General features: G+C 53.8%; 13 protein-coding genes and 7 long non-coding RNA genes across 38 annotated transcripts in view; 9 read left to right on the top strand and 11 right to left on the bottom strand.

Annotated features, from left to right (window-relative positions):
• TMEM222 (transmembrane protein 222) overlaps positions 1-2,965 on the bottom strand; it is an 8,056-nt gene extending 5,091 nt beyond the window's left edge. For both annotated transcript variants that reach the window (XM_084496851.1, XM_084496850.1), the window contains exons 1-3: positions 2,842-2,965; positions 776-860; positions 1-26 (exon numbers count right to left, since the gene is read on the bottom strand). The exon at positions 1-26 is cut by the window's left edge and continues 6 nt beyond it. In XM_084496851.1, the coding sequence (XP_084352977.1) occupies positions 1-26; positions 776-860; positions 2,842-2,957 (227 nt within the window). In that variant the 5' untranslated portion in view covers positions 2,958-2,965. The remainder of the gene's footprint in view (positions 27-775; positions 861-2,841) is intronic.
• Positions 2,966-7,863: 4,898 nt separating this feature from the next.
• WDTC1 (WD and tetratricopeptide repeats 1) lies at positions 7,864-34,126 on the bottom strand. 2 transcript variants are annotated; one of them, XM_084497304.1, is made up of 16 exons: positions 34,042-34,126; positions 27,408-27,540; positions 25,120-25,203; positions 24,214-24,260; positions 22,904-23,015; positions 22,241-22,428; positions 21,462-21,644; positions 21,077-21,171; positions 19,893-20,008; positions 18,766-18,841; positions 16,862-16,958; positions 15,496-15,669; positions 12,217-12,452; positions 11,680-11,848; positions 11,072-11,264; positions 7,864-10,932 (listed from the first exon to the last, which is right to left on the bottom strand). In XM_084497304.1, the coding sequence occupies exons 2-16, from the start codon at positions 27,498-27,500 to the stop codon at positions 10,735-10,737; spliced, it is 2,061 nt and encodes a 686-aa protein (XP_084353430.1). In that variant the 5' UTR covers positions 27,501-27,540; positions 34,042-34,126; the 3' UTR covers positions 7,864-10,734. The 2 variants fall into 2 exon arrangements, with proteins under 2 accessions (XP_084353430.1, XP_084353429.1); XM_084497303.1 differs by lacking the exon at positions 34,042-34,126 and adding an exon at positions 33,604-33,904.
• On the top strand, positions 32,557-37,877 carry LOC311423384. Of its 2 annotated transcripts, none has more exons than XR_014685693.1 (2): positions 32,557-32,959; positions 34,582-37,877. It is a non-coding gene; the product is annotated as an uncharacterized lncRNA (long non-coding RNA). The 2 variants fall into 2 exon arrangements; XR_014685694.1 differs by having other exon boundaries at positions 33,933-37,877.
• Positions 37,878-39,590: 1,713 nt separating this feature from the next.
• SLC9A1 (solute carrier family 9 member A1) lies at positions 39,591-69,102 on the top strand. Its single transcript, XM_084497302.1, has 12 exons — positions 39,591-40,112; positions 60,172-60,632; positions 61,905-62,155; positions 62,616-62,833; positions 63,168-63,370; positions 64,069-64,158; positions 64,547-64,617; positions 65,072-65,245; positions 65,394-65,508; positions 65,934-66,035; positions 66,336-66,408; positions 67,112-69,102. Exons 1-12 carry the CDS (start codon positions 39,779-39,781, stop codon positions 67,432-67,434), a joined length of 2,415 nt encoding a protein of 804 aa, XP_084353428.1. The 5' UTR covers positions 39,591-39,778; the 3' UTR covers positions 67,435-69,102.
• On the bottom strand, positions 41,288-45,175 carry LOC311423381. The gene is made up of 2 exons (XR_014685692.1): positions 44,366-45,175; positions 41,288-44,012 (listed from the first exon to the last, which is right to left on the bottom strand). It is a non-coding gene; the product is annotated as an uncharacterized lncRNA (long non-coding RNA).
• Positions 69,103-77,140: 8,038 nt separating the features above from the next.
• TENT5B (terminal nucleotidyltransferase 5B) lies at positions 77,141-82,498 on the top strand. Its single transcript, XM_084497301.1, has 2 exons — positions 77,141-77,506; positions 80,985-82,498. Exons 1-2 carry the CDS (start codon positions 77,294-77,296, stop codon positions 82,002-82,004), a joined length of 1,233 nt encoding a protein of 410 aa, XP_084353427.1. The 5' UTR covers positions 77,141-77,293; the 3' UTR covers positions 82,005-82,498.
• A 16,305-nt stretch (positions 82,499-98,803) lies between these two features.
• On the top strand, positions 98,804-101,150 carry LOC311423193. Of its 2 annotated transcripts, XR_014685600.1 has the most exons (3): positions 98,804-98,982; positions 99,228-99,348; positions 99,525-101,150. It is a non-coding gene; the product is annotated as an uncharacterized lncRNA (long non-coding RNA). The 2 variants fall into 2 exon arrangements; XR_014685601.1 differs by having other exon boundaries at positions 98,804-99,348.
• Positions 101,151-106,293: 5,143 nt separating this feature from the next.
• On the top strand, positions 106,294-114,178 carry KDF1 (keratinocyte differentiation factor 1). Its single transcript, XM_084497299.1, has 5 exons — positions 106,294-106,364; positions 107,527-107,691; positions 109,597-110,710; positions 111,627-111,701; positions 112,369-114,178. The coding sequence occupies exons 3-5, from the start codon at positions 109,615-109,617 to the stop codon at positions 112,449-112,451; spliced, it is 1,254 nt and encodes a 417-aa protein (XP_084353425.1). The 5' UTR covers positions 106,294-106,364; positions 107,527-107,691; positions 109,597-109,614; the 3' UTR covers positions 112,452-114,178.
• Positions 114,179-119,184: 5,006 nt separating this feature from the next.
• Positions 119,185-128,944, bottom strand: NUDC (nuclear distribution C, dynein complex regulator). Its single transcript, XM_084497300.1, has 9 exons — positions 128,774-128,944; positions 127,519-127,596; positions 124,909-125,112; positions 124,376-124,459; positions 123,917-124,030; positions 123,275-123,469; positions 122,567-122,650; positions 122,110-122,228; positions 119,185-120,297 (listed from the first exon to the last, which is right to left on the bottom strand). Exons 1-9 carry the CDS (start codon positions 128,867-128,869, stop codon positions 120,246-120,248), a joined length of 1,026 nt encoding a protein of 341 aa, XP_084353426.1. The 5' UTR covers positions 128,870-128,944; the 3' UTR covers positions 119,185-120,245.
• A 1,178-nt stretch (positions 128,945-130,122) lies between these two features.
• Positions 130,123-133,063, top strand: NR0B2 (nuclear receptor subfamily 0 group B member 2). Its single transcript, XM_084497298.1, has 2 exons — positions 130,123-131,216; positions 131,673-133,063. Exons 1-2 carry the CDS (start codon positions 130,673-130,675, stop codon positions 131,951-131,953), a joined length of 825 nt encoding a protein of 274 aa, XP_084353424.1. The 5' UTR covers positions 130,123-130,672; the 3' UTR covers positions 131,954-133,063.
• Positions 133,064-135,106: 2,043 nt separating this feature from the next.
• GPATCH3 (G-patch domain containing 3) lies at positions 135,107-139,698 on the top strand (the record flags this gene model as incomplete). The annotated part of the gene is made up of 7 exons (XM_084496867.1): positions 135,107-135,470; positions 135,810-136,225; positions 137,547-137,721; positions 138,101-138,160; positions 138,436-138,557; positions 138,679-138,806; positions 139,334-139,698. 7 exons carry the CDS (start codon positions 135,107-135,109, stop codon positions 139,551-139,553), a joined length of 1,485 nt encoding a protein of 494 aa, XP_084352993.1. The 3' UTR covers positions 139,554-139,698.
• A 773-nt stretch (positions 139,699-140,471) lies between these two features.
• On the top strand, positions 140,472-146,205 carry GPN2 (GPN-loop GTPase 2). Its single transcript, XM_084497297.1, has 6 exons — positions 140,472-140,545; positions 141,599-142,034; positions 143,569-143,725; positions 143,918-144,078; positions 144,860-144,990; positions 145,498-146,205. Exons 2-6 carry the CDS (start codon positions 141,618-141,620, stop codon positions 145,568-145,570), a joined length of 939 nt encoding a protein of 312 aa, XP_084353423.1. The 5' UTR covers positions 140,472-140,545; positions 141,599-141,617; the 3' UTR covers positions 145,571-146,205.
• A 4,583-nt stretch (positions 146,206-150,788) lies between these two features.
• On the bottom strand, positions 150,789-151,568 carry SFN (stratifin; the record flags this gene model as incomplete). Its single annotated transcript, XM_084496960.1, has 1 exon — positions 150,789-151,568. The coding sequence occupies one exon, from the start codon at positions 151,566-151,568 to the stop codon at positions 150,828-150,830; it is 741 nt and encodes a 246-aa protein (XP_084353086.1). The 3' UTR covers positions 150,789-150,827.
• A 2,564-nt stretch (positions 151,569-154,132) lies between these two features.
• ZDHHC18 (zDHHC palmitoyltransferase 18) lies at positions 154,133-169,191 on the bottom strand. Of its 3 annotated transcripts, none has more exons than XM_084496956.1 (10): positions 168,848-169,191; positions 166,310-166,470; positions 163,458-163,607; positions 161,951-162,088; positions 161,403-161,451; positions 160,874-160,976; positions 159,340-159,449; positions 158,177-158,276; positions 155,634-155,726; positions 154,133-154,835 (listed from the first exon to the last, which is right to left on the bottom strand). In XM_084496956.1, exons 1-9 carry the CDS (start codon positions 169,144-169,146, stop codon positions 155,685-155,687), a joined length of 1,152 nt encoding a protein of 383 aa, XP_084353082.1. In that variant the 5' UTR covers positions 169,147-169,191; the 3' UTR covers positions 154,133-154,835; positions 155,634-155,684. The 3 variants fall into 3 exon arrangements, with proteins under 3 accessions (XP_084353082.1, XP_084353083.1, XP_084353084.1); XM_084496957.1 differs by lacking the exon at positions 154,133-154,835 and adding an exon at positions 155,402-155,420; XM_084496958.1 differs by lacking the exons at positions 154,133-154,835; positions 155,634-155,726 and having other exon boundaries at positions 156,885-158,276.
• Positions 169,192-169,952: 761 nt separating this feature from the next.
• PIGV (phosphatidylinositol glycan anchor biosynthesis class V) lies at positions 169,953-177,053 on the bottom strand. 9 transcript variants are annotated; one of them, XM_084497294.1, is made up of 6 exons: positions 176,989-177,017; positions 176,135-176,241; positions 173,851-174,112; positions 173,396-173,554; positions 171,080-172,231; positions 169,953-170,341 (listed from the first exon to the last, which is right to left on the bottom strand). In XM_084497294.1, exons 4-6 carry the CDS (start codon positions 173,480-173,482, stop codon positions 170,033-170,035), a joined length of 1,548 nt encoding a protein of 515 aa, XP_084353420.1. In that variant the 5' UTR covers positions 173,483-173,554; positions 173,851-174,112; positions 176,135-176,241; positions 176,989-177,017; the 3' UTR covers positions 169,953-170,032. The 9 variants fall into 9 exon arrangements, with proteins under 9 accessions (XP_084353420.1, XP_084353419.1, XP_084353421.1 ...); XM_084497293.1 differs by lacking the exon at positions 176,989-177,017 and adding an exon at positions 176,332-176,856; XM_084497295.1 differs by lacking the exon at positions 173,851-174,112 and having other exon boundaries at positions 176,989-177,018.
• Positions 177,054-179,392: 2,339 nt separating this feature from the next.
• ARID1A (AT-rich interaction domain 1A) lies at positions 179,393-240,168 on the bottom strand. 2 transcript variants are annotated; one of them, XM_084497287.1, is made up of 20 exons: positions 238,929-240,168; positions 216,302-216,514; positions 215,130-215,591; positions 213,821-213,934; positions 198,341-198,581; positions 197,881-197,970; positions 196,981-197,148; positions 196,042-196,357; positions 194,644-194,789; positions 194,448-194,557; positions 192,012-192,218; positions 191,240-191,447; positions 187,283-187,415; positions 186,738-186,910; positions 186,409-186,559; positions 186,127-186,258; positions 185,922-186,018; positions 183,629-184,502; positions 183,192-183,322; positions 179,393-182,341 (listed from the first exon to the last, which is right to left on the bottom strand). In XM_084497287.1, exons 1-20 carry the CDS (start codon positions 240,123-240,125, stop codon positions 180,617-180,619), a joined length of 6,888 nt encoding a protein of 2,295 aa, XP_084353413.1. In that variant the 5' UTR covers positions 240,126-240,168; the 3' UTR covers positions 179,393-180,616. The 2 variants fall into 2 exon arrangements, with proteins under 2 accessions (XP_084353413.1, XP_084353412.1); XM_084497286.1 differs by having other exon boundaries at positions 192,012-192,221; positions 238,929-240,167.
• Positions 240,169-241,007: 839 nt separating this feature from the next.
• On the bottom strand, positions 241,008-245,357 carry LOC311423372. Its single transcript, XR_014685691.1, has 2 exons — positions 242,383-245,357; positions 241,008-242,009 (listed from the first exon to the last, which is right to left on the bottom strand). It is a non-coding gene; the product is annotated as an uncharacterized lncRNA (long non-coding RNA).
• Positions 245,358-246,580: 1,223 nt separating this feature from the next.
• LOC311423370 lies at positions 246,581-263,019 on the bottom strand. Of its 3 annotated transcripts, XR_014685688.1 has the most exons (9): positions 262,942-263,019; positions 258,818-261,364; positions 253,515-258,440; positions 252,462-252,592; positions 250,302-250,372; positions 250,088-250,185; positions 248,624-248,707; positions 248,292-248,405; positions 246,581-247,964 (listed from the first exon to the last, which is right to left on the bottom strand). It is a non-coding gene; the product is annotated as an uncharacterized lncRNA (long non-coding RNA). The 3 variants fall into 3 exon arrangements; XR_014685689.1 differs by lacking the exons at positions 248,624-248,707; positions 250,088-250,185 and having other exon boundaries at positions 256,449-258,440; XR_014685690.1 differs by lacking the exons at positions 248,624-248,707; positions 250,088-250,185 and having other exon boundaries at positions 258,050-258,440.
• A 1,130-nt stretch (positions 263,020-264,149) lies between these two features.
• Positions 264,150-270,103, bottom strand: LOC311423418. 2 transcript variants are annotated; one of them, XR_014685708.1, is made up of 3 exons: positions 269,983-270,103; positions 266,143-266,266; positions 264,150-265,185 (listed from the first exon to the last, which is right to left on the bottom strand). It is a non-coding gene; the product is annotated as an uncharacterized lncRNA (long non-coding RNA). The 2 variants fall into 2 exon arrangements; XR_014685709.1 differs by lacking the exon at positions 269,983-270,103 and adding an exon at positions 266,350-266,574.
• Positions 270,104-270,220: 117 nt separating this feature from the next.
• Positions 270,221-271,034, top strand: LOC311423409. The gene is made up of 2 exons (XR_014685704.1): positions 270,221-270,373; positions 270,595-271,034. It is a non-coding gene; the product is annotated as an uncharacterized lncRNA (long non-coding RNA).
• The last annotated feature ends 1,040 nt before the right edge of the window (positions 271,035-272,074 follow it).

The raw sequence follows: 272,074 nt of genomic DNA, 5'->3' as shown, positions 1-272,074 counted from the left end.
GGCTTCCCAAAGGCCATGTTGTCTTCCTACAAATAAAACAGAAAAAAGGGAGCTCGTGAGGACAGCCCCGCACTGCGTTCATGACACACCTCTTGCTGGAAACCTCTCAGCCCATGATCACGTAGCGAGGACACCGCCGCGTCGCCTCAACAGTCCCAAAACACCGACCCCATCCGTGTTTTAGGTCTCAGCTGTGTTTGTAAGCTCTTGTTCAGGGGGTGAGTGCGTTCATGCTCTGTACACGGTGGCATTACCTGGCTCCATGGTGTATGTACCGTGTTCCCTCCCTTTAAACTGTGAATGCCTCGTCAGCTCTAAGGTGTAAGCGTCCTAATCTTTAAGGAGCATTAATTATCCCAACTAAAATTCCCCTGCTTGCAGACTCCAGCAGGCTATAACGCAGTGTAGAAGATTGTCACACGCCTGATGCCACACACCACGACAGCAGCAGGCATGCTGAGAGGTTCGAAAGCAGCTCCTGAAACTTGGCCTACTGCAAAAGAATTCAGGTCCAAACCTCCCCATTAAGAGCACAGGATCCTTCACCTCCTGCTCCCCAAACCAAACTAGCCGCTGTTTACCAACCCCCCAGATGATCTGCACTGCACAGCAACCTCCATGGCACAGATCCACGGTCTCGAAAACACCTAAAGCCATTACTCTGCAGAACTCGGAGCTGCAAAAGGCAGGGGGTGGCTCAGAAGCCCCCAGCAGAGGTGAGACGCAGACCAAGCACAGGATTTGCCTCACGTACCTGGATCTGTTGCCTACTTACCGAGACAAAGTACGGCCCCGCGAAGTCCCGGATGACCCCGGTCGACGTGCAGATGCCCATGTGGCCGATGATAGGGAAGAGCCACCTGCCGAGGCAACAAGGGAGGTGTCAGGCTGAGATATTTGCCCCCCGATCGTGCCGAGAGCCTGCAAGAGCGGCCACGCAACAAACTGCACAGCACAGGACAGGCTGGGAGGTGAAAGCAGGAGAGGTACAAGCAAAGGGAAAGCGGGCTTGAGCTGGAAAGGGAAAACACCCAGAGCTGTGATCCCTGATGAGCTGATCTAGTCGGCTCATCCGCAGGGTGGTCAGGCTTCAAGTTTTCACTTTTCAAATTAAAAAACATCATTTTTCAAGGCACTTTTCAAGTTTTTGAGTGGCTGCAGTTACAGGACGAGCAGGACGCCAATGGCCTGCACCGCCTGTGCCCCCCGGACAGGGAAGGGCAAGCCCCAGGCTCCCAAACACCCTATTTGGGCTTCTGAGTTAAAAAAAAGGTTAGATCCTGATGAAACAGTGGTGAGATAAAGCCGGCCTTCCCACTTCAACGACTGAGAAGAAAAGGTCCCCATGCCCATCTCCCCATTCACACTGCAACTAGATTTTGGCACCTCAGGTGGAAAGCGGGGCTGCTGGCTCTTGGAAGAACAATCTCCCTCTAAATGATCTCTGTGTTTCAAAGACTCGTCCTCCTCCTCCTTTGATATCTGCAGCTCTGCAGCTCTTTATCTCCCCCTCGGATCCCCCGTGACCCCTACAAAGCATTTCAGGCCAAGCACCAGCGCTCACCCACACCCTCCTGCATCCTCAGCTTTGCTGCCCTCTCTCTGATTTCTCCCTCCCCTCATGGGACCGTGCCCAGAGACTAATATTTCAGGTGCCATTACAGCAAGGTTAAACAAGAACAGAATCACTGCTCAATTAGGGAGATCCTAAACCCACCAAAACGAGCAGATAAAGCCAAGCACACCGGCAAGCGCAGCCGAGGAGATAAACTGCGCCCAGCTCCTGCTGATAATGTAACCTCACCACGCAGGGAAAGGCTTCCTGCAAAGTTTCAGCGCTTCTATCACTTCACCTCTGTGTTTTCCTATCTGGTGCGATGCAAAGCAGCCAGGCGGCTTCGCTGCCTGCACAGAGCCGTGTTCTATCAGCCAGGAGGTGCAGCTGAATGCAGCCTTGTCACAGCTTTGCCACCTTCAAAGGTGTAAGCAGATCTTCCTTCTCCTTACTTCTCCCCCTGACGCTGACTGGCTTTCAAGCCTCCAAACCCCAGGATGACAGGAAACATCAGAGGAAGAAAATTGGGGCAATTATGCAATCTAGTGAGAGATTTCACCAAATAACGACGCTGAAATTTCCACTGCTAAAAAAATCAAGACGAAGATGCCACTGCTCGTCGGGGAACAAGCCCACAAACAAACAGGGACACCCGCTAACTCTGGCAGGACAGCTCTCCTCAGCAGTCCCGGGGGGAGATAAGGAGGTTGAAAGCTTTGGAATGGGGAGGATGGGAAGTGCAGCCGTGTGAAAAAGAGAAGATAACGATCAGGGCAGGTTCATACACGCGGGGCAGCACAGGGAAGTTTTCTCCCGGCTGAGCAGAGGCCCGGCGCCGTTCCCAGCCCCACAGACCGCGCCACGTCTTCGCCCTGACTTTCAGCCCCGGCTCAGCAAACATTCACACCCGGCTGCAATTGGAGGGGATGGGGACGGCGTGAAAATCACACCCCCCCCCCCTCCAGGAACCACATGTTTAGGGCTTCCCATTTTCCCACAACTGCAAGAAAAAAAGTAAAAAACAAACAAAACAAACAAAAACACCTCCAAAACTCTCCTTGAAGCCTGCCTACACCCCGCCAGCACCACGGCGAAACCCAGCAGGGGCTCCCCTGGGCCTGGCTGCGAGGCCCCCGCGGTTCTGGGCCCCCCGAGGCCCCTTCGCTCCCCAGCCGCGACCCCCCCCAAGGCCGAGCCGGTTCCCCCCCGGGCCCCAGGTCCTGAGGAGACCCAAGCGGCTCCCGGCAAAGCCTTCCCCGCCGAGCCCCCGAGGCTCCCGGCCTCACGTCAGGACGGGGATCGGGGTCCAGACGACGCAGTAAGGGAAGCGGCCGCGCTCGGCGTCCAGCCCGGCCCCCCCGGCGCCATGGAACTGCTTCATCTTGGCCTCCGCTTCCGCCATCGCCCGCCCCGCCCGGCCGCCGCGCCATGGCGTCACTTCCTGGAAACCGCGCGGCCGCTTCCGGGTGCGCCCGGTAACCAGGAAGTGGGGGAGGCCTGGGGGCCGCAGGGGTCGGGGACCCCCCCCCCCGAGGGACCCACCCCCCCCCCCAAAGCCAGGAGCGGGGCTCAACGCCCCCCGCAGTCACGGCTTCGCTTTACAGCGGGCTTCGTGCTCTGTAGCAGCCCCTCAGGCCTACACCGTTGGCACCCACAGCCAGGGTCAGGGGGCTCCCCCTGCGTGGGGGTGCCAATGGTGTAGGGACAATGGAACCCCCCACACTTCCCCAGGGGAAAAACAGCACCCCCCCGACGCCCCTGGACAGGAGGAATGCAAGGGAGGGCAGGGGGAGGAACAGCACTTACACCTGGAGAATCGGCTTAGAAAAATAACAATTGCTTTATCAGGAAGTTTAATTCAAACTCTACACGAGGAGGCTGAAGAAGAAATGGGTTTATTCCAGGTTTCCACCCCCACAACACGCTCGGCAAAATACAGAGTGACGAGTCACTGAACGAGTGGAAGGAAGAGGGACGACGTTGCCTGCCACCAGGATGCTGTGCCCAGCAGGCACAGGAGAGCTGCCAGGCGTCCAGACCCCCCTCTCCTCTTCACATCCTTCTGTGTTCCTCCTGGAAGCTGCTCGTGTCCTCCTTGCGTTGCGATCTCGAGCTGCATTTCTAAGGCCCACAGTTAGCAGAGGTTTCCTTCCAGCACAGTTTGTGGTGTTGGACGACATGATGCTGGGGGGTTGCTCACAAAGCTCTTGCAGCTTATCCCTTCCCAGCACGTGGCTCCTCCATTTTAGCTCTGTCACAGCACAGAGGCAAGGCAGAGCCGGGCACTGTGCTCACACAAGGAGCTGGCTTTCGTTATCCACAACCAAACCCTGTTACGATGAGAGCCACGTTCCCAACAGCATCACCAAGTTACAGCTTTTACATAATGGCCCCATTTTCCTCATAAACCCTCTCCTTCAAAGACTTCTCTCATCTCTACCTCCTGCATTCTACTTTCCATCACCTGACTTAGCTTAAAACTTAAGCTGAGGCCAGCCTTCCACATCTGTCAGCGTCCTCCCCAGGAGCAGTGCTCCGGGGACAGCGCGGTGCTTACACGCCCACTACATTATAGACTAAGGAAGCTTCCAGCTTGAAAGCCCAGGCTGTCAGGAGCCTCTGCCCACAGAACAGGCACATCAGAGGGGACCCAGTTTGGATTTGCCGGTGTGGCAGTGGAAAGCATTGGCTAACAGTCTAGTTCAGACAGTCTACCTGCCCTCCGTACACACTAAATTGTCATATGAGTACTGAAGCTTCAGTTCAACTAGTATTGTGCTGCAGTCTACGTTTCCTCGCCTCTACAAAGCTCTCGGCTCGTCTACCATCCCACCTTGCCTCCTAGTCTAGACCACGTTTTGGAACAGATCCCTCCGAGAGGGAGGGCAGCTGCAGAGGCGTCAGGGCTGAGGCAGAGCCACCCACCCAGGCACCCACCGGGAGCAGCTCGAGTCAAGCTGCAGTGCAGGCACCGGCTCAGCATGACCTGTCACTGCGTCAGAGCTGATCAAGAGCCTGAGACTGCGCTCCTTGTAATCCGACGGTGAAGGGATTCACAAAACAGTCCAGTTCCAAAAGAGAGAGAAAGCAAAGGAAAAAAAGAATAAAACAAAAACAAAAACAACAGACACTCGAGAGCAAAGCCATGCCCGGTGCTTTGGTTTCTAAAATGCTTCCTATTTTGGCACTTGGGGTAGAAGATAGACACAGAGGTTGTATGTGTTCCAGTGAATGCTTTTTGTTCTATGAAGAAAAATATTTGCATTGATTTGCTCCAAGCTACCATAAGTACCAGAGATTGTTGAAACACACGAACAGAGCCCAGTGTTCACATCAGCTAACGCGGTCCTGGCACGTTTGTCAGATTAGGCAATGGATTTGCTCTTCCTGCTCGTGTCTCAAAGGCTGCTAAGCAGCGTATCACCGGGGACCAGCTCCCTTGGCAAAGCCCCACGGCAGGGACGGCGCTGACAGCCTCTGCAGGACACACGGCCCCGCAGTGCCACCGCACGGCCTCCCTTCCCGCCCGGCCGGGGGGCATCTCAGCCAGCCTGCTTTATTGCCTCTTCAAACCAAACGCAGGAGGGCAAAAACCCAAGTGCTGGAGCACAGAACCCCATTTTCCTCAGGCTGGATTTAAAAAAAAAATAAATCGATACGGCGCTCCTGCACCGCGCAGCTCTCGGTGGGGCTGTCAGGCAGGCAGAAGGGCTCTCCAGCCCTTGCAGCGCACTGGCAGAAAACGGGTGAGCTGTAGCTGACAGCAGGGTCTTCCTGGTGACAACTGGAAGGCTGCTGTTGTTCTGCTATTGATCTAAGCAGAATACAAAACACCTGAAGTCAGCAGGGAAAAATAGCTGCAGTTGGAAAAGAAACCGGAGGTACGGGGGAGGGAGCAGGGGGGAGAGCAGGTAAGAAGTTTCCCATGCATAAAATTAACGGCCGGGCGTTTTATTGCAGCTATCTTGCCCGGCTACAATACTGGATTAAACGTAGGGAGCAGGAACGCTGCCATCATTGTTTTTGCAGCCTCTCATTTGACGAGAAACAAAAGGTTTCGCTCCCATTCCTGCCAGCGACTTGCCACCAGTGGCTCTGCTCTCCTGTCAGCTTTACCTCCCCTCGGCCAAAAACATCCTGGGGACGATGCCTGCGGGGCCCAGCGTGGCCTCGTAGCCTGGAGGCACGGAGCCTCTCGGTGAGGAGACCCTAGGAAGGAGCAGCCCGGACCCCACACCAGTTTGGGTTTAGCCCAAGCACCCAGCACCGCTGGCGGAGCTGAGGCTGGAAGGGATTTTGCTACCTCCCCTTTCTACCCCGGCTCATCTCTGAGGCTGAAAGAAGCAGGCACCCAGCCAGCTCCCGTTCGGTAAGCAGCTTCCTTGGGAACCTTTCCCTGTTGTGACAGCTCCAACATTACAGGGACTGCCAGGACCAAACCACTCGAGGAAGAGGTCCCCTCCCCCTTCTGACATTGACAACCGCGGCGGCAGCGGCAGCACCACCGCGTGCGGGAGCCGACCGAGAGCGTCAGCGGGGCACGGGCTGATGGAGGACACCGTGGCGTCCTTCCTCCGCCCCGGAGGTGATGCTGGGGCGGGTCGCTGTGCGTTTTTGTTGCTCCTCTCCCGTGGTCTGCGCCTGCTGCAGTCTGACAGCCTCTAATCGCTCAGCGTGAACCAGAAACGTCACTCTCATCTGTATTGATGATGGTGCTACTCACCAGCGCAAGAACATACGCAGGCTCAGCCACCCACCCCAAAAGCGTGCCCTTAAGCCATCTCGCCCCTCAGCTTTCACCTTCAGGTCTTTTCCGCCTCCCTGCCACTCGAAAGCTGCTTTTCCTTCTCTCTCCCTCTCCACCTGACGCAGCCACAGGGCAACTTTTATGTCGCTTAAAGGGAAAGCCAGCAGTTTCTCGGGGACACGGGGCACACGGTGGAAGAGCTCCAAGAGCCAAGCGCAGCGCAATCCCCCAGAAAGGCCCACACCTTCCCTCCTTGCTTGCCAGCGCCGGAGGGGCTTCCCAGCAGTGTCATCTCCTGCAGCAGCAAGGCCTGAACGAGCCACAAGGAGCACAGCACGCGGGAGGGCTTAATTCCTCGCTGCAGCAGCAGGCAGCTTCCTGACATCCTGCTCCCATTTTGCTGGGAGGTGGGAGCCATCTTGAGCCCTTTGCAGCCTCGCTCCTGGCACTGCCAACAGGCGCAGCAGAGGGAAGCGAGCTCATCCCTAGGGCTGCTGGTGCTCCTCTCCCCCCTTCCCAGGGCGGATTGCTCCTCTCCCCCCTCCTCTATCCAATTCTCTTGCTCAAGTTACAAATAAAGCTGATTTTCCAGGTCCTTCTAGGCCTTTCCACCCACGATTCAACCACTCAGCTCCCCCTTGCCATGCTCCCTCTTTGTCCGACCATTCAGCCCAAGAGCTGACCTAATTAGCTGATTGCCAATTCCAGCTGTGGATGCACACTGCTTTGTTGGAGCAGAGCTGCCTTTTCAAGCAATAATTTATATCCGACAGGATCTGAAACGACGAGGCCTTCAAAAGGCCTTCAGCAGAAAGGTGTCTAACAGGAATTTCTCAGAGTTCAAACGGATTCTGAAAATAATGGACTGGTTTTCTAACCCAAGGCCCAGCACTGCACAGCTTGGAGGGCAGGGAAGCGTTTGGGAGGTTTGGCAGCAGGACCCAAAGGAGAAAGTGAGTTTGTGACATCCTCTAGCAAGGGATCACCTCTGGGTCTGAACGTGCATGTCCAGTGCACCACGCTTGTGTGAGATTTCCAGGCAATAAACACTCAGGATGTGCTATTTTCCCTACTCTGCTTTTCACCACCCTGTTCACCTCTAACTCTTGGATTAATCAGGGACTCAAAGATTTTGTCAATTTTATCCCGACATAACACGATTCAGAGCAAGTAACTCCATCGTATGACCGTTAATCTGCCTGTAAGGTGTCAGCACCACCTCTCTTCCCCAGGCAGCCCTTCTCATCCTCACCCCGGCAGCGTGAGCTCGAAACCAAGCCAGAGGTGGGCTCTGCTCCCAAACGCAGCCAGATCCGAGTCCCCACACCTGGGTAACGAGCTAACGCCGGCACTAACCCTACAGCTCCAAGCCCACACGCCGTGTCCCAGGCTCCCCAGCCCCCTTCCCACTCGATTTTACAGAGGCAGCACCGGTGAACAGCCAACATCCAGCCCAACCAGGCCACCCTCCACCCACCCACCTCCACCTCCACCTCCACGGAGGAGGAAAGTGGAACAAAGCCACAATAATCCCCCAAACAAAACGACACCAAGAAGGAACTAGAACAAAGAATTGTTTAATTGCTTAACTCTTTCTCTTCCAGGGACCACAGAAACAAGTTTTCTGCTCCTTCTAACGAGGGCAGTAAGGCTTGTGTGTTACCTCTACAACTGCAGGGGCAAAGTTTACGAGATGATCATCTTTAGTACTCGAAAAGGCTAGAATTAATAATGGTCGGCGCAACACTACGAATCCTAGAGTCTCCTAACGGAGAGCCCGTTGCTAGAATACAAAAATAAAGGAGGCATCCCTGCATATCCCAGGCTAGAAAGAGTTAACCAGAAAGAGCAGGAGGAAGCTTTCCCGAAGAGGGGGTCGAAGTAAACGGCAGAGGTCAATAAAGCAACATCTTCTCCCTACTTCCCCAGCATGTTTTTTCCTTCACCAATAAATACAAATTCCTCATTAACAAGCGCCAAAGCAGGCAATCTGCCCGCAAGGAGGGGAAAAGGGGCTAGAGGCAGAAAGATTTTTCTCTCCCCTTCTCTCCCATTATTATTTATCTTTTTAATCAAAGCAGCCATTAAAAAAAAAAAAAAGCAATCCTCTGCAGAGGCAGGGAATCTTGTAGCTTTCACACTGCAACTGGCAGGTAAAAGAGCTGCACTGTCTCACCAAGGTAAAAACAACAAAAAATAGCTGCCACAGCAAAAGGTGAACGGGTGGGGACAGGTCTGTTCTTTTCCAAGCTTTCCATCTCAGTCTCAGTTTAAAAATCAAAGTCTGCAGACATTGTCTACTGAAAGCTGAAAAAAAAAGTTTGAGTGGGAGGAAGGGGGACGAGGATGCATCTAGTAGGAAAGCCTGAAGCAAAAAAGAAAAGGCCAGACCACGTCAGAAAGCCACCCGAGTGAGAATTTTCCTTTACCTCTGGGTTTTGAAGAGCACTGAGTGCCGGGGTGGCCTTGGGAGAGGTTGTGGACAACCAAACAGGTAAACTGAGCAAGCAGTTGCACCTCCTGCACTGGTACTGCGTGAAAACAAGCACCTTGCCCTCAGCAGCCAAGTGCCAGCAGCTATCCATCCCGGCAGAGCTCTGGCCAGTCGTTTCTGGTGGCAAGGGGCACGCTCCCACACGACCGGGGCTTGCTATGGCTCGGTTTCACCCACGGGTGACAGAGCAGACGGACCTCGTTGTCTGAAGGGCAGAGATCAGATCCCAGTCAGCTCCACTGTGACTGCAAGGAGGGAGCTGGGGGGGCCTCTCTCTGCAGGGAACAGCATCCTTTGAGAGACGCTGCCAGCCACGAGGCTCCGTGACCTCTCTCCCTCTCGCACAAGGCTCTCTCATCTCACAAAGACTGTTCTGGAAGGGAGAGGAAGCCGGTTACCTTGATCAGCCAGCACTGTGCAGTTTCTCTCATCAACGCCTGGCGGCCAGAAGCAGCCGGAGGAGGAAGGGAAGGCCTCTCATCCTTCCACAGCAGGAACAGGAAGACCAGGGATTGCACCACATGGAAGAACAGCCCGAATGCAGCACACACACATGCGCACGCTCCCAGACACGCATCTCACCCCTGGGACCAAGGTTAGCGTGTTCAGACCTTCAGCAGTAAGAGACACGAGACAGCGCAGAGCAGTTAAGATCTCCAGGGGCTCTTTGGTCTTAGTTGATAGTCCTAGAAAAAAACAACCTCTTCAGATTGGGTTGTAGCACAGCTGTGTAAGATCTAGTCGATATTTAGTGTTTGGCAACTGCAAGAGGGGGGAAAACAGGGCTGCATGTTACAGGAGAGGGGAAGGAATGGAAGTACAGTGCTGCATTGCTAGGCGTAGTCCTGGCTGTGCAGCCAGAGCCAGTGCGTGGAGAATGGGAGGAGGAAGGAGGGTTCCTGAGAGGGACCACTAATCCATCAGCTGTTACTCCACCAAGGTGGGAAGGGCCCGCCTCGGCCAAGACAGAGCAGCTGGCTGCATAAAAAAAGCTGCTGTCTGAAAGCTCAAAACGTGAGTTGCAACAAACACATGATGGCAACGATCTCAGCTCTAGCACAGGTGACACGGAGAGAAGGTGAGTACAGCTACACACGTTTTGGGCAATAGAGAGAGAAGCCCTGGGAGAGTGCTGTTACCAGCCCCTTTCCTCAGCAGCTTCAGCTACACAAGTCCTAGGCCTCCGATAAAACCTGCTCCCATTGCTGCCACCTTTCTCCCCAGGTTCACAGACCGTAGAAGAAAGCATCAGAGCTGGGCGAGCACATCCTGCCCTGCTGAGCTGCACATACTCAGTGCCTTCGCTGATTCATCAACTAAGACAGATGCCCAGGGAAAAAGACAGGCAATATCCAGTCCTTAATACAACACAGCCACATCTGATGGCAATATGTTAGAGATGGAAGCCAGAAGAAAGAAATTATGGGACAAAACAGGTATTTCATGGCCAACAACACAAAGCCAGGGGCCTCTAGACAGTCTGGCAGCGTTAAGAGCAGAGTCAGGCTTTCAAGACCAAGATCACTGCAGTAAATTCATTCCATAAGCCCTGCCCTAGGTTTGTATTTTATTCAGGAATTTAACATCCCCTCTACAAATGCATGAATGCAGGCAACATTGCTCTGTACCAGGTCATACAGCAGCTCTGGAAAAAGTCACCGGCTTACACCGCTTACAGACAACTCAAAGATCCCTGTCGGGACTAAATTCCACTAAAGGCAAACCCCAGACTGCACTGCCATGCTGCTCAGTAGCGTGACGGGAGAAGGAGGAGGTGGTGGTGATGGTTTAAAGAAACGGCCGCTCCTGCCCCTGCCAGCTTGTCCTACTCTGTGCATAGTGCGATACAGTGCAGTCATTCATCAGAGAAAGTTCAGGACCAAGGAAACTAGGTTCCCTTTCAGCCAAACAATTGGAGGAAGGAGAGGCAGTTCTGTTTTAGCTGGGCCGGCACTGGACTTGCCCCTCTGAGCTGTCTTCGTCGTCTGAGCCTCCAGCCCCACCACTGGTCAGTCCTGTAATCCGGTACCCCATGTTGAGCAACATCACCTCCAGCGGGTCCGCATTCATTCGTCTCTGGTTCGCTTGGGAAGCACCTTCCATGTCCACTACCACGCGGCCATTGAGGGTTTCGCTCTGCAAGACAAGAAGGGAGAGAACTCAGCAAGACAGGGCGAGGAACAAAGAGCTGCTGCAACCGTCAAGGGATCCCAGGAGGAAAAAGGTCTGTGTTACTCGTCAAGTCACCAAAACAGTCATTTATTGTGGCTCTTACCTCTGGCCTGGGATTCCACAGCCGTACAACTGGGTCAATGCCACTGGTGGCCAGGAAGCAGTAACTGGGATGAGGCTGGAGACAATTCACAATCGACTCGTCTCCCTGCAGCACTCTAACAAGGTTGGTGGTTTCTTTCTCCCAGATGAAGAAGGAGCCGTCATCCGACCCACTGACTATGTACTGTGCATTGCTAGGGTGAAAGGAGCAGAGACTGGAGATCACAGCTCAGAGCCAAAGCTCTAGCAGACACGAGAACCTCAGATGGCTTCTATCATCAGTAGGCTGCCCCTCTTTATGCTTACGGATCCAGATAAAGCTTTGTGTGTTAGTTCCCTCCATCCCCAGAATTTGTTTTCAATCCCAAATGGCTTTTTGGAAACGCCAGCCCCACTGGGTCCTCTGTGGATCTGCTACTGAACCTGTTGTTCACGCAGCCACACAAGGATGAGGGTTTCCATCATCCTTCTCAACCCTGCAAATCAGCACCAGCATCACTTCGTGAACGCTCACACGAGTCTACACGTGAGGCTTTATCCGATGGATGGGAACATTCTGTTGCTGCTCACACTCCTGTCCCGCACCCCTATTACGCTCTGCCAACATACCTGCCAAAGAAATTGGCCTCTTTGATGTCTGTAGTAGTGTTACAGTGGCCACAATATCGGAATTTGTAGTCGTAGCTGCGCTCCCTCAGCACCATCTCATCCTCTGAGATGGAATCCTTGCGGCCTGTGGCTCGCAGCCGGATGGGGCCACCTCCTTTCTTGTCTTCAGCTGGAAGAACAACACATTTCCCTCATCACAATTCGGGGAGGAACACATTCTACACAAACAAGGCACTCTAGAACAGCATCAGTTTCAGAGAACAATTTCATCAGGGAGCAGGGCTTAGGGCACAAGCTCCCTTCCATATCATCTCCTGGATGCATTGCACTACCTTATACCACGCTCCCACTCGACACCAAACCAGGACCAGACACAAGGAAAGAACGGGCTGAGGCCAGTTTTTGTGCACAGTAATAATCAATCTCCCTCAGAAGCTGGAGCTTTTTTCCTAGGAGCAGTTTAAGGAGGAGAACTCCTTGTTTGTTCATGAGATTTTCCCCTAACCTTGAAGAACCACGCCGAGCAGCAGCACTCACCATTATCACTCTTGGAGAAGAGGGCTGCGTTGATATCTCTGTCTAGCGCGTCGCAGGCACTGCTGTGTGCTTGTTCTGGGAACTTCCCTTTAAAGTCATCCAGACACTCCAGTGCTTCTGCCACGTACTTGAGTTCAAAGAGACAGCGGGCGAGACGGAAATGGGCCTTGAGGTGGCATGGATTCAAGGATATGGCCTTCAGGCAGTCTCTCAAAGCATCATAATGGTCCCCATCCCTGGAGAAAAGGGAGGGGTGGATTAGATAGTCCGGGTAGCAACAGCACACTTTCTCCACCGCCATTTCCCAGCCCTTGTCTCTCTCCAAAGCTTGTTGTTTCCAGCACTCTCTATGCAAGCAGACACACCACAAGCTCACGTATTAATAGCATTTGCTGTGTCCCAGGGGCACCATCTGACCAAGGCCAGCTTCTCGAATGCATCTCCACATGCACACAGGCAGCCCTGTTAACGTGACCACGCGGGGAAGCCCAGCAAGTCTTGACCTGCCATTTTAAATCCGACAGAGCAGAGCTCACTGATACAACACATTTAGGGAAGTCCTTTGAAGATGGAGGATGCACAAGCCCTCTGGCCAAGCAGAGGCAAGGCCTCTCCTGCAAGGCGAGCGGGGCCTCCTCGGAGCACGGCAGCTCACGCGTGCCCCTTTGTGGACGCGCGGGGTGGCAGCATGTTTCCTTGCCCACAGCCAAAGCCACTTGGAGTCCTCAGGAAGGAGCTGAAGAACCTCCACGCTTCACAGTCCTGCTGGATACGTACCTACAGCAGCAGCCTCTTCCCACCTTTACAGGAAAAACTTGATGATTTAGAAATAAGCAGTAAAGCAGATTGGTACTGCAACAGATATTTATATCCTACGTACAGGTACCAGAGACTACATTTGATTTCCCTAAACTCCACGGCAGTGGGGGTAAGTAAGTGTTTTTGTTTGTGCCCTGGAAGGAGAAGAGACATGACAAGCCTCTCACACCCATGTCTGATTCAGACTGATAGAGGCTGAGAAGTCAGCCTGGGCTAACCGGCAGGTGCTTGTAGCAGCATTGAGCCTAAACTGATCAAAGCCACCACAATCTTCCCTTAAAGAGGGCCAGGTCTCCCTGTGATGGCTAATAAAACTAATTAGGTTCACACCTGAAACCCACACACACCGCCTGGAACAGTCCCAGGGAGCAGGGGGTGAATTGTCCTGTACCTCCCACGGGGTGAGGATTCGGATCACGTGGAGCCTTTGTTAAGCAAGAGGTGCTCCTGTATCTGATCATCAACGGGAGCTCCAAATGGCTGGGTTAACACAGCGAGCAGTGCTTATTCAGTGCCACGAGCACGTTCTGCAAGCCACTCATCCCACTGCTCTCTGCCCTCTCTGGGTAGATGTTGGCCACAAACTGCAGCTCGCCTGTACAGAACGTAAAGTGCTTTGTCCATAACATCTGCAGCAGAGCAGGAGAAACATGGATCTTGAAGCCTGCATCTACCTTTGCAGCACTGTGTCCGTGTTAAACCAGCATCTCACCACCTTCACTCTAATGAGGAGGTAACACAAGTTACTTGGTATGATGACAAGACATTTTCAGAGCCGGACAGGCTACAAACTGCTCTGCCACCCTCCAAAACCCCAACTACCAGGGACAGACAGCCCAAGAGACCGGCGTGAAAACGTACACGTTGAGATGTAAAACAGGCCCTGACTTCTCCTGTTGTTACAGGCTTGACTCAGCTTGTGAAAAAGTGCTCTAACTAGGAATCAGCTGAAGTACTGTCAACGCAGACAGTTAAAAGCCATCAGGAGCGATGCAGTTGGCTCTTAGGAGCAAGTTTTAGAAGGACAGTCTTTGAAGTGCTGCAGAGTACGAGCAGCATCTTAAGGGAGGTGAGCAAGGGGAGGTTAGGAAGTTAGGGCTTCCTTTTTCTGGATCTCCCTGCTGCTTAGAAGGAGGCGAAAGCAAGACCTGCAGTGTTCTGCAGGGTGCCTGGTCACTGTTCCTGCCCCAAACGTGAAGGACACCTTAGAGGCACGCTGCGGTTCAGTGTGTTCAACTGCTTCACCCTCCTCCTCAGCAACATCCCAGCCTTCCTCTGTCATTTACCAACAGCTGTTCCTAGCAGAAAAACACATCTTCTCTGCACCTGAGAAGGTATGAGCTCAGCACCATTTACATTCTAATCACTGCACACCACAGAAAGCCATCGCATATATTTTCACATCTTCCTGCTACTGAAAGCTGCAGCGAGCACTAGCTGACACGCAGAAAGGTTCAGATCTGCCAACATCCTCCGGGAAAAATGATGCCTATAAGAAAAATGTCATTCACTGAGATCAGCACTCAGCTTCCGTCTTCCATTCCTTAATCCCAACCCATTGTTCTTCTCCCTCTGAACGCTGAGGTCTTTTTGAGGCAGCTCCCAAATCTCTGCTATTGCAAAACAGCCAGTAGGCCAGTTACCAACAGTCACAACAACTGCTGGCTGCTCTTTATCTTGGCAAGATGATGGGAGAATTCATTCTGGGGATTTCAGCAGGGAGAGAAGGAGGATATCCTCACAAAGCAAATGGAGATGAAGGGCCACAGCTATTTTAAATATGTTAATAGCAAGCCATGCTACTGAGTCTTACTCTGCTCAAGGGGACAGATACCAAAATAACCCAGCTGTGTCTTGCAGATGCAGCTCTGGCTGTTGGTCAGAGAGGACACTACCTACTGCAGAGGCTAAGAGTATATTTTGCAATAAAGAAGAAAGAACCTCCTCTAGACTCTGAGGCACCAGTTGCCACCTCACCAAATCCCTCAGAGAGCTGAGCTTCCAGTTGAGGGGAATGTGGGCTAGCTGGGCTAACACAGGACCAGGCCACATTTGACTATCTCCAATACCAGCCTCTTGGATCAGGCAGCAACCAGAGCAGCTCCAGGCAGGCCCACAACAATCTTACATCAGGACACGTGAAATTACACAGCACGGTAACCCATCACCTCATCTGCTGACAGCAAATGTAGAGACATCATCTAACGCAGATCAGAACTACCCAGAGACACACAAACACCTTTGGAGGTGCTCGTAATGTCGTTACTCACAAGTGGATTTCTGGTTTCCTTTTAAACAGGAAAGGAACAGAACGTGACTCAGCATTCCAGTGGGCAAACCCACAAAGCTGCTACCAGGTGTGCTTGCCTGCACAACGGCTGTGGCCACGAGTTCTCCAACACATGCTGCTGTGCACCCCTTGTTCTGTGCCAGGGGTGCCCCAGAGCTCTGCTTACTTACCACTTGCGCTTCATGTAGGCAGCAGCTCTGTTTCCATACAGCATGGCATTGTTGGGGGCTTTCTGCACTGCTTTGCTGTACAGCTGGATGGCTTGGGTCCACAGCTGGCAAGCAAAGGCCTCGTTGGCTTGCTGCTTGATTCTCTCCAGATACGGAGGCAACTCTACCTGGGGACTGCAGGGAAAGAAGGAAAGAAGCACAGCTAAATGTCTCACTTGCTAACACTCCCATTGTTAAGGTTAACTGTTAACCCAGTTAAATACCTGCAGTGTTTTGTTCTAACTTAACAGGTCCCAGCAAGTATTAGCTAATACCAGAAGTTTCAAAGGTCCTGCACCTGAGTAACCTGAATTTAGGAAGAGGGAGTTTCTTTTTGACCATCATTTGACTGTTTCCATCTTTTCTTTATATACAGATGCACTCAAAATTGAACAGTGTTTTTTTTAAAGTCTCGTTCCTCAGACTTCACCAATATATCCGTGCTTTGACTGCATAAAAAAAAAATCCAGACTTCCTTTAGCAACATCTAATGGGTTGCAAATTCAGAAGGAAACCAAGTGTCTAAGTTCACAGGGCTGCACACAAGGCCCATGCTCAGCAAACCAAAATGAGCATCTCCGGTGCTGTGGTGGAGGGGCCATCTAGAGGAAACGAGCTGAAAGCATTCAGCAGTGGCTGGAGGAACCTAGACTACCCTTATATGGTATTAAGCAACTGTGTCTTGACTTTTAACCACATCTCATCAGCTGGAGGAAAACCAGTCTGCAAGATGTGCTAGAAGTCTGCTTCTGCTTCACCCCAACTGCTCTTTGTTCGTAAGGAAAAAAGGCAGCAGGGACAGTAAAAGAAGGCTCTCCATCCACCCCTAGCTCATATGCAAGGGTAATGACAGCAGTGTCATCGTTGTAAAGCAATTTTGGCAGCTTCAGTTCAGCTTGCAGCAGGCAGGTGCCTAAAAAACGGCCAAGGGAAGAAAGGCTCTTTCAACCCGACAGCCACTCCCATCTGTCAGATCACAGCCCCGGCAAGGTCAGGAAGTAAAAACCATGCAGGACAACTAAGAACACTTCGCTTCCAGGACTGAAAAGTCATTTCTTAGTTTTGTCTGCAGTAATTCATTGTAAGAGGGGAAAAATCCTAATGGAACATGCTTCTCCTAAGATGCTGTTGCCTGATTTGACTCAGGCTCATAGCCCACACACCAGAAACAAATACAGCCCCTACGACAGAGACCACTCAACAATCAAATCAACATGCCAAGTGGGTTTGCACTTCACGCCTTTTTTAGCAGCACCTAACCCTGACAAGAGGAAGAGGGCCTGAACAAAGCCATCGGCCCCTCACTGAGGCAGATCTATCACCTTACCTCACATGTGCTCTTCCTTCTGACAAGCGGAAGCCATTGCTGTGGAGATGGATGCCGTTGGACACCCCATTGGTAGAGGTTTTTCCATTCTGCACTTCTGAAGGTTAGAAAAAAATATATAATCATGCAATGGCTCAATGTAGATTACACAAACTAATCCCTGAAATATCAGGGTTACATTTTACGGCATAACGAAGCCAATGCCTCAGCCCCATTCAGAGCACAGTGAAAAAGAATTCCACGATGCCACACGTTCCTGTCTTCCAGACACCCAAACTTGATTTGCCTTCAGAGAATCCTTTAGGTTAGAAAGACCTTCAAAATCATCAGGCCCAACTGTCCACCTGACCTGACATCGACCTGACATCACGTCCCATCACTAAACCACATCCCTTAGTGCCATGTCCCCAGGTCTCTTAAATAAATGCCTCCAGGGATAGGGAAGCCACCACTTCCCTGGCAGCCCGCTCCAATGCTTTACCAATCTCTCCATGAAGAAATTCTTCCTAATATCCAATCTAAACCTTTAACATAGCAACTTCTTTCTAAATGCCTTTGTATTTTTCAGTGAGGAAAAAAAAAACACAGGCCCAAGTTGTTTAACATTTTATAGAACAAGGAAGATGAGTGGAACCACTGGAGATATCTAGTAAGGGAATTCCAGATGCTTTTTTCCTTTCTTTCTTTTCTTTTCTTACCCTATTGCTCAAGGAGCAGTTACAAACTGAAGCAATCCTCTGAAGGTCGCGCAGCCAGATCACTTGCCATTCTTATAGAAAAATATTCAAATTCAAGTTTTATAAATGCAGTTTATGTTATAGCTGGGAATACTCCCGCAGCCATTTCAGAGGCTGGGAAACTGGGGACTCTTTCCAAGCAGTCTACTGAACAGCTCGGAGCTTTCAGTGCGCAGAGACATGCATGCACACGAAGTTCAGCCTTTGTACAGATGCTGCTTTTTTCACAGCCCTTGCCTGAACTTTCTGTACCCAGAAGGGCGGAGCGTTTGCTGAAACTGCACCACGGTGAACCTGTTCAAACCCTGCTCTGCCATTTAAAGCATGACCTCACCAGATACCACAGCACGGATCACCCACATGCAGCCAAGGCAGAAGAGAACGGCAGGCAGGGCATCTACTCGCTACCAGGATGTGAGTGTTAGATTAAGGCCCAAGGCAAGCTGAGTACACAGGTTGAACTCTGCCAGAGTGCTCCGAGCACAGGGCTGAGCAGGGAACACTCCCTGATAAGAGAGAGCCAGCCTCTGCCCGGGGACAGCGTGCTGGACGTTCACTGCACGCTGCCTGCAGTATCTGCGTACGAACAGGCCCTGTAAGAAACAGGGCCAGGAATAAAAAGGCTCTTGGATTGACTTACTTGTGGAGTAAATGACTTTTTGAATCAACTATCTCACCACCAGGAAGGAGATTAGTGCCAGGCCAGACTCTCAGACCGGGGACGAGATTGTTCTGTCTCCTTCTAATGGGCGTTTAAAGGGGTAACGGCTGCACAGTTTGTAAGTTTATAAACGTAAAAGCAGCACACCATTTCCATGTTTGTCCACATACAAAGTATTTCCTCCTCAGTTAAAGGCAGGGTGGTAGGACCTCAATCACTCTACAAAGTCTACTTTATCTTGAGGAGAATGCTTAAAGCTATACCTAAGTTGACACACGCACACACCCCTCGACAGCTCATTTCTTCCCTCGAGACACATTTTGTCGCTATGCGTAAGGGTTTTAGAGCTCAGGGTATGAACTGCACTGCAGAAATTGCCCAGCAACAGCCATGTCATAATTCCTTTCCCTCATTCCTGCCCAGATGGGGCTGCACCCTGGAAAGAGTTGCATTGTACATGATTTCCCTCTGCCTTGCGCTCACTTCCATGACAGCATCACACTTACCCCCTGACGTGTGGCATTTCTTTGGGAGGAGGAAAGTGTATGGCCGCTGCTTGTAAGTTAGATCAAACAAATAGACCTGAGAGATCAAGAAAGAGAGTAAGACAAAAAAAAAATGTCAGTGATACATAGAGGCTTAAGGGACAGAAATAAAACAAGGCTAGATGTTTCCATGCTTGTTTTACTATTTCCAGTTTTTAACCTTCTTGTTTATAGACATGTTCGCACTGAATAACAGCAGTACCAGTGTCTTGTTGCATGCCAGCACTGGATTCAGAAAAGAACAGCACTGAGAAACAGGAGTCTCGTTTTATTCAAGAGGTACAAACCAACCTGTTCAAAAAGCTCCGACTCCAAGAAGATATTTTAGCCATTTAATTAATACAGTGATCATAAACAAATTGAAAGCTTAGTGGTAGAAAAGCAGTACACTAAACCAAGGTGTCTCTAAGCTGAAGCAAAGATTTCAGGAGAAACTTCAAACACAGCCCTGTGAAACCCTAATTTAGACTTGTACCAGTATAGGAATTGACAGCCCTTATCCATTCGTGTAATTCAGTACCTCCTCTTAAAGAGAAGTCCAAGCATAAGAAAGATCTCTAGAGGACAACCAGAGTAACCTGCTCACAAGGGAAGTTCCTACTTAATCCACGCTGATTAATACTGTCAGGAGGATTTTCTCATTTCACTGATAAGCTTTACAAAAGAGCCACAAATATCACCCAGTGCTTAAAATTAAAGCAATCAATATCGCAGGTGAAGTCCTTTGCTTCTGTAAGTTCCTTATGTACTAGATTGTATTACAGAAGCAGTTTGATGTTTCGGGAATGAGTTAAGATTTTTTTTTTCCTGCATCAGGAAAGGTCAGTTCCAGAACTTTTCTTTCTCTTCCAAGAGAAGGAAAAGTGAATTACAAAACCAGATCAAAATCCCACATAAATTTAATCACTGATAGCATAACAAATAAATCCCTAGTACCAGGCGTTCAGTCCAAACGCATCAGAGAACGGTTTAAAAGCCAACGATGTTACCCCACAGAGGGGTCACTACATCCGTTTTGAAGACAACCTACAGTGGCCCGACAAACACAGCCAAAATGTTAAACTTTCTACCAAACTTTGTCTTCTTACCTGCTCCCCTCCCATGTTGACTAAGAGCTCAGTGCCATCAGGACTGAAGGTGACATATGTGGCCACCAGAACTCTCAGCCGGTTGTTGTAGTCTGGAAGCTTCACTGGAAGGTGTCCTGTGGGGGGAAGAGGTCCATAAATATTAGTGTAATAGGAACTGTTGTCTTTGTCCTACATCAGCTCCTCCCTTTTACAAGAGGTTGTTAGGACAGCGAGGGCATGAAGCACACGCACCAAAGCGATTTTCCGTTTCCTACTGCTGTCTGTTGAATCCTTCCACCAGCTACCAAAACACTTAGATGTATGGAGCTGCCTTTTCACAAGTTCTAGATGCTATTTTTGCAAGGCCATTTCCATATGCAGACAAGACCAGATTACGACTATCTTGCTAACAACTGCAGGCTGCAGAACCCAGCAAATCACAGTTTTATGGATTCACTCAGGATTTAGCCTCCGTGATTTGTGGCCAACTGCAAACAAATAGCTCCTTTCTCAACTCTCTAATCACGTTTCCTTAATAAAGCTCTTAGCACAATCAAACCACGGCTCCTAAATATTCAGCTCACACAAGGGTTCTTTTGCTTCAGACAGCAGATGTGTTGCATGACCAATTCAGGGGACCTAAGAAATCCTCCAATGGGACTCATCAGAAGCAAGACTGTCAAAACTGGTCTGTTGAACATGCTGGTTTAAGATACTTAAAACAAAAAAAAAACATTTTGGGAAAAAAACAGTAAATGAGCACTGGAGTAGAATGACGTCTAGATTGCCCAGACACTGCATTGCTGACTCTTCATGTGCAGGATGAAGACAAGCCATTTCCCTTCTGTGCCAAGAAGATTTTTAAACAGCATCCTTGCTGGGACCTGTTCCAGAAGAATGTCTAGAGCCCTCAGGTTACCCAGTCCTTGACTTTCCAATGAAGCTGACAGAAAGACATTTACGCTAGACAAGGAGTAAGGCCAGCTCACCAACACACACTGCTGCCAAGTCAGGGAAGGTGGGCAGGTGGCGTAAGCAAGAATTCACAGCACAGAAGAGAAATAATCTACAATTTCACGGAACATTCATGTATTACACAAACACTTTTCCACGCAGTGGTTTCTTGTGTGATGGGCTGAACTCAGTTTCTTCAGGCATTAATTTAAAGCCCCATTGGTCACCCCCAGGACACGTCCCAGTACCTGCCACGTAGTACTGTGCTGCACCATCTGGGAGAGGTTTCTGCCGGTCACAGAACGTGTGTACTCCAGCCGAAGGACTCTGCTTCATGCTTTTTCTAGCCAGAAAGAAAAGCAGTTATAATCACAGCATTCAACTGCTGGAAGCCTGCTCTATGCTAACACTTCTTGTTCATACACAAGGGCAAGCCCTCATGCCCGTGCAGCTGTGCAGTCACAGACCTGCCTCCCATCACCCCAGTGTACTTACTTAGATAAAAAGGCTCTGTGGGTGCTAGAAAAGACTGGGTAAAACTGCACAGTGAGGCAGGCGAGTCCCAGATCATCACAACTCCCCCTTCCCCACTCACATGTGCCAAGAAGGCCCAGAAGAGCCAGCTGCTGTTACCTGTGGTTGTGGATCATGCGTATGTCGTAGAGCCGCACAAAGGGCCCACTCGCCCCCACCGCCAAGTAGTTGTTATCCTGGGGGTTGACTGTGAGGCATTTGGCCTCCACCAGCTGCCCGCAGTACTCCGTCAGGTCTATCAGGACTTCTGAACGCTTGCTGTTCTCCCGCAGATCATACTGCCTGCAAAGGGAAGGGAGAGTCAGCACATCTACCCTGCTCTGCAGCAACCTGTGTTTAATTATCTGGCTTGAATGCGAAGAGCTGACACTACCACTAACAGGCGTTTGTGCCACAGGTTACTGGGAGCAAACCAGTTCAGTAAACACTAGGCCCCAACATCAGGATAATCACTAACACCAGCTCTGTAACACGCACAGATCTAGTCAAGCTCCAAATTAGACTCCAGGCCATGACCTAACAAACAGTACACAGTATGAACACACTCTCGCAGTTGCATCTACTCATTAAGTCCCAACAACTCTGAAGGGAAGCTTCGCTCAGTGTTGTTCCTGCCTTCCTACCCTCCATTTGATACAGCTTTTCCCTTCTTGTCCTCCCTTTCCAGTGAAGGAAAGCAGAGGAGCTGGGTGAGTACTTATCAGAAGAATCTGCATTTCAGGAAGAATCTGCATTTCAAGATGAATCCTTTCAGCTTCAGGAAAGGGAGAGATTAGCTTGAGCTCTTTAGTACAGAGAGCCTCTCTCTAGATTTATGCTCAGCACATATCACAATGGATCCTAATCCAATTCATTTTGGGGCAGAACGCGTTCTGTACCTGATTAGCCCATCTTCTGCAGCACTCCAGAAGGTATTAGGCCACATGGGAGCTGTGGCAATCCGCTTAACTCTGTTTGTGTGGTCTCCGAACATGTGGATGGTTTCCTTGACAGTCAAGTCGTGGACGTGCACCTTGGAATCGGCAGCTCCCGTGATGAGGATCCGATCCCCCGAATGCGGCAAGAACTGCGGAAGACAGATTTGACATTCAGACCTGAGAGGTGCTGAGGCTCTTCACAAACACGCCGCTGAGCTTCCTTGGCAGGTCACAGAGCAGCTTGTTTTGGGAATGCAGGACGCCCCATGCTACCCCCTATATTCCACATGCACACTCAGGAGTCAGTAATGACAGTAGCACACAAAATGCTCTCACAGCAACACACAAAATGCTCTCTCCATCTCATATCTTTAACTCCTGATTTGCTACAACCATTTCCTTCGATTCTACAGAGGTAAGGAGCTAAGCCCAGGAGCTGCATGAACTAAGAAGCACAGGTATTAGATGTAATGCAATTTTTCCTAATGTTACAAATACTCAATGATTGGGGTTGAGGGAATGGATTGCTTGCACGAAAACATTTCCCAGCAACATTTCAAGAGCTACTCTCTGGCTGCTTTGGCTGCTGATTTCGTTAGTCATTTAGTCCTTCCACTCAAATACCTTGACAGAAAAGATGTTTGCAGTATGTCCTGTGTGCATAGAAAGGAGTTTCTTGTGGTGCAGAGGATCCCAGACAATGGTATGCTGGTCATCAGAGCCAGAGGCCAACAAGCTAAAAGAAACAGAAGAGAAGTATGCATCATGGACTCTTCTGTTCCAAGCTGTGACCAATTTCTGAGAGTGGTTTGACCACAGATAGCCATTAACCTTATTCAGCTCTAAGAAGCCCCCTTCCTTCCTCCTTTCTCAGCTCTGTTTTCTTGATGCTTTCCATTCAGCCAGTCCAAGGAAGTAAAGCAGCCAAATATCAACTCCATAGAAAATAAAGCAAGTTTTTTTTTTTGTTGCTTTAGCATCTTGACCCAGCTCACCACAGACTCAGATGGCACAGCAAAAACAATGGGAATATTGGTCAATAACAAAATGCAGGGCCTCCACTTCCCTCATTAGCCTGGCTGCATTAACTGCTCCCACATCACAGGCGAGCTCAAGCCAAGCCATTCATTCCTGGACTTGAGATGTGCCCAGGCAGTCCCAAGGCAGGACTCATTAAGTGATTCACAGACTGCTTTTTAAGTGCAGGGTGTGGCAGCATTGCAAGGTGCTCGTACATCTATCTTCTGTTAAAGCAAAAGAATCTGACATCTGCAGCCATCAGCTGTTTTAAATTATTTCCTTGGAGCCAGATCTCTCTCAAGTATGTGAAATTTTCACTGGTAAATAATTCTGAAGACTATCAGACAGCAGGCTTTGGATTTTACAAGAGGCATGTCAAGAAATGGAGGCTTTTTCTTCCATCCAGTTATTTTTCTTGGAGATGCTCTTTATTCTACTTGGTTAACCGAAATGTTCTCATGATGAGTTTCTCTCTAAAATTGCAGAGGGGGGTGAATGCTGCTGTGCCTCCCTCCCTAACGTGCACGTCCCCAGCGTCAGCATTTAGCATCACAGCGAAGGGGGTAGGGAAATGTCACTTCCTACCAGCTGGGCAAATCCTGAAGATCCATTATAATCCATAATGCCACTTAAGAGAAGAGAGCAGCCTTCAGCCTCCACTTCTTAGCCTGACCATCTCCCTTCTGAGCTCACTAAAGGGGCATTTCTAATAATATCCAGACATACCCAACAAAATAAAGCTTTTTCAAAGCGCGAGCTCTCCAAGTTCCCAACTTTGAGCTTGAGCCCTCAGCCATTTTATTAGGAATTTATTTATGGGAAGTAGCTCCTTACGATAAGGTGACCTACATGCTACTCTTGGGAGAACCTGGGTTATCACTCTGTTGATCCCCCGAATCACGTTGCATACTTACTCTCCTTTTTCGTTCCATTCTAGGCAGTTGACACACCCAGAATGACCCTGAGCAAAAAAAAAGGGGAAGAGAGTATTACACAAACTTCAGGCTTATCAAACAGAGCTGTTCTAAGACAAGGACGCAGCGAGCTCCCCACACATAACAACTTGTTCTAAAACAAGCAGCTTTTTATTCCGCAAAAGAACACCCACATGGCAGATAAACACCTCCAGAAAAGACAGACATGCTATAAGCAGCTGGGGTAGAAAAGACAAAATGAAACAAATAATAAAAAAAAAAAACACGTAGTGTTGAATAAAATGGCAGTTCAGCCTCAGAGGCTACTGATGAAATCCTGCTGTACACGTGGAAAGGTGACTTTGCTTCAAAAGCCCTTGGCTAGGCTGACAAATTACATGTGCAGGTTCTCTGGGATTGCAGGGAAAATGCAGTTTGGATAACTCTTTCGGAAGCACCTTGCTGCTCGGTGTCTGTGTCATACATCCTCAACCAAATTAGCTAACAACTGCAACGGGGAAGACTAGGAGAGCAGTGAGCAGCAGCTGAGAGGTGGCAGGAAAGGGAGACAGAAGAATCCTTTCCTCCCCCAAACCAAGACAATCTTAATGTGTGTTTTTTTAGGTTGTGTCAGACTGCAGTACAACAGCCCATTCTTTAGACAACACGTTACACTTCGGCTTTACAGCTGAGTATCTGGAGGAGTTGACAGCTGCCTTCTTCAGACAGCACTGTTAGGGTCAGTTGATGCACGCCCAAAGGCTCCAGCAGACAGTTTAGGGGGCTTAATAACCAGCACCTCTCTCCCATATAAAAGAGAACTCCGTACGCTCCAGCCCGCTGTACTTTCCACATCCAGCTGTACAGCCAGTGGCTGTGTTTGCTGTTTGAGCACTGCCCACTCACCTGCAGTTCTGCTTCCAGGCCCAGGCGTCGAATGAACGGGTCGGTGACATGATAGTGTCGCTCAAAGCCCAGGGCGCCCCTCTCCTGCACGAAGCAAATAAATGTCACACTGACTACAGCAAACAAAACGCTCCTTGTTCCCTTTAAGAGAAGATTCATGAGCCATAAAAATCAAGCAGGGACCTTGCCAGATATTGGGGTGTCCATAGCATCAGGGACATGTCCTGTAGAAGGAAGACATCGCTCACGGCATCTCCAGCCGCTTACACAGTTTGCAGTCCTTGCCCTGGACTGTTTTGAAATGATTTCTGCCTAATTGATGGGCTCCAGCTGGGCAGCTAAGGCAAGGTTTGAGGAAGCCAACACCAAGACCAAGTTGACAGCTTTGTGCCAGAAACAGAAGATACAAAAGAGCTCGAGTACGCCCGCCTCAAACCCTTGGCAAGGATTTCAGAAACAACTGACTCCTCAGACTGCAGAATCTCTCCTGAAGCACCAAAGATGACTTTGAAACTTGAGTCAAGCACTTGTAATCTCAGCATTCCCAGGTCATCCTCACCGTTCCCTGCATCTACCATCACCGCTGGGAAATGTAATGGGGAACACAACTGGACAGCATCCCCTAGAGATGGCTTATTTCATCAGAAACGGAGCAGGAGCGCATGGCTGCAGCACCACAGCACAGCCTGTTCTACAGGGAAGGGAACAGCTGCCACAGAACTGCGTCAGTACAAATGAAGGTGAAGAAAAGCAGGACAGTTGTTTCCCCTGTGATCTCACAGAGTTCACAGATGCATCAGCAGATGGCTTCGATGAAAGAAGGCCAACTGCAGAGGCAGGCATGAAGGAAAGGGAAGGCAAGTCGTATTTTGAATGGAACATCAAATGTCCGAGGAGATCCCTTCCCAGCACCTGACCCAGCCCCAGCCCTGTCCCGTGATGTACCACGGTCAGGTGAAGACAGCTTGAGCCTCAGTCATCGCTATTTACAGAGGAGAACACTGATGTCAAAAGCTGTCACAGTGCTAGGAACGCATCAGGAGTCACAGAACAGCCCCAAAGAACAAGCACAGCGTGCAGCCACTGCAGACCAATAGTGAACTGTGAACTCCATGTGCTAGCAGATATTTGAGAACAAAATGGAGACAGGTATAAGGAGATTGGAGGGGGAAAAGAAAAACAAAACAAAAAAACCCCCAGGCTATTATAGAAACTTCCATTACAAACTTCAAACCTCTTGACTTATCTCCATGGATAGTGTTCCCAGAACACTCCCAGGTCCAGCACAAGGTGCTGCAGTTATAATTTCTTGCTCCTGCAGCCTCAGTAGCTTTGTGAGGTCAGTGCAGCAGGATATTGCTTCTCCTGCAAGGAACTGTCAGACTTAGCAACCTTCCCAAGGTCACGGATGAAAGCCTAACAGAACAGACAGCGTGAAAAAGTCCCAGGCTAGCGCTCCAACCACAGACCCATCCCTTCCTTGTTAAGGCAGCAAAATAAATCTTTGCACATGGATTAAATTACAAGCTTACACAAGGTTTGGTACCAAACTGCACGGTGAACTGTGGCATCCCAGCTCCTAGTTCCTTATTCGGGCCCCTAACAGGCCACTTCTGTGAATTCTGATTACCAACAAAGCTGCAAATGATTTAAGGCCTCCCAGTCCAAGCAGTAATTGTCTATTGTGTCTGCTGGAGCTAGTCCTTTCACGTTAAGAGATATTTCACTAAGGCAGCCATCAGATGACTGATCTGACCACAGAAGTTTCTCCCTACACAAAGGAAGCAAACACATCACTCTTTAAAGAAAAAAGAGACGGCAAAAAAAGACAGAGACACAGAGAGAGATCATTAGCCTCACTACAGTCAGAAAATACCTTTGATGGCAAGATCACACAAAAAGAACACAAAGAAGTCGGAAAAAAAAACTCGTGGGGGAAGCTAGCTAAGGGTCCTTTATGTTGCCCAAACACAAGCAGTCAGATTTCTCTCTTCAGCGGTGTACTGTAAAGGAACAGAGCTGCCAACGTGGAACCAGTCTGGTGCGTTCCTGCTAGGGAGAAGGATTGTGTTCTCATTATGCCATGCTTCGCCCCAGCTCCTCATTAAGGACAACGCTAGGTCCTGTGCGTTTGTTCTCTTCAGCTCCTTATGCAGCTGATCAACACGCAGGTGGCAGGATCTCTTCAGAAGCACAGGCAACACCACGAGTATTTCCCAGCCCCGCGTGAACGCTGCTTCTCCACCAGCTCCCCGCTCAACACGAGCGGATGTTTGGCTGACACGTACCTTGATCTGCCTGTGGATGATGTCTCTGGTAATGTTTGCTTTTGCCATCTTCTTGCAAGAAGCTATCGGAAGAGCCGCTGTGCATCCAAGCATGCCAACAGAGCCAAGATCCACACCAAGGGCATTTAATTACCTGCAGAACACAAGAGGGAGCAAACAGACAGGCAAACACGTTAGGACGTCCATACAAACGGGGAAGGATGACCCACCCCAAATAGCAGTGGCCAGGAACTGAAGGATTCTCTACAAAGGCTCTTTGCAGAAACTCAAGGATGGGCAGGAGCAACCCAGGACTGAAGGACACCCGACCTAGGAGGTCACCCCCAGTTTGCAGACAAGTTCAAGAAGAGAGGAACTCCAGGACAACATCAGCCTCAAAAAGCCATGCAAAGAGACCCTGCAAGTCCGGGGTCAGGACGCAGCCTGTTCCACAGTTTCCACCTTTGTATGTGCAGCCTACTTATGTCCAGTTTTGCTTTTCCCATTTCCCAAAACCAACAAGAATTATTACACCGCGAACCTATAAGGCAGTGATATTTTCGGCCACCTCTCCTCTTTTATTTACTATATTTGATTATTATTTATTTTTTTAATTAGAAAGTAAATTTACTGTATTTGGTCATAGCAACTATTATTATAATAAATAATCAATTATGTGTTCCTTAGAAGCCACAACAGCCAACACTGTCATCAGAACACCCCGTTACATTAACAATAAAAAGGGGTGCCCTTTTTTAGTTGTATTTTAGAAAAAATTAGAGATTTCCGCATACTTATGGAGCTCCACATTGAATTCACTCCCCTAAACAACTGAAACCCTGTAAGATCAGCTACACTGCTAGAAAATCTTCCAGCTGCAGGGTTATTGTCACAACCCTGCTCCAGTCAGGCTACCTAGCAGAACACCAGCTCGTCTCTGCGAAATGATGTCATTCACCTCATTTCCATACCACAAACCTTGTGCTGTCCCATTTTGGTATTTCTATAGTTCTCTGAAAAAAAAAAAACAACTCGTATTTTAAACACCATTTTGTCCTACATAAGCCGAGAGTTTTAAATTCCCTTTAACGAGCAGTCGCGAGCAGAACAAGCCGAAATATTCCAACGAGTCCTCCTGAACGAGGAAATGCTGATTCACCCAAACGAGGACGTTTCACAGAAACGCAGCACCCAACAGCTCCGCTGAGTTCAGCCTGACAAACACTGCCCCTGCTGGTCCAGCCACCAGTTTGGGTCAAACGAGGGCTTTTTGGTCAATGCCACAGCTGACCCTACAAGTCTCGAGGCTCCTGCACCTCGGCGTGCCCCACTCCAGCTCCACCTGGCTTTGGGCAAAGCATCAGTGTGTGGGCATTTCCCCGTGGTGCCGGTACCAGGAGTCCACCTCTCTTCCCAGCTTGCAGACTTGCCTCCAAGCGGAGGCTCTGAGCTCCTTCCTAGCTCAGCTGGCTCCCCCACGCGACCCTGTAGTGAACGCAGAAAGGACATTAAACCTACGGGTGGCAAGGAACGCCATGCAAACTGCAGATCAGTCGTGTAGCGGGCTCCTAGGCAGGATTTAGGGCAGCTGTAGGAGCTCTCAATACAGCACAGAAAGGCAGAGCTGTTTGAGGAGCTCTGAAGATCTCCCTGCTGCAGCAAGCAGCCCATATGGTTGTGCTCGAGCCCTGTTTTGTCCATGCTGAGGCCAAAACGGATGAAATTCCCTCAGCCTTGGGCGCAAGGCAGCAGGAGGGGAGGACCCAGCACCGTGTGGCCACTTGCAGCCAGCACGTGGGACCAACTCCTCCCTGGTGTGAGCACTGGCAGCCACCTCACCCACACCACGTGTAATTTCCCCAGCAGACACATCCCAGTAAGACCACAGCCTCCACACACCTCCAGCTCACTGCAGAGGAAGAAGCTCGACCCGTTCCCCATCCGCTGAGCTCGTGCTGCACCCCATCGCCTGCTCAGCTGAAGGACACTGGATCAGAGCTCCTTGAGAATCCGCTGGCCTGAAACTGTCCTCGATCACCAGATCTGGTGTGCGTGTGCTTCTCCAGTGTGCCATCACGTTGGCACTTCAGCCAAGTTTCTTCTGCTGCAGAAGTAGCACCAGGAAAGCCAGCACGCACGCCCAAGAAGGGACTTTCGTGTTTTAAGCTTCCTAAACGTTATTACCCTCCTGTTAAGTACGAGTCGCCTCACTCCCAGGCTTAATGGCAAGAGGCAGGGCTGTGAACGCATCTCCTCATCAATATTTCACGCCAGTTCCTGTCGTAGGATGACGAGGCTATCACATTTTGATACCTATCCTCTGCCTTTCCACGCGAGCTTAGAGCTGGCATCGTTCTGCCTGCTGATGGAGACCAGGTCTGCAAGGGGACAGCAGCAAAGGGCTCTCCCTCCTTCCTTCCCTCCCTCCTGAGCGCAGCCCCATCCTTCCACAAACCCACTGGGACACACGAGTGTTTCCTCCACCTGTAGCTACAGCAGGGCAGAGACCTTCATCCCCCCCAGCCAGGATCCGAATCTCTCATCTCCCTGCTCCAGACCAGCTTGGTTTTCTCTGGATCTCAGGAGGTCTCTCAGGGCTAAAACCAAACCAAAGCAGAGCAGGCAGTCGCCTCCCAGCTGACAAACGCCCAGTGCTCTTCTCAAGACCCCTGGAAGTGTTTCTGTCCCATCTCTTACCTCTAGTCGTGGCTAATTTCTGAACAGCTCCTTTTTATTCAACCCCAACCTGCCACGACAGCTCACCCAGTGCCCTGAAGCACACGCCTGGAGGAACGAATGTTGTTGGAAAGGCACAGACCTGCCACACTGCAATTTGCTTCTCAATAAGTTACTGCAAACCCACTGATAATGCCATAAATCTACTCTTTGACTGTACGAACGGGATGTTCGGAAGAAAATACAAGCATCAGAATCCCCCTGCTCCTTAACACAGACTCAAATTCCCTTCCTCTCCAACAAAGCCTCTTCTGCCACGAAGCTGTACGCGTCCTGGAGCTCATTTCATGCCCATCTTCTGCAGGAGCACAGGAACACACTGCAGGTTGGTATCTCTGTGAGTGTTTTTGGGATTGCAGCTGTGCTGTGGAGCTTCCCAGCAGTAACTCGGAGGTGTTCGTGGCTGATCATCCTCCAGCAGGTCCCAGCAAGAGACCAACATCTTAACTCTAGCTCTGAACAGTTAAAGGTCAACAAAATCACCCATGAGATCAGTCCTTTGCTTGACAAAGTTGGGTGAACAAGGGTTTAAAACGAAACATTTGATGCAAAACTGACTTTAAAGGTCCCACTGCCAGCATCCAAGGCTGCACACCAGCACGTTGCTGAGCGGCTGCCATACCTGAGATGCCAATGCAAACTTTCTAGTGTTTGACTATTAAAAAAAAAAAAAAAGACAGGCCTGGAAAAAAACAGTCAAATGGGTAAACATGAGTCTAAGGTGTCTCTCTTGCTGACACAGAGGTTTGAGTGAATGCTGTTACACGCTTAAAGGCCTCCCACAACACACACGTGCTTGGCCAAGGGGACTCGTGGAGCTTTTCTTGCTGTTTTTTTGCTGCTCGACAGGTATTCAGCAGTAAGAAACCACCGCTGCCAAGTCTTTGGCAAGCTTAAATGACTGTGGAATCACAGGCTAGGAATTAAGGAGTCCCAAACTCCCATTCCAGGCCAGACTTTTTCCATCAGGCCCAGCCGGTCACAGCCCCGGCCCCACACTCACCACAAATACCTCGTTCTTCACCACACCGTTGCGCACGTAGGTCAGCAGCCTGTGATTTAGTTAAAAACTGACCCCAGTATAAAGCACGAAAACCCCTAAGGCTTGTAAGTCTCCTGGAAAGTAACCACGAATAACTGGAGAAGAAAAAGCAGGGCCTCCGAACCCTTCCAGTCACCAAATCCCTTCAGAGCCCTGTCCAAACGTCCCCCCAGAGGGGCATCGCTCCCTATAGGGCATTTTTTGGCAAAACCTCACTGCCGTACAAGTTCTGCTCGCTTTCCAAACATCCTTTCCTAACCACTCGTGCAGTTCCCTGGCCGTTCACTACACCAGCACAACCAGCTCACGGAACAAGAGGATTGCGTCCCGCTTACGGAGCAATTTGGGATAAATCCGCGCTGTTGGTACCAGCGATGACCACAGAAGCAGCTCCACTTTGCCTACACCTAAGAGACCACCGAGAGCTTTTCTGCTCCTTTATTACACGACCACTGCAGCACGTTTCACCGCCAGCCTTCAGGAGCATCTCCACCAGCCCATCCCAGCACCAGCCCCTTCTCAAAGCGCACCCTGAAGCCCGGACCCTGTCCCACCTGCAGTTAGCGCTGGTTCACTTCTCCGACCCTCCTGCAGCGCAAAGCTCCAGAGACAAATAAACCCCAAACTTTCGCAACGCTTGGCCTCTAAATCCGCAGTCAAAAATTAACAAGCCACAGCTTTCTGCAGGCTGCGCTCTCGAGACCTGCTAGGGTGCATTGGCACTGACGGAAACTGAAGGGTTTCCAGGGAGAGAACTCTTCCAAAGAGAGCTTTGGGGAGGGGGCGCTTCCAAGATTTTTGGCTTTTCCCCAGCCGGCTCTCCTAATTTTCCTGAAACACTCGCTCGAAGTCTAGGAGCAAAGCGTTGACACCCGTAACGCGAACAACTCCATCCTTTTACTATCAAACAGTCCCAAAGCAGCCGGTGTTGGAGGGGTGTTCTTGTGCCTCAATATTTCCCCTCACAGAGCCACCCACACGCCCCCGCCCCACTCACACACACGGCGAGGCAGCGCCACGGCCGAGCACCCCGCAGAGCTGAGCTCCAAAGTCCAAAGCTCTGGCCTGCTGCCCTCCCAAAAAGCTCCAGCAACGCGGACAGCGGCCCCAAAGCAGCCAGGCCCTGCTCTCAGCTGAGCGACGCGACCCCAAACCCTTCGGATGCGCCCGCATTTCTCAGTCCCTGAACTCAAGGTCATCGGAAAACAAAAAGCACCGGCTCACAGCCCGCGAGTCCTAGCGGGGAGGTGATTCATCCCGAGGGAAGATCCCTCTTACCCTCCCCTCCAGCATCTATAAACGCCTTCAGTTGTCCAAACACCACCAGGACCCAGCTCAATCCCTCGGCGGGCTTCTTTAGGCTCACACCTCACTTTCCCTGCCCCCTTTACCTTGACTTTCCAAGAGGCCACGGCTCAAACTCAAAGATACATGGCCGGATTTCTAACGAACCCAGGGAAACGAGAGGAAGAGACCTCGTTAGCGAAAAGGCGGCTCTGCTACAGCTGGAGGAGCTGCCAGGAGCAGCAGCAGCAGCTCCCCAGGACAGACGGCCCCGCAGGCAGCTCCAGGGGAAGGAGCCGCTTGCACCAGGACAGGAAAGACCTGAACCCATTGCAGGTGGGCAGCAGAAGGGGGGGCTTTGAGAAGCCCACCCCGCAGCGCTCCGGGCTCCATCCTGCAGCTGACGTGGTGGGGAGAAGGGGAAGGTGCGAGAGCTGCCCGGTGCCTGAGCCACTTGGCCCCAGGAAGGAGTTTAATGGGATCAGGGAGCCAAGGCCGGGCCCCTGCACAGGTAAGGGGTTGCAGGGTGCCCAGTGGGGTCGGGGAGAGTCCCACGGGAAGGGCTGGGGGGGGAGAGAGGGGCTGGGGGGGGCAAAAGGGGAGGGGGTAGAAGGGCTGGGGGTGCTGGAAAATAGTGGGGTGTCCAGGAGGGATAGGGAATATGGACTGGGGGGGGCTGGGGGGTACCTGACAGGGAAGGGGGGGCACTGGGGGGGGAAACTGATAGGGGAGGAGGGCGTGGGGGGGGGAACTGATAAGGAAGGGGGGTATGGGGGGGAATTATTGACAAGGAAAGGGGTATGGGGGGGGCACTGAGAGGGAAAGGAGATATGGGGGGGTTAGCAAACAGGGAAGGAGGTAAAAGGGGGGGGTCACTGATAGGAAAGGGGGTGTAAGGGGGGGTCACTAACAGGAAAGGGAGTAGAAGGGGGGGGTCACTGAGAGGAAAGAGGGTACAAGGGGGGGCACTGAGGGGGAGGGGGTACAAGGGGGGGGATAACTGACGGGAAAGGGGGCACGGGGGGGTCACTGAGAGGGAAAGGGCTGCGGGGGGAATGCAAAGGGCACGTTAAGGGGGGGGAGCTGACAGGGAAAGGGACACGGGGGGGGGCGTGTCACTGAGGGGGTTGGGGGGGGGTCCCGTGGTCCCGTTACCTGTCAGGCCTCCCGGCGGCGGGCGCAGCGGGCAGCGGGAGTTGCGCGGCTCCATCCATGCGGGGGGGGCGACACCGGGAGGGGGCGACACTGAGGGGGGGGGGGGACACACGGAAACGGGGCCGAGCGCGGAGAAAGGGGGGGGGGGAGAGAGAGAAGCCAAAAGGGCCCCCCCTTAAAGCGTCAGGGGCCGCGGCCCGGCTACGAGGAGGTCCCTTGGGAGCGGGGAGGGCCCCTCAGGAGCGGCCCCGGCCGTGCCCCCCCGCCCCGTGCCCCGGTGCCCCCCCTCCGCCTGTCCGGGGCTCAGCAGCACCCCCCCGCCGCCACAGCCGCCGCCGCCCGCCCTACGCATGCGCTACGCCAACTGCGCCACCACCCCCCCGGCACCCGCCACGGCCTCAGCCCCGCGCAAACGGCGCAAATCGCTTTCGAGAATACCTTCCCCTGCCCGTCCTGCCGAGGGACGCCGCCCCGTGATTGACAGCTCGCCCCCGAGCCAACGGGAAAAAGGGGAGAGGGCGCTTCGGGAGGGACCGGCCAATCGGCGAGGCGGGGGGGCGGGACGTGTGCCGCGCGAGGGCTGCTGGGAGTTGTAGTCCGCGGAGGGGGCTAGGCCCCGGGCCTCCCCTCACGCAGTCCCCTCACGGGGCTCCCGGGGCCCGCGGCGGCCCCCGCGGCGTCTCCCGGCCTCCCCCCGCCGCCGCCCGCCTGCGGGCCGGGAGCCTCCGGGCTGTGCCTCGGTGGCCACGGCGGTAGCAAGGCCAAGGCCTGGGCTCCCCGTCAGCCTGAGAGTGTGTCCCAGTGGAAATCCTCACCCCCAGCCCGACCCCAGTGCCCCTTCCACAAGCAATTCCCACCCGGTGCGCCTCAGGCTCCCCCAGGCAGCACAAAGTTATTTTTCTTATGAGGAGAAATAACCTTGTACAAAGAGCCAGGGGGCGGCAGTGTTCACAAAAAACCTTCCCTTCGGCCTTCCAGCTGCCGTGGGACGCCCAGAGGTCCAACACTGCTGGACACAGGGGAAGCAGCGCTCCTGACACCAGGAGGCTGTGAAATAAAATATTTCAGGAGTTAAACATTCATCCCTCTGTGACTCACATCCCCAGCTAAACGTCCTGAAGCCTATTAATAAACTTTAATGAATAAACTCTCGTTGAGAACTTTGTTTTACAGCTCCGAGATAAACCCGGCTGCTCAACAGAAGGAAATCGCTACTCCCCTATTCTTTGTTAACACAGCAAAAAGCCTCTTAGCTCAGTTATCTGCGAGCTTGAGGAATTTCCCATATACCTCTCAATTTATAAAGGACAGATCAACCATTAGCTTTAACAATTTGTCTTCATCTCGTAACCCATTAATTTATTTAGCTGTGGTCAAAGTTTTTACAGGAGATAATTAATTGTTGCCTCTGCGTCTGTCCAGGCTCTTTTAATTAAACAAAAAATAATCGGTATCCATCACTACCATCTGTACAACAGGGTTTTATCTTCTTTTCTCAGATGCTGTCCTCATGGGGATCTGAAGCTCCACGCAAAAATCCGTCAGGCTTCAGATGCCCTTGACATGTAAGTTTTGCTTGCTGACAGCGAGGAAAGTGGGGCATGGAAGGCTTGATTTTTTTCAGAGCTGGTGATAGACATAACAGTGGCTGAAGTCAAGGAGAGCCTGGAAATTCAGAGCCTCACTCTGAATTGCAGATCCGCAGAGTTTAAGGAACTCGCTGTGGTCACAAAGGGAACTGGAGGCATGTTGGGGAATGTAAACATGGCTTTCTCATCCCAGCACCCGATGTTGTTCCATATAAACACCACCATGGTGAGCGTCCTCATGAAATAGGGTGGCTGGATTTTCAGTCTCAAGAAACAGACAGGGAGGAAGGAATAAAACTGCCTGAGAGTTGGACTTGGCCTGCTTATTACACGAGGGAAAATAATTTAAGTCAGACAGAAGGCATTACTTAATGCTGTTAATAAGTACACGTCTCCTGTCATCAATGTATGCTGCACATATGTATGCAAACACACACAAAAAATAGCGTAAAAAATGTAGAAAATTCATGATAAAGTTAAGTTTTCCACACTGTGACAGAGTGAGGCAGTCACAGTGAACATGAACACAGGTTTATAGGTGTAGACCTTGCTCTGTGAGAGAGAAGCAACACGGTTTGTCTTGCAGACATCAGATAAGGAGTGCTGGAGCTGGACCAGATATTTTTTTTTCAGGCAGAAATGGTTCAACTAAAGCAGCTGAAATAAAATTTAGTGGCATGCATTCTTTACTTTCCACTTAACTCTGTTGTTTATTGGAGCAGACCAGAGAAAAAGAAAATCATTTGACAGCCTGACCTGCATCCACTTTGCCCAGCCAATTGTGAGTTGGAAGCTGGGATGGGGGAACAGCAGCAAAGTATAAACCAAGAGGTAGTTGTGCCGAGTTCATCTTTTTCAAATAAATACACAGAGGATGAGAAAGAAACAGCTGCGTCCAATATAGAAATAGACTATACATGTATAAAAATACTCTTGTAGCCAGCGTGGACTGCAGCCAGTATGTACAGCAAGGTTTGCATTCCTGGCTTCTTTGAGCAAATCTACAGAAAACGGTTCCCTTCTCTCGTGTGTCTGCCTGGGTTTGCCTCCCTGAGCAATGTAAAAGATGTTTACCTTTTGATGATTAATGTCCTCTGGAAAATATTCAGACGCTCTGGTCAAAGCCTTGCTGCAGATTCAATATGAGGGCTGAATTCTGCATGACTTGGATGCAAACACAGCTCTGGGCATTTGCTGGGTACTGCATCAGTGTGTGCTGGGTTGTGAAATAGCGTGCTTCTGTGGCCTGGAGGAGCCTGGGTCAGTGCAGGTGCCCAGCTACACGGCTGCTTGAAGGAAAGAGGTGCAAAGTATTTCCAGGGACACACTTGTCTTTCCAAGGAAGACAATTATGAAGTTAAATGCGGAGGAGCTGTATCCACAGTGTGTGATTTTGCTCTCCAGGATACAATAGGATAAGCTCTGGTGTATTATAACTTATGCAATTTGCTTGATTGGACATTTTAAAGCTCCAGGTGCCCATTCATGCAGTAGTTTTGCTCTCCCTTTGCAGGCCAAGCAGCTCAAGCCTCGTTACGCTCCCTCCCAGCGCGAGGGTGGTGCAATTTCCAAGACTCTCAAGCGGGCGTCTTGGCTGGGCCATAAAAAGCTGCAGGTAAAGGGACTCCTCTCATGGCACACGAGCTAGAAATTGCTGGAAAAAAGCACCAAGGCAGCAGCCCACAGGCCCTGATGGGGATATTTGCCATTATCAGAGCACTGCAGAGACGATTCATTAACTCCAGTACGCGGATTTAATTGAATGTCTCCAAGTCTTTGTGTCCCGATCAGGAGGAAGCTCTCTCCCCTTTGTCAAGAATTTGCACCAACTTAAGTCATTTCCAGAGCACCAGCCTGTTCCATAGGTTGAAAGGCCTCTGTCCAGCCAGCGTTATTCAGCCAGGCGAGTGCAAGCACGCTCCCAAAGTAGCAAGAAGTTAATTTGATGCTGCATCCCCCACTGGCAAAGGTACAATGGTGAGATACGAGACGGTTCGTGCCAGCCCACCACGGCTGTTGATTGATCTAGGCGTGATGAGGTGGACGAATCTGACCCAGTTATTTCAAGGGAACACTGTACCGGTTTTAGCTTCTCAGAACTGTTTCTGAAAGAAAACCAGAGCCAGTGTTTGCTCCTGAAGCAGCGTCTAGTTGCCTGCGTGTTCCCAGCACCGATCCTGCTGCAGCTGAGACACAAATTAGCTGCCATAGTCTAGGATCAGGCTTCTCACCCAGTTATGACTAAGCTCTTTCAAAAGGAGAAACATTCAGGATTTCTTGCTTAATTGGTAAAACAGATTAATTTGACTATTGAGAACATAACCAAGCGGAAGAGAGGAATTGACACACCTAGCTGGTTCCTGCTCAGGCTCGTGATTCACGTTAATTGATGGGTCACGTTTGTCGTTGATCATTTCCACCAGCAACACGGCGTGCTCCCTCTTCCCGCCCAGGTCTGCCAGAGGACGAACGTCGGCGTTTCCTGCAGCTTTCCCCAGGCACCATCACTGGTAGCTGATGCCATTTTAAAAGAGGAACGTCACTGATTGAAACCAGCAAGTGAAACCTTCAAAGCTCTTGGGTTGTAGCTGCCACGTGCCTTGCCAAGAACCCACATCTTTCTCACACCAAGTGCCCCCAAGGATCAGGGGCTGCATCTTTAACAAAAAGCTCCATTTCCCCTGACTTTCAGTTGTTAAATCAGTTCAAAACTCGCGCCAGCTTTGATGGCTCCAGTGACGCTCAGGAACGGCGCGGCAGAGCCAAGAAATCAGGCGCGTGGTGCTGAGCAACCCCCCCACACTACGCCCGGGGTTTTATTAGATCCTTATCAGATTTCCTGCAGTCTAGGACGAAGGGCACGGAGCTACCAGCAGGCGCAGATGGGGTTACAGCAGCCCGTCAGCCTAGAATAACAGCCAGTACCCACCAGGCCCCTTCTAACCCCGCTGGAAGCTTTGCAAATCCCACAGCCCCGTTCCCCTCTCCCAACAGCAAACACGGAGGGGGCAGGAGGCTGCTCTGCTGTCCCCAGCCCTGCAGTGCCACCCCCCTGCACCCCTCCAGCAGCCCGGCCTGGGCCCAGGTCCCCTTTCCCTCCCTTCCTTTGGCACCTTGCATTATGGCCCCTTTGCCTCCTGGTGCCCACCTCGCCCCTGTGCACCCATCCACGCATTTTCACCCCCCTCCACGTGCTCAGCCTGCCTCCACGCACCTCCCTTTGGCGCTGCACCACCCCGCACCGCACCTACCTCCGAGGCTTGCACCCGTGCCCGCCTCATGCTTCTCCTCCGTGCACCCTTTTCAACCCAACCGCGCCCTGCGCCGCACTCCACCTCGCTTTTAGCACCCCCTCGTTTCCCTGCCCCACCCTTTGCGCTGCACCCCGCTTTGCCCCGCACCCCTTGCCCCCACGCACCCCCCTTGCAGCTGCCCCCTGCCCTGCAGTAGCTCCCTCCTGCTCCTCTGCTCCCCCTTTTGGGTTCTAACCCTGCTTTGCAGCTGCCCCCCGCCTTGCCGTGCACCCCTTGCCCCCGTGCACACCCCTTACAGTTCAACCCCATTTTGCAACACCCCCCACACCCCTTCCAGTGCCCTCTTTCCAACTGCACCCCACTTTGGAGCACACTCCTCAGCCCTCCAACCCCCTTTTCCAGTTGCAACCCCCTTTTCAGTGTTCCCCTTTCCAGTTGTACTGTTTTACAACACACCCCATTGCAATGCCCCCTTTCCAGTTGCACCCCGCTTTCCAGTGCCCCTTTCCAGTTGCAGTTTCAAAACTCGCACCCCTTTCCAGTGCCACCCCGATTTGCAGTGTCCCCGTCCCACTTGCAGCCTGTTTCACAGCACACCCCCACTTTGCAGGGCTCCCTTTCCAGTTGCACCCCGTTTCAAAACACCTCCCCCTTTCCAGTCGCACCCCATATCACAGCACACCCCGCTTTGCCGTGCCCCCTTCCCAACTGCACCATCCCAAAACACCCCCCCCTTTCCAGTTGCACCCCACTTTGCAGCCCCCCCTTCCCACTCACACCGTTTCCCAGCACCCCCACTTTGCAGCCCCCCTTCCCAGTTACACCCCATTTCCCAGCACCATCTCCACCCCCCTCCCCGCTTCCCCATCCCCCAGCACCCCCTTTCCGCGTGCACCCCCCTTTTGCAGCACCCCCTTTCCATCTGCGCCCCCCTTTCCATCTGCACCCCCATCTCCCACCACCCCCTTTCCACCCACCCCCGCTTAAACCCCGCACTCCCCCACCCCCTTCTCTTCTCCCACCCCCTTCCCCTTTATTTTTTTCCCCTTTTTCCCCCTTTTTTTTCCCGCCCCTCCCCGCCCTGCCCCCGGCCCGGCCCCTCCGCCGTGCCCAGGGCGCTGCATTCCGCAGGCGCTGCGGGGCCGCCTCCGCCCCTGCCTCCTCCCCGCGGCCGCCCCGGCCGCTCCGGGGGATGTTCCGCCGTTCCTCCGCCACCCAAGCCCCGGTCCCGGTCCCGGCTCTTCTCAGCCTGCCGCCGGGGCTGCTCCGAGCCCGCAGCACCCGTGGGTCCCGGTCCCCAGCGAGCCCCCGCCGCGCCCTGCGCCCTGCGCCATGGCCGCGCTCCTCCTGCCGTGGGTGCTGCTGGTGTTGCTGGGCTCGCTGCTACCCGGGCAGGGCTTGCAGGCCAACCCCATGTTGGCTTCCGAGCCTTCCCGGAGACACCCGGCACCGCTACCGGGTGGGGAAGCCGGGGGTATCACGGCCGCGCCGCCGCCGGCCACGGCGCAGGAGATGCACCCGCTGAACAAGCAGGCGGCCAACCACTCGGGCGAGGGGCACAACAAGCACCGCAAAGCCTTCCCCGTGCTGGGCATCGACTACGCTCACGTCCGCATCCCCTTCGAGATCTCCCTCTGGATCCTGCTGGCCTGCCTGATGAAGCTGGGTAGGTCGGCGGTGGTGCTGGGTGATGGGGAAGGGTCCCCACCGCGAGCGACCCCGGGGTGAGCGCCCCGCGGTAGCCCCGGGAGGGACCCCCCGGATTCCCGGGGAAGCTGCTGTCAGCATCCCGGGTGCGACCCCCTGGCTGGACGGGGCAGCATCCCCGGGCAAAACCCCCTGCACGCCCCGGGCAGCCCCCCGGGCACCCCAGGACGGGGGGCGCATCGCTCTCCCCGCGACCTTGTGTCTGCTGCAGGCCCGGCAGCCGGCGCAGTGGGCACCCCAGCCCCCTTGGTTGGGGCAGGCTTGCTTGTCCCGATGCCCAGAGCATCAGCGAAGATGCTCCCCGAGCACTGACCATCCCCTCTTTGGGCAAGGGGCGTTTTAGGTTTCCCTGACATCATTCGGGAGGCAGGCAGCACCGGGGAGGAAGCGTCGGCTGCGTTGCTTTGTTTCCTTCCCGAACCACAGCCGCCTTTTGTAACCTTGGAGAAATCACTTACAATTTCTCCCCGCTTCGGCCTCCCCTTCCTCCCGGGAATCGGGCTGGGCATCCCAAACCCCCGAGGATCCCTGCGGGAAGGGTGGCGAGCGGCCGGGGGCAGAGGCTGGGAGCAGACCCCGCGGGATGAGGGCTCCGGGAAGGCAGCGGCGTGCCGGGGCGGCCGGCGGGTTTTGGCTGAGTGTTTCCCAAACTTCTGCAGCTGGATCGATCGCGAGCCAACCACCCCACAGCGTGCCGTGGTGCCACCACCTCGCACCCACCAGCACCCAAGGGCCAGACCTGGGGAGGTCACGTTGGCCCCGCTCCAGCTGGGGATTTCGAGGGCAGGTGAAATGTTTGCCTGTCCCAGCCCTAGAGTGGGCGACGGGAGGGAGGGAGGGAGGATGCGTGTTGCCTTAATTTTGTTCCTTAATTACCATCAGAGCCGTAGCAGCGCTAGCAGCTCCTTCTGGAGCACTGCAACAGATTGAAATCTGGCTGGGGGTCCTGAGACATCACAGCCAGGGACATTTCCCTCGGGTGCCTGCTCTAAGCCGTGCTCCATCCTGCTCCACTGGGTCCCAGAGACCCCAGACGTGGCCGGGATCGTGGACACTCCCTGCCAAAGTTTTCCCCCAAAGCACCTCACCCCGTTCCCAGATTGCTGCGAGCGTGCACGGGCCGGTAAAACCCCATTTTCCGAACCCCTCCCGCATGTTTTATTCACGCGTAGGCAAATGAGTGAAAACGTTTCCATGCCAGAGGCTTCCCGGGCGAGCAGAGCGGCGTGGCAAGGCAGAAAGGGGATGTGTGGGTTTCGGCCCTTCCGGGCTTCCCCCGTGGAGCAAAGTGCTTCAAAAGCGTGGGTGGCTGAAGGCAGCCTCGCCGCAGGAAACGCGGCCCTGAAACCTCCTCTCCCATGGCTCACCTAGCATCTGTTAAGCGACCTCTGCTAGCTGCTCGGGGCTACTGCACCGCGGTCTCTGCCGCCTGTCTCGGGGAGTAAAGAGTGATGAAATCAGGAGGATCTGCGCGGAAGCCGGAGGAGAAAGGAGGGGCCAACACGGCTGGCCCCTCTCCAGCCAGGGCCGAGCTCAGGGCACGATTTGGGAACCTCGGCTCGCTGCCCGAAGCCCCCCGTGGACAGCGGAGAGCCCGTGGGGCACGGGGACATCCCCACGGGCAGCCAGAGGCTGTTCTGGGAGCCTGCCTTGAAAGTTAGGGTTTGTTTGCCTTGCGTGGAAAGTTATTTCTGGCCGTCAGCTGAGCTCGGTTCGTTCACAGTAAAAGTATTCCGCAGGGCTGTGCGGTGATGGGGAGTATTTTAGGAGCTGCCTCGCAGCTCTGGCAAGGGTCCCTCGAGGACGGCAGGTGCTCTGCAGGGATGCTGCCGATGCCAAAACCGTACCTTCAGCTACCGACCTAGCAGGGGCTTTGGCAGCAGAGCCGTAACGGGGCTTCGTCCTCCTCCGTGGCCTCTTCCCCAGGGTTTTGAGACTGCGTCAGAGCGAGGGGGACGGCGGGGCTGGCTCGGCGTGCTGTTCCCACGTTGCTGGTAGAGCTGAATATTCAGGCTCCCTCAGCTCCATCCCGTCCTGCATCAGAAGAAGTTACACAGAAGTCAGCACGTCGCCTCTGGGTGTCCCCAGCTGGGGTGCCAGGGGGTGACCGCATGGTGCAGGCAGTCCAGGGGCTCGGAAGCACTTCCAGAGCTCTCCCTTGTGCCAGGAGATGCAGCCAGAGCCTTGTCCTGCTGCTGGGTTTCTCCTGATTGCTCTGGGTAATTCACAGGCAGCCTTTGGGGCTTAAGGGGGGACATAAAGGCAGTGTGGGGATGCCCCTTTGAGGCATTTCACCCCTCATTTTACTCCTGCACCCTGCTTTTTGGGACAGGACACGTCGCTTGTGGCCGCCGCGTGCCTTGCAGGCGTGGGCTGCTTCTGTGTTGCCTCATCCCAGCACGGAAGGGCACGGCTGCTGCTGCCTGCTGCCTGCTTCCCTTCGCGCTCGAGCAGCGTTTTCAGCCTGTGGGGGAGAAAATGGGGGAGGGACAGCCACAATCGGGCTTTTCCAACGCCCCACCAGCTACGTGCAGGCCACATCTGGCGGTGACCGTGCCAGGAGCAGAGCAGTGTTAGCTTGCGGTGTCGCAAGGAGATTTTGTCTCAGCCTGTTGCGTGTCCCCAGCACGTCAGACCTCCAATCCCTCTGTCCCCAGCCTCCCCGCTGCCTTACTCACTTCCTCGAGGCTGTTTGCGAGGGCTTTGTAAGGGCACTGGGGGGTTTTCCTCAGCAGGGTGCTGGGGGAGCAGCTGGGGAAGGGCTGGGTGCCGTGCCCAGCACAGGACCAGCTGCACAAACCCGGTGTCCTGAGCCCAGCAGCAGGGGGAATGGGGGAAATTTTAGCTCCAGGAGAGGATCAGGAGCGTTTGGGTTCGGCTGTAAACATTTTTCTATTTCGGGGGAAAGGGAAGGAGTGAGTCAGGGCTGGGAACAGCCGCTTGTGGTGAGCAGTCCCCTCGCTGGCTCGTCCAGGCGTGGACTGGGGCCTGGTGGTCGGAGCTCTGCTGCAAACCAGCTCCTGCCCACCTGCGGGGTTAGCTGCGTCCCCAAAGCCCGTCTCAGGTCCTGCCTTTTGAAACAGAAAAGCACAGCAGTCCTATTTCCCTCCCGGGGTCAGGTTTGATGCAGGACGGCCGTGTTATTTGCAGGGTTAGCTGCACCAAGTGGCTGTCCTGCATCGGAGAGCTCCCAGATCCTCACTGTCCTTCATGGAACAGCCTCACCACTGCACCTAGCAGCTCAGGCAGGTACCGGGGTCATGATTTCCTACACGTCTGCTCAAGGGACTGCTGCAGAGGTTACCTACGAGGCAGTGCTCTGTGGCCGAGCCCTCCTGCCCTGCTTTTGCTCGCTGGTGCGTGCGAGACGTTAATTCAGCGCCCGGTGCAGCGGGCTCTGCTCGGAGCCCGTAGCAATCACTGAGTCATTCCTCTGCCTTCTTTCTTCCCCCTTCACAGCCTTTTTTTCTGTTTGTGTGCCTGGGCCGGGGCTGTTTGGGGTGTCTCCGTCTCTCACAGTCTGGCAGCAGCCAGCGCCGTCCCCATGCCTGCAGGAAAATCCCCCCCATGGCCCCTGTCCTTATCAGAGCCCCATAAAACCTCCTGGGGAGCGTGTCCCTGCAGAGCCAGCTGTCCTGGCAGAGAGGGAGCCCAAAGCCCTGGGATTTGGTGTCACGTCTCAGCTCCGTTTGCAGGGCACGAGGCAGGCACCGGGTCCAGCTCCTGCGTTCAGCGGCGGCGCTGCGGGGGCGGTTGGTTGCCTTTGGCCAGCTCCAGCCGGCCGTCCCTGTCACTGCTGGTGTCTGGAGAGGAACGAGATTAAGGAAGTCCCTTGGGGCCTGCGGGCTGGTGATAGGAGCTGAAAAAAGAAGAGCAAAACGTGACCAACGCACGTGGGGTTGTGGGCAGAGCGAGCCCGGCGGGGGCTGGGGGCAGCTGTGGGCACAGCGGGTCAGATCCTGCGCTCGGAGGAGAGGGGACGGTTTCCAAATTGGCGAGGGAATGGTTTTTAGAGGCTGACAGCTGCAGTCTGACAGCCAGACTTGGGTGCTAAAACGCTTGAGCGCTTTTCAAATGCCACCCTCTGGTTTTCAGCCTGCCGCATCCGTCTCCTGGGGCTGGGTGCTCCTGGAGGGGCCACCCCGGAGGTCTCACAAAAACCCGTGGGTTTGGGGCGAGGACTTGTTGGGGTGAACGAGCCGGGTAGCAAACCTGTTGTGCTGGAGGCAGGGAGCAGGGAACGGCAGGTTTGGGGTGCAGAAATTCATCCCTGAGACAGGACACGAGGGGACAGCACCGGGAGAGCAACGCCGTTTGCAGGGCTCGGGAAGGAGACGAGAAGAAACGTTCGGACGTGCTTCAGCCTTCATCATCACGTCGGAAATACGTCTGCATGACGTGTGGCGTGAGCACACCCGGAGTTATCTCTGCTCCCCGTTATCTGGGAGTTATCTCTGCTCACCGTCTGCCTGGCAGGGCTCTCGGGCTCCTTGGGGTGAGGACACGGGGAGCACGGCGGGGTCACTCCGCTGGGATGGGTTTGGCTCCGTGGGCTCTGTCATCTGGGTCTGGGCTCTCTGATGTGGGTTCCCTCGGGGACCCCAAGGCTTGTCCTACAGCCTGCCTGCTCGTTATGTGCAGGGGCTGCAATTACCAAGGCAGAAATACAGGCTGAGAGCACCCCAGACCTCGCCACGCGTCACCCTGTTTGTGTCGGCGAGCTGGGGGCTGTTCTGCAGGGGAGCCGAGGCCTGGTGAATAACCAAGGGAAGGAGCCTGAAGTACTGCTGCAGCTGGAGCCACCCAAGTGTAAATTGTTGTGCTAATGAATTTAAACAGCCTCTTCTAATGCTGACTTGTTGCGTTGGGCTTCCTGGTCGGGGAATGATCCAGCGCTCGCTGTGGTTTGCCTTCTCTCCCTTTCTGGTTTGCCTTCTCAGAAGGAAGGTCCACGGCGTTGTTTTCTTCCTGTTCTGCCCGTTGCTGATGTCTGAGCAAAAATAAAACCTCCAAACTGTTCCCTCCGTGGATCTGAGAAAACCATTACATTAATTAGGGCTGGAAGAGTGAAAGGTTCCTGCTGTGGGGTACAGGATGGTGATGGAGTGGGGAAGGATGAACGCGTCTGAGCGCAGTGCTGCTAATCACAGCCCGGACCTCCCCAGCGAGGCATAATGCCCATTAAAACAGAATTATGTGTGGTTTGCAGTCACGACTTTCCCCTGCACGGGAACCTCGTCACCTGCTGTGCTTTCTGTACCCGAAGGCCATTCGGGAACTGAAGCTTTTGTTTCGTCCCATTTATTAATTGTGCCAGGGGCCGGGGAAGGGCGAGCTTCCCGCAAAGCTTGCAGGTGGGATTTGGGGTGTGAGTGTTGTTTGGCAAAGTCCTGCGATGGCCAGAGCCCAGATCAGCACTGTCCCAGCTCTTAGGGACACGTAGAGTTATCCCTCCCCTGAGACCTCAAATAGACCCGGGATGGTTTGGGGTTAGAAGCAGAAGGAGCTGATATTTGGCCCGTTTGGTTTACAGGACCCCCCATCAGATGGTCCCAGTGATGTCCTCCACCCCAGAACATCTCAGACATGCAGCCACGGCTTATCCACAATACCCAAAGCTGCCGGAGATCCCTTAGAAATTATAGGGCTGGAGAAGTAGCCTGCTGCCTGCAATTAGTGTGGTAAAACAGGTTGTGAAGCATTCATGGAGAAATGCAAACTGGCTGGAGCTGGAGGGAAGGGAGAGGGTCCTTCTTTGGGTTACGGCACAGGGAAGGGAGCTCCTTGTCTGCAAGGGAGGGACAGAGAGCTCAGGGGAACTGGGGAGCTCAGGGGGCTGGGGTTTGGCTCTGGGCTGTCCCAGGGTCGTGCAGGAGGCAGCCCTGCGCCGAGAGCATCGCCCCAGCCGGCGCTCTGTGGATGCGGCTGTGGGCACTGAAAGAGGAAACTTCAAGCAAGCAACAATGAAGATGAATTACTGCAGCTGCCTTGTAAACATTTGATTACTTTTTTTTTTTTTTTTTTCCCTTTTGGGTCCCCAAGGCTTAATTTGTTCAAATAAAACCAAATCCATCAGGAATACTCTGCGAAAACACGGGCTAGCTGAGCCGAGACGGAGCTCCGGTTCTGGTGCTGGAGCCGAGCTGCACTTCTCTGGTGCACCTCTCTCTGGTGCAGCTTGATAACAGCCTCGGGGGTTTGAAATCTCTGCTGGCTGGCTTCAAAGTGAAGCTTTGAAGGGGAATTGTGGCCACAGTTTGGCTTTGGCCAAGTGTCAATGCTCGGTTTTCCTGCCCATGGATGCGCTGCTGCTTGAGGCGAGTCGTACGATCGCCGTCTATTCAATGTGATGCTTGATGGTATCTCGCTTCTCTCTCTAATTTTCCAGCACCTTCCAGTTGTGTATTAATTGCGGGAGGGATATCTTGTGGTGTTTTGTTCTTCTGCTCTGTCCTGGGGCAGAAGAACACCCGTGTGCTTCTGCTTGGGAGCGAAGAACTGAAATTAAAATCGTGGCAGGCAGGCAGGCACGCACACGTTGCTGCTGCGGGTTGCTCAGCAGTGGTGAGATCAAAGATTGATCGCTGCTCACAGCCACGTAGGGAGAATTGGGCAGCTTGTGCTTTGGTGAGACGTCACCACGTGGCTCGGGGTTGCCTCCTAGAGAGCTTGGCCCACTTGCTAGCTCCATCCCCGGCACGATGGATGTGATGGGGACAGGGCTGACCGAAGGCTCAGGAAGTTGATCCCGGAGTGGAAAGTTGAAGAGTACAAAGTGCTTCTCGTAATCAGAAGGGAACAAATGCGTTTCCTTGGGTTGCCCAGGAGTGACTCATAAACATCATAGCATGCAGCAGTCTTTGTCTCCAGAAAGTCGTAACACAATCAGCCTCGAGGGACGGCTCTTGAATTCCACTTAATAGTGGGTGGTGGTAGAAAATCATTCCCCTCTCTCTGTTAAGCCTGCAAGAGGCACATCTGCAGTAGCAGGCTCCCTTTTGCAGATTTCCAGCAGGGTTTTTTCAGGGCTTGGAATTGTTTAGGAGTCACGACATGCCAAATCTTAGTGACAAATCCGCAGAGCAGGCAGCTTCTCGCCCTGCTGCTGGAGGTTTTAGCAGCACAAACGCCACAGGCACAGGCTTAGGCGTGCACAGACCTTTAAGCAGGAGAGCTGGAGTATCCAGCCTCAGTTTCCCTCTGCAGTCCTGGTCCCTGGGCTCCTCGTGCCTGTGAAATGCTGCATGGAAAAGAGCATCTGCAACCAGGAGCACGCGTTTTAGGTTGGCTGGGTGTGAAATCGCACCGTGCACGCTCCTGCTCGGGAAGGATGCTGGAGGACCGGTGGTGTCGCAGCGCAGGAAGGCTGAAACGGTGCCTGAAGAGGTGGCTCCCGGCCCCTGGGACTCGTCAGCCCCTCGGGTCCCGGCGTGGAACTGCGTCACGGCAGCTCCCGTGGGATGCTCAGGAAGAGGATAAGTGGCTGGACGCTTGCTCCGGCTCCCGGCTCGCCGCCGTCGTGTGCTGCAGGTGGCGGGGCTTTGCCTGGCTTCGCCAAGTCCGGTAGTAATCGGGGAGATATTGCAATCGCATCCTCCCTCTGGTCGCAGTGGCTACCAGCAGGTTGTTTCCTGAAAAGCTTTTGTTTGTCTTTCCTGCCCCTGTTTCCGGGAGGAAATCTGCCCTTCCTGGGAAGGGCGATTGGCATTGCTCGGCCTGGGGAGTTTACCAGTGGTCACCTTGGGCTCATGGGGGTTTAACTCTTGCTGGGGCTCCAAGGGCCAGCAGGAACCAGTTACTGAATGCTGCACCATGTGGTTGAAGGCAAGAAGCTGGGAGAGTGACTGCAGTCTTATTTTGGGTGGCCAGCAGTCTCCAAACATCGCCTTGAGTGTCTCCGACTCCAGAGCAGTCCAATATCTTCACGGAGCAGTGTGAGCTTCAGCTTTGTGCTCTACAAAGGTAACCTGGACGATTTTATTGCAGAAAGCCCACGGCTTCAGCCAGCCCGGCTGCACCGACCCCTGCTAGCCCAGCTATTTGTGGCATCCGGCGCACGCTGCAGCAGCTGAAGAAGTCTGAGAAAAATACGGCTGCCGAGCGGTTGTGTTTAGCTCCTGGCCCTTTTCCGTGGAGCTGGAAGGGTTTTTGGTAGCCCTCCTTTTGTTGGGCCGTCTCAAAGAGCTCTGCCCCAGCTGCTGTCCCCTCTCTGATGCGGCTGGAGGATGCAGACCCAGACGAGGATGCTGTTGCCATATAGAAAAATCAGGCTTTTTGGGGTAAATGCGCCGTGCCCCCAGCGTGCCGCTGCGATGCCACCGGGCCGGGGATGAGGCTGCGGGCTCAGCCTGAGCCCTGCAGCAGCCGCAGCAGAGCTTTGGCCCCGCGTGCCCAGCTGCTGCTGGACCAGTGCCACGGGCAGGGGCAGGTTCACACGGTCACGCCTTAGCAAAAGGGAGCGTGGAGCTGCTCTGCAGGCTCTCGGCAGGTTTGGTAATCCCAGCCCCTGGCTTGGGAGCGGCCGGGGAATGTGCCCGCTGGAGCAACGCCGGCACCGAGCTGGTGGGACCGGGGCTACCGGGGTTACCTTGGACTCGGTGGAGGTTTTTCATATCCAGCTTGGCACCTAGCGCCAAGCAATTCCTTCCTTGAGCGGTTTTCCAAAGCTCCTCTGGAGGATGTTGGGTTTTGCAGCATCTCGTCGAGCAGGAGCCCTGCTGAGGCTGCGTTACACCTCCCTCGTTCCCATCAGGAGGCAAAGGGGCACTGCTGTGCTCACAGCTCTGCCCCACGAAGTCTGGGAGGGGGCTCCTCAAGACACCAAGCAGCCCAGGGCTCTTTGAGATGCCAGGCATCACTGCTTCCCTCAGCAGCATCTCCGTGTGGCTCCGTGTTTCCTCCCTGCTTGAAATTCTGGAGCCGTTGGGTGACGGTCCAGGGCACCACGGGTCCCTCCTGTAAGAGCAAGTAGCTCTTCCTTTGTATCTGCTCCTCGTGCAGAGTGCCCTTGGCTTTCCTTTTGGTTTGAAGGGGAGGCATTATCTAAACATAGGACTGGAAATTGGGAGCTGCTGAGTTCTGATGCCAGCTCTCACGCTGTTCGCTTGGGGACGCGGGCAAGTCCATTTAATGTCTTTTGTTTCTCATTTCCTTTTTACAGCTGAGAGGAAATTAATACCAGCTCTGTAAAAGACTCCCAATTGATCTGTTAATTTCTTGTGAGTGCTTCGGAGATAAAATGAGGGTACGTGCCTTTTGTTGCAGCAGTTCTCCCTGCTCTCAAACAAATTCAAGTGCTTCTGCTAAACGCTCCTGTCCGCGGATCACCACCACGGTGCTCTCCTGCGGCACACGGATGCTTTGTGCTGGAGTTGGTGCTGCCCAGCAGCTTCAGCAGCGCTCTGTTAACCCAGCCCAGGTGCCACCGACTGGGTGACGAGGACCTGTGGGACACGGGAAGGCTTTGGGCTGCCCCAGCCTCATTGGAGGTGGCTGTCCTGTCCTCTCTTGGAGGCCAGCTCCGTCCCACGTGGCAGCTCTCCTGCTGCTCTCCCCCAAGTGTTGTGCTTGTGCTGCGTGCCCCGTGTCAGGGCCAGCTCTCTGGGGCGGTGCTGAGAGGGCTGAGCCCTGCACAGGCTGGTTGAGGTTGGCACAAGTGGCAGTAAATTGGTGCAGAGGCTCAGGACAGGCCCCTTCCTGCCCAAGGGCACCAGCACTGCCGCTGCGGTTTGCTGCCAGCGGCACGGCGCAGCACAGCGGGGCAAAGCGTTTAATGTCAGTTCGTCGTGGTTAATTAGGGCTGGGGAGGGAAGATGAAAGAGTGCTCGGGTTCAGCTGGCTGTGAGCAGGCATTCCTGGTCAGGGCAGCGAGGTTTAATTTGGGAAGAGCTCAGCCTTCGCCGGGGGCACCCTCGCTCTTGGTTTTCCAGCAGGAAATCCTCTGAGCTGGACGGGGTGCGGAAGGCAGCGCCTGCAGAGCGTGAGCCGGCGTGGGGAGGATGTGGTGAGGCTGAGCATCGAGATGTTCCAGCTCTGTGCTGGGCTCGCTGCTCTGCGAGGGAAAGCCCCGGTGCGTGCTCGGTTGTGCCGCGGCACGGCGCCGGGTAAGCCGCTGGGATCCCCCGGCGTGGTGAGCTGGGAGCCTGCAGATCCTCTGTGCAAAGGTCTCAGCGGGTTTCACCGAGCTGTGCACCGCCGGGTGATTGGGAAGAAAGGGAGGGAAGAGCTGAGCTGGCAAATTGCAAATCCAGCAGCAGGCAGCCGTCCCCAGCTCTGTGCCGGAGGGGCTCTGGGTGCCTGCGTGCTCGGTCTGCGTTGGGCTCCAGGAAAGGGAGCTCTCGTCGTCGTCGTTGGTGCTCTCACCGTTTGCGTAAGCAGCTTGTTTGTGAGTGCACACGGCAGCTCTCTGCAGGGCGCTGCACCCATCCTGGCAGGCTGCTAGCCAGGGTTCCTGCAGATGATTCAGATCTGCCTCGTGTGCCTGGGCTCGTTGCATCCTCCTCCTCCTGCGCTGCAGTACTGCAGCGCTGCCGTCAAGGTCCCAAGGCACCAGCATCTCATTTGGCTGCAGCGCAGCGGCCTCACCCCCTGCGACCTTCCAGCAGGGCTCTGTGCAGGGAAAATGAGGTTTCCCTCACCGAGGGGGGAGTTTTGCTTCCGCGGGGGTGCACGCACGGAGGGGCGTCAGGGAAAGGCAGGGAGCGCGGCTCGTCTGCTTGCAGCCCCTGCCTGCAGCTGCTGCAGGATGAAGGGGCGCGTTTGGTTGCGTTCCCCAGACTGCTCGTCGTTTTGGGACCCTTCTGCATCCCCAAATCCAGCCCTGCACTAAAACACAACCTTGTGTTTTCCTGGTGGGGGGCAGTACCTTAAGCATCTGTGAGCGTTTCTCTGCTGGTGCTGCCTGTGGCTAGGAGGGGGCTGCACCACCAGGGTGGAAAGTTTGGCCCTCCTGTATCCCCCTGGGGCCAGACGACGCCTGCCACGGCTGGTACGGCCCTCGTTGGAGCCAGCAGCCCTGGGGGGGCCACACGAGAACTTCCAAGGAAAGAGCAAGGCGCTGACACCACGGGCTGGCTGAGAGGCACGTTCCTGCGTGAAGTTGCTGCAGGCGCTGGGTTACCAGAAGAGGCTTTTCCCTTTCCAGGACTCCTCGCCCTGCCCTGCCAAGCTGTTCCGGACCCATGTGGGGTTCGTGGGCTGCTCCTCGTGCTCTGAGCCCTTCCCACCAGTGGCAGGATGGAGAGGAGCAGTGCCACCGGTGCCCTGCAGCGACGGCTGGTGCCACGGCACACCAGACCCGCTCCAGGTATCACTAGTCCCTTTGGCTGTTGCTCGTCCTAGCAGCCAGAATGCATTAAATGGCTCCAAAGAACCTCCCTCTAAAAGGCTCTGGGCACGGAAAAGCACAGCCTCTCACCTCAGACAGGCTCTGAGCTGTCCTTCTCCTTGTCCCTGGATCCTGCAGCGTGTCAGGCCAGCCGTGCTGATGCTCTGGCTCCTGTCCTCGGCGCACAAAGGGCACGAGGAGCTCTCAGAGCATCCTGCTGAGGAGGAAGGCTCTGGCTTCCACATTTTCTCTGTTTACCCCATTGTGAGGCATGGGCTTTGCTCCCTGAAGGTCCCCAGAGGAGCTGGGGGAAAGGCAAGCACGTGTGTGCTTCCTCCAGCCACCCCGGGGGTGCAGGATGCCTCGACTTGTCTCCTCCATCCGAGGCTTTGCTGGGGGCTCACGAGCAGGAGCTGGCTGCGAAGCGCTGCAGGAGGCTGGGGCAGCTGCCAGGCTCTCCGGCTTCACCAGCCCTGCTGCGAAACCCTCACCAGCCCCTCCTGGTGAGGTGCAGAGGTGCCGTAAGCCCTTTGCCTGGGATGCAGGCTGTGGAGCTCTCAGGGTTTGACTCATTCGTGAGTCGTCCCAGCGCTATCAGCGCCGTTCTTATCTCTTGTAGAGCAGCCGGGGCCGGGCAGGTCACCTTCTCGTGCACGTTTGCCTTGCTGTATGCAGACGGGCTGAGCACACAAGCCTGGGCGAGCTGGAGGCTGTGCCAGGCACCTCTTGATCTCCTATCGCAGCAAACTCCCTTCCCTTCACCCCCAGCCTGTTTGCTGGAAGGGAAGGAAAACAAGGGGCAATTCAGCGGCTGGGCGGGGGGACCGGCTGTTTGAGCAAGGGCAGCGGGATGGGAATGTCAGACCTGAAAAAAAAGAAAAAATAAAGGCTCTATCTGCAGCAAATAGCAACGGGGCTTAATGGCTGTTGGCTGCCATGCGGTACCAAGGTGGTTTCTGGAGGCATATATGTGTAATCGAGCTCGTCGACAAGGTTTGGGAGCCAGCCAGGGCTCCGTGTGTGCGGGGGGACGGATCCTGCAGGGATCCAGGCCAGGGGCGGCTCCATCCTGAGCCTTGGGTGGGTGCTGGCCCTGCAGCCCCGCTGCGGGATCTGCATTAACTCAGTGAGTCACGAGAAGCAGTATAAATTAATTAAGTTCCCATTTCTTGGCTTTTCTTCCTAATTAGCCACAGGAAAATAATGAGGGTTGCACGGAACGTTTTGTTTGATCTGGAGCAAATCGTTCCGCTTGCGAGCTTTTTATGTACCTGTACCTTAAAGAATAGAGGGAAAACGTCAACTCCCGAGCAGAAAATGGCATTTCGGAGGGGAAGATCAAAAGATTTCCATTCTGTGCATCGAGGCCATGGGATGCTTTTCTAAAAGGTCTCCCCCAGCCAACACAGATCGTTGCCGGCAGCCCGCCGGAGCTGCAGAAGTGTCCTCAGGAGACCTGGACTTGCATGAAAATGCTGCCTGCTCCGTGGTGGAGCAGAGCAGGGCTTGTGACCAGCCCCACCGAGCTGCTCAGGTTGGGCAGTCCCCGAGCGAGCCCGTTCGGTGCCCCAGAGGGTTGGAGGCTCAGGTGGTGAGGCTGCAGCCTGGGAGCCACGATGGATGTAATTTAAGTGCCGTGCTTTTCCCACTTCCCCTTGCAGGGTGACAGGAGCTGTGGCTCTGCTCTATTTTTAGGTGTAAATCACCAGCTCTTTAATTCCTTTGCAGCGAGTTCAATTTTCATCCCCTTCCCTGGAGACTTCCCCGCTCCGTCTGCTAACGGCGGCGGGGCCGGGTGCGTGCGGCTCCGTCTCCTCCCTCCGTGCCCTGCTCCCTGCTCATATGCGCAGGCTGCTCGCTGGATCCTCTCCCTTTTACGAGGCAGACGGAGGCCAGACGCACGTAGAGCAGCCACGAGACGTCCCGGGAGGAGGCCGTGCTGCAGGCCAGGAGCAATCAGCAAAGCCTGGCTGAGCTTTGGACAACGGCGGCGGCGGCGCATGGCCGGGTGCTTCGCCGCTGCGCAGGGGAGAGAGGAGTCTGGCTCCTTTTGTGGAGCCACGGTCAGGGTCTGGGAGCACAGGACGGGTTATTTCCCCCGGGGACGGGTTGCAAAATTCGGTCTTGATGGGTTGCAGCTGGGAGCTGAGAGCAGAGGGGATGCCAGCAGCGAGGCACCGGGGAGCTGCACTGCTGCGCCATGGGGAGCCCTCTCCTCGCAGCCCCAGCGGGCAGGACAGCAAGGAGGAACACCAGAGAGCTGGAATCACGGCTGTTTCTACAACCACAGGCTGTGAATGCCCTAAAAGCTCCCACGCACCAAGGGAAGGGCTGGCAGAGCGCAGGGACCAGCTCCTTGTCCCCTGCCAGCCCTGTGCCGCGGGGCAGACGTCCCCAGGGACAGCATCCTGGTGCTGTGATGGCCCCGTGGGGCAGGGGGGACCCGTGGAGAGGGAGGGAATGTGGGGCACGAGAGGTCTGCTGTGGGAAACAGTTGGCGGGTAAGGCAGGAGCTAACGAGACAGCAGCGTGGCAGGAGAGCTGGCAGCAGGGCTCTGTTCCTCCATCCACGCGGGGTTTTAGCCCTGCCTGCGGCTTGCTCACGCATCCTCAACCCTTTGCCACCCCAAAATGCAGAGTCGGAAAGCCTTCCCCACTGCAGCACCCGATTTTGTGAGCCGAGGTGCAGCTCTGCTCTGCGAGGGGGTTGGGTTTGCTGGAGGGGGAATTGGGAGAAATCCCCCAGACACCGCTTGGCTCCGAGGTCCCGGTCCTGTCCTTGGCCTCCCCGTGCAGGCACCGCCCGGCTCCGTCCCTCCAGCCCTGGCAGTGCCTCGGTGGGCTGGGAAATGGCTTTGTAAGTGCCCAGCCCCTGTGGCTGGTGACACACGGGTGGCTTCACCTGGGGCTTACCCAGGAAAGCGTCCGTGTGTCGGGGCTCTCCACGGTTCCCGTGTCACGAGGGAAGGAGCCAGCACCTCCCTGCGTCTGTCACCGCCGGCTGGTGGCTTTGCTGATGGAGCAGGATCCACCTGGCTGCAGCCAGCCTGCTGCCCAGAAGGGTTAAAGTGGCTTTTGGAGGGGCCCTGGCGCTGCTGAGCCACGTGTGCCTCCTTCAGCCGGTGCTCTCTGCAGTGTCCTTCAGAAGGGCAGCCCTGCTGAGCATGCCTGCCCCCCCTCGCTGCCTCCTTCCCGGCTTGGTGCCTTCTCCCTGGGCTTTTCCAGCACTGCTGCATGTCCCACAGCACATCCCTGCCCCAGCCACGATGCCACCGGTCCCACCGTGGGGTCCCCGGGGCTGCAGCGAGTGCAGTGGCATGGCCATAGGACGTTGGTACACCTCTGGGACCTCCTCGTCCAGCCTAACCCCATGCTCACCTCCTTCCTCTCAGCACAAATCTCCCAGGGGGTGGAAGGGCCGTGTAATCCCTGCCAAAATAACCCTTTGGGTTCTCCCCAGGGGCTGCCGCACGCTTGCCAAACCCTGCAGCAGCTCTTGTAGACTCCTGAAGCCCTGGGAAGGGGGTGTTTTTGTAACTGGCCTCGTTTCTCGTGCCTCCTCTCAGCTAGCAGACAGCCTCCTGGAAGCAGCGTGGCTCTGCCATAAATCTCGCTGCGTGGGCACTCGGGAAGCCGGGGGTGCAGCCGCAGGAGCGTGACATCTAACTGTGAGCGTGCCAACGCCGTGCGCTGCCTCCCCTCGTGGCTGCCGGTGCTGCCTGTCGGAGGAGGGCTGTGCACGGGGTGAATTTTGGGGTTGCGGGTTGGGATGCAATGCCCTGCAGCAATCCAGCTCTGGGATCGTGGATGTGAGCATGTGGCAGTTCTGGGAGCTGTTGGGACCTGATAATGCTGGTCCCCAGGGCGGGCACGCCGTGTCCCTGTACCCTGCGGGCATCACCGGGCACTGGGACGTGGGCTGAGGTCGTGCTGGGACCAGTGGTGGAAAACTGGGCTTAGCACTGGGCGAGCTGAGGGGTGGGCTCGCCTTTTGAGTCCTGCCAGCCCCCGGTGCCTCGGGTCCTGGCAAAGAGCGTGAAAACGGAGCCTGGTGGGTTTTATTTCTGGCTTCTGACCATCAGCAATTTTTTAGGGGCCGGGGAGTTTTGTGGCTCAGACTCCAGCCATGTCCCCGGGGTGGGAGCTTGTGGCGTAGGGCATAAGTGCATAAAGGCTTCTCCTTTCTTTCTCCATCAGCATTCTTTTAAAGGATTTGATTAAAACACTATTAAAACATTCCTTCTGCACTGCTTTGGGAAAGGTCCTTAAAGCAGGGGAGCGCTGCCAGAGCCGTGACTAAGCCCGACCTTGGATCCCGTGCCACACGGAGCTGTACTGCAGCATGGCAAGAGGGGACAGCACGGGGTGGGTGGGATGGGGGACTTGCTGGCGGGCAGGTGACCCCATGGGCACGCCGTGCCCCTGGTCCTGGGGGCTTTCTGCTGCGGGGTGAGGCTGTGCTGAGCGCCGGGAGGTGCCGCTGGCCCCCTTTCACAGCGGGTTGCCAGCTCCCAGGGCGGCTCTCAAGTGGCCTGCGCTTGGAGAGCAGCAAATTGGCCACTTTTGGCCTGGAGAGAAGATTTCCAAAGGGCTGCGAGCAGCTCGGGGCACTCAGATCGCCTCTTTGAGCTGCGGTGCCAGAATGGCAAACGCTCGTGTGGGGTCTGGGTCTCTCGGACAGCTGCGCTCCACGGCTGCTGCCTCTGGGCTGCTTCCCAGCACCTTTCCCTCCGTATCCCTTCGGGCTGGGGCTTGGGCAGGAGGTGGGGGCAGATCAGATGTGGCAGGTTTCAAGTCGTTAGGCAGGGAAGGAGCAGACGCAGTGGGACAGGGCTTTTATAATGCCAGGCACGGCACCCGCCCAGCCGACAGCGCCGCTGCAACCCAGTTACAGCGAAGGAAGGGGGGAAAAAAAAAAAAAACGCATGTAGGTTGGAGTCTCTCCCAGGCTGTTGGGTTGGGAGTAAATATTTACGTGGTGCTGCATCCGTCAGCATCGAGGTCCTTGGGGAAAGCAGCCTGGGCCCCCCCTGGTAGCACATGGAGCAGCCGAGATGGGAGCCTTGCGCCTGATGGGGTGCGGAGCAGCCCTTGGCTAATCTCTAGTACAAAGCTCTGTGATTTCCAAACGTCCTTCCTCGACCTTTGCTAATGGTGAGGCTGGGAAACCAGTCCCACAGCTGGTTTCTGCCCTGACCCAGCCAAGAGCTCGCAGAGTCCCCGTGTTTGCCTTGTAGGGCAGGGGCTGGGCAGTCCCACGCCAGCCAGGGTAGGAGCAGGATGCGTGATGTGGACAAGGAACCGTTGGAACAGAAGCCATTAACGTGCAGATTTCCCTTTCCGTGTTTGCCTAGGCCGTCGAGGTTGGTGTTTACTCAACTGTTCTTGCCTTTAATAGTTTTGATGTTCTTTGATAGCGGAGGAACCGCCTCTGTGGGGTTTGTTTTCCAAGGCAGGAATCACGAGTGGCTGTGCACGCTGTGTGCTGGGGGTCACCGTTAGGGCAGGGGGAGAAAAGGGGTCCAGAAGGAGTTCCCTACTGATGGGGCTTGCAGAAACCCAGAGGTGCTTCTCCATCCGTCTGTCGGAGACCGGGCTGCCTCGTCCCATCTGCTCCTGCAGGACTTGGTGGCTCAGGGTGTCCTGGCAGCGGTGTGATGGGTGCTGCATACATCTGGTGGCCAAGCAGCCTCTCCATCCGTGCCCCTCGCTCTTTAGGGCAGCTCCTCTTGTGCCAGCAGCGTGAGGCAGCGCCCTCCCCGCTGGGGTTCCCGCTGGGACCCCGCACGGATGCAGCCTCCTGCCCTTTTGCTGCGGCAAAAAGCAGTTGGTGCTTAAAACAGGGAAAAAAATAATAAAAAAAAAGGAGCGCTGCAGGTGTTGCTGTGCCTGCCCTGCTGCTCAGCTCCTGCTGGGTTTGCACTGGAGGCAGAGGAGGGGTTTGCAGCACGCGCAGAGGGGAGCTGCAGTAAATGAGTCCCGGTTTGTGCAGAGCCATGTTTGTGCCAGGTAGCGAGGGAAGGGGGAGAGGAGGGTGGCAGCAGGTACCCGGCACGGCTCAGCCTTGGCAAATAACCCTTTACCAAAACCCTGGCAGCTGGGAGCAGGAGCAGGAGGTTTCCGTAAGGCTCAATCCACTTCCCTCTTCCCTGGATGTGTCCCGGCCACGTGCAGCATCCTGCTGCAGCCCCCCTTTTGTTCCAGGAGAGAAATTCAGAGGCAGAGCTGGGCTCTGGCTGCTCCCCCACCTCACCTGGGTCCCTCGCAGCCAGAGCTCAGCTGCATTTTTCCCCACAAACGTCCCTGTCCCTGCCACGGGGTGCCAGCCTGGCACCGGGAGCAGCATCCCTGCAGGATCCCAGCAACAGATTGGTGCCGAGGAGCTTTCAAGCGCTCTAAAAATACTCAGCGGGGAAAGTGGGGAGCGAAAATGGCTGAGATTCAGCGAAATCAGAGGCATAATTAACATGCAGCCCATGTGAATGTATTTTTAGGGGCCTACAAAAAGGCTCTAAAACATTGAATTCACATCAGCACGCGAATGTTCCAGTTTAATGGGATCCTGGGGCCTGTGGGGAAGAAGTGAGAGATGCTTAATTGTCAGTGTTTGTGTTTTATTCATGACTGAACGTACCCAGCAAGCAAAAGCCAATTTGCTGCAGGCTTCTCGCTGCTTGTGTAGCTTTAAACTTTATTCCGGCCAGGGATGGCATATGCTGAGACATGCGATTGCCCAGTGTGCTAGAAGAGCTGGTTGTTTCCAACGAGCTGTGCTAGGAAAAGGGATTATCACCTCCGCTCTGGCTTGGGCCACAGCTGCCCCCCTTGTGCGTGACCGTCCGGCACCGCGGGGCCCCTCGGCTTTGAGCTTTGGGGTGCTCAGAGCTTGTGTGGGCTCCAGGGGGGGCTGGGGACCGAATTAAAATCCCGTGGGGGTAAATCAGGAACTGCACCCAGTCCGGGAATCCCTGAGTGTGGATGGCCAGACACTGGCAGAGCGTTTGGAGGAAGCTCAGGCACGTCCCCTCGTGTCCAAACCTCACCAGGGCTGCAGCAGCCCCTCCTGGAAGGGATTTGAGGGGGGCCACGACTGCCCCACTCCCCCCATCCCCAGGGGGCTTTGCTGAGAGCGGGTTGAGCCCCGTGGTGGTGCAGGGACCGCAGCCCTCCTGCCCATATGGTTCTGCTGCCACAAAGCAGAGAGAGAAACCGGGCTCCTTGCCCCTTGCCACAAAACCCGAGACCTTCCCGAGCCGCCTGCGCTGTGCCGAGGCCGTCGTGGGGGCTCCGGGTGTCATGAACCCTCCATCCTCCGCGGTGCCAGGCTTGCAACTGGACAGCAATTGGAGATCTGCTCCTATCCTTGGAGCTGACTCACTGCAGGGCCTTCGGGGAGGCACGGGGGAAGCTTTTCCCTCCCCAGCCCTATTTGTGCGGCGCCGTCCCCGCTAGTGGAGGACGGATGAGCCGGCACCAGGGCGCAGTCATTGTCCTGCAGGCTTGGGGAAGGTGAGGGCTCACCGCCAGCTCAGTGGCTCCAGGTCGGTGATGTGCTGGTGGTGGCAAGGCGCCTGCCTCAGGAGGGAGGTTTTTATTGTTATTTTTTATTATTTTTTTTTTTATCTGCTGTGAAACGATGTGCAGATGGCACAGCCGCGCGGCCGGAAGGAACTGAGGAACATCAGGGATGCCAAGTCAGGGTTCCTTATTTTAAACCGATTCCCCTGCCAGGGAACAAATGTGCCTCGCTTCAAAATAATAATTATAAATCCTGGGAGGGTGTCCAGGAAAACCTCTGGTCCCAAATCCTTCTGTGGGTATCAGTGCAGCGGAGGAAGCGCTGCTGTGCCCAGCGTTGTGCTGCCTGCCGTGTCGGGTGCCCACGTTGCTGCAGGATTTTTGGTGGCTGCGTGGCATGCCTGTGGGTCGTGGCTGGCTCAGAGACCTGCATCTGGGGTCAAGCTTTGGTTCAAAAGGGAATAAAGAGCTCTGCCTTACCTCGCACCCCAAGGAATAGCTCTGCTCCCCAGAGATATGTCCCACCTGCCTCTGTGCCTGTGTCTGCGGGGACAACAGGCATCGCTGCAGCGTGCCACGTAAAACTTCCCTGCTTGCTCCCGAAGCTGCCAGGAGGAAGAACAAGGACCCGCTCAAATTGCTGTCCCCAAAACCCTCCAGCGCTGCTCCAATCCTGCCACGTGCTCAGGGCAAGGCACAGAGCACCTCGGGTAGGAGCCGGGCACCAGGGGACGGGGACGGCGCTGCCGCCTCCTGCCAGAGCCTGTAACGGCATCCGTGTGGGCAGCGTGCCGTCTGACGGGAGAGAAATGCCAGTGCCTACGTGTGCTCGGGATTAGTAACTCTGACGGGAAGAGCTGGGGCCAGCGACAGCTTGTGTGAGAACCGCCTGTGCCGCGGGCGGCTGGCGCAGGGGCTGGGGGGCCCCGGAGACCCCAGGCAGCGGCCACCAGGTGTTGGGCTGGGGCTCTGCTGGGTTCTGGGCTGTGAAAAAGCGATGTCCAGGGGGTGTGAGCCTGGTGGAGCTGCAGTTTCTGCTTTACAGCTTGGGAGCATGGGGAAAAAGGGGGTTAGAAGGGGAAACTGAGGCACACAACTGGCCCCTCGCTCCCACAGGGGTGCCCTCCCTCCGTTCCTGTCCCCAACGTGTGCCTTGCTCTGTCCTTCCCTCCAGGTTTCCATGTCATCCCCTCAGTGTCCAACATCGTTCCCGAGAGCTGCCTGCTCATCGTGGTGGGCCTCCTGGTCGGCGGGCTCATCAAAGGGGTGGGCGAGAAGCCCCCCATCCTCAGGTCCGAGATCTTCTTCCTCTTCCTCCTCCCGCCCATCATCCTGGACGCCGGCTATTTCCTCCCCCTGCGCCAGTTCACCGAGAACCTGGGCACCATCCTCATCTTCGCCGTGGTGGGGACGCTCTGGAACGCTTTTTTCCTGGGGGGGCTGATGTACGCCGTGTGCCAGATCGGCGGCAGCGGCCTCAACCACATCGGCCTCCTGGCCAACCTCCTCTTCGGCAGCATCATCTCGGCCGTGGACCCGGTGGCCGTGCTGGCTGTCTTTGAGGAGATCCACATCAACGAGCTGCTGCACATCCTGGTTTTCGGGGAGTCCTTGCTGAACGACGCCGTCACCGTCGTAAGTGGAGCCCGGGGGCTGGACGAGGGGACGGGGTTTTGCTTTGGTGTGACACCGGGATTGGCACTGATGAGCTCCGAGGTGCCTCCTGCCAGCCGGGCCGTGTAGCTCTCTGCTTGCTTCTAACCTTTTGCAGGTGCAGAGCTAAATATAGCAGCCTAAAACACCGCAGAGGTGGTTTAAGGTGAAACTTTGTGCTTGGCGGACTGGGGGAGCCAAGAGCACGTGCCCAGCCGGCTACTGCGTCTCGGTGATGAGCCCGGAGCCCCTCTGCTCGCTCTGCTCCCAGCTGCGGGGCGAGGGGACATGCAGGGAGGGGACCAAGGGATGCTGCTTTCCTGGGCCCCTTGTGCAGGGACCCTGCCTGTCCGCCCAGCGGAGGCGAGCAGGAGCACGGAGGAGCTGTGCTGGTTCCAAAGGACGTCTGTGTCCAGTTGCTGGTGTGCCTGTCAGCCTGGCGTCCTCCTCTCTGCAGTGCTGACCTCTAAATTTACGTCTAGCCCACTGCTTTTTCCTGGCTCTTCTCCCACATCCCATCTGTCTGCTTCAGGGCTGGCTGCTCGGCGTGCTGCACAGGGTGAGGAGGAACGCGCTGTCCCAGCACGGGGCTTTTCCCAGGCGTTGTTCTCCCCTTTTGGCCGGGGGCTCCCTGCAGGGTCTGTGTCCTCGCTCCCCATCCCTGGGGAATGCTTCTGCCTTCTGCTGTCACATCTGTCCCTGCCCGTGCCCGAGGAATCAGCTCGGGCAGGCTGGAGCTGGCACCTTGCCCTCTCACCGCTTCAAGTATCCGTGTGGGATGCTCAGAAACCAGCGTCCCCCTCCTGACACCTTGGCTTCTGCTTTAAAATCTCTCAAGAAAATGCATCTAGGGGTTGGGAGATGCAGCCCGGAGTGGGCTCCTCGTTGCCCTTTTGGCAGCAAACCAGCAAAAAGGTTTGGGCTGTTCTCCGTGCTGAGCAGGGCAGGTGCTGGCTTTTCTCCCCATGTGGCTGTTGGGGGTCCCCCAGCCTGGATCCGTCCTGTTGGGAAGCAGGAGTGCTCTCCTGCAGGCTCATCCTTGACCAAAGCCCCTCCTGAGTGAGTGCTGGGGAGCAGAGCTGTCCTGGACACGTGTCCAGCTGCTCCGTGTCCCTGCAAGCCATGGAGAACGGGGAGCTGCCCCCCATGGGGCTGTGTCCGTGTCAATGCTGTCCCTGAGCAGCACTCCTCCGAGGTGAGGGTGTCTGTTGGCATCAGGGCAGCCTGAAACCCCCTCTCCCTTCTCATCCCCAGGTCCTCTACCACCTTTTCGAGGAGTTTGCCAACTTTGAGCAGGTGACCATCATCGACATCATCCTCGGCTTCCTCAGCTTCTTCGTGGTGTCGCTGGGCGGCGTCTTTGTGGGCGTCATTTACGGGCTGGTCGCTGCCTTCACCTCCCGCTTCACCTCCCACATCCGAGTCATCGAGCCCCTCTTCGTCTTCCTCTACAGCTACATGGCCTATCTCTCTGCTGAGCTCTTCCACCTCTCTGGCATCATGGCGTGAGTTGGGCACGGGTGGGATGAGATGCCCCCCTGTCCCCAGGGCAGGACCCCATTTTCGGAGGATTTTCTCTGGTGTAACCACATCTCTGTGGCGGTCCCAGCACACCCTGTGCATGCCCAATGAGGGCCAGAGGTGTGTTTGAGCCAGGATATGCATGAAGGCAGATGAGGGAAGAGACTGTCCTGAGCTGTCCCATGGATCCCAAAGCACTGGCAGCCCGTTTCCCATTCTTCTGGGCACGTGGCAGCGGGCAGGGCCTGCTGAGCACTCAAAATGCCATGGTTTTGTGCTTCCTGGCTCCCATTCTCATTCCTGCCCTACTAGGGGGAAGGAGAAGCCTTGTGTTGTCTTCCCTGGAGGCCTTGGATAATTGCTGGTGTCTCACAAGCCCTGTCCTGCAGGGCCAGGGCTTGGGACTGTCCCCATGGCTGCTGAGTGCCCCGACCTTGCCCCTAGGCTCATCGCCTCCGGCGTGGTCATGCGGCCCTACGTGGAAGCCAACATCTCCCACAAGTCCCACACCACCATCAAGTATTTCCTCAAGATGTGGAGCAGCGTGAGCGAGACCCTCATCTTCATCTTCCTGGGTGTCTCCACCGTGGCCGGCCAGCACTACTGGAACTGGACCTTTGTCATCAGCACGCTGCTCTTCTGCCTCATCGCGAGGGTTTTAGGTGAGGTCCCGCTGTGAGGACAAGGTCCTTGGGGCCACTTCAGGGCTACGAGGTCCTGGTGTGCCTTGCTGGGGAGACTGGGGTTGACTGGTAGACCACTGCTCCACCGTGGGCATTGGACCTTGCTGGTGGTTGGCTTTGCAGGAAGATGGGGTGAGGCCAAGACTACCCTAGACATGGGGTTGGGATGAGCAGGAGAGCACCCGCCTGCACCCGCGGCCCTGAGGGTATGACACTGCTCTGGCCTGCAAGCTGGGCTCTGGGAGGGGGGCTTTTTCAGGACTGGGGACTCCTTCACCATCTGCTCACCTGAGGTCCTGCCCCGCTCCCCCAGGCGTCCTGGTCCTCACCTGGTTCATCAACAAGTTCCGAATTGTGAAGCTGACACCGAAGGACCAGTTCATCATCGCCTACGGGGGGCTGCGGGGAGCCATCGCCTTCTCCCTCTGCTACCTCCTCGACTACGAGCACTTCGACATGAGGGACATGTTCCTCACGGCCATCATCACGGTGATCTTCTTCACGGTCTTCGTGCAGGTTGGTGGCTCGCAGGTGGTCGTGCTGCGGTTACGGAGGGGCAGCGAGCGTTATGTGTGTCTGGAGAGCCAAGGAGCGTGGCCACAGCCTCTGCCACTGTCCTCTCGTTGCTTTGCAAAGCTCGTCAGGCTCACAAGTGACACCAGCAGCACAGAGCCCTGCGGTTCGGCCGTGCTGAACCCAGCCAGCTCCTGCAGGGCACCTCAACCTCCGCGGTGGGAGAGGCCTGACATCCCTAGGGAAGGGTTACAGAGATGGTGAAGGGCCTGGGGGGGAAGATGTACGAGGAGCAGCTGAGGGCACTGGGCCTGTTCAGCCTGGAGAAGCGGAGGCTGAGGGGAGGCCTCATGGTGGCCTGCAGCTCCCTCACAAGGGGCAGGCACTGATCTGTTCTGTTTAGTGACCAGTGACAGGACCCGAAGGAATGGTGTCAGGCTGTGGCAGGGGATGTTTAGGCTAGACGTCAGGAAGAGGTTATTCACAGAGGGCTGTCACGCACTGGAACAGGCTCCCCAGGGACACAGTCACGGCACTAAGTGTCAGAGTTCAAGACTTGTTTGGACTGTGCTCTCAGCCATACGGTCTGAATTTTCGGGTAGACCTGTGTGGAGCCAGGAGTTGGACTCGATGGCCCTTGTGGGTCCCTTCCAATTGGGGATATTCGATGATTCTGTGATTCTTCCTGCCCCGGTCCCTAGGGCATGACCATCCGGCCCTTGGTAGACCTGCTGGCTGTGAAGAAGAAGCAGGAGACGAAGCGCTCCATCAACGAGGAGATCCACACGCAGGTAACGTGCTGCACCCAGCCTTCCCACACGCCTCTCTCCACCACCTTAGCCCTATTCTTCTGTTTCCACCACCTCCACCTCTGTAACCACATTAGGTTTATGGAGCGGGAGCTGCCCCTATATTGGTGCCCGAGGTAAGGGGGGACGGAGTGAGGGGCTGTCCCCATCTGTGTCACCCAGTGCCTGCTCCAACCCAGATCTCCACCTGGTAGCACTGCAGCCAGGCCATTTGGGACTGTGCCACCCTACTGAGGCCCATCCTGGCCCCACAACCCCGATTTCACACCCTGTTGAGTGCCATCACCCCTGGGGCAGGGGGAGTCAGGGTGGTGGGGAGAGACAGGCAGCAGCCCTGCAGGCTGCCCACACCCTGGGCCTTCTCTTCTAGTTCTTGGATCACCTGCTGACGGGGATTGAGGATATCTGTGGCCACTACGGGCACCACCACTGGAAAGACAAGTGAGTGCGGAGCTTTGGTGGCTTGGGGGGACCTGGGGGTGAGGTGGGGAAAGATTTGAATCACCACCTAGCAGGATGCCCCAGCCCAAGGCCAGGGTTTTCCTCAGGCTGGAGTAGCAGCACAAGTTCCCTCCCTGATGATATATGGCCCTGGGTTGGGCGTGAGTGAGGCTGCGGGGCTGCACCCCTTTGTCACACCACAAAGTGCACACAGCAGTGTGGGAACAGCTGGTGGCCGGTCCCTGCAGGAGCTCAGGTCTGTCCACTGTCAGCAGGAGCAGTGGCGTGGTGTTTTTGGAGGCTGCCTGGTTCTGGAGGGGTTCCTGACCCGTGCTTGAGGGAAATGATCCATCTTCTGCTGGCCTCAGCAGGAGATCGGGGAGCAGGGAGCGGGTGCTAAGGCGGGGGGAGGACTGACATATTGACCTATTTCTTCCCCCGTGTCCTCGGGAAGGCTGAACCGCTTCAACAAGAAGTACGTGAAGAAGTGCCTGATTGCAGGGGAGCGCTCCAAGGAGCCCCAGCTCATCGCTTTCTATCACAAGATGGAGATGAAGCAGGCAATCGAGCTGGTGGAGAGCGGGGGTTTGGGCAAGATCCCCTCTGCTGTCTCCACGGTCTCTATCCAGTGAGTTCTCCAGCCCTGGCCACCATGAGCCTCCCAAGGGCCCTGGCTACGGGGTGAACACTCCCAGTTTGTGGCCGCGGGGCAAGCAGCCGTTCAGCCCTGCCATGAGCTCTCACACTGTGACTCTGAATCTTCTCTGTCCTTGCAGGAACATCAACCCCAAGAATCTGCCCGTGGAGCGCGTCATTCCAGTCCTGTCCAAGGACAAGGAGGAGGAGATCCGGAAAATCCTTCGCAATAACCTGCAGAAAACCAGGCAGAGGGTAAGGCATGACCCTGCACGGTGCCTCTGCACCCCGCGTGCCCTCTTTGCTTCCCTGGGGGTGGCCAGCACAACTTCAGCCAGAAACCCTCAGGGCCAGGTCTGCATTTCTCCCAGGGCATCCCTGAGCTCAGCCCTTTGTGATCTTAGTCTGGCTTTCTCTCCCCAAGAGGCTTTTTCTCTTGGGACAATGCTGAGGGGAAAGCTGGCTTGTTGGCTGAGCCTGGTGTTTAAACCCTTGCTGGGTCACGGTGGGTCAGGATGGGGCACCCCATGCTAACGTACAAGGGACGAGCCACCAAACTGCTTGGACGCTCTGTGCCCACTGGTGGCTGTTTCATCCCATCCCTAAGGGAAATGATAAGACCTCTCTTTGCCTTTCTGCGAGGTTTTTAACCCATCTCCTTTTCTCGGGCATTTTCCCAGTTGCGATCCTACAACCGGCACACGCTTGTGGCTGACCCCTACGAGGAAGCCTGGAACCAGATGCTCCTGCGCAGGCAGAAGGCCCGGCAGATGGAACGAAGTGTATGGAGGGGACGCTGGGGCGGGGATGGGGAGGACAGGAATGCGGACTGGTCTTCCCAGCCTAGGAAGGACAGCGGTGTGCTGTCTGTGGGTATCTGCCCTCTGATCGTCCCAGCATGAAGGCAGGCTCACAACAAGTCCTTGCAGCACGGGTGGGAGGACGCGTGCGTTTGTTCTCTGCTGTTGCTTCTTGCTTGTTCCTGTGGCCTGGGGTCCTGGAAGGTTTCCCCTTCCCTTTTCATCCCAGCCACTCACCCAGAGGCAGCCCCTCACGCTGCCTTCCCTGCACTCTCATTGCAGAAACCGACCTACCTGACGGTGCCGGCTCACAAGCTCGACTCGCCCACCATGTCCCGGGCTCGCATAGGCTCAGGTAGGGTGGTGCTGAGCTGCTGGGGAAGTGCTGCTGTCGCTGTCACGCTGAGCACCGCTGGCATTTGGGTGCTGAGGCACTCGGAGGCTGGGCTGTCCCGTGTCCCCTCTGCCAGCTCTCTGACCCGGATTGCCCAGAGCTCCCCTTACCTCGTCCCTGCAGCCGTATTTCCCAGCCCTGCCTCTCCCTGACCATTCTCAATCTCTGCTGGGGAGAGGAGCAGGATTTCCCAACATCCAGACCTTCCCCTGTCCTCCTGGCTTCTCCATCACACATTCACTTTGCCAGCTTTGTCTCTCTTCTGCCCTGTGTGTCCTTCCCTCCGCTTCTGGGGACAGCTTGGAGGAGAGGAGGCTGAGTGTAACCCGCTCGGCGCGACGCGGCACTGCGCTGCTTGGGTGCTTGCTGAGACCGTGTTTAATCACCAGAGGGCAGCTTCGCCCCGTGCAAACCCTGCAGTCCTGGGCAGCCGGGCTGCTGCCTTTCCAAATAGGATGTGGAGATGGGAAAAAGGGCTTAAACAGCGTCTCAGAAACAAGAGGGAGTGAGCCCAGGGGTCCAGACCCCAATCACCTGGAGTACATTATAGCTGGAGGTCCTGAGATCCCCTTTCCCTGCTGGAACCCCCCAGGTTGACCCAATTTGTTCATGACAGCAGCAAAACGTGAGCTGGGCTCTGCCTGACACCTCTCTGCCCCCCCAGATCCGCTGGCCTACGAACCCAAACCGGACTCGGAGAACCTGCCCATCATCACCATCGACCCGGCCTCCCCACAGTCCCCGGAGTCCGTGGACCTGTCGAACGAGGTGCCCAAGGGCTGCGGCGGCCTGCCGCCCTCGCCCGAGGAGGATGAGGAGGGGCTGGTGATGCGGGTGAAGGAGCCTTCCTCCCCGGGCACTGACGATGTCTTCACCCCGGGGACCAGCGACAGCCCCAGCAGCCAGCGGATGCTGCGGTGCCTGAGCGACCCGGGGCCTCGGCCGGAGCCGGAGGAGGGGGAGCCCTTCATCCCCAAGGGGCAGTAGCGCGTGAAGCCTCGCGCGTCTCCGTCTGGTTTCTCTCTCTCTCTTCGTTTGTTCTTCTCTCTTTGACCCCCCCGCCACCACCTTTTTGGTTCCTCTATCACTACACGCTGGGTTCTGGAAGGAGAGACCGTCCCGGCCGGCCGGGGACTGCCCGCAGGGCTCTGCCCAGCAAGCCACGGACCGGCCCCGAGGAGCAGGATGGAGCCCCTGGGACTGCCGGCGGTGAAGGGGACGGGGGCACCTGGCACCACCGTGCCCTGGGGGGGACACGGACAATCCCAGGGCCTGGGACTTGCCAGGCCTCGGCAGGGGTTCCCCAGAGGCTGCCCCCACCTGCGTTGACTCAGGACCAGCGAGCGGCTCCTCAGGGTGGCTCTGGCAAGCGCAGCGTGGGCTCTGGCTGGACAACTCGGGGGGCCCGCGGGGGCTGCCTCGCAGCACGGCTTTGCCTCTCCTTTGCTTCGCTTTTTATCCGCCTCCTCGCCTCGATTCTGGAGGGGGGCTGGGGCACACACCGCCTCCCTCGGCAGCCTCCCGGGGACCGCGGGCTCGTGTCGGCGTCCCCTTGCCTTGGCTGCTTCCCCTGCGGGGCTGGCTGCTGCCCGGGGGCACCTCCTCCAGCGCTGCATTTCACGCTGGGTCTTGTTAAATTAAATATCCTATAGCCATGCGAGGGGGACCCGGCTCCCCTCTCGCTCCGAGCGGCCCTGCAAGCATGGGCCTCGATGCCTCTTGTCTCCTGGAGCCGCTACCTGTCACCCAGCCCTTCGGGGACCCCGCTGCGAGCCGCCACCGAGTGCCGTGGAGGCCTCAGAGCCGTGGCGAGCACCTCCTGCTGCCCTCGCCTGCCCAGCAGCACGGCTCCGGCCCCGTGCACGACCCCTTAAAATCCCATGCGGGGGGCACAGACGGCACCGGGTGCTCCTTAACCAAAGACAGCCTCCGGGTTCGATGTCTGCGGGGAGGTGGCGTGCGGATGATTGTATTTTCTCCAGGGTTTGGATGTTTTTTCCTTCCCCCACAACCAAGAGGAGCTCGGGAAGAGCTGGGGACCGGCTCCTGCTGCTCACCCAGCACGGGGGCACGGCAGGGCCGGGAGCTGGCAGGAGGGGGCCAGCTGGGGGTACTGGGGGTCCTGAGCTCGGAACGAGCCCCGAGACTTTGCTGGGAGGGAGCCTTGGGTGTTCGGGTGGCTCGCAGCCCTCCCTGGGCTCAGGACCATCCCGCGTCGTGCTCAAGCATGTCATTGTGTCCCCCGTGTGCCGCCTGGTCCCCACCACGTGCCATGGGGTGCTCAGCACCCCGGGGGGGGGCGCCCAGAGCTGCCTCCCCTTCCCCGTGCCGTGCCTTGTCACGCGTCGTCCCTGTCCTGCTGCCTTCGTGCGCGCCCATTCCGGGACCCCCGGACCTTGCCTCGTGCCTGGCCCCGGGGTCTGGCATCCGCGCGGCTTCCTCCCGCTGGGGCGAGCGCCCGCCGTCGCTGTCTGTGTGTGCCTGCGTGCCCTGCTCTGTCTCCAGGAGGAAAAAAAAAAATAAAAGCAATGAAAATTCTCTTGTATAAAAAGGAAAAGAAAAAAGGAAAAAAAAATAAGCCACACACATGTAAAGAGAATCTCGTTTGTTGTTGTTGTTTTTTTTTTCATGAATAATAAATTAATGTTAATTTTTCGTGTTTTCTTTCCGGCTGTTTGGACTCCTGCCCCTGCCGCGGGGCACCAGCCGTGTCTCAGGGGGCAGCTGCAAGACCTCACCTCGCTCTTTGGTCTCTGTGGGTGTGCTGGGTCCATCCCTCAACCTCCCACCGGGGCTCTGGGGGCCCTGCGGGGCAGCGACAGGCTCGCACCAGCCCCGATGCGTCGCTGCTTGTCCCAGCACCCATGGGTGACGGCACCGGGCGCGTCCTGGAGCGGCAGGGCTGTCCCACACCCGCAGCTCATGCAGCACGAGCCAGCTCCGTCAGCACAAAGGATCCCGAAGGCAAACCCAGCCCTGAACTCCTCATCTGGGTGCTGGACATCGCCGAGCCCGGAGGAAGCCTCGAGGTGTTGGTGGTGCCCACCCTGGTGCATTGTCCCCACGCTGTCCCCAAGGAGGAAGGACAGACCCTGCGGCAGGGCACGGCCGAGCCTGTGATCCCCCATCTCAGATCTGTGCCCAAATTCCTGCCCTCAGCTCACCCTCCTGGCCCGGGGAGCTGTGCTGGGGCAGCAGCTCTGCTGTGGGTGCGTGAGGTGCCCGGTGCTGGGGTTGGGGACATGGGGACCCCTCCTGCCCCTCTGGCTAGAAGCCAGCTGGGTCTCTGGCTGCCCAAACTGCAGGATGAGGCCCTCCTGTAAACCCTGGGAGCCGTGGGGACGGCTGATTTGTGCTCCCAACCTCCCTCCTCTTTTGGTTTTTGTTTATAATTGGGATGGGGAAGCGCAGGGCTGGCGTCGCGCCGTGCCGGGGAGCGGGGAGCGTGTCACCCGCCTGGTCAGGCTGGTCGGGAGCCTGTGATTAACACAGGGCCTTGGGGACCGCTCTGGGCCCTGCTGCTGGGGAAGCTGGTGTGGCCATGGGGCTACCAGCACGGCCATAGGGCCACCAGCACAGCCACAGGGCCACCAGCATGGCCACAGGGCCACCAGCACGGCCAGTGTGTGGCGTCAGGCGTGGGGGGTCCCCAACACCCTGCCCGGGACCCACACCTTTCACCCAGCTGGGCACTGGGGGACGATTCCCCCATCCCCAGAGCAGGGCCATGCAGCAGCCCTGACCCCAAAGCTCCCATCCCTCGGGGCTCCCTCTCCCCTCCCCAAGAAGCCCCTGGCTTTTAGGTGGCCATAACTCGAGCGTGTTTCACCGCCGCGCATTAAAGCTCTGATTCAGCGCGGCCGTGACTCACGCTCCTACAATCCAGCAAGCACATAAGCGCTGGCGTTGCTCATCTGCTTAAAATACCTGAAGCCCAGGGTCCCCCGTGCGTCTCAGGGCTGGATTCGGCCCCGCTGCTGCTCCGTGGGGCTTCCTGATGGCTCCCTCGGGGCAGCACGGTGGCAGCGGGTGCCGGCCTTTTCGCCCCGCATGGGGTTTGGGGTGCCGCGGGTCCCCAGGGCTGCACTGGGGGTCTGGTGCTGGGTGTGCTGGGAGGTGCTGGCACAGCCCGGCAGCACGGTGACGGCCACCAAACCGGGCACAGGGGGTGACAGCAGAGCTCGGGGCAGCCCCGGGCTGCGGCCGGGTGTGAGCCTCTCGCCCGCCACACGTGCCGGGCTGCATCACGTGCAGCCGCCCTCCCCGTTCTGGTCATAGCTTTAATGCGAGAGCTCGCCAAACAAAGGCATTTCCAGGATATTCTTGTTTCTGTCGGGGGGGGTGAGTAACTTTTCTTAATGAGGGAGGAACTAATAATCCCTCCAGGGATGGGCTGTCACCGCTGAGCAACTGCTGAAGCGCACGCAGCGAGGCCACGGGGTGGATGGGTCCCGGCGAGTGTCCCCGAACCCGCAGTGCCCGTGGCCGTGCCGTGTCCCCGTGCCCTGCCCGAGCCCCCGGTTCCCCCTCTCCCCCCCTCCCCAGTCACCAGTGCCAAGGACAGGGAGAGCAGCAGGACCCTGATCGGGCCACCCTTGTCCATCGCAGCTGCAGGAATCTGCCCGAGCCAGGGCTGCTGGGCTCCCCGTGCCTCAGTTTCCCTCCCCGAGGTGTGGCACGAAGCCCAGGCAGAGCAAATTGTTCCTTCCTCCGAGCCTTCCTCATCCTCCCTGCGCCCACGGCAGAGCTGTGGCAGCTCCGTGATGAGGTTCTCCCAGGGGATGGGGCCGGGAGCCCCGCAGCTCACAGGGCGGCTCAAGTCCTGAGCATCCCATGGGATCAGGCATGGGCAGGGACTGGTTGCTGGTGACCCCATAGCGTGGGGGGGTTCTCCCCGTCCCTAATGTTCTCGTCCTGGTGCTCGGGCCCCATCTCAGCTCAATCAGCTTCTGTAGTGTCCAATTTGGGGACAGCCCGGTGCGTCGGTGACCACTTTGCAGGAGCCTCCTCAGCTTGGCAGGATCTGCTGATATTTACCCCAAAAGCTCCCGGAATTCCTGATACTCCAGGCACACCCCAACGAGCTCTGCACACCCCAGGCTGGGTCCTACACCGAACACCAGCACCAAAATCCCTCGGGAAGGGCCATGGCCATGAAGTCCCCACCATTGTCACCAGCCTGGGACTCAGCAGCTGCCCGAAGCAGAGCTCCCGGCCGGGTCCCTGCTTTCCTCCAGCGGTGCCACCACCTGGTGCCATCACCTCGGGCCTGAAAAATAATAATAATTAAAAAAATCAATCAGAAAGGCCAGAATCCTCCCTGGATGGTGATGGTGACAGTGATGGTGACGGTGACAGCCCCAGCGTGGCTCAGGCAGCTGGGATGGGGCTCGGTGGCTGCTCCTGGCACCTCTCCGGGGACACCCAGGGGCCGTGTCCCCCGCTGCGCCCTGGGCAGGGTTTTGCAGCAGCCTGGGGAGGTGACGGGTGCCATTCCCCAGCCCTGTGTCACCGCCGTGATGACACCGTGCGCTCCCGCAGCGCCTTTCATCTCAGCCCCTTGGTGGTGGCCCTCGGTGGCTCCTGACCTCGCTGGGTGGCATCGTGGCCACCAGCAGTTATCGGTATTTCCGAGAGGCAGCTGGGGCTGGGAGGGCTGGGGGGGGGCTGGGGGTGGTCCCACAGGGACCCTGGGCTCTGAGCAGAGCCACCACGGTCCCCTCCAAATCCAGGTGGTGACAAATTTGGACCTGCCACGGCTGGCACGGGGACATCGCCTCGTGGTGGTGTGGTGGTGCCGCGCATGGGGGTGCCCGGGGTCTGGGGGCAGCAGGATGGGGGGGGGGGGGTGCTGCACGCCCTGCCTCAGTTTCCCCACCTGCTCCAGGTGAGGCACAGCGGGAGTTGGGGGTCAGTGGAATGGGGGGGAGCAATGCAACCGGCTCCCAAACCGCCCCCAGGAGCCAAACCCCCTGCCCAGGTTTCTTCTTCCCTCTTTTGGCTTTTAGGGTGAATTAGGCAGAAATCAGCCAACTCCTTCACCTCTGCGAAGCAGAGCAGTGCCACTCCCCCTGCCACACCGGTGCCCTCACCTCGTCATCCTCCTCCTCAGCTTCTCCTCCTCATCCTCACCTCCTCCTCATCTTCACCTTCTCCTCCTCATCCTCACCTCATCCTCTTCATCCTCACCTCCTCCTCTACATCCTCACCTCATCTTCCTCATACTCAGCTTCTCCTCCTCATCCTCACCTCATCTTCCTCATCCTCACCTTCTCCTCTACATCCTCACCTCATCTTCCTCATCCTCAGCTTCTCCTCCTCATCCTCACCTCATCTTCCTCATCCTCAGTTTCTCCTCATCCTCGCCTTGTCTTCCTCATCCTCACCTTGTCCTCCTCCTCCTCACCTCATCTTCCTCATCCTCAGCTTCTCCTCCTCATCCTCACCTCATCCTCTTCATCCTCACCTTCTCCTCTACATCTTCACTTCATCTTCCTCGTCCTCAGCTTCTCCTTCTCATCCTCACCTCATCCTCCTCATCTTCACCTCATCCTCCTCATCCTCACCTCATCCTCCTCATCTTCACCTCGTCCTCCTCATCCCCACCTTCTCCTCCTCATCCTCCCTTTCTCCTCCTCATCCTCACCTCATCCTCCTCATCTTCATCTCATCCTCCTTATCCTCACCTCATCCTCCTCATCCTCAGCTTCTCCTCCTCATCCTCACCTCATTCTCCACATCCTCACCTTGTCCTTCTCCTCCTCATCTCATCTTCCTCATCCTCAGCTTCTCCTCCTCATCCTCACCTTCTCCTCCTCATCCTCCCCTTCTCCTCCTCACCCTCATCTCCTCTCCCCGGAGCACGAAGCCATTGCCCCGCAGGGCCAGGAGCCCCGGGGTGCCCGCGGGGTCCCCGCTGCCGGCGGTGGCACCTCGGGGCCCGGCCGTGCCAGGCACGGGGCTGCTCGGGAGGGAGCGGGGCCGGTGGCCACCCGCAAACAGGAGGTGGCCGGGAGCCGTGTTTGCTGAAGGAGGCTGCAGGGATGGGACCCACCTCCTAAGTCCACAGCGGGTGCGAGGCAGCGGGGACGTGTGCGGGGACGGCGGCTCGGGCACGGGGATGGTGGCACGTGTGGGGGGGGACGTCACAAAGGGCCTGGGGATGGCGGCACCTGCGTGGGGACGGTGGCACCTGGGGTTGTGCGCAGGGGCAGTGATGTGTGCAAGGGGATGGCTGGGGTCTGCGTGGGGACAGATGGTGGGGGCACGGGGACAGGGAGTGGGGACATGGGGACAGGCGGTGGGTGCACGGGGACAGCTGGTGTGCATATGGAGCCAGCTGCCATGGGCTTGGGGACAGGCAGTGGGTATATGGGGACAGTGGATGTATGGGGACAGTGGGTACATGGGGACAGTGGGTACATAGGGACAGTGGGTACATAGGGACAGGCTGTGGGTGCCTGGGGACAGGTAGTGGGTGCACAGGGACACACAGTGGGTGCACGGGGACAGGCAGTGGGTGCATGGGGACAGGTGGTGTGTATATGGGGACAGTGGGTGCATAGGGACAGGCTGTGGGTGCACAGGGACAGCTGGTGTGCATATGGGGCCAGCTGCCATGGGCTTGGGGACAGGCAGTGGGTGCATGGGGACAGTGGGTGCATAGGGACAGGCTGTGGGTGCCTGGGGACTGGTAGTGGGTATATGGGGACAGTGGGTGTATGGGGACAGTGGGTGCACGGGGACAGTCAGTGGGTGTATGAGGACAGCTGGTGTGCATATGGGGACAGCTGCCATGGGATGGGGACAGGCTGTGGGTGTATAGGGACAGTCAGTGGGTGTATGGGGACAGTGGCTGCCTGGGGACAGGCAGTGGGTGCACAGGGATGGCCACAGCGCGCGGTGTCGGTGCCGGGGTTGGCCGTGGAGGAGGAGCTCCCCCGCCCCATGGGGAGCGCTGCTGCTCCCCGGGGTGACGCTGGGTGACGGAGGTGGCTGTGGGAGAAGGGCTTGGTCCCCGCTGCGTGCTCAGGGAGGCGGCACACGCCCTGGGGAACGGTGGGCAGAGCCGGTCCCACGCGGCTCGGGGACTCCCCGAGGTCTCCCCTCTAGGTTCAGCTTTTTTCCCTCCCAGCCCTGCACCCTCCTCCCACACACCCGGCTCCCTGGGTGGGTAAATTGCCCAAAGGGCTGGAAAATGGCCCCAAAAAAGGGCTCCACCTCCCTGTGTCCCCCAGCCCCGTGTGACCCCATGTGGGTGCCGGCACAGCCCGGTGCCACCCGGCCACCCCGCACCAGTGCTCCTACAAAGTTTGGGGTGCGGGGGGCAGGACCCCTCCATCCTTCACCCCCAGACGGTGATTAGCCCTTAATTGCTGGCAAAACAAACGAGCAAAGCCCGGCCGGGCCTCGCTGAGCTGGAAGGAAATGGTGGCGGGGCCGTTCGCTCGCGGCGGCTCTTTGGGGTGCTGCTGGGGATGGATGTCACCCAGCCACCCAGCCAGTCCGGCCGGGGCGCGTCAGCGCTTTTTAATGGCACGGGGTTTTCTCCGGGGCCACCAGCGTGCCTGTCCCCTGTCCCCTGTCCCCTGTGCCCTGTCCCTTGTCCTGTGTCCCCTGTCCCTTTTCCCTTGTTCCCTGTCCCCTGTCTCCTGTCCCCTGTCCCCTGTGCCCTCTGCCCTGTCCCTTGTCCTGTGTCCCCTGTCCCCTGTCCCCTGCCCCTTGTCCCTTGTCCCCTGTGCCCTGTCTCCTGTCTCTTGTCCCCTGTCCCCTGTCCCCTGGCCATGCCTCATGCCCCCCAGCTGCTCCCCAGCTTCTTTTTGGCACCCATCGCCCCCCTCCTGCCATCACCCCACATCCAAACCACCTCCGATCGCCCCCACCGCCCTGATCCTGCCCTGGGATCGTGCTGTGACCCTGCCACCGTCCCCTCGCACCCCGCAGTGTGGCCCTGGTGCCCCCTTCATCCCCACGGCCGGTGCGTGGCGCAGCACCCGGCCCACCCGCGGGCTCCTTCGGGTTCCCCGCACCCCTTCCAGGGGACCCCAGCACCACGGGAGGGGGGTGCTGAGCTCGGGGCAGGAGCTGGGCTGCGTCCTGCACCAGTGACACCCTCCTCATGTGGTGTGGGTGTAACTGGGAGCAGCGTTAATCCCAGTGGGGAGATGCCCCGACTGCACCAACAGGGGAGCGAAACCCCAATACGGGGACGGCGCCAAGCTGGGGTACACAGAGCCCCGGACAGGGCAGGCACATGGGGTTTGGGGACCCCCTTGCTCCGTGGGGACCCCTGGGGACCCCTGGCTCCGTGTCACCGCCCCGAGGCACGCTGTGTGTCACAGGGCCAGGAGGGTTTGGAGGGACCTGGCTATGGGGACACGCAGTGCCGCCTCTCCCCTGCAGCACTGAGGATGCTCCTGCACCCCCATCCACCCCAAAACCCCAATTCCCCCATTTCTGAGTCTTTTTTTTTGCAGAAATTCCAGCTTTTCTGTCAGACCCCTGTGCAGGGAAACCCTTGGAAGAGAAGAAAACCCAAGAGGAAACCCCGGCTCTGGAGACACGACCTCAAAGGGCTCTGCAGGGGCTCCCCAAAATGAGGTGCCCCCGTTTGGGGACTGCGGGGTTGGGGTTTGTGGGTGTATGGCTGACCCCGTGGGCAGCTGTGGGAAAAGTGGAGGTGATGGTCCGGCACCGAGGTGATCGGGGAAAGGGATCCGGGCTTATATGGGCGAGGAAAGGGTTTTAAGGCCACTGGCAAACCCCCTGGTGTCCAGGGATGCTGCTGGGGAGGGAGCAAGGGGCATGGGGTGGCAAGTGGGAGGTTGTAGGGCACGGGGCTGTGGGGCACCAGGCCATGGGGTGTCAGTGGATCGTCAATGGGAAATCAATGGGGAATGAACGGGGCAGCAATGGGATGCCTATGGGGCAGCAATGGGAGGTCAATGGGGAATTAATAGGGAATCAATGAGACAGCAATGGGATGTCAATGGGAATCTAATGGGATGTCAATGGGGAATTAATGGGAGGTCAATGGGAAATTAATGGGGTAGCAATGGGGCGGCAATGGGATGTCAATGGGAATCTAATGGGATGTCAATGGGGAATTAATGGGGAATCATTGGGACAGCAATGGGAGGTCAATGGGGAATTAATGGGGCAGCAATGGGGCAGCAATGGGATGTCAATGGGACGTCAATGGGGAATCAATGGGATGTCAATGGGAGGTCAATGGGGCAGCAATGGGATATCTATAGGGAGTTAATGGGGCATCAATGGGAAGCCTATGGGGCATCAATGGGATGTCAATGGGGCATCAGTGGGATGTCAACTGGGAACCAGTGGGGCAGCAGTGGGGCCCTGTGCAGGAGCCCCCCACCCCTCCCCCAGTGCTGCGGCCCCTTTAAGCCACCGCCCTCCCGCGCTCAGGGGGCGGGACAACGCGGCAGAGCCCCGCCCCTCCCCTCTCCACCCCGCCTCTTTCCCCGCCCCTTTTCCTCGATTGGCTCCGCGGCGCTCCCCAACCCCTAACGGCGACCAATGGAAGAGCCAGAGGAGCGGCGGCGGCGGGCAGCGATTGGCGGAGAGACCGGACCAATGAGGGGGCGCGGCCGGGGGGCTATATAAACCGGCGGCCGGGCGCGGGCGAGCGCAGTGCCGAGCGCGGCCGGCGGCGGGCGGAGCTGAGCGGAGCGTGGCTGGGCCGGGCTCAGCATCCCCCCGGGGCCGCCGCCGCCTCCTCCGCCCGCAGCTCCCCGCGCCGCTTCGTTTGTCATTAATTTAAAAAAAAAAAAAAAAAAAAATTTTTCCTCCCGTTTTCCCCATTTCCGCGGGGTTTTCGGCGGTGATGCTGGCGGCGGCACCGGGGGGGCCCGCTGCGGGCTCCGGGGGGCAGGCGGAAAGCGGCGGCGGCAGCAGCAGCAGCGGCGGTGGGGGCCGGTTCAGCGTCCTGACATGGGAGCAGGTGCAGCGGCTGGACCAGATCCTGGGCGAGGCTGTGCCCATCCACGGCCGCGGCAACTTCCCCACGCTCTCGGTGCGGCCGCGCACGATCGTGCAGGTGAGGACCGGGGACCCCCCCCCCCACCACCCCCGGGACCTGGGGAGCACCGGGGTGTGATGGGGTCGGGGTGGTGGGGGGGGACTGAGCACCCCTCATATCGGTAGGGACCCCAATTTGAACCCCCCGGTACCAATAGGGACCCCCCTGGGATTGGGGGAGCACTGGGACACGGTGGGGTCAGGGTGGTGGTGGGGGCTGGGACCACCCGGTGACCCCCCCAGTAGCAACAGGGACCCCTCTGGAGTAGGCAGAGCCATCCTGCCCTCCCCCCCAGTGCCTTGGGACCACTGGGATGTGGTGGGATTGGAGTGGCTGCAGTGGGCAGAGCCCCCTTGGGACCCCCCAGTTCCAGCAGGGACCCTCCTGGGGTCCCCTGGGACCAGCAGGGACCCCCCCCGGGGTGGACAGCACCATTCTGCCCCCCCAGTGCCTTGGGACCACCAGGACACGGTGGGATCAGGGTGTTGGACAGACCCCCCAGGACCTGCAACCCCCCCCCAGTACCTGCAGGGCCTCCCCCAGTTGCTCCCTGCCTCCCAGTTCCTCCCTCAGCCTTTGAGTACTGGACACTGGGGGGCAGCTGGTGTGGGGTTGGCAGCCCCAAGTGTCCTCGGGGTCGTGGCACACGGTGTCCCCCCCCCCCCCGATTAACGTCGTCGAAGAGTTCCTGTTAGTTCAACCATAAAGCAATAACTGCGTGTAATATTCAACTGGCCGTGCAGCTCGGCTACGCTGCTGCATATTCATGGTTGGGAGGTAACTTCGTGCCTCGGTAATGACTCATCAAATGTAAAAAATCGGGCAATGCCGGCTTCTAATTAAAAAGGCTGCTCACGAAGCCACGAGCAAACCGGCTTCACAATAAACCGAAGGTGAGGATCAGGGGGCCTGGGCTGCTGGGGGGGAGTATTTCTGCCTGGGAACGGGCGAGTGACGCTCCAGCCAGGCTGACTCCAAATTCCTCGAGTTCCTGCTGCATCTGCTGGGGGCAGGAGCTCTGGATGCCCGTGTTCCTGAGGTTTTATGCAGAGCAGAAGATGGGAGCTAACCCTAAGGTGTTGCCTTGGGGTCAGGAAGGGCTGGAAAAGCCCCAGTGTCCTTAACCCCCCCGATGTGGGGCAGCATCAGATGTTCCCCCAGCGAGCTGAATTTTTTGGTGCTGAAGCTGCCCGAAAGGATGCTGTGGATGCCACCAGCACCTTGAGATGCAGCGAGGGGCTGGTGTGCTGCCCCCTGTGTTTAGGGCTGACTAACGATGTGAGCCACCCCAAAGGCACTCGTTTGGTGTGTGCCCGTGGCTCGGGCTTGCGGTGGGAAGCGGCAGGTCGCGGGCAGGCGCAGGGCTGGCGAGTGCCCGGCTGTCAGAGCAATTAGCTGACCCACACCCCAGGTGGGGTGCTGCTTCGGGAAGCAGGTCAGCAGCTGCATAACCCCCCAAATATCCAGCCCCCAGGGGGAGAGCACATACCTGCACCCCCTGCAGCCAGGGAGTGACTCCGGGTGCGCTCCGCATTGGGGCTGGGGGTGCTCATCCTGGGGTGCTGGGGCTGTCTGGGCTCCTCTGGGGCCAAACTGGGGTGGTTTGCCCCTTCTGGTGGGGTTTTCTCCTCTTTTTCCCACTATTCCTCAATGGTTCTTGTGTAGGCAGAGCTGTCTGCCCAGGGTCATGGGTCTGTAGGTCCCGAGCCTTGCCCAGGGAGATATTAAGCAACAATCTTTGATTGCGGCTGGGAAATTAATCTGGAATGAGATCTTAGCTAGGACCAACACCTGGATCTGTACCCGACACTTGTGACCTGTGTCCCATCTCGCATTAAACCAGGTAGAACAACCCCTAACCCCTACCAGGCAGCACTGTGGAGCTGTGCCTGTGCCAGCAGCTCGGTGACTGCCCAGCCAGCAGCGGTGTCCCACCAAGAGCTCATTAGGGTCAGCTCAGAGCTGTTTTCTATGTGTAGGAATAACCCAGCGCCTTATTTCAGGAGTAAATCTGGTTCTGGGCACCGCCTGCCTTGGAGAACAAATGCGTCCGTGGGGGGACTTGGGACTTCCGATGGTGAATAGCTCACTGGTTAACTGGTGCCTGGCATGTGACCGTGGCCATCGGGCTGGCCACGAGCCCTGGCGCATTTCCAGCCCGAGCAGCAGTTCCTAATGTCAGGGAGCAGTGGGGAAATGCCAGCAGAGTAGCTGCATCAGGAGATTTCGCAGCGCCCTGGACTTAGGGTTTAACAAGTTGATAAAAAAAAAAAAAAATGCTCCCAAAACCCTGCCGAAATGTCTCCTCCCTGCACGGGGAGCTTGCAGAGGGGGCTGCCTGCTGGAGCCCTTCACCCCCTGCTGCTTGCAGACTGAGTTTGGGGGCAGTCCTGCTGCAGACCTAATGCTCAGCATCCCCCAAAAGAACAGGGCTGAGCCAACTTGAGCTCCTCGATGAGGTTTTGCATTTCTGTGGGGCTCCGGGACAGCCTCATGGGGCCGAGTAGCCCGGTCAGACTGGCTTCTCAGGAGATAACGTCTCCATTTGGAGCCCGAGCTTGGGCTCTTTCAAGCTCCAGCCGTGCACTGGGTGAGCAGGATGAGGCTCGCAGGGCTCCTGGCGGCGGGTGGTGGCTGGGGAGGGACATGAAAGTGACGGGAGGTGGGACGAGCTGGCGGGGGACGTGAGCCTCGTCCCCTGGGATCCCTGGGCTCGGTGACACTCAAATTACAAGCTGGTGTCCAGAGCGGTTGATCTTATGGTCTTGGGGTTATTTCAGCCTCCTGCATGTTAAGTAATCGGGCGGGTGATTCAGCGCCGTGCCGAGCGAACAAAGCTCTGCAGGTCGGGTGGGTGTGCCAGCACTGAGCAGGCAGCATTAAAATCAGGGAAGTAACACCCCGAAGATGAAAGCTGCCTCCTGTGCTTGATAGCACGCCAAGTTCGGCACGAAGCTCTGACACACTGGAAATTGTTAGGATACACTTACCAGTTAGGACACGAACTTGGAGACACCTGGCTGGGGCTTTGGAGCAGCTCGGGCGTTTTGAGTTGCTTCTGATGAATGCTGACAGGTAAAGGGATGGCCGGGGTGGGTGGCTGGGTGCCCTGATTAAATCTGGTCCTAGAGGGAAGGCTGGCTGGCTGCTCCTCCCCTGGGTGAGCAGAGATCGGGGTTGGCTTAGGGAACATCTCACCCTCGGTGAGGGGAGGCAGAGAAGAGCAGACTCTGCCCTTCAACACTCCCAAGAGCTGCTCTTGTACACCAGGAGCCCCATAACTCAAAGGGGTGAGTGGGACCCACCAGCAGTTGGGGCTGGGTCACCCTTACGGCTCTGGCAGCCTTCCAAAGTGACCTATTTCTAATGGATTAGCTTTTTATTTTGCTGTCTTGCCTTGGGGTGACCCGTATGAGCAGAGGGAGCCAATCCTGCTGCTGTAGCGGGGCCGTTCCAGGAGTGTTTGCCTGCTTCTCACCACGTTTCTCTCTCTCAGGTTGTCCGTAGTCGTCTGGAGAAGAAAGGAATCGCAGTCCATAATGTGAGGCTGAATGGCTCGGCAGCTAGCCACGTCCTCCACCAAGACAGTGGCTTGGGGTACAAAGACCTGGACCTCATTTTTGGCGTGGATCTGAAGACCGAAGACGTCTTCCAGCAGGTGAAGGACGTGGTCATGGATTGCCTGCTGGATTTCCTCCCGGAAGGCGTCAACAAAGACAAGATCACCCCCGTGACTCTGAAGGAGGCCTACGTGCAGAAGCTGGTCAAGGTGTGCAACGAGACCGACCGCTGGAGCCTCATCTCCCTGTCCAACAACAGCGGGAAGAACGTGGAGCTCAAGTTCGTGGACTCTCTCCGACGGCAGTTCGAGTTCAGCGTGGACTCCTTCCAGATCATCCTGGATTCGCTGCTGCTGTTTGGGGAGTGTTCAGAGAACCCCATGGCTGAGAACTTCCACCCCACGGTGACCGGGGAGAGCATGTACGGGGACTTCGAGGAGGCCATGGAGCACCTCCGCAGCAGGGTCATCGCCACCAGGAACCCCGAGGAGATCCGAGGCGGGGGGCTTCTGAAGTACTGCAACCTCCTGGTCAGGGGGTTTAAGCCCAAGCTGGAAGTGGATATGAAGGCGCTACAGAGGTACATGTGCTCCAGGTTTTTCATAGACTTCTCCGACATCGGCGAGCAGCAGAGGAAGCTGGAGTGCTACCTCCAGAGCCACTTTGTCGGGATGGAGAGCAAAAGATATGACTATTTGATGACCCTCCACAGGGTGGTCAATGAGAGCACGGTCTGCCTCATGGGACACGAGAGGAGGCAGACCCTGAACCTCATTGCCATGCTGGCCGTGAGGGTCCTGGCTGAGCAGAACATCATCCCCACCGTCACAAACGTTACCTGCTACTACCAGCCAGCTCCCTACGTCAGCGAAATAAACTTCAACTACTACGTGACCCACGTGCAGCCCTTCCTGCCTTGCAGTCAGTCCTACCCAACGTGGCTTCCCTGTAACTGAGCCGGGACAAGCTCCAGGGGCTGTCCCCCGAGGTATTGCCTTGCCTTGGGGAGTGGGGAGGGACGGGGGGACCCTTCCCAGGACTGCACCGAGAGGAAACTTGTTGTTTTTTTTTCCTGGACTCTTGGCTCGAGCGTCTTGTTCCTGGGATGGTTGGGACGAGACCTGTCTGCTGTACACTGTGATGGGATGTGCAGTGCGATGGAAGCTAGATGACGTTTACGGGGACGTTTACGGGGAGACTCGACGGCTTCCCGAATTCTGTGGGCAACGGGGGGGGGTGGGTGTGTGTGTGGGGAGATTGTAGAATTACAGTAAGGTAGAGCTGCACTGCCCTGAAGCGGATCCGAATTCTTATTTTTTAGTGCAGGAGGTGTTATGGGAGTGCAGACTTGTGGTTTCTGAAGCCAGAAGCCAGAGTGGCTAATTCCTTTGAAGGACCAAAGAATCCTGTTTAAGTGCCTGTAACAATATAAACACAACTGTACTGTAAACCTTTATTTTTTTTTTTTTGCAGGGGCTGGCATCCCAAGAGCTTGAGTGGGATGTCCCGAGAGGAAAATATTTCTGTTGGGGAGGGAGGGTCGTGAGATCATTTCTAGTAGCCTCGCTGAAGCAAGGATGGGACTGCAGGTTATGTGTTGCTGAGGTTTTTTGGCATGGCTTGCTGCCTGTGAAGGACCAGCTGTAGCAAATAGCTCTCAAAGCTGAGTTGCATAAACAAGGGTGGGCTTGTAAATGCCTAAAACTTGGGGGGGGGAGGAGGGAGGGAAAGTGCATGGTGGAAAATGCTGGGCGAAGCTTCGTGGAGACAAGGCAGCAGGGACCTACCGATGAATTTATTGAGGCTCCCGAGTCTGCAGTGCCAAAATGTTAATTGTGTCCCTAAACGATGAGGCAGATCTGTCCAGGAACCTGCCCTAGGCTGCTGTACCAAACCGTGGATTTTTCTAGGAGAATTTGAAATGCTGTTTTCTTTTCGGCTTGCAGTGTGGTTTTAATGCCCCAAGCCAGAGGCCGGCTGGGTTATCTGGGAGGCTGAGGCTTGTCCTTGAAGCACAAACTGGTTAATGAGCCCGTTATCTCCAGCTGTTCTGGGGGCTGGAGCCTGTGTCCTTCCAGGAGAAGAGCAGACCTCTTCCAGGATCTCTTCTCCCAGGGCTGGGATCTTGCCTCCTGTCCCCAAAACAGCCTCTTCCCAGCTGAGTGATCCCACGTGTGAGCCATCGACAGCATTTGAAATTCGTTCTCCTAGCTAGAAGTGGAGACTGGGGCTCTGTGTGAGAGTCAGTTGGCCTTGGAGGGGGGGGGAAAAAAAAAGTATGTCTCTTCTGAACAAACCCTCTTGTGTCTGGAGGGTTTGGCTCTGTTGGTCAGACGTGGCTTTGAAGCTGTTGGGTGTCCAGAGCACAAAATCTCTCTGAGACGCCTGGATTGCGGGGCCCGCTCTCGTGGAGCATCATCTCAGACTTAACTATGCACGGACGGGGAGGTGGGAAGGCAACCAGGCGCTCCCTAAAAGCTGCTCTGGGGACGCCGGGGCTTCATGGTGCTCCCTCCGAGGCTAACCTACTGGAGTTACCTGAGTATCTCTACTAACTTGTTTCTTGGTTTTTGTGACACCTGTACTAGCCGGGCAGACCGAACCCTAATAAAGTCTAGAATGCCTTTAGCCAGATTGCGACGTTTTTTGGGGTAGGGGCGATGTGGGGCGGGGAGGGGATGCTGCGGGGGCTCTCGCACTTAACACCGACTAAAACACCAACTAACTGACCAGCTCTCAGTCCAGCTCTGCTTCCCGGCCGGTGAGCACCGAAGAGAAAGCACCAGTAATGGAGTGGGTGCCGCAGGTCCCTGTAGCGGGGGCTGAGACTTTTTGGTGCGAGGTAAAACTGCTTTAAGGGCTGCTTTGGACATCCCCAGTACGCCCCTTTATGCCTCTGTACCTCCTTCATGGTTCCAAGGGATGATTTTTCTTGCATTTTAATCTTCAGCTGGACATAGATGACATGTAGCATGCTCTTTGTTTTTTTTTTACAGGCTTCTTACTCTCTACCCCCAAACACAGATGCACTAAACTGAGATTCCCTCCTTCCTGGTTAAGATGTCAAAAAAAAAAAACCTACAGCCAACAGCTTGACAGGGCAACTTACGTTGAGATTGCACTTTTGGTTTATGATGGAGTGTGTGTGGTGGGACTCCTGTGAATGAGTTGAATCTGAATTTTCTCGATCTTGCAGTGATACTGTGCTGCCTCCTGTGAGGGGGCAACAGACGATTCCAGTAGCTTGAATGGCACTTGATTTTGTTTTAAATGTTTTTTTTCCTACACCTGTATCACTTGTCATGCAATGGGCTTGACATAGACTCACTAGATTCTTTAGAATCTGTTTCAAATAAATACAGTGTATTCAAATCTGTTGGGTTTTTTATTTTGCTTGTCCAGCAGGGCAGGGGGGTGCTCCCTTCGCTGCCCCTACCCCGTGAAGAACCAGGTCTGAACCCACCCGTGGCCGTGGAGGAATCAGTGCGGGCACCCTGGGCTCCTGCTTCCCCATCCAGGCAGCAAAGCCTGGGAGTGTGTAGCTGCTGGCAGGCTGCTCTGTGCCGGAGGTTTCTATTTATAATGCTGCTCCTCGGTGTCCTCTGCTCCTGGTGGCTCCTCAAATTGCTCGTGGCCCCATGGGCATCCCATTCCCTTGGTCATCTGAGGTCCCTCTGGCTGGGGTGGCACCGGGAGACGTGCCTAGGGGTCCTTTTTGGAAAGGTGAGCAGCTCCAAAAGCCTTATCTTCCTCAAAAGCTTGGGTCCTGGTGCTCGGGGCAGGCTCCCACCCTGGCTGGGAGCTGGGTGTGAGCTCCTCTGTGCCTGGCTGCCCTCCAGCCTCAGCTGCAGTTTCACTTCCCCATGCGGAGCTACAGGCACTTCTGGTTCCACCGCACCGAGCGAGCTGCCGGCATGCCAGTCCTTGTTTGGGACGAACTTGCTGGCTCTGCTTCTCCAAATTCTGGCAGTCCCGGGGCTGAGCTTCCCCCTGACATCGGGTTGGGGTTGTTCCTGCAGGGCTGGCGTGGGGACTGTCCCCATCACCTGGCTCAGGTAGGGCTCTGTTCCTGCAGAGCCGCTCCAGGAGCTCTGCCACCTTCCCTGACCCCGTGCGTGGCAAGATGGGATGGCATTGCCTTCCCCAGGTGTCCCAGGGGCAGGACTGACCCCAAAATACTCATTTTTTTGGCTCCTTCCCCTGCCAGCAGCTGGTGCTGCGCTGGGGAATAAGCTCAGGGTGTGTGACCCCGAGCAGAGCAGCAAAAGCCCTGACAGCGTCGGCTGTCATTGTTGGGGTGGATCAGGCTATACAAAGGGACAGTGGTGGAAAGTACTAGTTGTGGTCAGAAAGGAGCTCTCCGTGTTTACAGCTGAGATTTGGATCCCTCTTTTGTTAATTGTCAAATAAAACCATATATTTTTCTCACGGCCTGTATCTGTCTTTTTTTTTTCCTCCCCCTTTGGACAGGGGGTGAAGGACCAGCGCCCTGAGCACCCGGTGCAGGAGATGAGGGTTTCGGGTGCTGGGTGCTCTGCAGAGGGGCTGTGCAGGGGGCAGGATTGGTGCTGTGCCTGATACCAGAGATGATCTGAGTGCACGAGGAGCTCCTGCTGCTCTCCTGGTGCCCTTCCCTCAAAAGGAAGGGGAGTGCGGAGCCGTTTGGCTGCTGGAGCTCTCCGGGGAGCCGTGGGCGCTCCGTGTGCTGAGGCTGCCCGCAGGCTGGGTTTCCCTTGGGCTCGGGGCTCTGCCCTTATTTTTAGACCCTTGGTGCGGTGCCCGTGGTGGGGCTGGGCTCTGCTTGGCCGTGGCCAGCAGCTCGGGCGTGGAGGAGCCCGCTGGGCACATTGGAGCAGTTGGGCACTTGCCCTGCGGCGCAGCTGGATGGAGGGTGCCTTGGTGGGGTCGGTATGATGGGGTGGGCTGCGGTGTGGTGCTTTATTTGCAGGGCTTTACAGCTGCAGGGCAGCCTCCTGCAGCTTTTCTCCTGCAGCCAGGTCTGGCCAAGCTCCAGATCAGTGAAACGGGAGGAATTTGTCCCAAACCTTCCGCTTGCAATCCTGTTCCAACCCCTCAGCTGCCACCGCTCTGCTCGGCACCAAGGGTGGCACCATCCCGGTGCATGCCAGGGCCACCTTGGGGCCGTACTTCAGGCTGTAATCAGCCCCTTTTGGGGCACACACGAGCTTCTGTGCGCCCCTGCTCCTCCGCAGGAGCTGCTCGGGCAGCGCGGGTGTTAACCGTGCTATTTGAGAGCGTGCCGACCGCGAGAACAGCCTGTCTGTGCGGCTCCTCTTGCCATTTATAGCTGTGTTTGGGCGAGCCAGCGCACGGACCCTTGCGCTCCGGCGCCTGGTGCCAAGCACGAGACAAATGCTCCATTGATACGTGCGGGCCGGGAGGGCGGCGGGGCCGGCACGGAGCTGAGCTGCCGCGGGATGGCACCGGGGGCCGGGGAGCAGCCGAGCCCCCGGGGAGCGAGGGCAGCTCGGGGCGAGAAACGCGTGGAGCGTGGCTCCGCTGAGCCCTGGTGTCTTATCTGCTGGCCCTGGTGGCGGTCTGCCTGAGGTCCTGATTTAGGCTGAAGGGTTGTGAATGGGATTTCAGCTTCGCTCAGCACCGGTTTGGGGGCGGGGAGCGCTTTAAAGGCTTCTTCTTGTGCCTTCTGTCTGTGGTGTGCTCAGAGAGAAGCGCAGCTTGGTGCGTTGTTGGGCGAGGAGGAGCAGCAGGCCCAGTGCCTCGACTTGTTATGAACAACCTGGAGCTGGGAATTCAGCTGTCCCCTTCCCTTGGGAGCCACCAGCCAGCACGGAGCAGCTCACCCATGCCCCAGGGCCAGCAGCCCGGCTCCCTGAAGCACCACGGGCATCCCCACGGCTGCTCTCCATTCCTCCCCGCTGCTCCTCTTCCCTTCAAGGCTCAGGTTGTGGCACCCGATGGTGCTGGCGAGCACAGCACCCGCTCCCTGAGCACAGCACCCCTTCCCTCCACCCAGCACCTGGGCGCAGCCCTGCCCGGCCGCCGGTGCCAGCGTGTAGCAACTCGACCGATGTGATTGAAATCATCCGCTGGCATCCAGCGTTATTAAGGGGATGAGTGACAGCCCTCGCCGAGTCATGTTTTCTTGGGAAAGGAATGAAAGAGATTATCCGCAGCCTCCAGCTCTTGCACAACGGAGCCGGGAGATGCAGCGGGGCTGGGATTTTGGGGGGTCTGTGAGCCCCCTGCCCCAGCCACTGCTCGTTCCTAAGGCAGAAATAGCAGAGGGTAGGGGCGAGGAGGGGTGGGAGCGTGGTTTTGGGGACGGGCATTGGGCTGGAGCAGTGCCGGCGAGGTGCAGGGTGTTATCTCTCTCTGCTGTGCAAGAGAGAACATGCATTTTTACTCCTCAGGCTCTCATCATTTTTCCAGAGTCTCGTAGCCAAGAGTGGAGGAGCCGTTCCCACATCGTCCCGGCCAGGAGCGACGTTTCCCTTGGGTGATGGATGGGAACAGCTCCCCGACGAGGACGGCTTTGCCCTGCGTGCCCGGCTGTCCCGGGCTCAGCACCGGGGGCGGTCGATCCTTGCCCCGTGCTGCCACCACGACATATTTACCCTGCTTATCTCGCCGCTATCAAAACCCAGCTTCAGCAGGAGCAGTGTCACCCTGCCTTCAAAGGGAGAGCGCCAGGCAACGCGTTTCCCCGTGGCGTTGGTGTGGCCTACATTTTTGCCCGGTAATTTAACGAGGGGCTGGCTGCATCACGCCCCGGCCAGCCCTCCTCCCTCTCCCCGCAGCGGCCGGGCCGGGCCGGCCGATTACTGCAAGCATCCCTCCGCTGATGTGCAATTACAGGTTGCTTGGTCTCGAAATCCCGGCTAAATCCGCATGGCCGCGGCGTGACTCACGGGCCGGCTGCTCCCCTAATGGATCCTGGCTGCATTCCTTCCAGGCTGGACGTAAGGCGAACGTGCCACTTACTAACCACCCTCTTCCATCTTCGTCAGCGCGACGGGTCGAGCCTGTTTCTTCCCCTGCCCCTCCTCTGCTGGGGCAGGGATGGCTGGAGCCGGCCCTAAACGCTGCAATTTGCCAGCGTGAGCATCCAGGGTGTAATTCCCCTTAGCAGAGGGGTTTTCTCGCTGCTGAGCCAGGATTCAGGGAGCAGCCTCTGCCCCGGGAAAGGAGAATCGCCTGCCCGGGTGTCTTGTAGCAGGTGAGCTCCCAGGCAGTGCTGCCATCCTGAGAAAGCCCAAAACGAGCCCTAAATGGGGGAGGTTGTAGGGCAGGAGGGACGCAGACAACCTCTTCCCATACACAATGCTGGGAACACGGCGCCCGCGTCCTCTGCTGCTCCGGGGCTGCTCCGACCGCAGGCAGCTCGGGGACTTTGCGAGGCTGCCGAGAGAAGGCAGCCTTTGAAGCCCAGGCTCTAATTTGGGGCAGGATTCAGCTGTTCCAGCTCCCAGGCGTGCCGTGGCCTCCCATGACAGCGGGCGCAGTGTGAGTAAGCGCACCCTCCCCGCGCTCCCACGTCACGGCCAGCCCTGGGAGGGAACCTGCACCCTCCGACTCCCCTCAAGGGCCAGGGAATCGGGGGCGGGTGGCATCACCGAGGGTCAGCCCTAATAATGATGATTACCTGACCGTCACCGTGCTGATGACTTGTTTTATCCAGCCAGGCTGTGCCAAGTGTGGCAGGGAGCGACCCCGACCCACCCCGAGGGTGCCCCGTGCTGTGCTGAGCCTGGTTTACCCCATGGCAAAACCCAGCCCCGTCTCTTGGGCTGTTTCTTACATGGCAGCTTCTTACCCACAGCCCCCAGGTCAGCCCCAACCCCTCCAAACACCAGCACCCACCCGGGCTCCCCATGCCCACAGCATCTCCCCATCGCAGCATGGAGAAGCCGCGGGGCCCCTGGGTGCTGGTGTGGATGGAGGAGGCCGGGCTCATCCCCCCTGCACTCATCACTCACAAAAAACTTTGAGAGCCAGGATTGTGGTGTTACCCTCTCATGGAGGAGATCCAGCCTCTCGTTAGCCCCGTTGTTCCCTCCTCACTGCTTGGTGCAGGGCCAGGGGGATTCAAGGTGAGCCCACCACTGCCCGGTGCTGCAGCACCGAAGCTGTTTGGGGTTTTTCTCTCTTTTATCCACAGGCCAGCAGCTGCAGATCACCTCCAGGCTGCTGTGGGGTAAAGCATAAAGGTCTGCACCAGGGTTTCTCTTCCATGGAGCCATCCACAGGCACCGCAACGTCCTGAAAGCAGCGTGGCTGGGTTGAAGGAGGGGGAGGTAGCGATGGGGACAGCGACAGCTTCTGCCCCCTGCACCCCATGGAGCAGTGACCAGCCTGTGCTGGGGGCACTGCTGAGCCTATAGGACCCCACAGCTCGACCCCACACTGTGGGCTGTCCCTTGCCAAGCAGGGATGCTCCCCTGCCAGCTGCCTGGAGGGTTTGCCAGGACGGGGAGGATGCTGAGACACCCAAAGGGCTCACACTGCACGAGAGCACCGTGCCACTGCTCACCCACCCCATGGAGGAGTCAGCCCTTCGCAGGCTGCCTGGTGGGTGCAGGTTGGAGCCACTTTATGGCTGTGTTTCAGGGGATTAACAGGGTGAAGGGAGCTGTTGAGACCCACCCCGGTGTGTGGGGGTGTCCGTGCACCCAAGGACAGGGCGCAGGGCTGGAGCACGCTGCAGAAACAGGGGCTGGCACCTTCCCCGTGCTGCAGCCCATGACCTGAGCTGCTTTCTGAGAGCTGCCTCGGTGCCGTGCCCTGGGCAGGAACCAAAAGGATGCTCCGGGGCTGCGGCACGGGGAGGTGGCGGGGCAGAAAGGGACAGGAGGCACCACCAGGACAGGCCAGCGGGAGAGGCATTTTGTGTCTCACCCCGCGTGGAGCAGAGCCCGGCCCTGACTGGACTTGGCCGGCCCAGCCCTGCAGACTGGAGCGGGTCCAGCTCGATAAGCTGAGTGCAGCAAGGCTGGGCCAGTGCTCTTGGGGCCACGTCCAGGGATCGCTTGGCCACGGGACAGGACAGCGCCGAGCTCATCACCGCGGCTCTCCCCTCACTGCAGGACGCTCACCGGGGTCTCCACCCCATGTTCCCGCAGGTTGTCCCCTGTGGGTACGCCTCGCAGAGCCTCCAGGAAGGATCGAGGAGTCTGCTTAGGTTGGAGCAGCCGTGTGAGGGCTGGATTTCAAGCTGCAATATCGACCAAGAGGGTATTTAGCAGTGGGGGGCATTAAAGGCTGCCCCAAACCGCAGCTGTAGCCTGTGGGTGTCTGAATTGCTGACTCAGCTGGCCGTGTTCCTAGAGGAATGGGGTGCCCGGGGTGCCATACACGAGGTTTTGGGCATCATGAAGGGACACGGAGCCCAGCAGAGCCTGGGGCCACCTCTCCTGCCTCATCCCACCAGCACCCACAGCTCAGTCTGGCCAGAGGTGCCACGTGTAGCTCATCCTGCACCCAGGGGATGAACCATCCTGGCAGGCGTTGCCTCTCCAGCCACCCAGCGAGGCTGGAGGGGAGGTGGCTGCCACCAGCCCGTGGCTGTCCCAGGGCCCAGCGATCCGGCACGGGGACGGCCGGGGGAGCAGCACCCTCCCAAACCAGCCCGGGCAGCCCGGGGAGTCCCCACGCCATGTGTCACGCCTTTAATTGTCCCCTCGCAGGAGATGGGCTGGAAAAAAGGAGGTAATGAGGAGCTGGGCGCTTTGTGATATCCATCTGCCCCTCTCCAGACGTGGCTCCGGGAAGCTGTGCCGGACGGGTGAGGGAAGGACACGGCTGTCCCAGCCTCTCCCCTCCCACGTAGGGGGCTCAGCTCTCCAGCACCCACTGCACCCATGCTGGGCCACACCAGGACAAGCACACGGGCTGCATCCTTGTAGGGTTTTTCAGCAGCTCCAGCTCTGAGCAAGGATGCTCAGAGGCTGCGCTTAGCTCCCCAGTGCTGTCCACGGGCACCTTGCTGCTCTCTGGGGCTTCACAACCCCTCGAGGTGCTGCTAGCACAGAGCTCCGGGTTCTCACCTCTCGCAGCACCAGGAAAACCCCAAACCTGGAAAGCAGCAGTGATAAGGGGCTGGCAGGAGCGGCCGCAGGAGCGGCGGTGTTTGCTCACAGCGGCGCTGTTTGGATTTCTCCTCGGCGGCTCGGCCAGCCCCAGCTGGAGCAGAGCTTAACAGCAGGTAATAAATTCACCTGGCCGTGCCCTGTTCTTCGAGTATTTCAAGATTACAGCAACCTTTGTGTCCTGGCTGCTTTCTCTCGGCGAGAGCTCTGTGCACAATCCGGGAGATTAGGGCAATTTCGCCTTATTTATGTACATAACTCCGGGGTTATCAGAAGAGCCTAGGAGAGGGAGATAGCGCCATTAAAATAGCTTTGGTTTATAAGGCAATTATAAGGCTCAACTGACGGGCTTCTAAAATGCACGAGCCACGGCGAGCGTAAATACTGGGCTCGTTGCTGCCCTTGGCATGGGCTGCAAAGCCAAGGGCACGTTTTTATGGGTTTCATCGGCTTCACTGACCATATCGCTGCCTGCTCTGGTGGGCCGGGCTGGTAGGAGGACAGAAACGGGCTGCTTGGTCAGCCAGGGCCAGTGGCTAAGTGGTAGCTAAAAGAATTTGCCCTTTCAGATGCAGTTTTCCAGTGGAAAAACTGAAATGGGGGGGTGTTTCCAGGCTTCGAGGTGGTGGACGTGTCCGTGGTTCCCCCTCATTCCTCAGCACTGGAGGTCATGCGCCAAACGCTGCTCCCGAACGGAGGGAGAACTTCCCACAAGCTTTTAAAAAAGGGGAAAATTGGGGAAAAAGCAACACTGAGCCCATTTCAGAAGAGCTGGGAAGGGAGCCTGGGGGTCCGCAGGGCCCAGCAGCTCGACGAGGCCGGCGGGGACTTGCTCCAAAACCCTCAGCAGGAATTTTCCCCTCTGACGTGCCGGGCTGTAGATCAAACCCCGGCTGACCTGCGGGGCTGACAAAGGGACAATGGTCTCTGGGGTTTGTTTAATGTCCCCGGGGCTGGGAAGGGACGTTCCCGGCCTCCCGACCTCCCTTTGTTCCCTGCTGACCATTGTAGCGCGGAGCCCCAGGCACGGGCTGTGGAGCCCTGGGGTTTCTGTGCTGGGTCCTTGTCAGATGAAAGCCGCGGGGATGGGGTGCTCCTGAAGGGGTTTTGGTGTTTTTTTTGGGATTGGGGGGGGGGTCTGTGCTCCAGGTTTTCATCCCCAGCTGCAGCGAAGCAGACGAGGGGTGTCGGTGCCATGCCGGCAGCTCCCCAGGCTGGGGGGAGCAGAGGGGCTGCCCCTCATGGGGTTGTCCTGGAGCGTCCCCAAAATGAGAACGGGGCAGGGTCCCCTCTCTGCTGTCACCACCAGCTCGATGTGTCCCAAAATACAGGCACGGGTGCCACTGGGATGGGCTGTGAGGAGCCCCCCAACCTCTCCATTGGGGCTGGATCTGCCCATACAGGGGTGGCTCTCCAGAGGACGAGGATGCTGGCACCTCCTGGCCCTGGACCTGTCCCACCAGACCACAGGAGCAGGCTGTTTTCTGCTGTTCAACCCAATTTTTGCTTTGAATTCTCCAACCCTCTGTCCTCCTGCCAGCAATGAAAGAGGAATTGCTGCAGACTGGGTGCTGTCCCCCCAAATTTCTCCCTCCTTCCCCCACGAAGCCCCACTACATTTCACCCCAGTGGCTCCCCCAGAGCATGGCCCTCGCCCCTCCCTGCAGCTGCCCCAGGGACTTGTTTCACACCCCGGGTCGGGTTTATCGATGCCACCGCCTTTTTTTCCACGAGGGCAAAAGCAGGGGGACAGAGCGAGGGTGTGCAGGGCGGAGAGGAAGGCTGTTTGCTTTACCTATCGGAAGGGAAAGGGCAGAAAGCAGGCAGGAAAATAAACACGGCCCCAGATGGTTCGTGCTGCAAGAGCCCTGCTGGTGGTATCAGCAAAACTTTCCATGGAAATTGGTGGCACTGGGCGATAAGACCTCAACCCCAGCCCCTTGTCCTCCAGCTCTCCTTACCTGCATCCCACAGGTGATGGATGCGGGGAAAATCCCTCGGGTGGCCGGTCTGAAACCCGGTCTGGGGGCTACTGGTGCCCTTACTGGTGTCCCTGGGCAGTGCACAGGGGTCAGGATCAGATTTGGGCACAGGAGATGCGGGGCAGGGTCCCAGTTCTGCTGGGACCAGCCAGCAAAGCTCTGGGCAAGCTGCTCGGCTTTGCCTTGCCTCAATTTCTCCATTTTTCCCCCTATTTTCTTGCATCACCCCGGAGAGCACACCCTGCAGCTTGCAGGCTGCTCAGTTGCGCTTTGCCCCCCCAAGGGGACAACAAAGCTGCCCCTTACATGCATCCAGTGAGTGACTGGTGCCCCGTGCTGGAAACGGGCTCTTTGGGGATGCAAACCCAGCACCACCCCGTGTCGAGGCTTCCCCCGGCCACAACCACGAACCAAATCAGAATCAGGACATTTCTACCACGAGGAGCCACCGCAGTGAGCCAGAAGGCCAAGGCAAAGCCCCCAAAACCATAAAAGCCATTCCCACGGGGGCCAGGAGCGGGGTGGGATGGGACCCCTGCCCGCCTCCATCCCCCCCCATGCGCGTTGCTCCTGGCAGCCGCGGGCAGGAATGCTTCCCGCTGCCGAGCAGAAGTGGAGGCAGGAATTGCTGGAATAGCGACAGGCTGAGTAACAGCGCTAACTTTATTCTCCGAAACAAAGGGCAGTGTCCCAGACACCGAGGGCTGTTCCAGCTCCCGGCGGCCGGCAGCGCGGAGGCCAGGGCTGGGGAGCGCCGGGAGTCGCTGCTGCCAGTGGTGGTGGAGGGGCCCCTGCCCCAAATTCCTGCTCCGAAACCTCCCTGCAGCCACCGGCGAGCCCTCCTGCTGCAAGGGGAGCTGGAAGCGTGGCTGTGAGAGCAAAGGAAGGTTGGAAAATAGCCCAAAAGGGTTGGGATATCCCGCTGATGTCCCTCCACAAAGCGGATTCCCAGCCCTTCCCTCTGCTGAGGTCTCGCTGGATTTCGGAGGGGTCCCCGCGTGGTGCGGACACCTGAGGGCCCTGAGCAATTGGGGTGCTGTGGGATGGGCACTGGCATCCCCACTGCCCCGCTCTGTCCTTCCTTTGGGGATTCCCAGCCCTGTGGGGGCTTTGGTGGGGTAGAGGAGGAGGAGGAGGAGGAGGAGGAGAAGGAGGAAGATCCCCTCCCTGGGGCCATGTCCTATGGCCCTGCTGCTATCTCCCCATCCCAGTCCCACCCCAAGGAAGGTCCCGCAGCCCCAAGGAGCAGCCTGGAGCACGGGGCCAGCCCCGGGGCTGCTTTTTCCCTCAAATCAGCCCCCGGGGCTGCCTCTGAGCAGGATCCCTCCTCGGTGCCTGCTGCGAGCAGCCAGGGCCGGCCTTGGCTGTGGGGCTCGGGGCAAGGCAGCGCTTTCCAAAGCAAATATTTGAGCAGCTCAACAACACGTGGGAAAGAGCAGGGGCGTTCGCTTCCCCGGCTCGGGGCAAGGCAGCGGCTCCACGGAGCTGGACCCGGGCCGGGGAGGGGGTTTGGCCGTGCCCTGACCCGTGCCCGTGCTGAGCTGCGCAGGTTTCGGACCTTTTTCTGCTCCGTGGGTTTGCACAAAGAGGCTTTTAGTTTGCACCCCAGCAAAGGGGCATCGCTCTTGGCTGGTGTTGAAAAGCCCTGGGCAGCGGGGCCGGCAGCTCGCGGAGGAGCTGGGCTGCAGCGGGGCCGTCTCCTCCTCTGCCAAAGATGCTCAAAGCAGCTGCGGTCCCCGGGGGACCCCAAACCCACCCCAAAACCCGTCTGCTAATGAAGTGAGCAATGCTGCGTGGTGGCAGCACTGAGGGATTAGGAAGGGACGTCACACGTTGCCACCAATGCCGCCCAACACCAGCCACCCCCTGCCACACTGCCCACCCTAAACCTCCCCTTCCTCCACACCACAAAGCGAAATATTCCTTGGTTTGCCAACCAAGACCTTCCCGTGACTGCTTGCCTACAGCAGCCGAGCACCGGGCAGTCCCTCGTGCCTGGCACCACCCGGAGCTGCTGCTCCTGCCACCGCAGCCCTTGCTTTCCCCTGCCACACGGAGGTTCACCTCCTCCCTTGCTGCCAGCGTGACGGTGCTGAGCCAGCCCTGGCTGCTGAGCTGCTAGCTAAGGGCTTCTCCTTCCTGCAGTATTCCTCTGAGTGTAAATAATTTTGCAGCTTGTGCCTTCGCTGCAAGGAGTGCCTGGCCCCAGCTGATGGAGGGGGGACCCCATTGCACGCCCCAAACCCCCCGGGGTGGCACCGGTGCTGGGAACGGCGTGGTTCCCACCCGCCCAGGGTTTTTTCTTGGAAATGATGCTGGAGCTGGGAACTGAGCCCGTGCAGAAGGCAAGGGCTGGTTCCCCAGCACCTGCCCCGACCCGCCGGGCACCCAGCAGCACCCAGGGCTGGTGCCACCCGCTCGTGCCCGTGCCACCTCGGGCAGGACGGGGCTGGCAGCCTCGGCCGCCTGTCCCCGAGCACCGAGGCTCAGCGCCGAGCAGGTGTCAGGAATAGCTCGCCAGCTCTTCCTCCTCCTCCTCCTCTCCAGGAGACACCAGCAGTCATGGATACGGTGTCCCCAGGCGGTGCCGTGCCCCGAGCACAGAGTCCCCACGGCATCCTGCGGGGCCCAGGAGAGCTCGTGCGAGCCAGGGCTTCCCCAGGGCTTCTCCATAACGGGAGCTGCCCCGGCCCCTCTGCCCTCCTGCTCCGCTCCATAAGAGGAGCGGCGGCGGGGAGCGCCGAGCCTGCGCTTGGCTTCCCTCGGCGGATTCCTTTCCTGCCTGTCACCGACCGATATAGTCCCCGCGTCAGCCCAAGAGCGTCAGCCGGGGCTGTGGCTGGCTCTCGGTGCCCAGGGGTGCCGCAGGGTGCCGGGGTTCCTTCTCCTGGCGCCGTCGCCCTCCCGCATCACGGCAGCCACCCCTGGTGCAAAAAAAGGGAATGGAAAGGAAGGGTTTTGGGTTGTTTTTCCTCTCTTTTATCGTTCTGGGCTCCTGCCTCTTGCAGGTTCAGGGCATGGAAAAGCTGCTCGGCACCACTGCCCTGTGGTACCCCCGGGGAGCCAGGCAGTGGGACCCCCACCATGCGCACCAGGCTGGGACCCCTCGAGCCCTGGAGAACACCTGGTGTGTAGCTCTGCCGTATCACCCCGCCTGGTGGAGTTAACCTCCCTTCAAACACCACGTCTGGAAAAATCTGGGGCTTTTTCCCTCAAATCCCCACCTCCCGGAGCCACGGTGTAAGCCCAGGCACTGCGGCACCAACATTGGGGTGCGACCGCCATGCAGGCAACGGAAAGCCCCACGTGTGGGGACTGGGATGTGCCAGCACCTCACAGCCCAAACCCCAGAGCGCTGCCTCTCCTCCCTCCTTTTTGGAAGACAAACCCCAAAAACCTCAGACTCCAGTTTGGGAATTTGGGGATCACACCACCGCAGTTTTTGGGACTCCTTGCAGGCATACAGGGTTCAGAGCCCCAGGAGTCACAGCACCGGGGAAGGCAGCACCGGGGGGGGAGCCGTGACCGTGCCGATGAGAGCGATAAGCAGCGCTTTTGGCAATTAATCCTTCTAAAACCCTTAAGGAACCGCGATCAGGTTACAGGTCTCCCATCACATCGGATCGCTGAGGATTAGCGTGGACAGCCTAAGGAAATGTGCAGGGCGGGCTGCCGCGCTGAGCAGCTCTGCCCCACCGCTCCCTATAGGGGGTGGCCTCAATATATAGGTATAGGGGTGCGGGGGGGCCCGTTCCCACCTCTGCCAGCCCCGGTGTGCGGGGCAGGGGGCGGCGAGCAAGGTGCAGCCCCTCCATGCATTCTGCCCTTTGAGGCCGCGTGCCGTGCGCATGGTATAGTTATTTTGGGGTGCAGCCCTGTCTCCATCGCCCTTCCCGGGGCTTGCAGCGGATTTGGAAGCTGTGGGCATGGGAAAACGCTGGAGCTGTAGGAAAGGGACCCGTGGGGGTGCCAGGATGCTCGGCATCACCCTCCAAGTGCCAGCTCTGTCCCGCGGAGAAGGGGCCGGAGCCTGCCCAGCACCTGCGGGCTTGGGGCAGGAGCCGGCGGAGGCACAGGCGGAGGCGTGTGATCGGATTAGGGCTGAAAATAGAGACACCGCTCCGCCGAGAGAGGCTTGTGGGGCACTTAAGCCAAGCCCGGGTCGGAGGCAGAGATATTTGAACCCTGGAAAATCACCATTTGGACGCTCCCCGCTGTTGCCCAACGGCCTTCTCCTGCCCGGCCTTCCTGAAAGGAGAAAGGCCCCGAGAAACCACAGCCCCGAGCCTGCACGTAGCAGGGCTGATTACCCCATTTCCCTCAAACAATTCCTGTAACAAATTGCCCAAAGGCCTGCAGAAAACCCTCCTCAAGAGCCAAAAATGTGGAGGGTGTGCGGGGAGGGGGATGAGGCGAAGTGAGCCACTTTCTTCTGCACTTCTCCACCCAAAGCTCCGGGATGGGGACGGCCCCAGAGCCCTACCAAGGGGTGCAGGACCCCATAAAGGCGTCACATCGACCCCATATCGCAGGGTGTGGAGCATCCCCAACCCGCCCAGCTGTGTCTCCGTGCAGGGTGAGCATCGGGAGTGCGGCGGCGGGGAATTAGGTGCGTTAACTCGCCGGGCAAAACAAAGTGATCGCCGAGGTTTAACCAGATCAGTGACTTAAGGAGCTTAGCGGGGAAGGAGAACTGGACCAAGACGGGCTTAGCACAGTAAGGCGGGCGTTGGGGAGGCAGCCCCGAGCCCACTTGCAGCAGGAACAGGCTGCGGGGACCTGGAGACCCCCAGGGTTGGGGCTGGGGGGGGGATGGCACTGGTGGGGAAGGGGTGACGGGGTGGTGGGGACTGGGGGTTCTCCCAAACAGCTCTGGTTTCACCCAGGGGATGGGGCAGCCGCAGACCCCACGGTGACAGCCCCGTCTTTGGGCACAGCAGGGGGGGTCTGGGGAGAATTGGGCCAGCAGAACTGGAAATAAAATGATTTAATCAACATTTCTCAGTGTGTCCGAGCTGAGGGTTGAAGCACAAGGGTGCCCACCACGGGGCAGATGGCACAGGACAGGGTGGGAGGTGGAAACCTTCGTGGGCTCAAAAGGAGCCCAAAATGTGCCAAGGCGCACCCCCAGCCCCTGTTTTACCTCCCGGGGGGCTGGAGGAAGGATAGAGGCTGAAACCCCCACTGTGGTGCCTCCAGACCCCCCAAAAAATAGCCTGGGGCAGTGCTGCAGGATGGACTCAGGTGCTTGGAGGAGCAAATCAGGGCTGGGGCGGGGGGGGGCAATCCCACCCACTGGGGCTAATTGGGGCTAATTGGGACCTTTAAGGGAATAAATGCTGGAGGCTGGTGGAGAGAGTGGTCTGGGTGGCAAGGCCTGGGGACCCCAACGTTGCTAGAGACCCCAGGGAGGTTGGGGGCCCAGGGATCACCCGGGGGGGGCCGATTCCACCCCACGAAGCCTCTCGGGGCCGGGCTGCGCCAAGGCGGCTCCTGCAGTGCCCTCTGCTGTCGCCGGCCCGCAGCGGGCGATGGAGCCCCACGCGTGTCCCCCCCCCGCCCCGTCCCACGGCTGGGAATTAAGAGTGAAAAGCAAAAAATCTGGGCTTGGATTTTAGTGCTTTTTTTTTTTTTTTTTTTTTTTTTTTTTCCTAGAAAGTTGTTTAACGCAATAACCTCATAAAAAGGCGGCTGGGGTGTGGGGGGGTGCTCGTTGCGCAGTGTTTTTGCTGGCGGAGGTGCTGGGGGTTATTTAAAGCCCTGTGCTCTCCCGGCAGCAGGCAGGGAAAGGTCCAAATCCTGCGCTGCATCTCCCCTTCTGACCACGTGCTGGGGGGTTTTCTCCCCAAATCTGACCCCCAAACGGGCCCAGGACCCCCCAGCATGTTGTTGTCCCCCCACAGTGGGTAAACGTGGTGGTGGGGGCAGCACAGCTCGCTGGGGGTGCCAGGGGGTTACTTGCCCAAAACCACAGCCCTGGGACTCGCAATGATTTGGGGTGCAAGGGCTGGGCAGGGGTGCAGGTGGCCACATCCCCCAGCAGTCCCAGGAGGGTTATCCTGGCCTGAAGCAGCACCCTGTGATGGGACTCGGGTTAGTTTTTATTTAATTATTGTTTTTCCTAAAGCAGGTATTGCTTCTGGCTCCGGCACCGGCCTGGGGGAGCTGCTGTTGTTCTTTTACTCTGCAGACCGGGCTGTGGACACGGACACCACCAACCTCCCACCACCCCCCTGCATTTCAGCTGCAAGGTGATGCTCTGTGAACGGGGACATTCCTCTGACTTTGGGTCTCCAGGAGGCCACGACTGCCTCCCCCATCCTTTAAAATCCCTTCTGCCTCAAGCACAGCTTTCACCGTGTACCCAAAGCAAAAAGGTATTTTATTATTATTATTATTATTGAGCTAAACGAGCGCTTATTTGCAGAGTGAAGCTTCAAGGACGCCTGGGATTGCTTCTTGCTCTCCCACCAGCCCTCCCGTCCTCGCTAGCAGCAACAACCTCCCCTATCTGGTCGGCAACAGGAATGTGGGTGAAGCACAATGAATCTCACACTGCGGCTGCAGACGCTGCAGGAACACGGTGTGACGAGGCCGTAACTGTACCGAGACCGAAGGGTGGGGACGAATTGTTGCATCGAAGTTTTTTTTTTTTTTCTTTTTTTTCTTTTTTTTTTTTTTTTTTTTTTTTTTTTTTTTTTGAATGATTCTGGTCTTTCCGGGTTAACAGAGTGGATTTTTTTTTTTTTAAGGTCTTTCCCTGCAATTCCTTTAAGTAGGTTTGGCTCTAATCAGGTCAAAAGCTGATTTGCGAATAATCACCAGAGAGGGGGAAAAAAAAATAAAATAAAAAAATGAGAGATTTAAACCTAAGCTGTGCATTTCATACTATTAATTGAAAGCCTGGGGGAGATCACAGAGAGATGATGTGTCCTTTCTCCTGGCTGAGCCCCGTAAGCTGCTATTAGCAGCAGCCTCCCACCCTGCTGGGGGTGCCTCCTGCCTGGGATTATGGCTGGGCACGCAAGGGCAGAAGTCGGGGAGCAGCAAGGTGGGATGTCAGCAGCACGGGGAGCACAAAAATGAGCAGCATGTGCACCAAAACCAGACTGAAAACTAATAGGAATGAAGAGGAGAGACACCTTCCCAGCCAGTGCTGCCTCCTAGCTTTGTTAACGTGAAGGTGACACTCAAATATTGCTCTGCCACGCTTTTCCTGCCCATATTTACGGGTGTCATATTGTGGCCTTACAATATAATTTTTTTAGGGCAGACTCAATGTGTTTACATGTATTTATAAATATATTGTTGCCTTGCAGAGACCAGATGCCCACGGTGTCCCTTTCTCATTCAGGGAGCCCCTATCCCCTTTTCCAAGCCCCCACGCACCCAGCTGAAGATGTCACTAATCAGTGAAATCCACCCCGGTATTAATTACATGCCATTACCGGGGCTTATTTGCTAATCCCCGTTCTAATCACCCTCTCGGTGATGTTCCAGCCAGCACCGAAGGACACCCAACGTAAGGAATAAAATATCTGGAGTTTACTTCTGCCTGTGCCCCGCTGCGGAGCGGGGGCAGCGCGAGGCGGGCGGCAGCCCCAGCCGGCGCGGACGCGAGCGTTACACAACAGACCTGCTGTCTGACGGGAAGGTAGGAGCAGCACATTCATGAGTCAGTGAAATCCCCCCCCCCACCCCGACCCGAACTAAGCGTTTTTGTCTTTTAAATTAAAAAAAAAATAACACGAAGCTGAGTTGGGATCTTCCAGCAGGAGGGAGGATGCGTGGAGACTCCAGGCAAAGCCACGGCGAAAGCTTGGCGCAGCGAAGCGAGCCCCCAGCTCCCTGGCTCCTCCGTGGGGCTGAGGAAAGCTGCTAGCCCAGGGGCTACGAGCCCTGTGGCCGGCTGGAGAGGAGAGCGTGGCCAGCAGAACCGCTGCAGTGCTCCCGGTGTGATGGGGACGATGCTGTCGGGTCTGAGCCCTCTGTGGCGAGGCCGGCTCAGAGCTGGTGGGGCGCAGATGGGGACAGCAGTGGGGTGGCCCCACGCAAACCTTCTGCTCGGAGAGGGGGCTTGGTCCTGAGCCCACCTCCTTGTCCCTTGAGATCCCACAGCACGGCTCCCCCAAGGGCACGCTCTGTGGCAGGGTGACATTGGGGTGCCCGCAGGACGCTTGCTCGGAGCTGGAGGCACGGGGAAGGGAGGCTTCAAGCAGCATTTGGCCCGGTCAGAGCAGTCCCAAACATCCAGCGGTCGGTTGAACCCATCGGGAGGCAAATGGGGTCGGTGTCGCAGCAAGGAGCAGTCCTCTTCTGCTCTCTGCCCCCGCAGAGTTGAAGCCTGAAGCTGAAATCACCGTCTGGAGGTGGTGGATGTGGGGCAGCCCCCAACCCTCTTGATTGCTCCAAGGCTTGTGTGGGGCACGCTCAGGATGAAAGCAGGCACCGGGGCTGTGGTGCGAGGCTGGGTCCCCCCCCCGTTGTCCTGCTGGGTGCCCCCAGGGCTTTGGGGCATCCCTGGGGAAGGGGCCCTGCCCCACAGCGGCTGCTCTGAACCCGCTGCCTTTGAGGGCTGCTGGCAGCAGATCCCCCTTTGTTGCCCCCACAGCCAGTAAAATCCTCCATGGACCCCAGACCCTGAAGGGTCCCCCAACTCCATAGGGGCTCGCAGACCCTGCTGGGGCCCCCAACCTCACTGATCCCACACACACACCCCTACTCTGCACACCCAAGGACCCCAGACCCTGCAGGGTCCCTCAAGCACTCCAAACCCCGTAGGGTCCCCCAGGGACCCCCACCACCCATTTTCCTCAGGGTACCCCAAAGTCCCCAGACCTGCTGGGTCCCCTGGAGCACCCCAATCCCACGGGGTCCTCTAAGGACCCCCAAACACCCCGGAGAGTCTCCCCTCATCAGACTCAAGCCACTCCCACAGACCCTGTAGGGTCCCTCAAGCACCCCAAACCCCACAGGGTCCCCCTGGGACCCTTCTCCACACATTTTCCTCAGGACACTCCAAGGTCCCCAGACCCTGCTGGGTCCCCTGGAGCACCCCAATCCCACCAGATCCCCTAAAGGCCCCATAGAGTCTCCCTTCATCAGACTCAGGCCACCCTCGTAGAACCCAGACCCTGCTGGGTTCCCCCATCCCTCAGACTTCCCTCAAGATCCCTGCAGGTTCTCCCCACCCCACAGACCTCCCCCATCCCCTACAGGTCACCCCACCATCCCTTAAGGCTTCCCCAATTCCCTGCAGGTTCCCCCTAAACCTTCCAACACCCCAAATCCTCCATCATCCCCACCCTCCAGAACCCCAACTCCCCAAGATCCCCCCTGGCTTCCCTCAATATCCCTGCAGGTTCTCCCCCCCCATAAGGCTCCCCCCACCCTCCTAAACCCTATAGCACCCCGAACCCTCCACCATCCCCCCACCCACCCCCCAGAACCCCAACCCCCAAGACCCCCCCAGCCTCCTTCAAGATCCCTACAGCTTCCCCCCACCCCATAAGATTCCCCTCACCCCTTTTATCTTCCCCTTAAACCCTCCAGCACCCCAAATCCTCCACCATCCCCTCAACCACCCCCCAGAACCCCAACTCCCCAAGACCCCCCTAAACCCTCCAGCACCCCAAACCCCCCACCCACTCCCCAAAACCCCAACTCCCCAAGATTCCCCAAGATCCCCCCAGCCTCCCCCAAGCCCTCTTTGGGCACCCCCTTGGGCACCCCCTTCCCCACCCCACTCCCCTTTCCCCCCCACCCCTTTTAGAGCCCCCCACCCCTTATATCTCCCCCCGTTCCCTCCCCCCCCCCCACTCCTTCAAGCGGGGCTGCGGGGGGCTGCGGGCAGGCGGCAGGCGGCGGAGCGGCGGCTGCGGGGGGCTGCCCAGGGCACGCAGCTGCGGAGCGCCCGAGCGGCGGCGAGCAACGGGGCCGAACGGAGGCGAGAGCGGCGGCGGAGCCCCTTCTGCAACCTCTGCCCTTGGGCTGCCAAAGCCAGCTGGGCTTGTGCCACCCCGGCCCCTAAACGCCCCAGGGTTTCGGCCCTGGCGGCCAGGCGCAGCTCGGCGTGGCGCAGGGCGCAGTGCACCTGCAGCACCCGCCCCTCCAGCTCCGCCGCCGCTTTCCGCCGCCCCTCGGCCGCCACCAAACGCCTCCGAGCCGCCGCCAGCTCCCCCGAGCCTCCGCTCGGTGCCGGTGCCGGTGCCGGTGGTGGAGGTGGCGGTGCCGGGGAGGATGCTGCGGTGCGCGGGGAGCTGGGGCTGCGCTCCCGGTGCTGCTCGCCCGCCGGTGCTGCGGGTGCCGGGGGTGCCGCGGGTGCCGGGGTCGGTGGCGGTGGCGTTGTTGGTGTCGCCATGGGAAGGGGAAGGGGTGCGGAGCGCTGCGGGGCGGTGCGGAGCGGATATAGAGCCCGGGGGCGGCGCCCGCACGGAGCGGTTCGGCCCCGGTTGGGGGCGGCACCGGGATGGGGATGGGGAAGGGGTGATATGGGGTGGGGGTATGGGATGGGGATATGGGAGGGGGATTGGGAAGGGATGGGGTGGGGTAGGGTTGGGGGGAGGATGGGATTAGGATGGGGATGGGGACGGGATTGGGGTGATATGGGGATGGGGTAGGGATGGGGATTGAGATATGGGATGGGGTGGGGATGGGATTGGGATGGGGTAGGGATGGGGATGGGGTGGGAATGGAATGGGGAGGGCATAGGGGATGGGGATGGGGATGGGAATGAGGATGGGATGTGATGGCACGGCATGGAGGGGGCAGCAGGGGCGGCCCTGGTGTGGTACCAGCATGGTGGGGGCAGCACCGGGATGCTGGGAAAGGCTGGGCTGAGGTTAATGGGAAAAGCTGGGGGGGCTCCTGGGGGTTACTGGGAAGGGCTGGCTGGGATGCTGGGGGTTACTGGGAAGGGTTGGGGGCAGCCTGGGCTGGGCCAGGCTCCCAGGTTCAGGTCTGCAGCCCCCCGAGAAGCATAAAAAGCCCCCGGAGCTACCTGGGGATGGTGCTGGTTGGGAGCGAGCAGGGGGACAGCCCCCACATCAACAAAATCACACAGATGGGAAGGTCCAAGTAAAGGTCCAAGAGGTAAAAAACAGAAAATCCTTTGTTGGTTTTTGCTCTGCTTGGGTGAAACCCCCAAGGCTCCTGGCTCTGCCATGCAGCCACTTCCCCAGTTCCCCCAAGTGAAACCTCAGAGGGACCTCTGGAGACAGTGGGACCATCAGGCACCTGCTTATAAAATAATCACTTGGGTGTTTGGTCTTTTTTTTTTTTTCTTTTTTCTTTTTTTTTTCTTCACTATCTAGAGGCTCATATAAACAAATAATGGAAAAAAAAAAAAGTCCCTGTCTCTCTGTTTCCTGGGGTGAATTATTCCCCAGTCCCAGCTCCCCTCTGGATGCTGGGGCCCCACAATAGGCAGCGGCTCATTAACACTCGTGCAGTCCCGATCTCTCTGCAGGATTTCTCCCTGGTGTCCCAGTTACCAGGGCACTGGGGGACTGGTGGAGGGCAGGTGCTGCAGTGCTGCCATCTCACATCTCACCTGCGGATTAAGGGGAAGAACCTGGACTTGGGGTTTTGGGACTAAGCAGCAGGACCCTGCTCATCCCCGCGGTGCTGGGGAAGGGGGCAACTGATGGGGGGCTGGGGTCAGCTCCTCCATGTTCGAGGCACCAGACGGAGGAGCCGAGGCACTGCCAAGCAGCGCATCGAGCTGTACAGAAACAAAACCCCAGCCAGGGAAACAGCCCTGTCTGGAATTAAGCACAGTGTTCCTGTGCCAGGGGCTTAAATAAATAAACACGGTCTTCATGCCCTTTAGAGAAGGAATGAGCTTCTTGGCACTCTCGCTGTCCTTTGAATTGATTTTTCTCCATCCTTCCCTCAGAGCCTGCCTGGTGCATCTCGGCCGAGCTCTGCCTGCAGCGTTTCTGCTCTTCTCTTCCTCTCTGGGGAAGGATTTGACCCCAGGAACGGGAGTCGTCAGCACTTCAGCCACCGAGCAGCAGCAAAGGACAAGCTGGCACCCGGGCAGTGCCCCACGTCCCCATGCCACCCCCATACTGAGGCGGTTTTGAGCAGAAAGGACCCTTCTGCTGGGAAAAGCAGGACAGACAATGCTGTTTGCTGAGCATACGGGGTGAAATCACCCCTGTGGAGTGTGCAGGTCCATGGGGCAGGGGCTGAGGGCCTGATGTGGGTCCAGGCCCTTCACCAGCTTCGTAACCCTTCTCTGGACACGTTGAAGAGCCTCGATGTCCTTCTGGTAGTGAGGGGGAGGAGGAATGGCTTTAAGTTCAAAGAGGGCAGATTTAGGTTAGATGTTAGGAGGAAATTCTTCCCTCAGAGGGCGGTGAGGCCCTGGCACGGGCTGCCCAGAGGGGCTGTGGATGCCCCGGCCCTGGGGGTGTGCAGGACCAGGTTGGAGGGGGCAGCCTGGCCTAATGGGTGGCGTCCTTATGTAGGGCAGGGGTTGGAACTGGGTGGCCTTTGGGGTCTCTGGGCGGCCTTTGCGGTTCCTAGGCAGGCTTTGGGGTTTCTGGGTGGGCTTTGGGGTCCGTGGGAGGACTTTGGGGTCTCTGGGTGGGGTTTGGGGTTTCTGGGCGGCCTTTGGGGTTCCTGGGCAGGCTTTGGGGTTTCTGGGTGGGCTTTGGGGTCTGTGGGAGGACTTTGCGGTCTCTGAGCTTTGGGGTCTCTGAGTGGCCTTTGGGGTTCCTGGGCAGGCTTTGGGGATCCTGGGTGGATTTTGGGGTCCCTGGGTGGGCTTTGGGGTCTGTGGGCAGGCTTTGGGGTCTCTGGGTGGGCTTTGGGGTCCCTGGGTGGATTTTGGGATCCCTGGATGGACTTTCGGGTTCCTGGGCGGGCTTTAGGTTTCCTGGGCAGGCTTTGATGTTTCTTGGTGGGCTTTGGGGCCCCTGGGTGGATTTTGGGGTCCCTTCCAACCCAAACCACTCCGACTGTGACTCTGTGACCTTGGTGGCCATCGGGCTGCCCCCCTTGTCCTGGCGGACAAGAAGAGAACCCAAACACCCCGACTGCACCCAGGGATCGTACGGGAGAGGGATCCCGGGGGGGCGGATCCCTGGGACCCCACAGGGCAGACACTGTGTGTGTATGTGGGGGGGGGGGGGGGGGGGGCGGCTGAGGGGCAGCTTCGCGAGCGGCTCTTTTGTGACCCTCGCGGCGCCCCGTCGGGCCGGGTCACGTGGGCGCACCTGGCCCAGGTGAGGCGGGGCCGGCGCCGCTCCCAGGCTCGCAGGTAACCGGGGCCGGGCCGGGCCCCGCCGCTGCCCCCGGCCCCCCCCGGCCCCCCCCGGGCCCGGCACCCCCCGGGAGCCGCTCCCCAGCTCCGCCCTGCCCCGGGGTCCGTCCCGTGCCCTGCTCCCCCCGAGGCTGAGCTCCCTCTACACCCCCTCCCGGGCACGGCTCGGTCCCGTTCGGCCCCGCCGGGCCCGGGGCTGGCGGCTGGGAGCTGCCCGCGGCCCTCACGGGGCTTTGTGAGGGGCTGGGGGGCGGTGGGGGCGGCCCTGGGGGGCTCCGGTCTCACTCCCGGTGGGTCTCGGGGGGCTCCGGTTTATCCCCGGTCCTGCCCCGTTGGGCCCCGGTCCTGCCCCGGGAGTCTCTGGTCTCCCCCCGGTGGGCCCCGGGGGTCTCCGGTCCGTCCCTGTTCTCCCCCCGGTCCATCCCCGTTGGGCCCCAGTCCTGCCCCGGGGGGTTCCTGGTCCATCTCTGGTCTCCCCCCGGGGGGCTCCAGCCTCTCCCGGTGGGCTCCAGGCTCTCCCCAGGGGTCTCCGGTTACCGGGACCGGCCAGGCTGTGCCCAGCCCCACAGAGCCTGCCGGTCACCCCCCAGGGGCTCTTTAACCCCAGCCCCGTGGGGAACCGGCCAGGCCCCGTGGGTGTCCCGGTGGGCAGAGGAGCGGCCCCTCGGGTGCCTTCACCGGGAGCCCCGCTCCAGCCCCGTGTCCTGGAGCTGGGGGGGGAGCTAGGGGGGTGGAGGGGCCTGGTGCGAGGTGGTGCCTTGGGTTTGGTTGGGGCCTGAGGGGGGAGGCTGGATGTGGGGGCACGGGGAAGTGGCTGTGTTATTCCAAGCCAGGGTCTCCATCCAGGGGCTGAGCTGGCACTTCGTGAGGCAGCTTTCACTGCTGATGGGGCTGGCTGGGAGAGCTACGAGGTGTTGCTGCTTCCATAGATCTCAGAAAAGCCATATCTATGCCTAAATCCTGAATTCAGTATCCATAGATCTCAGAGAAGTTCTATCTATGCCTAAATCCTGAATTTAGCTCTTCTGGCCCATTTTGCAATGCCTGCTTTGACTTCCCTAGTGCCTAAAAACAGGGGCACTGTGGTTATTGGCAAACCAGCGTGGCTTTATTGAGCGTCCTCACAACCTAATTTAGCTTTTTTTTGAAACTTTCGAAGGAAATCCTGTCCTCTGAACAATGAAGATCTTAGACCCCGGCTAACTCTCAGACGCGCAAACCACTTGCGGCTCCCCCGGCGCTCCTCTGGTGCTGGAGCAATTTGGAAAGCTCTTCCCGACTGGGATAGGTGCCTGCGAGAGAGCAGAGAGCTCCCGGCGATCCCGTGAGTATCAGCCTGGCGGTGGGTTTTAGCCCAGGAGCGTGGCTGTGGCTGTGCTGAGCTGCTGGCTGCGTGTTTCGGTGCCTGTGCCAGAGGAACCTGCCGAATCGATGGGATGTGTTCTGGATGTGCTCACTGGGATGCTTTCAGACGGGTGGTCTGGTGGTGTTATTCTGCAGAGCTGAGATCGTTCCCTTCATCAAAGGTGCCTCGAAATTTCAGGATGTTATATTTCCTTCCATAAATGATGGCTGCTCTTCATACATTAGATCTGTTGATGAGACCTCCCTATTAAGAGAAAGATCCCAGAAAGTGTTTCTGTGATTAGATCAGCTCAGATATTTTTTGTTTGCTTTTAAATTTTGGACCTCATTGCACAAATGGTGAAGCCAAGGAAAAAATAAAACTTCTGAAGTGAGAGCAATGAAAACTCCACTGGTGCAGAGTCTCTTGGACTTGGAGCTTGGAGCTTCTGGGGCTTTTAGGTTTAGCATATCACCCAGGAATGTGCGAAGGGAGCTCCTGGGACATGCACTACTTACGAATTCTTATAAACTGATGGAGCCAGCAGGTTCCTGGAAAGCAGTGGTGTGATATAACCGCCTGGGGAGTGTTCTCAGTCTGCATCCCCAGCTTGGTGGGGGCAGCGTTGCAGCCGCAGTGTCACGCTGCCTGCACAGCCCGCTCTGAGGTAGGACAGATTTACTTATTCATGCTTGAGGTGCCCCATAGAAAGAACAGAGCGGAGCAGCAGGCGCAGTCCAAAACCACTTACACTACGTCTGGGCTCTCGCTGTTTATTAATTAGCCTAATTAGTATTGAAAAGGATCTCTTGGGGGTGAAAGCGGTGCTAGCCAAGAAGCTTAGGAACCGTGGACAATTTAGGGGCCCGTCACAGGCTGGGATAAAAGCACCAGCAATAAAAGTGGAGAGCGCCAGCCCTGACCTGACTTCCTTTGGCATTGCTGAGCTTTCTTCATCATGGGGAGATTTCGTGTGCCAGCCTCTGCCTGTGGGAGCTGTGCAGGGTGACAAAAGGAGCCTGTGAAACTATTTTGCGTCCACACCTGGGCTAGCTGTGGTAGAATGGTGGCAAGGAGAAAAACAGCTCGCTCTAGGATTCCTGCAGCAGGGCTCTGTAAAGGTTTTGCTCCCGTGAGGCGTGATTTCAGATGGACTCGCTGACAAGATCTGTGATCCAGATGCAGGCAGCAGTTTTCCTGGCGAAGCCTTTGCCGTAACACGGCCGTGAGTGGCAAAACTCAGCCTGTTAGTAATGCCATCATTGCCAAATCCTCCAAATTCGAATGGCATCAAATAACCTGGAGCCTGAATTGGCAGCTTGCACAATGATTGATTACCTGTCAGCTCCTCCTGGGCACGGTGTGTTTTGAAATGGGTAAGTGCTGTCAGAGCCCGGCGTAGTCCCAAAGAATGCAAGGCAAAGGGGAAGCTGGTTAAAAGGAGAGAAAAAGGAGAGAGTTTCCCTTCAGAGCCTGTCAGTCAGCTCCACCTACAGCTGTGCTGCTCGGTTATCTCCTGGAAGCAGCGCCTCTGGAGCCTGCCTTCTTCAGCTGCCTTAGGAAAACCTCTCCTGAAGGCTGCGGGGATTTTGATGCCTTCAAAGGGGCTCCTCTAAAAGATCTCCTTCCCGCACCTGCTGAAAGGAAGCAGGGAAGCTGTAGGAGTCGGGGAGCTCTGAAACACAGGGTGGCTGCCTTGTCTGTGTGACAGAGAAGAACTGAGTGAGCTCTGATGCAAAACATTTCTGTAAATAACTGAGATTTGAGCTCAGGCTTCCCAGAGTTTCAAGGTTAGGCCCTTCTCTGTTGACCAGGAGCTCGCTAAGGTGAGGCTGGGGGCAGCCAAACACGCTTTGTTTGACTCGAAGCCTTCTTGTTCTTCAGGTGCCTGAGCGGTGAGCCATGCTGGGCCGGAAAGCAGGACTCCCCCCCGACCTGAACAGCCACCGGCAGATGAACCAGCCCTACCAGGAGGCCGTGCCCCTGAGGACCAGAGCATCCAAGGAAGCCGATGTCAGCCTGGAGGTGTTCAGCGGCTCCACGCCTGAAATCAAGCAGGGCCGCACCAGAGCCCAGCAGATGCGGGACAGGAAAGGTCGCAAAGCTGACCTCAAGGACTCCAACGGGCGAGAGGCAGAAACGATTACCTTTATCTCTGGTTCAGCAGAGGCTCCCCCGAGCCAGAGCTTTTGCTGTTCCTCTCTGTCTCAGGCCTGGAACACGTACAAGGCCGTTTTGTGTTGTATAGTGACCTGTGGGGGCTGCTTTCAGGACTGCAGTGTCTGTATCCCCTACCCGGGGCCCGCTGAGACCTCCACTGATGATGGGAAGAACGGAGATTATAACGGGCGACTGCCCAACAGCCCTGCCAACGTCTCTCCCACCGAGAAGAACGGGAACCAGATCAAAAAGTCCCACATGGGCAGCAGCTTCAGTTACCCGGATGTCAAACTGAAGGGCATTCCTGTCTATCAGAACAGGAGCCCCAGCCACCAGCTGGAATCCGATTCGTACTTCAAGGAGCTGCTGCCAGAGAAGCCCTTCAGGAACAGCATAGAAAAGCCACCGCTCCCTAGCAGCCACCGGAGTTCGGAGGAGTATTATTCCTTCCACGAGTCCGACCTGGACATCAGTGAGCTGAACGGCTCCATGTCCAGCAGGGAGATCGACGTCCTGATCTTCAAGAAGCTGACGGAGCTCTTCAGCGTCCACCAGATCGACGAGCTGGCCAAGTGCACGTCAGACACGGTCTTCTTGGAGAAGACCAACAAGATCTCGGACCTCATCAATAGCATAACTCAGGACTACAACCTGGACGAGCAGGATGCTGAGTGCAGGCTGGTCCGAGGCATCATACGCATCAGCACCCGAAAAAGCAGGGTCCGGCCCCACATTTCTGTCCCAGCCAGCCAGAGCCACGAGGAGAAGTCCAGCAGAGGCAACGCGCCGGACAGCGGCAACGAAACCATGCTGGAGTCCACGGTCATCAGCCAAGACGGTACGTGCAGGTCCCTTGGTCTCACAGCTTCGTTACAGCAGGACAATTTAATCAAAGTCGTGGGGATGTGGTAATGGTGTAGGGTTGAGAATTGGTGCCTGTCTTCAGGCTGGGCTTCTCTTCCCAGGTGGGTGAACGGAGATCTTTGAGACCTCTGCTTCTTGCCAGTTGTTGCAATGCAGCTTTCTTGGTGTAGTACCTGTCGCTGCTAGGAAAGCTTGCACCGAGCAGTGCAGCGCTTATTCTGCTGCTTCTGCAATGATTCTGGCTTTCCTCCGAACCTCTCAGCTAGGCAGAAGGACTGTGAGTCAAACGTAACTGGTATGACCAGACAAGCTGGCTTATTGCAGAGGATGTCCAGCTACCGTGCTGGCTCTCTTCCCCGTGTTCCAGCAACGTTCCTGCTAATTCCCCTCTCAGACTGCTGTGACAGAGGGCTGCGTTGGAGCTGAGACTTCCTCTGCATAGGGGGGGACAAGGACAAAGTAGTAAAGAGCCCTGCAAGGAGGAGGGGAGGGCTGTGGCCACAGAGTAAGTGCCTCGTGGCTATTCCAAGGATATTCTCCTTGTCTGGGGCAGCCTGAATTGCCTGACCTCTAGAACAGGAGAGCCTGTTGTAGAAAGACCTTGACAAGCTGAGTCCGGGAAGCCAGGAGACACCCAGAAGTAATGGAGGGAACGGGTTGGCTGTTGTACTTCCTCGCTTAACAGTCAGTGCTGTTACTTCCTGGTGGTTGTGTGCTATAAAACTCAGATTACCGAGACAAAGGTGGAAGCAATCTGGGGAATAAGATGCTGCCTCTCCTGTTACCTGCGGGTGGTGCCCTCTGAAGGAGAGCCCCGGCGTTCCCTGACAGGTAACCTCGCTCCTGAGTCACCATTTCCTGTCTCAGGCCCTCTTGGTTTTTCCTTCCAGACTTGGCCGTGCAAATATCGGAGGAAACGCCAGCGGACGTGATGGCCAGGAACATGAGGCGGCACAGCAGTGCAGGTAACGTGCCCGGCTGCAGAGGCCTCGCTGAGGGAGGGGGTCTGGCAGGAGTCAGGGGGGCTCCCTGAGCTGCTCCTGTTACGAGCACCTTCAGTTTGCACCGCCTGCAAAGGCTGAGCTGGCACCTGCCTCTTGGGTTACAGTAACGTGTGTCATTTTGGGGAGTTTTGGGAGCAAAGGGGGCTCAGTAGGCTGGGTTCTGCCCAGGTTCTGGGCCCTCCTAAAGGGAACGACACCCCCGTGTGGGGTGCTCTCTCTGCACAGCGCCCCGAGAGCTGCCAGGACCCTGACAAAGTCTGGGGCTGTACCTGGGGTGTGCCCAACGGAGGTCACAGCTGGGTTATACGGGAACAAAGAACTGTGCAAAAGGGGAGCGGGGCAGGATGACTGGCTGTCCCCTCAGCCCTGATCCTCGTGGCGTGCAGGCTCCACTCCAAAGAGCCGCCCAGGGCTAAAAGACAAGTTTTCTCCTGCATAATAACAGATCTCTCCTCGGAGATGGCCACAATACAGGCAGGGTTGATCCCTGCCTGTGGGCTTTGTGTGGCTTTCTCCTCCCTCATGATACACAAAGCCTTTTGTGGCAGCTGCTTGCCTAACTGCCAGGCACTTGGCTGCTACAGTTGCCCTTGTCTAATGTCACCATCTCTTCTCTTTCCTCTCCAAGGCTCTCCAACAAGCAGAGATTCCTCTTTCCAAGACACAGAGACTGACTCATCTGGAGCACCTCTGCTTCAGGTGTATTGTTAAGGAAAAGGACCCGAGCAGCAGGCAGGCATTGCGAGGCTTTGCTGCCATCAGCTTTCTCCTCTTTCAATATGGGGCATGCTATGTCACTTTTTTCCCCCCCCCAGTCTACCCTTATCCTTTTGTTGAAGCCAAACTACTTCTGCTGTCTGAGTTTCACTGGATTTTTATTTTTTTCTGGACAATATAGAACATCAAGGAAGTGAACTGTGGAGCTGATGAACTTGAGAGGTGGAATGTGTGCCCAGGGAGGAGATGGACAAGGAAGTATTGGATAACTTGTGCCTCTGTGATTTTATTTCCTATCTTCACATTTAGCTTCAACAAGCCCAGTGGCCCAGGTCTTTCCCTGCTTTGAGAATTTGCTGTACAGTTCTTGCTTTCTGGCGTTGCTTAAGTTAACCTGGGGAGGGAATAATCAGATGGTGTCTCTGTGATTGTGATGGTGCTGAGGCGAAAGCCAAGCATCTGCTCTCTAGGGACCCAGATCTCTGTGCCAAGGGGCTGGGTTGGTGGTCCTGGGAGCGTTAAATCCTCTGTCCGTGGTGTTGCAGTGGCCAGATAACGCCTTCTTCCTCCTGACACCTTCCTGGTGACACCTCAGCGGTGTCATCTCCTGCTGCCTTGTAAGGAGAAGGTTCAGGCAACGTGGTTCGTTTAACCTTTGGCCTCTTGGCGTGTCTCCCAAGATAGTCAGTGCCAACTGGAGGGTGGCGAGATGCCTGGACTGCTACCCCGCTCGTCTCCCAGTTGCTGCCAATCTGATGTGAACAACCAGCACCAGGTATTCTAGTTGCACGTGGTGACCTGTGGCTTGCACGCCAGTCAGCTCTTCTCACTCAACTGCCAAGCCCTCTGCATTTCCCCATCGGGCTTGGTGTCATTTGGTGCTGACTGCTGGGGCGAGCCTTGAACTTGGGTTATGGCAGGTGAGTGAGAGAATCAGTTCATTTGAAGGTTTTTGTGATTAAGAATTGGGCTATTGGACTGTTCTGCCAGAAACTCCCTTAAAAGTGGCTCGCTTTGAAGGAAAGCCTCCCTTGGAGAGCATCTCCAAAGGGTCTGCGAGGAGCTGCTTGGTCCTGCCTTCCCCTGGGGGCACTCGGAGCCTTCTCCTTCCCTTTGCTCTTCTCTAAGAGCCAGTAACGAGCACAAGATGCGGAATTGCCAACCTGAGGGCACGAAGCCAGGCGACCTTGAGGGCTGCGGCACGAGGAAGCGCTATCTTTCTGCTGCTGCCACTTGGTTATCGTAAAGTAAACATGAGAAGCCATGGGACTTGGCTATATGTTCGGGTGGCCTTGGACGTGACTAGAAAATGCTTAGTTGAATTTACCGGCAATGGAATAAACACACCCGCTGTTTTTTTGGGGAGGGGAAACCAAAATAGGTCCCGTGCTTTGGTGTGGACCATGTTTTTGTGCCTTAATTGAACTGAAATGTGCCTTAATTGAACTGAAATGTGCCTTGAGTTCGTAGCCTGTGATTACTCTTCAAAAGGTTGGGTACGGGTGTTGGTGGGGGGAGAGGATTATGTTCCTTACGTAAGCAGTCAAGCTTATTTAACTGGCCAAAGCCCTTTGAAATGTACAGTTTAAGTCCCTGTTAGAGCCTGTTTTTGTAAACTGCTCGCGTTTCGGAGCATGCTTTCATAAATCATGGACGTTTCTGAGACCACACCTTGAGACACTGACTGGAGAGATTTTGACAATAAAGGGGAGAGACTGAGACTTTGGTTTGGCTTCCCCTCCCTGCTTTGTTTTTAAAGCTGGCCATTTGTGAAAAACCCTGTTCATGCAAGAAGAGACGCGAGGCCAGGACAGCCCGGGACTCCCAGATGAGCTGTGTTTAGTGACCTTCCTCGAATGCTGCGTGTAACGACGGACCCGCTGGGCTTCCTGCTTCCAAACGGAGCTGTACATACATAATTTGGACAAGTTTACTTAGACCTGTGCACTGAGGCGTTGGCACGGGTCACACTGACACGCAGCTCTGTGGCGGAGCTTTGGAGACGAGGGGGTGAGAACGGACGTGCAAAGAGCCACCGATGCCTACTACAGACGCAGTGGCCCATTTTTTTTGTTTAGTCTGTGTACCACGAGTGGATGTGTATGGATCTAACTTGCAAAACACACACAAACCAAAAAAAAAAAAAACAAAAAAACCCCTCAGGTGGAACACTGTCAATCCCCTGGTCCCTGAAGCTGGTGCACCTGTGGTGTCTAGCGGGATTCTTTTGCAGTCCTCACCCTTAAAATCTAATTCAGTCTTTTTTTTTTTTTTTTTTATAAAGCAGAAGGTGTGCTCTTTACCTGGGCTCTGTCTCTTACGTTCTGTTCACGTTGCACTGGTGCTGGGGGAGCAGGGGCCAGGAGGGTGGTTGGTGCAGGGGAGGTCTCTGCCCTCCCAGCAGCACGAACACGGAGGTGATTTTGTCCAGCTGGGAGCACTTGTGTGCACGGGGGGATTATTTCCTGGACTGAATGCAGAGCAGGTGTGTAAGACATGGGAAAGCCAGATGCAAATAAGGGATGCTCTGGGGAAGTGCCTGTTTGCATGTAGGGAAACCCAACGGGCAATGTTCAGAAAGCTGAGCCTGGGGGGAGAATTTCCAACTTGTTCCCCGGGGGCGTAGAAACCTCCTGCTAGAAGGTGCTGTGACTGCTGGCTCTGTCCCACTTCTGGTCAACGACTGCAGTTCAACCCGACCTCCCCCCGTCAGCAGGCAGCACTTTTTGCAGAGATGTTTCCTGGAAGGATTTAAAACCCATAAAAAGGTAAATGCTGCCTTTTTGCAGCTGGAAAGGGTCTGCCAGAGAGGATGCTTTGATCCTGCAGCCCTTGGACCAGCCTGTCGGGGCCCCAGGGGAGCAGAGCACAGGCTGCTCACAGCAGCGTGCTCACCAGCCTCTGGCACCGTGCTGGGACGTGGCTGTGTCACTGCTGTCTCTGCTGTCCCCACCGGCTCCTAAGCTGCCCTGCCAGTTCCTCCTGCAAGCCTGGGCCACGTTATTCTGTCCTCTGTCCTTTCTACCTGAATTCCTGCAGTGCTCTTCCTGGAGGAGGCCGGTCTTCCCTTCGAGGGAGTTTGCCCAGGTGGGGTGGTGCAGAGCAGCTCTTACCGGTGCACGGTGCTGCTTCTGCTTCCCTCGGGTCTCCTGAACGCCCACCAGAGCTGTTTGGATGCTTTGGGTTGCGTGTGCACAGCGTAGGAGCTCGTCCCCTGCCCCAAACTTGCTGGCTTGTTCAAAACGCCTGCTGCAAGGTCATTGCTGTTCCTAGAAACATCTGAAATCTTTGCCTTTAGAACTGTGATCTCGTAGCTGCTCCCTCTCTCGCTGTCAGTCTTGTGTTCTGTGCCTCTCCCGCTTTGGGGCGTTGGATTGCTGCATTGACCGGGCATTGATCCTGGCTTGCCTTGCTCACGGCTGCCCAGGGAATGAATGCAGTCTGGCTGCCTGCTGAAGGTCATTTGCCATTGACCGAGCTGTCTCAGCTGCTGCTGGAGTGGTTTTTGCTCCGAGCATCAGCGCCGAGTGTTTTGTTGGGTGATCTGACGTGGTGGCCAAAGAGATCTTAGAAATCCAAGTCCCTTTACCCAGCTAAATGCACAGAAATGTGTTGTTTTTTTTTTTTTTTTTTGCCTGGGTGCTTCCTTTAGGGAGCATGACTCAGCACCCTCCTTTTCCCAGAGACTTCGGTTTTCCTGGGCTCGGTTCTGCCAGGAGCCTCTCCCCGAGACCATGCAGCGCACGTGGCCTCGCCGTGCTAAGCAGCACTCCCTGCTGCGGCCAGGACCAGTGCCTCCAGTAGCACCCAGTGCCTCCAGTAGCACCCAGTGCCTCCAGTAGCACCCAGTGCCGCAGTCCCCAACACCCCACTGCCAACAGGTTCCTCGGCTCAGGGTTCAGGAAGCTCAGTGGCTCTGATCGGAGCAGACCCATGCTGCTCTGTGCTAGGGAAACCTCCCCGTCCGCACCTTGAGCTACCGAAGGATTTATTTCAGTGCAGCTCACAGGGTAGAAAGCAGATTAATTTTACCCAGAGTTTTACTGCCTTAGCAGTGACAGAGGAGTGGAGGCTTCTCTTCAAAGTAAGCAAAACTGATGTGAATCTCTCGTGCCTGTTTCCCTCCTTGGGGTTCTGCTATCTCAGTGCTCCTTCTGAAGCCGTCCTGCAGCCTGGGCCGTTTCCTGAGCAATCTGAGCTGCGATTGTCATTAGTAAAGGCCGAGCCAAGAGCTGGTGCTAGACAAAAGACCAGAAGAAGCTTTTAACACATGGGAAGCCCCACAGAGCCTGCGGGCCTTCAAGGTTTTGTTTTTAAAGGCTGGGAGAGGGAAGAGTCAGCTCTATGTTAGGAAAGGAGCCACTTCGCTGGGTCCCACGGCACTGCTGGAGCCTTTCTCTCGGCTCCAGCCCTTCTGCCTCTGCTCTGAGCCATGGGTGGAGGGGAGCAGCCGTGCCCCCTTCCCTGGCCTGGCTGCTCACTTGGGGACAGCCCCAAAGCCAGCAGCGAGGGAGCTGCAGCTGGGTGCAGCCCTGGGTGCAGCCCTGGGTGCGCTGGCAGCCGCTGCTCCAAGGGGTGGCAGCACTGAAACAGCTTCCCTGGGAGATGTGACCTGGGTGTGACAGGCCAAGGGACCTTCATCTCCTGCCACCCTCCAGAGCTGCCTCCTCCAGAGCTCAGGCAGGGAGATGTTTGCTGAGAATGGAGACAAGGAAATATTTGTTGGGTTTGGTCCCCGATGTCCCTGGTGGCAGGCACTTTCCCTGCATGGCTCATGAGCACGAGGCTGCAGTCGGGGCTCTCCGGTAGCTCAGCCCGAGGGATTTGCAATCTTTGAGCTGCTTTTGTAGCTGCCCGGCCCAGAGCTGTCCCACCCTGGTGCTGTTTGCTCCAGAAGAAACCGCCTCCCGGGGCCCAAAGGGTGCTTGGGATTCAGCTCAGCCCAGAGAAAGTCGGAGGCAGCCGGGTGGTTTGCAGAGGACAAGGCCAGCAGCAGAAACACCTTCTGTTCCGCTGGCTGGAGGGGTTGAAGTCCAGGCGTAGCGCTCGGCTCACCCACAGTTCACAAACACAGCTCAGGGCATTCACCCACCACCAGTTCAGAGCTGCAGCTCTGGCCCAGTTCTCCCAGAACTGTTTGCCTTTCCTCTTTACGTGCCTGAAAGGAAGGCAAACGGCGCCGCTTCTTCCCCCAAAAAAATCCCCTCGCAGCTTCCTCCCGGGTTCCTGTTATTTACTGACTTTTCTTGGTCTTAATTCTGTTTTTGCCTAGCCGCTTCCCAGCCTGCCTCCTGCCAGTGACCCCAAGCAGCATGCAGACTCGTGCCAGCCCGAACTGGAAAACTCCAGAGTTTCAGTCGTGGGTACACCAACGGCTGCCCTGGGCTCACACGGGCACAGACCAAAGGGCTGAGGACAGGAGCAGCTGCAGACATTTGGGGTTTTGGTAACGGTGTTGTTAAAACTCATGGGAGTTCTGCATTTAGTCCAGGCAGCCCCATGCTGACAGCCACCTGCCGAGCCCCTGCTGTCCCCTTTGGGGTTTCTGGTGCGGGTTCCAGGGCTGAGGTGGTGCCGGGGAAGTCCCCAAGGTTGGGCTCAGGGTGGTGCCGTGCACCGCGCCGCTTTATGACCGCTGCCTGGTGCCTGCCTGTGCTTGCTCTGCAGGAGGGGCTGCTGGCTGGACGGCTCCGCTGCGGCTGCAGGGCCCGGCCCTGGCTCCTGCTCACCGGGAAGCAGCGCAGCACCGAGCCCTGCTCTGAAGCACCACTGGGATCTGAGGGAAGCTCGCTGCACCCCCAGCACTACAGTTTGTTTCCACCACCCCCAGCCCAAGTGCCCCACACACCGTGGTTCAGAGCAGGTACGTTCACACCAGGGCTGAGAGCCCCTGAAGCCAGCACGTGGTCTGGTTTCTCTACAAATACACAAGACCCTCTCCCCTTTTTCAGTGAAGCACAGCAAGGCAGAGGTGTGCAAGGTAACCCCAAGACTGCCAGGCAGCAAGATCCTGAGTGCAGCTGCTCCATCCCAGCAGGTAGTGGGGAGGGCAGGCCAGACGTAGGTGCCCTGACCCAAGTCCTCGCCCACAAGGTCACTGCTTGGCTGGGTGGGGGCTGTTTTTTGACCCTGAGGGCCTGTAAAAGTGGAAGACTGAATGCAAACAACGTCCTCCTGTTCGAAAAATAAATCCAAATAAGCCAGGTGCAATGCCAGGCTGACCTTTGCCCAAGCACGTTTTTCAGCCGTTTGTGCCTACTCCCTCTGGTAGGAGGTGGAAACGTCCCGGGGCAGTAGAAGCAAGAACCACGGCAGCAGGATTTTGGGGTAGCCTGTAAAGGACTGACGGGAACCATGGCTTTTGTGCCACTTTCCTCATGCAGTCCTCATAAAGCAGACCTGGGGCAAGGGTGGCTTCCTCAGCAGTCACACGCTGCTAGGTAGAGCCTGGAGCCATGAGCCTTGGTCGTAGCCGGGGGTTTAAGCTGGGCAGGGAGATTTTCAGCGCTCCTGAGCAAGGCGCGCAGCTCCTGCTGCCTCTCCTTAGCTGGGGAGCAAATGTTAGGAGCGGGGAACCCGAGAGGAATTCATAAATAGCCACAGATCACAAGCCCCAACACCCTGGGGCACCCTCGTCCGCAGGCGCTGCCCCCTCCCAGCTTGCACCCAAGTCTGCCCGGGCTGCTGGGAGCCCTCCACAGGAGAAACCACACGTTCTGCCTGAAAATATGCCACTTTTTTTGTCTTTATGTTGCACCGCAGTTTTAACAAAGATACAAACATGCAGAGTAATGCCACTCGTCAGCAGGAGCTCAGAAGAGAACGCAGCAATGCCTGTCAGCGGTTGGCAGGGAGAGAGGCGCTTGGAAAAGGGCCGGGAGATGCACTGCCAGGAAGGGCAGCGCCCCAAGGACCCCCTCCCTGCCCGTACCCACAGATTTCCTGGCCTTCCTTTCCCACAGGGCAGCAGGTCATCCTCTCCAGCTGGGACAGGAGCTCTCCCTTGAGCCCCGTGGGGTCCAAACTGTTCCACCTCTGGCTCAAATAGAAGCAGCAGCAAGGGTGGAAGGCACCAAGCGCAGCTCAGCCACGAAACCCTCTGCTCAGATGTGATTTACCCTTGAGCCCATTACAGGTGAGGAGAAGGGAACCAGTTTTTACCCTTTCTCCATTCAGTTTCCAGACAGCAGCGTGATGCCTTCTGCTACCTGAAAATGTTGGGTTATGGCAATGAGGAGGAGCTGCAATGGGTGACTTTTATACTACTGCTTTCCTTTCCCAGGCCCAGGGAGGCAGAACAGGGATTATTTCAAGAAATAAACCAGCCCTCGTTTTCACAAAAGAGCAAGAATGCCAGAAGGGGGAGGGAGTAAAAACTCAGGAGAACCTGCTGCCGGAACTGATATGGCAAAGCGTGGATTACTAACGCTGAAGAGCCAGGAGATTAAGCTAAGCAATACATTAAGGGTATGTCCCAAAGCCTCTCAAGTCTGGCTCGTGTAGCCCTAATGCTCTTTTTGCTCTAGCCCCTCCTTCTCTGCTAACTGCTGTTTGGGAAGTGTCGCAGATGGCTCTGACTGGAACTGCTGCAGGCTGGTTCTGTGGCCTTGTGTTCTGCTTGACACGGGACAACTGAGGATGACTTCACGGAGCTGCCTCCACAGCAAGCTCAGGTGGGGATGCTGGAAGTGCTTACTTGCCCAAGGTAAGGGATCCCTACTTATCCGGCAACACAAATCCTGCCCCGTTCGATGGGCTGACTGAGGGAGGGGAGGAAAAGAGGAGGACTCAGTTGAATTTAGCCTTTGAAAAGTCCATTTCTGGATGCTGTTCCATGAACCTGCGAGGAAAACAAAGGTAAGAGCTTGGTCAGTCAGCAGGAGCCACAGAACAGCTCCCCTCAGGGACACGCAGCGCCTAAGAACTCAGCACCCCCTCGATTCCATTTCAAGTCACTTGTGCAACCTCCTCCTGTTCCACTTTTCAAGTTCAAGGCAGCCTTCTCCCAAGGTTTAAGGCATCCCTACTTCCTGTGCTATCAAGTTTGCTTCCTCCTCACACCTTCCACAGCAGGGACTGTGTTACTGAGCTTCCCGGGCCACAATCTCCAAACACTCTTCCCTTAGGTCAGTGATATTAGCAACCCTACTAGCCACCAAGGTCAGCAAGCCCAGACACATGGCAGTTATTAATTATCAGATACACACCCTGTAACTGTTACCTCTCGGACAGACACGTAACAGCTCTGACCCTGACTGTGGGGCAGAGGGGAGATTATAAGGGAAGATTATGATTTAAGCTTAAACGTGTTTGCATTACGCATTGCCGGAGACACCGGGAATGTCTCCGGTGCTGCGACGGTGAAAATTAACGAAGCACACGACCAGAGAAATCACTTCTCAGGCTAGGTACAACCTGATTACAGATGCCCTGCAACCCCGGCAGATTGGACTATTTGGACACAGGTTGCCACATCAGAAGGTTCTGAGAACAAAAGGCTGTGCCTGAGGGTGCTCAGCAGCGAGGTATTAGCACATGCAGAAGCTCCCACCTTCCCCCTCTGCCCTGCAGTTCACCAGGGGGTACAACACGTAACCGTGTGGGGGAAGCAGACACAAAGCACAAGGGCAGGCCCCCTTCTTCTTCCACGCTCTCATCTCGTGTTTTCCCCTGAAATGCTACCGCAGCATTTCCACCTCCACGGAAATCTGTGCTGCAGGAGTAGCGTCCTTGTTTAGCAGCCAGGAGGGCTTCGTTGGCAGAGATTAGCACCCACCTGGGTGTCACTCGGTCCACTTTGGCCTGAACAAAGTCTAAACTTCCTATCCGCTCTCTACCAGCCAATCTGCACCCAAGCCAAACCTGCAGGGAGCTGAACGAGTGACTTTTGCCAACGAGGTATCCTGTATGTGCACTTTCCAGGGAGGCGAGGGCTGCCTGCCATGCTATCAGCTCCACAGGTGCTGAGGACGTCTGGGTTGTGCTCTAGAAGTCTCTTCCTACCCTAAACTCCGTGCACTGATCAGAGCCAAGCTTCTGCCAGCACAGATAAGCCAAGGAAGGAAAGGAGTCAGGTGCAGAAGGCAGGCCAGCTACACTAATCCTCCTTGCAACCCTGAGATAAGATGGGGATTTGCACTTGCTGAGGAAGCTGCCTGATCCAGAACTTGCCTCCACGCCTTCCTACGCGGCCTTGGGAGCCCTTGTGAGTAATTTCCCTGCCGAGGTGCGTTTATGCCAAACAGGGCAATAAAGACATAAAAGGGTTACGGGCTTGGAGACAGCTGTCTGGTGGCAGGTGTGTAGAACGGGGAGATTATCTGTGCTACTGAGCAGGAGATTAGAAAACAATCAAGACCATGTTAAAGTTCAGCAGAGATGGCACCTCCATGCCCAAACATGCTTTCTGGACTTGAAATCAGCAGATTAAGACAAAGCCAGAGCTAGGCTGTTCCTAGAATTTCCCGTTAGGCTTTCTACACCCACTGACTTTTATAGACACGGGTGAGTAGCCAATGACTGTCTAACTGCTGACATGAACTCAGGTAGGACTGAGTGCCAACCCGTTCTTTCCTTGGTTGCACTGCTAGATATGTGTGAAAGGAAGGGGTATGGGAAAGCGAGGATCTGTGAATTAATCAGTTCTACGCACTTTTTCAAAATGTCTTGCTTCTTCTGTTCATCAGATGTGGGGAGGCCCATGGATTTTTGTCGCTGATCATACATCATTTTCTCCACCATGCTGCGAGTCTCGCTGTCCAGGTCTGACAACTGAAACCAAGGACTTCTATCAACACTGAAATAACCTTGCTCAACCCACCCCCCACACACACAGCCTGCTTGCAGAGAACACGACTACACTGGTGTTACATGGTGCTGTGTGCACAGGCTTCAGAAATACTTATACAGATACTAATCTATAAACTCAGCTCCATTCACTTGCAGTTCTGGGAGCATTTAAGTTCTGGGAGCATTTATATTCTATGATAGCATCACATGCATCAGTACTCCCAGTACTGCTAGCAGAACAAAGATGTAGAAGTTGAACGTGACCTCAGCGCAAGCACATTTACGAGAAGGCTCCATTCAGTAAAACAGAGAGTTCTTACTTTTGAGTTCTCTGGATTGATTTTCTTGGTGTTGATCTCTGGGTCCGTGGAGACTAGTTTGTTCCACCATTCCATCTTGTTGATCTGAAGGAACGAAGAGGCAAAAATTATTTATTTTTCCTGGACTTGTTCTTGGAATTTTATGTCTCAGTCACAGGAAAAAAAACGCTGGAATCAAACTTTGACAATTTTCTAAATGTCAGTAAAATCTGAACGTGAATAAAGGGCATTACTTTCATTTCTAACCACTTTACCTAGCCTGAATTTCCACAATTGGCAAATCTTGGCAGCATGTTACATGTCACGTTTGGCACAACAAAGGAGGATTACAAACACATCATCTGGAGAGGCCCAGAAGGGACAGGAGCAGCAGTAAGGTCTGTCCCTGGATTTTTCATGTCGCTAACAGATGTGAAAGAATAGCGCTATTCCACTAAAGCACAACTTTAAAATTAGTGATTTCCTTACACATTTTCCTGACCTGCTTAGCAATCAATTGGGCATACTTGATTAGCATGAAGTTGGGCTGAAAACGGAAGCAGGGCATTTCAGTTTGCCTCTAATAGCATCACTGATGTTGTACAAAGGACAAGCACGATTCTTCTGTTTCAGCTCACAAAGCCCAGGGCTTTCACCGGTTTCGTGCCTCTCATTTCACTAGGTAAGAGGCAGACAAGCCCCACTTCTCCCCAGTCTGTTCTGCTTTACCTTCTCCAGGTGCACGGTGACTGTTTTACCGTCTTCAATCAGCCAGGAGCTCTCCTCCACCTTCACTTCATTGAAAAGGTCTCCATCGATAACAGGCGAGTGGCCCTTCAGGCCGACTTTGAGGTGCCGTCTCTGGATGTCAACCACCACGTCCTTCCCCTTCAGCCGGAAGCTCACCTTGAAAGGGATGGCCAGCTGGACCAGACAGAGGGCAGATGTGAGGAGCAGAGCAATGCAGTTTCTCCTCACCCTCTTGTGCTGCTGTTTTAAGGCTTTGTGCCTTGCTTTCACCAGAGTAAGACCGAGTACTCAATGATTTCCCTAGGGTACTGAGCAAGCGGGCAGTGAAAGGATACGTGTGTAAATTTGACAACACGATGGCCAACGTATCTCAGTGGAAGGGAAGCAGATTTTAACATCTTAACCATGTTTGCCAAGGTTTGGCAGAGTTAAGTGCAGCTTCTGGGAATTGTATTTAGTTACCAGGCTCTGCCCCAGCTACTGAAATGCTGCCAATACCTACAATTAACAATCTTCCATGGGCAAATAAGATACAGGACATCAGATCCGTTACCCTTACTAGCATTTCCTCTTATTTCCTGGCTAAGATCCCTCAGACCCTGGATATAAGGCAATACTTACATCCAGCTCTGAAAGAGTCTGTGTCCATCTGTAGTTTGGAAGGTCAGCTCCATTGCCAGAGTTGGGTTTAAGTTTTCCTTTATCCTTCTCATCTTCCTCTTCTTCATCTGTTTCCTAAACAACCAATTTGAAGTGTAAAGAAAGGTTTTTCAAGTCTCCGTGTATCTTTCACTTGTGTCAACAATTCTAGGTTTGTGTAAGAATTTCAGCTGTGCATATTCCATATTCACATAACTTTAACCCCCAGTGAAAAGGCGTCTCTATTAAGACACAGCAACAAGGGGGAAAAAGAGGTGTTGAAGTCTTTGGAAATTGTGTTATGACAAAGGCAAGATCTTTTTCAGTGCATATTCCCAAAGAAAGCCAAACTGGACATCCCGTAACACTCACGAGAGTTCTGATGGTTAACCAGAAACATATTTCTCTCAGTCTAACATAAAGTCCCTAGGTGAGCTTTACCTGCTTGTTAGAATCTGAAGATTCACCTTCATCTTCCGCGGATTTCACTGGGACGCTGTTAACCTCTTTCTGTGCTTCTTTTTTCTGTTTAAAAAGAGAATGAACAGGCTCAGATAGCGTTGATGCTTTGTGTCACTTGCTGATCTGACACTAGGTGGCCTCAGCCTCTTCAGCTCAAACTGAAGAGCCAGACTCAGAGCTACAACCAAGACCGATGGGGAATTTTCAGTCCACAGTGTTACAGGAAAGCGGTACTGCTGAAGGGAAGTCCCCTCGCCATGATGACAGTAACAGAGGATGCTGCTGAGACACCTTGCCAAGGGCAGAAAGGCGATGTGACTTATGGGCAAATCCACACCAAAACGCAGTGATTGTCCTCGGTTAATTTACATTAGCAGCACACCACCTGCTCCTACCTGGGGATCCAGACACAGCCTTTTACATCACTCACCACTACCTGAACTACGTGCCAGCAAACAGAGGAGACAGCCCAGACCTGGATGGCACCCACACGTGCCAAGCACTGCTCTCACCTGGTCGATTTCCAGCTGCAGCCTTTCTGCTTCCTCGTCTGTAAGTTCCTTAATCCTCGGCTCGTTCGCTTCCTGCTTTGCTTCTTTAGCGAGTTTCGCAGCTCTCTCTGCCTTTTCTCGCCGTTCTGCCTCCTGACGAGCCTTCTTCTCCTTCCGCTCCTTCTGAGCTAGTTTGTTGTGATGGTTGAAGGTGTCTGTGATCAGCTGAAAGACAGGAACACATAACAAAAGGTTTAAGAAAAAAAAAAAAAAGACACTTTTTCAAACCCAAATGACTATCTACTAGGGCTCTGAGAACATGTTAGCCATACTGATGTGACTTCCCTTCATTTTTGCTCATCATTTGACTGAAAATCCAGAGAGGGGGAAAGCTGGAAGTATTTAAATGCAATTCTTCCTAGCTCTTTCTTATTTAGGGAGTGTATTTCAATGGAGATAAAAACAAATAACAATTAAATTCTCCATTTGTTTACTCATTGTGCTCTTCCAGCAGGACAAGCAGCTGCCTAACCCAGCCATTTGACCACTCTCCGTACACCTATGAGAGCTGGAAGAACGGTGACACTAAACCTAGTTTTTGCACCTGCTTCTGACCTTTCCCACAACCGAGCTTTCCCCAGGCACTAGATGGAGGTTCCTCTCTTATTAATATCTATATTACGAAACCTTTTCAATGAAGAAATTCTAAAGCTCCTGGAAAGGTTGCTACTACTGCAAGAGCAAAGGGCAGCAAGTAGAAATCAATAGGCATTGCAGTTTAACATCAGTGTTACGAGGAGAAAAAATTGGGAAGCTTATCATTTTACCGAGGGTCAAGTTCCTCCAAAAATCTTTGCTCCAAACCTAACTACAACTGCTCTTGTTGTTGTGACTGAAAAGCAAAATCCCAAGGTCTCTGATGCAAATGGCTGTACTGCTCAGGGGGAAAGCTGAGTACACAGGCAGAAAGCCAGAGCAACTGCCTCGTGGTCAATAATGCCAGGGAATACTGTGCAGAGCAGCACGTATGAGAGCTGCTGGCTGCTCCAGAAAACAGTGCAGACAATCTGAGGAAATAATCGGAGTGTTTTCAGACAGGGGTTCTAGGTATTTGTTCATGTATATCCCAGAAACCCCGCAAGGAATCAGCACCTCTCCAGAGCAGCTCAAAGCACCCAGGCCTCGTGCGCTTCTGTAACCAACCGCCAACTATTCCTGCTTTGTTTTTAAAGGGCAAAGTGAGATTTATTTACGCAACCCGAGCCCAGCGTTTCCTAGGACACAGAATTCAGGACGTGCATCTCCCAGCTCCTGTTCCTAACAGCACGACAAGCTAGGGAGCGAGGATATTTACACAGCCTGAGCCTGCAAGTGTGCGTGCTGCATTTCTCTCAACTGCCATCACATCCCCTCGCTCTACACAAGGGCTGCATAAAAGGCAGTGACTTTCCCACCCTCCCCTCTTCGTCTTTAATGCCAAAGGACCAGCAGGATTAGGGAAGCAGCTTCTGCAACTTGTGGTGTTGCTATGGTGTCACAGACCCCTTGTGCTGAGCACCTTTTCAGAAGAGCATAAAGCATTTTAACAGATACCGCAGTAGCCAGGAGCTCCAGAAGCACCAGCCAGTGCTTATCTCCAAGCTGCTGCTCAGTTTCAGTCCCAGGTAGCAGAGTCCCCAGGAATTTGGGAGATTTCTCATAGTCTAAGGAAAACAGCAGGAGACTTCACCTCATTCTTCCTTTGGAACCATCTCCTTTCCCTTACCTGCCTCACTTAGCCACTCCAGGGACTAGACAGCACACATACTGCCCTGTGTTAGCAATTAATGCCTTCCCTAACACGCTCACCATGGCAGCAGTGCCTGCTTTGCTCACAGGGACTTCCAGTAAACCAGAAAGCCCTTATAGAAGACGAGCACTCCAGATTTTGTCCTCAATTCCCTACTGTCTGGGATCTAGAAGCACCAGACCCTCCCCCATCAGCTCCCCTGTAAGCTCTGCGGTAACCACCCGCAGCCTCAAAGCCAGGCGGGCAGACGAGGGGCACCACAGCCTCCAGCCAAGCGTTGCAAAGCAGCTCACGTGCTAAATGAGATGGGAACAGCCACCACACGGGTGGGTACAACCAAGAAACCTCCAGAGAGCCTGCCTAACTCCTGCTGGAACACTCTGCCTGCCAACGAGGCAGCTCAGAGCCCTGGGCTCGCTCAGTCCAGGCAGGTACCACAGCCTGGAGACAGAGGTGCAGCCGCATGTGCAGAGACGTGGACTTTGTGCTTTCTCTGAGGTGAACAAACAAGGTAACCTGGGGTTATCGCTCCTGCAGTGTCTGTCACCGTTAAGTCAGTGTGTCTGGCAGATTTGCTTTCCAAACAAGCCTTTGGCCACAGCGTGGCAAAAAAAAAAAAACCTGCACCAACGCTATCGCTGGGACAAGCAATCCTGCCTCACCTCACATCGGGGCGGCTCGTTATTGCTTTGTTTTGTGGTGTGTTTCATCAGCATCACAGGCTGCCCGTCCCCAAGTGCATTAAAGGGCTTTGGGGCCTTCAGAAAGGGAAGCCTTAGCATAGCACAGACACGGCACATAAATAAGACAATAAAAAGCATGGATTTTGTTTTTTTTTTTACCTTCTCTGCTACGCCATCTTCTCCACCAGTGAAGAAATCTGTTTTACGCCTCAGGAAACTAAAGAACGTGTTCACAAGCTGGTAGAGAGGGAACAGGGAAAGGGAGGGGAAGAGAAGGGGTGAAGAGAGAAAAAAAGAGCAGTGAGACCAGATCACTCCAAGGCACCTTGTGTCTCTTGAGCAGCCTTTAATGTGCCCTTCCTATCTGTATCTGCATCAGGACCATGCTGAAACCCCGTGACTGTTTCCCAGAGACAACAGCCAAGGGCTTTTATGGACATCCAGCTCCTGGATCCGATGTTTCTGAGGCCTGTGTGCGCTTCACATTAAGAGAGGGCAACCAGCTTATTCTCAAGTCACCTTGAAGATGCATCTACTTTGCCATCCCAAACTGTTACTCAGATTTCTCTGATGCAGAAACTTTGGGTATACACATGTACTTTTATATAAATATATACACACACAAATGAACGTATCCAGATGCTCACATATTGTCTGTACTCTGTATTCTGCTTCTCTCCTTGCCTCTGCTCTCCAAGTGTGCAAGCCACCCCCCAGCTGTGTCCTGTTTATTTCCAAAAGTTTCAGCTTTTTACTTCTGACTGTCTCGCTGCCTTCCAGATGTTGCTGGTGAATTAGCAGTTATGAACTGACACCCCAAAATACCCCCATGGAAATGGGTCTGACTCTCAGTGGATTTATTTTTTTTCCCCCCAGGAGTTATGTCTTGTCAGTATTTCACCCTGAAGCTCCACAAGGGCAGGAGGAGCTGTGTTTGGCACCGTTTCCCCACGTTTGGGTGCAGGGCTTGTTCCCACACACCCCTCCTTGCAGGTCAGCTCCCCACCAGGAGCCACCGCCTGGAGGAGCAGGAGGCCCCCGCAGCGCCCCACGAGGAGGAGGAGGGGAGGAGCCGCGGCCTCGTTTAACGGCACCTGGCGGCGGCCACAACCCGCGGGGGGCTCGAGGGACCGCAAAACTGGGCCGAGGCGGCTCCGTCCTCCCGTGCCTCTCCCGCTCTGCAGCCCGGGGCCGAGCCCCACGCGTGGAGCCGCCAAGGCCGAGAACCCCCAGCACGGGGAGGCCGCACACGGGGGCCCCTCGCTCCGTGGCGGCGGCGGGGGAGGGAACCCAGGGGGCTGCGCGGGGCCCCCCCGGGCCCTCCTCCTCCTCCTCCTCTGAGGGCCGCCGCCTGCCCATCCCCGTTACCCCCGGAGGAGCTCGGCGAAGCCTCCGCCGGGCCCGGCGGCGCTACCTCGCGCACGCCGCCCTGGTGCTGCTGGGCCATGGCCAGGAGCATGCCGTCGAAGCGATCCTCCTGCTCCGCCGCCTCCTCCGCGCTCAGCCCCATCTTGACCCCGCCGCCGCCGCCGCCTCCTCAGCCCCCTCACGCCGTCGCCCGCCGGAAGCGGAAGGTGAGAGAGCGGAAGCTCGCCCCGCGCTCGCCTCTCCAATCCGCCAATCGCAGCGCGCGGCCCCGCCGCTCCCTTCGCGGATTGGTCGCCGAGCGCTGGGGTGGGCGGGAGGAGAGGAGCGGGGCGCGGTTGCCATGGCAACGGAGAGGCCTGGGCCTTTCCAGAAGGCTCCGCGGGGCCTGGGGAGGCCTCGGGGGGTCAGGCCCTGATCCCCCCACCCCCAGCCCCGGTGGGCCCCGAGCCGCCCCCGCCGCCCCCTTCCCGCACGGCTCCTGGGGCCGCGCACCCAGGCCCTAAGAGGGGCTGGGGCCTGCAGCCTGTGTGGGGATGGGTCCAGGAGGCCCCACAGGCCTCGGCGGGTGTCCCCCATGTGTGATCTCCCCCTGTCTGCACCCCCCAAATCTGGGGATGCTCGGGGAGGGTTGTCCCCATCAGGGCGAGCTGTGCTGCACACAGGCTCCTGCTGCCTGGGGGATTCCTCAGCAGCCCCCCTGAAATCAGTGTTTGGATGCTGCCCCTCCCCTAAACCAAATTGTGCTGGTACCACGTACAAATCCATCTTGGCACCTAATAATTGACATCTCATGAAAGGACAGGGGGCAGAGGGTGCAGGCTAGAACACAGGAGGTTCACAGGGTGCCAGAACGCTGGGACAGGCTGCCCAGGGGGGTTGTGGAGCCTCCTTCTCTGGAGACATTCCAAACCTGCCTGGACGCGTTCCAGCATGACCTGATCTAGGTGTTCCTGCTCCGGCAGGGGGATTGGACTAGCTGATCTTTCAAGGTCCCTTCCAGTCCCTCACGTTCTGTGATTCTTTGATAGCTGAGAATTGAAGGTGAAAATTCACCATCCTGGCCCTCCCCTGCCCAGTATTTCCCCTGTGACACGTGGGGTCCTGCCTTGCCCGCAGGCTCCTGCTGCCCAGGGGATTCCCCAGCAAGCCTCCTGAAATCAGTATTCAGACACTGCCCCTTCCCTAAGCTAACTCCTGATCAGCAGATACACATACCTGAGCAATTCAAGGTGAAAATCTATAAACCTGGCCCGCCCCTGCCCAGCATTTTGCTTGTGACACACGGGGCCTGCCTGGGGATGAGTTGTTCAGTTCACCCGCTTCCTTAACTGTAAGAGCAGTGAGGCTCCTGTCAACAAGGTTAGGCAAATATCTGCTGATAAAACGACTTCCAGGTTGCTCTTTCCAAGGCCAGAGCACACAGGCCGTTTGCCACAGGGCCCTCGCTCCAGACGGGTGCCGTGTGTGTGTGTGTGAACTCCTTGGCAGTGACACCTGCCATATAGTGTTGCCTGATTGCAGCGCGGGGCCTTGGTGCCATGGTACAGCCCGGGTTAATGACTTTGTTTATACTGTTTGGGTAATCGCGATAAGGCCGCCCAACCCGCGCTGCCCCGTCCCCCCCTGCGGCAGCTGCTGGCTCTTCATTGAGAAAACGGCCATTGACGCCACGCCGAGAACTTGCTGGCCTCAGCCAATCAGTCAGGGGACGGCTGCTTTTTTTTTTTTTTAATGAGGACCGCTTAATCACAGAGCGGTCAAGGCTGGGAAGGGGGTGTTTCACTTGCGAGCGAGCCTTATAAGAGCTGGTTTGAGCGGCCATGTGCTGGCAGAGCGGGGAGGACAGGGTGTTTCCAGGCTGAGGCAGGGAGGAAGTTTACGGGTCTCTCACATCTGCTGCAGCAGGAGCTGAGTTGCGCGGAGGATCCGGGCTCCCAGCTCAGCCATGACGAGCAGCAGCGTGGACATGGACTGCGAGAGGTGTCAATGCCAGCAGGAGGACAACCGCACCGCCATCCTTTACACCCTCCTCAGCCAAAACCTGAACCACAGCCGGGGCAGCTGCAGCCCGGCCCACCAGCGCTGCCTGTGCCACCAGCGCCGGACGGTGTGCCTCCGGACACCCCACGTCACCTGCCAGGCTGCCTCCGACGTGCTGGTGAAAACCGTCAGCTTCATGAAAAACCTCCCTTCCTTCCACCTGCTGCCGCGAGGGGACCAGCTCCTGCTGCTGGACAGCTGCTGGGTCCCCCTCTTCCTCCTGGGGCTGGCACAGGAGATGGTGACATTTGAGGTGATGGAGACCCCGGCCCCCAGCATGCTCAAGAAGATCCTCCTCGATGGCCAAAGCAAACGGCAGGAGCCCGAGCGGACGCAGCCCACGCTGGCCGCCGTGCAGCGGCTGCAGTGCTGCCTCAACACCTTCTGGAGCCTGGACCTGAGCCCCAAGGAATATGCCTACCTGAAGGGAGCCATTCTCTTTAATCCTGGTGAGTGCTCGACCCTCTGAGCCCTGCCTGCTGGTAGCAAGAGAAGGCCCCACACGTGTTAGCATCTAAAAACATATTTCTGGGCTTGGAGGACGGGCAGGAGCGTGCATGAGAGCAGAGAGGGCTGCTTGCCTTATCGTTAGCACCGATAATGCAGCTGGCAGCTGGGAAGCGGGAAGGAGGGCTGTTAAATATAGCATTAAAAACACAGACCTTGTCGCTCTGCAAACAACAAAGAGCCCCATACGTACTCTGTGGGGCTTGTTTGCCCTGTTAACTGTTTTTGCTCCTTCAAAACAGCAGCCCTGAAATAGCCACGTCTCAGCACTGCTGTGTACATCTCGTTAGCGTGGCTCTCAGAAACTCCCTCTGAGATGCAGGGGAAGGGAACGGGAGAAACCTGGAGCTGTTTTCCAGCCTCCCTCTTCATGGGCTTTTCCTCCTTTCTCTTGGCAGACGTCCCAGGGCTGAGAGCCTCCCTGTACATCGAGAGCCTCCAGCGGGAAGCCCAGCGAGCACTTCAGGAGGTCCTGCGGCCCCTGCACCCTGAGGACCAGGGCCGCTTTGCCCGCATTTTGCTGATTGCCTCCACCTTGAAATCCATCCCTCCTGCCCTTATCACAGACCTCTTCTTCCGGCCCATCATCGGCAACGCAGACATCGTGGAGCTCATCGCGGAAATGCTGTACGAAATCACCAGCAGGCAGCTGGCTCCCACGCCACGCATGGCGCTCTGAGCCTCTGCGCTCGGCTGCCAGCCTTGTGGACGCTCCCCAACACCTCACAGGGAGCAGAGAGACCCAGGGAGTGGGGATTTAGCAGGCTGGGTGCCTGGACTCTGCAGAGAACTGGCTGTGCATGTGCCTGTCACTAGGATGAGGCTGTAGGACTCAGCGAGGCTTCGCAGAGCACACAGGAAAACAACTTGGAGTCGGCAGATGTTTATGGCAGCACCTGCTCCACCTGTGCCAGTCTCAGCTTCAGGGAGCGTGCGTGTATGTGACTTTCCCTGGCCTGTAGCTGATGATAAGTAGCTGCCAGTAAACTCTGTGACACAGAGCAGATGGGGTTAGCCTGTCCAGGTTTTTGCTCAGTGAATCCTTGGTCCCACTGAAATCCATGTGTATTTTGCTGCTAACTCCAAGAGATGAGGTTTAGCCTCAGCTGAAAGCCTGTAACAGCTTGGTGATGCAGTACTTAGGTGTGCTGAGTACCCTGTCTTCAGTGGGATCACACACTGAGTGTTACCAAGTGGAATTTGGTCTGGGTGAAGCTTTGGTCTATCTCTATTGTGCATGAAATCTTAGAAATATTCATAAAGAATCTTCCTCATGTACTAAGAGGGAAGAGGCCAGAGTTTAAAATCTTACAGGGTGTGCAGGTAGCCAGATTCATACGTTCTACCTTCTATTAGATTGCATCTTTTCTTCACTATGCCATGAGCTGCAACATGATTGCAGAGCAATGGATTACCTAAAAGCAGCTAAACCTACATCATGTAGTGCTGCGTGAATACCAGGGGCTCCATCCTACCCATCCACCATGTGGTGATTTTAGCAATATTGAGTGTCTCAGGCTGTGGTTTTACCTCCATTCCTGTGACAGGAAGAAACTCACTGAGCTGTAACGCTGCAGAAACAGGCAGAACTGACTTAGTGGCAGAAGAAAACATTCCTGTCTTGAGTGAGAGCAGGTTGTACATGTAGCGCGTCTGGAAAGCTCGCTCCTCCTGTCTGCAGCTTTTGCAACAAGTCGGATGTCAGTATTTTATAAGTGAACATTCTCGTGGTTTGTATATAAGATACAGTAAATTATTTTTTTAATAAAATGTTTTACACTTTGGAAAACGGCGTTGACTTTCAAAGATGGTGTCAAATTTTGGGGGTTCTAAGTTTCCAGAAATACTGGCTGCGGGCCTGGCGTGGGAAGGACGCTAGAGCAAACAGTGACAGAGACTTTCCCTAGAGGCTCTCCATAAAAATCCTCCTGCCTCATCATCGCAGGGGAGCGTTGTGATGTGGACAGGGGAGCTGATTCACAGCCCCGTGGCTCGCAATCTCCTGAGCGCCCGGCAGAGAGAAACTTGCAGAGGCAGCAGAAGCGTGGCCTGTCCACACGCTGTGCCTTCCTTCACGCGCACAGCCTCGCCCAGAGGGCTCCCTGCCAGCCTGCTGCTGGGTGCTGACTCAGCTAGATGTGCAGGAGGTGCCACCAGGCACCGCGACCACCAGGTTTGCCGTGCTTGGTGAAGCCCCACGAGGCCTCCCCGTCCCCTCTTACCCACTGAAACCCCTCAAATTTTAGCCAGCAGCCCCGTGGGAGGACGGACTCCTTTGTCTGCCTGTCCCCCAGCTCTCCCCCCAGCTGCAGCAGGGTGACGGGCTGCTTCCAAGGTGATCTCAGCCCCTGACAGCCGTTTTCCACGGGGAAGGAGCGTGTGAGTCACCGGATGATTTCCGCAGGCCCACGCCAGCCACAGACACCGTGAGCCACACAGCGGTGACACATGCGTGAGTCACAGTGCACTGGGTGCCGAACAGCCCCATCGCTACGGTGACACCGAGGCAAACATTTCGGAACAGGGAAGAGCCCCCAGCCCCTCTGGTCCCAGCAGCTCCTGGGGATGGGATCCCCGCAGGTCCACCTGCATGGTGGAACCAGCCCCAGGTGGTACCTCATGTCCCTGCCCATGACACAGAGAATCCTAGAATCATTAGGGTTGGGAAAACCCTCCAAGCTCACCTGGCCCACCCATCCCCTACCGTCACCCACTGACCCTGTCTCCAAGCACCACGTCCCAGCGCCCTTAGCACCCAGTAAGATAACCAGAAGCTAATTAAGAAAACTTTACATGGTTGTCATTAGTTTTCTAAGGGATTCTCTTCTGTGAGTTCATATTAAGTATATTTTATTCAGATAATAAAGAGGATTTGTTTAATAACTAAGGAACCAGATGTTTGATGTTCTTAATTTCCACTGATGATGAGAGGACTGGAGCACCTGTCGTACGGGGACAGGCTGAGAGAACTGGGCCCGTTTAGCCTGGAAAAGAGAAGGCTGAGGGGAGAGCTCATCAATGTGTACAAATATCTGAGGGCAGGGTGTTGAGAGGATGGAGCTGGTCTCTTTAGGTGTGCCCAGTGACAGGACGAGAGGCAACGGGCACAAACTGAAGGCCAGGAGGTTCCGGCTGAATGTGAGGGGGGATTTCTGTACTGGGAGGCAGCAGAGCACAGGGACAGGCTGCCCAGAGAGGCTGCAGAGCCTCCAAAACCTGCCTGGATGCTGTCCCGGGCAATGTGCTCTGGGTGAGCCTGCTCGGCAGGGGGTTGGACTGGGTGATCTTCAGAGGTCCCTGAAAACCCTGGCCATTCTGGGTTTCTGGGATTTGGGGATTCTGGGATTTTGGGGATTCTGGGATTTGGGGATTCTGAGTTTCTGGGATTTTGGGATTCTGTGATTTTGGGATTCTGGGATTTGGGGATTCTGGGATTTTGGGGATTCTGGGATTTTGGGATTTGGGGATTCTGGGTTTCTGAGATTTGGGGTTTCTGGGATTTTGGGGATTCTGGGATTTTAGGATTCTGGGATTCTGGCATTTGGGGATTCTGGGATTTGGGGGATTCTGGGATTTCGGGGATTCTGGGGTTTTGGGATTCTGGGGATTCTGGGATTTCGGGGATTCTGGGATTCTGGGATTTGGGGATTCTGGGATTTGGGGATTCTGGGATTTTAGGATTCTGGGATTTGGGCATTCTGGGCTTCAATGACTCAGTGCCCCCCCCAGCACCCATCCCCATTTCCCCCCCCCCCCCCAGCCACCAGGCGGCGCCCTCCCTCCCTCCCCTCAGGTATCTGACGTCATCACCGCGCGCCCCAACGCGCACAAGATGGCGGCGCCCAGCGGCGGGGCCGGTAATGGCGGCGGGGCCGGGACCGGGGCCGGGGCTGCCCGGTACTGCCTGGTGAGCGGCATCCCGGCCGCGCTGCGCTCCGCACAGCTCCGCTCCTACTTCAGCCAGTTCCTAGAAACCGGAGGCTTCCTCTGTTTCCACTACCGCCACCGGCCCGAGCGGGGCTCGGCGGATGGCGGCGGGGGGGCTCCGAGCACCTGCTGCTGCCCGGTGGCCGTGAGGCCCGGCCGCGCCCGCCGCTTCGTCCGCATGTACTCGGGCAAGAGCTGGGTCGGGCCCGCCGGGGCCTCGCTGCCCGGCCGCTGCATCGTGCGCAGGGTCCGCCTGGGCCCCGGGACAGGTAGGACCGGGCACCGGGGGAACCGGGCACCGGGGGTTCCCCTCCCCTCCCGACCCGTTTGGGCCCGGTTCCAAGCTGCTTAAAAGCTTTTTTGGAGGTTTTTAACTCTTTAATTTCGTTATGGGGCAAGAAGAGTTCGGCTCCGGGTCCCAGCAGCCCGTGTCAGCTGCTTAAAACCCTTCATGGGGGTTTTTAGCCCCTTAATTTCGTTTTGGGGCAAGAAGAGTCGGTTTGGGGTCTGTTCCCCCTCCTTCTGATCAGGAGGGCCCTGATTTATCCCTCTCCGGTGCACGGTGTGTGTTTGGCACCCCCAAAAAAATAATTCCTTCTCTCTTCCAGCTGCCGAGTCATCTCCCAGCGGGGCGGACGCGAGGGCTGCAGGCGAAGCCGTGGCGGAAGCAGACTTGAGGCGGCTCCCGGAGTTCAACCCCCCTTCCTGCATGCCCTTCGGGAACGTGGGCACCCCCCTGAGCGTCTTCCTGGAGCTGATCCGTGCCTGCAGGCTGCCTCCCCCGGTCATCAAGAAGTTGCAGCTGGATTTCCCGAAGACAGGCTCATCCCGGAGGTATGGGAACGTGCCTTTTGAATACCAGGACACTGAGACAGTTATAGAAGAAGAAAGAGTTTACACCGCCGCGGGGGATGAGATCACGGAGGATGAGGGGCCTGTGGCAAGATCTGAAGCGACCGATCCAGCCAGCGCTGAGGAAGATGAGGGGCAGGAAAAGGAGGGAGAGGAGTCGCACTCAGATGACGTAAGTGGGTTTTTCTAGTGCCATCTGAGGGGGTCAAAGCTGAGGGGGCTGATATAACTCCCAGAGCTCACTTTTAATCTTTTAGGTGTATAAATCACTTGTCTGAAAGCGATGTTAAATGTAGTTCTTCATGTCTTGGCATGCTGAGCCTCTTGGTGCACGTAGCAGTGCAGACGTTAACACCTCTGAAACAGCTCGTCCAAGCTGAGCTGCTTTTGGGTTTCAGCACGAAGGGTTCAGTCCAGAGGAGTGAGTGCAGGCTGTAGCTGGTGCTGCAGGAGGGGACCTCTGCTTGCTGCGTGGCCGGTCGGTCTGGCTCTGCTGTTGCTTGTAAATGAGGTGGCTGGAGTCTGGGGAGCACGCTAGGGCTCTGGCAACGACACGCAGAGCATCACGAGTGGTTGACCTCGAATGCTCCTGCAGTACACATTAGTCATTCAGAAAAAAAAATGGCTTTCCTGACAAAGACTCCTAGAAAACTGGGCTGGACTGGCTCTCCAGAGACTATCTCGCTCCCCCCAGCAGCCTGTCTAGCCTGCTCGCCCAAACCCGTGTCATTAGAGGCAGCACAGTCCCGAGGCAAGCCATTCCCGTTCCTGGCTGTCCCGCCACTCTACGCCAGAATTAGCTCGTATGTCAAATCTCTGCTGCAATTTTATTCCATCAGGTTCTCCTAGCAACAGCGGGCACAGAGAACACTTTGTTCTGTTCCCTCCTTTACAGGCTTCTTATTCAATAGCTGCCTTCGGTCTTTTCTTCTCCATGCTAAGCATCTCTGCTCCCCTGGCCGTTTCTCACAGGCTCGTTTCCTGGATCTCTAGCTGCTCTTTTGGCCGTTCTTTAGCTGGTTAATGTCTCCCTGGAAGGGCTGTGCCCAAAACTGAGCAGGCAGCATAAAGCTGTCAGCCTGATCTGTGGCGGTGCCAGCCAGCTTCTCCTCTGGAACTGATAAAATCTCCTTCGGGATCGACTGGAGTGGAATTAATTTGTTGCTGGTGCTGACTTTAGGTACAACACACCTGCTCCTTAAATGGGCATCTCCGCGTTGCAGAGCGGGTACGCTGCTGAAAGCATGCCGTGAAGTGGGTGTGATGTGGTATTTTTCACCACTTCTGTCTGCTGACTCTGAGGATGGCATTAGTCAGGGGAATGAGGTCATCAGCGCCGGTCGTGTCAGTGCCTGAAAGCAGCAGGCTGAGACGAGCTCTGTCGACAAAGCTGTTTCGTAGGGGAGGCGTTGCAGCGGGCCGGGAGGGTTGGGGGAGCGGAAGGGAGGCTCTGTGCTGCTGCTGTCACCCACCTCTGGCCGGTTCCTTTGCAGGACAACGACACCTGCGAGGAGTGGGAGCGCCACGAGGCTCTGCACGAGGACGTGACGAAGCAGGAGCGCGTGGAGGAGCGGCTCTTTGAGGAGGAGATCGAGCTGAAGTGGGAGAAAGGAGGCTCCGGCCTCGTCTTCTACACGGATGCTCAGTACTGGCAGGAGAAGAACGGAGGTAACGGTGGTGTCTGTGTCACTGAGCTACAAACTGCCCACCACAGGCAGGGGACTGGGGGCCCAGCCTGCAGGAGCAGGTAAATCGGGTACAACCCTTCCAGTTCAGCTGCTAATATAGGCAGGCATCTTGCCATTGCTTTGTAAACCTCCCCTTGATCACAAAACATGCAGAGGTTCAGTCCAAGGACCAGAGAGAGACCCCTCTGGTCCTACTGGGTAAGCACTGTGGCTTGTGTGGTCTCTAATACCCCATTTCTTCCCATTTTGTTAGAGAAATCAGGGGGCTTGGCCACCAGCAAGCAGCTCTTCTTTGTCAGACTTCCACAGCCACCACCAAAACTGGTTCTTTCCTTTTTTTTTTTTTTTTTTTTTGGCAGACTTTGATGAGCAGACTGCAGATGACTGGGACGTGGACATGAGCGTCTACTACGACAAAGGTATCTGAGCTTGGAAAAACTCCTTAGGAAACGGGGGAGGTTGGGAAGTTCTGACCCTGCAGAATTTTGGACGTGGGGAACGCTTTGGCTCTGTCATCCTTTGAAAGCGTCCAGGCCGTCAGAGCACTTGAAACAACATTTTTTCTCATCTGGCTGTGAGAGTTGCCAAAAAGAACAGGTTCTGCCTCCTCGTTGTGTGCCGCTCTGGGGGAAATCACAGCAGCAAACAGCTTTCCTGAGCTGTGCTGCTCTGACTCCTGCTTCTCTCTCCTTAGATGGAGGCGATAAGGATGCTCGGGACTCGGTCCAGATGTGGTTGGAACAGAGGCTCCGGGATGGCTTGGAGGACGGCTCTGTTTCAGGGCAGCAAATCGGCACCTTTGAGAGATACACCAAGGTGAGCTTTGGGCTGTGGGGGCAGTGCTCAGAGGGTGTGGGTCTTGGAGGAGGAGGAGGAGGGTTCTGGGGGATGCAGATGGGCTTTGTCCACCAGCTCTGACGTTTTTCTTCTCTCCCAGGGCTTTGGCAGGAAGGTGCTGGAGCAGCAGGGCTGGATGGAAGGGCAGGGGCTGGGGAGCAGCAACTCTGGAATGGCTGAAGCTCTGGACAACGAGGGTCAGAACCCCAGATGCAAGAGGGGGCTGGGGTAAGTGCCCTGCCCTGCCCTGCCCTTCCAGCCCGTGTTTGGAGCCTCTGCCTGGGCTCTCTGAGCTGCTACTACAGCTACATGGCAGCAAAAGGGGTGGAGTGTGAACCAGGACAGTAAGGCTGTCCCAGGGATCCGCTGTCCCCATGCAGCAGGCAGTGGGGCCAGCCCCAGCACTCCAAAACTGAACACATCGTTTGTCCTAGCAGTCCAGCATTCGTAAAGGGGTTGCGCTAGGTCAGGAGTGGAACCATTTTCAGGCTCATGCATCACAAGAGCACAGGGCAGCTGTGCTCAAGAATTAAGGGTCACCTCTGCTAGTTTTTTTTGTGGGGAGAGCCCGAGTGAGCTGAGCAAGACCTGTGTGCCTTGAGGGCTGGCTCTTGTTTTAGGGACATCTCACAGACAGGAACAGGACAACTGCACCAGCTCAGTCCTCCCTTGTAGCACATGGAGGAGACAGTCTGGGGTTACAGGGGTGTCTCACTGCCTCAGTGTTGGACCTAACACCACCTGCTTCCTTCTAGATACCATGGGGAGAAACTACCAACATTCAGCAGGGTGAAGAAGCCCCGGCGGGACGCTTCGGTTCTCATCTCGACCATCTACGATGACCCTGACCCCATAGACAGCGGTGACCAGCTCCTCAGGCGCCAGCCGCCCACTGCCATGAAGTACAGACAGGACATGCCCTTTGTCCGGGCATCGCAGGGCACTCTGGAGAGTTTCAGTGCCCAGTCACCCTGAGTAAAGACTGTCAGAGCTTTTTTTTTTAACTAGTGTTGCTCCTGTCAACCGCAGGCTGGCTCCTGCTGGTCTTGAGTCTGGAGCAGAGTGTTCATATATTTATTTTTGGAAGAAAGAGTCTTTTTTAAAAAAAGCAAAACCAAAACTTGGTTGTTTTTTTTTGGTTGTTTGTGTTTGTGTTTTTTTTTCCCAGAACCAATCTAGTGAGAGGGGGAAATATTTGTTCACTGGCAGTGGGGTGGGTGTTGCATTTTATACTGGAGCTTTAAAGCTGATACTCCTGCCTGGATCAGCTGAGCCTGTGTGCTAGGTCTGCAGCCAGCTCATCCCAAAAACTAGAGCTCGTAGATCGCGGATCCTTGAGACCTAGGGGAGGACAAGTACAGACAGGGCCAGCTGTGGCAACGTAACTGTCCTGCAGAAAGCTTGCTGCTGGCCCGCAGCTTCGCCTTGCTTGGGCGTGACGATCCCACAGTCCTGGGAGAAACTCACCGGGATGAAAGACGTGCCCTGGCAGCCTTCGGGAGGCGTCTCCCTGTGGTTGTGTGTAGCGGCTGCTTCCTTCCATGGCTCTCCAAGGCCGATTCCAGGCTGCACAAAGTCCCCTGGCCTGGGAGCTTTCATCCCGGTGACCTGGTATTGTGGCGTTAAATGTGTGTTAGGTGTTCTCTGTGCCAGCGGGCTCTGTCTCAGCCCTCATGCTGACTTTGCACTCCTTGATTACCACCTCAGGGACCGCGCAGAGCGATTTCACATCGCTGGGGTTACCCCGGGGGGCTGGGTTCGTGCCTGGGGGACGAAGCGCCGGGGCCGGGATTCGAACCCGGGGACCCAGGGCTCGGAGCCGGGGGGGGGGCGCGGGTTCGAGTCCCGCCTGCACCGCGTCCCGCCGGCCGCCAGGGGGCGCTGTGGGGGCGGCCGCGCCCGGCCCGGAACGTGGGGAGCGGGGCCCGGGGCCGGCCCGGAGCCGGGGAGGGGGCACAGGGGAGGCGGTGAGCGGCTGGGGGGGGGGGGACACGATTTGGGGGGATTTGGGGGGATTTGGGGGGACGTGGGGGGCATGGAGGGGACGTGGGGGCAAAGAGGGGGCACGGGGGGACGTGGGGAGGCACGGGGGGAGACATGGGGGGACGTGGGTAAGGAGGGGGGGTTGGGGATATGGGGGAGACATGGGGGGACATGGGGGGGACAGGGGAAAGAGGGGTAATGGGGGGAAGGGGAGCGTGAGGGGTACATGGGGGATGTGGGGGAAAAGAGGGGATAGGAGGGGATGTGGGGAGGGAGGGGGGACATGGGGGGCATAGGGGTAATGGGGATATGGGGGGACATGGGCAAGGAGGGGGGACATGGGGGCAAAGAGGGGATATGGGGGGGAATTAGGCCATGGGGGGGAAGAGGGGATAGGGGAGGGGGTGGGGGACAGGCAGGGGGGAAATTGGGGTCGGAGGAGGGGGGGGATGTGGGGAAATGGGGGGGACATTGCAGGGAAATGGGACATGGGAACGGGGGGGAAGAGGGGACATGGGGAGGAGAAAGGGGTGTGGGGTGTGGGATATGGGGGAGGGGATGTGGGGACATGGGGAGACGAGGGGGGTAGGTGGGGAGGAGAGAGGGCATGGAGGGTCAGGACATGGGGACACAGGACTGGAAGAGGGGCCTGGGGACACGCTGCACCCACTGAGGGAATATAGGGGTGCTGTCACACCAGGAAGGGCCCAGCCGGGGTAAACTCACCCCAAAGGCAGGCAGGAGAAGGGACCTGCACCCTACAGCACAGCCCTGCAGCTCTGGCTGGGGTTTTGTGCCAATTTTCATCCATGACGTGAGAGGCTGGGTGGGCAGGGGGTGACAGGGGCAGCGTAGTGACCAGACCCTAATGCAGGGGGTGCCAGCAGTGAACGGGGGCAGCGCTCACACCGCGTCGCTTTCCCTTCCTCTCCTCCTGCTCCTTGGCCGTGAATTCCCTGCGGGTCCGAAGACCCAGCCTGGTGTTGTTACAAAATGCAAACGAGATGGTAAACGGGAGCTTTTCCTTCCTCGCCTAGGAGAAGGAAATGAGCCGAGATGTCTGAGGGCAGCAAGGGGAGCGCGCTGGCCTTCGGCCAGGTGGTGATCGGGCCGCCGGGCTCCGGGAAGACGACCTACTGCCACGGCATGCAGGAGTTCCTGGGCAGGATCGGGCGCAAGGTGGCCGTGGTGAACCTGGACCCCGCCAACGAGGGGATGCCCTACCCGTGCGCCGTGGACATCTCCGAGCTCATCACCTTACCCGACGTGATGGAGAGCTTGAAGCTGGGCCCCAACGGGGGGCTCATCTACTGCATGGAGTACCTGGAGGCCAACCTCGACTGGCTGCAGGAGAAGCTGGCCGCCCTCAGGGGTCACTACTACTTGTTTGACTGCCCGGGGCAGGTGGAGCTCTACACCCACCACAGCGCCCTGAAGAACGTCTTTGCCCAGATGGCCAAGTGGAATTTCAGGGTGGGTTCTGGGCTCTTCAGGGAGCTCCCGGCACTGCCCTTGTGCTCAGGAGCTGCGTACCCTGTAGTCGGGGCTTTTGGTTGTGGATGTGGGTACTAATGACTGTTTGCTTCACTAACCTGTTTGCCCTTTCATGTGAAAGTGCTTTATCAGGGGAGGAGGAATGTGTCCCCATTTTGTGCTCGGAGGGATTGGCAAGAGCAGCTTGTTCAGGGCGTTTAATGCAGGGTCATTACCATGAGCAGAAACAGATTCCTTCCTCCCAGTCTTACTCTTCTTGAAGGTCCTGTCCGCAGAGCTCATGTGCTTTATCTGTCGGTGCTGTGTTTTGGAGCAGGGAGGGAGATGTGCATGCAGGGTGAGCGGGGGATCCTTTGCATTGCACTGTGAGAAATTCAGGTGTCAGCTCAGGCCCTACCTGCCACTCCTGCAGCCAAACCAAATCGCTGTGCACAGTGTAATACGTGCTCTGTGCTTTCTTGCACAATGAAAGATGCAAATTAGGAAGTGCAGGTGAGAAGAGTCCCATAACCAAGCTAACTTGCCTACGTTGCATTTGTTTTGCATTTGGGCCAAACCATGAATGTGCAAACCATGTACGGTGTGAGCAAGAACGGCAAGTTCATTTGCTTGAGAATGTCACTGGGAATCTGTACATTACAATTCATTTTTATTCAAATAAATGTACATGAAATTGTAGTTACTAAAAAAAAAGATAGTTACGCTCCTGTTTTGATGCTCACTGGGGTGCTTACACCTGTCTGTGAGCTTCAAACCAGCATTTTTTGCTGCAGAAGCAGAGCTGTGACTCAGCCACACTCAACTACAGAGCCCTGACTTTGAGTAACATTGTGTAACAGGCAGTAACTTAGCAGAGATCTCCGACCACATTGTTACAGCTGCATGAAACACAGGGAATCAAACGACTCATTAATTTAATTATTAATTATTATTTCAAACCACATGACAATTGTTTCTCCCTGTTGAGTGAGGTGTGCTCCGGTTGCTGCTGCCGAGCGTATGCTGTGCATGAGCATTCCTGTGGGGAGCGCGGAGGTCTTGAGGTAGTCGTGTAGTTCAGAAGGAGAGTTAGCCCAGCTGCCACCCCAAAAACCTGCAGAGTACAGACAAGAAGGGAAACTTCATCAGCAAGGAAGGAAGCCCTGAGAAACAGGAGAGCAGTTGCAGGTTTAACAGCGTCTGTAAGTGCTGCTGGTGCAGCCTCGCATGCCAGAAGCCTTCCCACAGCCCTTTCTGTGCACCAACACCCTCAGTCCTGAATCCCTCAGGTGGTCCACAGGTGTGAAAGTGGAAATATGTGGATCTATGCACGTAGGAGCAATCCTATATTCATATAATAGGAAGTTTTGTGTACACAGGCTAGAAGGTAGGTGGTAACTTTCCCTACACAGGAGTCTGTGTGGTTGTAGTTAGAGCTGAATGGGTTGTCGTTCTCAGACTGTCCCAAAAGCAAGAGGATGGGCTCTTTACTAGGTCTGACCTTGTGCTGTCCCTCTGTGCCTTTGCTCCCCAGCTGGCAGCAGTGCATTTGGTGGATTCTCACTACTGCACAGACCCCGGCAAGTTCATCTCGGTGCTCTGCACGTCGCTCTCCACCATGCTGCATGTGGAACTGCCCCACGTGAACGTCCTCTCCAAGATGGACCTGATCGAGCAGTACGGCAAGCTGGGTAAGAGACTTTGCTGAGAGGGAGATGTGGAGCAGGGCAGCCTCAGGTCCAAATTAGCTGCTCGGCTACGTTTATTTTTTTTCGAGTCAGGGAAATGGTGCAAATCTCACTGTGTTCTTGGTGGCATGCTCTGGCCGGGGACTCGCCGATATTTACAAATTGCCTTCAGAGATTCTTGCTGTTTCCCTGCAGCTTTCAACCTGGATTATTACACAGAGGTCCTGGACCTTTCTTACTTGGTTGACCATTTAGCTTCGGACCCCTTCTTCAGAAATTACCGTCGCCTCAACACGAAGCTGGTGGAGGTGATCGAGGACTACAGCCTGGTGTCCTTCGTTCCGCTCAACGTCCAGGTGATGCAGCAGGAGGAGAGGGGTGGAGGGCACAGGGGGCACTGGATACGTAGCCAGCATGTTTGGTGGCAGCTCGGGTACAGTTGAGTGTTCAAAAAGTGGGGGGAAGGATGAGTTCTGCAAGGGCGATCCAAAAAAATCAGTGTTGCCTCTGCCCGCTTCTGCCCCAAGAACTGGCTGTGAAAAAAAATAGAGCCATGAGGGCTGAAAAGCTTTGCTATGAAGAGGCTCAGGGTTGTGGGAGGACAGTGACATGCACCCAGACTTGTAAATGTTCTGTGGCAGCCAAAGGAAAAGGAAAAGCTCATGAGCTTGGGGCTATGTGGGCCTTGTGACCTGGGGTGGGGAATTAAGACTCCCCCTCCGTGCAGGTCTTCTGAGCCTGCATTTCAATTCCAAGCAAACTATTACCTGAAACGTTGTTAAGTCAGGGAGCAGAAAATAATTTGAAGATGGGAGGAGTACCTTTGTGAGGAAGGGCTGAAAATGTTAATTCTGTAGTTGGTGGAAGTGTCAACAAAGGGAGATAGGCTGAGACGAGCAGTGATGAAAGGGAGTGAGAGGGTGGAGGGTGTGAGTCCATCACATATTCCGACCCCAAGGGGGAGCTGCTCCTTGTCCTCTCACCCCTCTGGGCTCAGGGAGGCACGGAAGCGTCATCGGGGCTTTGGGTGCTGTTTGGGTGGCCCTGAGCCTCGGGAAAATCTGCGGTAAAGCCCAACATGAGCTCCTGCCTCCGGGGAGGACCAGGTCCCCTGTGTGTCATCTCCCTCCCTTTCAGGATAAGGAGAGCATGCGGCAGGTGATGCAGGCCGTGGACAAAGCCAACGGCTACTCCTTTGGAGACCAGGAGCACAGGAGCCTGGAAGCCCTGATGTCGGCAGCAGTGGGAGCTGATTTCCACTTTACTTCGTATCCTTCACTGCTCCTCGGTTGTGCTGAGTTTTAATTTCTCCTGTATGGGTTGGGGAAGAGGGACTGCAGGTGGTACAGCACTCGCAGGTTGTTTGTAACATCTGATGCTGTTCAGATTTACAGGTAGCAAGTCATTAGAGCTCAGCCCAGATTTTCACGTGCAGCATCTGTCCACGCCAAAGCCACCACAGGTATTGCTAATTGATATTGTAAACGTGGGAGGAATCTTCTGACAACTTTCCTCTCCTTCAAACTCACTTGGACTGTTTCGTTGCATTTTGTCCAAACCATACAATTGATTCTCCTGCACTTGTCGAGTCTGGGATCAGCCCGAGCCAGAAATAACTCAGGTGATGCGTGCTGCTGCCAGTACTGCTGTCTTCCTGCCAGCCTTCAGGCTAATGTTGGGGTTGGTTCCTTGCTGAGAACGTTAGAGCTCCTTGCAGAAGGGAGTGTTTGAGCCCTGCCCTGCTGCCTTGTTTTCCTTAATTAGTGTGTTATCAGCACACTTGCAGTGCAGGAGAAGTATGTGCAATCTCGGGACAAGACCGTGGAAGAAGAAGTGATGGATATGTAACACACCCGCCCCTGCCGCAGCTGCTCTCTGCTTTGACAGCTCTCCTTCCCCTGCCAGGAGTCGAAGGGAGGCTCCGTGGCGTCTGACTCAGACCAAGTGAAAGCCTTTCCATGCAGAAGTCTGGCTTCCGGACTCCCTGGCTGTGGGGATTTGACCTCTTGTGCTTCAGCCCCACTGCGCAGAGCAGCGTTTTTGTGGAAGGGCTGTGGCTGAGAGCAAGGCAAGCGAGGGAGATTTAGCCAGGGGAAGGCATGGGTAGCAAGAGGAGAGAAGCCAGGTACAGGAGACTGACCTCTGCCAAGTCTCCTCTTCCCCATCATGACAATGATGGAGCCAGAGAAAGAAAAATCAGTTTGAGTTGTCTCTTTTATAGCGAGACTTGACACAAGTTCTTGGTTTACTTCTTAGGAGCGTTGTACACAGTCCTCAGAGGAATATCCAGGCTGAGAAGCCTCCAATCTGTCTCAGGGAGGACAGAAAGATGGTTGTTTTTCTTTTTTTTTTAAATAATGATGGACTCTTTCTTAATAAAACACTTCTTCGTCTCGCTTTCATCTTGTGAGTTTGCTGAACCTGAATAAATAAAACCGAGTGCTACAAAGCCCGGGGCTAAAAAGCCTCTGGTGGGAACGTCACAGCAGCTGTTGCGTTGTGTACTTTGCAGAAATGTGCCGTGTTCGCGACGTCGTGTTCCTCTATGATGTGCCTGAGAACAGACGAGGTCTTTGCTGGAGGGAGCTGTGGGATGTGAAAGCAGGTCACTTCCCGTGCGCGCCTCTCCAGGGGCTGAGTGCTGGCGTTCGGTGCGCACGCAGCACGCTGACAGAAACTGCAAACGCGGCTTTTGGGAGCTTTTGATTAAGAAAGACCCTGTGTGACTCAGCAGGAGGTTGGAGCATATCATTCCCATCTACGTCCTTGCCTGGCTGCTGGCTCATCTGCTCTCAGCCACCTTTTTCTGGGCTTTTTTTTCCCTGCAATACCTCCTGATCCCAAATCCTGGGGCTTACCCATTTCCTACATAATTACAATAATACATCCTGATGGTGACAGCAGCAGCCCCCAGACCTCAAAAGCTACCTGCTGCATGTCCTGGCTGTATATGACAGCTTGGGACCGGGGTGCTGGGGAGGTTGGGGTGGTGGAAAGCAGCTCCTGCAGTGGCACACAGGCTGGGGGCAGGATCCCAGATGCATCATTCTGCCCAAGACCTTACAGAAAGTAACTCAGCTCCTTGCTTTGGCCCTTCGCAGTGCAACTGCAGGCCAGTGGCTCGCTATCAAAATTGGCCTGGGGTCTTGCCTGGCAGACAGGGAATTAAATTCTTCCTTTCCACAGCTTTGTGTCCCTAATTTGGAAAAATCCAGACGAGACGAGCTCAGGGGAAGAAGGGGATGAAAACACATGATCCTGCACACACAGACGGGCTTGTATTTAGCCGGATCAGTACGTGATGAAAGACATTTCAAATAGATGTCAAGTTCCTGTCTCCTGCCTCTACGTGAGCACTTCCCCTGAGAGCCCAGGGGCTTCCCTGGGTATTCCTGGCTGAAACCTGGCAGCTGCCTCTCAGTGCTATCTCGGGCCGCAGGGCTGAGAGCCAATCTAACCATAACCAGAGCTGAAACTCCAGCCTTGCGTCGGTCCTGTGGGCTTCTCCTGGTCATCTTTGAGCCCTGCAGTTGCTATAAAGGGATGGAAGATGTGAGCATTTAAAGAAAAAAAAAAAAAGAAAGTGAACTTTCTGGCTGATTTTTCATGGCTTTGAGAGATTTGGTGGCTTAAAAGGGTACGGTCAGGTCAAGCCGGAGTTATGCAAGAGCCATCAAAGCCTTTGTGGCCGCTCTGCTTGGGCGCTTTAATACCCGTGCAGCATCTGCAACCCCAGCCCTGCTGTGCTGTGCCAGCAGCTGGAGAAAATGAAAAAAATCGGAGGCCAGGAGAAGCCCTGAGCCTGGGGAAGCTCCGCTGAGAAATGCTGAGGGTGGCTCTGCAGCCGGGTCCTGCGCCCGCACGTCCCCACGCCGGGAGGGGACGGCTCCGGGGGCTGAGGGAGGTGACACCCTGGCTCCCGTCGCTCCCCGTTGAGCAATCAGGCACAGGGCCAGCATTAGTCACCCTCACGGAGGCACGGCCCTGGGGGGGCCCAGCTCTGGGTTAAACTGGGCCTTCCTGCCCCAGCCCTCCTCCAGGTGCTGCTCCCTCCCCGGCTCTGGGGAAGGGGAAGGGGTGGGGGGATGCAGCTGCAGGTGCTGAGCGGGGTTTTGGTGTGTCCCCGCTGCTCCCAGCCCCATCCCTGGCCTTGCAGCACACGAGACACAAATTATTGGGTCCTGGGATGAATTGGCAAGTGTGGGCACGGGCCCCGCCACGGCTCAGCCTCGTGGGGCTGGGCAGTGCATGGACAGACTCACGGACACCTCCAGGCACCGCAGCCATCCCAAACGCCTGCCCATGACCAGAACAACCCCACCGCCACCAGCCTGGGGGTCCCTCAAACCACCCCTTAGGGCAGCACCCACCACAGGCACCCCAAAAGCTGCCTTCCCAAACCCCTGGGAGGGGGCTCAGCCACTGCCACCCACCCAAAACCAGGCTGGGGACAGGGGACAAGCCTGGCTGTGGGTCCTGCCACCCTCCAGATTTTGCAGGCAGCAAAATCTGGAGCAGCAGAGACCCGTTTCGGCAGCCTTAAAGCCATGGCTACTAGCCATGGCATTGGGGAGGCAGCCCCAGGGCATGGTGCTGGGGCAGGTCCCTGCTCCCAGAGCCTGTCCCCAGCCCTTCCCAGGGCGGCTCTGGGCTGGGGACACTCCCTGGCCCCAGGCACCCCAAGTCCCTTAGCTCTGCTGGTGCCACAGATGCTAAAATCCCAGTGTATGGCTCTGCTGTGCCCCATTCCTGTGCGGCGCCGGAGATGCCAGAGCATCCTCCAGCTGGGTGAGGGGGGGATAAGGACAGGGCCAGGCGGTGCACAGCTGCTGACAGCGGTGTTGTGAGGCCCGGGGGCTCCCTCCCAGCCCCAAAAAGCCACCGGACCGGCTGGGAGGCCGGAGAGCATCGCCTCCTCCACGGCCCCGCCACACTGCAATTTGGGGCGCTGCCAAAATCCGTGGCTGCCCGCTTACCTCCTCCTGGGAGGCCGCATCGTCCTCCAGCCTCCCCAGTCCCCAGAAGCAGCAGGGACCGATGGCTGTCCCTACATCCCACTGGGCTGGGCCCACTGTCCCCTCCTTGTGTCCCCAACCCTTGGGGTCAGGGGCCAGCGAGGGCCCATGGCTCGTTTTTCACGTCTGCCGGCCCTGCTTTGGCTAATTACAAGTCTGGGGCCGGTTCCCAGGCTGGGTGTGCTCAAGGCCAGGTGGAGGCCAAGCAGGGGGGGCCCTCACTGTCCCCCCACCACAAAAACCGGCTCCGCTCCCACCACCACCAAGGGACCTTCGCAAGCGGGACCCTCCGGACCCCATCCTCCATCCTCAGCCCTAGGTCTGTGCCTCAGCTTCTGGGGCGGGGGCTCGCAGGGCCCCCCCCCTGCAGCAGTGCCCCGCAGGGCTCTGATCCGGCTCTGCCCCAGGAGCTGCGGCCGGGCGAGCAGGTTCTGCATCGCGCAGCCTCCCACAGCCAACGCGTTCCCACGGCGGAGCCCATTCGAACCTCACCGCGGCACCAACCTCACCCTGCACCCCCTGGGTGGCTTTCCTGCCATGCCTCAGTTTCCCCCAAGCCCCCAAAACTCCGTTTTTTGGCCCGGTGAGGGGGTGTCCCTGCCGTCCCCACGCAGGGACCCCGCAGAGGCGGCGCGCCCTGAGTCACGGTGCGCTTCCTCCCGGCATCCCGGCGTTTCCCATCAAAGGCCGGGTCCTGCCCAGCGCGGCCCAGCCCTGCTGCTCTTGATCTGATGAGCTCATAGCCCAGGGTGCCGTGACTGTATTTTATTGTAATGAGCCTCTCATGTCGAAACTTGTGCTCCGCGAGCTGCGCCCTTCGCTGTGGCCGGGCGCCAGGGCCAGAAGTGCTGAGCTTTCCTCCTTGCGCCGGCGCAGCCAGGCCTCGCTGGGGACATCCCCACCCTGATGGGGAGGACACGGTGTCCCTCCCCGTGTCGCTGTTTCGGGAGAACCCCCCTCTTAGCCAAGGAGGAGAGCTTGGTGGGGGGGCATGGAGACCGTCCCCTGCCTGCACAAGGGTCCCCTGGTCATGGGTTTTGGGGCACCGTGTGTTGTATGATGGGGATAGGGACACCGTGGGGATGGGGACATCTTAGGGATGGGAACACCACATGGATGGGGACACCACATGGATGGGGACACCTTGGGGATGAGGATGCCACAGGGATGGGGATAACACAGGGATGGGGACACAACAGGGTGGGGACACCCCGCTGCAGGGCTGGGGACCTGGGACATCACCTCAGCTCCTTTACCAGGGCTACCCAAACCTTCTCCCCTTGGAAACCCCACCTGGAGAGCCCTTTCCCGGCACCCCCCAAGGCTCAGGGCTCACTGAGCACCCCGACACCTCACTGCAGGGCTGGGGAGGGGATGCAAGCAGCCAGATGGGTGCTCTGGGGGGGCTGCAGACCCCGGCCGCTCCCCAGCACGGCAGAGCAGGAGGCGATGCCGGTGCCCGGCGGCTGCAGAAGCTGCCTGGGCATGTGCGCGGGGGGAGAGACGAGGCAACCACAGAGGCAGGCGTGCACGAGACGGTTTATTGGAGACGCACAGAGGCTTTGGCGATTCACGACACCCCCCTGTCCCCCCCCCCCCTTTCTCCTTTCCCCATCCCGTCCCATCACCTCCTCCCGCCGCCTCGGGGGACCGGCAGTGTGGCTCCAGCACCCCCACCCCGGGATGGTGGGTGTGGAGCTGCCACAAACCAGGCTGCCCCCCCCCTTCCATCTAAAATGTTAAATTTTGGGGGGTGGAGGGGGGCTGGCAGTGCTCTAGGAAGGGAGATGGAGGCATCCTCCTTCTTCTCCCCACCCCAGGAAAAGAGCATGAGGGAGAGGGAAGGGGGGGGACCTGCCAAAACCACCCCGGCAAACACCACACATGGCCCCCGCTCCGACACCCAACCTGGGGGGGGGAGGAGGAGGATGGGGAGGGGGCCGAGACGCCTTCCCAAAAGAAAAAAAAAAAAAAAAAAAAAGAAAAAAAAAAAAAGGGAAGAGACACCGAAAGGTGGGGAGGAAGGAGGTGTCGGGTTGGGGGGGGGGGGAAAGAGGGGAGCCGCCGGTCCCTGGCCCCGCGGGGGCTGTTCAGTTCTTGGGCTCTTCGCCAGCCTCGCCGCCGTCTTCGCCCGCGCACTCGGCTGTCCATAACGTGAGGTTGTCCCTGAGCAGCTGCATGATGAGGGTGCTGTCCTTGTAGGAGTCTTCGCTGAGCGTGTGCAGGTCCCCCATGGCCTCGTCGAAGGTGGTCTTGGCCAGCGAGATGGCCTGCTCGGGGGCGTTGGCGATCTCGTAGTGGAAGACGGAGAAGTTGAGGGCCAGCCCCAGGCGGATGGGGTTCGTGGGCTGCATCTCCTTTTTACTGATGTCCATGGCCTCTTGGTACGCCTTCTGGGCTTTGTCTATCGTCTCCTGGCGGTCGTTGCCCGTGGCCACCTCGGCCAGGTATCGGAAGTAGTCGCCCTTCATCTTCAGGTAGAAGACCCTGCTCTCGGGGTCGCTGACTTTCTTGATGAGATACTTGTCCAGCAAGCCCAGGACGACGTTGCAGACGCTCTTCAGCTCCTCTTCCACCTTCTCCCGGTACTCGTTCACCAGCTGTGCCTTGTCGTCCCCCTCTTCGGTTTTGTGCTCGATGCTGGAGATGACCCTCCAGGCCGAGCGCTGGCAGCCCACCACGTTCTTGTAGGCGACGGAGAGGAGGTTGCGCTCCTCGTTGGACAGCTCGTCCCCGTGCTCCACCACCGCCTTCATGAAGTCCGCCATGTCCTCATAGCGCTCAGCCTGCTCGGCCAGCTTGGCCTTCTGCACTTGGTGGTTTCTTGCCATGGCTGGGGACGCGGACGGGCGCGCACGACAGACGCTGGGGGCGAGGAGCGGGCCGGGAGCCGTCGGAGCCTCTGCCGAGCCTCGCCGCCCGGATTCGCTTTTGGCTGGGCGTCGGAGCCCCGAGCGAGAGCGGGAGGAGCCAGCGAGGCCGAAGGAGCGGCCTCCTCCTCCTCTGCTTCCTCCCTACCGAGCCCGGCCTTAAAAGGAAAATTGCCGTGATTCATCGTGCCCCGAGGCGGCGAGGCGCTGGGGAAGGGGCGAGCGGGCGGCCCCCGCCCTGCCCTCGCCCCGGGCTCTGGGTCCCTGGGGTGCCAGGAGGACGAGGCTGATCCCAGGGACGTCCCGTGGTCCCCGGGGAATCCCAACCCCACCCCTGGATCAATGGGGGACCCATCCCTGGCTGCTGGAAGTGCTCGGAACGGGGAGTGGTGGGGTTGGTGTTTTGGGGGCGAAGCAGAAGCGCCCGGCGCGCTCTTCCCACCCCCCCAGAGAAACAGGGCACGGGGTGGGCCCGGCTGTAAAGATGGTCTCCTCCCCAAAAATCCTATCGCTGTCGTTTTTACGTGGTGATTAACTCACTGGTAATTGCGAGGGCTTGAAGGGCAGGTATTTATTCCCACAGGTGGGGAAACCAAGGCAGGAGGAGCAGCCCTTGCCTTGCCCAAGCACCGCTGCAGGGATCGGGATCAGGATCGGGGCTGGGGCGTTCCCGGCTCCTCCACACTGCCCAGATCGGGGGGAATCGCCCTGGCCCATGGAAACGCCAGGACCTGGCTCCAAAACAATCCAAAACGCCACCAAACAACCCCAAAAAAAAAAGCAGAAAATGCTGAGCCGACAGCTCCCAAACCCTGCAGAGCCCCTTTGAGGCTTCTTTGCCTCTCGCTGCCGACCCGGTGCCGCGTCTCCCCACTGCAGCCCAGCCGGAGCAGCTCACCAGTGACCGGTCTGAGCTCTTCACGCTGCGTTTGAAGAGTTCGGGATTGATTTGGGAACTCTTTTCCTTGTCTTTCCTTTTTTTTTTTTTTATTTTTTATTTTTTCAAAAGCTCACTGTAGGTGCTTGCTCTGCCCAGATTAGGATCTGCGCTCGGCGTTGTTGCGCTGCAGTTTCGCTCTCAGCCTGATTAAGCCTGTTCCCACACGCCGGCTGCTGCTGGCAGACGCCCGGCGCTGCTGCAGCCTGAGCGGGGCCCCGCGCTCGGCCGGGCCGGAGCATACGGGAAGGGCCAGCCAGGTGTATGGGGCCACAGCCCCACGGTTTATCAACACCATGCTGTGCTTTCCTCAGCCCTGATGGGGATGATGAGAATGGGAGGAAGGCCGGAGCTGCTTTTCTTGACCGTGTGCATCCCAGAATAGCTCCAACCCTAATACAGCCAGGCCCACCCTGCAATGGTGTGGGGGCTCGGGGTGTCTCAGGGCATGGGTGATGGGAGATGTGGGGTTTGGGGTGCCCATGCCATGTGCAGTGCCCGACTGGTGAGCAGAGCAGGCCTTGCTAAGCCATAGAAAGGATTTTTGGACCAAAAATCCTGTGGTTTCAAGGAATGCCTTCCTGGGCCTGCCTCATGTCTGAGTGGGGGGTAAATGTCCCACTGTCCCTCACTGCCCAGTGAGACCCCAGAGACCCCTAAAACCCCCTCAAACCACCTCAAAAGCCCCCATAGAAGGGGTGGGAGGCTCAACCCAGCTGGGAGGCCCAGCCCTCTGACCGCCACCTCATCCCATCACAAAAATGGGGCCCTTTGTGGGGGGCAATGGGGAAGAGACCCTGGGCAGGACCCCCCCAAGGCCATAGGAAGCAGCAGCATGAGCTCTGTGATGGGGGGGTCGTGGGCCCAGCTTTGGCTCAGCTGCCTCCTGTCGGCAGCCCCTGCCAGAAGTGCTGAGCCGCTGCCAAATTTAGGTTGCAATTAGCCACGAAGAGGCCGCAAAAAATATTCTGCTCTACCGGTTTTGTGCAGAGAAGCGGGGTGGGTGAAGGGAAGAGCCCCAGCTCGCTGCGCCCCACTCAGGCAAAGGCTGGGGCTGAGCCCAGCCATGGCATCACCCCACACAGCACCCATGGGTGCTCCGGATGGGGCAGAGCAGCACCCGAATGCATGCCAACAGGGAGAGAGGGACGAAGAATTAAAGCCCAGCCCCAGGGCACGCTGCCCAGGCCGGTACGTGCCGCCTGCCCCGTGAGCCGGCGATGCCGATGCCGCCGGCGGGATGGGGCTGGGCGCTGTGGTGGCTCGGCCGCGGCAGGAGGAGGCCGCTGGCGGCCGATCCCGGGGTGCTGGGAGGGTGCTCAGCGCCCCGCTGCTCCCCAGGCCGCTCCCAGCATTTCAAGGGCTGGGGGTGGGTGCGTACGGATGGATTTTGCTGGGGGTCGACGTGAGGAAGACAGCAGGGAGAAGGCTGCTTAATGCTGGGGGAGGCCGAGCCTCGCCTTGAGGCCATCGTGGGTACGAGAAGGGAGCTTGGGGAGCACCCGGCCCCATGGCAGGAACCCTCCTCGGCTCCCCCACACCGCACGAGGCACAGGGAGCAGCTCCACGGCACGAGCAGACACTGACATACAGGAAATAGGAGAAATTTTATTTCATTACAAAAGTCAAAGGCATAAATAGGTGGCAAATCCTACCGGGCTCTAAGCTGGGCCTCACAAAGCGTCTCCCGCCCCGTGGGGCTCCACGGGGGGACCCTTCCCCTAAATCAGAGCCCCGCTAACACGAACAGTAACACGGGGAACTTGTGGGGCAGGGCTTGGGAGGGCGAACGCTGACCACACACCAAATCCCTTCCTATGGGGGGTCGGAGAAGGGCTGGGGAAAAACCCAGGAGGATCGGATGGGTAACACCAGCGGCTCGGCCCCAACACCAAGCCTGCTCCCCCAGAAACCGGCATCTCCAAGCGGGGAGCCCCCAGCTTGGGGGGGGTAAGGCTGGTTACGGGGAGCCACTGGTGGCCCTGGCTCAGTTGCGTGGGGTTTTCCCCACCCTGGGAGGCAGCAGGAACTCCAGTTATTGCACTCGGGAGGGATGCTGTATGGCTTTGAGCTCGGAAGCCGTGGGAGGGCGGCCCAGGAAGGCTTTTCCTTGCGCACGGCAGCTTTCCCCCTTCTCTGGTGGTGGGAGGGAGGAAGGCGCAGCCCTGGAGAGCGGAGGCACAGGCGGTGCTGATGGCTGTCATCGTCTCGGGAACTGCCCGCGGGGTCTGGGCATCCCTTGGGGTGCTCCGAGAGAGGCAGAGAGAGGGCTGCCGGCTGCCTTCGGCAGGCTGGATGGCCCCAGCACAGGGGAAGGGAAAAGGAGGAAGAGAAAGAGAGGGTTAGTAGCAGAAATACAGCAGGGGGAAGCAGCAGCGCTTTGCCAGGGGTTGCCCAGAGGATGCTGAGGCCAGAAATCGAACCTGCTCCAGGGATGAGACAGCAGCAGAGAGAAAGCCCTGTGCCTGCTGCCACGACTCAAGCTGTGGGGACAGAGGGAGAGGACAGTGCTGCAGCAATGGCACGGGGCAGTCAAAGCCGTGCTAATTCACCACATGCTTTGAAGGGAACTTACCTCGGCTCCCAGCACACTGAAGGACAAACAGAGGCACAGGGAGATGGAGGGGAGGGATGGATTGAACCCCAAAGCGCACCAGAGCTGGGGTGAGGAATCTGATGCAGCTCCCAGCCCTCTGCTCACCACAACCACCAGATTTCCCCATCAGCTGGGGGTTTCCCAGCAGCTCCACCCAGCACAAACCACCACCACGCTCCGTCCTGCGAACCCCGAGCTCCACGGCACCTCTGCCCTGAGCCGAGCTGGCCCCGGGGCACATCATCCTCCGAGTACCACCACGCAGACCATCTGACTCCATCTGGCAGGGAGAAATAATCCTGCACCCCTCGGCAAGGCTGCAGGAACCCCTCCATGGAAGCCCCGCATCGGTGGGATGTGGTCGGGGTTTGGGGCACGCGGATGGCAACGCAGCTGGAGGCGATGGGCTCATGGAGGGAGCTGGCCATGCAGTGGGGATGAGATGGGTCACTCGGGTGGATGGCTGGGCAAGGAGAAGAAAGCGCTTTCTTACCAGCTAGCCCTCAGAAAGCAGGGCTAACGTCCCGGGAGGGGGCACATCCCGTCAGGCTGTGCAGGAAATGGCAAAGTCCTGGCAGGCGTCCTCCTGGGGAAGACACCAGAGGTTACGCACCGCAGGGTACACAGCGAGGGGGCTGGCTTGGACAGGTCGGAAAAGGACGGGTTGGAAAAGGATGGGTCAGAAAAGGAGGGGTTGGAAAAGGACAGAGCTCTCCCAGAGAGCTGGGACAGGAAAATCCCTCGGCACTGGCTTCTGCTAAGTGTCCCTTGCGGCCCCATCCCGCAGGAGATTTTCAGAGCTTCCAGGCAAGCCCTGTGACTAACGCAGCGTCCAACCTGAAGGCTGAGACACCTGCCCTTTGTCTTTCAGGAATAAAATAATAATCCAAGCAATTAACTCTTTAAAAATATAATTTTATTATGTCGAGTAACAAAGGAAACCAGTTTAAATAAGAACAGGAAGGAGTTTGGCGCCTGATAACACCCCCCCGCACCGCTCCGGGCACCAGACCCTCTCTGCACAGCACCACTCACCCTGTCCCATCCCTGCTGCTGGAAGGTGGCACCGAGGCTCCCTGCAGGCAGGGACGAGCCCCCTTGGGGCCATCAGGGCAGCAGGAGCAGGGAGGTAACGCTGACTTTTAGGCTGAAGCACCCAGCCCGGGAGGTGGCACCCAGCCACGGGGAGCCTCCCGTGGCGCTCGGCGAGGGCCACCTGCCGGGATGGGGCAGAAATTCAGCAGCTTCCAGGCTCTGGGCAGGGCCAGCTGGGCTCACAGTGAGCCAGGGGCTGGTGGTGGAAGCTCGGGGACACGGGGAGGCTGCGAGGTGGAGGTCAGCAGCCGTGCCAGAGCTGCCCTGCCCTGCGCTCCTGCTGCTGCTCTGGCTCCTCGCAGGGCAGAGGCAGAGCTGGTGGCCACAAGGCAAGCAGGGAGAGCCCCACAGCCAGCCAGGAAGGCAAGGCAAGGAGAAGAGGCTGCTCTGCCATCCACAGATACCCCTCGGGGCTGGCTCGGTCACTCACGGTGTGGACAGTGCAACCCTGGCTAATTCAGCGGGGACAGGCTGCCCCCCTAAATGTGCTGCTGCCCCTGCCCGAGGCTGAAATTTGAGTGTTTAACTCACAGAAAACCTAACCAGGCAGCTTGACACAAAACACTGCAAGCCTCTGCCCTGGTGCTAACATGCACAACGCTACCTAGGTCGAATATAAAACGTTCTACATAGAAAAAAAATCTACAAATTGTGCAAAATTATCCAGCAGCTTTTAGTAACGCGATTCAAGTATTGCTAACAAGGTCTGCGATTCTCCTCCACGCACGCTCCAGTGTTGGCAACCCACAGAGCTGGCAGCCCAGCCCGGCTCACCCGTGTGTCTGGGCTGGGAGCGATGCTCGTGGATGCGCCGAGGCACACGGGAATCGCTCCTGAGGTGCTGGGGACAACCCTGCTCTCATCTGCTGGCCAGAAAACCGAACCAAAACCACAACACGAGGTTATCAGAGACCAGCACCCGCCTGCTGCTTCCTCTGTGTAACCACCTGGGTGGGTTGGACCCTTGGGAACTCACCCACTTTTCTGTAGCCTCTAATTCCTCCAGCAGGCAGGCTACAGCCAGGCTTTCCTGGCAAGCTCAGGATCCCGAACCTCACAACTGTAGCCAGCATCTCACGGGGAGAGCCGCAGGATGGTGCATGCGTTTCCTCTCCCCTACTAACAGGAGGGCCCTCCTAACCTGTGTCCTTGCTGCAAAACATTGTCCTACTGGAAACACGAGGAGCTCCTCAGCACTCCCCTGGTGACCAGACAGAAAACAGGATCCACCAGGATCCCCGCCCAGCCTCCATGCCTGCTGTGAGCCTGTCCTGGGTCTGGATAAAACCATCACAGAGCCAGGCTCCCCGGCTGCACAGCCACAACCTACCAAGGCATGGCAGCTGCTGGAAAAGAAAAGCTGCTCTGGGAGCGGGCCGAGGTGAGAACCTGGCTGTTAAGACACAGAACAGCCCCTCCGCGTTGGCACGGAGGAGCGAGAGGCATTTGTGGAAATATCAGGGACACCACGGAGCTCCTGCCTCCACCAGCCCAGGGGATGAGGCTCGGCAGCACAGCTCCAACAGGAACCCTTCGCCAGTCCCACCTCCCGTCCTCAGCCCCCCTTTGCTCTCCGTGCAGGGAACTCGGCGATTTCCCAGAGCAAACACCCCGGGTTTAGAGGTCAGGGGGCTCCCCAGACCCGTTTGCTTCCCAGGTGCAGGGGGGTTCCCTGCTTTCTGCACGAGCCCGAGGGTCCTGCATCAGTCGGGAGTCCGGGCAGGCTACATCACAGTGAAACAATTAAACAAAACCAATAAATAAATAATAATAATTAAAAAAAAAAAAAGGCAACGTATGGCTCAACTGAGTCTTTGGCAGCTCTGCATCGCAGGGCTGTCCTGCCTGAGGCCGGGGAGATGGGAAGGAGCTGGCCGGAGCGAGGTGTGGGTGCAGCAGGCTCGGGGCTACATCACAGCACTGCTACGGCATGCCTCCTACCATGCTGGTGTCAGGCTTGGCTCCGAAGGAAGGGACTTCGCTCTTCGGGCTGGACGGGGTCCCGACATCTGGCTGGATAAATCCTCTTCTGTCTATCAAACTGGGAAACAAAAGGGAGAGGGTGCAAGGGGAGAGGAGTCAGGCTGGCGGAAACGGAGACCAGATGCACACCAGCTGAATCAAATTGTTTCTGGACAGTTTCTGCAGACCGCTGCCTCAGCTGGCCGGGGCAGCTAAACCAGCTCTGTCCACAAAATCGAAACCCTCCTGACACGCAGACATCCCCGTGGTGAAGACGGGAGCTCGGAAGCCACAGAGGGTCAGAGCTGGCTCTCCCCATGGGAAGCAGCGCGCCGGCGGCAGCGGTCCGGATGGGTAACGGGGCTGCCTGCCCATTAACCAAACCACAGACTTATCACACAAGCCACCGGACAGCCTTTGGGCAGTGAAAGCTTTGGGACACCACAAAACCAAGTGGGAACCGGCGGGAAGACTTTACAACAGGAAAACACCACGGATGTGGAAAGACTTGGAGCAAAACGCTATGCTCCCACAGCCTCCCAGCTCCCTGAATCCGCAGATTTACGGCTGCTGAATGGCAGCCCTGGCAATTTGGCACCTCTGAAGCCAACAAAGAGCAGTGGGCAGCTGCTGCAGCACCCCAGGGCTCTGCCCAAGAGCACCCTCTTGTGTCAGAGCAGCAAAAACAACCCCGTGCTGCTCACGGGACGAAAGGAGAAGCAGCCACAGGTGCCTGAGCTTCATGCTGAAAGTTAGCAGGGGTTCTGGGTATCTCACAGCTGAGAGAATTTGGAGGGGTGCTGCTGAGTATTTCAGGTAATCCGAGTGGTGGTAAAAAAAACAAAACAGGGTGTCCACACGGCCTGGGGCAGATCGCTGCTGGCTGCTTGCAGCAGAGTAGAGAAGGAAAAATGTGCTAAGAAACGCTGCCACTGCCAGCATTTACCATCTGCCGCCGAGCCCATCGGTGCTGTTCCTCTCCCCTCACTGAGTTAGCTGAATTTAGCTGCAAACTCCATGAAACAATTACAGGTAGCCCAAAGTCATCAACTTCAAACACAGGAGAAGCAACAGCTCTCCTGGGAGTCAGGGTAACCCAAAGCTGTGCTCTGAGCAGTGCAGCTCCCGGCGCAGGCTCTCACCTGGGATGGAAGGGGCCGCACAGCACCGCGCAGCAGTTTGTGAGGATGCTTTTATGGCTGTAAGGATTGGCAAACTCGGAGCCCCTCTTATTGGACCAGGACCCTTTGATCTGAAAGAAAAGGACACGTGCAGATTAAGGTAGGGAAGATGCGATAGAAGGTAACTACAGTGATGGACTCAGGTCAAATCCTTGCTCACGAGGCGGAAAGTTTGCCTTAATGCAGACATCCTCCCTCAATCTGCCTGGACGAGCAGGACAGCTGCAGGAAGGCAGCCAGAGGAGACAGCAGCGTGCTGCTCTGCCTCTGCCAGGGCTCAGCCCTGCAGCTCGAAGGCTCCAAAGCTGCGTCCTCCCGTGCTGTGTGCCAGCTTGGCAGTGTCACCGCCCGCATCGCCAGCCACCTCCTCCCCTCGTCCTCTCCTAGGCTGAGAGCTCATCAGAGGCTCATCAAGGCTAAATGAACAGCGAGGGGCTTTCCGGGGCATTCTGCAAAAGGAAGAAAGCATCTCCTGATCTCCTCCTCATCTCCTGCGTCCCCACCCCGAGCAGCTGTCACTGCGGCTCTTGATTTCGAAACCCCGGGCGCATCAAGCGTAGGCACACGAGTGGGCAGCTGCTATACCTGGCCTCGGGCCCCTGGCTGCAGCGACCCGTTTACCAGCACGTTTCCTCCTTTTGCTTTTACTTCCCCTCCCCAGCTGCGGCACAAGCCTGGCACCACGGCTGGAGGAGCAGCGGCCCCGTGCTGTGGACGCGGTGCCCTCGGTGCCGGGTACCTCCAGCAGCTTCCCAGCCCTGTGCTGCCCTGCCAGCAACTCTAAATTCCAGAGAGGGGGAGAGGGAAGGGGAAAATAAAAGAAAAAAAGACAAGGGGGGGATGCAAACACGCCGTCTGCAGTGCTGGAAGCTTCCTGCCGGGATTACAGGTGCTTGTAGCCAGGAGGGTGAATTCTGGTTCCTTGCGAGGCTCAGACAGATCCTGCTTTTCTGTGCAACCTGCCCTGCTCAGGGCACTCACCCAGCCCTTCGAGTCTGCACGCAGCCCCGTCTTTAAGGCAAAGCTCATCAGGAGACGTCTGCACATCATTTGCTTGCTAGACACGAGGAACTGACAGAGACAAAGGGACTTGCCCAGGGTCTCGCGGGACGCCTGCGGTTAGGCAGGACGCTGAATTAAGATCACCCAGGCTGACACCCAGACCTCTGGGGCCAGTTTTCCTTTTTTAACCCCGGAACTCCTAATTTTGAGCAAGGCTGCGTACGGGCTGGAAAAAACTCCCACGTGACCCTTCTAACGCTGCAGCTCATTACCTCCAGGCCGGACACGAGTGACACGTGCTGCCCTCCCACCACGATCCCCTGCTGCTGTGCCCTGGGCAGGGGCTTTTTGCTTTGCAGGGGATTTTCACGGGCACCAAGACACCGAGCCAAGGAGTCCCTGGGAACCTCACCTCTGCTGAGAAAATATCAGGGCTGGCAGCCCTGCCTGCACGCAGCTTTTGGGGTGAAAGGCCAAGCTTTTAGGTACTCACATCTTCGTTCGTCGTCAGGTTGGAGGCGACTAAGTAAGTGTGAAAACCTGAGAGGCCCAAAATGGACCAGACTGAGAAGAAACAAATGACCAGCTCCAGCACGGTGAAACAGGAGTCAAGGAAGAATCAGGCCACAAAACCATCCCACATGGAGACGTGAGGGGCTGTTTTGGGAGGCACTCACAGCGAAGCCCACACCGACTGGGCCCCCAAAACATCCCAGCTACCTTCCCATTCCCCCTTCTGCAGGCATCCACCAAGGGACAACTTTCTCCAGCCATTCCCCTTCCCACATAACCTGGCGAGCTGGGAAACCAGTTTGTTACTGGCCTTCATCCCTGGCAGCGAGGTGGAACCAGAGGTGTCCCCAGGCTGCGAGCAGAGAGGGGCCTGCCCACCCCAACCAGGGCCCTAAAAGAAGTTGTAGGGAGTGCACTGGGGCACCCCATGAGGTTACCCAATTAGTAACTGCCCTCCTCCGTTACACAATTAGTGTTTGCTCGGCAGCCTGATGGCATCGGAAGGATATCTCGCGGGTGTTGTCTTCAGGGTGGTGAGGAAGCCATCCCTCTGCGAGCCTGCAAAGGGAAAAGTGAGGAGGAACCAGGTCCCATCAGGCAGCCCCGCATCTCCTCTGCGCCCCCAGCCAACTCTTGGCTCCCCAGCACGCAGCCACCCCCCTGCGGGCCAGACGGATCTGCCCGGCTGCCTGCAGAGCATCTGCAGCCTGTAACTTTGCAGAAATAGCAGTGAGCAGACAGCCCCGGGAGATTGAGGGCTGGCAGGGAAGGCTCCTTCCCTGCGGGGTTCAGGGCAGGTGCGCACAGAGCCCAGCGCTGCCCCAGCACCGCACCAAACTCGTTTGCTCCAGAGGGGACAACCCCGCCGGCAGCAACGAGGAGCAGAGTGGGTCTGGGGCTCCCTGTGATGTGAAACCTGATTTATTTGAGCTACCTGCACTGAGAAGCAGGGCTTAAATCGAGAGAAGCCAGACCCTTCCCATGCTCATCCTGCAGGAACAGGGGGCCTCGAGGTGCTTGGCGCCCGGCGCGAGGCTGCTGCCGCCTCGATACTTACGCAGGGTGAGGTGGGTGACGACACAGGCGAAGATGAAGGCTGTCAGGAAGGAGAGGGAGAGGATGAAGGCGTAGAAGTAGCGGTAGTTGCGCTTCCCCACGCAGTTGCCCACCCAGGGGCAGTGGTGGTCGAACCTCTCTGAAACAGAGCAAGGGGGTGAGGGCTGCTGCAGGCTCGACTCCGAAACCCGGGGGCTGCAAACCGAGCTTCCACCCACTGCACCACGACCAGCAGCTCTGCAGCACTGCATTAGCAACAAGTTTCAACAGCACTGCAGCCTGCTGGTACGCCCTTTTTTAAAAAAAATTAATCATTAAAGGCCAAACTTCTCTCCCCAAGCCCTGCGTGAGCGCAAGCCTCGTGGCTGGGAAGCTCTCCCATTACTAAAAGTGAAATTGAGCAGGGACATGCGGCAGGTTTTCCAGTCCCAGCAGCACTGGGTGTGTGCACGCGGCCTCGCCGCTCCCTCTCTGCACGTCTGCTCCCCCCCGGCCTTCGTCGGAGCAGCAAATATCTTTCAAAGTTATGAAGATAGGGCTCGGAAACCACAGAAAGTGCCTGGGAACTCTGGGCAGGTGCAGTGTATCTGGGAACACTCCCGCCCTGTAATGAAAGGGCTGTGCCTCAGACTAACAGCACCGCTGCAACCCTCCTGGGGGGGACACCAACGCAAACCAAACTCAGCACAGATCCGGCGCACGCCCGCTCTTCCCCAGGGCTCCTCTCCAAGCCCCGTCCCAGCCGTGGCTGCTTTCCAGGCAGCGCCAGCAGGACCCGACCACCCACAGCCATCCCCAGACACCAAGCGCTGGGCAGCTCCCAGTTTTTAGCCTCTTTCAGCTTAAAACCACTCCCCCTTGTCCTATCATTATCTACACGAGCAGAGTCCCTTTCCATCCTTTTTATAAGACCCCTTTAAGCACTGAAAGGCCGCAACGAGGTCTCCACGGAGCCTTCTCTTCTCCAGGCTGAACGCTGCTCCTGCAGAGGGTGCTGGGGTCTTCCAGCTCCCCTACACCCACTTGGGGCAATCGGAGGCTTTTTCTGTCTTTTTTCAACCCCTCCTGCCCCACCACAAGCTAAGGAACGTGGGGCGAGGACAGGGCTGAGCTAAACCAGAACCTGCGGTGGTGCCTCCACCGCCCTGGTGACCCTGAGGCTGGAGACAGCCAGGAGCCTGCAGCAAACCTCGTGCTCGGTGGGGCCTTAATGATACCTCACAGCACAGTGCCCTCCGAAACAGGGACAGCAGAGAGTGAGCGCTGGGTGTGCTGCCCCCGAGGCACCAAAGTGGCACACTCAGTGCCTTGCTTTGTGCCATCCTTTACGGAGAGCTCAAGCAACCTGCTCAGGAACTAATCCCAGAACCATTAGGGTTGGAAAAGCCCTCCAGGATCATCAGGTCCACCCATCACCCTACCACCACCGTCACCCACTGACCCAGGTCCCCAGGCACCGCGTCCAACCTCTCCTCCGACCCCAGCACGTCCCCAGTGCCTGCACTCACCGACGCAGTTGTCGCAGACGCTGCAGTGCGAGGTGCGCGGCGGGCGGAACATCTTGCAGGTGTAGCAGTACTTGAGCTTCACCACGTACTTGTTGATCACCACCTCCATCGTGCGGGCGGGCGGGCGGTAGGTGGAGGTGCCCATGCTGTCTGCAAGGGCAAGGAGGGGCAGTCAGGGCAGGGCAGGCGAAACCCAACCGACCCAATGACCCCGCGTCGCCGCGAGCTGCCTGCGGGCAGAGTTAAGGCGTTATTAGCACGGGATTTTAATGCCAGAGCTGGGAGGCAGCTCAGCCACGCGATTTGTTGCGGAGCTGGCAGCCAAGAAATCCAGTCGGCTCGTCACGGCATTCTTTGTGTCCTTTCCCTGCCGACGGGGTGCCAAGAGGAAGCAATATCTGCCCAGCGCTCCGAGAACAGAGAGCAACTTGCGACCAGCGAGCACAAAGGCAGCAGTGTTTTCGCCTGCCCAGCTCCAGCTCATCTCTGGGTGCCCAACAGATCACGACACGAGGGGAGAGTGGGACCTGTCCACCCGGCTGAGCTCCGTCCCTGCTGTGAGCAGCAGCAAAGGTTCAGAAAGCAGCGTGGGGAGCTCGGCAGAAGCATCCTGCAGGAGCCAACCTCGGCTCCATCAAGGAGCAGGAGGGCAGCAGGCAGGTCTCAAGCGCTCCGGGCAGATTTCATTGCAATTTGACACGAGCACGGTGGTGGCACGCGAGGATTCCTCCTCCTCGAGGCAAGGATGGAGGATTTTTAGATGCTGCATTTCACCTGTGTGCACTGGCACGCGGTGATCCATTCGGAGCTGGTGGCTGGAAACCCCTCACCTGCTCAGCAGAAGCGTGAGCTGCAAAGCCTCCGTGCCACCTCTGCAGTCTGGGGGTCAGTGGTTTGTTTAAGTCGCTCCTCAAAGAGCACCTTTCCCACCCCGAGGAAGTCTTTGAAAATAGATGTACCAGCGAGCGAGTTAAGAGGAAAATAAATGGATTATGTTCGCAGGAACAGCTGGCACGCCTGGCAGCATCTGCAGCCAGATTCCTGCTGGAGGCACGCAGAAATAGAAGCACAGATAGCCGCTCCGAGGAGATTTTAAAACCAGTTTTTTAGGCAAGTGCAGAACGATTGCCTTGCAACTGCTTTCAGTAGGGCAGGCTGAAGTTGCCCCATGTCAGTGTTTTTGAGGCATTTGTCACTAAACCTAACACCAACACGGCCCATGGACCCTGGGTGCGTGCACCCTCCTGGCCAGAGCAAACCTGGCGTGAGAGCAGCTTTCAGACCGGACAAACAGGAGCACGCTGTTAGAAACCAGATAAATATCGATATAAATATATCAATATAAAGAAACCCCGAGGTGCAGCTGGCTCGGTGGCAGTCATAACCTTAAAAACCGTTCTCCCTACATTCATTATCCTGAGTACTCAGCGCCAGCATTTTGCAGAGGGATGTACAGAGCCAGATCCCTCCAAGTTCGGAGGGCATTCAAAGCAACAAATGTGCTGCTGCTCTGGCACTCTGGCTCTAGCCTTTTTTTGGGGAAAAAGAGGAGCAGATCGGCTCCCCAGCTTCATCATCAGCAAGCCCCCAAGTCTGTCCCGAGGAGCAGCCTCTGCCGGGAAGCACCAACAGGGGCTGGGCAGCTAATGCAGGGTGCTGAGCTTTTGCTTGGCCCACATCCCCCTGTCACCGGGCACCCCTCGGGGAGGATGGGACTTGCAAGGATTTTCCGAGAAGAGGAGCCCAAACGAAACCCCGCAAAATCAGGGCACAGGAAACGTCACTCTGTGTGTTTTTTTCATGCAAAATGCACCGATTTCTCTGTGTTGGTCAGAACGACGCAAAGCTACGGAGGAGGAAAGAAGCAGCCCTGGAACACGGCACCAGCGTTCACACAACCAGAGCAGGGCACGGCTGCAGGGAGAAGCGAGGACGTGGGGCCCAACCGCAGCGCGCAGCCTCTTCCTCCTCGCGAGGCTGAGGCTTCTCAGCTCAGCACCCTTAAGCTGAGATTTGCCGTGGTTTACCAGAAGCAGCTCTGACATCCACTAAACCCAGCAGGAGTCTCCGCGAGGGATGGTCCCACTTGGGGTTAGCACGTAGATTAAGGGCTCAGCTCCTTCTCACGTTGGCCTTCAAGGCTCTGCTGCAGGTACAGAGCTCGGGCTGCAACCCCACAGCCCCTTTCCTTCACCCCAAGCGCGGATTTCACCCATGGAGCCAAGGCTGCTCTCTGCTCTCCCGTCCCAGATGATGTGGGGATGAGCACAAGTGTTTTTTATCTTCCAAGCACGCCTCATGTTTCGGCAGCTTTATAAATGCTGCTTGGTTCAGCCTGAGTAGTTTTCCTTCTCATCAGGGTCTCTGCATGAAGCCACGTTAGAGAAGGACAGGGGGGGAAATCGGGGTGGCCAAGAACCAGCTCTTCCAAGAGGGGGAAAATAATTTTTTTTTTTAGTTTTGTAGCCAGGTCCTCGCAAACCCCAGCCTAGATCCAAACTGCTCGGATTATGAGAGCTCGGTCTGCGTCCAGGAGCGCGGCAGCCTGCCTCTGAATGGGGACTTTGTGCTCCCCCAGCTGCTGGCATGCACACCCCGACAGCAGCAGGGCACTGGTGCCACGAGCTCTGCCTCGTCCCAGCCCTCTGCAGGGCTCTGCCAAATCCACTCCTGTCCTGGGAGCAGCTACAGGCACCCAAACCTGCGCTGGGCTTCGACTCGGGAGGCGATGGGACTGAACAGAAAGGAAAACCACCTCTGCTCCTCTGCAGAGAGGAGACTCGCTGAGCCTGAAACGTGCACACACACAGGCGTGAGCCCAAGCAAAGGCAGGAGAGGGAGTTGAAGCTCACCGATCCGCTTTTCCAGGTCCGCAGCCTCACTGGGGGTGGCTCTGGGCAGGATACCTGGGTCCCTGAAGCTCGTCTGGAGCAGGCAGCTGATGACAAAGAAGAAGAGGACGGCCGCGATGATGGGGATGGCCAGGGTCAGGTGGCTGGCAAGGAAGGGACAGCTGCGAAAAGAGAGAAAAAAGCAGCGTTACCGACCATCCCTACGGAACTGGCCATCAGCTACCACACTTATTATCACAGGGGGGTGGACTGAAGCGCTGCTGCTTTGCAGGGAGCTCTGGAAAGGCAAGAGCCAGCCCAGAGAGCACCCTGAGGCTCTGGAGCTGCGCTGGGAGGACGGGGCCTTGGACACAAAGCATGGGCTCCTCTACATAACCACTCTGCCCTTCTGAAGTCCCAGAATCATACTACAAAACCCAAAGCCCGGTCACCTTCTGCACAGCAGCAGCAGCAACAACACGCGGAGAAACACCCGAAATTAATCAGGGATCAAAATCAGCATGGACACAGCCTCATTTCATCTGAAGCCGAGGGACCTTGGCTTCGATTCAGCACGGCTTTGCTGCCTCCAGATGATTCCTGTGCCCCCTGTGCCGTGCCAGATGTCTGACCCAGACACATCAGCGCCGCCGGCACCGATGCCAGCACCCGGGGACCAGCGTTATCAAAAGCCAGGCAGCTCCATCACCCCCAGCATGAAAACGAGGACCCGAGGGATGTGGCTCCTTACGTAACGCGGGGCTGGAGCCCCCCTCCTGCTCTATGAAGGGATTTGCTATTCCGAGCACTGGTAAGCACTGGGACTGACTGGGCACAGCCCAGCGAGCTGCCTGAGCCCCGATGCCCGCGGCAGCGCTAAGTCCCGGTGACACGGCGAGGCAGCGAAGGGATTAAGTAACTTTTGTCTCAGCTCAGCTGTCCAGGACAAAGCAGCCACCAAGCTGCAAAATCCCCTCGGCCTGAGAGCAGAGCTGCTGTCGAGCCCCTCGGTCCTCTCCCTGGAGGGACAGAAAGGGCTCTGAAAGGAGGGAGACGAGTGTCCTCAACTCCCATTTTTGGGTTGATCTCTGGAGCCCTCTTCCCCCCTTCAGGCAGCAAGAAATTATGTAAAAAATGTCAGCTATAGACACGGTGACTTTTTTTTTTAAATACATCTAGCAAAGCGTAAGCGATGCAACAGAAGCACAGAAACAAGGTGGAAAGCCCCGGGACATCTTTAACCAAGAACCAGTGACGAGGCAAGACGGGAGGGAGCAGATGTCCTCTGCTTGGCCCCACACAAAGCAGTTTCTGTGCTGGTGCTGCCCAAAGCTGTTGGAGAGGCATGGACAGCACCAAGAGAGGAGCATTCGTGCAGGGATCCATCACTGCCTGGAGCCTGGCTGGCTTCTCAGGACCTTTCATCCGACTGAACACCTTCATCTGCCCGGCTGCAGCTTTGCTCCGAGGCTCGGAGGGAGAACCCTGGGATCTCAACGCAGGCGTGATCCCCAGCTTGGTGCCCGGTGGGAAGAACAAGCCCCATGTGAGCAGCACAGGGCCAGGCCAGCAGCACCCCGAGCGCTGGGTGCTCCTTCCCCAGCTCCTCCTGGGGTGCTCCCGGCTCTCCCTGCCCATAGGGCGCAGGAACCCAGAGCCTCAGGGCTGTAGTCCCAAAGGACAGCGGAGGCGGCTTCCCAAAAGGAGAGGGGAGCAGCTCCCTCTCCCCTAGACACAGCGAGGGCGGACCCTTGGGGTGAGACCCCCGGCACACCGCTCCTGCTACCCCTCTGTACCGCGTCCACCCTACAAACTCCAGATGGATTTCTGCCCTCCGTAGGCTTGGAGAAGGGGGGATGGCTGATAACCAGGAGGGCACCCCCCTGCTCTAAGTGGATTCCCCTCTTTGGGGTGCAGCTCCTAAACCAGCCCACAAGGTGTGGGGCTGCCCCTGCCCACCCCTCCCGAGCACAGGGGGTCTTTGGGGACCGGGGGTGACCCCGAGCATCTGGGGACAGGAGATGGGGAACCAGATTTAGAGTGGGGCTGGGGGCTCAGCAGCAAGTGGGATGGCTCTGGGGGAGGCAGCGGGGGGTGCCCGGAGGGACAGGGACAAGGGGTGTGGGGGACAAGGGGGGGCAGGGAGATAGGGAAACGGGGGGACAGGGGGACAAGGGTGATGGGGAAATAGGGAAATGGGAGGATGGAGGGATAAGGAGGTATAGGGAAACGGGGACATGGACAGAGGGATAAAGGGAATGGGGGCTAGGGGAGTTAGGGGGACGATGGGGATAGGGAAAGGGGAATACGGGGCGATATGGGGGATGTGGAAATGGGGGGACAGCAGGACAAGAGGGACAGGGAACAGGGGTGATGGGTGACGGTGGGCAAGGACAGGGGGACAAGGGATGGGGGGCACAAAAGAGACGGGGGGCTGGGGGGACAGGGAAACGGGGGGAGGGACAGGAGGGAGGGGGTCGGGGCCACACCGCAGGGCACGGAGCCCCCCCCACCCCCATCCCCACAGCCCCTGGGGGCCGGGACGCGTCCGGGACTCACTCGAAGGCGAAGAAGAGGCCGCTGGTGGCCAGGATGAGGCCGAGCGTGAGGACGAAGACCCCGCTGTGCCGAGCCAGCATCAGGCGCCCGCCGCAGTAGAAGCGGTTGCGGCCGGGGAACACCTCCCATTTCCGCAGGGGCCGCCGGGCCGGGCCGGGCCCTTCGGAGGAGGCTGAGGAAGAGGCGGCGGCGGCGGCGGTGGTGGTGGAGGAGGAGGTGGAAGCCGGTGGAGGAGGCTCGGGGCCGGGGCCGGGCCCGGGGGCGGCGGGGGGGATGTGTCGGTAGCCGCGCTCCTGCATGGCGCCGCCCGCAGCGCCCGGCGCGCCACCGAGCTCGGCCCCGCGCGCGCGCCCCCCGCCGCCTGGCCACGCCCCGCGGACGTGTCGGCCACGCCCACTCTGCCCCGAAGCCACGCCTGTTTTAATGAAGCCACGCCCGCCATTCGTGGTTTAGCCACGCCCATTCGCCGCGCGGTGCTGCGCCCCCTGGTGGCCGAACCGCGACAAGGCAGGGGAAGGGGGGGAAGACCCGGAGCCCCCCCCCCGTGTCCCACAAATCACAGAACCCAAGAGTTGGAAGGGTGGAAGAGGCAGCCCCAGATCCCTCACATCCTAGAATCCCACAAGCATTAGGGCTCTAAAAGGCCTCCAACATCACCCCGTCCAACTGTGTCCCCCCCAACCACCACCCCCTGCCCCTGTCCCCCAGCACCACGTCCAACCTCTCCCTGAACACCCCCAGGGACGGGGACTCCACCACCTCCCTGGGCAACCCGTCCCAACGCCTGAGCGCTCTTGCTGAGGAGAAATGTCTCCTCATTTCCAGCCTGAACCTCCCCTGGCACAACTCGAGGCCGTTCCCTCTGCTCCTGGCACAGTTCCCTGTGAGCAGAGGCCGACCCCAGCTCCCCACCCCTTCCTTCCAGGCAGGTGCAGAGAGCAATGAGGTCTCCCTGAGCCTCCCCTTTTCCAGCCCAAACACCCCCAAATCCCTCAGTCAGCCCCCAGGATCACAGCCAGCACAGCCCCACATCAGGCACAGCTCGGTCACAGAGCAGGAACAGAACAGCAGCACCCTTGTCCCAGCCAACAGCATCACCACACTGTAGGGTTTTTTTGTTTTTTATAGAAAAATGAGTTCCTGTGCTGACCATCCCCTCCGCAGGCTCGGAGCCGCAGTCACTGCCTACGTCCAAGGCAAGAAGTTGCAGTGCAGAGCCAGCCCCAGCAGCCAATAGGCCAGGAAATAGCCCAGGACGCATTTGCTGCGGGGGGTAAGGAGGGGGAAGCTCCGCAGCAGCCTGAGCAGGGGGTTTGCTGCAGGTCCCATCCCGCAGGAGCCGGGCGACGCATCCAGCGCCGATCCCTTGGGGGGAGACACCACGGTTTGCCCGGCAGTGCCTTCAGTCCAGAGCCAGAGCTCGTGTTCTTGCAGCAGGTGGGCTGAGAACCAGTAGAGGATGGGACTGGAGGAGGCGAGGAACCTGGTCAACACCTGGAAGAGAAAGAGAATCCCATAAGCTGTGGGGCTGGCTCTGAGGAACCCCAACCACGAGCGATGGAAGGCGCAATCCATCTGCCTCCAACAGGCTGCTGATAAAGGGGAAGAAATACAGCCCCGGGCTGTATTTTATTGCACTGCAATTTATTGCACTCGCAACAAAACAACTCGGCTCCAGGCTGCGTTATTTATTAAGATGTTCTTGTGAGCAGCCAAGTGGTCGCCGGGTTTTGGACAAACACAGGGACTGTCACCAAAATTCTTGTCACAGCCGCGCTTGGGAACTGTGACAGCTGCTGCAGAGGAGATCCAAGTCTCACTCCTCAATTAATTTCCCTGTGAAAACCCCGCATTGAGTGCCGCCAAAAAGACCTTGAAGCACTTCTGAAGGACTGGCCCAGGCTCTGGATCCTCTCGCTGCCACCCACTGGACTCAGCCCAGCAGGACGGTGACCCAGCTCCCTGGTGAGGAGCACGTCAGATGCCACCCAGCAGCTGCCAGTCCCTCTGCTCAGTCCCAGTATCCTCACACCCAGCACCTGGAAACCCTTTGGGAACTCCCCAGCAGATGCCGGATGGCTTTGGAAGCCAACTGTGGAAGCGGCTCCAAAACAGGAGAGGAGAAGCCTTTGGTTTGCAGCTGCAACAGCACCAGGCTGGGACTGTCACCGAACACCCTCGGCCACCGCCCCACGCTCCAAGAAATCACTCGTGTCACTACGAAGGTCTTACCTGCACGTGCATGCAGAAGAATCCAAAGAGCAGCAGGGCCGTGGCGTGGACCACGTACACAAAGACAGCAGGGGAGCAAAATCCAGCCCTCGGTTTGCCCTCTTGTTCAGCCTTTCTTCTCTCTAGACCAAGAGTCAGGCAGTGCCGAGGGTTTGCAACGACGTAGGTCCCGGCAGCCCAGCAGCCCAGCAAGGTGACAGGCAAAGCAAGCAAGAAATTGGGTACCTGCCTGAGCTCAAAGTACCTCAGAAAGCCCACGTTCCAGTAAACATCTTGAATATAGGAATAGACCACAGGGAACCGCTGGGAGCACCACGTGGGTTTAACCCCGCTCGTGGCTGCCAGGCGATAGCCTTTGTCCAGAGCCAGCTGCCGCAGAGGCTTGGGGACATCCAGCTCCAGGCCGGGGCCACAAAACCTCACGTAGGCGTAATACTGGAATAAAACAAAGGGCAGGCAAATCCCAGCACACGTCACAACCGCTGAAGATGCCATGCTGAGGAGCTGCCTCCATAAAGGAGGGAGCTTCCTTCCCGGCCCCAAGCCCACCTGGAAGTGGAAAGCGAGGCGTTTAGTGCAGGAGTAGAGGAGGAAGCCGGCGTTGACCAGCCCGTTGGCGCGCACGCCAGAAGCGAGGGCGAAGAGCAGCGCGCTGAGCCAGCTCTGCCCCTTCTCCAGTCGCCACATGGCGCCGAACGCCAGGCAGGCAAACATGCTCTCCGAGTACGCAGCCGCCATGAAGACGCTGGCGGGGCTGATACAGAAGAGGAGGGCGGCGAGGAAGGCTGCCCTGCGGCACCGCAGCGCCCCGCAGCCCAGCTCGTACAGGGCAGCGGCCGCCAGCACGGAGAAAAGGGCGCTGAGAAGGGCGGCCGAGAGCAGCAGGCGGCTCCGCAAGCGCAGCAGCGGCTGCAGGGGCCACAGAGCCCCCTCGGCCACAGCACGCAGGCTGAGGGGGTAGAGAGGGAAAAAGGCGCAGTTGTGCTCGTACAGGTAGCCCCGCTCGGCGATGAAGAGGAAGTGCTCGGCGTCCCAGCGAGCCAGGCCTCCAAGCAGCTGCTCCACTAGCACGTCCCACGCGCCGGGCTCGGGCAGTCGAGGCGGGGAGAAGGCATCCGCGGCGTGGTCCGGGATCAGGAGGTTGAACACGGCCTGGAAGGAGGAGAAGAGAGGGCTGGAGGCAGGCAGACAGCCTCGTGGATCCCGCTGGAAGCACCGAGCTGGAGGAGGAATTTGGAGGTTCAAGGAGATGAGCAGCATAGAAGACAGGCTAACGGGCTTTCCAGCAGGGATGCCTGTAACTGTGAAAAAGTGCAGACTGTTTTGGGGCATTTACAGCTGAACTGAGTAAAACGGAAAGCTGAAAACATCCAAGAATCCCCATGGAATTGGATAAGGAAAGGCTGCTCAGCCCCGTCCTTGGGCATATCTGCTAGAGCACCGGCAAGCCTCCTTTGCTCCTGAATTTGGTGGTTTTGTCCCAGCTGATGTGCAAGGAAGAGGAGACAGAACTAAAGAAAAGATTTTCCCAGAGGAAACTGATGCAGAAGACAAATGAAAACATGTTTCTGAAAAGACCAACTCCCCCAGATGCAAGTTTTGCAGTTTACTATATGCAGACTGGGATGAGTCCTTGGCAAAGGATTCAGCGTTGGCAGAGAAAAGAGAAAAGGCCACACTAAACAAATCGGGACTAACAGACCTACAAAGGCAACGTTTTACAATGGAGCACACAGCTGGACCAAGCAGGCCTCTGAAATGTGCAGTACAGAGTCTGTCATCGCTGCCGACACAGCGGTGACCGGGCTTCCACCATCTGCTGGCCACTGGCCCGCTCCCGGGGCCGTTTCCCAGGCTGGTTTTGCTTCACAAGGGCTGTGGCTACAGCTGGGCTCTGCTGGCTGCCCCGGCACACACACAGCTTGGACGGAGCGGACCGAGAGCAACTGAGCTACCCCCCACTCAGAGCAGGATGTCTCTGAAGGGAGACTTGGGGGGAAGGTGCAGGAGGAGATCCTCGTTCCTGTCCTGCGGATAAACAGACCCACCAGCCTCTCGTGCTGCCAAACCCACCTCTTTTGCAACAGCAGCATGAAAATGTGGTAAGTTAGAAGGAAACATTTGCAATTTTACTTAACAGCAACCTGCCTGCCTGGATGCAGCTGGCCTCCTGCTTCTCCAGAGGAGAAGGTGATTTCCCAGCCCTGCAGAAGCAGCCAGCTCGTGGTGCAGCAGCTGGTACCAAAGAGAGAAGGCTTTGAGCAGCAAACAGCACCTGCAGACACTGCAGCACCCTGGGCTCAGGATCAGACTTGCCTGCAGCAGAAGTGTCAGGGCTCTGCAGCACACTGCAGTCCGCACGACCTCTTGGAGGTAGGGATCCTGTCTGTTCACCAGCTCCATCCCGAGCTTGAAAACTGCTTCAGTAGCTCCCTGATGCCAAGGAAGTTCTCCCTCTGGTTTTGGAAACCTGAACTGATAAGCAGAGAGCAGAGACACAAAAAGTTATTTCTGGCTTCAGCCGTGTTTGTAAATTATGCACCTTTGTTTACTATCAGGTATTTCAAAGGGCTGCAACTCTCTGTGAACAGGAAAGTCACGTATAAAGACACCACGGAACTGAGAGATGACAGAAGGCTTCTTTGATACTGTTCCTAAAAATAAAATTAAAAAAAATATATCCCTGACTTCTTAACCTTGGCTAGGATGCAGAGGAAGAGAGGCTGCAACGCGTTCTCTCAGCACATTTCTGACCAGGCCAGTGTAAATACCTGAAGCAGTCTCGTTGGCCTCCTCACCACCTGCCTCAGCAGAAACACCGGCAGCTCCAGCCACAGCTCAGCCAAGCATCTATGCACACATTCCAGTTCCAGTGTGTTCAATGGGATTTAAACCTTTTTTTGGACTGGAGACAGAACTAAAACGTGGACTCGGAGCGTAACATCCGCGCGAGCACTGTGCCAGCGGGCTCGTGGTCGCTCAGGCGCTGCCAGGCACGCTTGGCTCTCGCCTGCTCCTGCCCAGAGCTTGCTCCTGGGAATCAGAAATCCGAGTTATTGAGGGCTGCCTCCACTGCACAGCCCTACAAGCTCCTCCAGGGCACGCTGAGGAACAGGCAGGCTTCCCCCACTGCTTCCCTCCACGGCAGGCAGCATCTTCAGGACGTGGCACTTGCGTAACGCCACCCTCTCCACCTGCAATCTTCCACCGTTTTGGCAGGGGCCCTGCTCTCCAGAGCGAGGGCATCTGCCTGTCAAGCAAACTGCATATGCTGAGGTGGCTCTCTTCCATCTCTTCCCTGAAAACCTTACCTGCGAGATCTAAAACACTTTGCAGAGTCTCGCTGCTTTCTCTTCTGTACGTTCTGGATTGACATTCTGGGACCAGCTCTGAAAACTGCTGGCCCGGAGCCACAAAGGCAGGCAGTATCTGTTGTGCAGCTTTTTAAGATAACACATTTCTTCCGTTGGTTCCCCAGCCACCAACTGCTTTTCAGTTTGAGAAACAGAAGACCCGCAGCTCTCTCTGGGCTCCAACGACACCACATCCTGCACCATTCCCCACCTGCCATCTTTCTAATCCAGTGCCCTAGAGTACATAAAGATCCCCGGAACGATCACCTAATGATCTAACAACGCTCTGAGGTTTTCCTATTCCCATTTTAATGGCAGAAAAAAAAAAAACTGGCAGGTTAAAAGCTGCACGTGAGAGCAGAAAGCAAGGCACTGGCAAAGCAAAAATAAAACAAGACCCAAGTGCACTCGTTTATAGTTACAGTCCTGAACCACAGGGTTATGCTTCCTATTTTGCCACATACAAAAGTTTTGGTTTTGCTCATATTCTCCTCTTGCTCCAGAGCATTCACAGCTACAGACAAAGCAGCTAGTGGGAGGCACATTCTCCTGAATCACGAAGCTGCAATGTTATTTTAAGAGAGGGGATACTTCAGCCCAGCTGTAAATTCTATTAAAGCACATTCACAGCTGCAAATCCTATCAAAGCAGAGAGGCAAAAATTGTCCAAGCACTTTAAATATTTTTTTTTTTAAGCAGAGAAAAAACCTAGCATGAATGTGCCAAGAAGGCTCAAAGCAAACAGCTTTAAAAAGCCTGTTCCTGTCACGATGCAGCACACCTTGTAACAGAAAGCAACGACATCTACAGAAAGCTGCAGCCCACAAGCACCATTCTGGGAGAGAACACAGCGTTAGAGCTGGCGTGCCTCTGCCCCAAAAACTGCTGCTTAAAAGAGCACCTGCACGAACAGAAAAAAAAAAAAAAAAGAGACACCAAAAGGCAGAAGCGGGTTAAAAACATCTCAGCAGAAAAAGATGCAGCCTTCGTTAAGGACGCGTTTCCCTGCACGCTCCTTGTTTCCACCCAGCTCTTTGCTCTCGAGTACGAATCCCGTTTCGCTCGCTCTGGGAACTGTGCTAAAAAAAGGATGCGAACACGAATTAGACACTGGGTAAATTATCGCGTGCACGAAAAATCAGAGCTCAGCGAGGCCTGTACGAATGCAGTGGAGGCCGGTTACCACCCGGTGGCAGCAGGCACTTGCTACAAAGGCATTTCCTCCCTCTGCACACCTCGGCCATGGGTTCCCGGAGAGGTTACGGGGCTCCTCGGTGGAAACCTATTCCTCTGCATCCCAGAAACACCAAGCAGCAGTTTGGGCACCTCTCAGCACTTCTCTCACCTGCTGTCAGGTTCAAGAGATCCTCCAGCTGTATTTAAAAAGTTGTTTTAACCGATATTCAAAAGGGAAAGGCTGATTTCCAGAACCCCTGATTGTTTAGGGCTGTTTCTGCGGGCCTAAAGCTGCTACAGCCCCATAGGGCCACTACAGCCTCTCCGCTCTCTATTCAGCTGCTGGTGCCTGCAGCCCCAGCACGGCTCACGCTGGGTCCGTGCAAAACAGTGCCAAAAAATGGGCACATTCCTACCCGCCGGGCCTTTTGTAACAGCTCAGGTGTTTGCGCTGGCTCAGGACGTACCCGGACCTCCCGGCGGGAGCCGACAGCGCCAAGGCCGCGGCTGCCAGGCGTTTGTTTACCTTGGGGCTGAGCACGCCGCCACGAAGCCAGCGTGAGAACGTGGCCAGGTCGCTTCCCTGGTTCGGCGACTGCAGCTTGCTGCCCTACGTGCTGAAATGGTAAAACACTGCAAAAAATGAAGCCCTGAGATGAGATAAAGCCCCTCTCTGTGCACGCTCACAGGTCCGACGGCCCCGATCCTCACTTAGGATTTGACCTAGGAGGGAGCGCAGAGCTGCTCCTCCTGGCTCAGGACACGGCCTGCAGCTCGAGAAGGCTCCAACGGTGGTCGGAGCACCAAATAACCACTGATTTGGCACAAAAAACACCATGGGAGCCTCAGAAAAACACCTGTTTGGCACTAAAACCACCGCCGTGCCCGTGAGGGGGTCACCACACGGCCCGGCCAGCGCCCTGAGGCACCTGGGGGCACAGCCTGCAGGCCTCCCCCGCCTGTTTCACTGACGAGGCCTCTCAAGGCCTTTAGGAATTCAGCCTAAACAGAAAAATCATCCTAAAAACGGAGCAAAACTCGTAGTTTTTGGCCCAAATCACGACCCAACGCTTCGCTGAGGGCTCCCAGGACACGAAGGCGAGCTCGTGCCCGGCCCCACAGCCCCTTTTACCCGGCTGGGCGGGCGGGAGGCCCCTTGGGGCCGGGGCCGTCCCCTCAGAACCGAGCCCGGAGCCCCCCGGAGCCCCCCCCGGGCCCCCGGCCCCGCTCCCGGAGCCCCCCCTGAGGGGGGGGGGGAGGCGGGGGCGGCTCCGGCCCCTCAGGGGGCAGCGCGGGGGGCGTGGCCCCACGCGGAGGGGGCGTGGTCAACCCCGAACGAGGCCCCGCCCCCCCCCCGCCCGGCCCCTCCCCGCCCCCCACCTGAGCGCTCAGCGCGCGGCTCCCGCGCCGGCTCCATCCCGCCGCCACCCCCTCCCTCCCGCGACACGAACGCACGCGCGCACTTCCGGCCACGCCCCCCATCCGGCGCGGCGCGCGTCACGTGGCGCTGGGGGTGAAGAAGGGAAGGGAAGGGAAGGGAGGGGCGGCGCCATCTTTGATAAGGGCGGGGGAGGCGGCGGAGGCGAGCCCCGCGGGGGCAGCCTGGCGGCGGAGGCCTCGCTGCGGGCCTCAGGGCGGCCTCCAGGCCTTGGTGTGGAAAAAAAATAAAAAATTGAAAGTAAAAAAGTAAAATAAATAAATAAATAAATAAAACACACACGTGGCTCCCTCACTGTGTCCCCTCAGGGAGCAGAGGCCCAAGCCCCCAGCCCCAGCAGGGAGAGCCCTGAGGGTGCCCCCCCTCACCATGCCCACCTCACCTCCTCCTCCTCCTCCTCTTCATCCTCCGGGGCTGGGGCAGAGGGCACAGCCTGCGCAGGTCTTGCCAAAATGCATTAGGCAACAGTACGTAACAATAGGCTGGGAATCAGCACGCATTATTACACTAATTACTTACTATTAGGAAGGGGGGGGACAGGTTTCCCTCAAGACCTCATCCTCGTGGTGATGGAGGCTTCAAATTTGGCTTTCGCCGAAGCCAGCCGGCACTGGGGGACCGGTGGCTCCAGCTGCCATGTGTGGTGTGGGCCCGGCTTCGTCTGCTGAGGGCTGAGGTCGCTACCAGAGTCCCGGGGAAGAGCCCCCAGTGCTGTGATCTGAGGCTGGGACTTGGGAAGAACTCAAGTTTTCTCCCTTGATGGTAAAAAAAGGAAAACGGCGGAGTTGTCTGGGTCAAAGAAAGGTGTTTTAAGGAGCGCCTGCGGAAATGGGAAGCTTGGGGTACAAATCAGATCAGAGCGCGGGATTTGCATTCTGTGCAGCCAAGTCGGGGTTTAGGTCAGGTGTGGCTCTCCAAACAGTCCCTAATTACAAACTGGGAACACCGCTTGTTCTCATTTTACTAATCTCTCATCCGTGCTTTTTTTCTTTTAACCATTTTAGAAGTGCAGGAGGTACATGTGTCTGCACACACGCAAGCACTGGGGGAGCGGAGTTACTCCCCTCGGATCAACTGGTTGTATAAATACTGGCAAAATGGTTAGTTAGTTGGTATCACCACATGTGACTTCTTTCTCCCAAATGCATCATTCACTTATGATTAAATTCACCATAACACGAACACAGAAGCTGTACAAAAGCTGTTAACATTACCTTCTTCAGCCCTGCTGCTGAGGTCCTTTCTGTTTAAAAAAAAATGAAGAAAAAATGAAGAAATAAGGTTTTTACATTAATCAGATTAAACAAAGCTCCTGGAATACAGAATGAAATTATCAGAGAAGGCGGCTTTAAACCAACAACACTGTCACAGACCAGCAAAGTCCAGCAGAATTCTTATCTCACCACTTGTTTTTTCCATTCAGTACTTTTTAAAGCCAGAGAAGCCCAGCACCATTCCTTTCCTCTGAAGAAATGCATTTTAAGGACTCTCCTTTTTCCCCAGACAGGCAAGAGGAGGAAGAGTTCCTGCAACTCCTCCTGATAAACAAACATCTCAGAATAGTCTGCTTCATTCTGCCACAATTACTCCCAGAAATCTCAAGTTTAAGGAATACAGCTGAGGGCTCTCAGAACTGCGAGCTTCATAGAGGAGGAGTAGGGAGGTAAAACGAGGCGATCTTTTGAACAAAAATGATGTTTGCCTACAGAAAAACCTCTCCTTTAACTCTTTTGCTTAAATGAGCTCAGTGCAGTTCTAGATAGCCCGCTACTATTATCATTTGAGGATAAAGCTTCAGGCTAAATAAAATATCCGTTTACAAACCCGTGAAAACGTGCAGATTTGCACATGAAGAGCTTGAACTCTGGCTGTTTGCTGAAGGGCACCAGAACTCTGTCCACTGGAAAACCCCATCCTTTGAAGGAAGTCAGAGTTCCAAGAAAATGTGAAAAATGCGAGGGGAATGACAAGTTTTTGTCTCAGAGCACTGACGGGGAGCTGCCTCCCTTCTGAGCAACATCCTTTTTCACCCTGAGAACTCAGCATTCACCCTGCACTACCAGAGCCTCACCTCACGCTGCAAATTCCCTCTCCTGGAGCACAAGCCAAAGAGAGAACGGAAAGCCAGAGAACGGGAAGCCAGACCACACAGCATCTGGGTCTCTAGAGCAGGACGGGACTCTCATCCTCACACGCTGCCAAACAAGCTGCAGGCCTGGGTAGGACCTCTGAGGCCTCAGCGCCACGTGGTAAGGAAGAGCTGGCCTGCAACGCCGTGTCTACAAGACCTGACAGCGCTGAAGTCAACTCCCCTTTCTGCTAATAAAAAAAACCCTTACAAACATCTTACCAAGATTTAATGTACATTTATTCTTAACACGTGGAACATATAGTATAAAGATTTCATACTGAATAAATGATATTCATTAAGCCAAAAAAGGAAAAAAGGGAGGAATTTACATCAAGTTTTTAGCTACATCGTCTGAAATACAAATATGCAGAATTCATCACTGAAAAATCTCAATTGTGTTTCTTCATCAGGAACTTCAACTGAACCTAGAACTTTTTCACACCTCGATTAGAAAGAAAACAAAAACAGGAAAAATAAACTATAAGTTGATTGGCTGCTGAGACAGCAATGACTTTATACACAGAGACCTGTACAGCATCCTCCAGGGAGGGATGTCTGGCAAGAGATTAAATAATTGTGTCTCGCTTTTGCAGGTCATCAACTCGTTAACTCGTCATACTATAAAGGGGTAGGGAGAGGGGGACAAAACTGCAAGGAATCTTAGGGTATGTGCAATGTACAACGTCATATATATATACACACGTGGCAGCATTCAGGCTGCAGCTAAAGGTTAAAACCAGTTCTAAGAGGTGATCTCAGGGTTATTCATACAATCAAGGAGGAAGAGAGAAAGAGGTCAGGGTGTTGTAGGTTCACACATGATACTTTGGGGGAAAAGCCTTTTTTCTCCTCAACATTAACTAAAAACATTTTTAAAAACTACAGCTTGCTGCTGATCCAGCGTTTTTTTTTTCCATGTGAGACATTATTACAGTATGTTTACAGTTTAAGGTGTACAGTACATGAAGTTCTACACGCTACTGCACAGGCCTCCCTTGGACAAGGTCTGTTCACAACTGGTAACTTCTTGGTTCCTGCAAGATTGTGAATGTACAACAATAAACCACACAGAGTTCAGCAGTCACTTTTGTCCTTCAGAGTTTACCATTAAAAACAGTTATGAAAGTGGTGCCTGTCAATGTGATAACACGGCAAGTCGTTTTTCCCCAAACTCACTGTAAACGACAGTAACTTTGGTTAAAATAAAAAAAAGTCTTCTATGTAGACAGAACTTTGTCTCCTTTAATAAGGGATTCAGGACAAATTTGAAGGGCTGGGGAAGGGGAGAGGGACTGGGGACATCTTTCCCCAAGGGAGAAGCAGGACAGCGCAGGGCAGACAGTGGATTCTGAGGTGGTTTTGCATAAATAAAGGGCAACAGTCAGTTTCTAAGTTCTCCACTCACGCACACGCACACAGGGTCTCGGATCCCACAGCTGTCATGACTGGCCAATTAAAAACAGTACATCACAAATAACTTGTGAAACCAAAGAGTTCATCAAAGGCGACACGGAGATGTCCAACAGCCGCGACTCGTATAACGTGAACTCCGAGTGGTTCTCGTCCACCTTGGCCAGGGCGAGCAGCGCCCGAGCAGCTCGGCGCATCATGTCCACGCTCGTCGACTCAAAGGGTGGGTTCTGCATGTGCATCAAGCCGGCCTGGCTCTGCTGGAACTGCGTGGCGGCCAGGCTGTCCTCCAAGAAGCCCAGCAAGTTGCCAATGCTGCCCTTCTGCACAGCAATCGCTCTTGCTGCCAGGCTGTCCCCCTGTGCCAAGTTGGCCAGTAGTACCACAGCCATCTCTCGACACACCGGGTTCTTTCTGTCACTAAGGAAACGCACCATGGTGCTGTACAGCTTCTCCAAGCGACTGAAGGGGGGAGTTGCAAGAATCAAATCCACATTGTTGTCCTGGATGCTGAGTTTGCTGAGTGTTTCCAAAACCAGTCTCTGAGGGGAGAGGACAGCATTTGGCCCCAGCGTTGGAAAGGGATCCTGGGCCTCTGCTGACGGACAGACCGCCCAGTGGAGGAGTCCATCCAGGATAGGCAAACAGATGCTTTCTGGGTAAGGGGAGAGGTCCAGCTGGCCAGAAATGTTGGCCAACGTGACCAGTGTGTTTTCACGCAGCATCTCCAAGCAGTCCCACCACCACTCCACCTTGTTGCAGCTCACCCCTTGGTCCTGCTCCTCCTCTTTCTCGTAGGTCAGGGGTGCCTGCTTGCGCTCTGGATGCTTGTGGTGTAAGAGAATCAGTTTCCCTAGAATCAGCAGCAGCCCGGGGTGTTTAGACATTTCAAAGTCATTGCCCGGCACAAACGATAAACTCCTGATGATATTAGAGACACAGATGCAGCGCTTCGCCAGAGAGTCCTGCCAGTCTAGGAGGGTGCAGAGAGGTGTCTCGTCTTTACTGTGAGGTTCGTCCTCCAGAATTTTTATATTTCTGTGGCTCTGAGCTGGACTAATGCCGAATGGAAACTTGCTGCTTTCCTTTGCAGTTTCTGAAGCTTTGACCTCTTCCTCCTCCCCTGACAGGGAGCCCGGACGCGCCGAAAGCATGTCGTCCATGGTGGCAGTTATCCTCTTCTCCGAGGAGCTGTCAGATGGAAGGGTCTCTCCTTCCCTAGTGCTCGGATTGCTCTCAGCTGCTGAACGTTTCCTCAAGACAGAGTTGCAGGAAGCTCGTTTGTGAGTCAAAGGTAGCTCCATCTTGCTCTCAAAGTGGGTCTGAATGTGCTCGGTGGTATCTCCGCCACCGATCCGCCAGTGCAGCAGTCCACTGTCGAACTCCTGCACTCGCCCCAGCTTGTCTGAATAATCTACCACAAACGGGTCATTTTTCTGCACGACCTTGACTGGAAGCTTGTCAAATTTACTAACTAGTTTCTCCTCGCTGCTCTCTAGAGGTACTTTGTCCTTGCCTGAAAACGCAGCCTCCTCCTCTTCCTCATCCTCTTCTTCCTCCTCACAGTTCAGGCTCCGTGGTTCGTCATCCTCCTCCCCTTCTTCATGAGAGGAAGATGAAGATCTGCAGAACCTTTCGGGATCTAATAGTGTTCTTTGCCCTGGGTCTCCCACCTCGTATTCCTTCAGGATTCCAAAGATCTCAATCAGGCAGCGCCGGAAATACTCCACCAAGAGTTCCAGCAAGCCTGGCAGCTACAAGGGAGGAAAAAAACAAGAGGGGAAAGGAAGGAAGGGAACAGTGATCAGAAAACAACATTGGCCAATATGAGCAACTGGGAAAGCAGTTCATAAAGGGCAAAGAATTTAAGTGGCACTGTTAATTAATGGGATCTTTTCATGCTGGCAAGTAAACTGTTTGCAAAAGAGAGCCTTCCATCCTCTGAGAAAAGAACAATGGGAAAACAGACACTGACTGTCAGTATCCAACCCGCCCAACTCCACACACACATACCTGTGCAAACAAACGTGGCTCTTGGTTCTCTTTCCTCTCTGGTTAATACACAGGAAGGAGAAGGGCAGTGCGCTAAGCAAGACAGCCTTTAGGGGACTGTGGAATGGGTTCTACGACAGCCACATTTGGCAACGTGGCCACTAACAGACAGGCTGGGCCTCCAGACTGGCACCCAAGGCCTTGCTGTGCACTGACCCAGAGGGAAAGACAGAGCTGGAGGGGAAGTCATGAACACCAGAACATACAACCTCCAGCCCTTCATAGTGACCTTACTACAAAGCCCATTTTGGCCTCCCCACCGCTCTTCCCTTTCTGTTTTAGAGGAATATTCCCCTCTGTGTTAGAGGCAATGTGTCTCACCAGAGAGGAGACAGCATGCACTTGCACGCCAACAAAATGTAAATACACAGGGCAGTGAGTAACCAGCACACAGCTCCCTGGACCTGGAGCACTCTTCAGACCTCCACAGGTAGAGGGACACCTGGGAATACGGTCCTACAAGGGCACGAGCTGCTCTTTGCTATCTCATTGACAGAAAACTGTACCAAATTAGCACTTCAAAGACCTGCATCAGAGAGCATCTGCACCCACCTGGCTGAGGTTGAAGGTCATTATGCTGTTGTCATCATAGAGCAGGATGTTTATGGTATCTAAGGCCCACGTACTTTCAGCTAGCAGCCCGGACTTCAGAGACATCATCACTCTCCAGGCTTCAGGAGTTCCTGTAATATAAACACACGATACTTCCAGCTCCTGGAGTTTAAAAACAAAAAGGAGATACTTGATACTGCTTTCTGGTCCCACGAAGAGCAGAGCCCGCTTAAGATGTTGTACAGACTGTATGCAAAAGCAACCTCTCTGCAGACAACGCCGAGCACAAACATTATGTCTGGTAACACAACTAACTTGCAATGCACACCCTGTATAAAGCCAGCAGAGCCCTACTGTTTGGCAGTGCTACACCGGAGAGTAACGGCAGCACCCACCCTTTGATGGGCACAAGCAGAAAAGCAGGAGTTTCCTCTTACCAATATCTTTTGCTGTCAGCCGCCTCCTTTGCTTCAGTACAGGTTGCGTAGCTTCTACTGATCCCGGAGGGAAGGTGATGTCTCGTCGGATCATGGGAGGCTGTACAGCTGCTGGTGTTATATGCGAGGCCGGGACTGGTGGTCCTGCCTTCTGCATTTTCATCCCCGAGTGCAGGAATGGAGATTTACTGGGAGAAGTGCGATTCTCCAGAGGTCTGGGCAGAGGTGCTGGGCTGGATACCTGAGGAATGTGATTCTGCATGCTAGGAGGGGTCTGGTAGTTAGACTGAGGGGGCCTGGTCATCGGGGGCACGGGGGCAGAGGGACCGTAAGGAGGTTGCCGGTTCCCGTGGGAGGACCACGGTCCCTCGTGGTTTACCCTCTGTTCTGAATGCAGAATTTCATCTGTTCGAGTCACTCCGTGATAAGCAGGCCCCTGGGGCGCAGAGCCGGTGCTCTGCCGATTTGGATAGCTGTACCCTATTTCGTTGCGCCCTTGCCACATGGCGCCTTGCTGGGGGCCCTCTGGAGCAGACTGGATGGGGCCACCCATCATCTGAGGAGGCATGTTTTGCTGAGCATTGGAGCCCGGGGGAGCCGAGACCCTGTCTCTGCCAAATTGGAATGGGAACTGGTTCTGTGGCCCTCCGGCAGATCGGCGGTCAGCAGCAGGGTATGTACTCCCATACTGGTTATACAAGTCCTGCTGGGGAGACGGCTGCGCAGTTTGCTGCTGGCTCGGCTGCTGGGTCTGTGCTGGAGGCAGCTGCTGCTGCGTCTGCCCCTGCCCGGCGCTGTACGGGACGTTGTACATCTCCCCTTCGTGCCGCTTGGCGGGCGGGCCGTAGCTGCCATCCATCGGTCGCTTGTAGTTCTAGATGGAAAAAGAAAAGGCATCGACAAGGTGAGATTATCTAGGCAGAAACAGGCAACCCGAACTCGGTGGGTAGGAATGCTCAGAGCCAGAGGACCTGCTCCACAGCATCGCCTGTACGAGGGCAAGACTTGTCTCGTAGCTAGTTAGCCATATCCACTGCGAGTTGGATCAGTCTTTCAGTTTTACAAGCCAAGACCAATTCCTTGTGGCTGGCTGCGTAGTTTCCTTGTGGGTTCTACAGGGATGCCTCAAGGGCAGAAATCTGCCCACAGAAAGGACTTTCCTGTAGAAAAGACCGGTCTCCACCATACATTCACCACAAACCATACTGTGTACAGGTATTTGTATCCTTTCAAGTCCAGGAATTTTATCAGACCCTCCATTTCTTAGAAAACAGATTTCTGCTGAAGTATCAAACAAGATACGTTAAAAACTGTTGTACTTCCTGCTTCTTCCTTTCCTGTAGATTTCAAAACATGCCAACGAAAGGAGCAAGAACTATTCTCCCCCCCCTGCTTCTTTTAAGTGCAAAAAGAGAAAGCAGTCAATTGCTGAGACAAAATTAAAATCCACGATCTCTCTTGCCTCCAAGGATCTGTGCTCTGTTATACAGTCAACTCAGCAGCTCTACTGTCATGACTGGCTTCAGATGGAGCTCTAGGGCTTCAAAGATGACAAGTACCAGAGTAACTCGAACTCTTGGCTCACAGCCCCATGGCTCTGGTTGCAGAGCCAAACTGCAGAGCAGTTGGAATTATTCTTAGCACAGCTCTGCAAGTGCCCTCTCTATACTCTCCTAAACTAGAGGGCTCAAAATTATCATGAAAACATTATGGGTCTTGGCACTGACACCAACAGCAAGTCATATATAAGGATTAAGGAAAGAGATACACATTCATTCAAACTCTGCCCTGAAAAAAAGTTGATAGTTTTGAGGAAAACAAGTAAAAAGCAGTCGGGCACTGCAGGTGTGCAGGCAGGCCCAGAGCCTTTATCTGCAGGCTCAGTGAAGTAGAGACAAAAAAATCCTGGGTTGCCCAGAATGATGAAATATCTATTCCTAAAAAGTTCATTTCATCACTTTCACCAAGAAGCGTTGCAGAAACAGTATGGGACTCAGACACTTCTAGAGGAGCCCAGTAAAGCTTCCTGATCTCCCGTTCCCTGACCAGAGCATGCACATCTACGAACTAGCTGTATTCTCACAATACATGTATTCCATTTTCCTAACGCAATACTGGAAACACTAATTAAAACGTCCTTTAACCTATTTGGAAACTGGCAAGAAAGCCTCCTGTACAAGGTTCTTAATTCTGTCCAACACCTACATATTTATAAAGCAAACAGCATAGAGTTTTCATCACCCTCCTTTTATCCACTTTGCACATATAAAACTCCTCGTTTCTGGTAACCTACCTGCTGTTGCTGTTGATACATGGTAGTTTGCTGGCTAGGGAAGGGGCTGCCCGAGGATGTGCCTTGAGAGGAGAATTGATTGCCATAGGAATCATGTCTAGAGAAGGAAGAGATGCATTATTTTTCTCATCAGATACACGCTTCACTTTCAGTCTCAGAGCTCTTGAACTGGGAAGAGCTGTTTGTGGCAACACCCCACACACACCTTTGCTGCTGCTGTTGCTGCTGCGGGTAGCGGCTGGGAGAATACATCCCCGATTCCGGGGTGGAAGGCATGATGTTTGGCTGTGGAGTTCCAGCTGCTAAGTTGCCCTCAGGTCCCATGCCAGGCTCCGTCCTACATGGAAACAAACAGAAGAAAACCATACGTCTGCTTAGATTCACCTCAATTGAAAAAGGATGGTCAGAAAAGTCACAGTAGCGATTACAAAGTAATCGTTTCATGTGAGTCAAGCAAGTCAGGATTTCCCTGGGTTCAAGTACCCACCTCACTCTGTCGTAAGGACCTCCGTAGGGATAGTGTGGCCGCTGTCCCATGGCCATGTTACCCATCCCTGGACCTGCAGCACGATTGTAAGGGTCACCCATACCACTGTTGGGGCCCTGCCCTGAGGACATGAAGGGATCGCTTCCTGGAGCTGAAAGATTGAAAGAAGGATCGATAAACATGTTAATCTCTGCAATAGAGAGATACGTCCCTTCTTTTGTGGAAGAAGGGCAAGCAGAAGGTTCCCACAGCACATTCCAGCATTCAGCCAGATTCAGGCATTAGTGCTCGTGGAGAAAAGGGAGAGCAGCACACGTGGACTTCCTCACCTTTCCTCATACTGCTGTAAGGATCTTTATTTGGCTCATAAGACATGCGACCCATCATGTCGGAGGTATTCATGCTGGGCTGGTACCCTGGATTTGGAGTCATGGAGTTCCGCTTCTGGAACGTGGGATCACTGCCATCTGTAAAGGCATCCTGAAGGCCCACCGAGTTACTCCTGATTAAAAAACCAAACAACACACATCAGAACACACAGGACTATAGAGATCCACAATGCTTCAAGATTCTTCTCCCCACACATTCCCTCTCAGTTTTTGGGTCCCCTAGAAGATCCGTGGTCATGCTCCTCCAACAGAGGCATGAAGAACTGCCCTTCTACAATACTATCCTCAGCCCCAGTCTCAAAGGCAATGATTATTCACACACAGAGTCAACACTGTTGCTGTGAGCCATTAACAAAGAGCAAAGCCAAGGAGCCCCATCAAAGCAGGCACTTAAGGCTCCAGCCATCTGTGGTAGCGATGCTGAAGCAACCTCATGGTCACAGCTCGTGTCCAGCATGGTGGAAGAGGGTGCGGTGGTTTTGTACCTGATGCCTGGCAAAGGGGGCATCTGACTGTGTGGCGTAGATGCTGGAGTTGGTGGCTTCAAGTCTCCTCCTTCTGCCATGGAGCTGCTGGTGGACTGAGGTGTCTGAGGCCCTTGCATCGAGCCTGAACCCGCTGCAAGAACAGAAACGTGGTGTGAGCAGCTCTGCACCCTACAGATGCAACCCAGAACCTCCCAGAATATCAGCCTCTAGAACAGTGAATAGTCCTTGAAGAAGGAGATACGAAACATGGCCAAAAAACTTCAAGGAGTTCAATGCTTACAAGGACACGGTGGGCCAGACCTCCCAGAAGAACCCCGTATAGTAATGTAAAGCTGAGGACATGTTAGTATGTATCACTACTTCACTTTGTTCCTTTTTACACACCACCACATCACCGTGTCACTGTGCTGAGCTGCCCAAGCTCTCCAGCTTCAAAGGCTGAGGCTCTACAGTGTGGTAGGGAACGCATTGCTTCTTGCCAAGGGACAACCCTTGACCCCTCACCATCACATTCCCTTTCTACCCAAGGGAAGGCGGGTTTGAGCCCTCTCCTGTGATAATTCCAATAATTCCAATCTTTGCAAGTGATGGGAACTGAAGGACTGCTGCTGAAGTCACTGTAACTATAACAAGGCTCCTCTGTCTGCTCTGCCCTTGGACTGGGGTTAGCTCATGCAGGTGAATTCGAGCACCACTCCCAAGGATTCCTGGAACAGGGAATGCCGGAGATGCCGGATCTTTCACCGAATGCCGAAACCTGCCCAGCAAGTTCCCCGGCTCGGAGGGGTTGCTCTACGCTCCGGTAAGCTTTCATCAAAACTCCACTAAGCTTTCATCAAAACTCTCGGCCATGGCGTGTAATCCAGCAGTGCCGGAGCTCCAGGAGCTCTGCTCTGCCCCTGGATCCCTGTGACAGTGGCAGCTCTCAGGTTTATACGCTCCTGGCAGCTGGCAAGAGCTGAACTCTTAATTAATGTTTCCATTAGTTACCATCCCCAGCACCCGATATCCCTCAGCTTCAGCCCTGCTGGCTGATGACTCATTTCAGCTATTCATTAAAATCCTCCGAGGTCACGTCCAGGGCATGTTTGTTTACACCCCACCTTCCTGGCACCCTGTCCTCCTTCTCGGCGACTCCCTCCCAGCCCGGGGAGGTCTCGGCAGAAGGAAGGGCAGAGGCAGGCCCAGCGGGGAGTTTCATTCATGAGCTCTCCCCGCCGCCCTCCTTCCCTTGGCGGCAGCGGTTCAGTTCCGCTCGCTTCCCCCAGGAATTCGCTGCTCGTCTCCGCGCCGCCTTACAAATGCTGGCATCGGCAGGAAGAGGCCCCGAGACATTCCCCGCGTCGCTGCCATTTGGTGTTTGTCCCCACCCCCCGCTGTCCCTCCCACTCACAAATTTACACACGGTTGGAGCCGGGCCAGCTCCGTGCTCTGGGAATTAAACCCAACGGCAGGCTGATTACGCCTCCCCGGGGACACGCTGCAGTTTGCGAGCGGGAACCCAAGATGGTTCATGGCAAACCCATGCTGAGTACCCACAAGGCAATCCCCAGTCCACTTCAGAGGCCTTTCTGTAAACACTTTTGTTTTCTGAGGGTTGCGAACGCCGCCTGCATGGAAAGCGGCTGGGTCGCTAGGAGCGCAGCCCGGACCAGTGGCCAGCAGGGCCTGCAGATCCTCTACGGCCACCACAAGCGGGCTGTGCACAACCACGTGGCATCACCTCCACCATTCACCAACTTCTGAAAAGTTCATTTTTATGGAATAGGATCAAACGAAGCGTAAACCAACAGGTTATGAAGTCTGCAAGGAAAGCAAAGTCACCCACGTCAGCATGGGATGACGGAGACCCTCAACCAAATGATGGGATTCCAGAACGCACCACTTCTGGCACTTATTTTTCAAACAGGGAAGTTATCCCCCAGGAATGGGAACTCCTCTCCCCGTGCCCTTTGAGCACCATCCTCCAGACTTGCCTCAGGCACCCCTGGAACAGCTGTGCCCACTGGGACTCATTGTTTTGGGACAGCTCTTAAGCCTGGAGCTAAGGATGGGAGAGCCCTTTGAGCTGTGCCCTTCATCCTGGTTCCTGCTAATCCAGGGGGGCAAGAGAGAAGAAGAAAAGGAAAACGAAAGAGGAGCTAAGTGATAAGGCTGAAAGGGTCACAGCAACCATGCTGCAGTGCTGTTTCTGCATACTCCTAGCTACAGGAGTCTGGAGTAAGATAAGTGGTGAGAGCAGTTTAAAAAGGAAGTAGAGAACAGTCCTCACACAGGATGGACTCACAAACCGATGGACTAAGTCAACAGGGCTGCACAAACATGCAGAGTTTGGGGTAGGAACCCTGTGAATTCCTACTGCCAATGTGCTGAAGGTATCAGGTGTACCACAGCCCTAGAAGGCGAACTCAGGACTTGCACATACCACCACATTTGCTAATAAATAAATAAATAAAACTGATGCACCATCTAATCCGTTCTGACAGGCACCTAGTGCTGCAAGAAGTTTTTAGTGGCTTCTTAAACATCTCAGACCTCTCCAAATAAATTCCAAATGCTTTTAACTTCTTTGTTCCACTGCCTGGTATCTCAGGGGGAAAGAAAGAGGTTTTGGAAAGAAAGTGGGGAGGGATTCGGGTTCTAGTTTAAGTGGAACTCAGACACCACTTTAGACAGAAGTTTAGTCTAACGACACAAAGTCATTTTCTCTTGCAGAATACACCAAGATTGAATCTACACTGGGACAGGTTTCCTGACTGGTAAAAAGATACTATTATTATTATTATTTTAAGAAAAACTCTGTAACCGAGAGGATAGATAGATATAGCTGTTAACAGTATATTTGGACAGGCACACTTTAAATCAAGGGCTTAACAAGGCTGAGACAACTGCAGTACAATCAAAAAAGGGTTCATTATTCCACTCCTCCAGAGCTAGACTAAGATGATGCCAAGCTTCAGCACCAAAAAGGCTTTTTTTTTCTTCCGAACATTACAGGAACTTCAAAGCATCAAAGTTTTTATTTCACCTACATGAACAAGCTCCTGACCAGAAAAGGCATCTGAGAGTTTTACTTATAAGACAAGCTGGAAAACTGAAGCATAAGTGGTTGGCAAGTTCAGCAGCAATTCAAGCAACGATCTCAATGCAAATGAGACAAATGATCAGACTTTCCAAAGACTAAAGAGTACAGCATGCACTGCTAGCCCAGTCTTTAAAAAAAAAAAAAAAAAAAAAAACAAATCTGAATTGAACACTATGCTAAATATTCAGAAACTGGAGCACCCCACCAGATTTAAACAACAGCATAGGGATTAATGAATTATTAACTTTTTAGAAGTTCATTTTAAAGGGCTTAAATTCTAGAGCATTTAACTCATAACAGGCTTACAAAGCTCTCTGGGCACAAAGCCTCTGAAAGTCCTCAGTGTCTCCTGCTGAAGACAGAAAGAAGTAATTCATGAGGAAGATGAGTGCACACCCACACCAACCATTTACTCCCAGAAGGTAGAACTCACATAATCAAAACAAGCACAACTTTTTCTAGAAGTTCCCAAAGCTAAGCAGAAACAACAAGGGATGCTGTTAGAGTGAGCAGAGAACACCTGGAAGATCTGACTCTAGACTTCTCTCTCCTTCAGATTCTTTTAAGGCTGCGATGGACTGGTAAGCTTAGATGTATATGTATGTTTTTCTTCTTCATAAGCCTAGTTACAGAGGTGGGACACAAAACTAAACTACCCCAACAGGCTCGACTTATACCCAGTATCATTAGCTCCCACATCACAAAAGTATTTAATCTACACATCCAGAGAACATCCAATTAAAAGCAGACATGGGGGCTTTGTGGAAGCTTGAAACCAGCCTGACCCACAGCACGAGGAGTCAGGCATGCAGTTCTAGAGATCTGGTTCAAACATTGATTTCACACCTTAAAGCAGTGTCCAAACTCACCTGGAGAAGGAGGCTGTATCTTAGTCTGAGACTTCTTTGAATCGGCAGCTGCAAAGATATCTGGAGGGGGGTCTTCACCTCGCTCAATCTTGCACTCAAAGGCATAGAGACACTGGATGTACTGCTTCTTCAAAGAACTAGCTGCACTGCTGGACGTGCCCACATTGAGATTTGTGGCTAACTCGCGCCATTTCTTGTTTTTGTTGACCTGCACAACCAAACAAGAGGCTCTAAACTCAAAATCCCAGCTACAGCTCCTCCAAGAATTTTTCTGGGGAGAAATCATCACTTGCCATCTAAAACAAAGGATTCAGTAAGGGCTAAGCAGAGCAGATACAGTTGCATTCAAAACCAAAAACTAGTACCCTCTCTTCCTCACCTACAGAAAACTTTTCAAACAGGAAGGGATAACAAAAAGTAGCAAATCAAATTAGCCATGAGGTCAGTTAACAGCCAGATGCAAAGACAAAGACAGTGTCACCAATCTTTGCAATGGATAAAGCTGGGAAAAAGAGCTCTTAAATTGGATCTCACCACAGACTGTTCTTAACCAGACAATGGGAGAGCAGACATTTGGCTCGCTTAGAGGATCCTGGGTTTTATAAGCATTAATAAAAATAAATAAATAAAAGAAACAGCTAAATTGAAAGTCATGGTTTACATCTAGCTACGTAGTTAACTTAGAACTCTGCTGCCTATTGACTTGTGACTGTCAGGCAGTGGGCAGCTCTGAACACAAAGGTACTGTCATCACTGGTTGCTCTTCACTCACCTGAGTCAATCCTCCAATCTCCTTCACTGAGATGTAGAGCCGGTAAAGGTCCAAGGGTTTTCTGCCTACCGCTGGGAGGTTTGTCATGCCCATGGCCTTCTCTTCAGTGAAGGCCAGGTAACGATCTACCCAGATCTTCCTCTCAGGCTCGCCACCCAGCTCATAGAGTTTGGTGATCTTCTCATTGGTCGTAGTAGAGGAACTGGACTTCTAGGAGAAGGAAACATATCAGGACTGAGCAGCACAAAACCAGCTAGCTTATATCCAAGGTGGGTTCAAAAAGCAGCCAAGTAAGAGTGCAAGGTTCTGCTGTTATACTGAGAACAGCTTAATATTAGACCCACACTTGTCTCAGATCAATGTCAGTCTAAAAGATGAGTATTACTCAACAAAGGTATCAAGAAACCAGCTGCTACCCAGGGAATTCACAGAGTATGTATCTTGAAAAAGCTTCCCAAATGCTGTAGAAACCAACCAAACCTCAGAGACTTCACATCTCTTCTCTGAGATCTCAGAGATCCTTTGTGGGCACATTTGCTCTAGATATACCTATATGAGGAAACATCTAAGCCAACTGCAAATGAGACTCCCCATGGCTGTGCACTCTGCCATGGTGAATACTGCCCTCTGGTCAGCCTCTCCTCTTACCCAAGCAGTAGATGCCAGAATAAACTGACGCTGAAGACAGCAGAGGAGTAAAAACAAACACACCCCAAAGAAAAATAAAAGATTAGAGGCAACTATTTAACGAATGCATGTGAGGAGTCCCCCACAAAGACAGTTGCTCTTCCCTTCCCCATTTACTGGCAGAAGTGCAGAAATCTCCAGCTACCCAGATGCGATGCAAGTTCCTGTATCACTTTGCTACTGCTGGCACATCAGGATCCAGGAAGACCATCTGATATGGTATTAATGTATCCCATGAACATGGAATGTAAGTTTGCAGCTACCAAGCACAACTATTGCACACTAGTTCCTACATGGCTGTGTAGGATCCGTTGCATCATCTTAGTGTCTATTACTAGGACTTGCTACCAGAAGTCCCACTGATTTTCTCTGGGCCAGATCTGAGATACCTACTAGAGAGCTTAAAGCCAGTCTTGATCTAAAAAGGGCATTACAGATGCTGACGCACCATCCTGAGCGTTAAGTCAGCCAGCACGTTTATTAGGATGTCATAGGGCTAACACGTGACATTGGCTCTTTGGGGAAGGAGTTTATATCACTATTGGAAGTAAAATTAATATTCCTGAACTCAAGAGCACTACCTATGCCCTTCGTGTTCTGGAGGGATGCCCATTAGCATGAGACGATTCTTGAACAGGGCAGGCCACGCAGACAGAGCAACCCTTAGTTACAGCTTCCAGCATCTTCTAGCCCGAGAGCGTTCAAGCCCTTGTTTCCCATAAACAGAAAGGCAGATGCCAGAACACATGAGCAGAAGGGAGAGACCCTCTGAACCTTCATGCAGGCTCCTGTTACAGGTGTTAAATTTGCAGAGCATGTATTTTCCTTGAGGTAGCAACAGAGGAGAGTAAGGGGTGAGAAACGGCTTTTTTTTTTGGTGGTTCTTTTGAAACTGGTAGCAGTAATGCAAAGAAAAATACTCCTTGAAGAACTTGCTTGCCTCCTTCTGGCTTTAATAAAAGACTAGTAAGAGGTCTGTTTGTGAAACAACATGCTTCAGCGTGCCACCTCCCAGCTGAGAGGTGATAACTGACTCCAAGCCTACACCAGAAACAAACTCGGGTCTGTTTACACTTCTTTCACAGTTTCACTGGGACAGGTGATAATTCCTAGAACTACCCAGTTGTTTTGCAAGCGAGCTTGATTACTCGCAAAGGACTAGGAAACACTCCCGCAAGCCCTGGAAGGAATAGACACTCCCCTTCACTTCTGAACGGTTTATGAGTCACAGAAGTGGGATGCTCAACTGTTTGAACCTTTTAAATAAATCCTGAAGAACCTCTTGGAACCACTGGCACAGCTCAAGCACAGCCCTTTGGGCATGATGCCTCAAGTGCAATTCATGTTGAATCTCCTTACATCGAACACAAAAACTGCATGCTCCTCCCAGTTAATAAAACCAAGACTGGCCCAGGATCTAAATGGGAACATACAGACATCTGGAGAGGGATATGGAGAACAGCACTTCATGCCAGCTTGCTTAAACAGAACAGGAGATGCCAGCATATGCCACTCTCCAAAAGATAACACATCCCAGAAGGGGACATCCCACTCAATCGCCACAATCTTGAGTTGGGAATCATGGCCACATGTAGCAGCCAGATCACATACTACATGGACAACCATGCTCATGAGATGTTTGTTCAGGGTAGAAGGCAAATCAAATTAGGTTTCTCTCAGGAACCGCATTCACTAACAGATACACACACCGTGTCATTGTAAAACGCAAACAAAGGAGCGGCATTTTACCTTTGACTTGGATTCTGCTTTTGGCGTCCCATCTGCCTTATTGTTCATTTTAGTTGCAGGCGTTAATTTGACATCCGCAAGACCCATCATTTCAGGACTTGCTGCCATCCCTAGGAAATTCAGAGAATCTTTTACACTGATGCTCAATCCAGTATCATGAAGTCAATGAAGCGCTCAAGAGTCAGCACTGCCTTACCTGCAGAGTTGTTGGCCATATTCCCACCCATCGGATAGGGTGGGCCCTGGGGATTTATCATGCCAGCCATGCTGTTAATTCCCTGCCCATAAGGAGGTCCAGTGCCCATCATTCCCCCTTGGTTCATGTTGGGATAACCAGGAGGCCTAGAAAAGGCAAAGAAGAGAGATGTTTACTCCAAATAGTAACCATTAAAATCTTGCCTTCTAACAAAACAGGTTTACTAGAAGCCACTTTCTACAACAGAAGTGGAGATCACTTTTCCAGCAAAAGACCAAAGATCAGGTGCTTCTTCAAAAGCTTAACCACTCTTAAAGCCTTAACCTCACTCTCAAAAGAAAAGGGGACGCAGCCCATTTTGAAAGAGGGACTTCAGTTCTAAACATTTTCACTCAATCTTCATCCTCAAACTGAACTTTCAGATGTTAAGTCACCTTTACAGGGAAGAAAGAATCTGCAAATACTGCAGCCCTGCACATTTAAGTAAGAATACATTTGTACAGGTGGACAGTGTAGTGCCCCAGCCTTCTTTAATGACTCTTCTCTCCTTTTTGTTATCCACACAAGCTGCATTGTTGTACATGTATCAGAAAACCTCATACACAACCGTCGCTCGGACACATTATTCAAACGGACAGACTTTGATGCCTTTATTGGTGTTCAGAAACTGACCTCCTAGCAGTAGCAGGTAACATCAGACAGAAGATTGTGGGGAAAAAAAACACTAAGATAAAGAGCACAATGCCTAGTCAGACCACAAATGCATCTAAATCTAACAGCTTTGTTAGGGAAACCCAATTTATAAGCAAGTTCATGGCTCTCATGACGTTCTGGTAGGCCACATACAACTGCTCTGAAATGTGCAATTAAAAAAAAAAAGAACAACACAGAAAATAGTTGCTAAGTTCAGTGCTGAATTCCAGCTCCTTTCCCCACAGCAGCTCATCAAAGCCCTAAAAGGAAGAAGTTCATTACACTGGACAAGTAATGCCTTGGTTCAGACAAATGCAGCTGGATGGCTGTCTGCTAGATTTATGGGCTTTACCACACACACAGCATCTTTTAAGTCACTCATGCAACAAAGTAGACCAGAAAGCCAAAACAATTTAAGGGATCTCAAAGTTAAACAGATTTCAGATTTCACCAATGAATATGAAAAGTTCCCTAAGTAGATCATTAGTGACATATTAAAATACACTGCTTATTCAAGCTTTATGCTTCTTTTTTTTTTTTTTTTTTTTTTTTCTCCTTCAACAGTTAAGATAGATGAAAATGCCTTAAAACTTTAAGGAAATGTAGGTTCACTATACCTACAACGCTGGGTTATTTAATTTGAAATCCAGATATGACATAGAGAATGGATTTAACACTTTGACAAAGGGAAATTTCACTCCTTACCTGTTCTGGATGGAGTTGGCAGCAGCATGCATGGCAGCAGCAGCTGCTTCTTGTGCTTTGCGATTCATGCCACCTGGTGGGGGGCACATTCCTGTCCCCACCTGAGGAGGCATATTCGCCATGTTAGGTCCGTACGGTCTGTTCCCCATGGTGGCATGGCTCATCCTCCCTGGAGGAAGCCCAGTGTATGGTGGCACACCAGTCTGCCCATGCATCTGGCTCCCTGCTCCCATTGGGTTCATGCTTCCTCCCATTCCTGGACTGGGATAGTTGGCATTGGACATAGCATTGTAGTTTGGCTGCCTGGGATAACCTCCTAAGGAGATGAAAAGAGGGGAAGGCAACATCATTCAACTAGTTAAGTTTATGAATCACCATAAAAATCTTCTATCAGCAAATATTTAAAGATCACTAACAGAGATGAGGGGGAGTGTTAACACCTCAACAAAAAGTCAAAGTACTTGGATATAAGCCACGTAAAATGTGTTTTGACACAGCTAAGTAACAACATCTATTCAAAAGCTGTCTGAAACTCTCCCAAACCTCAACTAAGCACAGTGAGCTAAATGGCCCAGGACAGGATGTAAAAAACTCACTTAGCCCTTTCCAAAATATACAACACTCATTTTAATTCCCCTCCAAAGAGAACTGGCTCTTCTTTTCTACATCTGTACAGTACTACCTACGTCTTTTTAAACCAGGGGAAAGATGCTACATTTATAATTACAACTTGCACTGAAAGCAACATAGTTCATGAATCTCAACGTGATACACGAAGTACAGTTCCTTCCAGCCCATAAGCAGCGTACTGTTTTGCATTACCCACGCGTTAGGAGACAGATGAAAACAATTTATCAAAAGACAAGATGTTACAACAGACAGAGGCCTTTCATATTCACAGAGCTCAGTTCCCACCTTGAGAAGCCAGCCATGCCTCACCTTGAGGTCCGTACTGCCCACCCTGGGGTCCGTAGCTTCCCATGGAGTTCTGCTGGTATGGCCCCATGCCAGCGTGCATTTGTCCTCCAGAGGACTGCCGGGGAGATAAGGCTGAGCCAGGCTGGGGTGAGCTGTACTGGGGCATCTGAGGATTCCTCTGCATGTAACCTGGTCACCCAGTGAGCGGAGCAGACAATTATTAAAGTACCCAGAGATGCCACTGGACATGCATGTTCTTAGGAAGCAATCCACAGGACCCACTAACAAAATCCTTCCAGCAACAGACTAAACAGATTTTACAGTAGTTATTATTAAGGTGCCAATGTTATCCACTAAGATAACAAATTCAATTTCCCGTTTTAACCAGAAAAAAAAAAAAAACTTGGCATGACAGGAGTAGACAGTACGACTTGGCAAATGCTAGGGACTTTCTGTCATTGTCAGGGTTTTCTTTTTTTTTTTGTTTGCTTGCTTGTTTTCTCTGGGTGACATCTACATACTTTCAGCCATGAAAGCTGAAATTTTACATACATTTTCCTCCACGCTAACCTTATTCTCGTACTAGAAAAAGGCACGCAGTGTTGTTGCGACCATCCCTCATTTCGAAGCTTAAGGTCATACACCCTGGACAACTCGCTTTCATAGAAAAGAGTTGCAAAAGCCAGAGAAAACACCTTCCAAGCCAAACTACCAGCTTGGATGGAACACTAAGAAGCCACAGGACCAGTAACAGTTGAATTTAGTGCAAGGTGCCTAAATGCTTGCAGCTGATAAAGCTGGTGCAGCCTTTAAGTGCTATCTCACCACAGAAATCATGTCATCAGACCAGGTAATTTTTAGTTATGCATCTAGTTTTACAAACAATCTGTACAATTAAACCTTTTAACCCAAGTCACATACCTCGATCTTGCGCTATGCTCGACTGGTTCATGGAAGGATGCATGATACTGTCCGATTGGCCACTAGGCGGTCGGGGCGGCATCTGATTGCCTACACCACAAAAAGGAGAGTGGTTAATCACAAAAATTGCACACCACAAAATCCAGGATGCAAGAGCGTTAAAAGCCAGAACTACAAACAGCTTCAGAAGGGTACGTGAGCCGCAGCAAAGAAAAAGAAGAGCAAGATCAGCCACATCAACCCTGCAAAATTACACCGCTGGTTTGCCAGCCATCCCACCCATTTTGCTTTAAAAGTTACAGGTGTTTTAAAGAAGAAAAAAAAAAAAAAAAGACCACAAGATCTCAGTAGCCACATAATACTGACACTGGCCAGTTTCTCCCAGCTGACCATTTTAATTAATTCTCTAGCTGCATGAGACGACTGTACCCAGAGATCAACACGTGCCAAGGAGTGTTACCTGGTACTGCAGCAGGTGAAAGTGGACCAGAACGGGACTGAGCAACACTAGCTGGAGATCCAACAGGGGATGGTGAGGGTCCTCTAATGCCTGGCAGGTGAGGAGAGGTATGTGGAGAGAAAGGAGACTGAGCTGGGTTACTCTGCTCTCCTTGACTGCTGGAAATCCCTGATGTGCTTACTCCAGGACTCAGGGCTCCTTCTGTACCCATGGGTAGATCATCTATTGAACCAGACAGGTCCTGCAACACACAGAGAAACAGATCAGCCAAAAATAAAGAGGCATGGGGCTATTCTCTCATATACCATCAAGAAAGACTGCATTTCTCCCTTAGGCATACTACAAATTGAAATCAATGAACTCGGTTCATGTTATTGTCAGTAACGAAGGCTGCTGAAGGCCGAAGTAACTGACGAATGTCTCTTATCCTGCTGCCTGTCTCTGAACCTGACAGTTCCCCAGCTGTTTTGCTGAGTGTTCACTGATGGGCCAAACAGTGGCCTAATTCTCCTGCTTGCTTCTTTTAATTCAGTTTAGGGGCAAGAAACTGAAGAATGCATCAACAATACACATAGAGGAGGCAGTCCATGCGATCTTGACTTGGAAGAGAAATGTGGCTCAGCCTCTGAATGACAGAAAACTTCTGCTTCACCGTAATTAATTCATAAGCCTCATATGAGCTGGGAAACTACTCACTTGAGATGGATAAAAACAAACTAAACAGAGATTTAAAAGAAAATCATAAAACATTCTTCAGGGTTCCCACTTTCTTCAAAGATAGCAAAAACTAGCAATTACAATATTAGCTTTTAAAGTTCAACTTTTTTTTTTTTTTTTTTTTTGAAGGCAAGGCTAGAGAATGCCTTTCCTCCTGCATGTATTCACCCTGAAAAAGCACAAGAAGCCTAAGGAAATTGAAATCTCCAGTTGCTGCAACAGTGACTGCAAAGCAACAGCACCAAAATTCAGTTGGCAAGTCTGAGAAATGGTGATACGCCCAAGATAATTATGTGGAAATCCAAGGTTCACGACTGTCCTGGGTGCTTGATACTAGGGTAAGTTGCCTACTCAGGGTTGGCCTGGAATAAATGAATGAGTCCACAACAGGGTAAATGTTGAAGTGTTTGAACAGAACACTGGGAGTTTTAACTATTCCAGGGATTAGATCTCTGCCAGAGATTCAAGGGATCGCAGCAGGTGAAGAAATGGCAGACCAAAGCTTACCAGGCCCTTGCCCACCCTTTGCAAGTCTTTCAGAGCAACCAGCCTCAGATCAGAAGTGCTCCAGACTGAGCCCTGCAGGTGTTTTAGATCGAGCTCCTCTGAACAGAATTCAACTGACCAGCACAAACATAGTCAACTTATTTAAAACACCAAAAAGACTGAGCTGACTGAAAAATAACTTGGACGCCATTGTCTCATTTACACTGACCGTACAACACCTTGGTTAGCAGCAGTTCAGATGACATTTTCCCAGCTCTGTGCAACGTGGAAGGACCTCAGTCAGACACAGGACACCGCAAACTTATCAGCTGTCAGAAGGGAGAGCCCTATCGCTCTGTTACACCTGTCTGCCAGGTGAAGTGTGAAAAGGCTCTGAGAGCACATCCCTATCATCTAAGCTGGAGAGCAACACTTCACCTCTTAGGAAGGGGAAAACTGGAGTTAAGGAGGAATAAAAAAAGACCTGGGAAATATCCAACCACCTCATCATACTTGTTGAGCAGAGACTGGCACTCGGAAGGACAAAGGGGAGAGCTGGGCAGCAGCTGCACTACTTTGTTGTCTGCTGCAATAGGGCAATCTTGTCTATTTTAGCAGCAGAATTGGATCAAAATGCTGGCAAATGCTACATTTGAGCTGGAAATGCCGGTCACTTGATGGGAGGACTTAGTGCATAGTATGCCCTTCCACCCCTTCCATTACTGCTTCTGTTTGAGAGATAATTTCCTGCATGACAGTCTCAGCGGTACATTTGCTTACTTACGAAGCATTATCTTCCTGGGGAAAAAAAAAAAAAAAAAGCAAAAAAAAAGCAGCTTTGTTTTATTTCAGTAAAAGCTAAAAAAAAATGAGAAAAAGCCTAAAAATAGTGTCTGTGAGGTTTTGTAATTTTCACTACCTTCCTAAGGTAGAAAGAAGCATTGCTCATTTACGCAGTTACTTTTTTTTTTTTTCCCCCTGGAAAACTTCGACAAAGCCCACATCCCACTAAAGAAACCACCAGAAGTGGGGGGTAAAGAGGGAATTTCCAACATTTTGCATTAAAAGGCATTAACCAACACAAACAATCAAGACCTGAACACTCTTCTCTCCTATGCAGTTCCTATCTAAGACTGAGATTAATCAGATTTAACTTCAGCTACTGGCATATGATACACCTCTAGGTTCCTCTCTAGTCTAGGAGAGGATCAGAACACCTACAAGTCAATTCAGCCTGACCTAAAATTGTTTCTAGTAGCTACTGACATTTCCTTTAAGGTACTTTTAGGCTAAATCACCAAACACATCCAAATGCTGTTTTTAGCATCACTGCAATGAAGCTGGAGGCCAAAACCCTCTGCAGCTTTAAAACCCTCACCACAAGCTCACGCAGTTCAGCAGTTCTGCTGGTCAGCAGTTAAACCTTCAGACCGGAGGGGCAGAGCTACTACTGCTATTTCACTGAGAGATTTTTAGGCTCAGAAGAAAACCACATTACAAATGTACACCTGAGACAGCACATGGGCATGAAAGGATGGGCACAGGGCAAGCACGCAAGGTGGAGCCTGGAAGTTTCCTTCCATTATCAGGAGCCTAAGTGAGACGCTTCTCCAAGAGGCAGGAGTCTGCCTCCGAGATCTGGGCAGGTCACTGTTTGCTACGTGGTGTGAGTGATACCCATGCATGTCCCAGGCAGAATAAGAGGATACGATTTGGCAATACCAGGCCAAAAATGTCTGTGATACACAAAATGAAGCAGTGTTAAAAACTGTTTGAATATTAACTCCTAAGTAACTAGATAGCAATCTTTGAAGCTGATGTCTTCAACCTTGCCTGCGCATCAAAGCTTACCCTAAGTACTGCAAGTCATTTAAAAACATTCAGTTTTAATTAAGTGGGTTAATACGGGGTTGCTTCAGACATGCAAGCGAGGGCCTCTCTGCATTGCTGGCATACCATCACGGACCTCACATATATGAGAAGTAGGCCTTCTAGCTTTCAGGCTTTGGATCAGCCTCTCAGATAATCAGTTTAAATAAGTTAAAAATGAATTATGTGTAAACCTTTCTTGGATGTTAGGACACGTATGAATTGATACAGGACAGTACCACATAAAGCGAGTAACTCACAAAGTGAATTTCACCTCTACAGATTTGTAAGTTTTATGAATCCCGATAATAAAGTCATTTCCCAGCAAAGAAATGTTCCAGCAGCACAGCAGCATTTTCTAAGTGTGTTATCCAGCAGCACTAAGTTTCTCAGAAGTGTGATTCCTGCAAGTGGAAGGAGAGAAGCAGAGACTGGAATGCTTAAGTGCAAGCAGCTAATCAGTAAGGAGCTGTTTTCCACCTATCAAGTTGTTTTCTCAGGATGCCAACCATCAAGACGCGGTGTTTTTCTAACTAGATCTAAAGGACACCCTCCAACTTTGATATCCCATTTACTCAAGTGCACCATGAACTAGGGGGAAAGGAAATCTCTCAACCTCTCAGCAGACTGTTTTAACGACAGTTACAGCAGAGAAGCCTTAAAGAAAAAAAAAAAAAAGAAAAAGGAAAACCTCGTTGCAATAATGGAGACCTGCTGCTGTCAGTGGGTTCTGGACCAAGTCCAAAGAGAAGAAGGCCAGCGAGGTTTTATTTGCCTCCCGCAGAGCATCAGGAAGAGACCTGGGAAGACGCAGCAGCAGCACGAGAAGGGCTCTCCTCTTCCCTCCTCCTGCAAGCACAGCCAATCGAGCCGAGACAGGAGGTGAGGCTCAACAGCAGTAACTCTGCCAACTTGAAGGAAACGTCAGGGTCTGGAGAATTTCCTCACGTGTTTCCAATGTGTTTTTTATGCATTTTATTGCTCATCTGCCATGCAGATCAAAAACGCTGGAGGGATTCCAACTATTTCACACAGAATCTCACACTCCAGGCTGGCTGCAGCCCCAAAGCCTGAGTTTCTTCACTTGAAATACTGCCCAGTGTTATTTTGGGATGTGACCTGATAGCGGAAGCCCACAGGGACCCTGAAACGATAACTGTTCCAGCTGCGATTGGTTGCCCAATCCTCACCGATGCCAGCATGGGTTTGTCAGTACTGCTGACAAACAAGGACTCAGCAGCTAACACCTTCTTTTCACACCACAACAAAACCATGCCTGAAATCACACAATCTGGTACCCAAAGGAGGGGGCAGGGGAGTTCATCTATCTCCGGGAGAGGGTTGCAAGTCCTGGCATGACCAACACAAGGGAGCCGCTTCGTTTGTGCTGGAAACAGCGAGGTTTCTTTCATACAACAGGGGAACCACCATTTCGCTATCTGATACGAGCTCATTTGTTAAACAAACACGAAGATGAAACAACGAGAAATACTTCAGATCAAGGTAACAAAACCCCAGAGAACAGATTCAAGGCTCTGCTCCAGCCCACCCCACTGATCTGGAAGAGCAGGAAGACTGACCAGAAAGTAAATTGATCTCCTCGCCGGGGACTGCGAGCTTCCTATGCTGCTCCCCTGCCCATCCCCAAGGTAAGCACGTATGAAAAGTGTGGGGGAAGAGGGAAGGAGCGCAGTCAGGGCCCACAATCATTACGTCTATCAGATCACTAGATAGCACTCAAGGAAATTATGAGCTGGAGACGAGCATGTGGTAGAGGTTATAAATTCTGCAAGGCCAGTTGTTTCCATAAAGATGCTTACAAGCAAGACCACAGCACAATGGCTAAATTTATTTCCCCGATTCTTTCTGGAAGGGAAAAAGCCTCCTCATTGCTTCTGACTAATTGAAATACCTACTTTTGATTCCAATTTCACGTTCTCTGCAGCTTACTTTCCACTCATTCAAGAACTACCGACACCTAAAATTACAAGCTCGTCCTCTCCCTCCCCTTTATTTCCACCCCCAACATACCTCAAGTCCTCTCTACCACAAAAACGACACAGCCGACTGGCAGGCCAGAATCTCCCTGCTATTTCTATGAAAACAGACTTGTTCCTCCTTCTACAGTAAAGACAACTCTATTTTGCATCTTATACCCCACAGAGCAACACGTCTCGTAACACCAAGCGGCCTGGAGACCTCACTGTGCTCCATCTACCACATCCTTCAGGTGCACAACACCTCGTAAAGCTGACTAGAGATTTCCCCAGATCTGACAAAGGGTCCAGGCAGGGCCCTGCAGCCCATCACCACCTTTCTACTTTCAGCTTGCTTCCCCAGTAAAAACTAGAAGCTGGAGTTGGGAAACACAACTTAAGCTACAGCAAAAAAAACATTTAACACTTACGAGGATAGAGTACTCTCCATCTACATCATCTACAGTCTCCCAGGTTTTCTCTCACCAACGCACTAAACAATCAGAAGTGAGTTTTTCAGTCTCCCAGCTGATCCTGCTTACCAGAGATACACTGGAAAGGTCCCACACTCCTGCAGGCCTCACCTACCACCAGCTCAACTTCACCTGCCATGCTTTAAAATCCTGTCTAAACCCATCAGCACTTACCACCACAAAGATATAAGTGACATCATTCAGCTCGCTCTCTGCTCTTCTACAGTTGTTAACGTGCAGAGTATAACGGGTCAAGAGCTATGGGATTCTTCCAACACGTTTAGGCTGGACAACAGACAAAGGGGAGGAGGAGAAGGAAGGATGCACACACAACGCTTTTCCAGCACAACCTCTCTCCACACCTAGAACATCACCAGAACTTACAGCAAGGTCACAGCCAGGACCATTGTTATCAAGAGTTCCATTCTGTATGTGACAGGTCTTACTTGGGGAGGAGTAGGTGGCCGAAACCAACAGTGTGTATTTTTAAATGGTCAGTTTACCTTCTACTGATTCAGAGCTTATACCTGTGTGTGAACTACACTCATCCACATTTCCAAGCTACTAAAGACTAATCAAATATAATCAAAATCTAGCAACAAAATCAACACGCTTCTTGACCATACACAGCTTTCCTCCTCTGCCACGTACCTCTCAGTTTTTACTCCCTGAGGAGCTGAAGAGTTTGGTTTTAGTTCACAAGGGAAAGATGACTTTCTCCTGGGTTAAGAAACAAGGAATGCCCAGGAAGATGCCTGCTGAAGTAGCATGAGCTGCACAGCTCGCTTCCGTGCTTCGTGAGAGCTTTTTAAGTTTAAGGCCTTGCCTCTTCTATCTCTCTTCAAGTAGGGCAAGGCCAGCAATGAGAAGGAACAAAGAGTTTCAATTATACAACAAAATGACTGGGTTTGGCCCCTCAAATTTCTTCTTAGAAGTTCAAACCCTGATCTGAGCAGTAAGAGGATTCTCAGGTTCTGCATCATGCTCTTTTGGAAAAAAGCAAAGATCCCAGTTACAAAACTAAGCGTGCATAAAAACGTTCAGGTTCTATTACGTGCCACTTACTCATCCCAGGATGCCTTAAACAAAGGAAAAGTGCTTGACTTTTGCTACTTCAGGAAAAAAACACCAGCCCAGTAAAACAAGTATGAGGAAGGTAACACTATCAAGGCTCCAGCCTCTGCTAGATGGAGTCCATATTCCCTTCCTTTATGAGGAGTTTAAGCTCCTCTCAGGCATCAGTGCTGACAATTACAAACCTAAGATGGGGACTAGAACATGCAAGAGAGATTTGTGCAGTTTCAGCTCAAAAAAAGAAGCTGAAAAGCTCATTCTTCCAGGCTGGCTTTAGACAAACTGGTAGAAGCTGCTGGCTCTAGCTGCACTGCAGGAAAAAGAGCGTTTGGAAAGGAGGCTGTCAGGAGGAGGGGCTCAGCGTCACACAAGAAATTTTACTCTGATTGCAAAAATAAGCTGCTGTTCTAATCCACCTCAGTAAATCTAGGTGAGTCGGGTCATTTGGCAGAAAGCAGGTACAAAATAAAAAAGGGAGAAAGAGAGACGGAAGTGCTGCTGCTGGCTTTACTACATTCCTGCAACGGGAGACCTTGCAAAACAGCCAGCACTGCTACCGCAGCAGCCATTGATTTTTCAGAGGTCGATACTCCACTCCCACAGATCTGCTCGGCAGGAGCTTTAATCACATCTACTGCTCCTACTCTGTGCCACCCCTCCTTCTCTTCCCCTTCCAAATAAAATTAAAAAAAGAAAAGAAAATGAGGGGGGGGGGGTGTCCTCCCCCTTGAAACACTGACCAGATTAACAAATTTCATATTCTGCCTCTTTGGAGAGGAGAGATTCGGAGGCTGTGGTTGCAGCACGAAGTACAGGAGGAGCAATGTGATTCACCCTCAGAACAAGATGTCGCTGAAGGGAAAACCCACAGCGTGGAAAGGTGGTGGTCCCACCCCGGGAGCGCTGGGTGCTCAGCTCTTCTGCAGGACCCTGGGAATCACAGCAGCAAAGCCCCCCAGGAGATAGTTGCCATTTAACCCTTTGAAAACTGCTCAGCTTCTAAAAGTACTCCCAGGTTTACCTAACCACTGGTACAACAAAGCATTCAAAGCAGCAGCGGAAATGCTGAAGTTCTGCCTGACACTTTGGCTAGCACAAAAGTTAGCCTGGCCATCCAGCAGCAGCATGCTGCAAAAGAAAAAAAAAAAAAAAAAAAGGGTGAAACTTGAAGCTTCAACAGCGACACCAACCCTGAAATGGGTTGCAGGAAAGACGCATACATGACCCGGGCACAGTGAGCAGCGCTATCACAGCAGCATCAGAGGATGTTCTCAGCAACACTGATTTTTCTTTTTTTTTTTTTTTGAAGGGTGCTGGGCATGCAGGGGAGCGAGAGCTACAAGTTGACCACATCAATCAGAAAGGCTGGTCCAGCACCAGGCCCTGGGAAGGAAAGTGCAAGTGAGATGCTAGTATGGGTCTCAGGTGACAGACCACAACCTGTTTATTTAAAGAGCCTTTGTTTTCCTTCCAGAGGTTTTTTTTTTTGTGTTGTTCTGCTTCGGTCTGAAGACAAAGCCCAGATCATCCAAGAAGCTCAATGCCGTAAGAGGCAGGAAGCTGCCCTCTTATTGCCAGCCGAAAGGATATTCCAACTCCCCAGCAGTGCTTCCTCTGGAAGGCACTTTCCAATCTCTGATGTGTTCAATTTAGACTCCAAAGCATTTAGTCATCTCAGCATGTGATTATGCCACCATGCCAACCACAGGAGCTTGGGTGGGCAAAGAAACGCAGCAAAGGCAGAAGTCTGAAATAATTAAAAAATTTAAAAGGCCCCTGTTAAGACCAATACTTCAGATTTCAAAACAACTCCGCTTTTAGTATTATCATCAGCCTCTGTGAAACAATTAAGAGTGACAGAATCCATTTCTAAAAAAGCATAAAGAAGAAAGATTTTAGGAGGGAACAGGATTTGTTAAGGCAATGGATATTTGCAAGCCTGATGAATCTGGCAGTGCCCTCGCTGGAACGAGCTGGGAAGAGGCAGCCAAAAGCTGGCAGCTGCCTCGGAAAGGCCCCGTACCTGCGGGGAGACAGCAATGGGGCAACACGAGGGCTACGGCTGAGCCCCCCGACACCGCCAGCTGGGGCAGTTCTAGGGGAATAAGCTTTAATCAGAGCCTGTCTGAAATACTGCTCCCAGGTACTGCTGACCTGGACGGGACAGAGAAACCAAAGAGACGTTTTAAAGGACTGAAAGCAGTTCTGCTCTCGTCCTGGCTCAGAGCAGTGAGCGTGCAGGGAAGAGGTAAGCACAGCCATGGCAACCTGGCTCGTGCCACGCACTGACGCACACCCACCGCCACCCTCAGGGTCAGGGGTTGCCAGAGCAGTCAATTCCCAGAGATGTCACTTTGTTTCACTTCAGGAAATTATTTTTTTTTTTTTTTTTTAAATAAACGTTTCTGTTTCCCTCAGTGAGCCTTGATTCAAACTACGATAAAACGTATTTACGCAACTCCTCCTCCAATTACCACGCAGGCCTCGTTTGAAATCTCAGCGCGAACCTTGCACCCCCGGGGACACGGGCACAAGCCCGTCCCAGCCACCTTGCCACCGCCAGAGCCCTGGGCCCACGCCATGCCCTGCATTCGAGAGCCACGTGGAAAGCCTTCTCCACTGCGTTTGTGATTGTGCACATCTCCGAGACGAGTCAATCCAGAAGGCCAAAATGACATTACTAGGGAAATGATCCCAGCAAACCGAAAGCGCAGGTATGGCAGCATTTAAAATGAGTGCAGTGCTGTCAGGCGAAGTTAAACACCTTCACTTATCCCCATAACCACCCCACGCAGCACACGAAGGTCAGGTCAGCCCCGTCCTTCCCTCCCCTGCACCGTCTGGGATCTCCAGCAGGGTTAAGTTGCTTCCAACATCAGGCTGACTGAGGCTTCCGCACATTTTCAAGGGTCTCCGATAACACCAGCTCAGCAGCAAAAAAGGAAGTGAAAGGCTGATTTCCCTGCCCTACAACAGCCAGCTGCTCGAAAGCGTGCTCAGAAGCAGAGGGTCATCTCACGCGGCGTGCGCTTCAGCACTCACGGTGCAAGAACGCTCTGTGTTTCCAGGGGATGCGTGTGACTGAGAGCACAGACTATTGTTTGGGATCCAACATCAGAACTGGTCATCCTACAGCAATTTCCTGATGAAACGCTGACCCGCCTAGTCCCTCCAGCTGGGCCTAAACCCGGCCTGGGGAACGTGCAAGGCCCAGCTCCTGAGCGAGCTGCGGCCGCTGGCCGGGCCCTCCCCGCCGAGATGGCCGCTCCGCGCTTCCGTTAGGCCTGTAACCGAAATCGCTCCTGAGAAAACGAAAGGTTCCAGTTAGGGGAATCTGTGTAAGGCGTAGAGGCAGGAAGCAGAGCCGAGCCGCTAACGACTAGAATAGAAACAGGAAACGAGCCCGGCATCGAGCATAGCGCAATCTGCTGCCAGCGCAGGCTCCTGCGAAGCCGAGCTGCAGCAGCGGCCCCAGCGCAGTGTGATTGCTGAAGGGACGCTTCTGGGCTTCACTGGGGGGACACGGTGGGGGCAGAGGGTTTGGTGTGGCCCAGAGAGGGCCCGAGAGATGCAGCAAGGGGTGGGGAGCTTCCTCCCAAGCACCAGGTCAGATCAGCTCGGTTCCAGCCTGGAGGAAAGGGTGGGAGGAGAGAAATTGCCACATGGACAAATAGCAGAGCGGCCCCGAGAAGCAGGTCAGACGCGCGAAGCATGTCGCTGGAGTGGCTGGAAGATTAGGGAAGCTTTGCGAGCAGCACTCTACACTCTCTGCATCTGTAAAGGCTCATAGCAAAATTAAAATTAATTAAAAAACAAAGCATGGCCTTCTTAAAGAACCACACAAAAACGATTGCCAAAATCGCACACACTGAGAAAAGCTGAGACAAAGAAGCCATGGTCAGGTTAAAAAATGTTTTCAACTCCCTCTATCACCATAACTTGGGATAGAAACCTTCCCATCAGCATAAACTGGAAGGCACCCATCTCTCCAGTACCAGTGTTTCAAGTACTGCGATCCCTGGGGCAAGCCTCCGGGTGCTGATGCGCTCATCCGCACACCCACTGCGATGCCCAGCCACCAGAGCATGCAGCTCCCCTGCTTCAAAATGCATACACCACTAATCCCTCTCTCTCAAGGCAAGCAGTAAGACAAGCTCAGAAGGCCAAATACAAACCAAACGTAAGCAGGAAGTCCCATATGGGGGGGAAGGGAGTGACTGAAGTGACCAAAGAGATTCAACTATAAAAGTTTCTTTTCCCTTCCCCCAAAACAAATTGCCAAAACGAAAAATATTGAGCTCAAAGAAGTTTTAAGAAAACATTCATTTCCTAAGCTGCACCTCCGTCCCCATCCACAGCAGCTTTGAAATAGTTTTTCACTGTATGTCAGGCTGTTGCATTCATTATTTCCAGGTCAGAGGATGCAGCTGAGAGAGCTCAACTTTATTCCACTTCAAGTACCTGCAGAGTGCAAGCTGAAATGACCACCCTGTAAAAACTGGCAAATCCAAACAGTGCTTTCCTGACACCCTCCAGAACGTCCAAATTCAGAAACTACTTGGCTTATGAGGAAGAAGTCAAACAAAAAATACCCCACCACGCTGGGGATGTTCACAAAAGAATCACTTCTCTACCAGCCAGAACTCAGCAGCTTCATTTCTCTCCCTTCCCATAGTCTAATTTTGCTAAATCCATAATGTAAAAAATCCAAAACCAGAACGCATATTCAAAAGTTAAACAGATCAGGAAATTTGTTTGTAGTTGGTTATAATCCTTCCTGCCATCAACAAGACTCTTTTCAGACCTGAAGTTGGTGATGAACCAAATTGAAATGCAGTTAAATAAGAAATACAGTTTGCCAGCAGTGCAAAATATTGAGATTAAAATGATTTCCCACTCCACATCAAGATGAAAATCATTTGCCCAGAGAAGGAATGGGGTTCCTCCCTCAAGCTACACAGTAAACTGACCAAAACTGACTAAAAACATTCTGTGACTGGAATTCTGAAACTTCTGTACAAGCTGCCCCAGTTTGCTTCATTATGCATTTGCTGCAACAAAAATTCAAACACAACCTTGCTATTTCAGCGCTTCCAAAACCCTGCCAGTATCTGCCCTCCTGGTTCAGCCAGAAGTCCCACCCCAAGCAGAACCCTTCCCATCAAAGCACTGCTGAGAACAGCATGCCTCACACTAGTTTTGGTTTCTACAAATAGAAAAACTTCACTGAAGAAATCCCAGAAAGTCCAGTGAAAAGCACATACAGCCAGTATATACTGGTAGCAAATCACTTTTGCTCTATACATGGCTTTTAGGGCCAATCTGTCAAAGGTCCTAACACCACACTTATCAACTTCTGTGGTTAGGAAGGTGCTAACAGCATGGCAAGCACTGTCTCGGTGCTTTACTCCACATCCACTTCAAAGACACCAGGAACCTGTACTCAACCCCTTCAAGGCAGAGACCAAGGCAACGTAACACTGCTCCACGTTCCACAATGAGATACGAAATTCCTTCCAACAATCCCAAAACTCCAGAGATTTCTGCAGCAGAACTGACTTCAATCCAAACCCAAGTGGATGTCCTAGCAACTTGTTTGCTTCCCCGTACCTGTTACCAGAGCATCTTCCAAGCCTAAGCAGAAGATAATTAATAGCTGGAAATATTTGACTTTTACAGACTCTGTATCCAAGCCTCCAAAGGTAGAAACACCAAATAAACTGGATATGACTTGCCAAGAAAAATTCTTTGCTGAAGAGATGAGACTAGGGAATCTCCTGGGAGAATATGATTTATGCTATGGATTACTATTCCTCTATTACACCCAGACACAAAAGACTACACTTCACTTCTCCCATACACAATTGGAATCTAAGTTTAGTTTAGCTGCAATCCTGACAAGAGATTCCCTAGGGAAGCAGCAAATTCTTCAGAGAAATTCTTCATCCAGCCTGCTACAGGAAAAGAGGACCAGGCAGGACACTCGCGTGGATGCATTACTTTTTAAAAGACATCAGCGCATTCGCAGCAGCATTCTCTCCCGTCGCAGCAGGTACAATCTTCAGAAAGGGAACAATAAACCAAGAAATACTTTAGCTAGAGCAGCCTAGTAACACCAGCAGAAATGGGAGACCAGACATTTTCCTACTTGCAGACGTTCAAACAAAGCACTAGAGAAATCAGTAATTTGACTCTTCTGCTATTTAAAGTCTTAATACAGGAACATAGAAAAAAAGTTTAGTTAGGGACACAAAAATCACTGCCAGGAGGATACCTTGAAGACCTCCACCCAGAATGATCAATGTTATATTTCTCAGGCAGATCCTAACAAACCAGCAAGATCTGACAGGAGTTGAACTTGACAACGTTGCCAAACCAACACTTATCATCTCTAGGAGACCACCACTTCCTGAAACGGTGACAGTGTCAGCCCAAGATATATTCCCACTTTTACTGCTTGAAGTTCTAGCATTAATACGATGCACAGTACTAAACGTGTAAAGGCTAAAGACTCGTAAAGGCACTGGGTACATAAATTTAACACTTCATAAATAAGTACCTAAAAGCAGCAATCTCCTTCTCCTCCTGGAGTTGATCTATGTTTAATTAAAGATGATGCATCGTACGATTTGCCCAGATTCCAGGATACCCAGTGAGCTATTCCACAGTGCCCACGGAGGCTTAGAAGAGGACTCAGAACTCCACGAAAAATTAAAAACCCACAAACTAACTATGCTTCTCTAAGTCATATATAATAGCAAAACAGGGATCTAGGAATCCCCTCGACTAGTATAAAACTTTCTAAAACAGACAGAGTGAGGAATATAAGGAAGATAAAAGAAATTGATAACACCCTTCCAGCGCAGCTTTTCTGCTTCTAAGCTTCCCCAGGCCAAGTTTCGTGCAAGATACTCATCCCTGGAACAAAGAGTTGGCTTCCATACACCTCAGAGGTCCTCTTTACAACACCCCACAACATTGCTGTCTGATGCATTCTCAGTTTACAAACAGGTGCTGATCTTGCCCTACAGTACCCTAATTTGAGGGACAAAATTATGAAACACACGTAAGAATAGAAGTGAGTTTTTCTTCTTGCGGGGAGTTTGTGGTGTTTGCTTTTTTTTTTTTTTTCTGGCTCGCCAAGGAAGAAAAGACATAAAAGTACACCAGGGGTAGGGTAAGCTAAACACTGTTTGTTTTCTTAAATGTTAATTATTTGGTGATAAAGTCAGAAAAACAAGATGACTACAAAGTCTGTTTAAAACAGAAAATAAGCTTTCCAGCTAGCAGATAATAAAAGCTGGACCCAATTTTTGTGCCCTGGATTTCTTATCAGAAAACCTCTGAATATCTTATTAGAAATTAGTGAACACATTATCATTTAAAACTTTTAAACTGGATAAAATTCCCTCTTCTCTAAGTTTTCCCTCACTCCTATGGCTGAGATGCATATCTTTTCTTAAATTGCTTGGGAAAAAGGAAAGCTTGAAAGGGGCCAAGCGCATTAAACCACAAGGTATAAAAAATTCCCACTGGTGCTGAGAAGGAGCCACTTCTGCTAAGCAGAGCAACTAATTCCTATAATCTGAGTCAGAGGGCGCTGATTGGTAGGATTCATGAAGGCTCTATCAACAATGCTACTAAACAGGACTTCCCACCGTTCAGAGCTAGAGCAATTTCTTCAATTACTTCAGCGGCTTCACTTTTCCTACATTCTTCGCCAGAAGATGGGTCACATGGAAGAACTTGTGGAGAGGCAGAGTGGAAAGAAACATGCTATTTAAAAGGATTTTTCCCCAGGCCTCAGAACAAATTAAATCTTTGTAATCGAGGTCCAAAAAAAAAAAAAAGAGGAAAAAAAAGAAACAACCCACAACTACTCCCATTAGGTGGTCAGAACTAGAATCACTTTGTATTTTGGGTGACAATTTGTACCCACAATCCAAAGGAATTATTTCAAGGGGCTCACAACAAAGCTGTTCTCATTGCTGAGAGCAAAAATAACTTTGCTGTATACACAGTTCACTTTCCTCTGACCAATCCAACTGCAGCTTAGAAAACAGACTTAGCCAGTGGCTAAATAAAAAAAAAAACTCACTCACTTCCTACTGGTTACAAGTGAAAGTAACCAGCAAAATCTGAATGCAGCAGCTCAGTACTGTTCTTCCAAGTCAGAGGCACAGAGTGACTTGCGCAAACTTAAACTTCTAACCCTTCTCCATTTTCTTCATGAAGTTTTAACCCAACGTTAAACTATTCTGGTCCAAAACTTGCTGGAAAACCAGGCACTGATTTCATACACAACTGTTCACTGCACCTTCAGCAAGCAGATTCAGGATGCAACAGAAAATACAACTTTTCATCTAGGAAGGAGCTCTCTCTGACTGATCTTCCTCACTCCAGGTATTAATAAACTTGTCTTTTGCACCAACTGTTCAGTCAGAATGGATCAAAGAAGCTTAAATCAGCAGTATGAGGATCCAATAACACAGAAAGGGAACAGCTCTACCAGCCCTTAACCACCTATGAAACAGTGGGCTAAAGGAACAATGGAGTAAAATAAAAGTGAAACACCTTTGCCTGAAGGTCAGAACTTACTCTCACAGTAGTCAGGTATTTCAGACACCATGAACAGAAAACTCAAGAAATCTTTAGGCTAGAACTCGCAGACCAGAGTACCTAGGGTTAAACTTTACTCTCAGATCCATTACTTTTGTAAATTACATTTAATCTCCAGTGGGAAGCCAGAAGCTAATGACTTGGTAAAAAGCACAGGCAGCCTCCATCATTCCCATTTCCACGTGGAATACTACCAGTGCTAATTTATCCTGCTGTGCTTCTGATTGCCCTCACCCCATTCACTTCTCCAACAGCTCACCACTCACCGGCAGGCTAGAAGGTCTGGACTGAAGATTCAAGTTCATGTCTTCTTGCCCTTTACTGGAAGCCATTGAGGGAGCAGATGATGCCTGGGACCCAAATGATTCTTGAGATAACTCCTGAAACATCAAGAAACACCAAATAAAAACACAAATGTGAATAAAATGAAAGCTCTGCTGGAATCACTCTGATGTATTCTCACACTGTGGAAGAATTATGTACCCTCGGTGACATTTGCCCAAAACTGGAAATAGGGCAGCAAGGAGTTCAAGCCAGCACGCCTACTGCTCCACAGGAGGATAAACGTTGCTGGACTACCATAGTGACTGTTGGAAGTAGAAGTCCAAACCATGACAAAACAATAATTCTCCGGCTTTTCCTTATTACAGACAGATCCTGAAGAACAGAGACTGTCCTGGGAGACTGCCCACTTGGCTTCTCAATCTTCTAACATCTTACAACAGCTCTAAGTACTTTATTACACAAACACAGCAAGTCAATTAAAATCTTCAGCTCTTCATATGCTACCTTTGATGCACTGCAATGTTTGCTGAAAGGTCCCAGCTAGCTTTTCACACGACTATTACAATAATATTAAACCTTGCTGAAAATAAACGCACAGGGGAAAAAAAAAAAAAAAAAAAAGGATCGCTTCATGATCTTATCTTCAATTCCACGTGCTTCACGTCTTATTTCTCCTCCCTAAAGCCAAGTTTTACATTTAAGAGCAAACTCTCCCATCTATGTGTCATTCTGCAAAACATCTTTTATTGGCCCAATTTCCATTTGTGCTGCCATCTGCAAATGTCTGTGGAAAAACTCCACCCAAGCAGCATGGAACCAAGGAGCTTTCCCATGCTCACTTCCTCCGTGTGATCAATACACCTCCTGAAGTCTTGGACTGAGATAGAAAAGCACCAGGAAACAGTGGTTTTTTGTAGACTCAGAAGTGCCCTGCTATTGTGCTAACCCAAGTAGCTCTGTAGACCACCTGGAGATCTTCCAGAGACCACAGTGTGAAAACCATGCCAGTATGAAATCCTTTAGACTGGTATTGCCAATCAGCAGCATTTACTCAGAACTAGTCTTCAAAACTGCAGTGTTACCGCGGCTCAGCCTGTTACCACCATAACATCTCTGTGAGATACAGATCTAGACACAACAGAGAAGGCAGCACATCTATTATCGCAATCATTCCAGCCAGCTTGCTGACGCGTAGCTCAACCGACTTCAACGCACAAAGAAAACGATTTGCCCGAGTTTCTTAAAAAAAAAAAAATACTCGCAGAAGGAACCAAGCACGAGCCAGCCTACCTGAGGAGGGGGGAAGCGTTGCTGGGAATACGCAGACTGCTGCTGCTGCGGCTGCGACTGAGGGTATGAAGATGACTGCTGAGAAAGAGCCGAGGAAGCTGTCTGCTGAGTTTGTTGCTGCTGCTGGTAGGGCGACTGTGACTGCTGCTGGGAGTAGGGAGGCTGACTCTGTTGATGCTGCTGGGCTGTGGACTGCTGCTGAGGATATGGAGTCGGGGACTGCTGATGGGGCGGCTGGGACTGCTGCTGAGAATACGCAGGCTGCGATGTCTGAAGTTGTGGAGGTTGAGACTGAGGCTGTTGCTGCTGCTGATAAGAAGGCTGAGAGTGAGGGGTCTGGGATGGAGGCTGCTGAGAATATGGAGGCTGCTGCTGCTGGGGATGAGGGCTTTGCTGGTTGTAATATGGAGTCTGGCTTTGCTGCCCATATGCACTAGGACCCTGCTGTCCGTAAGGCGGAATCTGCAGAAGAAGAGGGGAGAATTATACCGGTTAAGAAGCAATTTTAAGTACACACACAAAGTAAGATCATACTCAAGAAGCAACAATTTAGAGAGCTATTCAGAGCAGTTAACTGGGAAGGTAATGGAAATGCCACTACCTATGTAAGAAAGTTTCCCAGACAATACCAAAAGTCACTTGTGTGTGACACTATCAATTAGTAATAAATTACACACCATAACTAAGTTTTTAGGGATTTGACTACACTTTGATGACAATAACATTAAAAGGAAAGAAGAGTTGCACCAGAAAAAAAAACAAAAGCAGCCTTTTAAATCCTGCCAGCAGTTCAGCAGGAGCCACTTGGTTCACTTAGTGAGCCACAACTGGCCTGGAAGTCATTTCCACTGTAAGGAACAGCTTTGTCGTTAACAGAATACAGTGGTGTGAGTACCTTAGTCCCCTTCCTATTTATTTTTCCTTAGTTCTGATTCACTGCTCTGCTGCTACCTCTTGTTGCAGCAAGGCTTTCACAGATCCTCATACATGGACCACACCTGGATTCACCTGGATTCAGGTGTGGGGCAACTTATAGCCTAAAGAAACGTCGTTTTACCTAAGGAACTGATTCCAACCTGGTTGAAGGTGGTCCCTTCAGCAGACACGGTACTTTGCTGCTCCTCTGCCTGCCCCTGCTGCAAACAGAGACTAGAGAAGCTTGGGTGCTCTACCTGCTGTGCATACGAGATGCTGCTCATTGTACTTTGCGTCCTGCTTTGCATTCCCATGGGATATCTCTGGGGAGTCTGTGGCCCATACGGCTGTCCGGGATAGCCATGTCCTTGCTGCGGCCCCGCCTGAGGTCCCTGCTGCTGTGTGTACGGGTTGTTTCCTCCGTATGGCTGAGGCCTCATCTTCCCCATCTGATCCATTGGGCTTGAAGGCTGCAAAGCAAGTTGGGACACACGATGTACATCCAGCTGCATACAGGAATTGTTCCCGACATCCAAAGAACCCCCAGAAGAAAACCTCAACAAGTTGGTGCGGAGAAGCAGAAGGCAGCCTGCTCCTCCTCAGGTGCTACGACCCACGGTTGCATTCTGAAGTGCAGCACGGCCCCTGCTGCCCTTTCAAACCCAAAGACATTTCACAAAGAACAAACCCAACGAGAAGTCATTTTATGCAGACAGATCTCCTGTGGCCAGAGGACAGAAAAAAGGTGGGAAGGATCACTGAGATGAACTATCAGTGTGAGTGGCTTTTCCCCACGGTAGGCAGTAGTTTAATGTCCAGATATTCCACAACAAGGTAAATTTACGCTGAAAATTTAAATATTCACAAGAAATGCTTCTTCTTTCACATTTAACAAGGTCTCCCAAAACACTGCAGGCTGTTAATTTACACTTACGCATTTCAATTATTCCACGTTGATGTAGTAACACTGAGCACTGCCACTGATGTTCAGTGTTCAAGACTGAAGTTCTGTGTTTTGTTTTTTAGAAAGAGCTTTGTGTCTGCTGCCTTTTGTATAACGCAGGTTTCAAAATCAAATTTCTTTAGATGTGTGAAAAAAACACTGGTCAGCCTTGGAAGTCAAGGCCCTGAGTCTTAGAGCAGACACCATGAGATGAGCAAGTAAACGCAACTTTACTAGGACTTCCTCATCTGCACCACCTCTGCCTGAAGCCAAGACATAAGAACAGTCAATCAAATTTCCTGAAAATACTATAAACCTCAAAAACACGGCCCTTCTACCTAGGTAGTTGCATTACCACACTAAAGCGAGGGCTGCCTTCAGCCTGATTTGGCGTAGCGACCTCTAAATGAATCCCAGCCGCAGTCTTTAACCTCCATCACTTGGGCTGAATAAGAACTGCTCCCTGATCTCCCGATGACCTAACTAATACCAATTAGACGTTTTCCACCACATCACCATGACAATGGGCTCTCTATTACACCATTCCTTCCTGTAACTAGCCCTAGGGTGGTATTTGGACGGATCCACCCTCTCTTGCTGAGATCAGGTGCTTGAGGAGTGGCACTACAGGCCTGCACAAGCAAATATCGCACAAAGCCAGCTCCTGCTGGAAAGCTGAAAGAATCCCAGACCCCAGCACAGTATTTCAGTTATGTTTGCAGAATCTGCCCTCCTAGGAAAAAGTTCGTGCAGTATGCTACACTTCAGAAAATCCTACCTCAACAGCCAGCACAGCTTGAAGTCCCAACACGCAGACCCTGAAAACATTTGTTTGACCAGCTGTCTGCTGCTTCGTGCCTGCCAGGCACGCCGCACAGCACCATGCCCACGCCAAAAAGAAGCGAGCAGGGGCACAACGGGGAGTTAATGGCGCTCTTGTGGGCCACGGGAGGGAATTTCACGGGGAGGGCAGGCAAAACACCCCACTTTCGGCAAGGCGGTGCGACCCGCTCAGCCAAAAGCAGGCTCCCCGAGAGCAATTTGCACCAATGTGGCACAAATCGATGAAGAACGAGATCCAAGCCCCCTCCTCCCCTCCCATTCAGCCCCAGACACCCCTGCAAACACAACGTTTGTCATCCTACAGAAGTTGCTCACAGACAACCGTGTACATTGAGCCAATACGACTCCCTCCATCAAGACAGCTTTAGAGAGAAACGTGCCCTGCTACGGTCCTTTGTGCTTATTTTTTTTCTCCATTTTAGTCCATACTAAAACAGCCCTGGAGAAGTTTCAGGGTTTATGCTGAAGTTACCACAGATGCTGCTGCCAATTGAGGCTGCAGTGCCCTGGAAGAAGCCCCGCGGAGCGCTGCATTGCTCCAGGAGGCTGCACCCCCACGCAGGGTTTCAGTGAGCTCTGAAGAGGAGCTTCCATTCACAGGGACAGAAAGGAAAAAAAAAAAAAAAAAAGGTAAAAAGGTCTTGGAGTGCTTGAGTCTGAATCCTCAGAGCTATGCTGACTACCTCCTGAATGGGAGCATCCATGTGGAGCTTTAATACACCCTAACGGATGCAAATTGGGTTTACATCTTCCAAGCAATTGTCCCTATTGCTTCCCGAGCTCGCCTTGTGGGTACCACCTCAGATTACTGACATCTTTTCCCTCCCCAAACTATTTTCTTTGGTATGTTAAAACAGTACCACCAGGACAGCTTCCTTGCCCCTAGCCTTTGGTAAGTCGATGCTCTCTTTCATCCTACCCCCAAAAAACACGGGCTGTGCCTTTCTTCTGCTACCTGCTCTAGGGCAACTTTTGGTTCTTGAACATTTCAGCATCTTTTCCATTTGTTACTTGTTTCCCCTCTAGTAGTTACCTCATCTTCACAGCCCGCTAGCAAAGGCAGCTTCTCAAATACATTCTTGTTCATTCTTTTTTTTTTTTTTTTCTTTTTTTAAATATGCGCACACCACACGCTGCCTCCTCTGCACAGATTTTCTTGTCTGTGGTCACCCACAAAGCTAACCAGATCCTCAAGAAGGACAGAAACAAGGTGAAGATCCACTTTTCCATGACTCTTACAGGAAGCACGATGACTGTTAACAAATTTCAAGAAACATTTGGAACAGTTCATAAAACCATTAAAAAAAAAATAAAGAAAGAAAAGAAAAAAGCAACCCAAAACACAAAACCCAAACATATTTCCAGGATGTGACCAAGTCGTCACCTTGATGGCTCAGCGTGGGAGGACTCGACACGCTTCCAAACTGCGTGGCTTTGAAGTGCCTCTCTCCTACAAGGCCCTAGCACCCAGAGATGCTAAAAACAAACACGAAGAGCATCGCTCCCCATCGCAGCCTTATAAGTAAAAGTCTTTAAGCAGAAGAAATGGAAATGCCAGTTAATTTCCTCCGACAGAGGAACAATAGTTCATACACGCACCCGACTTGTTGCGAACAACAGGCTAACTCGCCTTCCCTGGGGCTGCTGTGTACGTCCCAAATGCTGCAACATCTTGTTTCTTCCCCCCAAATCTCCCAAAAAAAGACAGACGCCTACTGCACTGACAGGGCTTTAACTCCTCTCCTCTTAGCAGCGTTGCTCTGTCTTCGAGAGCATACCATCAAGAAGTCTACTTGACTCCGCTCTCTCAATCCTTGTAGGAAAATTTAACCACACGTGCCTGAAGAAAGGAGCAGTCCGGGCTGAAATACAGCGAAGTGCTGATCGATCTGAGAGCTGGTGCGAGGAGCGGAGGTGCAGCACGGCTCCTCTGCACGCCGCTGTCAGGAGGGCTGGGGGAGCCGAGAGGAAGCGATGGCTGCTCACTTGCAAAAAGCACTTGAGGGTAAGTAAGGAAATACCACGCTCCGACTGCAAAAGGCTGGAGAGTCTTCTCTGGACTGATACATGGGAAATCCTTTCAATAGGAAACCACAGGAGTAGATTACTGTGATTACACTTCAAAAGCAAAGGCCCTGCCACAGAGAGACATAATTGAGAGAAAGTGTCGCTCCTTGATCACTGAAGTCCAGACCCCCTGCTTACACCTCCTTGCATTCATAGGAATTGCTTCTATTCTGCCTTCAATCTCGGTATCTCTGCTGTTTTCTAACACCGTTAAGTACCAAAACTCAGCAAAACACAGCCCTGTCACCACTCAAACTTTTAACAGCGAAGTTCTCTGGTACGGCGTTGAATGAAAGCAACCGAAAGCCAGCGCTCCAGAGAAACTGCTGAGTTCTCAAGGAAATTTAAGGTATTGCTAGCCTAAGAGCTTGTAACAGCAAGCCCAAAGCAAGCTTAAATGGCCGAGTTCAAAAGCTCTCCAGATCAGTGTGTGCGATGTAAAGAACGTCAGACCCCCACCACGAAGCAGCACCGTGAGAAGCGGCTAAAAACCAGCGGCACAGCCTCCTGGCTGGGCGAGCAGGGTGAAAAGCTTCCCAACAAAAAACAGCCCCAAGCAGAGAAGTCAAACGACTGACAGCCTCTCCGCTGCACGAGCGGACATGTACAGCTTTCTAAAAAAAATATATAAAATAAAAAAAAAAAAAGCTTGAAGCGGACAAGAGGATTTCACGAACAATTCTTAGATTTTGTCCCACAGAAGAAGAGTTTGGCCTCTCCAAAAAGCACTTCGCTGAAATTGGAGGGGACTTGCTTAATGGTCCCAGCAGGAAAACGAGTAAAGAAAAGAGGCAAATCCCACTTCGGAAGCAAGAGCCAAACCCTCCACAGCCGTACAGAAAAGTCTAATTCTGACCTTCCCGATTACCTTATTGCATATTTGTACTTTATTAGGCCAGGGGAAGAAAAGGGAGGAGAGCTCTTTACTGAGCTCTCCAGTTTCAAATCGGCGTCATTCGGCTATTGGCAAACAGAGGTATTGGCCACAACTGGTTTCCTCAGCTGCCCCCAAAAAACTAAAAATAAAAAGGCCAAAAAAAATAATCAAAAAAGCACCAAGCTCTCACCTTGGATCCAAAATCTTTTCCTGAGCAGATCTGTTGTCCGTTTTTCACGATAAAAAATAATAAAAAGCATTCCTGGCTGTTTAACCGAGAGAAGCCCTAATTGATTCCCACAGTAATTAACCTGCATTTTACCTCGGAGAGTGGTAGTTAAGGAAGTCGGCACTGCTATTTATAACTCATCTCAAATTGAGGGCAGACTGCCTAAAATCTAACACATCCCAGCTGTACTCCTGTTTGAACTGGGGCCAAGGGAATTTTTTAAAGCAATCTTGGCACTGAATGAATGACACCAACAGTATGAGCGCGCGTGTGGTTGTGTTGTGGTGACGTAGCAGCGGAGGTGGATGGAGGGGGGGGGCCGATCGCTGTAATCCCTCTCCCGAGCGCTCTCGCCACGCGCGCGGGCCCCGGCCCCGGCTGCACGGCGCGCCGGAGACGCCCACCGAGAGCCAAGCACAGGAAACCCTCTTTTCCTGTGGAACGCCTTGAAGTGAGAAGCACATGGCTAATCTGCATAAAAGCAAAGCCACGCCACCCCTGCCAGGAAGGTTAGTGCTCGTAATCTCTGGCCACGCGGAGCTGGCTGCCTGCGAGGACTTGGACCCGCGCCTGATAACCCAGAAAGAGCCGAGAACAGATGGGCAAGGACCCCGGCAGAAACAGCACGGCGCACGTGACTCGCCACATGGCCCCGCGAGCACAAACTATTGTTTGGCTGCTGAGCGCCGGTACAAAGAGCCCGCCGGGTCCTGCCAATTCAGCACCAGGCCGCAGCTGCTCCCGGGCCACCCGGGGGGGGACAGGGACTGCCAGACCCCGAGGGTTGAGCTGAGAAGGTGCTGAGCAGCGCCGACGCCGGTTAACGCAGTCCTGAGAGCCCGTGGTATGAGGTGGTCACCTCCCCGAGGCTGAATCCGGATGGGACCTTGCAGAAATTAAGATGTCTTGGAAGAAGAGCGTGCTCTTTGCTCGTGTCTCCAACCCCTCGTTGCCTGTAGATGAGGGCAAGTCGTCTCTGCAGGCAGTGAAGTTACACAGCGGATTCCCACGGCAGCTATAAAAATGGTGTGAGTGACAGACAATGCTGGGGAGTTTTTTTCAGTACAAATCAGTCAGTCGGTATCACGGTCATGTTGGATTTAAACCAAGCAAGAGAATAAAACCACCTGTGCTCCCCAAACCTTTCTGTGCCACGTCTAGCAAAATCACCCAGCTACACAAGCCCGTAGAAAGCTGTAGAAAAAGTTGAAAAGCAGCAACAGAGCATTAGCCTAACTGACTGGTAACACCTACAGCAGCTTGGGGAAGAGACCCAGGTCCAGATTCAGCAGCTGTGCCAAGGAAGGCCGGAGAACCTCTACCTGAGAGTCCCTGGCCAACGGTGAAATCACTTGGGAAAAGCTTCTGAGCTGCCAAGAGGACTCACTAACTGACCATTACTTCCAAAACGTGACCCAAATCAAAGGGAAGAGGCAGCACCAAACTTTGCCATTTCCCATATGTTCCACGTCCTGTGGAGCTGCCCAGGGCTCCAGCTGCTGTCAAACACCAACACCGGTAAGGCCACAGAGGCCCCAGCTCCAGCACCCTCAGCACGCATCCAGGGACGAGGGATTTATCCTCCTGCTGCTCAGCCCTCCCTGTAAACTAAACCTCTGCCGTATTTTCAATTTCAACAGGTACAATTAGAGTTACACTACCAGCAGCATCGAGGCAGACACAGTTTTTGGCACGCTCACCAGTGTTAAGCTGTGTTAGGTGTGACGGTACCGGCACAGAAAGCACGGGTGCTTGTGAACAAGCGTGGAACCCATCTCTGCACGGCAAGGGGGTGGGCAGGGGCAACACAACCAAGGGAGGGACATCCACCAGGCAACACAAGATGCTTCACAAACCCTTTCAGCCACAGTTCACTCTCCTGCCCCACGTTCACACTTCACTCACTTCTGTGCCTACCTGTAGCCTCTGAAACTCCGCGCACTAGTGACTCAGATCCCTCTGTATGAGCCTAGAGCTCAGGCTGGGGCAGGAGCACCAATTACCAAGAGGCCTCGTTTGTGAGCAAACACGGCTCATCTTCCAGCAAGGAACACTCTCAGCTGATCTATTTAAGGTCTAAGTGGCTGTGCTAAGGTCAATACCCCTGCCCCAACTCGCTACCCTTTATAGCTTCCTGAGGGGCCGGCGCACTGGGTCACGCTTCATTGCCTCTCTCCCTGTGGTGTCCTGTTTTTAAAGAGATGGAAGAGGCTGAGGTGAAATTAAACATTAAGATAACAAGAAAAATCCTGTAATACATGAAGATGCCCCCAAATGACAAAAGACCTAGAACGCCCCATGGCAAGCACTATGCTAACGTGGATCAGGCGTCCCATCAGCATAATTATAACAAGCATACTTTACTCAGAAAAATCACAGAAATGCTTACTTCTTGTAGTTTTCCCCTCTCTTTTTTAAACTTGAGAACTTCACCATTTTCCTTCAGTCCCTCAGCATCACCAGGGAAGCGCAAACCAGTACTGCTCAGCACCCATCAGTTACCCTCCTCACCCATCCTCCAGGGCAGCACCCATCGCTGTGGGGAACGAGCGGCCCACGGGAGACCAAAGCCAGCACTCCTCAGAGGCACAAATAGGTTCCTGCAAGCACCAGGCTGGAAACAGCACCGAAATGCCCCGTGTCACCCCCACAGAGACAGTCAGCTCCGCTTCGAGGTCCCTGTGCCTTGTCCTCCCACAGCACCCTACACCTCGTGGGCAATGCCATGGGACGTGTGCCAGGGGTACCAAAACCCGATTTCTGGAACACAGCACAGGGCTGGTTTCAGGCTTACAAACACTCATCACCCTTGGAAACTTGAGGGAGAAATCCATTCTTATGTGAGCTACAGAAAAATAAATCACCACCGTCCCCCAAATCCAAGACTCTCACTCAGATTCGAGCACATTAACCGAGAGGCAGAAAGCTCACCTCGTTATCAATGGCCGATGCAAATTCCCTGATCGGTTGCTGAAATAACTGACCTCTGCTCAATAGTTTCAGTTCTACGATTAGAGGGAGCCTGGTTTTCTTCTGATTTTTTCCAGTAGGTCAGAGTTCGACCAAATACTTTCTATTCCCCTAATCTGCTAACACACAGGCCTCAAATAAGCTATAGAAATCAGCATTGCACACAAAAGGAAAACGTTTTCTAAACAACCTCGCTCACCTGCTTCTAACCAAGTTATTTGGAGCTCCTGTAGATTTAAAGCCAGCCCTGCTAAACGTTGCTCCTTTCTTTGCCTATAGATTTATTACACTCATTCCTTTGGGGAGGTTTTCTGTAAATCCATTATACTAAGTCTTACCAGTGGAAACAAAGATGAATAAGTTTTCTCCAAACAGCTATACTGCGAACTGCATCTTCCTGGCTAAACATAATTCAGTAATTACCCTATTAACATTTCTCAGCAAGAGGCCAGTCCACACATCTCGGAGGACTTTCCTAAGCACCACTTTTACTAATACTCTTCAAATTGATTAAAACTGACCGGAGTTTTGCTTGCAGGATCTGTTATTACAGAATGCTTTACTCCCTTTACTCCTGAAAGAAGCGAGTCAGAAGAAGATGTGGCCGGGAAGTGAAATGAGAGCCCCACATCCAACCCTCATCAGAAATAACCCAAGAGGAGCACAGCGTTCATGCCCAAGTACAAGAGGGGATCTGAGTTTATTCTTTTTCTTTTTATTTGGAAAGACAGAAGGAAGGTGCTAAGCGTGCCCCTGCTTTAAACAAAGTGCGTTTGTTGATCTCATCTTTCCCTCCTAGACCGACTTTAAGCCCTCCTTAACAAATTCAACAAATCCAGCTTATCGAGGCTCTGGATTTCAGTTTCTTTCTTCAGCCCATCACTCTCTGACACATGGCCACACAGCTTATCACACCACATTATTTAGGTATCTCTTAGGACCCTCGATGCAATATTTCAGCTGCTATCATATCAGAAGATGACATACAGCTGGTTTTCTGCAATCTTCAGGATCTACTCAAAGGCGGATGCACGCTCGCATTAACAAGACATTTTTCTAGACTTCTGTAGAGCCGTGGTACAAAGGGACCTGAAGATTTAGGCTACTAACACGGAGGTGGGCTGAAGAAGGAGAGGAGAAAACTCTATTTTTATGCAAAGTTAGCACTCACGGAGATGCTGTCATTATGAAGTATCCTTTTGCCAGCACAACACCAGTGACAGCCTGAACATCCACGGTGTATAAAATAACACGAGGGCTGCACAGGAGCTCTGAGCAGCAGGGAGGAGAGACCCAAAGTCAGCACTGTGTCCCCTTCACTGTCCCAGCTCATCCTCGGGCTCTGCAGCAGCCGAACGGCAGCGACGCGTTGTCTGCATCCGATGACTCGGCTGGGCAATCAGCTCCTTCTGCTCTCATCTCAACTCCTTTATCAGGCACTGAAGTGGAAGCAGGAGCTGACAGCTACCTCTGTGGTTATTTGAACGTGGCAGAGAAATCTGACAAACACTATTTGCCGAATTAAGTGCAGTCTAAATTAACAAAGAATTGGGATCCTTTCGCAACAGCTGGGGACTGGGGAAGTTTTCAGACATTTCGCAGGTAGTTGGAGTCAGATTACCCCGTTTGCTATTTAGAGGGTCAGTGTCACTTCTAACACCTCCAGTTTTATTTTCATGCCTAAGTATAAACGGAAATTATTTCCTTCTATCCACAGAATGGGGCTGCCCCTCGCTCCCAAACTCCAACTCGTTTTAGAAGCACACTATTTACCCAACTCAGCCCACGATTTCCAAAGTGTCACCGCTGACTCCTCCCAAAATCTTCACCTCAGCTCTACGGGAGACGACCCCAAGAAACTTGTGATAGTTGTAACGAGGTGGTGTTCCTTTTAGGATGGAAAGAAACTTCCTTCCTGAATATTAAATCAGGCTTTAAGTTTAGCCAACCTCCTACGTCCGCTCTAATGAACTGGAAGCAAGTCAACAAAAAGACGGTTAAGTGTCTTATTACAGCATTTTCGTTCCAGACCTACTTACACACTAGAAGGAGCAAGCAAGCTCTTGTACCACAGAAACAGGACAAGGCAAAGAGCAAGCCATAAAACAAAAAAGCAAGAGAAGGAAGGATTGGGATGGAAGAGCAAAGCTACGCTAAGCGTCACCCTGACCTAAGTGATCTGATTTCAATCCCGAAGAGCACAGCTGCTCCTGTTCACCAGCAAGATGCAAAATCTTTGCCCTAAGCAGCAGGGAAAACCTGAAAGGCTCCAGAAGTTCTGTAAATCCATTCAGACAACTGAGACCTGTGGCAAACCCCAGTCACACAGCTAATTCTCTGTAGCACCCGTTTCCATTCAAACGGGCAGCGCTGATCTCAGAGACAAATGTCTCTTGGTACTCAACTCCATGGACATTTGTCTTCCACAACTTGAGCCTCAGTACAAAAGAGCTCACTAGAGTTCATTTTCCAGAACAAAGTTAAATTTACCAATTCATTAAAAGCCCTTTGCACACAGAAATCCGAGGGGGCCCAGCGCACATTTAGCAGTCTGATAAGGCACCTCCAGCACACCTTCCTAATTTGCTAAAGACACTTTCTTGCCATGGACGTGAATGACAAAACTTACACAAGCTCTGAAAAGAAAACAACACAGAGAGACATCACGTGAACTCTTCTGGAGGGGAATTCAGTTGGTTTCACCCAGGCAGAAATCACCCACCATCAAGCGGAGGGGTAGCAGGCCAGAAAAGGAGCCCGTGCATTATCAGCTTCTCCCGTTCCAAAGCAACACAACAGGAAAGCTGTCCAGAAAGAAGTTATGGGTGAGTCTGCCTGGAGATGGACCTTCCTGCAACATTTAGGGAGGGAAAGAGGAGGACACGGCTAAATTGCAGAGCTAGAGATCCAGCCTCTGACTGCGCTACCTTACGCGGCTTTCCTCATTTTAAGCTATGCCTTAGTTCTCCATACATAAAATGGGAATAAATGTGGCACTGCAGGTTTCTACCCACTTGTGTCTGGCTGAAAGCTCCATCTGTATTTGAATATTTCAACATTTTGCAAATCTGTTTCATTCCCCCCCTCCCGGAATAAAGGGTGGCTGAACAGACTCACCGGACAAGCAAATTCCCATGGCCACCTACCACACGGGGTTGGTAAGGCCAAACCCCAGAGTTCAGGGCTCTGAAACACCCCAGGTGTCCAACGCTCCCAATTCTCCTACCACACAGCACCACGACGGAGCAGGACGCAGCCACGCTCACGGTAAAAGCGAGGTGCAGCTGTCGGAGGCCACCTCATCTCAGCACACAGAGCTCCATCTTGTCCAGAGCAGCTGCTTGCCTTAATAAGAGCTGCGTGTCGGGGCCTGTAGTTTCTCCAAGCCACGTTTTAAGAAGCACATAGGCTCTTCCTTGCCTCTGCAGAATAACCGAATTTGTTTAAAAGCGTGTATAACGCAACATAAAGGAATGCCAGAATAATCCAAGTAATCTGAGGTTCGGAGCTCATTGATGGAAGGGATCATCTCAGGTTAAGTTAACCCATGACCAGTAAGGAAAACACAGTGCTCCGCCAGCCATCCTCACCTCCAAAACTGAGAGCTGGAGCTCTCAGCTCAGCCACGGACATCGCTGCTGCTCTGAGATGGGCCAGCCCCTGGTGCAACCATCTGCTAATACCTCCAGGAGCATCTCCAGCCACAGGCTTGCAGTCGATGCTCACAGCACACCTCACACAATGCCAGCATTAGCCCCAGCATCGTCTCGTTAGGAGCTACCTGGCACCCCTTAAGCTCTGTCCGTCCCTCCTGACCTCACCCCAGTATTTTATAGGAGGGATCTGACACGAGGCAGGGTAGCAAGGCTCCGCTTTGCTAATAGGAAGAAGAAAAAGTTACTTCCCTTCTTATTACAGCAGCTGACAAATTTGGATGCTATTTTTGTGGGCTTTATTGAGCCTTCTCTTATTTTAGCCTTAAAATTCAGCCTTCAAGACTCCACTTTGGTTCCACGGAACCAAAAATATTTAAAATTGCAGTAATGACAAGTTACCATCTGCATTCACCAAGGATGCACTCGGTAACTTCGTAGCAAACAACAACCAATCTCCAGTATTTATACCCAAATGATCTATTTGCATCCCGAAAGCAGAGCTGCTGTCATGCCTATGTTGGCGAGAGGAGAAGAGGCTGGGGGAGATGAGAAGACTACGTAGGCAAGAAACGCAGAGCTGCAGCCAAGTCAGCTCCCAGACAGCAGCGAAGACACTGCGAGAGCCCTCGGCAAGCCAGCACTATCACGATTCAGGTACCTTAAACTCAGCAAGCCCAGCACAAATCCCAGCCCTGCAGTGGCCCAAGGTCATTGTCATTAGAAAAAAAAAAAAATTAAAAAAAATCCACCAGCCCTACATAGCTGATCATAGTGGTTGGGAGGCCTGGGTCTACCACCCTACGCTCGCTTCTGTCCTTGGGCTTCTACACGCCACAAAATCCAGCTTCTTTTAAAGCCAAACGAACACCGTGGGGAGTTGCTGAGCGAGTTCGAAAGAGCGTGCTGGCAGCTGGGGAGAAGATACAAAAATTCAGAGCTGTGCCAATGCCATGGGGGGAGGAGGAACAACCAACGTTGCACAGTCTCTTCCCTGGTTTCAGAAACAGGTATAACAAGAAACTGCAAGACAACTCATATGAGAAAAGGAAGAGGAGGCATGACTGTACCTTGACAGCAGTGACAACTCCGAGCAGTTTATTGCCATTTGCAGAGCGATCAGATTTAAAGCTCCCATTAACACGCGCTCACCATCCACTGCAGGCATCGCTGGTACTTTGACACGATGCACTTCCAATACTCCGCGCTCATCATTAAAGCCGGTAAATCTACACCCTGAAGCTCAGCAGCAAATTATATCACGATCTCCTGATACAATATGCCTAATGAGTTATTCTCCTGAGCGCCCGGACCACAGATTTAGGGCCTTGCTCCGGAGAAGAGAAGGGAGGCGAGGGTTAAGGGCCGAACACAGTTGAAAGCCAACGAGGAACACTCGATTGCTTTGGGATATTTCACAGAACACTAATCACTTCATCTGATTTTAATTCCTGACACCAAATCAGCATATAGCTTTTCAAAGGAAATCTTGTCCTAGATTGCAAAGTAATCAATCACAATTAACGTGGAAGCAAGCTTTTGCAACGCTGCCATGCCTCGTGAACCAAACAGGAAGGCCGACAAAAGCATCTCGGAAATATTTTTGAAGTAGAGGCTGGGGAGACAATCCAGGAGAGCTCGCCAGCCACTTCTGTACGTCCACCAGCGGGTACTGGGAGACAAGCATCAGCCGAATGTTTTGCTTCTCCCAAGCATTACCCAAACAACTGCTTTTCAGACCATTTCTGTTACAAACCCCCACCAGATCCAGGCTCAGCACACTCACTACCTTCAAGTCTTTCCCCTACCAAACACGCCCCGTGCCAGGGGAGCCAAATTCTGCCCGGAGGCAACCAGAACTGACATTTCCAGTGAGATGATTTTTCATAAAGCCAATGAAGAAAACCGTTCGGGGTGCAAGCCCGTGCCCAGAAATGAACTGTGATCCGGCAGTTAGGGCGCAGGGACAAGGAAAGCCCCTCTGAGAGGCAGAGAATTGCACTTCCTAGCCTCGCTGGTTATCATGAACTGAAAACTAGGAGATGCTTAAATGCTTCCTATGATAATACCGTCCAATTATCCCCACTCAATTTCAAAAAAAAAAAAAAAGAGCCCAACTCTGTCAAACACAGCAGTTGCCCTGGATCCTTTTCAGGGACTCAGGAGCACTGCGATTACAAGCCCCCTACACAACAGTAACCAAATGAGTTTGTTTGAAAAAAACCTTGACAAAAAGCCCCCCAGGCAGCTCCCCCAGCCCCAAGGGCAGGCCTGCAGAGCTCCTCACACCGCGTGCAGCTAACGCACAACCAAGAGGCCGTTTCGGGAACACGTGACGGCGCTCAGGGAACTGGCCTTGAATGCAAAGCCTTTTCCGGGGTGAGCAATGCCAGCTACAAAGTCAGATCCTTAACTCAGGGAAACAAAAAAAAAAAAAAAAAAACAAGCTGCAACTAACACCAGCACTTCTACCATTTCAATGTATCTTCTGCGCAGAGGTATGAGCTTTTCTTCAAACCATTTCACAAGAAGTATGTTTGAGGAAAGACCACCTCTCGTCTAGCACCAGTTTAATTATTTACATACAGTTAATGAATACCAGATTCTCCTCCTAAACTTGTACAGGGTGCATAGTCCTGCAGTCATTTGGACTTTAAATCCATCATCAGACTGTTAAGAAGAACGAAACTCAAAACAAGACTACAGAAGAATCCCATCCAGAAAAGTACAGAGCGAGCCTGCTGGGCTCTGGGACCCTGGAAGAGGTTCAGGTGGTAAAAGCAGGACAGTCCAATCCTTTCGGCACAGCCCCCAGCGAGCACAGCAATCTGGAAATAAAGGGAGACATTTTGCAATTTAACTAGCAAGCTTTTCCTCGAGGAACTGGGGGACGGGGGGAAAAGTCACACATTTGTAACTGGTTATCGTGTAACTTTTGCCTCCGATCCCAATACCTAAACAGACCAGAATAAGCAAAGATACTCAGTTGAGAGGACTTGAGACAGATTGTTTTTGTCATGTCCAACGTTATGGATAGCAAAGCACCAAAACAGACTGAGGAACCTGCATTGCCTTCATTGCTGCCTGCCCTGTGCTTAGGTAGTGCTGATCCTGCCCTGGAGCAGGAGAACAAGCTAGATGACCTTCTGAATCCTGATCCAGCCCTCTGCCTGGTGAGAAAACCATCATCACCCACAAAGACAACACAGGCAACGAGCCGACAGAGAAACGCGCAGGCACCGCAGATCGCTCTGCACATTCCCCACCGAAACACATCAAAACCGGTGCCCTGAACCCAAAACAGAATGGCCGTTTCCAGCAGGTGCCCTGCCTCTTCTCCTTCTCAGACCTCATCCACGCTGCTGCAAGCACTGCTCCGACACGGGCAGCGCTAAGGACAAAGCCCAGGGCCGGCAATCGGAGCGGCGTGACACACCAGGCCGAGAGCATCCCAAATCTCAGCCCCCGCTGGGGCACGGTGGGACTCCCACCGCGATGTCTGGAGGTGTAGCTGCAGCTGTGGCCTGAGCTCAGGTTTTAAAGCATTCCTGCTCAGCTATTCACAGGCAGGCTGCCAGAGCAGTGCTGACATCAGAAGGGAAATGGTAATTTTCAGGGTTTCTCTTAGTCAAACCTGAATGAAATCTCACAAGTGAGTGCAGGGGGGGGGGGGGGGGAGAAGTACTTGTTTAACCCAGTAATTCTCCCCAGGGGAAATTCCAGAGTCCTCCAAACTTGAAGAATTTCTCTTTGAGAAGAGTCACAGAATCTCTCAGGATGGAAAGTGACGGCTACCTCAGGCCGTGGTCTGACATCAGCAACTGGCTGCTGCCACCGAAACACTCTCTCCTCCCGGTCACATGCCAGAAAAAAATGTGAAAGTGTAGCTCGGTCCCCTCTGGTTTGTCACAGGGCCAAAAACACCCGTGCTGACACAAAACACGGGGCCAGCCCACAGCAGAACAAGCAGCAGAGGTCTGCTCCGCACTGAGGGGACACTGCCTGTGTCGGGGCCTCCTGCAGCTTCTCCAAAAACTACTCCCCATGTCTAAAAGGCAGTTTCTTGGGATAGTTCAGGCATATTATTAATTATCCAAGAGCAACAGGAAGTTACTCAAGCTTTAAAAAAAAAAAGGAAAAAAGGAGAAAAAACATTAGTAGCAATTTAATATGTCCTTGAAAGAGGTTCAATTGCTATAGGTAACTCACAGAAACGGTGACATGCTGGTTATTGCATGAAATGCCAGTGACGGGAATGGAGCGGTAGCTTTTCAGGGTTATTTACACAAACTGATTTTTCATGGAAATTTCACAGGAATTAGCACGCACGCTCTCCACCACCTCGCTCCCCCAGAAAGAAATTTCTTTACCGTGATTGTTTACGGAACAAAACGATCCCTTTCTTGACTTGCTCCTACCCACTTGTCCCCTTTCTCACCCTCAAAATAAGAAGAAAGAAGATTAGAAATTAGATTCTAGCTACAGCTATCATTTTACCCTGAACATACAAAACATTATTTGCTGTGAAATTCGGAAGTAGCTTTTATTGAGTTTACCTGTCATTATGTAGTATCCTTTACATTTCACTACGGAAAGCTCAGGCCTACATTGTGTAAATACTTACTGAGCTGTGACTGCAACTCAGAAATACTCCAGGAAGAACACCATGGCAAACACGGTAATGCTCTTCTTGACGTACTCCAAAAAAACCCCTCAAAAACGCTCAAGTTGCATGACTGAACTGCTGAGTTATACGCTGAGAGTGCAGGTGCACAGAGGAGTAAGAACTGGGAACCCCTCCCTCATCCATATGTTAAAACGTATTATCACATCTGATTAAGACACTACAGGAACTGGTAAAATATGTACATGAGCTCAGCCCTGAGAGAAGCAGCTCCTCCTGTTCCAGCCCTGCTTCTTTCACTCTACGAGCCTCTGCGGACAGGCTGAGGTGCTGCTCCTCTAAGTGCATTAAAAGGGTCTTAAGGATGCATTCAGCTCAAGCCATGCACTGGGGGAAGAACCACGGCCTCACGCTTCGAGCACAGGATGAGCCTCACAAGACCCGTACTCCATCCTCAGCCCTGTCCCAGCTCCGTGCCTCACCTTGGCAACTTCCCACATCGACATCTCGGCTGCTTCCACCGAAAAGCAGTCGCTGCAAGAGCGCGAGAGCTTACGTTCCTCCTCTACATACCAGGGCAAAACAAATGACTGCCTGAAGCCTACGGTTTCCACGGAATTTCAGCCTCAAGAAGAATAAGCGTACACTCAACCCAGCAGAGATGACATTTAACTTATGATTGGAATTTTACTGGAATCGGTTTATAAATACAGCACGGTCTTCCTGAGCCTGCAGAAAACACGCGAGGCCTCTCGGTAGGTGACCAACTTCACCGCTTTTCCAGCCACTAAAACAAAAAACAGAAAGTCACCATCGGCCTCCCGAATGGCACCCAGAACAGGTGGACGGCAGGGACCCAGACGGAACACGTCAGCTTTGGTCCAGCGTGCCAAAGAAAACTGCTTTTTTTTCCTCCAATCCCACCTGTCACTCACTTCAGGCTGGAGATTTATCGCTTTGGCTAACAGACATCCAGTATAGTTTTACCAGTGCGTGTGCATAACCTCCTAATAAATTAAAGGCTGAACTTCTGGAAATCAGCTCATGGCAGAAAAAAAAAAAAAAAAAAAAAAAAAAACACTTTTGCAGGATTTCTCCCCAATAACCCTTTGTTTATGGACCCTTCCAGAAAAGAAAGCAGGTTGGCCCTAACAGCAACTTTAATGCCGCCAAGCTTATCTTTTTCATTCTCCCCCCTGCACTTACGCCTGCCTGCCTTCGGTTTCTGCTTTGCTGCTGCCCGAGAGTTTCAAACATTCTTGGCAGGAATTGGGCAACGGCATGCTGATGAGCTTTTCCCCAGAGCAATCCATCACACAGGAGTTGCAATTCAAAAAAGAAATCAAACTGACTAGACAAAGAATTTCAAATCCACCCGGTAAAAACTGGAAAGGGCATCCTTCTCTAGTATTTTAATTATGGAAGAGCACGGATTCAGATTTGTGGGGCAAAAACTGGATTTCCAAGCTGGTGGCGTTCCTTTGAAAAGAGCAGACAGAAAAATGGTGGAAAAGTCGCGTGTGAGGTAACAGTAAGATAAAACGAACAGCTGCACTATTTAGCCTAATTTTAGACTCCAGTTTCTCTCCGAAGGAAAGCTGATGTGTTTTGCTTTGTTTTTTTAAATAGGGTCTTCACGTTAAAATTTCTGTAAGATAATATCCATTAACCAATGTTCTCAAATAAGACTAGACTAAAAAAAACGATGAACACAGCAAATTTAGGGGACCAGTAACACAGATATATAACAGCATTTGAGTCGCATGCTTCCCCCCAGTTTCTAGTACCACCTATGAACAGGGGAGAGGCTCTGCGTATCGGCTGAGCAGTCACATCAGGAAAGAGAAGTTTTAGCAGGTAGAACAACTTGAACTGGACTGATAGTTTTAGGAAATGAGCAGGCGTTCTCACCAAAAAAAAAAAAAAAAAAAGAAATATGACCCAAAAGTCAGATGTACAACCTTCCATAAAGCACGGCTCTGTCTTGCAACCACCACGGTGATTACAAGAGGCACCAGATGTAGAAACCCTCCCCTAGTACAGCTAATAAATAAGGATTGACAGAACATTTAATTTATACTTAGCAAAAGGCAGGTGCCAAGCATTACTAACCCCGTTTCACGGAGGGGAAAAAATAAAAAATCAAAAAGGACGGCACAATCACATTTGTCCAAAGTTTCATGGTAAACTAGCGGGGACAAGGGCAGGAAAACTAAGCTGCAGTTGAGCATCAGAACTGATGGTTAGCGTCCCGTGTCCTAGCTCACACGCATCCTGCCCAAATAACACTAGTCACCGTAAAACCAAGCATCAGGACGACGTATTTCAGAAATCAAGGTGTTTAACAGAATCGGGCAACAACGCCTGGTCTACCTCAGGCTACTCTAAGAAGTAAGCCTGTAAGGTCTTCAGCATCCACATCAGAATTAACTGCAGTATTTCTTACAACAGAAGACAACCTCCACCTTTTTCTACTTTTTTTAACACAGAGAAAATCTGAAGTCGCCCATTCAGAGGTGAAGCCTGACCAGAAAAAGATGCAGCACCCCCGTTTTCATTGGAAAGCCCTCGTGCGTACTGCACCTCGCAAGCAATTCGAGGCCTCTTAACGTTACCATGCTAAGCAAGGAAAAACCCCGCGCTCCAAGCCAAGAGGAGCCAGGTCTCAATTGCAGATTCCAAGATATCACAGCTCATTGGCAGCACAGAGCCATTTGGTGCCAATTTAGTTTAAAAAACATATTTTCAACAACATTTTTCATGCCTCGCTTACCGCTAAAGTTGAGATCTAAGTCAACAAAACATAACTATTGTATGGCAACGGGCCCAAGAGCGTTTTTTATTAGCATAGGATTTTTAAACTGACTTCACTGAACTTACAACAGCGGCCTGGAGACGACGGTGCACCTACGGGGAGGTTATCCAACGCGCCGATGGTTAATAAAATCCAAACACATCTCCCATTACAGGAGACATCGTTTGCCGTAGTAAAGGCGTGTGCCACAAAAAATGCCCACCTCTTACAGGGAGGGAAGTGCTTTCTCTTGAGCAGTTTCCTTTAGGTCCCAAGACGCTGGGAAAGCCAGCTTGTTATTAGGAACGGCTACACGCTCTGAGGGGAAGTGGAAACAAATGCACGACAGAGCTGTTAGTAAAATGGAAAAACTGAAAACTAAGATCCCAAGCCTGGTTCCTTACGAGTCATTCCCACAGAAAACCACAGATTTCTCATCCCACACTCTGTAAAAGCAGGCATTCTCATCTCTTGACCCTGCTCCACATTTCCCAGCTGTAAAGGTCAGCTGAAACAGACGCAAAGCCCCTAAACCTCCATCCCAGTCCCTGCAAACACAGAGCACACCTATCTTACGGGGGGCTCCAGGAAGCACCACGGTCCTAGGGCCAGCCAGTGAGCAAAGGTCCGTGAGGGCTACAGACCATCCCTATCAAGTGATTGTGCTCTTAGTTTATTACAGGAAACAACTTTCACGCCAGAAATTACTTCGTCTTTCTTGATGAGCAGCGTGATGAAACTCCCCTTATGGCATCATTCATAAATCCAACCACGTGTGGAGAATTAAAGGCACTCCTCTTCGCTGCTCAGGACGGCTTCCCAGCCCCAAAACCTCAGGTTAATACCCCAAAAGCTCCTGAACGTAGGAACCCCATGCTCTTCCCACATCACCTTCTCCAGGTTTGCACCAAGAGACACCTCTCTTTGTAGTGGGTCAGATGAATTACGCTCGCCTCTCGCTCCCCTACAGTTCCTCAGAAGTTAGGGCTAAGTACCCACTCTGTTCTCCGCTGCACAAGACAAAGGAAAGACACGAGCTTTAAATCCTTCCAGCTGAGGGAATTTAACAGGCCACACACCTGAAGGAGGCTGTTATTTGGAATGGAGTTATATTATCATTATTAATTAACCGTTTCTTGTGAGCGGCTCAGAAGACAGGTGGAAGCTTTTCGCATCCTGCCAGATGAAAGGCCTTTTTCCGTTTTAACAGCAGAAAAAAGGAATTGTCAGTCTGAGTCCACTAATCCTTCATGCAAAAAGGATTTGGGGGGGGGGTTGGTTTGGCTTTCAGGGTGAGAGAGTTGTTGGTTTACTTTTTATACGCTATTTGTACCATCTGAAGTTAAACTAATCCTCAGAACAGCTATTCATTAATAATTCCAATTAATGAGACTAGTTCCTCGGATATTGACATACGATGCATCAACAGCTCCCAGAATCACATCAGTTTCACTTTCTGGGACAAAAACGCAATCCAAAGACATCTCCCATTGTACCAGAACAGACAGAAGTACGCTTTTGTCAGATACACAGCCTACTAAAACCCCTGCTTTAAAAGTTCAGACATCATATTTTAGCAGACGTTTTATCTAGATTTACATTTGTCAGGATACAGAAAGCCCCTTCAAATAACCACCCGAGCATCCGTGACATTTGTCCAAGGTTCCTCTATGCCTGTATCCCAGGTATGCATGAACGTAATCCCGAGGACCCGAAATCTCCGCTCAGCACAGCCGAAAGCTCACCACCCGCTGCCATCGGGCAGGTCGATGACCACAGAGATAAGAGCCACTCTCTCAGACAGCAGCATTCCCGTCCTACAGAAAGGACGGGTGAGTAACTCAAGATGCTGAAGGAGGCTGCCTTCAGCAATCAAGGAACAAAAATTAAGCAGTTTTCAGATTGACACCAGAGAAGCACTGAGTAAGAAGGGAAACTCTGGAGGCTGCATGTCACGCTACGTGGTATCAAGTGTCTCTGACCCAGGGCCTGAAGTTAGAGAAAAGTACACAGAAAGAAAAGGGAAGTCTGTCAGTCCTGCACGAGGCCACGACAGGCCTTGGGGATGCATGTTTAAACACACAGAGTAACCTCTTTTTAATCAAAGCTTCCAGATACCAGCATCTCCTTTCCCTGTATCTACAATATCTGACGTATGTACTGTACTGCTTTCTCCTCTGCCCTTTTTCTGGCCCTCCATATTTCCAGCAAGCAGGCAATTCTACGCATACGGCAATAATTTTAATTTTCTGGCTTGTTTTTCCTATTTGTATTCCTCTGCAAAACAAGGAGTTGGGACACTGTGGAGTCTGACCACAGCAAGAACTTGCATGTCCATCATATCTCCCTCTAAATGAAAGTGAGGGTCAGGCAGTGTCAGTGCTTACCCAAAGAAAGTCAAAATGTGCCCTGATAGGTACGGTTAGAGCCCTCGGCCTGTCCTCTGGTAAAGCTCCCAACGGAATGTAAATTGGTAATTGACCATTTCCAGTGCTTCCACCCCAAGTTTGGTTTTGATTGCTTTGTTGGGTGTGTTTTTCTTTTTTTTGTCCATTTTTTTCATTATTAAGGCTGCGATACACCCCAGAAACCCCCCACATCTCCATCTCAAAGCACCCTAACAGCCCCAGTTTTGAAAAGGGCCAAAATCAGCCAGGAACAAAACGCATCCTCAGACCCATCAAAGAAATCATTTATAACCAAAGGGAAAGTCGCATAACCAAAACAAACAGCAAGCCCATTGTGCAGAGAAGCCCTGCCACTGTTCTGACAACACAGACTCTTATTCCAGGCCGCAATCAAACATCACAAGCAAAATAAACCCAAGGTACAAACAAAAATGCCATCGCCTCCTCTTTTGTTTCAGGCACAATGCGACGAGGCCGGGCTGGCCGGGATGGATGCGGGGCTGCCACCCGAGCTCCTCAAGGTCACGGCCAATTTCTGCTGGGGGGTTGGTAAAGGAGGGAAGGGGGGGGGGGGATGAGGATGAGGAAGCGGCGAGCGGCAGGGCCGCTTTGGGTCGGGGCTGGCAGAAAAGGCGAGTGTAAAAGTTTATGAGCTCATCAGGATTGTTGTACCATTACATCAGAGGCAATTATAAATGGCCAAGAGCAGGAGATGGGGAGCCAATCAGATCACAGATAGGATGTCAACCTAAGACCAACTGTCTCCTGGCTTTGACAGAAGGATTTTACCTCCATAATTCAAATCCCAAACCAAAGCGATCTGCGCTTTACTACTCCCATCGCCGAGCTGCTCACCGCCGCTCCCCGCCGCCCGCCCAACCTCCGGGCCTCCCGCGGGGGGAAACGCGGCCCCGACGAACCGGGCCGAGCCCCGGCGACCCCGGAGGGCCCTCGGCGACCCCCGACACGAGGGGCTCGGCCCCCCCCCGGGGAAGGGAACCGGGGCCTCGGGGCCCGGCCGGCGGCGGAGGCGCTGCCGTGGCCCCGCCGTTGTCCCACGCGGGCCGCCCGCGAGCCCCGGCCCCGGTTGCGGCCGCCGCCGCCGGGCCGAGCCCTACCGGGGGGGGGCGACCGCCGGACCCCCTCCCACCGGGAGCCCCCCGGAGCCTCCCCCCCCGAGGCAGCCCGCGGAACGGCGGCGGTTCCCCGGGAGCCTCGCACAAAGGCTGGGGAGGGAGGAAGGGAAGGCAGCGAGGCAGCCATTTTAGAGCGAGCCAGCAAAGCACAGACAATGGCAGCTCCCCAGCAGCGCCGGCCCGCCGGGGGGGGACCCGCGGGACAAGCAGCTGCCCCCCAACACCCCGGGACCCCCCTCCCCAGCCGCCCCCCGGCCCCTCGGGGTCCCCCAGCGTCCCCCCCACCCCCCCAATCGCCCCCCTGCACCCCCCGCACCCTCCACGCCGGCCCCGCCGTTACCTGCTGGCTCCTGCCGAGGCTCTGCCCGCTGCCGCTGCTGCTCCCGGGGCTCATGGGCGCATGGTGGCTCCTCGGGGGGGCTCCTCCGGCCGCGGCCCAGCCCTGGCTGTTGCCCCCGCCGTACTGCGAGACCATATCCGCGGCTGCCGGGCCCTTGGCTGCTGCTGCTGCTGCGGCCGCTGCTGCTGCTCCCCCGTCCTGCGGCCCGCCGCTATAGTCGCCCCCGGGGTACCCCTGGTAGCCGCGGGCGGAGCTGGGGGAGGTGAGGAGCTGGTTGAGGGTGGGGGTGGCGGTGGGCTGCGGGGTGGCGCCCCCTCCTCCTGCTCCGCCGCCGGCCGCCGAGGGCCCCATGACCCCGAAGCGCTGCTGCTGGAAGGCGGCGGCGGCGGGGGACTTAGCCCCGGCGGAGCTCTGAGCGCTGCCCCGGGGGGAGCTCAGGGCGTAGGCCTGGGGGGGAGGCGGGTAGGAAGCGGCGCTGCGGCCGGCCGCGTAGTAGGAGTTGTACTGGTGGTTGGCGAAGCCGTGCTCGGCGCCGCCGTGCGAGTTCTGGGGAGGGGGCGGCCCCGCGGGGGCTCCGGTCGGCCCCGGGTAGGGCTGCTCCAGGCCCCCGCTCTGCAGCGCTGCCATGCCAGGGCTTTGTTGTCCGCCATGTTGGTGGAAGGCAGCGGCGGCGGCGGCCGCAGCAGCGGCGGCGGCGGCGGCGGCCTGGGCGCCCCGGCCGTAGGGCTGCCCGAAGCCGTAGGCTGGCGGGGGCAAGGCGGCCGGGTGGGAAGGGGGAGGCTGCTGCTGCTGCTGCTGCGGCGGCTGCTGCTGCTGCTGCGGCGCCCCCACCCCGTCGCTGCTGCCGCCGCCGCCGCCACCGGGCGGCTCCGGGAGGTTATTGTTCAGGGTGGCGGCGGCAGCGGCGGGCCTGGGGCCCGGGTTCCCGTTCGAGCTCTTCAGGTCGGCCTCGGCCCCTGCGCCCCCTCCGTTGCTCTCGGCCCCGTCCTGCAGCTCCTTCCCCGGGGGGCCCTCGCTCTCCGCCTGCTTCTCGCCGCCGCCGCCGCCGCCGCGCTCCGCCGCCGCCTCACCCCCCGCCTCCTCCGGGGGACAATCCCGCTGCTGCTGCTGCTGCTGCTGCGCCTCCGCTTTCTTCAGCTCGGCTGGAGCCGGGGCGCCCAGGCTGCTGGCGGCGGCGGGGGCGACCTGAGCAGCCATGATCCCCCCTCCCCACCCAGCCGCCCCCCGCCCCCCCCCGGGCCGGTCCCGGTCCCGGTCCCGGTCCCGGTCCCCCCCCCCCCCCCCGGAGCTGCTCCCTGCCTGGCCGGCCGGCGTGAGGCCTCGCTGCTCTGCTGCTCCCCGCTCAGGCGGCGGCGGGCTCTTCAGGGCAGCGGGGGCTCATTCCCCCCCGGCCTGCTCGGCGAGGCGGGGAGGGCTCCGCTGGGCTGGGCTTCCCGGGGCCTGGCCCCGCTGTACCTCCTCGGTTGCAGCCGGCGGAGAAAGGGGAGGAGGAGGAGGAGGAGGAGGAGGTGGGGGGGGGGGGTGGAAGAAGAAGAAGGAGGAGGAGGAGGAGGGGTGTTGGGGGGGGGGGGGGGGGGGCAGACCCGGGACGTAGGGGGCTCGAGGAGCGGGAGGGAGGGAGGGGGGGGGCAGCGGCGGGCGAGGTGGGAGCCGTGCCCGGAGCCGGGCCGAGCGGCGGCGGCTGGGGCCGGGCTGGGGCGAGCAGCTCCCGGCTGGGGCGCGCCGAGCGGGGCTCACTCCGGCACGAGGCTCAGCGCTGCCATTTTACCCAGCGCCGCGGCCGCCTGCCAAACCCGGAGCGGAGCGCGGCGCGGCCCGGACGGGAGCCTCCTCCTCCTCCCTCCTCCCTCCTCCTCCTCCTCCCTCTCTCTCTCTCTCCTCGCTCTCTCTCTCTCTCTCTGCCCCCCCCCCCCCCCCTCCCCTCCCATCACAAAGGAGGAGCGGGGCCGGCCCCGGCCGCTCGCGGCTCGGCGCGGCGGAGCTGCCGCTCGCAAAACCCGCGGTGGATTTCGCGGAGTTGAGAGCCGGGGAGGGGGGGGGGAAAGGGGTGCTGGGGAGGGAGGGGATGGAACGGGTCGGGATGAAGCGAGCGAGGGTGAAGCGAGCTGGGCTCAACCGGGCCGGGCTGAAACGGACCGGGCTGAAATGGGTTGAGCTGAACCGAACCGGGCTGAACCAAGCTGGGCTGATCCAGGCTGAAATGGGCTGAGCTGAACTGAACTGGGCTGAACTGGGCCAGGTTGAACCGAGCTGGGGTGATCCAGGCTGAACTGAACCGGGCCGGGCTGAAATGGGTTGAGCTGAACTGAACCGGGCTGAACTGGGACAGGCAGAACTGAGCTGGGCTGATTCAGGCTGAGCTGAACCGGGCCGGGCTGAACTGAACTGGGCCAGGCTGAACCGAGCTGGGCTGATCCAGGCTGAAATGGGCTGAGCTGAACTGAACTGGGCTGAACCTGGCCGGGCTGAACCGAGCTGGGCTGATCTGGGCTGAACAGAACCGGGCCAGGATGAGCTGAACTCGGCTGGGCTGAACTGGGCCAGGCCGAGCCAAACTGGGCTGAAATGGGCTGATCTAAACCAGGCCCGGCTGAACCGAGCTGGGCTGATCTGGGCTGAACGGAACCGGGCCGGGCTGAAATGGGCTGAGCTGAACTGAACCCGGCTGGGCTGAGCTGGGCCGGGCTGAGCTGGGCTGGGCTGAACTGAGCTGGGCTGAATCAGAACCAAGAAGCGAGCAAATCGCCCAGGGAGCCAGCAGAAACAGGGCAGGAGGAAGCCCCCCAGCATCAGCTGGGCTTATCCCGCTCCATTCAGAGGCCCTGCTCGGGAGGCAGCCCCCCTTGCCTTGCTAGGATGGTGAGGCCGTGGTTCCCACCATCAGCAGGCCACCAGCCCACCTCCCGGGGACAGCAGTGAGGGCACATGGCTGCGTTGCTCAACACTGGCTCTGGATTTTCGGCAGGGAAGACGGCCCGTGGGTTAACGAAGCGCCTCTTCTTTGTCCCTAGAAATTCCATTTAGAATTAGCCTTTGCAAACTATTAAGGATTGTCATTTCCTCTCCGCTGGTTGTGTCCCTCTGGAAAGAAGAAAAAAAAAAAAAAAAAGAGTTGGCGGCACGCCATGACAATAACTGCACACACGGACATCCAAGAAAGTCCGGTTCCCGCTCCTGCCAAAGCGACAGCAGTGGGCAGTGAACCAGGAACTCCCTCGGGGTGGCTGAATGGGGACAACCACAACCACCTGAACGTGTCTAGACACAACACGTTGGGCAATGGGACGGGATGCTCCCGCCGTCTCAAAGGATAACGAGGTGCTGGAGCTCCCCAAATGTCCACGGGTGAACCAAACTAGGCCACGTTCTTCTGCAACCACTTCAGGCCCAGTTTCCCACCTCCTCCATCCCCACAGCCTTTCTCACAGTGGGAGGAGGGAGGAAAGAAATGTACCCAGAGCTTGGTCCTAGAGCCAGGTCCCCTGGCCTGTCCTGTTCCAGTGGGTCCTGTGGTTGCAATTTTTACTTCAGATTGTACAGGTCTGTGGGAAAGAAACAAAAATATGACTTATTCAGGTTATAAAACACAAGCTGACAGAAATTAGGAAATGGTTGCTCAATAAAAATGGCAGTCATATAGTTCAGCTCTCCGTCTGTGTACTGGATCAGGACAGCTGGGCAGGAAGGTGTCTCCTCCGGCATAGGGAAGTATTTGGCAAAGCCAGGTGGAAGTCAACACAACTTCACAGAGAGAAAACACCAGAAAACAACAGGTAAGGAGTCAAAGGAAGCTTCTGAGATGCAGGCTTCCATTTTAGACCACCTTGAAACAAAACTGGGGCAGAAGTAACCTCGATTACCAGAGTTACAGTGATGAAGGCCCGAAGCTTGGCCCAAGCCTAACAATCAGCAGGCCGCACCACAAGAAATCCCATTTTAACACCACTGAGGACAGTGGGGAAAACTGGGTCCGGAGCAAGAGGCAAGCCAAGGCACAGAAGGACGGAATCAGTGCCAGTGCTCCAGGCCTGTTAGGGACGAAGTGAAGATTTCAGTGCCTACTGCTGTCAACTCAACCCTCACCCTCACTGTAAAACTTATCGTATAAAATATTTATTATCCAGAATGCAGGTGGCAGAACAAAAGGGTTTCTTCCAAAGCTGAAAGTGGGAGGGGAGGCTGGATGTGGCAATAAATAGCAAAATTTTAACTGTATTCTGGAGCAATAAAGTGCCCTGCAGGCTCCTGGACAAAGCCTTTTGCCATTTTACAGTCTTTACAGTTGACTGTGCAGCGTGGAGCAGATTCCCTCACAGTAAATTGGTCAGTCAGTCTTCCTCCACAGCGGTAAATAAACTATTAGAAAGCAAAGGGTCATAAGTGATGGCATCTGTGTTGTGATATGAAAAGCCTTCAAAGGCCTTCATGAAGTTTGGAGCCTCAGCTCAGTGCTAGAATCTCCCAGGTGAAGTCCTGTGGCTTTACCGGGACCATGCAGCAGAACTGCCGAGGTACTCTTCGTCAGAAGAGTTTGAAAACTGGGGAAAATGCTAGAACGGAAAGTTGATCTACGTGCTGTCTTTGGAGGAGCCTCTGTTACTTGATCAAACCCGACATTCTAGAAAAAGCAAAGAAGCAGAAGGAAAAACTCCTTCAGCACATCAGGCCCGACTCCCTCAAGTGAGCCCCTGTGGCTTTATTAATGCCTATGGTGGGCTCTAGTGGACCACAGCACCAAAATAGTCTTGTTTAGATGTTTTGTTTACTACAAGAAAAACCCAACTGGAAGCAATTCTGCCATTTAGCTCCAGATCAGTCTCAAGCAACAATCTCCTCAACTCCAAAGCTACAGCCTGCTTTGGGAGGCGAAGCCCTGCTGTCCAGCTGAGCCCCACCATGAGTTCACTGGCTGCAGATCAGGAGCTGCAGTTTCAGCCCAGGGGCACCCAAAGACTCCACGCTCCGAGGTACCCCACGTGTCTCAGGCTTTTGGAATCTTCTTCAAAGAGCGCTAGGGCAGACTCTGAAACCTGGTGTTGACTGTAATGTGAAAAGCAGGCTGGATTCCCCAGCCACCCACACAGTAAGGAGACACTCACTTTACCAAATGTTTGTGAAAGCTGAAGCAGATTTTGGAATATGCCTCATCAATGAGGCCCTGGCACTTCACTAAATAACTGAGGCGTTCAATGAAATTCCAGCCATGGGGTTTGGAAGGCAGATGACGGAACAGTTCTTAACAACATTTCCACCTAAGAGCTGAAAATCCTCCCGCCGCTCATGCCATCCCGTGGTGGAACTACCCAGCTCTGCACAACGGGACGAGACTTTGCGACACGTCGACGCTCTTCCCAGCCCCAGTGCTCTCGGCTGAGCCGCGTGCGGCAGTCGGTCGTCTCTTCCCCATCTCCCAAAGTGCTGAGCACGCTTTCCTCCACGGCAGGCTCGGCCCCGAGCTGCTCAGATGGGCTGGGGAGCCAGCTCGGCGCTCTCCCCTGGCAGCGCAGGCCGCCACCGCTAGGCTGGCTCCTCCTGAGCCCAGCGGAGTCTCCTTCATGGAGGTGGCCGTGCCATTTAACCCAGCGCTAAGGCGGCGAAGGAAACCTGGTGTAGATTATAGAGTACTAGAAACAGGAGTAGCGTCTCCCCCATGAGAAAAAAAAAATAAAATAAAAAAAAGGCTCTGCCAACTGTGTGATGGCAAATATGGACTGAATCGTTGACATGGAAACCGGACTAAAGTCAGCCGCGCTCCCTCACGCTCGCACACACACAAGTTATCATTATCCCCAGCCTTTCAACTTGCTACAAACGTGGACTGGATCAGCACTTCGGGAATTGGGCAGAGTTTCTCTAATAAAGTATCGGGTAGCTCGGCCACGCTCGAATGAAACGCGCTGAGGAGCAATTAACGTAGTTGGGTGAAGAAGGATGCTCTTCCATTTTCCTGAAAGGCACAGTGTGCTGAGATATGCAGACTGGACCCAAGAACAAGAGACCCATCTATTATAATTCACAGAGCACGCCGCAAAATATGGAATGGAACGAGGAAAGGTTATCGACGGTCCCTCGGCTTATCTGAGAGTAGTTTTGCTAAAGAAAATTACATTTCCTGCAAATATGTTTGCATTTGTCCAGCCCATTCTTTCCAGTCTTTTAGCCACTATCATATCTAGGTTAAGCACTCTCGTCGCAGCTTCATAACCACTAAGATTAACGTTATTGGAATTATTTGTTTGCCGTGAGTGGCTAATGTGCTGGGGCATTGTGCGAGACAATGCTTATTTATCCTCTTAAAAATATGTCAAGATAGTGTATAATCTCCCTCTCCAGGGCTGACACAATGGCACAGGGGCACGCTGCAAAGTGGAGTTTTCAGCAGAAGGTAACTCCGCCAGCTCGCAGCAGCACAGCTCAAAGGCAGGAGCGGATCGCAGGCTGGATTTGCAGCTTTCCCACCGAGCTGGCACCAAAAAGGGCACGGAGGGAAGGGAGGGAAGGGAGCGAGCCCCTGCCCCCGCCGCGCCGCCGGAGCCGGCCGCTAGCATCCGACGGGAGCGCTGCAAAACTGCAAAACTTTGGATGCGCATGGAGGGAAGGAGGGAGGGAGGGAGGGAGGAAAGCGGAGCGGGGCTGGCTGGGGGAAAACGCACGATTTTTGCAGCCCTCGCTAGGAGGAGGAAAAAGCGAAGCGGAGTCGGAGCGGAAGGGAAGCGGCGCGGAGCCCGCAGCGCATCCTGCTCGCGGGTCCAGGCTGCGGAGCCGGAGCAAGTTTGGGTGCACACGTGGGCGGGGGGGGGGGGAGAGGGGAGAGCAGCTCGCCCCCGGCATTAAAAACGAAAAGAGTGGAAGTGGGATGTCAGAATTTCCCAGGGAGAATTCACTGATGTTCTGAACACGGTCCCTGCGAGGAGGAAAACAAGTTTAAGGTGCCACGGCATTGATTTTCTAGAGGTGGCTGTGCACACCGTGCTCCACCGCCGCCCTCAGACATCAGCTCTCTGGTGCTGAGCGCTCTCTCGGAGAAGGAAGAGTAAATCTACTTAAAAAAAAAAAAAAAAAAAAAAAAAAAGGCAAAAAATAAAACAAAACGCGGAGCGGAGTTCATAAAAACCCCTGCACTGGATCAGGAGCCAACCGTCTCATTTCTCCTGAATCCCACCAGATTTGGGACCTGGCCGGTGGGCTTGCAGAGCAGCCCCATCAGGCTGCAAACCCCACTTGGAAGAGTTAAAAAGGCTTTCAAAGCTGCGAAAAGAGACAGACCTCAACTCTGGGCCTGGATTTTCCCACTGAAGCAAAACTATTATTCTGTTTAAGTACTTGGGAACTGGCAGCAGCGTGCAGGGAGGCGAAACCAGCAGAGAGTTCGCCAGCACGCAGAAAGCTGCCGACTCCGAGCAAGTCTGTCCCTCTGTGTTTCTCCCACCCTCTGCTGCTCTTTTCAGTGGAGTGAAAAAAAAAAAAAAAAAAAAAAAAAAAAGAGAGAGAGAAAAAAAAAAAATCACTCCCGTGCAATTCTGCCCTCTGAAAGTGTATTTTTAGCCAAGTTGGAGTTCAGGAGTCACGAATAGGGCAGGGGGAGTGCTGCTGGAGAGCCAGGGGCCGAGAAAGGAGGGTTTTCACCCTTTTCATGAAGCTCTTGCACTGCCATTTTACCGAGGCAGGGAGGCAGCGAGCAGGCGAGGGAGGCAGCGCGACAGCCAGCGCTCGCAGAGAAGTTTCTCACGGCAACTGCGGGCTGGATCTGGAACGGAGCCTTTTGTTCACAGCAAGTTGAGCAGGAGAGAGAGTTGAGTCTGCTGAAAAAGAAAGAGGAGAAATAAAATGGAGGGGAGGAGGAGGAGGAGAGGAGACGTAGGTCGTGCTGAGCTGCTCAGCACACAAGGGGAAAAGCAGCGAGCTGGGTTATTCTCTGCAGCGCTGCGTTTATTTAGAAAGTTGGTGTCGTAGCCTCAGGCACAAATCCCTTGTTAAATGCATGGGAACGAGTGAGAGACCCAAGGACAAGCATTAGTATACAGGAAGTGGAATTTTCCTAGGGGTTCACATCCTTTGGTGCTCTTTTTGCCAAGATTTTATCCCCTTGCTCGATGAAGGGTGCCTCCTACAGACACCAGGAAAAAGGCCTGAAAGTGACACGAGGTGCACTGTAGGTCTGGCTAAACTAAATAATTAAAGGTAAGGGACACCTTCCACCAGGAATTACAGTGGGGTCTGAAGGCCAGATGCAACTTTGGGCACTCCCCTCCCTGCCCCCCCATTCCCTTTCTCCTTTCTCAGTGCCGAAACACCACGCGTTATGTCCAAGGTCTCTGAATGGGGTGAAAAGATAACAAAAAAAAAATCCCCCCCTCAATGTAATGCTTACACACGTCCAATATATGCTGCATTCACACAAACAAGTGGGGTTTCCCTCCCAGCACACACTGCTGACCCCTCACCCCCAAACCAGGCGCGCTGTTTGCATGTGCCCGCACCCCAAATGCTCCCGACGGGGCTGAATAACTCCTGAATTAACACCCCTGAAAGGAGGAGCCCAACTTCAGTCGCCTTTGTATTTTGTATTTTTGTACACTGTATTTGTCCACTCAGTGGTGGACTCAAAGACCAAGAGCCTGCTGCTGATGAAAGCTGGCTTTTCCCACAAGTCGTGGGTTTTTCTCTCTTTTTTTTTTTTTCTTTTTTTTCTGTGGTGTCTGGAAATACCGTTTCATTAAGAGTGTTAATCACCTCCTGCGCTCTCCGCGCCAGCAGGAAATAAGTGAATTCGCCCCGTGTAAATGAGTGAGCGGCGTGCCTGTGACAGCAGCTCAACGAGACACCACGTGGGAAATCCGAGTTAAGGATTTAAACGTGCTTTGCCACTCCGGCCATGAGGGACCGAGAGCCTTGGTGGGGAGGAAAAAAAATAAAAAAAAATCCACCACGTTTCGTGCTGCTCAGAAGCGACCTCTGTGGCTGCTCGGGGAGTGAAGTTCAACAACCCTGAAGTGCGTGCTGGGCAGATGCGGCACTGTACCACCGACTTCTGGGCTGGAAAAAGCAAAAAAAAAAAAGAAAAAATGAATAAATAAATAGGAAAGAAAACCCGAAAGGGGGGCACCTCCCGGGGCAGCGCCGCTCTCCTCGTAGCGAGGGGAGCCCCGCAGCGATCGGGACTCGCTCCGAAGCGGCTGCTTTCCCTTGTGGACAAACCCAAGGATGCTCCGCGCTGACAGAGGGATGTGCGCGATCTCCAGGTGCTGGAGACATCTAGCGCCGGATTTCCAGAGGAGCCCGGTGCCCGGCACTGCCGGGACCAGTGGCGCCCCACGCTGTCCCTGTCCCCATTTGTCCCCATCCCATCCCCATCCCACCAACCTGAGCAACCTGCAGGGGCCGGGGGCTTCCCCCGCTGGCCACGATTTTCATCCCCGTTACTTTCTTCTGGAATATCAAATAAAATCGCCTCTCCACCAGGGACCTCTAAAAGGCCTGTAAAAGTTTAATAGGGAAATGTCAGGAGGCATCACGCAGGAATTTCACTTCGTTTTTTTTTTTTTTTTTTAATTACTTATTATTATTATTATTTATTTTTTATGGGGGCATTCACTTTTGCATATTTTGTGAGTAATTAACAGCGTGGTTGGTAAAAGATGTAAAGGTGCCCCCCTCTCCTTTTGCTTACTGAAATGGTGCGAATCCGGTTTTACCTCTGACGTGAAACACCAGGAGAGATGAGGTGAAAAGTACAAGCATCGCAGTTTGCCCACGTAGGCAGGAAAATATATTAAAACCTACGTATTAATAAAAATGTCCATTAAAACAAATATTATTTCCTATTGTTATTTTTGGCTGTTGTTTCCCCCCCTCCCCAACTTTGTTTTAGTGAAGCAGGGAAGCATATACAGAAACCTTGCCTGCAGTAGATGCTTTTTTTTTTTTTTTTTAAACGGAGCCCAGATGCTGGTCAGGATTAAGGTTACACCAAACACATTCTACATTGCCATTTTCCAAACAGAATGAAGCAGATGGAAAAGCTGGAGGAGGACGGCACGGGAACGGAGCACTGCTGAAAACTGCAAGCCCTGCACTAACGCTGTAGAGGAGCGAGCCTGGATGCCAGGAGAGACGGAAAGAAACCAGGCATATCAACTTCACATATTGCATTCCTCACATTTGAAATGACTATTTTAATTAAACATCTGTCAGAATATCTGCTTTAAGCCTCGTATTTAAAACGGGGAAAGAAAATTCAGCTGCAGCTATTCACTGTAGGCTCCTTAGGGCTCTGTCCTAGAAGATGCAAAAGCCACTGGCCTCGGGCCATCGGAGTACTTAAGTATATGCGTAATTTTAAACATCGGCAGCCCCAGTGATTTTAAGCATGTACTCCCTTAAAGTTAACCATGTACTCAGCACTTTGCAGGATCCGCCCATAAGACTCATACCAGCTCCTAGCTCAAGAAAATGAGTATCTGTGCATCTGAGAACACAAAGAAAATCTTCTTTGGAGAAGGGCTAAAGATTTTTGATTTCTAAAAGACACCAGCTCATCCGTATTGGGAACTCAGGTCACACTGAAATAAAATCGCTGGGGGAAGTTGGCTGAATCCATGCTTATTTGTAAAATACCCCTATTTGGCAAATTAATTCTAAGCATTTTATATGAGATTCTACAATAGCTTAGTTCATCCAGCACTGTGACTCAATCATATGATGTGCTTTGAAAATCTCTTTCTAAAATTGATTTTAAGAGCTTTTTGTTGATATCATATAGGCGCACACACAATACTTAATACAGAGAAAGAACAAATATTCATGCTATGGGGAGAACACTTAGTAATGTCCCTTCGTTTTAGACATACAAAGGAAGGCACAAATAACTCTCACAAAATGTAATAAAACAACAACAACAACAAAAAATGCAATATTGCAAATAAACAAGGTGTTGACCAGCTTTGAAACATTTGATCATGAAAGGGCCAGACAGAAATTCTACTCATCTACCTTTCAACAGTCATCCATAAATGTGTATTTCAAAATCTTAATTCTGTAATCTAACCCACATGGGGAGCTTGCAGTCTGCATGCAGGGATGTGACTGATTTTCTGCTTTTAAGGCCTCCATTCTGTAATCTTGCTCAAATGTACATGGCCTAAAAGTAAGATTCTTACCTTCCCAAGTATGCACCTCAGTAAAAATTTACTTGCATTAAAAACCAAAAATGTAGGGGCATTTAGACCAGCTTCACTGGAACTTCTGGAATTCATTACTGGAGCAGAGAAACAAGGTCATTTTTATCTTGCTGTTATCTATGACTTTAAAGAGGCCCACAATCAAACCTTAGCAATATTACTTCTTCATAAAGACTGATACTATCATACTCACCTTCAGTAAAACAAAGGCACTGGTCAGAACTGTTCGTTCTCTGTAAAACTGAATCCTGAGCTCAAGACGTTCTGGAGAAACATAAAGAAGACATAATTTTAAAATGTTTATAACATTTATAAAAATATTGAGCATACCCAGAAAGAAAAAACAAAAAAAAACAAACAAACAAAAAAAAAACAAAACAAACAAACAAAAAAAACACATCCATGGGTTGTTGCTTACATTCCTACCCTCATAATTAGATACCTAAGTGAAATGTGCTCAGAAAGATTCATATCCATTACATGTATTGGTAAGGAGTGTAACTACATACGTTATGAAACAAAGTATTTAAAGTATTTTCTCCTACTTTTATGGAAACACAGTTAGTGACCTAGGTTTTCCAGTGCCATGGATTACTGTAATCACTGAGAGCACTGCAGTTTTCCCCATGTCTTCCTCCAGATCCACCACCTTCCTATTGTAATGTTTTACTGACTTTGTCTATTCTTATTCTGTATTTTCTTAAGGATTGCTTTATACATACATGTAGAGTAGCCAGCACACATTATTTTCTATTTAAACAAAGGAATGATAGCAGTAAGTAATGCTGAAGCAGCACAAGGAACGTAATTTCCAGACATAAGTGATCAAACTTTCCAGGGGCTGTAATGATCCACTGGCAGTTATCAACAGTTATATGTGATAACAGGGTTCTGGATTCAGCTTTCATTAGTTGAGAAACTTCTCGTTATTATTTTTTAAAAGGACTATGCAATACTTCAAAATTAATGCTGTTCCCCTTGTATTAATAGCCATGCCATAGCATCTTTTTTTTTAAAAAAAAAAAAAAAAAAGTGAAGGAGTTGAGTTTTGATGCAAATGATTGATTTATTTTCCATCACCTCTACAGGTACAAAAATAATCTGGATTTGCCATGCTACTATAGGGAAACAAAAAAACAACATCAAACCAAAGACTTCGAAAGTCGTGTCCAGACAGCTATAGACTAATTAGCCTGACCTCAGTGAGAAATGTAAAACTTATTTCTCACCTGAAATGATGTGGAGGAAAACAGGAAAACAAATGGATAACATGCAATAGAGGTTTAACAAAGGCAATCATGCCAGACAAATCTGATGTCTTTCTTCAATAAGAGAACATAGTTTTCTTTGTCAAGGAAAACACAGCCCACCTGCTTCAGCAGAACATTTGATCTGATGCCACATGCAGAACTACCAGTTAAACTGGAAAAGATGAAGATTAGTGAAAGAAAAGTTTTGCAGATAACAAGTGGTTAAAGAAAACATGCTGAATTGTGTTGAAATGCAAACTTCCAGCCTAGAGAGTGAGTGCATGAAAAGCTCCTCCAGCGCTGGTCTCAGGACCGGTGCTATTCCTGTTAAGTGACCTTCGCACAAGCAATGGCAAGAGGAGCATTAATACAGCTCGCTCCTGACAAAATTAGAAAGCATCAGGACAGAAGACTGGAACGTGGTAAATGAAGAACCAGATGAGGTTCTGGAACAGCACAGGAATTCTGAGGAATGGCCTAGCAAAGTGGAATGCAGCAATAAGATTAATGCAAAGCACAAAGCTGAGGGACTATTAGTCAAAATTCCTGTAATTGGGAATTTGGGAAATCATCACAGTTAATAGAGAAGGATAAAAACTTAAAAGCATTATTTAGGCACAGAATGACCACACATCACAAAAATGAAGAAGAACCAATGCGATCTAATAGTCAGGTAAGGCACATGCAGATGTTATTGCAGTGACTCTTGCAGAATTCTGTGTCCAGCTTATATTCACAGGTATGTGAAAATTGGAATAGTCATAGAAAAGGCTTACTGAGATGGTTATAAGCACAAAGAATCTATCATGAGAAAAGATTGAAGTTTTAGTTCAGCAAACTCCCAACAAAAGAAAGGCTGAAATAGAATAGGATTAGTTTGTATACATAGCTTATGGTATGAATACAGGTACTTAAACTAAAGGGTTTCGTTAGCACCAAATACACAAGGAGGCCTGATTACTGAGGATGGAAGTTAGAGTAGGAGGTCTCAGTAGAAAAATTAGATTTATAAAAGCCCTTCTAGTGGGGCTACTGGGCTGAAAGCACTAACCAGTTTTATGCTGGAGTTTGTCGTCCTTATGGACAAAATGAGATCTGATTACCTGTAGACACCTGGCATAAGGCTTGGTGACCAAGGGAGGCTCCTCGAGTCCCACATCGTGGAAGTCCAACCACCGGGGAAAAACAATACCAGCAGTGTGCTTGGAACGCTCATCTGCAACCTGGTGGATGACTAATGAAGATATTTATAATTAGTTTACTGGAACACGTTGAAAAGTTGTTTATTGTCACCGTGGAATATAAAGATACAGTGAAGAATTTTGATAGCTTTGCCATAAATTTCCCTGCTTTGCAGCAATGAAATGAGAGGAAAACCTCTGTGCAATATCACAAAGATACATTTATAGTGGTTTAAAAGCATTCAGATACCATAGTGAAAAACATAATGAAATTCCATTACAATTAGTAATTCTGTATTTACTGCAGCACACAAATTGCGTGCCATAAATATGTAAGCAAACATCAAAATAACAAGGATAAAAAGAAAATCTGAAAAAAAAATAAATCATTAAATGAGACAGGATTTAAGAAGGCAGGTTTTCTGATTTGATTTGTAATTACAGACTGCCTAACAGTGCAGGAACTGGGCTAAGATGGGCAGAAGTGTAAGATGCACACATAGGAAAACTGAACACACTGCTCAGTTCCCTGTTAAATTCATCCGGGTCACGAGAGTGTAAAGAAGCATGAAATACAGAGTGAATAATATGTAGGCTGACCTGGCGCTGGGATACGCTCAGGCTCAGCAAGTTCTGTCAGACAGCACTTGGAGAACCCAGCAGTGACCCTGGCTGCAGCCAAACCTCCACTCACACACACACAGACACAAACTCACCATAGCAATGTAACTCTGAACAATTATAAATGAAAGAACAATCTTTTCTTAGGGTAGAGCTTTCCAAAAAGAAGACCCAGAAGCTGCCAGAAGACCATGAAAGTCTCCCACCATATTTCTAGATTTTGCTAATGGCTTTTCATTTCCACCACAAAGAATGTAGCCTGGAACATGCATCACCTACTTCATTCACAGGTCTCTTAACCTCTCCAGACAAAAACAAACCTGTTTTAGCAATACTTCTCTTTAGCAAACAAACCTTGGCTGCTCTTCTTGGGGTCTTCCATTCTCCACAGATGTTCAGGACTTCAAGCACACCTTGCTCCATGCTGTCAAAGCCTTGTCTGTCACCTCTTCATGCTTCTTTAAGCAATAATATACAAGGGGGCACGGGGCAGAAATGGATCCTGCATCTTGGGTGGTTGGTTGGTTTGGGCAATGTTCTCACCAGATAGCTGCATGAAAGACCAAGAGGACACCTTGCATACACAGATTGCATCTCTACGTCCTTAACGTTTTGGACAAAAGCGGAATTGCACAGCTCTTCTGGTTGTTGATTTCTTCTTTCTACAAAGCCACTCAATTTTAACTTTGGTTCATCTCAACTCCACAGCCAAAATTATTATTTTTTAAAAGGGACATTAATAAAGTTGTTCTGCTCATCTTGTGAGTGACAGGACAGCGAAAAACTTCGCAAGAATTATAACCCGAGATTCACGTAGTGTAACTTTTTTCCTTCCTATTTGCAAGCAAACATTCCTATTCCAGCTCACATTAGGACTTCTATGAACTTTTTGAGTAATAAAACATAAATCCCATCCGTTGTTTGAAAAGAACATTAACTGACAATTCCTCTTCCATTTGCAGGCTGGCCCACTTGGAGTTCACACCGATGGTGCATTTGGAAACCCTCCTCAGATCTTTTTCTCCCCCTTGTCTTCAGGCATGACATTTTCAGTCGTTTTCTGTAGCCACAGATCAAGACATGAACGTGCACAGTAAGGGGGAAAACTGGCTGGGCAGCAGAACTGCACTAAAGAAGCCAGTGGTTATAATGGATCACAAACTGAATTTGAGTCAACACAATAAAGATAATACATCACAGAAATATTTAATAAGGTTGTTTTACGTAGGACACCCGTGACAATTATCTTGTTCAACTCAGCCCTGGTGAAATCTCAGCTGGAATATTGTATCCAATTTCAGGCACCACATTAAAAATAAAAACAGATATAAACCAGCTGGGAAGAGCACAAAGAGAGCAACAAGAAGGCTAGGAGGCTTAGAAAATCTAAACCTAAGAACAAGTTGAAATATTGCATTAAAAACGGGGAAAAAAGGAAAAAGAAAAAAGGAAAATGGGTAAAAAAAAGGGAGAGCTCACATGAGAGGGGACAAAACAGCCATCTTCCACTTTGTTACACTGAAGGTCGACAACCAAATGTTCATGCCTACTGAAAGCAGAACAGGCCATAGACTTAATTCACAGGAAGATTTAGCAGAGCAACAGAAGTAATGTCTAAACAATGAAAATACTAGCACGGGCAGTGGTTTCGTTGTTGTTTTGCTTTATTTTTAAAGGAGACGATATAAAAACATCCACACATCTTTCCAGCATCTCTTCCACACGTCGAAGCATCTTCCTCTTGTCCTGGAGCAGAGCTGTGACCAATGGGCCTCGTGATGTCTTTCTATGACTGCTATTTTTCTTCCTGTATTTGCTGTAGTAATAAAAATAGTGAGAAAGGTGTATTTCAAATTTAACAGTGCACTTTTAGAGGAAGAATAGATGATCTGGGGCCACCACCTCAGGCTACCATTTCAGCAAGTTACTTGGAGGACTTCTTTGCAACTTTCAGTTACAGAAGAGATGAGGGAGTGCATTTCAGATCAAGCGTTTCTTCTTTTATTAATGTTATTTTGCCAAGTCAAACGACTTCGACACTTCTGCTGAAGATCTCTGAGCTACACTGAACATGCAGCAGCATGACAGCGCCTTTAGTAACTGCTAATAAAGTCCAAATGCCGTTTCTTTGATTAATTTGATTCATTATCTCTTGTCTTAATGCACATTTTTTCCTCCTCAAGTGGCTAGTTTTGCAGACTTTTTCACTAGATGTCCATAATACTGAAAGTGTCTTTCCATTCCTTGTGTTTGTCCACCCTCCAGTATCTTTCCCCTCCTCTTACAGATGTTGTACAAATCAGGGTAAGTTCAAATTTCTAAAGATTCTGCTCTGAGCAAATTTCACAATCCCATCCTAGGCTCATTCTACATCCATTTAATGGTAAATCACCTGCACTGATGAGCAAGGCCGTGTACAACCATTAAGAACCTGTTCGCTGTCTCCATAAATTCTTTCTCCTGGCTCAACAGACCATGTTTATTCTTTGAACCCCTATAACCCCTGCTTGATTCATGGACTATACCTAGGAAAAGCTCTCAGTAATTTCTTATGCATTACCAAGCTTTATGACACAGAAGATCAGCACCTTCTTCAGATACAGGCATAAAAAAATCCCACGACAGCATCCCTGACATAAAACTGGCTAATTTTCAGTTGCAAGTGATCAGAAACGGTGCTCTTCCACAGACAGCAACGGGCTTCTGCATGCTAAGGGCTGCCTTTGTTTTGTGTTCTGCCTCAGCAGCTGAGACCTGCAGATTTCTACGAGTGTAATTCTCTCATCCCAACGGGGGGCCACTGGTTCTGCTCATCCCAGCTCTGCACCAGGACCCCGTGCCACCAGTCACACCCAGAAGAGCTCACCGTTGAGTAAGATGCTCCAGGTAGATGTTGTACAGAAGTAACAGGTTGATTACATCTGGTGGTTTCGCTTTTTTTTTGCATTTCTTCCATTCCTCAAGTAGCAAAAGACCTGCGAAGCTGTACAACTAGATCCGTCCACCTGTGCCACCTCGCAGGAATAAGCATTGTAATGGATTTACCAGCTGCTTCTTCATGCAACCTCGCAACGTTTTGAGAAAGAAGTTGCACAGGCAAAAATCAATGCCAAGAAAAAAGCAACAGTAAATAGTCGGTTTGACCCAAAGAATTCCCAAATTTCAGAGAATTCCCTACCAGCATGCTGTGAAAAAGAACACGCAGCTGAGTAACAGACCGGCGCTCTGTGGGATAGCTGCCCAGAATATTTTGAGAGGTGAATTGATGCAAGGAAGAATGGTGCGCACCCGATTAACAGTGGAAAACGTCTTAAATCAGCATAACAAAGTGGGGTGAATGCACTTGTGCTCAGTGTAGTTAAATAGCTGTAATTAGATCAAACAAACGAGATTGATGCATCATCCCTTTGTAGACGTGGCCTTAAAAGGTAGGTCAGGAGCTAAGTTCAGGAAAACAGTTACTGTGGCTTTTACCTAACAAGGCACAGCTACACGCTGAGTAAGTAAATACGACTTCCAAGACTTGCTGAATTCTAAAGAAAAATGTTAATAGAGAGGACAGCAATATATAATAATCTTATTTTTTAATCTTATCTTACTGTCAGTAATAAAACTACTGTAGCTGATTGGATACTGTGCCTTTTGGATAAACAATGTACAAAATCGCAGTTACAAATTCATTTGTCTCGAGGCTTTGAAGGTCTTAATTGAAGTGTTCCCTCACCAGTTAATATGTCTAGATGGAAAGGGTGAGTTCTAATTTGCTTTGTTCTTTTTGAATCTTTTTATTAAACGTTAAGAAAATAAGGTACCACGCTGTTGCATGAAGTACGGTTGCTAAATTTCAGAGATGAGCAAAACATAAGGTAGCAGATGGTATGAAGAGGATATATGTGAAGAAATGTAAATAGCAGGGAACCTCACCAAATCAAAAACGTAAGGCAGAACTGAAAGCGTGTGCAAGACCCCTGGGAGAGCAGGGGAGATGAAGCAACAACTGAGCTGAAAGATACCTGACTTTCCTTCCTCAGAAATGGCAAAGCCCCGACAGGGCGCTCTGATCTAGTAGAACAGAAGTCCTGTCGCATCCAGGGGAGCCAACGTGATTTTGAAGGGTCCTTTAAATAAACACAGAGTGAGGGGAAGAAGCAAGAGCAGAGTTTGCAGGTGCCAACAAATAGATTTATCAGACACTCGGAATCAAAAAGAACCCCCCTCAGCCCCAAATATTTCAGAACTTGGATCAATAACTAATGAAAATATTATAAAAGTACTAAGAGTAGAAGAAAACTATTGAACAAGGACAAGATGCATTGTTTAAATTAGGCAGGAGACCAAGTGAACTGGTGTTAAGAAAGCACCTAGCACCCATTTTCAGAAGCCGCAAAGTGTTTTCTTTCCTTATTTGCACCCAAAATACTGCCACCTGTACCCACACTCATGATCCATCACCCTAAAGATGTTTTTACATGTCTCTACCTCCAACAGAAAGACTAGAAACTGCAATAAGATGAGAGGGATGCTGAAATGTAGGCAGGTGAGGGCGCAGAGGTTGGTTGACAAGTCTCAGGAATTTCAAGGAGGAGCGGCTGGGCCACAGACTTTCTTTCCATGTCCGTTTACTGATCACCAAAGGTTAAGCTCAGCTAAAACCTGTGAAGGTGAAGAGTGGCTGATTTCTGAAGTGGCCCTTCCATGCAGCTGCAGAGAATCAGTGTCAGAAAATACCACACCTTGCTGTGGGGACTGAGCGACTGCCTGCAGCTTGTACAAAAAATCACTGCATTCTGAGCATCAGAAATAAGAGGAAAAAGATAAAAAAGAGAAAAAAGCACAGCACTGTTTGCAAAAGACAGCATTAAGGAGATATGGGACAACTCGCTAAATACCCTGCACAATTGCTGAGCCCACTGAAGTCGCTCTCGTGGTGCTCCCTCCGTCGTGAAGATGTGCTTGGTGCCAGGTGGCTCTCTCTGTTTGTCTCATGTCACGAACATTTCCATAGCAGAATACCACAAGTTCGTTGAGACTAAATCACAATGACTCTCGTTTTGTACCTTATTCTGCCCTGAGTGCCATTTGTCTAGGTGATTTATGAGGTGAACTCTGGCTATGCAGGTCTTCTCTCCTTCTGAATGAAGAAACAATCCAGAAAAGAAACGCATCTCTTTTGAGTTAATAGAGGAAGCTGCACTAAGCCTCATTCACTAAAGTGTTTATTAGACATCCAGGCCAGCTGAAGCTTAGCACGTTTCATACATATCAAACTGCAGAGAGCTGCTGGGAAGAGCAGAAACAAACAAAACAGATTCACAAGTTTCTTAATAATTTAAATTAAGCTACTAAAGTAACAGAAAAACAAGAGTTGCTGGCAATAGCAACAGATATCTATCAATTCCAGCTTGCTGCTTATAGCAACGCGCAGGAATTGAAAAGCAGTTGGCTCTCCATCCCCTCAGATATCCTCAGGCTGAGGGACTGTTAAATTGTAATCAATGTGAATACATAACCCCCAACAGGCACCACATTGCTTTTGTGGCTGCCTATTTCATAAATTGTCTCCAGGTTCTTTGTAATGAAAGATATTGCATATAATTACAGAAAAAAAAAAAGACAGAAAAAAAAAGAAAAAAAAAGAGAAAAAGAGTGCAACTTACGAGCCTGGTCCTGTGAAAACTGCCTGCTCTTTGACGACTCAGCAGTTCATGGGGGGATCATCAGCACTTTGTAGATGTGAGGCCAGTGTTAAGATATAATTTGCAAGAAATAACTTGAAGTTATACCATAGAGATTTATCAGTTCGGAGAAGACCACATGTGGAATTCTTAAAAAGCAATGAAATCACAGAATTAAAAATTTTAAGCATAAAAACCATTAAGTCATCCAAGTCCATTTACAATTATTGATGGTAAATCCATCTACTCCAGATGGGAAGAGGTCACTCTCTTCTTTTTCCAGGGCAAGTCTATGAATAATTTGAGTGATTAAAGCTCAAAGCAGGTGTGGAAACGAAAAAGACCGGGAAAGCACATGGGAAAGAAAGCACACTCACATGAAGATGCATAGCTTTCCTTCTGAAATCAAAAAAGGCACCCTTCGTTCAGCCATACAGCCACAAAACACAGATGAGTTTGTACATTTTTTTTTTTTTGAGAAGAGTTGTCACTTTTTAAAGCGCGTTGAAATCTTATTTTTACTTTTTAGGTTTCCTCTTCCTTCTTCTATCGAAGATGACCTAAATTTTGAGCTGAAGTATTCACAGGATCCTCGCTTGGAATATAAAACAACAGCAAAAACATCAGGCTGCAAAAGAGGCAAAATAATAGGAGGGAAAATTACAGTGAAGACCTCCCTGAATAACAGGAGGTCACAAACGCTGCAGAAATAGATGCTGAAGTAGTACTATCCAGAGACAGTGGACACAAAGTGATTGCATTTACAGAAACCCAGCTAAGGACAGGTGGGCAGGATGTGAAGCTAAGCAAATGGTCACAGCCCTGGGAATACCCAACGTTTCTCCAAATTTCCCCTCAAATATACCACTGTATTCTTTGTGAAAACAAACCAAAACAAAAACACCACACCAGAGATACTGATATCCAGGAGTCTCCCGTTGCAAAAAAATATAAAACTTGAAAGCTCAGTAGGAAAGCAATGGACTTAAACAGCTACAGAAAGGGGTGGAAGCTGTATTTTTTATGCAGAAGAGAAAAACATACAGAATGGGCATATACAACCAGGTAATCAGTACTATAGACTATGGAAGATTCATGCAGCTCACTATTTAAAAAAAAAACAAAACCCAAAAACCCACAGGCAGTTGCATTTTATTTTGCTTAATCAGTCAACAGAAACTAAGATTATAATCTGTGCCTTTTTAAAATTCCATTCAACAGATGTTCATAAACAGACTTGAGCCAAATTTCAGTTCCCCAAAAGGATATTCAGACGGAGAACCCTTACAAATGGATGATAAAGTCCTGCTTTTTCCCTCGTAATAATTGCTTTTCTGAGACATCAAATCCTCTCTTAGCCTCATTACAAAGTTCCCACCAGCATAAAACGTATTTTCCATTTCCTATAGTATTGTTTTCCAAAAATGGCACTGACATTCCCAGCACAACTCTCCTGTACTCGCTTTTTGTCATCTCCTCAGCACAGTGTGAAGGGATTGTCTCGGTGACAACGTTCTGTTCTTCTTAAAAAAGCTTAAAATAAAAATCCAATTGATACTGATAAATATTTACTTAATTTAAGAAAAGGGGAATTCATCAATTAAGAATGAAAATTCCGGAAGAAAACAAAAAGGAAAGGCAAAGCTGTAAGAAGTTGTCTTTTTTTTTTTTTTTTAAAGAGAATGACTGCTCAATAGCTCCTTTTGGGACCCAGTGAGATGATTTCTTTAAAAGTATGGTGTAGAAATACCCCCAAATCACAGAAATTATAAGTCACTTGAGCATTTAAGACGCAATACAGAATTAAGAAATACCAGAACACATAATGAAAACAGTGTTGCACTTTCTTCTCTATGTTAAAAGCGACGGGGAGGGCTGAAGTGAAAGGTTTTATTTTTACTTAATTACTCTCAGTGTTCACTGGGGACTCCTTAGGAAGGGTATCTTACATTTGGACCTAAATGCAAGCAAGATTCAGCCCTGATCTTACATCTTCTGACAATACGTTTCTTAAATTAGAAGGCCCACAACTAGGATGTTGATATCACCGCTATGTTCCCCCAACACCTGAGAGGCTCTTCGGTGTTATCAATCTATTAATCCAGGAAGCAGTTAGCATGAAAACAAACAAAGACATTGTTTAAAACGAAAAAACAACCCCGAACACAATACTTTGTAGGCTTGCAGCATCCTTCATCCAAGGATTTCAACACACTTTGAAACACGAGGTCTCACAATTTGAGGAACAAACAAACAAACAAACAACTTTTAGGTATTTTGAAAACGATAATGCATTAATTGAGCGAGCATCCACCTGTGATGCAATTACAAGGGACTGCTACTGCAGCATTTCACACATCCAATCCACCTTCTGGTTACAGCTTACAAGTTTGTGGTATGTAGAAGGAACAGCAGAGCTGGTTAAAGATTTTCTCTTGCTTCACATACTCTGCAAGCTTCTCATTAACTCATACATGACTTTAATCAGTGCTGAAGCACACACTTCTTTCACCGTGCATCAGGACTGGTCTGGAAAAAAACCCTCCGCTCAATAAAATATTACCATAACCACGAATTAGTATAGAAAAAGGCAACCTTTTTCTAAAGTGGCTGCTGATTTTCCTATATAAAGGGTTAAACTGACCTTCACTCATCCACGAGAGGTAATAAAATAGAACTTTAAGGACAAAAATGGAGCACTTCAAGAGATTATTATGAAGAGCTACATTCAAGACGATAGAAGACAAAACCTTATTCTTAAAGCACAGATGCTTCTAAAACAAGAGATCACACGTTTTCAAAAAAAAGAACGCTACCGAGCCCTTATAATGAATAAGCAAAATAAGGGGAATCAGTTTTTTTTGTGTTATTATTATTTATTTTCCCTCGCAGGGCTGTGGAGCTGGGAGGAAAGGGGGGCATTTCCTCGCTGTGCTTGCAGAGCCAGCTGCGTGCTTTGCACTTATGCAGGGCTGTGGAGCTGGTATCGGTTGGTGGGGTGGGGGGGGGAGAGAGAGAAAACAGAGTAAGCCTGAGAAAAACCCATCAGAGCTCCTGTCCTCCCCTTTCAGCGTTAATGGGAGGGATACGAGGCTATGGGAGCTGCAGTGGGGGATGGGGCCGGGAGGGGGTGGGGAGAAGCCGAGCAAGGCCTTACAATCAGCAGCAGCTCTTGTTCTCCTCTCCTTTCAGCCCTAAGCAGGAGGATGTGAAGCTCATGTAGCCGGGGATGGGATGGGGGAAGCCGAGCGGGATCAGAGTTTAGCTTTTGTCCTCTCCCGGCAGGGTTAATAGGGGGGGACACAGGAGGCCTGCGGGACGGGGAGCGGGACGAGGGGTTAACGGGGGGGTGGGGGGGGGTCGGGGAGCCCTTGTGGGGTGGATTTGGGGGGGGCTGGGTGCTCTCCTGGGGGGATTTGGGGGTCCTGTGTGGGGTCTTAAAGCTGAGGGGGGGGCGTTGGGGACGAACTTCCCGAGCTGCTCGGGCATGGGGGTGAGCCGGGGGGCTGGGGGCTGCCCACCCGCGGTGTGGGGGTGAGGTGAGGGAGTGAAATGAGGGGTTGTAGGGTGAGGAGAGAGGCTGTGGGGTGAGGTGAGGGGCTGTGGGGTGAGGTGCAGCCGCCCCCTCACAGCTGCGGGGCGCAGGGCCCAGGTGCGCTGACAGGAACGTGGGTCCTCAGAAAGGGGACAGGGGGAAAAAAAGGGGAAAAGGGGAGGAAAAAAAGGCAAAAAAATCGTGTGGGCGGAGGGCTGGGGGGCAGCGGGGCGCTGTGGAAGCTCCGCGGCCGCTCACCTGCCCGTGAGGGGGGGTGTGGGGGGGGGCCGCGTCCTGTCAGGCGCCGGGGCTGAGGCGCGACCCCGGGCCCCCGACCTCGAGGCCGGGGAAACTTTTCCCCAAACTTTGCCGCCCGGCCCCGGCCCCTTCCCCTTCATTTCCCCGGCCCCTCAGGGCGGGCAGGGGGCAGCCGGGAGCCCCCTCAGCGGCTCGCCCCCCGCCCTCCCCCCCCATCTTCTCCCCGTGCCCCCCTCCCCTCCCTTCCCTTCCCTTCCCCGCGGGAGGGGGCGGGGGCGCTGTTCCCGGCTCCGCGCCGCGTTTTCCCGCTCACCCCCGCCCTCGCGCACGGCTCCCCGGGCCGCCTCACTCCTCCGCGCCTCCGGATCCCTCCGCCGCTCGGGTTTTTTTCACCTCCCCTCCCCCCCCCACCCCATCACACTTCCTCCTGACTTATCCCGGCCGAAGCCGCGGGGTGAGGGGGGGGGACAAACGCGTCCCTCGCCTCCCCCTCTGTGCTAAAACGCCGCGAAGGGAGAGCGGGACGGGGCTCGATGGTGGCTGAGGGCTGGCACCCTGCTGGGACTACTTGGCGTTGCTGCCACGGCCTCTGCGGAAGGAGCGCGCTGTGTGAGGGGCTGCGCGGTGATGCGGCTCTCCTCAGCGCTTCCTGGAAACTCCCGCTTAGGAGCGGGGGGGGGGGGGCGGGAGAGAGAAAGAGTCCCAGGCCGGGAGCTGAGGGGGGGGCCCGGCCCCCTGCCCTCCCCGGGGCGCCCCCGGTTCGCTGACACCCCCACAACCGCTCCCCCCACACACACATTAAGGGGAGACCCCCCCCAGTTGGCACAGGGAGGGGGCGAGACCCGTTGTCCCCTCACAACCCGGGCAGTCCCCCAAAAAGAGGTGCCCCCCCCCCCCCCCACATACACCACAACGGTGGGGATGGGGGGAGGGTAAAGGGAGCCGCTGCTACACCGCCAGCGCTGAGCACAATCGGGCTGGAAAGCTCCGACTGCAAAGGGCTGAGAACAAAAAAAAAAAAAAAAAAAAAAAAAAGTGAAAAAACCTTCCCTTTGCTGCCCCCTGCCTGCCGCTCCGCAGGGCTGGAGGCAGCGGCGCTGCCGGGCTCCGACTCCGCTGGCGGCGTGGCATGGGGGGGAAGGGGCAGCACCGAGCCCCCGGGCTGCCCTCAGCCTGTCACGGTGCTGCTGAGGGATTGGGGGTGTTTGGGTTGGAAAAGGGGGGCTCAGGGCAGAGCTCATTGCTCTCTGCAACTGCCTGGAAGGAAGGGGTGGGGAGCTGGGGGCGGCCTCTGCTCACAGGGAACTGTGCCAGGAGCAGAGGGAACGGCCTCGAGTTGTGCCAGGGGAGGTTCAGGCTGGAAATGAGGAGACATTTCTCCTCAGCAAGAGCGCTCAGGCGTTGGGACGGGTTGCCCAGGGAGGTGGTGGAGTCCCCGTCCCTGGGGGTGTTCAGGGAGAGGCTGGATGTGGTGCTTGGGGACATGGTCAGTGGGTGGTGGTAGGGGGCGGTTGGACCAGATGAGCTTGGAGGGCTTTTCCAACCCTAATGACCCTAGGATTCCCAACAACAGAGACTAAAGGGCTAAAACGCTGCCCCTTTTATACAGCAAGTTGAGAGGGCTCAGGGGTCTGCACCTCGCTACTTGTGTTATTTAACAAGACAGGACTGAAGATGCATCACGCCTGCAAACCACAAAGAAACGAAGTTGGAAAACAGGAGGGGGGGAGCAAGCCTGCTGATAAATGTCCCTAATAGACAAGGACATGCAGCATCAGTAAATACCGTATGGTTCATTAGATATGGGCTTTAGTGATTCAGCCTAACAGTTAAAGACCTTCCTTCCTCTGTCTCCTCAAGCCTGTTGCCTTTTACGAGCCCTTGTCTCCAGCTCTGCCAGTCCCTGGAGCTCACCACCCCTGAAACGTGGAGTTGTTGAGCCTCTCTGCTGTTGCAATGCAACTCCTAGATATTAAAAAAAAACCTTCCTCCACCGAACCTGTGGGTTTCAGGGATGTTGGGACTGTACTCAGTTGAAACAGGCAACGTGTAATGAAATTATGTGGAAGAGAAAGATTAATTATAGCAAGTAGATACCCGTAAATCCTGTTAGCAATCAAGCATTTCCATAGAAATTTCCTGATGCGAGATGCCCGACACCTTTCATAAGCTTCCATTTCCTTATCACTGATCCCTAAATTTGTATGTGGCTTCATTTTACAAACATAAAATCCAAATGTAAATTGAGGGTTTGGGGTAAGAAGGCCTGCTTGTCCTCGACCTGCTGATCTCTTTGAAGTTTCTGTCTTGTTCGTGGGTTATAGCTCTAAATTGCATAGTTCACTGGGTGCTGGAAACACCAGCCTCCAGCTCTTGAGAATCTTCAGGACAAAGAGAGAAACATCTCTCGACTTCAAGCTCCTCCAGCACCAATTACTGATGATCTGTGCTTTGTTTTAGGCCTCAGGTCGCCTCTAGCATTTGGCATTTAGTTGGTTGCTCTCTTTGCTACACTTCTCTTATTTTGGTCTTTGTACTCCGATCGATACAGAACGTCCTGTAAATATATGTATTTATTCTGTCAGTCTTGTGTTACTTTCCTTCTACCATCAAAATATTAAAACACAAAAGCTTCCCGATTACTCATCGGCAGATCTGCGAATTTGCACACAGACGGCTTTCTTTGGAGCAAGTCAGCAAATTAAAAACAACTCCCTCAGAAAAACTTTTCGCTGAGAATCGATTGTTTCCAGATCCTTTTCCCCTCAATAAAAAAGGCAGGTCCTGGGGAAAGCTAATAAACAGCTGCTATTGAAAAGCCAACAGCGCACCGGATTCTGATGTTAGTTGTTTTGGGGTAATTGCAATTTTGTGTTTAGCTAGCAGGAGATGGGAAAATGTCACTTTGTCTACATGTCTCATTAGAATAAATCTTCCTGGATACTTCAAGGGGATAAAGTGTCTACTAACAAAGAATTGATTCAGTGGTCTGGACTGAAAAGCCTTACTTTGCTTGGTAGATAGTTTAAATTATCATCGGAGGATTATCAAAAGCTTAAAAAAAAAAAAAAAAAAAAAAACACATTGAAATGCAGAACTCAAATTCTTACTGTCCAATGGCAGGAAATGCAAGTGTCGGAGAGGAAGAAAAACGCCTGCATCTCCCTGATTTCACGAGCTCCTACCTGAGGAAAGTGCTGTATTCCTAAACGTCCTTTTTGGTGCTCTAGTTTAACTTATTGTCTTCTAGTTTTTAGGGAAATTAATACTGACCACTCTTGTTAACCCCTTGAGTGTTTCTGGAGATTCCCAAGAGCCGTGCGAGTGATAACGTGCCTCCTGCACCTTCATCCCACCAGGACAACCCGCAGCACTGTGAGACAGCAGCACACACCCTGCAGAGTTCCCTGAGTGAGCGAGCCTAGATCCGTTATTTATTCAGGCTGAACTTTGTTCAATTAATGATGCTAACTGCCGGGCCAGCAGATGATTTAGGATTTGAACTGTTTCGTACCTGGTAGGTTTTGCAGTTGGATGCGATACAGCAGCACTGTTGGTAATAAATCCACTGCATGTCCCTCTCGTGCTCTCACTCAGCTCTCCAGCGCCAGGTAGAGTAGAAGTGCCAGCCTTGCTGACTGGGAAAAAAAAAAGAAAAAAAAATGTTTGAGACTTGTGCTTACATTTTAAATAAATACTGCATCAGGTGTAGTTTTTATACCTGTATTTTTAATGCTCCAGCTCACAATGTTTTTTTATTTAAGAAGTTGCACAAGCGAGCAGAGATCACTGCGGCTGGACTAGCAGCATCTAGTAAAAAAGGTGTTAGTTTTATAAAGCTGCTGCTCTCGCACCAAGCGCATATGAAAGAGGGAAAGCTGTGGTTATCAGACTGGAGGTCGCGATGCTCAGTACTCCCCCACAGCACATCTGAGGTGACATTACCGAAACACGCTGCAGGAGACGCTGCTCTTCATTTCTCAAGCCTCCTGCTAGGCCTCTGGCAGAGGATAAGGGAAGTTTACAGGAGCTTCCCAAATGGGAAAGGGAAAAAAAAAAAAAAGTCAGTTAAATGATTTATTTGTGAGTCAGCAGCTGAAGAAACATTGCCATGTGAAGGGAATCCCGCTATTAATGAGAGAAACATTGCCATGCCTGCATGCTTAAGCGAAATCCCATGCAGTGCAGCACTGCAGCCCAGTCACAGCTCCTGAACTGCACAGACCCCTGCGATTTCCACGCTCCACATGCAGGCAGCACAAAAAGGGGGCAGCAGGGAGGGGGCAGCTTCATTTGTTCCGGGGGTGCCCGCTTGCCTTTCCCACCTTCCGAGTGGAGCCTGCCCTGCGGGCCACAGAACCAGAGCCAGGAGGTTTAAGGGAAGGGGGGATTACCGAGCCAAAGCAAACACGTTAGAGAAGTCGGGCGAGTAGTTTTGGAGGAGGAAATCTCAGGCGTGCTTTTCAGCCCGTCGCACGAGCTGTCGGGATCTGGCGAGGCTGTCGGGCTAACGACGCTGGAGCGAGGTGCAGGGAGAAGCCACCGGTGCCTCCTCTCTGCGCCTGCCAAGGATGGGTGGCGAGAAGACAGCACAAGTCAGAACACAAACTGCTGAGACAACACGCTCGTTTTTCAGAAAACACCCATTAGCAAAATTGTTTTCTGTGCTCAAATTTGACAAATCGGTTCAAGCCCACACATATCCTGCAGGATACATTACACTGGAGCATCCAGCCCCTCTCATTTCCCAGGCATCTCTGTCACCCTGCTACTGATCTCCCATCAAAGGCACCTCGTTGCAATTTGTAGTCCCTCAAGATGAAATAATTCAAAATAAATATACCCAATTTTTAAAGAAATATGAATAGAAAACGCTCCTATGTATAAGCTGAAGACAAAAACTGACAGAAGTAGCTAAACTTGTCTTGCTTTACATTTTCAGGTGATGCCAAGTTGCCCTCCTTACAAATCTTTTTGCTGTTCTTCTGGCCTCTAGATTTAGTATGGTATTTCAAGGACCGCTGATTATAGCATTCAGTAACTGGAAAGAGAAAGAAATCGCAGGTGGAACTAAGAAAGGAGATAAAAGCAGTCTTTGTGCAGAAACCAAAGTTTTTACAAGGCACACAGGTTAGTTGGGGGAACCGACGTGGTGAGGTCCAGGGCTGTTATGCTGTGATCCTACACCAGATGCTGTCTTGAGGTTCTCATTCTTGCAGTTTTAAGGCGGGATCTGATTGTACATTTCTCTGGTTTTTGAGTGTGTAATTATCTAGCACGGTGTGCTCAAGTTCTGGAGAAAATGGAGCTGGGTGCTGAGCAGTAAGGGGAGGAAAGGTCTGTGTGTGGGTGGGTGGGTTTGTGCTGGCGAATGCAACAAATGGTGAGCGCGGCGCAGAGAAAAGCCTTACCTGGGAAGAAACTCAGATATTATCATGGCTTTGTGCTGCGAGCAGTTACTGCCTACCTGCAGACGGCGAGGATCCAGAGCACCTGCTCAGGTGGAGTCATAAGCAGGTTGAGCAGAGGAAAGAAAAGTTTCAGGCTTCACAGAGTTGAGGAGTTAAAGAAATTGAAGTGTCCTTGCTGTAGACGCAAGGTAAATTATTCATTCTCTCTCCCCCCCACCCTTCCCTCTCTCTAGTTCAGTTTTTCTTTTCATGCTTTAATCGTTTTGACACCAAGCTGTACAAAAGTAATTTAAAATTAACATGACTGACACTTGGTAGATAGCAGGACCCGGTGCAGAGCTCCACCTTCTGCTGGGGACTGCGAGAGGGGTGCCTGGATTGGCTGCAGGTTCTGCGGCAGCTGATGGGGACCGAGGAAAAACATGGCAAACAATTAATTTGCTAATTTAGTTTTCTGTTTAAATTGAAACCAGAAAATTGTCAGGCACCCATCAGCCCGTGAGCCAGGCTGAGTGGACTTAGGGCAGCGCTGTGCTCTTGATAGCAAAGAGGGGACACGTTTGATTAGATGGCAAAGCAATTTCTTCTGCAAGTACCAATGGCACTTAATAGTTTTGCTGTCACGTTTTAGCATTTAAGTTCAGCAACACGGTGTTTTTGGGTCACCTTTCCTCCATCCCATGCATTTGGTGCATGTAACAGCCTCTTTGGCTGGGAAAGAGGCAGTGCCCACACACGCTGCTAACCAGCTGAGAAGGGTTGTGCCCTTCAGCACTGAGCATCCCAGAGCCTGTGGGTGCCACAGCGATCTGCAGCGATGCCCCGGTCACACAGAAGCCTCCCAGGAGATCTCCTGCATGCCTTGAACGATGGCACGGCGTAATGCGGCCACAGCAGGCCTGGTGTCCTCTGATGGGGAGAGAAACGCTCTAATTTGATTTCCTCCCTTCAGCTGTGAAGGAGAAGCTGTAATTTCAGATCTGCTTGGAGTGGGCCTTTTAAGCTCGTGTACCCTTTCTGCTCAGTTTTAGGCCTGGTTTTGATGCAGTAACAGAACCGTGTCTGTTTAGTTCGTGCATCCAATTCAGGATTTCACTCCTGGCTCATCAGAGCAAAAAGGTGCATGTTCATCAGGACCGAGAAATCGCCGCAGCCCTGAGTTTCATCGCATGCTACTGCCAGGATTTGCTGTTGTGCGTGCGTGTGGGTGTGCATGAAGTTGTGAACACATTAAGTAAATTAGTTCATTACCAGCAGAGGGAGCGTGGGTCAGGGCTGGGTTCAGCGGGGAGTCAGTAGGCTAAAAACGGGATTGTCTCCCAAGGAAGCGTCACATCACAGCGAGAGGCTGCTGCGGCACCAGCACGGTTGGCTTCCTAAATCCAAATGAACCCAGAGATAAGACCTCATCTGCACATCTGGGGCTTTGCTCAGACTCCTTAATGCACCCATTTCCTTGTCCCCGTCTTAACTGATGCTCTCTGTGAGTCAATGTCACTAGATGGTACTGTTGCTGTTTAATATTGATGCCTCTGTGGGCCGGCTACTTGGGAAACTCACATTTCTGCCGGGAGATGAAGGGCCTCGTAATCTGTCAGGGAAACGCAAGCAAGGAGCCAGGGAGAAGAAGTAGGTCAGGCCTGGTTCCTGTGACTCGGTTGTCAGAGGGGGAGCAGGGGGGCAGCAGAGACTCTGCCTGAGCAGCTTTTGCTCCCTGCAGAGCCCCAAAACGCAGCTCTCGGCCAGCCTTGCTCGGGGAGGGCACCTCCAGACACAGCGGGTGGAAGCTTCGCAGCTGCCGCCCCCGAGCAGGGGAAGGCCACCTCGGGTGGCAGAGCTCAGCCTCGGCTGCCCCGCAGCGAGCAAGTGGCTGCCCAAATTCCTTAACCGAGCTTCCAAATAACATCATCGCACAGGTCCCATCCCTGGTAGGGGTCACCAACCTTTCCGTCGCAGCTGATAGCAACAAGCAGGTCATTGTGTTCTGCAAACGAGGCCCAGCCGCGGGACAGGCTCCATCCCCAGCCAGGCAGCCCACAGAGAGCTGCCTGCACGCCCTGCCTTCGTGGGGCTTCTATTAGAGGGGAAAGTCAGGCCAATTAAATCAGGCAGCATTGAATCTCTAATTGACATAAATGAGACAGACAGACAGCTGGGAGGACTTGGAGGGGGAGGGAGAGGGGAGCAGGTGCCCTGGATGAGAAAGGGATGGAAATCCAACCCAACAGGCTGGCTGCCTCGCTCCTTCTGTGTTTGTGGAAGCCAGAAACATCTTCAACAGTACCTGAGCTTCTGCTGGAGATCACAGCAAATACATCCAAGTTAGAACCGTTGGTGAGGATGTTCCCCAAAATCTCCAAACAATCCCAAAGCAAAAAAAAAAAAAAATCTTCAACAATACCTTTTATTATTTATTTAAATAAAAAGTGTTTCCCCCCACCCCTGACTAGGTATTGCCCCCTCTCTTTTTACCAGGGAGTGCTCTTTTTTCCTTGAGTAGACCCTTCATATATTAACTTTTACAGAAATAAGTTATTTAAATCCGTGCATTTCAGGAGGATGAGGCACAAAGGACGGGGAGGTACCGAGGCCGCGCGCACCGGCGCCGCGCCGCTGAGGGAACCAGAATTACCAGCCCGCCAGCGCCTGCCTTCCCCGGAGAGCGCGTTGCCTCGCCCAGGGTGTTGCCTTCATGGAAACAAAAACTGTTTGCCATTTTCTGGAAAGATCCTCGCCGTGCTGTGCGTCTGAGCAGAGGGCACCCTGCGGGTACAAGAGCAGGGGTGAGGGCACGGTCCCAAGTGGGTGCAGGTAACGAGGGGGTAAATTCAGCTCCGCTCTGCTGGTAAAACCTCCAGCAGCCAAAGGAATCAATAACGTGGCTGAACTCCTGTAAACCAGCATGGGAACAGCCTGTAAAACAATGCTGATTTACACGTTGGGATGCAGTAACGCCAGAAATGTTTTCCACCTCCATCTCCAGAAACTTTTGAAGTTTCTTCCCGAATATTTCAACACGTTTTCCTTCCCCGCTTCCCCAGCTGGGATCACTTTTGCCGGTACAGCCAATCCTTCCCGGTATCCATGGGAATTGCCTCCGTAATTAGCAGCGCACCCCGTGCACAGATCAGAGCGTTGGAGCCCGGCAGCTGGAACTGGGAGGCGGGCCCGGGGAAATCGCGCTGCCGCCAGGAGCAAAGCCGGCTTTAATGAAGCACCAGCGGAGCTCCCTGCCCTGCTCCGCTCCTGTTCCTCCTCGCGAGCTGCTGCTCTCCTGTGCCCAAACTCACCCAAGAGAGCACGACTGGGGCCTTGAAACGAGTGATCTGTCTCAGCCGGAAGGATCTGATTGCCAGCAATGGCATTTATTGAAGTGCTGCTCAAAATATGTCAGAATTACCGTTTCTGGCAGGGAAACCGTGTCTGAGCTGGGCCCCCTGCCCTGCCCAGCAGCAAGCCTTCACATCCAAGAGAGCACGTGTATGGCCCACCAACATCTCCCTTTTTCATGGAAAGGAAGAGGTTTTTATGTGGTACATCTTAAGATCCTGCTGTACAAAAACAGGAGCTGTGGAAGAGGCAGACAGACAGGAGTTATTCATCCAACCCAAGCTCTTTTACCTCTAGTGCTGCTTGTACTTGGTGTCACAAAGCCCATTACGCCTGCATGTTCCCAGCAGGCTCAGATCCATGGAGCAGGGCATGCAGATGATGGGGCAGCAGAAAACCATCCTGTAAGCCTGCCTCTCTCCACCTTTTTTAAAAAGTAGGGCTGGGGTGGAGAAGCCCTGTTACAATTGCAAGTGGTTTGGTGATTAAGGGCAACTCTTAACAAATAATCCATTTTCCTACTGCTTAGGACAGCAGAGGATGCTACAGGCACTGGGCATCCAATGGGGCACTCATCTGGATGTAAAGGTCCCTGCCTGCCTCAGAAGTTCACACAACAGGGGCCGAGGGGACGTTAGCACAGAGTTCTCCTAGATTTAATACAGCTCCTGTCCTGGGGTGCTCACAAGTCCTCAAATCCATAGG

This window comes from Aythya ferina (genome assembly GCF_964211825.1).
Source record: "Aythya ferina genome assembly, chromosome: 24".
In the NCBI taxonomy this organism is placed as follows: Eukaryota; Metazoa; Chordata; class Aves; order Anseriformes; family Anatidae; genus Aythya; species Aythya ferina.
Note: the sequence above shows the minus strand (reverse complement) of the source record. Positions and strands in the feature narration are given on the sequence as shown.

What these genes read in the sequence shown, in the direction of transcription:
- WDTC1 (XM_084497304.1), bottom strand. Translation starts at nt 27,500, where the DNA reads ATGCTTGGATGCACAGCGGCTCTTCCGATAGCTTCTTGCAAGAAGATG. An exon ending in GCAGAAGATGGGCTAATCAG is followed by an intron (nt 21,645 to 22,240) that starts GTACAGAACGCG and finishes TTCCCTTTGCAG; the next exon opens with GCAGTATGATCTGCGGGAGA. An exon ending in GAAGGAAGAGCACATGTGAG is followed by an intron (nt 15,670 to 16,861) that starts GTAAGGTGATAG and finishes CTTTCCCTGCAG; the next exon opens with TCCCCAGGTAGAGTTGCCTC.
- SLC9A1 (XM_084497302.1), top strand. Translation starts at nt 39,779, where the DNA reads ATGGCCGCGCTCCTCCTGCCGTGGGTGCTGCTGGTGTTGCTGGGCTCG. An exon ending in GTCTCCACGGTCTCTATCCA is followed by an intron (nt 65,246 to 65,393) that starts GTGAGTTCTCCA and finishes CTGTCCTTGCAG; the next exon opens with GAACATCAACCCCAAGAATC. An exon ending in TGCAGAAAACCAGGCAGAGG is followed by an intron (nt 65,509 to 65,933) that starts GTAAGGCATGAC and finishes GCATTTTCCCAG; the next exon opens with TTGCGATCCTACAACCGGCA.
- TENT5B (XM_084497301.1), top strand. Translation starts at nt 77,294, where the DNA reads ATGCTGGCGGCGGCACCGGGGGGGCCCGCTGCGGGCTCCGGGGGGCAG. An exon ending in GGCCGCGCACGATCGTGCAG is followed by an intron (nt 77,507 to 80,984) that starts GTGAGGACCGGG and finishes TCTCTCTCTCAG; the next exon opens with GTTGTCCGTAGTCGTCTGGA.
- KDF1 (XM_084497299.1), top strand. Translation starts at nt 109,615, where the DNA reads ATGCTGGGCCGGAAAGCAGGACTCCCCCCCGACCTGAACAGCCACCGG. An exon ending in CACGGTCATCAGCCAAGACG is followed by an intron (nt 110,711 to 111,626) that starts GTACGTGCAGGT and finishes TTTTCCTTCCAG; the next exon opens with ACTTGGCCGTGCAAATATCG. An exon ending in GAGGCGGCACAGCAGTGCAG is followed by an intron (nt 111,702 to 112,368) that starts GTAACGTGCCCG and finishes TTCCTCTCCAAG; the next exon opens with GCTCTCCAACAAGCAGAGAT.
- NUDC (XM_084497300.1), bottom strand. Translation starts at nt 128,869, where the DNA reads ATGGGGCTGAGCGCGGAGGAGGCGGCGGAGCAGGAGGATCGCTTCGAC. An exon ending in TCAATCCAGAGAACTCAAAA is followed by an intron (nt 122,229 to 122,566) that starts GTAAGAACTCTC and finishes CCTTGGTTTCAG; the next exon opens with TTGTCAGACCTGGACAGCGA. An exon ending in AAGCAAGACATTTTGAAAAA is followed by an intron (nt 120,298 to 122,109) that starts GTGCGTAGAACT and finishes TTTTCCTCGCAG; the next exon opens with GTTCATGGAACAGCATCCAG.
- NR0B2 (XM_084497298.1), top strand. Translation starts at nt 130,673, where the DNA reads ATGACGAGCAGCAGCGTGGACATGGACTGCGAGAGGTGTCAATGCCAG. An exon ending in AGCCATTCTCTTTAATCCTG is followed by an intron (nt 131,217 to 131,672) that starts GTGAGTGCTCGA and finishes TTCTCTTGGCAG; the next exon opens with ACGTCCCAGGGCTGAGAGCC.
- GPN2 (XM_084497297.1), top strand. Translation starts at nt 141,618, where the DNA reads ATGTCTGAGGGCAGCAAGGGGAGCGCGCTGGCCTTCGGCCAGGTGGTG. An exon ending in CGAGCAGTACGGCAAGCTGG is followed by an intron (nt 143,726 to 143,917) that starts GTAAGAGACTTT and finishes GTTTCCCTGCAG; the next exon opens with CTTTCAACCTGGATTATTAC. An exon ending in GCTGATTTCCACTTTACTTC is followed by an intron (nt 144,991 to 145,497) that starts GTATCCTTCACT and finishes GTGTGTTATCAG; the next exon opens with CACACTTGCAGTGCAGGAGA.
- ZDHHC18 (XM_084496956.1), bottom strand. Translation starts at nt 169,146, where the DNA reads ATGCAGGAGCGCGGCTACCGACACATCCCCCCCGCCGCCCCCGGGCCC. An exon ending in GGCCTCTTCTTCGCCTTCGA is followed by an intron (nt 166,471 to 168,847) that starts GTGAGTCCCGGA and finishes CTCTTTTCGCAG; the next exon opens with CTGTCCCTTCCTTGCCAGCC. An exon ending in GGACCTGGAAAAGCGGATCG is followed by an intron (nt 163,608 to 166,309) that starts GTGAGCTTCAAC and finishes TTGCCCTTGCAG; the next exon opens with ACAGCATGGGCACCTCCACC.
- PIGV (XM_084497296.1), bottom strand. Translation starts at nt 173,482, where the DNA reads ATGGAGCTGGTGAACAGACAGGATCCCTACCTCCAAGAGGTCGTGCGG. An exon ending in CCCTGACACTTCTGCTGCAG is followed by an intron (nt 172,232 to 173,395) that starts GCAAGTCTGATC and finishes TCCTCCTTCCAG; the next exon opens with GCCGTGTTCAACCTCCTGAT. An exon ending in TCTTCTGCATGCACGTGCAG is followed by an intron (nt 170,342 to 171,079) that starts GTAAGACCTTCG and finishes TTTCTCTTCCAG; the next exon opens with GTGTTGACCAGGTTCCTCGC.
- ARID1A (XM_084497286.1), bottom strand. Translation starts at nt 240,125, where the DNA reads ATGGCTGCTCAGGTCGCCCCCGCCGCCGCCAGCAGCCTGGGCGCCCCG. An exon ending in GCCAACTCCATCCAGAACAG is followed by an intron (nt 194,790 to 196,041) that starts GTAAGGAGTGAA and finishes TGCCTTTTCTAG; the next exon opens with GCCTCCTGGTTATCCCAACA. An exon ending in TATGGCCAACAACTCTGCAG is followed by an intron (nt 194,558 to 194,643) that starts GTAAGGCAGTGC and finishes TGAATTTCCTAG; the next exon opens with GGATGGCAGCAAGTCCTGAA.